Consider the following 214,118-nt stretch of genomic DNA (forward strand, 5'->3'; position numbering starts at 1 on the left):
ATGAATGCCAGAACACAGGGAGATAAGTTTATTTCTAATTAAGTATTTATTGAATATGTGACCACCATGCCAGATATAGTAGGGGTCACAGTGGTGTGACATTATCATTGTCATCAGGTATGTCATAGTCCCATTTATTCTAGCCAGGGAAATGCTCTTGATAAAGAAAAACAAAGAGCAAACGGTGTTAAGAGTTTAGTGAGGGCTGGACAGACTTTTAGGTGTTTTAAGATCATGGAGATCTCTTCAAAGGGAAGGCGAATCATTTACCTTGTATTAATACCTTGTATTAATAAATATGCTTATTAAATAAACACAGTGGGCCATGCAGTGGGCTAAGTGCTGTGGGTATTTCAGAGAGAAGGCAGAAAAGCTCCTCATGGGGCCTACCGTCTATTTGAGAAGAGCAACGACAAACAAGAAAACAACAGATTAATCACGGATGTGTTACGGGCCATGAAGGAAAGAAGCAAAGGGCCATGCCAGAGAGTAAATGATGGGAGAACATCTTTAGATAAAATGGATGACCAGGGAAGGCCTGTCCAAGGAGTGATATTTACCCTGAGAACCAGAGGATGAGAACGAGCTGGCCGGGCAAAGAACCTCCTGGGGAAGACAGCTTCAGGCCGAGGGCAGAGCAACTCGCAGGCCTGGAAGAAGGAAAGGGCTGGCAGAGCTGGCAGAATCAGGCAGGACTGTGTGCAGGGAGACCTGGAGGGTGGATGGGGGAGAAGAAAGGGACTGCGTGAGGAAATGCCCAAGCCCAGGATTGGTTGCTGGGCGTTGAGTGATGGATTTCTGGGATATCAGCATGGTTCAAGAGTGGGGCCTTGGGAAAGGGTGAGACATAGAAAATAGTTGCATAGATAGATTTGAGACATATTGTGGAGGTCTTTAAATCTAAGCAAAAAATATATTTTAAGCATTAATGACAAACAAATAAAGGTTTTTGAATTGGGGTATAATATGATAAACATGGCCTTTAAGGAAGATTATATCACATCAAATAAGATAAATTGTGGGTAAAGAAAGAGACAAGGAAATAAGCTGGAGGAGTATGGCAATATCTCAGGTATTTAATAAGGGCGGGAGCAACAGGAATGGGGAGGCATCCACAGGTATAATAAGATTGGAAGTTCTAAGACTTGGGACCTGGATACAGGGAATGAAATAGCAGAATGAGTCCATGATTACTCCAAGTGTTTGAATCTCAGTGGCCAAGAGAATTCATTTGTTCATTCACTCCAAAATTGCTTACTGAACGTTTACTATGTGCCATGTACTGAGTTCTAAGTTCTGAGGACATAATGGTGGGCAAAAAAACAGCCTTTTGTGCAGGATCCCTGGCTGTATATGCCTATGATACAGGGAACGAGGGACAGCTTCCTGGAAGAGAATAAGCCAAAATCTTTTGTGAGCTGGAGTTCCACTAGGCCGAGATGGGGGTGGGTGGTGCTGGTGGTGGTAGTAACGATCAAAGGGAAGAGAACATTGAAATTCAAAAGCTCTGTGCAAGAAAGGAGGGCAGGAAGTGTCCCCCCGTGCCCCCTGAAAAAAAGGCTGGCGTGAAAGAGCAAGGAAGTGTGTGAGGTGATGCTGGGGTGCTGGGGTGGGTATGGAGTATGATGGGGATTCAGTTTAAGAACCAGGTGGGGGCCAGTTCCCTGAGAGCTTTTGTCTTTATGACAAGAGAGGTGGGCTTATCTGCACTGAAGGTATTTAAACAAGGGTGATGTGATCAGACTTGCTTTCTAAACAATCACGAAAACTGGGGGTGTGGGGGGGTGAGAATAAATTGGAAGGGAGCCAGAATAGATATGACAAGACTGGTTAAGAGATTATTACAGCGATCCAGTTGAGGGATAATAGTAACTTGGACTAGGGTGGTAGGTAGCAGTGGAGAGACAAAGAAATGTAAATGAACTTGAGAGATGTTTAGGAGCGTGGTAGAAAAAACAAGGGAGGATAAAAAGTCGAAGACTATGATCAGAGATATCTCCAAAGGGCAGAAGGAGGAAGAGCAGCCAGAGAAGGAAACAGCGTAGTTCCAGACCTAGAGTGAGGATTAATTAATCAGACATTTACTGAGCACCTACTATGACCCAAACACACTGTTAAGTTCGGGAGTAAGTGTAATGAAATGTTGTAGATGCTGTGTCAGACATACAGGATGGAGTGGGACTCAAAGAGAAAGGGCTCAGGTTGCACAATAAGGAGGGAGAGTGGGGCTTCCCTGGTGGCGCAGTGGTTGAGAATCTGCCTGCTAATGCAGGGGACACGGGTTCGAGCCCTGGTCTGGGAGGATCTCACAGGCCGCGGAGCAACTAGGCCCGTGAGCCACAACTACTGAGCCTGCGTGTCTGGAGCTTATGCTCCGCAGCAAGAGAGGCCGCGACAGTGAGAGGTCCGCGCACCGCGATGAAGAGTGGCCCCCGCTTGCCACAACTGGAGAAAGCCCTCGCACAGAAACGAAGATCCAACACAGCAAAAATAAATAAATTAATTAATAAACTCGTACCCCCAATATCTTCTTTAAAAAAAAAAAAATTCAAGCCTTCTCTCTTAAAAAAAAAAAAAAAAGGAGAGAGGGTGGGTGTCAAGAAAATCATCATAGAAAAAATGATGTTTGAGTTGCATCTTGAAAGATGAATCACATTTTGTAGGCAGACAGAGGAAGGAAGCATATTCCAGGCAGAGGAACAGCCTGAGCAAACACATGCTTTGTCATGTTTGTGATGTTCAGGGAAATGCAAGTATTTCACCGTCACTGGTGCTACAGGGAATGAGGGTGGGTGGGGATGGGGAATGGAAAGAGAAAGCCTGTAGAGGAAGGACAAGCTCACATGCTGGAGGACCCTAAACAAACCTCACCTTAGAGGCAATGGAGACAGTGCTGAAGGATGTAACATGATTACATTTGGGTTTGGGCAACAGAGTGTAGGAGGGACTGGTGAGGGGCAGTGGGACAGAGAGTGGGCAGGGAGTCCTTTAGTATGGCAGAGTTCTAGGTGAGAAACAGGGATGATCTGATTAGAGGCACAGGCTGTGGGGAAGAGGAGGTAGGGCAAAAAGATGATGAATCTAGTCTTTTTTCAGTTGTGAGAGGAAGGTAAGGGGGAGAGAGGAGCTCAAGATAACTCCCAGGTTTCTGCCTTGGATCACCAGCTGATGGTGAGAATACAGAAGGGGGGTGTAGGATTGGGCATATATAATGAGTTTACTTTTGGACACATTGAGTCTAGGGTGCCTACGGAGCATTCAGGTAGAGATGTCGAGAGGGATGTTGGTTGCACAGGTTGGGGGCTCATGAAAGAGATCTAGATTTGTGTGGTAGGGAGTACTAGTTCTCAACCCTAACCAGAGCTCCTCTCCTCCTGGCCTCCGAGCCTCATTTGTGGTTTAGTAGTGCCATGTGATAAGCTCTGGCTAATGGTCTATGAATGAAAGTGATGTATTTCCCTTTTAGTTGAAGCATTTAATTGCTTAAGGAAGACCTCCTCTGACCCCTTCCCCTTCAGGGTGATTATGGAGATTTTGTGATGAGAAGGTGAGGTTGCAAGCTCTAAAGCTGAATCACTGAGTCACCGTATGGAGGATAGTTTCTCTGGAGGGTCACCTGGACCTGCAGTGGATTCTGTGTGAGCAAGAAATAAACTTTTTCATGTTACACTACTGAGATTTTGGGATAGATTCTTACCTCACTTAACCTAACCTACCCTGCCTAATAGATGTGAGGTATAGATTAGGAAGCCGTCAGCATACACGTGATAGTATCAATAGAAGCCATGGGGATGGATAAGATCATCCAGGTACAGTTTGTGGAATGAGAATAAAACATTCTTAGAACTCTGAGGAATACCACTATTTAACAGGAAGGCAGAAAAAGTGGAGTCAGCTAAGGAAATTGCAAGGAAACAGTGACAGCAGTAATAGCACACATATGCTACTAGAAGCCAGGGAGGAAAAGAAGGAAGGAATAGCTGTGGCCAACAGTGCCAGGTGCTGCTGAGAGAGAGGCTGAGTAAGATGAGGACTGGAAAGAGTTGATTGAATTTGGAAATGAAGAGATCCTGATCTCTTTTGCTAAAGCAGCTTGGGGTGTAGTAGTGGTGGGGAGTCAGACTTCAGTGGGTTAAAGAGTGAATGGAAATCCCTAGACCTACAGCAGATTAGATCTTTTAAAGAGATCCTCTCGTTAAAGAACACCAGCAAATCCTGGATAAAACATTTGAAACACCATAATTTAAAAATGCATGGCTGGGGACTTCCCTGGTGGCGCAGTGGTTAAGAATCCGCCTGCCAATGCAAGGGACATGGGTTCGATCCCTGGTCCAGGAAGATCCCACATGCTGTGGAGCAACTAAGCCTGTGTGCCACAACTACTGAGCCTGAGCACCACAACTACTGAAGCCCATGCGCCTAGAGCCTGTGGCCTGCAACAAGAGAAGCCACCACAATGAAAAGACCGTGCACTGCAACGAAGAGTATCCCCCGCTCACTGCAACTATAGAAAGCCCGTGTACAGCAACGAAGACCCAACATAGCTAAAAATAAAAATGAATAAAATAAAATAAATTGATTAAAAAAAATGCATGGCTGAACTAGATGTTGGAAATCCTCAAAGATCAGAAAGAGAGAGTTGAGTGAGACCTGAAGCTAAGGTTTGCTCTGGGAATAGCCACCAATTTTTGGTGACCTGAAGATTGGGTCTGAAGGCCTTGTATGAGGTCAGGAAACCAAGTCTAAAGCCTGCACCAAAGTGGGAAATTGGATTGGACCCCCTGAAAGGGAACCCACAGTGGGTGAATCAGGAAAAATCATGCTGCATGGAAATGGTAGGGATCCTTGCTGTATCAGTTTTCTATCACAGTATAACAAATTATCACAAGTATAAATGGTTAAAACAGTACACATTTCTTTTCTCACAGTTTCTGTGGGTTAGAGGCTGGGACACAGCTTAATAGGGTTTTCTGTTTCAGGGTCTCACCGGGCTACAGTTCAGGTATTAGCTGGGGCCTTGGTTTCATCAGAGGCTTGACTGGGGAAAATCCACTTCCCCTATTTGCTGGACAAATAAATTTTCTTTCAGCTGTATAACTGAGGGCCCTGGTTGTCAGCTAGAGTCTGTCTTCAGGTCCTAGAAGCTGCCTGCAGTTCCCTGCCATGTGGTCCTGTCCACAGGCAGTTCACAACCTGGCAGTTTGATTCTTCAAGGCCAGCAGGAGACTCTCTCCAGCCTGCTAAGATGTAGTCTTAACACAACGTAATGTAGTGATTGGAGTGCAAGTCTAGAATCATGTTATCTTCCTCCAAACAAGGTTTCTTTTATTGCTTTTGCCAGCCACCTGGGGGCACCAGCAATCTGTGATCACCTTAATCCAAGTTCGGGGCTTGAGTTTTTACTGGGTCATCTGTTCACAGCAGGACACCGTTCATTAAGGACTGGTTATTTATTTATTTATTTTTGGCCACGCCCCGCAGCTTGCAGGATCTCAGTTCCCCAACCAGGGGTTGAACCCACGCCACAGCAGTGAAAGCCCGGAATCCTAACCTCTAGGCCACCAGGGAACTCCCAAGGGCTGGTTATTTGTCTTCATCTTTATTCCTAGAGTGCAGCTGACTGTGCAAATGGTAGTGGTGGTGGTAGGCAGTGGTGGTTTACTAGGGTCTCTATTCTTGATGGGTCCTGAACTCCATCTTTTGTTCCTCTAGCCCTGTGAAGCGACCAAAAACATGACTAAGTGTCTTAGCCATATCTTTCAGATGGGCAAATGCTCCCAGGACAAAAATGGTCCTGAGGGCTAACCTCACCTCTCTGAATTTCCACTCTCTCTCAGTTCTTGATCTGATGATTTCTCATGATCTCTTGATGCTTTAACATTTTTTAATTTTTATTGGAGTATAGATGATTCCCAATGTTGTTAGTTTCTGCTGTACAGCAAAGTGAATCAGTTATACATATACATATGTCCCCTCTTTTTTAGATTCTATTCCCATATAGGTCATTATGGAGAAGTGAGTAGAGTTCCCTGTGCCATACAGTATGTTCTTATTATCTATTTTATTTTATTCTATTTTTTTTGGGGGGGGGGAAGATAATCTTTTTAGTAGACTGTGCTGAAACAATTGGGAATTCATATGAAAAACAAAAAAGTCTTAAACTCTTTATTTCACACCATCTACAAATTAAGTAACATATCCTTACCTGTGGGAGCTAAAATTACAAAACTTCTAGGTTAGGCAGAGATTTTTTTTTAAAATTTTTAATGGAGTATAGTTGATTTACAGTGTTTTTAGCTTCAGGTGTACAGCAGTGAATCAGTTATACATATACATATAGCCACTCGTTTTAGGTCCTTTTCTCATATAGGCCATTACAAAGTATTGAGTAGAGTTCCCCATGCTACATAGTAGGTTCTTATTAGTTATCTATTTTATATATAGTAGTGTGTGTATGTCAATCCCAACCTCCCAATTTATCCCCCCTCTCCCCCACACTTTCCCCCTGGGTAACCATAAGTTTGTTTTCTGCATCTGTGACTCTATTTCTGTTTTGTAAATAGGTTCATTTGTACCATTTTTTTAGATTCCACATATAAGCGATATCATATGATATTTGTCTTTGTCTGACTTACTTCACTCAGTATGACAATCTTTAGGGCCATCCGGTGCTTTAATATTTTTAAGATATGTTTTATATTTCACCCAGATGCGAAAAATTTCTTCAGTAGGAGAGTTGGTCTGAATTACCTAGTCTACCATTACTGGAAGCAAATGTTACAGAATTTTGCATCTTAATTGCATTTAACCTCAGCAACAAAGTTGCAGGAATCTGAATCTTAATTTTCTTACTCCAACAAACAGAAAATTTACTTTTAAGCCAGGTATGTTTTATAATCTTGATAAAGAATAGAAAGTCTTTAGAATAAATCTTACAAAAAAAGGTACAGGACCTTAACAGAGAACATTAAAAATTTTAATGAAAAACACTATGACCCAATAAATGGAAGCATAATCCCTAATTTAATTACTTCCCCTGGTGTCATTTATAATGTCCCTCTATCTCCTGCATTTCCTGGAAACTGGAATTTACATCTTAAGTCCTGAGAGACTCAGGTTAAATAGGTCTGGCTAGATTACATCACAGGTGATACTGTCTACTTCGTATTTCAGCAGATCAGGAAAGATACCTGGTTATTCCACCACGAATGATGCTAAGAATAGCCAGTGAATTAGTTAACTGACCACTTGATGGAATGATCTTCAGATTCTTATTAGTTACCATGGATTAGAAATTATTTTTACGGTCATTACAAAATTTATGACAAAAGAACCCAACATTTCCCTTTTATCATTGACAAATGTAATCCATTTCTTTTGCTAATACGAAAACACTTCAAATCAATTGAACTTTTTCATACCATACATTTAAAAAATAACTGTGATAACTCTTGAGACTGCACAACCAATTACCATGCAGCCAATTTGTACATACCAAACCACATCCACCACATAGAAATGAATTTCTGGTATTCTGAAGGTAAAGATCTGGCGTTTCCCCTCTAGGAAACCTGCTCAGCTTATTACCTCCTTTTCATTCCTGACTGGCTTCACTTTGGGTTGTGATACCATGCTCCTTGGGCACAGGTAAACAAACTCCTCCAGCACATCCTTGTCCAAAAGGAGCAGCATATGCTCTACAGCTGGCTGCAACAGTAAAGTCCAGGTGTCAGAGCATCGTGTTGGCTATCCATACAAACATGTTGTAAGTGTTGCTGTGAGTACAGGATGTCATTCATCTGGCTCCCTGGTTCTGGGGACTATGGGGCACACTGTCAGTCTCTGCTTGGATCTGATAGCCTTATGAGGAGACCCAGATGAAACTGTTCTCATTATGAAGTGACTGGCCAGAGGACTCTGACAGCCTCATGCCTAGCCTAGTTGCCTTTGCGAATGCAAAGAAGCAACTTCGTGCCTTACACATACTGGTGCTAATCTGTTAACTCACCAATTGTAGCTGGGCCTATAACTTCCCAACCCTTCTCTGGGTCATCCTTCAGCTTCTCTAACCTTTGGACCAGGTGTGTGAGGAAAGGCTTGGGGTTTTGCAGGACAATCATACCATGAAGATCTGAGGTAATAAAAACTGACAAGGGTTTCAGTCTGTGCTTGTGATTTCCACTTGTTCCTACCCGCTCCCATTTCACATCCACCTTCCCTTCTTAAATGCCTGCTCCATGCACGTCAAGCTCCTTCATCAGAAACAAAGATTAAGAGCTTACAGAGATGGCTTAACCAGCTCCCGTGACAGCATAAAGTCAAATCCCTTACCTATAAACATATATCCTAGTAGCTCTGCTTCTCTGACTGAATGCTGACTGATACAGTTATGTGCAAGGAAACTGACGAGGTTATTGAGACTACCTAAAATGGTGCTTGTCATTACACTCTCAAAACACCTAAAATCTGTACTGTATCACATATTCTTACTGCCTTTCCGGTAGATATTTAACTCCCTGAGGTAGGAACTTTTTATCTCTGTATGACCAGTGCAGGATTGTGCTTAGCACGGCAATTCTTTGTTTAATGAATAATTTGGAACACCTCTGCTGACCCTATCAAAATCTCCTATGATATCAGTCTGATTTCTATATAAGATGAATACATTAGCCATCAATAAATAAATAAATACTGACTTAAATGATTGTTATATAATTAAAACCTTAGGAAGTCAATGAAAATGGCAATTATCCATATGGTACGTATTTTCAAATATTTCCTATTATGTAAGTTATCCATCTGTTTACAAGTAAATCCTTATACAAGTATGGGAGAATTAAATATAGACAAACCAATGGAAGGGCAGAATCTTCTAACTATCTGCTAGATTCTTCTGAGTGATTTTATGACACATTGAGTCCATAATATTTTCTGTTGACATACTACTAAAATGAAAATAAAGTCAATGATATAATTTGATATACAAGATTTCCTTTAGTTATTTTAAGAATACTGAAAAGTTTTAAATTCTCCATAACCTGTCAGCAAGAAATAGCTTACCACTAAGTTTTATAAACAATATTATCAGCTCAATGACATCTTTAATTTTTACCCATATATAAATGTTGAAATAACATTTCAGAAAATTATGCATCTTGAAAAACTTTGTTTCAACCGTCACTTTATTGTAAGATGGCTGAATTAATTCAAATTTAAACTCTAACTTGACAATTTTTAGTCAGGTACCAAACTTTATTCAAAGCAAACTGCTTATTCAAAAGTGATCATGGAACAACTCAAAATGCAGAGCAAGAAGGATGAGAGAAACATCTTCCTGGCCAATAGATTGTTTTAATTCTCTCATTACATGAAACTCAAACTTTTCATTTTTAGGAAAGGGAAACTAACTTCAGTATAGAGCAATACAGAAAGATTTTGTCACATAGACTAGTTTCCATTTAGTCAGTCAACTGTTTCTAGCTGTCTCAATTGGGACAGATGCATTTACAGAACTGGCTGTGCTTGAGCCTTCTTTGCAAGCAGCTTTAGATCTGCAATGCACTTGGCAATTGTCTCCTTCTCCTGTGATAAGGAAAGAGAAAGCTGGTTAGAACTTTTCAAATCATGGAAGGGTATAAACACTGTAATTCTAAAGGATACCTCCTATAAGAGGTTCCTCGGAATCTCAAGATGGATTACTGGCTTAATATGATAGATTAAAAAAATTATTTAATTATTTAATATAGGGGAGATGCAAAATTTATTTTAAGCAAATGGAGGGAATTTAAAGTCCCCTGGCTCATAGCTTTCATCAGTGAAACCTGTTTAGAGGTTGAAGCTAGATACTCCTGTAACCATGTGCCACTGATGTTAGGTTTTAACAGCTAACAGCTGCTTAAAAAAGACCAACCTAACAAACATTAGTAATAGAGAAATGTTAAGAAAGAATAAAAATAACTTTTAGTCTTGTATACTTTTGTCTTTTCAAGTTTCTTAAATAAGTATATAACTTTTATGTAAAAGACAATTTATTTTAAAAAACCCAAGGCATTAAATGTTGACAGACCCTGTTTTTCTAGTCCTGCATGGTTATGCAGAAAATGATCAGAAATGCCTAAGTATACTATAAATCTAGGAAAGAAGAAATAAACTCAAAAGTAAATAAAGAACATAAAATTTAAAAAGGAAATCACATTTAGGTAAAAAATAGAAAACATTTCTGTTCAAGACCAATGAATTAAGTGGCTGGGAAGAGGAAATGGCATGGAATGGAAATCATGGAATTATTCAGAAAATGGAAGAGGCTCAGAAGAAGACTTGTCCAGCCTCTGTTTTACAGAGAAGTGAAATATGTTGCTTAATATTTCCCAAATGTTGGAACTTGAACATACGTCTGTTCAACGAGTGTTCTCAACCATCTTTCCACTCCTCTTGATCCATGAGGTGAGAGACTCTTTGGAAGCCAAACTTTGAGGAGGGAGGCAAACTACCAAGGCAGTTGTACAGCATCTTCTAGGTTACCACTAACCAGAAAAGTGAACCAGGACCACCCCAATGTCTCTAGGCTAAAGACTCCTTACCAGCTATTTTTATCCTGTCAGAGATATCAATACAACTCCAGAAGCTTCAAAACATCATGTACCTGCTGCGCAGAGATGCTCTGTACCACGTTCTTCTCCACCCAGTTTATCATGTGCTCTTGTTCCTTCTGACGTGTCATATTCTGCACAGAGATGTGATAGTCCAGGCGATTCTTTACCTCCTTGTATACTCTATGCAGTCGTTCCCGGTAAGCAACTTCCAAAGCCATGGCAATGTTATTCTGAAGAAAATTAAGAAGTGATGAAAACTGTTTGCACAGTTAAAGGATCACTTCCATTCTGAGGATTCTGCCCATTAGAATACCCATCATTACCTGTATTTTATGCAAAATTCATTTGTTTAATATGAATAGGTAACATATGCATGTGGTAGAAAAATTCTAACAGCATATAGTAAAAATATATTTAAAAGTATATGCAGTAAAAAATAAGTCTCCTCCAGCCCCTCCATAGGCTACCATCTTCCTCTATGTCTTGTATTCTCTCCCAGAAATATTTAATAAACAAAACATAGGTATATGTACACACACAAACATCACTTTTACTGATTATGACACAAAGACCCACCTTAATTTTAAAAGTTACATTGGATTCTACTATTTTGGTGTCTCATAATCCATAATTTATTTAAGCTCTATTAATAGATTAGGTTGTTTCCAATTCTTTAACAAATAATGCTGCTGCGTATATTGTATGTGTCTTTGCACTTATGTGTGAATACTTGCTGGGTCAAATAATAGTTAATAACTGTTGAGTACCTACTATGTTCTAAACACTGTGTGTCAATTCAATTAAATCTTAAAATCACACCATGGGATAGTTACTATTATTATACTCATTTTACAGTGAGGAAGAAACAGAGGCAGATGCTAAGGAATTTGTCCAAGGTTATAGAGCAAATGAACTGTGAAGCCAAGACCTGACTACAAGGAGTCAGGCTACAAAGCCCAGGCTCTTAAAGATCCATTTTAACTTGTGATTAACACTGTCCAATTCCACAGAAAAGCTGTACTGCTTCATACTCTCACCAGCAACACAAATGCTTGTTAACTCTAAACCCTGGCCAATGGTGTTTATAAAACATTTTACTCTCGACTATTCTGATAAGCAGAAAAAAATATCAATTTTAATTGTCATTCTCTAAGGAGAAAATTTACATATTTAGAAGCCATTTACATTTACTTACATCTTTATAAATTGTGCATGTCCTACACCTAGTTTTCTACTGGGATGTTGGTCTATCCTAAGGTAACTACCCTTTTGTGTCGTATGGAATGCATGTGTTCTTCCTAGTTTGTCTCTTAACTTTGTTTATGGTAACTTCTACATGTAAAACTTAAATTTTTAATGAGATCAACTTAATTTTTCCTCTTATAGTTCCTGGATTTTTAAAAATTGAAGTATAACTGACATACAATATTACATTAATTTCAGGCATACAAACACAATGATTCGGTATTTGTAATATATTATGAAATGATCACCACAATGGGTCTAGTTAACATACGTCACCACACAAGTTTCTGCATTTTGTGTTTATTAGAAAGGCTTTGCCATTCCAAGGGTATTGTATTGTTTTTCATGTTCTCTTTTTCTACTTTTATGGTTTCATTTCTTATCTAAAGATCTTTAATTCATCTTAAATTTGTTTTGGTATACGGCAAAAAGTAGGAAAACAACTCTGTACCTACAAAGATACCCGTCTGTCTTTCCTCTCTAAGATGAAAATGCCACCGATCTAAACTACCTTATGAGTTTAGGTCTATCTCTAGACCCTCTCTCTCAAGTGCTGTGCCAATCTGACTTTCTATTCATGTAGTGTGCCAGGCTATTTATTTAAAGTTCCTTTACAATTTTGAGCTTTAATATTTGGTAGGACTGTTCACTACTTCTCTTTTTCAGAATACTCCTGAATATTTTTTACTTTTTCTAGTAATAATCAATTTGTTCAAGTCCCAACACCCCCTACTCCTAGTCTATTAGTATTTTCTTTCTAGGAATGTGTAAAATTTAGAGATTAAAGTAGGGAGAATTTGATATCCTTATATTATTGAGTCTAGGTTCTCAGAACCTTATACCTCACAAGCATTTCACATTTTTCAAAGTAAAAAGACTGTATATTTCTAGTTAAGTTACTCCTAGGTATCTCTTCCTAAATGGTTTACCTTTTTCTCTTATATTTTCTAACTGATATTTATATACAGAAGGCTACTGATTTTATTAGATATTAATTTTGTACCCAAATACCTTACTGAATTTGCTTATGGTTTTAAGAGTTATGTTGATTCTCTCAGCTTTCTGAGGTATATAATCAGATAATCTGTAAGTAAGGATAACTTTATGTTTTCTAATTTTTATACTTCTCATTTCTTTCTCTTCTCTAATATCAGCTACTACTGCCAGAATAACATTGAATCAGTAATGGTGACCGGTATATTGTCATCTTCTAGTCTGTAATGAGAATGCTTATAGGTCTGCCTGTTTTATATAAAGGCTTCAGATATTAATCTCAAGTAGGCCCTTAATACTTCTAGGTACATTTTTTTTTTTTTTTAGTCCATTCACTCTCCTGTTCTTCTTTCTCCTGAAATCTCTAGTATATCTCCTTGACTACTTTCCTTTTCAACAAATGACCTACCTTCCTATTTCACTGAGAAAAAGGAAACAACTTCACAAACTTCTACCACCATATAAACCAATCTACCTGGACCCATACTCACATACTTTGCCTTCCTTTCTTTAACTATGGCTGAACTGTCTCTGCTCTTGAAGCCAACCCTTCCACCTGTGTATTCTAAACTCTCTGGCCTACTGAAGGACATTGCTCCAGCAAATTCCTCCCTACTCCCACCCCTTTCTTGCATCAATTTTTCTCTCTCTACTAACTTCTATCAGATGCTAACATGTAGTTATACTTTCCAGCTTTTAAAAAATCTCTCTTGATTACTACATCCTACCTTCTGAGCTACTGAGTCATTTCTTTGCCCAATACAGTAAAACTCCTTCACAATTTTGACAGTGATCTATACTCAGACTCCAATTTCTTTTCTTCCATTTTTTTTTCCTTCAACTTACTCAAATGGCCCTTACCAAGGTCACCAACCTCCATGTTGCTAAATCCTATGCCAAATTCTTAGACCCTTACTACTTGACCATAAGTAGGGCAACTACAAATTAAAATAATCCTTGTTTCCTCCAGTTATTTTCCTTCATGTTCCAGTCTTACAGCTGTGCCTCTTGTAAGCTCATGATTCCCTCATCTCCAGTCTGGAATTCTCCCCAGTGATTCCAGACTCATATATCTAATGGTCTACCTAACAACTCTATTTGGCTAACTCACTGGCATTTCGAACCAATGCATACAAGATTGAAGGCTACTTTCAACAAGGCAATCAGAGTCGCCCTTCAAAACACGAGCAAGATCATATCACTCCTCTGCCTAAAAGATTCAATGACTTTCTCTCTCATTCTGAGTACAAGTCAAAGTTCTCATAGAAGCCTATAAGACTTTACATGACCTAGCCCTTGGCCACTCCCTGCCTTGCTTCCTTTTACCTTCCTCCTCACCCATTCCACTTCAGCTACAGTGGCTTCCTTACTTTTCCTTGTCTATAACAAGCAAGCTTCCAGGATTAGGGCCCTTGCAATTGTTCTTCCCTCTGCCTGGAATACTATTTCCTCAGAAATCCACACAGCCTGAACCATCACTTTGACAGGTCTCTATTCAAATATCACATTAGAAGCCTTTCTAGCCTGCCCAATAAAAACAGTAACTCCCTCCTTCTAAAATCTCTTTTCCTTTAACATAAGTTCATTATTCTACATGTACTTCATACCAGTTGACATTCACATCTGCTTAATTATTTTTCTCCTGTCCTTCTCTCAACCCCTGGCTAGAAGAGAGACTCCAGGAAGGCAGACTTTGTTTTGCTCTCTGCTCTATTCCCAGCACCTTGCCTTGACCAGTGTCCACATATAAAATATACCTATTAAATATTTCATAAATAAATAAAAATTTTAATGACTATCATTTGAATCTTATAAAAAAGCTACATCTTCAAAAGCCAGATTTTGTTTGTGCATACATAGTTTCTATGAGGCAGGAAGCATTTCGATTGTAACCTAAATCTGCATGGAAAGACATTTTAAAAATTTCCGAGGATTTCAAACATTTATGTGCTTAAGAATCTCTCAGGATCCTATTTAAAAAAAAATACAGACTCTTGGATAGCTCCTAACAGAGGTTCTAATCTCACAGGTCTTGGAATGGGTCCAAAAATTTGCATCAAAGATGACTGGTGCACATGGTACCGAGACTACACTAGGAAATGCTGGCCCAAACCCTTAATATTTCAGATACTTATTTTACCTTAGCACCTAATTTTTCATTTCATAGGTGTTTCTATACATAAAATTTCAATATAAGCTCATCTCACTTTAAATATCAGGCATAAAGTACTGGGCTCAAAGTAATTAACAACAAAATGCTTGAACACGTTCCTAAAGTTGTTTTAGAAACTAAATATTTTAGAATCTAATTATGCTTTGATCATAGTAAAAAGCTCTCCGGCCATCTGAATCTGCTGTGAATTTGGAATGTAAGGTATCAGATTTTCTTATAGCAAGTATGTTAAGTAAGACTTTCTTATAGTGAGCATGTATGAAATGCACAGCATGTATTTCACCTACTGTATTTTACAGTGAATGCCATTTTTTAATCTGCTATAACTTAATGAATTATTTTCCCTCTGTGTGGATTCAAAATGTGTCCTTTTATACTTTTTACTCTTTCTAGTTTTAGAGTAATAATTCTAGTTATTTTTCTACTGGATGGGTCCACTGTATAGTTAATAGCTGTAACTGCTATTTAGACCCCCACCCAAATATTCTCTTTTCTAAACAAAATATGCTCAACTTATCCAACTATTCCTCTTAAGATTCTAATTTTTTGTGTTAAATGCACACAAATGAGTAACTTCACTTGCCTTAGAAAGTTCTGAAACCTACCCTCTGGACATCAAAAAGGTAATGGCGCTTTTGAACCAGTGCCTGATGTGACTTCTCCAGATCAATTGCATCTTGGATTTGTCTGATGGAAGCTTGTTTCACTTCTTCCAGTTCGGCAATTTTTTGCTGCAATTATGATATTTACAACAAAGATCAGTGAAAGTACCAAGGGTAATAAAAAAGTTTCATTTTATGCTTCCTCGAAGTCATACCCCTCATTTGTGAAAACACCCACACATAGGAAGAACTATACAAATCCTTGAAAAGAGTTGCCAAAAATAGCTATGCAGTATCTTGTTGAATGAACAAAACTATGGAAAAGCTGGAGAAAGTTTGGTAGATTTTTAAAACTTGATCTCAAATTAGTAATAACATTAACACTTATAACCAAAATCATTATAATTAGATTCGTTTCTATATGCTCTGCCCCTATCATTCGTACCAAAAACATCACTTGATGGCTTTGACACGACTACTACGGTCTAAAATGGGAAATAAGGTTTATGGTTCTTACCTCATTGAGTTTATCAGCAAATTCACCAATAGAGGCACCATATTTTTTAACTACATAGATAAGCACCCCTATTACTGAAATGGCAGAGAAGGTCTCTGCAGTTATCACATACATTTCTTTGGAGAGTAAATATAAGATAAGCCCAGTTCCGAGCACGTAGGGTCCTAAAAGAAGAAAAAGTTATTTTATGATGGATATGCTATGTCTAAAAGGGGAAGACAGAGCTACTTCCATACTTAATTAGTTGAAGGCAAAGTTAATAATGATTTTAAATAATCAGATTCAAAGATGGAACACTAGATGAGAACCAGTATGGTAGGGTTGCAAGAACAAGGATCTGGACCCATGGAAATCTGACTCTGCAACTTATAAAACACTGAGCAATATAGATGATCTCTGAGCTTAGTTTCCTTAACTGTAATATGGGAATAGTACCTTCCTCATAGGGTTGATGAAATTGAGAAATAATGTATATTAAGTATCTGGTACAATTGCTCAACTAACAGGAAGTATTTTATAAAGATGTCAGATTACTTCCAGAAGTAATTTGTGCAGCAAAATATACTATTTATTGAGTGGGGACATTGGTCAGAATAAAATTTATCCACTCTTGCCTATTTACTGAATAGGAACCTGACAGTGGAAATAAGCAAACAAAACAGATACAACTATGAAGCATGTATGTAAAAGAACTAAATAACAGGATTCTCAACTCCTGTAGTGTCTTATTATAATGCTTCAAATATAGCCATCTTTTTCTTTAACGAGGCCATGAATTCTGAAAGGACACAAACCATAAGGTACATTTCTTTAGGATTTTCCTCTATGCCTCATTAGATGCTAGGTAAGGTCAAAGCAGGTCTTTGGGGAAGCAGTTTACAATGTTTTTGAGCAATACAGGTACCAAAGGATGTTAGGATGTACTATGAGAATAAAAGGGTTACATTCTCAAATATATTTTACCCAGTTTCCCATACAAAGTTTCAACAGTTCATTTTTTTAAAAAAATTTGCCTTCAATGTATAAATTTTAAATGTGAATTGATAAGAAAGGCCTATCATATGTAGCATTTTTATCAGCTATGGAGGTCTGAGGAAATTAATGTTTCTTGCAATTTTAGTTACAGAAATGCTACCTTAGGCCACTCCCTGGAGAGATTAAAAAAAAAAAAACTTTGGTTTTCAATGTTTCATGGTCATAGCAATATTTGGGAACAGCAAAAGAGGCAGTGCATGTAGTAGAAAGAACACTAAACTTAACCGTAGAACCTGTGTTTAAGTCCAACTCAGTCACTAAAGAGAGAATAAATCTCAGCAAATTGTTTTCTAGTTCTGGGTAATAAAAATGTCTTCATAGGGCTTCCTGGTGGCACAGTGGTTGAGAATCCACCTGCCAACGCAGGGGATACTGGTTCGAGCCCTGGTCCGGGAAGATCCCACATGCCGCGGAACAACTAAGCCCATGCGCCACAACTACTGGGCTTGCGCTCTACAGCCCGCAAGCCACAACTACTGAGCCTGTGTGCCTAGAGCCCATGTTCTGCAACAAGAGAAGCCGCCGCAGTGAGAAGCCGGCGCACCGCAACAAGGAGTAGCCCCCGCTCACCACAACTAGAGAAAGCCTGCAAGCAGTAATGAAGACCCAACGCAGCCAAAAATAAATAAATAAATATATTAAAAAAAAGAAAGTCTCGGGCTTCCCTGGTGGCGCAGTGGTTGAGAGTCCGCCTGCCGATGCAGGGGACACGGGTTCGTGCCCTGGTCTGGGAAGATCCCACGTGCCGTGGAGCGGCTGGGCCCGTGAGCCATGGCCACTAAGCCTGCGCGTCCAGAGCCTGTGCTCCGTGACGGGAGAGGCCACAACAGTGAGAGGCCCGCATACCGCAAAAAAAAAAAAAAAAAAAAAGGAAAGTCTTCATAGAACTGTTGTATGGATTAAATAAAGTGAAAGCATATAGTATTATAAAAATGTAAGGTTTCAGTACAGTTTATGCCTTTTTATTTATTTATTTTAAATAAAATTACTTATTTATTTATTTGGCTGCGTTGGGTCTTCGTTGCTGTGCGCGGGCTTTCTCTAGTTGCGGCACGCAGGCTTCTCACTGTGGTGGCTTCTCTTGTTGCGGAGCAGGGCTCTAGGTGTGCAGGCTTCAGAGCACAGGCTCAGTAGTTGCGGCGCACGGGTTTAGTTGCTCCGTGGCATGTGGGATCTTCCCGGACTAGGGCTTGAACCTGTGTCCCCTGCATTGGCAGGCGGATTCTTTAACGACTGCGGCACCAGGGAAGTCCCTATGCCTTTTTAAAAGGAAAAAAAAAACCTGATTAATATGGCCCAGCTCTTTTTTCGTAATTATACATACAACACAGAGTCTCTATTGCCTTACCTGGCTTTATTTTAATCCACAGCTCTTTCTATCATTACCTGAAAATGTATTATACAGTTACTCAATTTTGGTTTTTTTGGCCGCTCTGTGCGGCTTGCAGGATCTTAGTTCCTTGACCAGGGATGGAAGCCGGGCCCCTGCAGTGAAAGCACCGAGTCCTAACCACTGGACCGCCAGGGAATTCCCCAGTTACTCATTTCCTTATTGTCTATCCTACAAAAGAATGTATGTTTCATGATGGCAGGCACTTTAGTTCACCACTGTATGCCTAGAACAGTGCCTAGCATACAGCAGGCAGTCAATAAATTTGGTGTAACAAGAAATGGAGACAATGTTATAAAATCAAGTTAAAATCCCAAACAAATTTATTCCAAAGACAAGTTAAAGCAACCAAATCAATTCTTATATTGAATCACTTCCACACTTTACTTTAAAAACAACTGACTTGATTTTTCTGGTACACGTGAAAGAGGTTAAGAGACCACTAAAACGCTAGATTAACATAAACCATACCATCTAAACATACTATCAAACATTGGGCAAATGCTCACCTGTTACACCAGTTTTAGGATAAAGGAACTGGAAAAATTCCTCAGGGATCAGCCCAAAACGAACTTTTCCTCCATATTCAGGAAGAGGTGGTACAGGGGCAAGACTTGGCTGCCCTTTGTGAAAGATCCTTGTTGCCTGCAATACCCTACAGGTAGGAATTACACAAATTTAAAGCCTATTCTTTAAAGAGAACACAATGTATGAACAAGTGTAGAAAAGAACAAATAGTGATGAGGATTGAGGCTGTTTCCCACTGTCTTAATGGGAACAGAACAGACCAAGAACAGGAAGGTTAGGGTCCCATAATTAGCTGTGTGGTAAGGGGAAACAACTTACTTAAAGCTGTATGTAACCTTCAACCCAATACTAGAATCCCTTCTGTTAAGTCTCACGGGTCATCTGTCTAGCACTTTATATGTCTATTACTAGCAATGAATTATGTAAGAACATAGACTCTGCAGCGAGACTATCTGGGTTCAAATTTTAATTTATGCTTTTGTAGTCTCTGATTTCTCTAAAGTAATGTAGGAACAAAGAATATGACCTTAGAGGGTTGCTGTGAGGATTAACTGAGTTAATAAATGTAAAGTATATAGAATAGTGCTTGGCATATGGTAAAGTTTTATGTAAGCGGTTAGCTATTACATGTCCACTGTGTTGTGAGCTCCCTGATGGCAAGAACTTTGACCTTTCCGAATATTCTCTGTATTGGGGTGCTAAATAACCACTAAGTGAAACATGCTTTTTCAGTGTTGGATAGCTCTAACTATGATCATCCTTTGAATTGAACTGCTACATACATCCTTGAAACCTCTATCCATTGGTTCTAATATTATTCTTCTATGTAAGTTAACACTCATGTATCTGGGTTAAACATCTCAGTTCCTTCACAATCCTGACTGTCCACAAGCAGCAAACTGGTTTTGTTTACAAAAATGAAGTATACAGAACTGAACATAATACTGAACTGAAATATAGCTTGACTAATTCATTCATCCTACAAATATCAATACATATTGAGAACTTGCTATTGCCATCACTGGGCTTGAACCACTGTACTATTATCATGGATCTGCGAACTATTCTTATCTTTAAAGTAGCCTAAGATTGTAACTGTACCAGTTACAGCATACTGGTACATAGGATTCTGATGAAATAAAATCCTCTAGCCTTTTCATATCTGCTGTCGAGCTAAATCAATCCCCTTCAAATTCTAAGTATGTTTTTGTCCCTCACCTCCCCTCTCTTATCTCCTTGCAATGTAAGAGTTTACATTATTTCATTGATTATTGTTCACTGCCTGTCTTTTGAATATTATTTCTGCTTCCCAATGTATTGAGTTACCTCACCAACTTTTGAAATCTGAGAATCATGCTCAAGATTCTTTCATTTTAATCAGGGTTTCTAAACCTCAGCACTATTGACATTTTGAACTACTGACAACTCTTTGTTGTGGAAGGCTGCTCTGTGCACTTAGAGTAATTAGGAGGATCCCTGTGGCCTTTGTACACCAGATGCCAGTAGCATCCCCCCTCCTACCCAGTGGTGACAACCAAAAATGTCTCCAGACATTGCCAAAGGTCCCTTGGAGGGCAAAACTGCCCCAGGTTGAGAACCACTGACTTAAATCATAGCACTAAAGAACTTGCTTTAGGGGAACACAAATCCTCTCCCTAACTGGCTGTCTCACTTCAAGCCCTCATCTACCCCTGCCTAAACAAGTAAGTAACCCAAAATCTGTTCTCTTGGCTCTTCCTCAAATACCCCTTGAACCTAGCCCCCTCCTTGCTGCTTTGAAAGTTTTTAAAATGCAAATTTGACTTTAAAACTCTTCAACAGGCTCTCTCCTGCCCACAGAAAACAAACTACTTAATACAGCATACGTGATTCAGCACCTGTCAAATTTTATATCCTCATCTTCCTTCATTCTCCTACTCTCCAGCCATATGGAACTACTTACAGCTTTCAAAAACCAAAAAAAAAAAACCTCATGCTGCTCCTTCTGCCTGGTATACCTTTCACTTAATGACTGCCAAGACCAACCAGCCTTCAGAACATCTTGAGTATATCCTTTATAAAGGCCTTCCAATCTTGGGTTGACAATTACTCACTCAACAAAACATTTACTGACTTTCTGCTTATATTAGGCACCGGGAGTATAAAAATAAGCAGACAAAGTCCCAGCCTCTGACATTCTAGTGGGGGTTTGGGAAGTGTGAGTGTATAGGTCCATACACAATTTCAGACAGTTGTAAGTGCCATGAAGAAAAACAGGTGAAGGAAGGGGCTAAGGAGCAATGGAGTGAGGGAAAGGCTTTTTTGGTAGATCAGATGACATTTGAGCCAATGACCTGGGGAAAAGAGAGAAGAGCAAGTACAAAGATCCTGAGGCAACAGTAAGCTTGGCAGTTTTCAGAGGAATAGCAAGAAGGCCAGTAAGGCTAGAGAATGAGCTTAAAAGAGAACGTAAGAAGGTAAATCAAGAGGTAGGATGGGGTCAACTCATGTTGAACTTTCTGTGTTAAGGTAAGTTTGGATTTGATTTCAAGTGGGATGGGCAGCTCTAGAGGGCTCTGTAGGGGAAGGGTGGGGGGACTGACAGAATCCCTGTGGCTATTGTGAGGATGGCCTGTAATGGGACAAGAATATAGATTCAAGGAGACTAGTTAGGAGACAACTGAAATAGCCTAGGTGAAACGTGATGGTGGTTCACACTCCAGTAGCAGTAGTAGTGGAAGAAGTGGTCAGAGTCTGGATATCATCTGGAGAAAGAGCCTTACTAATGCATTAGACACGAAATGTGAAAGAGAAATCAAGGATGTTCCTTGCATTTTGTATATGTATTTATTATCTATATTACAATTATTTACTTGTCTATATGGAATCTTTCTTCTCCGAGAAGTTGGAAGCAGCCAATTATAGCCTCACTTTATTGCTTATACAAAAATTACAGATAAACCAAAGCCACTTTTTCAAGCTACAGGATTGTTATCAAATTTTTCAAGATTTAGGACTAAATCTGGAAGTAAAAAGAGAAATCCCAAAGAAAACTGACGTTTTATGAAATATCAGTAACACCTTCTAATATTTACTAAGCACATACTATGTACCAAGCACTGTTTTTAGGGTTCCCAGGAATTAATTCCCTTAATTTTCACAATCCATAATGTACTATTCTATTTTGCAGAAGGGGAAATTAAGGTCCCACAGTAAGGTCCCACTTGTAAGTGGAGGAGCCCGGTGTACCCTCTTTCAGCTGTGGAATCCTCACTGTAAACTACCACTTTATAGGTGCCTCCTCTGGTAGACTGTGCGTCAGGTCCACGAAGGCAGGTACTTAACCTTACTCATTTTTTTATGTTCGGTTACGTGCGTGGCAAGATAAATATCTACTGAAACGACGAATAATTTCTCTGACCTGACAGTAAAAGTTGGAATCTGGGAGGCAGATTAAAAACAATATGCTTCATTGTTTTATTTAACAAAACTTGTCCTAGGGTATGCAATCTAGTAACCCCGACTAGGGATGCCGCAGCTGTGCCTAGCTGAAGGTCACAAGGGAGAGGGGCGGGGCTTAGGGGACACCAAAACCAGTTTCTAGTTTAGTTAGAACACATTAAGTGACACAACGGTGCTCCAGGCAGTAACAGGAGCACACATGTTTGAATGAGACTTGAAGCGTTCCAAAATAACCTAAAGAAAGGTAATTACCGGCCTAAAGCTAAGAACAGATTACCCAGAAGTGAAATAAGTGATAAAACAAGGACAAAAGGGAGTATTACACCCCTTACACTTACCCTGGACCGAGGAGGGCTGCGTTCTTCAGAGAGGGAGCTAGAAATACACAAGGCACAGGTTAGCAAGGTCACCGTGAAATCTGGTTTGCCCCTTCCTCGGTCCCCGCGGAGCCCAATCACTAAGGCCATGCGTCCCCCATTCCTATCCCCCGAGACCCCACACTCTCCTTCTGAGCGGCACTAATCAACTCTCCAAGCAGGCCCAAATCTCGCCGCGCCTTTCATCCCCTTTCCTCCCACCCGCTCCAAGTAACCCTAGACGCGCTGGTTTGCAATCACTCTGCTAGCCTGGACTAGGGTCTGCACCTCTCACCTGCTGCGGTGGCGGCAGAAAGTACCACCCGGGACAGCATTGTCAGATAGCGTCCACACAACAGTCTTCGCGCCCCAGTGACCGCTACAGGAGACTCTGTCAGGGGCAGAAACAAGATGGTCGCTCACAAGTCTCGCGAGAAGAGAACATCGTGCCCTTTTCATCAACTTCCGGTCTTTTTTTTTTTTTTTTTGCGATAAGAAGCACAGGGCACTGAGAGCCCGCGGCAAGAGGTTGCTCGCTGGGAAGAGGAATGGAATCGTAGAAGCAATTCTCGCGAGATGTAGAGAGGCTGTAGCCTGGCCAGAGGGGCGGAGGCCTATAGCGGGGCCACGTGGTGGCTCGCGGAGCTGAGTCTCCGGCGGGCGTACAGTTTGGGTCTAGGTTGGAGTTGGAATCGTGGAGATGCGGAAGGAAACCCCGCCCCCGCTAGTGCCCCCGGAGGCCCGGGAGTGGAACCTTCCCCCTAATGCACCAGCCTGTATGGAGCGGCAATTGGAGGCTGCGCGGTACCGGTCGGGTGAGCCTAGGTCCTGGGTCTGGGAGTTCCCTCACCCCACCCCGAATGCCCTTTGCCGGGACTAAACCTTCCAGCCTTCCCCCAGCCCCCCGCTTACCCCGCATGCCATCCTCACCCCTGCCTCGCGTCGCTGAGCTCAGTCCCCAGCCGTGCTCGGCGTTCCTGGGCTCCGATCCAGACCCGGCCAGCTGGCTGCTGGGCGGTCACCAGGGAGATTAGCCCTTCCACTCCTCACGCGCTGACAACTTGTATCTCCCTTAGATGGGGCGCTTCTGCTCGGGGCTTCTAGCCTGAGTGGCCGCTGCTGGGCTGGCTCCCTCTGGCTTTTCAAGGACCCTTGTGCCGCCCCCAACGAAGGTTTCTGCTCCGCTGGAGTCCAGACGGAGGCCGGAGTGGCTGACCTCACTTGGGTAGGGGACAGAGGTATCCTAGTGGCTTCCGATTCAGGTGAGTCACTTTCTCCTCAACCTTACAGGTGGGATGGAGGCCATGGGTATAGGTCGGGCTGTGCTCAATTTTTAAAATCCCATACTCAGTGCTTGGGGGAGCTTGAGGGTGTTGGTCCCGAAGGAGAGTAACTGTGTAGGTAGGAAATACCTTCCCCAAGATTCTAAATTGTTTGGTGGAAATTCCTAGTATAATCCATAACAAAATTAAGAAATTAATTGGAACTATTTTTCTTCTCTGTATCCACCCAACCCCAAACCAAGGATAATCTTGATCTTAAAGATGATGCCGAGGCCAATCTGTGCTCTTTCCATTTCTTCCCATTTTATTCTTAAATGCCTTTATTCTGCTTTCTTTGCCTTGAATGTCAGTCTCAGCAATGGAGGCTTTGACATTAAAAAAAAAAGAAATCAGAATATGGACGTTGGCAGGCATTGCATGGAAGGATAAGTGTGGGACATTAAAGATTGAGCCTCTCTGGCGATTGAGCTTGAACACTCTATATTCAGGGCAGCTATCTGATGATTTTCTATACTTAGTCACTGTACAACATATTTTTATGTTATTCAGCATATTTTTATGACTCTAAGACATTTATTCAAATTGTTCAACAAATACTTTAGTGTCCAAATAACTGGGAATATTTAACCATACGGCCTGTGTGCTACTCAGATCATTGGGGAGATTTCCTCCTTGTCTCCTGAGAGCTTAGAATCCTAGAAGCGAATTTCTGTCTTGGCATAATCCAAGCTTGTTTCCCTCACCCTACTCCCCACCCCCAACAGGTGCTGTTGAATTGTGGGAGCTGGATGAGAATGAGACACTAATTGTCAGCAAGTTCTGCAAGTATGAGCACGATGACATCGTGTCTACAGTCAGTGTCCTAAGCTCTGGCATGCAAGCTGTCAGTGGTAGCAAAGACTTCTGGTGGGTCACTCCTCTCATTGCTCCTGTTTCTGGGCCTCCTTTGGGTGTCTTTAGCATCATATTAGCCTCATTAAATTATGTTTTGGGCTCATTATAAGAACCCAGTGACTAATTATGACATGCCTATAAGGTTTTCTTAGAGATTTTTGCAATCCATGGTAAAAGTAGGCTGTACCAGAAGTCCAGTAGGCAAAGACATGGGGCGTTCTTATTTGAACACACGTTTTTATGTAGGTAGTGTAGGTCAAATTAAGTCTCTGTTTCCTTTTGCTTCTTAGCATCAAAGTTTGGGACCTTGCTCAGCAGATGATTCTGAACTCATACCGAGGTGAGTGCATGTTCTTTCCTTTTCAGTCCTGGCCTTGGCTGTTTTGTTTTTATTCTCCCCTTTGGGCTCTTTGAACTTTGCTTGCATGTTAGTGATATCAATTCTTTGCTCTCCTGCCTGGTAGTATATTTCTTCCAAAACTACGGTCAGGCTCCAATGTCGATTCTAGCCCTTTTCATAATTTCCCTATTTTTTTTTTTTTTTATTGACAGCCTCACCACCTTCTTGGTCACCTGAGGCTGAAAATCCCAGTCCTCTTCCACTCCTCCTGTTTCCCACTATCAGTTGGTCCCCAAGTTCTTTGGAGTCTTTTTCCATTTCGTCAGTGACCTTCCGTTCCATTTCTTATGCTCCCATTTACTTTCAGGCTTTATCTTATTACAGACGGTGGCACTCATCTCATTGTTCTACCTGTAATCTTTAGTCTTTCATTGGTTTCTTGTGGCTTGCAGGTTAAAATCTCATGTTCATGTCCTGGCATTCAAGCCTTTTTCCTGTCACTCCTTCAAGCATACCATGCTATCTAAACCCAATCACAGTAGATCTTTGGCATTCTCCAAGTATAAACCCTGATACTTGTGAATCTTGAACTTTTGAATATTCACCTCTATAAAATCTCATTTTTTTGGTGAGAACCATCACTTTCTATTAATGTTCCTTTTTCTGCTCACTTTCATTAGCAGCACTAGCAGTTGACTTTATTTTGGGAGCCATTCCTCATGAAGATACCAAATCTTAATGAAGATAATGTATAGAGCGTTAATGTGTGTGTGGCTAAGAGATGTAGATATGGGTGATCACTGGTTCCCCCAGTGACTAAGTGCCTTTCTCTGCCAGTTCTAACTTCAAAGTGCGTGATTCAGATATGAGCGAAGCAAAATCATAAACTCATATATCTCCTGGAGCTTCATGGTCACTTGCAGATAGTTAGACAATAATGTTAAAATGTCAGTGCTCAAAGTCTACTGTACTTGCCTTTTGTTTCCTAGACTTATGATGTGTTTTTCTGGTCAATGCTAAATAACTATTTTTCAGCACTTGTTCCTTTCAGCCTTTTTAATTAGTTTTGTGTTTATTCTTATTCCCCCCACTGATTCCAAATTCCTTGAGGGCAGAGGAACCACATATTTTTTTTTCATCTTTTGTACTCCCCCATGGTGTTTGTCCCAAAGCTTTGCTTTTCTCAAGTGAGCAATACATTCCTTTTCCTCGTGTTGGCTTTCCATGGATTCTATGGAAGGTAGTTTGAGCCCACACTTCTGTCTCAGGGCAGAGCCACATTCAGACTATCTCAGAAAGTCTGGTTAAATCACTTTGGAGAAGGTGGTTTCCACAGCCTGTAATTAACATTTAGCGGAGACCTTTAACATTTTTAGCATGTAGCCCTAAAAGAATTTTGAAAAAGTATACCCTCTCACACATTTTAAAATTAGTATCTAATTTAAATTTAACTAGTTGCAAAGAAAGTTATATCTGGCCATGTCATTTATTGTACACTTTTATAATATATGTTTGTCAAAATTTTGGATTTGCAGATTAAGCTCATTTAATTTATGTAAAACATCTACCAAATAACCTAACTGCCAAAAACCATATGCACTGTTAAGCCAGTTGGCCAAGTGGGACTTAACTTTCAGTCAGAAAAAGTCTGACTTCATTTTTAAATTCAGATAAGCTATGTACGTCCTTATGACAACCACCTGTCATATGTTTCAAAATTCTCATTATTAAAGAGAAGAGATCAGTCACAGAACCACACTTGTGTTTGTCGTGTGGCTGAGAAAGGCCAGCCTCCTTCACAGAATTTTACACAAGTGCTCTTTCTTTGTCTCAGGAAAAGCCCCTTTTGTTTTATGCCTTAGGTTTTTATACTCCTGAGCATCATGGTAAGGTTTGGGGTGGGTGAGAGGTGTGTATTTCTTCTACACATGGGAGAAGGGTGACTGTGAGAGTAGAGGTTAGCACTGCTGGCAGGTTATAGGCAGCTTCTCAGATCAATATGGAAGAAGAACATTAGAGAAATTCCCTTAAAACTCGCAGTGTCCAGAACTCCCTCAGAAGTCTTTGTATGCTACCTGGAGGCAAGTGTGCTACTGCTATTCTAGGATGTCTTTACTGTAAATTCCTCTCCTGTTCTTATTCAGCATTTAATTTATCTTTCATGTCTTTCATGATTCATTTTTCTCCAGGCCTTTTGAGTTTTTATAATGATATCAACATTTCCTCTTAGGTTTCATCTAATCCAAAAATCTCACAGAATTTGTTAATTTGCATCATGAGACTAGGCCTATTTCTCACACCCTCCCTCCTACCCCTTCATAGTGTCTGGGCTGCTTGATAGTAATGCCTGCATCTTCTCTGTCTTATTTCTTGTTCTGTCTCCTTTACAGCTCACTCTGGGCAGGTCACCTGTGTTGCTGCCTCTCCCCACAAGGATTCTGTGTTTCTTTCATGTGGTGAGGTGAGATATAATCTCTTTTTCCCTTCCCACATCCTAACCGCACTCAGACCCTTTAGACCTAAGTCTAGCGTGGAGGGCTTCTGGCCAGCAGCTGCTTCTTTGGATTGTGAAGCCCTTTTTCTGTTCCTTCTTTTAGGACAGTAGGATTTTACTGTGGGATACCCGCTGTCCCAAGCCAGCATCACAGATGGGTGAGTCTGAGAGCCAGTGGTGGGAGAGTGATACTAGGAACCCACCTGGAAGAGGCTTTCCTTGGCCAGAGTCAGAGGCAAAGCTGCCAGATGCCCAGTCACTGACACAAATGACACAATTGCTTTCTTTCCCACTGAGGCACATTGTGTGCAGTGGGTCCCAAGAGGAAGGGCTAGTTACTGGGTGGGTCACTTACATTTCCTGGATGGGCGAACAAAGGGGTCAGAGCTGTTATCTTCACGCTTTGTTTTGAAACTTGCCCGTGACTCACGTCTGGAAAGGGCAGGAGGCTGATGGGTAGATGTAGGTTGTGAGGGTCAAGGATGAGGACAGGACTGCCTTAGCAGGGCTTGGGACACTGAATAAAGGTGCTCCTGGGATTTCGAGTGACTTCACCTGGGAAGCTTTGGCTCAGAGCTGGGCTCGGAGTCTCGTTCCAGACCCCTCTTCCTCCCTTTGCAGGCTGCAGTGCCTCTGGCTACCTTCCCGCCTCCCTGGCTTGGCATCCTCAGCAGAGTGAAGTCTTTGTCTTTGGTAAGGCAGCATGTCGAACTGTGTGTTGACTCTGGGGAGGGGAGTTTGAGTGAGAGAGCTGACCCCATAACTCGAGACTCTGGCTGCTCAGTCTCATCAGCACACCTGGGCGCAAGGTGAATTATATTAATGGGGGTGTAGGGAGGTGGGATGATCCAAAAGTGGTTTTAGTTTAGCTTTGGAGAACATGGTGATTTTTGCCCTCGTAGATTTGATTCCTGACTCTTTGCTGTGGCTCTTGTATTCATGGCTAGAAGTCAGTGGGCCGCAAAGCAAGTGGATTGCTACATGGGGAATATGGTTGTATAGTACGGACAGTTGCATTAACACGGTGATATGGCTGTGTGTGTGGTGACATAGTTTATGATAACAATTATGTCATCCATTAATTTAATTTCCAGAACCCCCAAATGACTAGTTATTCCTACTTTACCAAAGAGGAAGCTGATGCTCAGTTTCTCCCCTTGCTCTGTAATGTTTCTCTGTAATGCTTAGGGTGGTTAACTTGTTCAGGATGGAGGACCTAGCATTCAAATCCAGATCTGGCTGAGTCCACAGCCCATGCTCGTAACCTCTGTGAGGTACTCCCTCTTTCCTTCAGGTGATGAGAATGGGACTGTCTCCCTTGTGGACACCAAGAGTGGAAGCTGTGCCCTCAGCTCAGCTGTGCACTCCCAGTGTGTCACTGGGCTGGTGTTCTCCCCGCACAGGTACTGTTCTTTGTCATCAAGGGCCTGGTGGGTATGAATAGGAAGAATGAGGGGGGATGCTTGTGTTGATGTAGCATTAGCTGATTGGTAGCTCCTTAAAGCAGGCACTGTTGTAGCTGAGGTTTTGGAATGTGAAAGATCTCTTTAAGACTGTAGTCCATTTTGGGGGTTGTATGGTCTCTGACTGCAAATGGCTAAAATATGGTCTTGTTCCTGCTCGACACCCAAAATGATTAATACTGTGGGCTTGTAGGGCTGTGTGGTTGGAAAACCTGTGTTTCTGAATCATCACTGAAGCTACAGGGAGGGACTAGATGGGATGGTTAGTTGCCAGGATGGCTGTCAACCCTGACTTTGCTCCATTTTCCTCATCTTTCCTTGGAACTTGTACCTAGACTTGAGTGGTAGCCAGGCCTTAACCCAAAGTGGGGATCAAGCCACCTTCTCTGATCATTTTAGGTGGGCTTTGGGGACTGCCCAGTCAGGTTTTGTCTCGAGAACCATGGGCTTTATGTTTCCCAACCTCCTCCTTGTCTCCTAGTGCTCCCTTCCTGGCCTCTGTCAGTGAAGACTGCTCCCTTGCTGTGCTGGACTCAGGCCTTTCTGAGGTGTAAGTGTGCCGTGGAGCCCTGTGATCAGGAATCAGGGAGGGGAGCAACACGTGGCTGGGTCCTTTTTCTCTTTGGAAAACTGGGTTGTCTCTTTCAAGGAGACTTGGTGATGGAAGCAGGCCGACTGCTGACTGTCTCCCTGTTCTGGGGGCTGACTCACAACCAGCTCTGTCCCTGGTAGAGGAGGAATGTGGTGGTGGGTGTGATTTCTGAGCCTGGCATTCCGACTGACTCCCAGAAAGAGACGGTCTACCCTTTTCACACAAAGAACCTCATGTAGGAAATGCAACCTGCTATAGGGTGAAAGGCACCAGACAGAAGATCTGATTGTACTTCCTTCTTTGCCATGAGATGCTGTCTGATACTGGCTCAGATCACCACCCTTGGTCTAGCTATCATTTCTTCTATGAATATAGGGTCCTAGACTGGATGATGAAGTCTTCTGTGGGTAGCTACACCACTATGCTGGTGACTAGGCCATATATATGGCGAGGTGTGCCCTGGGTGTGTTGGGTCTCTTCTTTCCATTTCTGCTTTTTCCTCTGTCTCTTACTATGCCCACACTTTTCTTTGTTCTCTCGTAGGTTTAGAAGCCGAGCCCACAGAGACTTTGTGAGAGATGCTACTTGGTCCCCGCTCAATCACTCCCTTCTTACCACGGTGGGCTGGGACCATCAGGTCATCCACCATATCGTGCCCACAGAACCTCTCCCAGAGCCTGGACCTAAGAGTGTTGCTGAGTAGATTGGATTTCAGACAAAAAGCAAATCCCCAATGAGTATCCACTCCCTTTGCCCCTTCCCTCTCAGTTGGTGAGACAACACAGGAGCCTTTTACAGTATGTTGGTACACCAGATCTGTGCAGTTAATAGGCATTGTCTCTCAGCCTGGGGTAGGCTGGATTCTGGGGTCCTGTAGCCAGGGAAGAAAAACTTCCTTGAACACGGATATGTATGTATCTGAGTGTGTATGTGGATAAATAGTTTTTGTTGATGGGGGGAATAAAAAATCCATCCCGCATCTTTCCCAAGGCCCAATCCCCATTCCCCCCTGCCCCGCACCCGCCCCAAAGTTAACAAAAGATTTTATGCTTCCCACGTAGCTTTGCATGAGGAATTTGGGCCATGTCTGTGTGAGGTATGGGATGTGGGCATCCCTGGATTCTTGGAAGCAGCTCATAGAGATAGGAGCAATTTTATTTTTTTATAGAGCTTAAATTCACCTTTGTCATGGGCAGTGCTTCCATTCACATCCAGCCCAGCTGACCTTGAGGAAGAGCCAGGACACTCACCACAGTTTTGTGCATCCCTTGTTATTAAACTGAGCCAGAAGTCCAGTTTCTGGCTTAATAAGAAGTTTGGCTGGTACCTGTGTAATGCCCCCACCCCACCCCCGACCCCCATGGAGTTGTGTATATGAGAGATGAGTGTATTTCTGTCATAGATGCCATAGAAGAGTTTCAGGATGGAGAGCTTAAAGGCATTTCAATTAAAAACTGACACAGACTTGCATAGGAATGTCTGCCACTTTCCCACCTGAAAACAGTCTGGGGCCTGACCTTTTTTGCCTCTGGGCCCCTGTTTCTGGATATAGGAAGCCTAAATGCTATTTTGGGGGACTCTGAAAATTTGGAATTCAGCATCAGAGAAAGAATCGGAAGTACTGGTCAGTGAAATAAAAAGTTGATTCATTGTTGGCTTGTCTTGTGAAGCGTGTATGTCATGTGCCGTTAGACATGCTACTTATGTGAGTCATCAGGGTATCTCTTATAGCCTGTTACTTTTTTGTGTGCTTCCCCAGCCCCCCAGAGTAGCTAGTTGGAACTTAAGGTAAATATTTGGTTACTTGGTTGGTGGCTACTGCCACTTAGAAGTTATGGATCAATTACTGATTGTATTGAAACTAAATTAAATCAATTATGTCCTTTGTGTTTTGCAAGTTTCGTTTAGCTAAAATATGAAACGGGCAGTTTCATGGGCAAAGTATTTGTAAGTAAAGCTTCTGTGTTTCACCCTTGCTGAGCGTGAGCTCTGTTCTCACAATTACCCTGGAGTAAAAACATGGGAATTTGTTGTTATATGATCTAACTGTCGGGTTTGGGGGGAGATGGAATTGAAGCCCTCACTGTTCGTAAGTGTAACTTCTTGGGAGGTAATAGGATGTGTTGGTAGAAACACTTAAGTTCTTCCCAGCGGTAAAAGCTTAAAATTTGTGATCACTTAGAGAAAGTGAGGTAGAGGGTGAGGTGGGTAGGAATTAAATTTTCATGGACATGTTCCTCATGGACTGAAGAATGGTAGAGAGAAAAGTCAGTGAAAGAGATAAGAGTCCAAGGAAATGAATATAATGTGTGAAGGTGGTTAAAATGACATCAGCGAAGGAAAACCTAGAGTTTGAAGAACTATGTTACTTAATGTAAAAAATATTAGTTTAGATTCAGATAGATCTGTGCTGATGCAAGCAATTCACATCTATTCATGATCATCACCAAGACATTTGCAAATGTAATCGAAGTCACAGTAGGAATGACCCTCACAATTGTGATTGAATGTGTCTATAACAGTGAGAAAAAAAAAGATGGTTCAGAATAGAAGGTGACCTCAAAATAATCAGAAATGTAGTATCACATGCAGTGCTGTTTACTAGGCCATTGACTTGGGAGTAGTTTCAGTAGAGTGAGCACAGATTTGCTGACCACAGGTGGAAATGGGCTCATTTTGTTTTCTTTGTTTAAAACCATACAAGCGTATATTTTGCATTTAATTTCACTGGTTCAAATATCCAATTGCTGGAGTAAGTCCATTTTCCTATCCTTATTCTTACTGTGAAGTCCACTAACCTGACCGACTATATTCCACCTCTGATTTCTGGTGCTCAGAGCAACAAACACTGAGGTTGGCTCAAGTACTGTTTCAGGTAGCTCCAGACATCAGGCTGGTTCTCCAAGATCTGTCCTGCCCTACAGGACGGTAGGAGGCTGGTCAATTACCAGCTCTATAGGCATTAACTGCTGATCCACAGTCGCATTGAGGCAGCAAAATCACCCAAGCTCTGACTGCTCTGGACTCCCAGCCATGTTTCCTCTGGGCAGCATTATAGAAAGGGCAGGAGATTGGGACGGTGGGTGTGGGAGGGTCCCTGTAGTTTATTTATTTGTTTTTTTTGCGGTACGCGGGCCTCTCACTGTTGTAGCCTCTCCCGTTGCGGAGCACAGGCTCCGGACGCGCAGGCTCAGCGGCCATGGCTCACAGGCCTAGTCGCTCCGCAGCATGTGGGATCTTCCCGGACCGGGGCACGAGCCCGTGTCCCCTGCATTGGTAGACGGACTCTCAACCACTGGGCCACCAGGGAAGCCCTCTGTAGTTTATTTTTTAATCACTCAGTTACAGAGGGCTCCAAAACTCTTGCCACATCTAGACCCAAAAGTAAAGGGCTCTGATTTGTAAAATGCAGATTTCTTGTTGCATTTGGACAATATGAGCAATGTGCTTTCATATTCTTTGTATTTCTGTAGTTGTTTGACTTAACTGTATCTACAAACTAAAAGAATAGAAAAAAAAAAAAGGTTTGTTCCAAACTATACTTACATAAGCATTTCTTTCAATAAGACATACGTCAAATATTTGTATGCATCCCAGGGAAGTTTTAGGGAACCTAATGAGAGCTAACATATGTGAAAGAAGCTGAAAGAATTCATATCAAATCACCATTCATAGCAACTTTCTTACTGCCAATCTCTGGGTCACACTGAAATTTAGAATCACTTGTGCAGGGAACTGATTTTGTTTGCAAAAAGGGTGAGGAAGCTCTAGTCTCTATTTTGATGTAATTAAAATCTCTCAAGAGCATCAGCAGTCTATATAGCTTGATTTTGGAAAAGTAAAGGAAGCAAGACCAGTTTTGAGCCCCAAACACATTTTCTTATTGAGTTCTCCATCAAAAACGGGCAGTTGTGGAGTTTTTCATCTTCATTACATGGTCGTAGGACTAGTGCAATCCAGGGAGTGAAGGAGGTGCAAAGATCAGGACAGGAAGTGTTAACTCATTTTAAGTTATAGATACAGTCACTGATCGTAAAATCTTTTATCATCTAGAGTAAGGTTTAATGTAGTCCTCAACGTATTCTGGAAACTCTCCTTGTCTTGTAAATGATGTTCTGCTTCTTCAGTATATAAGAGATCGTCAGAATTCAAAAGGTCAGTAAGTAAAGGGTTTCACCCCCAAACACCATCCTTTCAACTTTCTGGTGGGAAAGCCAGTGCTACTGGGTGCAAGTTCCTTCAGTGAATGTAGACATTTCATTGTCACTGTGATGTTGGTTGTCAGATTCTGGTATATTTCACTTTGGGAGGCACCATGTTATAAGCATTAGGAACTTCAAACTAAAATTTTCCACTCCAATGGTAACCCTTATCTAGGATCTCAGCTGAAAGGAATGAAGCTTGTTTGAATCAGAAAATGTACTTTACATGTTTAAGTATATCACCTTCAAATTCTGCCAGATCTTTAACAAGCAACTTGTCTCTCACAGAAACCCTCTGATTAGGATAGAAACTGGCTCATGTACAGGCCCCTGACCATTATCCAATGTCAATTTGCCTGGCAGAGTTAGCATTAATGCTACCTTTGACCTCGGCACCTGGAGACACAGGCTGGGTGCCCCACACCATTCCTGGGCCCCTGTTGCAGTCTGTACTTGGCAGGGCCAACGTGGGCCTTGTTTGTTTTTCTTAAGTTTTTTAAAAAAACATATGGTAAAATATAAAATTTACCATTTTAACCATTTTAAGTGTACAGTTCACTGGCATTAAGTACATTCACATTGTGCAACCACCATCCATCATCCCAAGTTGAAACTTTGTGCTCACTGAACAATAACTCTCTTTCTCCAAGACCTTGACGACCACCATTCTACTTTCAGGTCTATGAACTTGACTATTCTAGGTACCTCTATGAGTGGAATCGTGCAGTGTTTGTGCTATGTGTCTGGCTTATCATTTGATTTCATGAGGTGTTGACTTGCTCCTCAAAGTGTGGTCTGTGCACCAGCAGCATTGGTATCACCTAGAACTTGTTAGGGCAGAATGTTCAGACCTCCGAAATCAGAGTATATTTTCACAACTTCCCTAGTGACTCCTGCATGTTAAAGTTTGAGAAGCATTGGCTTTATCTACTGAGAATTCTAGATGGGTCAGGAACCAGGCAGGGAAGTCACCAGCCATTCCAGAGTGAGCAGCTGTGGTGTATCAGAAGCTTTTGGGCATTGTGTGTGGTAGTGAGCAAGACAGACATGGTCAGTCCACACTTCAGCAGCTTAGTCTAGAGAGAGAGACAGGAAGGAAATAATGTTTTAGTGCTAGCCAAAAGAAATAAAGGTTGCTAAACAGAAGGATGATAGCCAGACATGAAGAAGTGGTAAATCTTCCCTGATGAAGTGACATTTGGATTGAGTCCTAAAGGTTGGATGTGAGTTAGCTGATGCTTGGGGCTGGGGAAGAATTCCTGATGGAAGTGGCAGTGTGAGTGTCCTGCTGTGGAAGGAGCTTAGAGCTTTCTAGAGAAGGAGGTCACTGCAGCTAGAGCTAAATATGGAGCTGGGGGTGCAGGATAAAAGGAGATGAGGTTGGTTGCCGCTGGATGGTGGGTGCTGTGAGCCACGCTGAAGATCTCAAACAGCGAAGTAATGTGTTGGATGCGCTTTTGAAATGGATTCCACTGATGTGCTTTGGAGCGGAGACTATGGAAGCTTAAAGGGGCCTAGGTTTTGTTTTTTTTTCTTTGACCTAAGCCACCAGGGTGTAGGCAGCTGAACTAGGCTTGGCCATTTGGCTGCTCCCATGTAGGACTTAAATCTGGAGGCAGTGCAGCAAAGATTCAAAGAATGGGTATCTGGCAGTGACGAGTGACAGCCCAGTGGCGGCAGCACCAGTCCCACCAGTGGAACTTTCTAACCAGACTTTCCATGGCAGGACCCCGGCAGTCTTTTTTTTTTTTTTATAAATAGTCTTTCTTGGATCCTGACTGTGTTTTAAGACTGGTTCTTGATACTGAGTTGTATGAGCTGTTTATAAATTTTGGAAATTGACTCCTTACAGGTCATATCATTTGCAAGTATTTTCTCCCATTCAGTAAGATGTCCTTTCATTTTGTTGATGGTTTCCTTTGCTGTGCAAAAGCTTTTAAGTTTGATTAGGTCCCCTTTGTTTAATTTTGCTTTTAATTATTTTGCCTTAAGAGACAGATCTAAAAATATATTGTTATTTATGTCAAAGCGTGTTCTGCCTGTGTTCTCTTCTCGGAGTTTTATGGTTTCAAGGCTCACATATAGGTCTTTAATCCATTTTGAGTTTATTTTTGTATATGGTGTTAGAGAATGTTGTAATTTCATTCTTTTACATGTAGCTGTCCAGTTTTCCCAGCACCACTTATTGAAGAGACTTGATTAACATAGCTTTGTACTCAAGCTTTGTGGTATTATTGTTCTGAACACCTGAATTAAGGAAGTGTGATACCTCCAGCGCAGTTCTTTTTTCTCAAGGTTGCTTTGGCAATTTGGGGTCATTTGTGGTTCCATATAGATTTTAGGATTACTTGTTTTAGTCCTGTGAAAAATGTCATTGGTATTTTGATAGGTATTGCATTAAATCTGTAGATTGCTTTGGGTGGTATGGGCATTTTAACAATGTTAATTCTTCCAATCCAAGAACATGGGATATCTTTCCATTTCTTTGTATCACTTTCAAATTCCTTCATCAGTGTTTTATAGCTTTCAGAGTATATGTCTTTCACATACCTGGTTAAGTTTATTCCTAGGTATTTTTTTATTTTTGATGTGATTGTAAATGGGATTGTTTCCTTAATTTCTCTTTCTCATAATTCATTATTACAAACAAAGAACCCAATTAAAAAATGGGCAGAAGGCCTGAATAGACATTTTTACAAAGAAGATATATAGATGGCCAACAGACACGTGAAAAACTGCTCAACATCACTAATCATCAGAGAAATGCGAATCAAAACCACAATGAGATACCACCTCACACCTGTTAGAATGGCTATCACCAAAAAGTCTACAAATAACAAATGTTGGTGAGGGTGTGGAGGAAAGGGAACCCTAGTACACTGTCAGTGTGAGATTGTGAATTGACGGAGCCACTATGGAAAACAGCATGCAGGTTTCTCAAAAAAACTAAAAATAGAAGTACCATATGATCCAGCAATTCCACTCCTGGGTATGTATCCGAAGAAAACAAAAACACTAATTTGAGAAGAATCTTGCACCCTAATGATCATAGCAGCATTATTTACAATAGCCAAGGTACGGAAGCAACTTAAGTGTCCATCAACAGATGATGGGTAAAGAAGATGTGATGTACGTACATACAATGGAATATTATTGAGCCCTAAAATGAAATTCTGCCATTTACAACAATGTGGATGGACCTAGAGGGTATTATGCTTAGTGAAATAAATCAGACAGATAAAAATAAATACTCTGTGTTATCACTTATATGTGGAATCTAAAAAATAAAACAAATGAATGTATATAACAAAACAGAAACAGACTTGCAGATACAAAGAACAAACTAGTGGTTACCAGTGCAGAGGAGGAAGGGAGGGAGAGGTGAGATAGGGGTAAGGGATTAACAGACACAAAATACTATGTATAAAATAAATAATCAACAGGGGTATATTGTACAGCACAGGGACATATAGCCATTCTTTTGTAATAACTTTAAATGGAGTTTATAAAAATAATGAATCACTGTGTTGTACACCTGAAACTAATATAATATTATAAATCAACTGTACCTCAATTAAAAACAACAGACTGATTCTACAACATGCCCATTGATTCTAAGTTGCCTTACAGGCTTTCCTTTGAATTCCTGTTTTGATTGATTTAGCCAGAGCTGGTGTCTGTTGTTTGCAGCCTCACCACCCTGACAATTACTGTCTTGGTCCAGTGGGGAAAATGCTGCATGTTCTGTGAGGTTGGAAGTGAATAGAAGCTGTTGTCAGAGTTACGGGAATCTTCCTGCAAGGTCATCACTGTCATCAGGAATAACAGCCCCTCTTCGTTGATTTCTATGAAGGGTATTTTCTGTCTTGTTCTGACCCTGCTCTGCTGACTCCACCCCCGCCCCCTTCCCCAAGAGTCTTTCTGGGCCCCATCCACTCTCATGTGCCACCAAAGGTTGGGCAGCTGCTCATTAACATACACTTTAATAACAGTGTAGCAGGCGCAGTTGGCTGTCGAATAACTATTCTCCCTCCTTCCTCCGTATTTACCAACAGGACTTTGATTTTGTTCAGGTACAGGTGACCATGTCCTTTAGAGAAGAAACACATCAAGAACTTGGGTCCTGGATGATTGTGCTGAACACCTGAATTAAGCAGTGCTGATTAAGCCACCTCTTTTGGATTTCTTTTAATGTGAGTTAATAAGTTTTAATTTTGATTAAATTGCTTCTAGTTGAGTTTTCTGTTGCACCTAACAAATGCAAATAGTTAATAGTGCATTATATTTTTGAGTATTTACCTTTTAAACACTCTATTTAAAGTAATACTTTTAATCATCTGGATACTCTGAAAGGTAATTATTACTACTTTTGTTACATTCATTCATTTTTTGTTTGTTTTTAGATTCCACATGTAAGTGAAAACATACAGTATTAGTCTTTCCTTATCTCACTTCACTAAGCATAATACCCTCTAGGTCCATCCATGTTGTTGCAGATGGCAACATTTCATTTTTTTTGATGGCAGAGTAACATTCCATTGTACATATATACCGCATCTTCTTTATCCATTCATCAGTTGATGGACACTTAGGTTGCTTCCAAATCATGGCTATTGTAAATAATGCTGCTATGAACATTGGGGTGCATGTATTTTTGTCAAATTAGTGTTTTCATTTTCTTTAGATACATACCCAGGAGTGGAATTGTTGGATCATATGGTAGTTCTATTTTTAATTTTGTGAACAACCTCCATACTGTTTTTCATGGTGGCTGTACTAATTTACATTCCCACCAAAAGTGTACTAGGGTTCCATTTTCTCCATATCCTTGCCAACATTTATTTTATTTTATTTTTATTTATTTTTTTCCAACATTTATTATTGTTGTATTTTTGGTGATAGCCATTCTGACAGGTGTGAGGTGATATCTCATTGTGGTTTTGATTTGCGTTTCCCTGATGATTAGCAATGTTGAGCATCTTTTCACGTGCCTGTTGGCCATCTGTATATCTTCTTTGGAAAAATGTCTATTGAGGTCTTCACCCATTTTTTAAATTGATTTGTTTGTTTTTTGAATTGGCTGAATTTTTTGTGTATTTTTGAATTTACTCCCTAGTCAGACATATCACTTGCAAATCTCTCTCCCATTCAGTAGGTTGTCTTTTCTGAAACATAATTATTAATATTTTAATGTTATAGGTGGGAAAACAGGCTCATAAAGATTAAGCAACATGATCCAAGATTATATGGTCTGTCAGTCAGGGTCCTAAGGAAAACAGGTGGTATACTCAAATTAAGATAATGTGAAGAGGGTTTATTTACAAAGAGACTAACTACAGAGTTTTGGGAGTGGTGTAGGGGAATCATAGAGCTAGTATAGGAAGCCAGGGCTAGAAGAGTGGAGCTGTTACAGGGCGAGGTTACCTGAAACTGGAAGAAGAGATAGTCAGGTCGAGCAGTCTTCCTTGAGAGGAGCAGTGAACCTCGAAGGAGGGTTATGGTCATCTTGATGTGACCTCACAGGGAGTGATCCTTACCCTGACCTCACTCTCCTTCCTCCCTCTACTCTTCTGTCAGGCAGAGCCCACTGAGCTATTGGATGTAGTCCAAACAGACTAACTTGCAGGGGCAGAGAGCAAGGTGGAGAAGGATGGGGAGATAGAGGGACAATTGGAAAATATCTGTTGTGGTCCAGCCTGTTTGCCCCCTACTGTCCTCTCTTGTCCGAAATGCAGGTCAAATATCGTGACCTCAACACAAGAGATGCCCAAAGTTCCATCAGCTATTTATCATCATGGGATGATGTTCATTTGTTCATACTTTCACATTAAACCTAAACAATTAGCCATCAACAGTGCCCTCATATAAAGTAACAGGAGGGAAATGGGAAGATAAAAACAAGTAATATAAAATATAGCTGTTACAATCCCTGCTTCTATAAGTGGACCCAATGCCAGTTGCCTCTTTCTAAGCCAGAGTGTGCTCCTTGGCTGTGCTTTTTCTTAGCTCATTCATTCCAAAGGCAGACCATTTAATTGCTGGTTCTGGAGCTACAAAGATAAATCAGTCACGTATTCTGACTAAAAGAGCTCACAATAGATGAAATAGTTATTTAATTTTAAATTTAGGGTAATAAGGGGTAAGTAGATACCTGATCTCTGGTTTGTGATGAAATTAAAAGAACAAGAACAACAATGAAAGCAACTCTGCTTTAACTGGTTTTTTTTTTACCCTTGGGATTATTAATTATCAATAATGGATTATTCTTTGCTGTGGGAGGCTGTCTTGTGCTCTGTAGGGTGTTTAGCATCATCCTCAGCTTCTCCCCACTAGGTACTAGTAGCACCCCGCCTCCATCGTGACAACCAAAATGTCTCCAGACTTTGCCAAGTGTCCCATGGGGAGCAAATTATTGCCCAATTGAGAACAACTGGCTTAAAAAGTAAAGAAAGAGGCCACTGCATGGATGTGTAGCAACATATTTATATGTCTCCAAATAATGGCTATTTAGTCAGTTGGGATTTCCCTTTTGTTTTGTTTGTCTTTTGTTGTTACAAGTAAACCTGCAGTGAACATACTTTCTTTGCGTACTTGGGCAGATATGTCTGCATGGCAGATTTCTAAAAGTGAAGTTTCTGGGTTATAGGATTGTGATGTTCTCAAAATGACTTCTAAGGGGATTGAATAAATAGTGTTACCTTTACTGCTTTATTAAAATATTCTTTTTCAAATTGCCTCAAGTTTTACACTTAAATAATATCTAAGAAATAATGGCGTTTTTGGATAATTACATTTTATAACACAAATTAAAATAAACACATAGGGGCTTCCCTGGTGGCGCAGTGGTTGAGAGTCCGCCTGCTGATGCAGGGGACACGGGTTTGTGACCCGGTCCGGGAGGATCTCACATGCCGTGGAGCGGCTGGGCCCGTGAGCCATGGCCGCTGAGCCTGTGCGTCCGGAGCCTGTGCTCCGCAACGGGAGAGGCCACAGCAGTGAGTGGCCCGTGTACTGCAAAAAAAACCCCCAAAAACCCCAAAAAACCCACATAAATATTAAAAAATCCTAAGGTACAACCAAAAATCATCTTTTATATTAAATATTGGGAAACAATGCTCTAGTCTATCTCCTTCATTTTAGAGATGTGGTAAGGCTATTTCAAGTTTACACTGATCTGGAGTCAACACTCTTTGTGTTCTTATGTTATTCAACCAATTGCTTTTGTTCGAGTCATACTTCTCCAATTCTTCCACATGAGAATCATGAAAAGTTTGGTCAAATGCTTTGTTAAACCCACAGCCCTTCACGTCTGTGATCTTTCCTTCAACTAGTTGAGTGTGTAGAATGTGGAAGAGGTTGTGCTGCAGTGGGGATTTCTTCAGCAAGCCAACTAAAAGGTATTGTACGTGCCTCTTCTCATTTCGTGAGAACAGGCTGAGCATTGGGAAGGAGTGTTTCCTAAGCATCTGGGTGGGTGTGTGAAAATACAAAGCAACGGTCATACTTTTGACAGCAGGAACCCAAGGACGAGGATTGGGAGCGAGCAGTGCAACATGGCACAGTGACTTTCAACCTGACCCTCACTCAGCATTTCACTGTTCATCATCTCCTACACACAGAGGCTTAGTTGCCAATTCTTTGGCACAGTCATCCCTGAATGAAGCAGACGTCACTCCTGGGCATCCATTGTTATATCTTGCCGTTCTTCTCAGCATCATTAGTCACTTTTGAATGTATGGAAGAAGGAGGTCTGGGATCCAGCCTTGCCCACTGCAGCAGACTAGGAGCCCAGAACACTGAGCCAGGTGCAGGTGAAGGAGGTTCAGTTGGCAGGCAGATCTGGCCCTGTGATGGGTACAGCATGAACAGCTAGTGCTCCTGGCAGGAGTCTGGGTGGAAGGGCACAAACCTCGTGGGAAATCTCAGTGATGTGGTATCTGGGGAGCAGGAGGTGGGGTGAAGGGAGGCTTAGAAGCAGAGAGAAACAGGCATTCACATCAGGGTGGTCTTAAAAGACAGGCAGTAAGGCCCCAGGAGCCTGGAAAGAATGAGTCAGGACCCAGGCCCTAGGAAACAACTGGTGCCTACAGTTATAAACCAGGAAGAGAAATCAAAGCAGAGACCCAGAAACAAGACTTAAGGCACATGCGCTGGGAACTGGGAAACAAGTAAGAGCTTGGCCACTAGAGTTAGGAAGCGCACCAGGGGTGATCTACCAATGGTGCGAGCTGTTGCCAGATCTGATCCAGCACTGCATTTATGAGGCTTAAGTATCTCCTGATTCTGGTTAATATTAGCTCAAGGTATGGAGGGTGGCATTGAACATGCAGGCGGGACCTAATGGTAGTACAGAGCGGGAACTGGAGCTCAATCCTGTTTAGAAACAAAACTCATGTGCTTTACTCTACACTCATCCGAGAGATACAAGAGAGGGACACACACTGGCTCTGAGGAGTGTGATCCATGTGCTCACTAGACTAGAAGCTCCTTGAGCAGAAACTGTCTTCATCACCACATACCTAGGGTGCCTATCAGGGCCTGGCCTGTGCTCAGTGAATATTCATTGAATACATGAAGGAAGGCGAAGAGGGCTGAACAAATGGAGACACAGCCTCTGTTGGGTGGGGTATTCTCTGGCTTTCCCAAGTTTCAGTGAAATATCCTTGCCCTAAACATTCTATACCAACTTATTGTTCTTATTCCATGATATCCAAGCAACCTGCTGTTACAAGTTAAACTTTCCTAGTTTCTTCATATTGGAAATGAAGTGAGTTCAACCACTAGTCATTGTTACTTCCCAGTGTCATTTATTATATTGACATCTGGTTAGCACCTCAGTGGCATGTGGATTAGGTGAGCTGTGTAAGTCTCCAAGAGGATGAACATCGTGGATACATTGAGAACATCCAGTTTCTGGTTCCCCCTGATTGAGGTTCACACCCTGAAATATGGGACCTACTCATGATCTGAGAGCCTCGATAGCAGAAAAGAAAACTAGTAGATCATGAAAACACTGGAGTATAGATCTATGTTATTTATCCTTCATATTATTGTTATATTTTTAAAAAATTGGCTCCCAGGTGTCCAAAATTGGGTTCATTATATTGCTTAGGTTCATGACACCTCTCATGACAGTGTCACCATTGGCTCATATACTGGCTAAAACATTGCTGACTCAAACAAAAATTCAGATTTCTGTCTTCTCTTGAGAAATTGAAGAATCCTCCAAAAGATTGGTTCTATTTCACTGTAAGGCAGAAATTAGTGGCTACTCAGTGCTGTCCCTGTTCATACCAATCTCTGTTGTCTCCTGATAAGAGAAGTTGAAGTGTATCACTGGACTTGAACCGTTATTCTAATCAAGTGGAAAGTAAACTATTCTCTTGTGTCCACTTCACCGATTTACATTACCTGCCTGTCAGCATTTGAGTTTGAGAACCCTGCTCTGGGAGGAAACTCCTGTGCCATCCCTAATAACTACTACCATTCACTGAGCCCTTACTTATAGGCAAAGCACTGAACTAACAGTTTTTCACACATTATCTCTATTCATATAAAACCCTATGAGGTAAGATCAAGTGTTATCTCCATTTTACAGGTGTGGAAACTGAAGCTCAAAGAGCTAAATAACTGCCCAAGATGATAAAACTTCTAATTTTTGACACTGGAATTCAAACTTTGGCCTGCCTGAGTCCATAGCTGGGCCTTTTTTGTTTGTTTGTTAACATCTTTATTGGAGTATAATTGCCTTACAATGGTGTGTTGGTTTCTGCTTTATAACAAAGTGAATCAGTTATACATATACATATGTTACTGGGCCTTTTAAACTTTACATTACACAGCTTTTCTAACCACTAATCTTATAACAATAGAATTACTGCTGCCCTTCAGTGTTTCTTCCTCATACTCAGTCCACATGGGGCTGAATTCCAGAAAGAGGGGCTGAGTGCCACCCTGCCCTCGCCAGGGCCCATGGTGGACACCCGCTCTGTGCCAGTGTCAGAGGGAGTTGTTGCTTTGTTGGATCGGAGAGCTATAGCTCTGCTGGACGGGAGGACGGGAGATGCTGGGGTCACTGTGACTCTGGGGCAGCTGCCCATTAATCACTGTTCCTGGTTTTGTGTGTGTTTAGCTGGGCTATCCCAGTGTTGTCCCAGGGTCATACCTGGGGAAGAGCATATAAAGGGGCTTGAGGTCTAGACCTGCAGCTCTCAGACCACGGAGATGGGGAAGCTGTTGCTTTGGGTTGGTGAGTGTGGTGGGTCCCAGCTCCACAATGTCTCTTAGTTCAGGAGGTGCCAGGCTTCATAAGCTCATTGTCTCGCTGGTTCCTGGGAAGCATTCTGCGACTCGGGGCCCTGGATTAGGTAGAGGTAGGACAGGACACAGTGAAGGGCCAGAGGGGCCCAGGGAGGAGAGATCAGAGCAGTGGTGGTACCCTGGCTGCACATTAAACATTTTTATGCCTGGCTTCCACCTCAGACCAGTTCATTCAGAATCTCTGGGGGAGGAGCCAGGATATCACTACTTTTAAATTAGCATCCAGGGTTGAGAACCATTGACCTAGAGCTTTTGCTGGGACTTCTAAATGTCATGGTTGTCCCTGTGCAAAGCATGTGTGTATACGTATGGTGTTTACTGAAGTGGAAAGGAGATCAGATAGATCTGGCTTCACCTGCTCAGTGCAGAGAAGAGGAGAGAGGGAAGGGTGTGTGTGTCTCCATTTGCTTGAGTTGGTGGGTGTACTCAGAACTGGAGGGTGTGCTGGGGTGTGTCACTCCGGGTGTGCCTGTGAATCTGCGTGTGATTCCTCCTTTGTGTCCTGCAGGGCTGGTTCTTGTGCTGAAACACCACAATGGTAAGGACCCTGTGTGGTCCTCTCCAGAGCCAGGGAGAGTGTCCACCTGAGAAGTGCTCCATGTCTAGCGCTCTTGCAGCCCCGCCCTGCCCTGGCTCCGTGTCAGGGATCACTGACTCAATGCAGTTCAGCAGACGATTTTCAGTCACCTGCTCTTTGGCTCACTCCTTGTGCCAGGATCCAGACTCGAGGATCCATTCTGAACAGGGTTTCACAAGGCATTCTTCCCCCCGCCCCCGGGGACCCCAGCAGTGGGGGAGGGACCTGCCTTCAGTGTAGCTCTGGGGTGTGAGTGGGGGGGTGTTACTGTGGCCTTGCCTCTTGAGCTGTGTCCACGCTGCTCTGTGGAAGCTGAGCTCCATCCCCACCTTGGTTTCTGCCAACAAATGCCTGCTCTCCCCTGCCAGGTGCTGCCCACAAACTGGTGTGTTATTTCACCAACTGGGCATTTAGTCGGCCCAGCCCTGCTTCGATCCTGCCCCGGGACCTGGACCCCTTTCTCTGCACCCACCTGGTATTTGCCTTTGCCTCAATGAACAACAATCAGATTGTTCCTAAGGATCCCCAGGATGAGAAAATCCTCTACCCAGAGTTCAACAAGCTCAAGGAGAGGTGTGTTCCCTTTGGATGTGGGGCTGTATTTTACAAATGGAAGAGAGTTAATCCTTTTCTGCTGTGAGTCGTCCACTTTCCTCTGATTCTTGTGTCCTAACCTCCTGTCCAGGGCTCTCCGGAGCTTCCCTGCCTTGGGAGCTCCCCACTGACCAGCACTCTCAGCTCGTCCTTGCCTCCTTGCCTTCGTGGCTGCTGTGGCCCCTGCTTGGAATGCCCTCCTCTCTCTTCTCTGCCTGGCATCCCCCAACTCACCCTTCAAGCCCCGTGTTGAGGATTCTATGTGTTAATGCTGTTCAAGCGCTTCAGGGAGGGCTGTGCATCACAAATGCTTCACAAATGCTAGTGTTTCTGTTACCATCTATCACCTGCAAATGAGCCCCCCAAGGGAAGGGCCAATGTGAAATCTTTGTTCACCAGTGGCTGGGTCAGTGCCCGGCAGAGAGCTGGTGCTCAGTACTCCCTCCCCAGGACTCCTGGGCTCTCCTGTCCAGGGGGTGGTCTGTCACTGCATCCATGGTATAGAAGGGTAGGAAAAATCCATGTTACTAGATTATAAGCTCTGGAGAGGAGAGCAGGGAGCTTATCCTCTGTTCACTGCTGTATCTCAAGCACCTAAAGCAGTCAGTGGCAAATAATAATTGCTCAGTAAACGTTTGTGACTAAGAAAGTGAGTGAAGAGAAATTTTAGGAGGCTTTTTCTTTTCCTTTTTATGGGACTGTCATGGGAGCGGGGAGTTTGGGGGCCTTTGGGCAGCCTTGGCGTTCCTGGGTGTGATGACTTTTGTGTGGGCTAGTTGTTCTCCCTCTTTTCCTTCTTCCCTTCTTGGGTTCTGCTGGGCTCTGCTCTTTTATTCCTTAGTTTCCCCCACCCGTCTCCCCCGTTCCGTTCCTGTCCTCCCATCCCCCTTACTTGCCACAGTCCCCAAATGAATGAATGAGAACCCAGCTCACAGACTCTGTCCTGCATCACAGGAACAAGGAGCTGAAGACACTGCTGTCCATCGGGGGGTGGAACTTCGGCACATCGAGGTGAGACTGTGCTGTCAGGTCTTCTCTCTGGGGTGGGGGCGGTGTATGGGGGAGAAGCAGGCAGGCCGGAGGTGAGGACAGAGTGGGGAGCCAGCTGGGCTGTGGGGAGACACGCTAGTACTCCCCCGAGTCCTGACCTGGCCCTGGAGTCCAGGGTCCCCCGACCTCTCCTCCATGGTGAATGAGGGGAGACAAGGCAGGCTCAGGAGATGGTGAGAAAGGGGCTGGGGGGAAATGACGGGAAAATGGGGTGCTCACAGTTGTCCCCTCAATGCTTCAGAAGAGGCAGGGCTTTTGCCTCAGAGAGGGGAGGAGTCTTGTTTAGGACATGGATAAACCCCAAGCCTCCCAGGGCCTGGGTTTCCTCGCTTTATAAATGGAGCCAGTGGTATCAACCTGAAAGGATGGGAGGAAAGAAAGTGATATAAACCAGATGCTCAGCTGAGCACCTGGGCACATGGTCTGTGTCCAGTGCATGGTGGCTACTCTTCGTTACCCTCCAGTAGGCAGTGTGGAGGTGACAAACTGCCTTCATGTTCTCTGAAGAAACTTTCCCCCTATTTCATGGCTGAGGCCAAGGGTAGAGAGTTGCCTCCCTTCCTGCCTTAGAGGAAGGAGCTGTAGGAGAGGGGCACCTGGAAGCCTGAGAGTGGGGGAATGTGAGGAAGCACCTGGCACAGAACCCAGGAGCAATGCAGGGAGGATGCAGGGAGCTGGGTGAGAACTGGCTCTGCCTGACCCCAGGCCTCGCCTCTCCCTGGGCCACGACTTCTTGAACATTCGCTGTGTACACACGCTGGCCAGAGGCTTTGCATGCATTATCTCGTGGTTACTTGGGAGAGGCTTACAAAGTGGCTGTTTACATTCTAAATTTGCAGAGAAAAGCAGGAATGCGAGCTTAAGAAACTTACCATATTTCACACAGGTGACCATGAGAGATGGCCCAGCTATGGGTGGAAACCAGATAATGGAACTAGGCCTGCCTAAGTCTGAATCTGGTTAATTTTCTAATCATTGCACTCAGGACTAGTCCCAAATTGCTTAACGTTCAACTCCGATAACTTACAAGTTTTCCAATAGTGTCTTCACTGTGAAAGAGAAAGCACTAGAAAAAAAAAGAAGAAAGAAAACAATCAAACAGCCAAAGAACAAAAGAGCAAAGAGTACAGAACTCCTAGTCTGAGCATGGCCCTCCTGTGCCACGTTAGCTCAGAGATCTTTCTGGAAATGCTGGCCCTTGGCTCATGTTCCCTCCGCTAATCTGTTCAGGCAGAGAAAGTCAGTGCCAGGACAGGGTGTCAGGACTGAGCTGTTACCCACGAGGAAACAGCAGAGGGACAGTGCGTGGCTAGGGGCGGACCATGCTTTCAGAGGCCAAGCTGGCCTGAGCCTGCTCTCTCCACCCCAGGCTGTGTGCTTGTTTCCATCTGGCAGGGGAAGTTGTGGTTTGCAAATCCTCCCTGGAGCCTGAAGTCCCCATTCCTGGGTATTGGAGCCCCGTGCTGGGACGGGCTTTAAGAAGCTCTGAGAGATTCAACGACCTGCCTTCCTTTCCTCAGTCACATCCACTGTGCCCTCCATGGGGTGCGAACCAAGGGGTCTTGTAAGGGAAGCTGAGGTTGTGCAGAAAACACTCCTGGCCTCACCTCTGGTCTCCTGCAGGTTCACCACGATGCTGTCCACATTCGCCAACCGGCAGAAGTTTGTCACTTCAGTGATAGCCCTCCTGAGGACACACGGCTTTGATGGTCTGGACCTCTTCTTCTTGTACCCTGGACTCAGAGGCAGCCCCAGGCATGACCGCTGGACCTTTGTCTTCTTACTTGAAGTAAGGCCAGCCTGGCAGCTCCCGAATCCAGAAATGATTCTACTTTGATCATATCTGGGCTCAGGGCACAGGGGAAGCCTAAGGCCGGGCACAAGGGCAAGACAGCGGTAACAGAAGATTGTTTACTGCCATCACCTGCAGGTGTTGGACAAAGAGCTGCCTAGCAAGGGCCCTATGGCGGCTCTTTCTCTCTGTCACATCCGGGCCTTGGCCCAGCCCTCCAGCCTGAGTGATGCCTTCTCTGTGCAGGCCCTGGACTCCCTCAGGTGGGCTGTCTGAACTCTGCTCCTGGGCCTGCTGCCAGCCTTCTGTTCAATGACTTACCACATTGGCTCACGTCCGCCTTTCTCACGAGCCGGTGGGCAGGGCCGGTGTCTGACTCTCCTGGCTCAAGGGGCTCCGTAAATAAAGGTTTCTTGGATGAGTCTTGTTTTCCCAGACTCTGCTTTGTCGGGTTCTCGCGTCTGCCTCTCTTTCTTCCCAGGAGCTCCTGCTTGCTTTCAGGAAGGAGGCGCAGCTCACCATGCGTCCAAGGCTGCTGCTCTCCGCTGCTGTCTCTGGGGATCCCCGTGTCATCCAAAAAGCGTATGATGTGCACCTCCTGGAGAGGTGAGTGGGTGCTGCGTTGGTGGGCAGGACATTGGAGGGAAGGAGACATCTCACGCTCAGAACCCCAGAGGTGCCCAAGCACTGTCCTTGAGCTTTTCAAGTTCCTGCCCTGCTGTAAGTGCACCTTTGGGAGGTGGGCTGATCAGGAGCATAGGTGGGGACAAGGGTTATTCCATTATATTCTGGGCTTTCCTTAGGAGATCAGAGGGAGGTGATGTAGTACCAGTCCACACCACAGCATCCTCTTGGGTAGAGATCTGTATCGCCTATCGCTGGGTCTCTAGGAGAAGAATCCAGGAGTCTGGCCTCTGCTGTCCCAGAGTCCCCTTAGACATACACTGTGTGCCAGATGGCTGGTATCATAGAGATGGATTAATTACCAACTACTGCCACTGAAACAAAAATACGAATGCCCAGTCAGGCCCAGTTTTCAGAGCACAGGTCTTCATGCAAAAGTTACAAAATCAGGCAAAGAGAGCTCCTAACTTTCTGGACAGCTCTGGACTAATTTTCTCAAAGCTCAAGAATCGGGTATTCACAGATGTGATAACTGAGGTAGAGGCAGAACACAAGAAGTCACACGCAATTTTTGCATGTGATTACACTTAAGGAGAGTGGTTCCATGGTGGCAGGAAAGGTGAGAGACATAGTGGGGCACAATTGGCTAGTGTTGGTCTTACAGCCAGGCAGGGTTGAGTGAGACCACCTTCACCTAGCTGGGTCACCTTAGACAAATTAGATAACGGTCTGAGTTTCAATTTCTTCATTTTAAAATGGAGACAATTGTAGTACTTAGGGCATTGGACAGATTAAAATTAAATTAGATAATCCATGTTAACCTGGACACCTGTGACCTGGTAGGGCTCAATTACACTTTGTCATTTGGAAAGCTTTCTGGAAGAGATAGGTTTCAATGGTTCCTATAATGGTAGAAGGACAGAAGCTTTTTCATGCTGTGGGTCAAAACTGCTTACACATGACGATTTATGCAGACTCTGTTGCACTTGTATCAGCCTGAATGCCTTTGTTTTCTGTTCTGACCCCTGCTCACTCCCTTGGTTACTCTCAGCATGGCATAGGTCCTGATGCACCGCCGTCCCTAACCAGCTGTGTGTTCCAGGGGCAGCCTCTCAAGTGGAGGGCACAGCTTGGGCCGTCCCCACAGGCAGAAATGGCAGGGAAGTTGGGTGCCCAATTTACAGCTAGTTAGCTAGTCATCGCTGTGATGATCGGACTTGAAAATCTAGCTAGCACGATCTTCATATCTCCTCTTCCTGCCCCTTACAGACTACTGGATTTCATCAGCGTCTTGTCTTATGACTTACATGGAAGCTGGGAAAAGTTCACAGGACACAATAGCCCGCTGTTCTCTGTGCCCAAGGACCCCAAATCTTCGGTAAGAAAGAGAAAGCTCTCATGTGGCCCAGAAATCTGTCCCTGAGTCAGCCCATTGGCTCCTGGTAAGAAGGAGGGGTTTGTGTTCTTCCTGCCTGCAGGCATATGCCATGAACTACTGGCGAAAGCTTGGGGCAGCACCTGAGAAGCTCCTTATGGGGCTCCCCACCTATGGACGTACTTTTCGCCTCCTCAAAGCCTCTGAGAATGAGTTGTGGGCAGAAGCTGTGGGACCGGCATCTCCAGGGAAGTACACCAAGCAAGCTGGCTTCTTGGCTTATTATGAGGTGACAGGAATGGGGAGCTCTGTCTATTAGTTAGGGCTCTCACACCCCAGCCCAGGGCAAGAGCAAGGACAGGGAGAAAGGCAAGAGTGAGGGCTGGAGACAGGACAAGGAGGTGGTTTCCTGGGGCAAGGGAAACCCACTCTCTGGGATATTCTCTGTTTCTTCTGGGGAAGTTATTTGAGTCCTTTGTTAGGGGTGAGGGATTAGGTGGAGTCTGAATGGAGCGGGACAGATAATTTTACCCCTTAGAAGAATCTTAAAAGATATTTAAGTCAATCCTGACTTAATATATGGCCTAAACATAATTAATATTTGCTATATATATATATATATATATATATATATATATATATATGTCCTCTCACTCTCCCTGATTTCCAGATACCCCTCACCCAGCTTCAATCAATAACCACTCATGGCCAATCTTGTTTCTTCCCTGCTCCCTGAATCGCTCCCTCCCACTACTAGATAATTTTGAAGTAATTCAAGGCATCTCCCATCACAGATTCTTTCTCCTCTACCCTAACTCCACTCCCTAATCCCCATCTCAGCAAAGCTTACTGTTGACTGAAGGAAAGAGACATGGACCCAAGGGATGTGAAACAAGAGAGAAGACAGTAAGGGGCACTGAGTGGGTGGCTATATTACCTGTGAATGTCTTATGACACAGGTGGATTTTGAGCAGATCTTTGAAGCACAGGTAGAGTCCTGATGGGCAGGAATGACAAGATGGGAAGGACCTCCTAGGCAGAGAACAGCAGGCACATAGACACAGGTGTGTAGGGGCGCCAGGGGGTGAGCTGTGTCTTTACCTGAGGTAGTAGTGGAGATGCTGGTGTCTCTCCAATCTCTATTCTGTGCTGGCTCCCTGGAGATGTTTTCCTGCTAGTCCAATGAAGCATGGTTATGAGTGATAACATAGTTGAAGGAGTGTTCTTGAAAGACATTATGGGTCAAAGAAATTTTGGTAGACTAAACCTTTAATTAAAAAAACAAAAACAAACCTTATACATTAACTTCTGCAGCCCAACTTGAACACATCTACGTCTTTGCAGTCTATGGTCTCCAGCTCAGGGATGGGTACCCAGTCCACACTCAATGCTTCTTTGATTGTAATAACCTAGTTCTCCCTACCTTCGAGACCTTTATATTTATTATAGATTCGAAAGTTAGTTTGATAACTACCTAGATGGGGCAGTTTATGTTGGTTTTAATGAACAGAGGAGATACTTGTTCATGAAAATTCTTTGTAAAAGATACAGTTTGGTCCAGAGTCAAGTCTGTTACTGTAGTAGTTTGGTATTGACATTATTTACCAAACCCTGGTTTGGTTACTTAAGGATGTCAGCCACTCCTTGGTTCTCTCTCTGTTTATCCATCGCGGATGTCAGAGGAAGGAATGTGCAGTAGTAGGAATTTTGCAGAATAGAGAGAAGGTCCCTTGTGAGTGGCTTCCCCGCCCCCTCTTTGGTCTGCCTTCTTCTCACTCCCTGGTGGGGGATTCTTGGGTTCTTTATCCTTGCTGGCGCTTCCCTCCGTGGCACAGAACTGACCTGGTGATCTTCTTGGCAGATCTGCTCCTTCATCTGGAGAGCGAAGAAGCGCTGGATTGATGATCAGTATGTCCCATATGCCTACAAGGGGAAGGAGTGGGTTGGCTATGATGATGCCGTCAGCTTCAGTTACAAGGTGAGACCTTGTTCCTTTCTTGCTCCAGCATAGAGTTTCCCTCTGCTTCCATGAGGCCTTTGTCTGTACAGTGTGTGAGTGTATGTGTGTGTGTACCTATAAAACTGGCAGGTTAACTTGTTAGCCTGTAAGTAGAAAAAAATCTCAGAATCTTCAGTTTCAAACTTAACAATTATGGGGTTCATTCTTATTTTACATTTGGGAGAAGTAAAGCCCAGAAGGAGCCAACTGATTTGGCTTTGGAGCTGTTTGGATGTGACAGATTGTATCTTTTCCATCAGCCTTACAGAAAACACTCATAAAGTAATAATAAAACCTGGATTCAAGGCTAAACATCCTCCTTTCAGTTATATCTGAAGTTTAAAAAATCATGGATAAAAGCCTTTATTTTCTTATATGTGTAAAGGGTACAATATTATGTGCTCTACTCCTCCTTTCTAGCATCGCTACGGTATAAGGTATGTTGATGTGATTTTTAAAAACTAAAGCAATATCTATCATTTAATATGATGATAGTGGTGATTAGCAGGCTGGGGAGCCAGACAGTATTTAACATTTATGAACATTTACTATGTGCAAAGCATTGCTCCAAATATTTTACATGTAGGAATTTAAAAATTGTTTTTCAAATCGTGGCAAATTATATACAACATAAAAGTCACCATTTTACCCATTTTGTTACAGTTCAGTAGCATTAAGTACATTCACATTGTTGTGTAACTATCACCCTTATCCATCTCAGAACTTTCTTGTCTTCCCAACTGAAACTCCACGCCTGTTAAACAACTGCCCGTTCCTCCCTCATGCAGCTCCTGCTAATCCCAGCTCTACCTTCCATCTCTATGAATTTAACTACTCTAAGTACTTCTGTGAGTGGAATCATAGTATTTGTCTTTTTGTAACTGGCTTATTTCACTTACCATAATGTCTTCCAATTCCATCCATGTTGTAACGTGTGCATGTAGGAGTTCTTTGGATCCTAAAAATGTTGGAAATGTTACTATCCATTTTTTTTTACACATGAGGCAACTAAGACACATAGCTTTATGTAACTTTTTCAAGATCCCATAGCTAATAAGCAGTAGAGGCTAGATTCAGATCCAGACTACATGCCTAACCATCCTGCCATATTGCCTTCTGAGAGCCCATCTGTTTTTGCCATTGTACCTAGTACAGTGGGTTGACTGACTACTGCTTTTTCAGGCATTTTTCATAATGAGAGAGCATTTTGGGGGGGCCATGGTGTGGGCATTGGACCTGGATGACGTCAAGGGCACTTTCTGTGGAACTGGCCCTTTCCCCCTTGTCTACACATTGAATAATCTCCTGGTGAAGGCTGGTGAGTAGCTATGACCTGGAAACTGGGGTTGGCTGTTGCATACCCAGCTACTGGCGCGTGCTTTCTGTTAGATCTAAAGGCTTTGGTGAGGCAACATGACACTGAAAGAGGAGAATAAACTTTGATGCCACGCTAGTCTGCTTTCTAATCTTGGTTTGAGTGCATGCTCTATTTGACCTCTGTGAGCTTTGTTTTCCCCATCTACAAAATGGGAGTAATCCTTACACTCAGGACATTATACAAACTAAATGAGATATGGAATGAAAACTTGCTGGCTCATAGTGAACACAATATATGTTAGTTTATTTCTCTATTTCTTTTTCCTGTTTTCATGGGACAAGAGCCAGAAAAGGAAATTCGGTTTCTTTTTGATATCTCTTTGATAGTAGAGACTGCCTTGGCAGTTAGGAGATGGAACCTGGCATGCTAGAGCTGCAACAATCTTGGAGGTGGTCTATAACCCTCATTTTGTGAGGAGACTAGGGCTCAGAAAGATAATACAGCCAGTCGGGGTGGAAATGGGACTCCAACCCAATTCTTTACAGCATGCTGTCTAGAGCAGCTTCCTGGCCCTCAGCCTTGTTCCTGGTGCCTCCCAGGATGGGGGGACACAAAAGGGTTCTCCTTGAGGATTCCACAAGTAAGAAATAGGCTTTGGGGGCAAGGTCTTACTCAAGGTGCAAAGGTCAAATCAAGGGCTTAAGCGTAGAGAACTGGCAGACTCATCCTTGGGGTTACTCACTGGAAATGTAACAGACCCACTGAGTACCCATGGGTCCCTGGGATCATGTTAACATGATGAGGTAGGGGAGCAGGGCTTCCATGTGTTGAGATTTTGTCTATGTCCTCAAGTGGGTACATTAGGAAATCCTCCAATTCTGGTTTGGGAGCAGGTACTTCAGCCCTGGAGTGGGTCTAGTCCTGCCAGTAATAGGATGGGAAGGAAGGGGTAGGAATCTCAACCTTTTCTGATGATTTCCTCTAGAGTTCAGCTCAACTCCTCCACCAAACTTTTGGCTCTCAACTGCTGTGAATTCTTCAAGAATTGGCCCAGAAAGGCTGACTGTGATCAAGGATTTGACCACTGATTTGGGGATCTTGCCCCCAGGAGGGGAGGCTGTGGCCACCGAGACCCATAGAAAGTCTGAAACTATGACCACAGTCCCCAGAGGTGGGCTTGTGACCCCTACAAGGGAAACTCTGTCCTTTGGAAAACACCCCCGAGCTCCAGAATGGAAGACTGAAACCCCTGGAGAGGAGACCATGACCCCTGTGGGCCACCAGGCTGTGACCCCTGGAGGGATAACTGTGGCTCCTATGCATCTTCAGACTGGAGAGAAAACCATGCCCCCAAGAAGGAAGGCTGAAGCCCCTGAGAAGATGACCATCCCCTCAGGAAAGATGACAGTCACCCCTGCTGGGCAGACTGAGACTCTTGAGAAGAGAATTTGACTTCTGAGGTGGACCCTGAACCCCTGGTGGGTTACTTTGGTCTTCACACAGAAGCTGAAAACTGGATGCTACTCTCTGGTCCTGTCATCTCGCCCCCAGGACACACTCCTCTTGCTTTTGACAAGCCCTTTGTTCCCACTGATGGAATCATTCCTCTGATGACTCAGTAACCCTTCCAGTGAGTCCTCTCTCTCTAAAGAAAGAAAATCCAGAAAACTCTGCTGTGGACCGAGGATCTTAAGATCTGTTGTTGGCAGAAACTGGGGAAAGTCCTTGCCTTTCCTTCTAGGTCCCCTGACCAAAGCTGCCTGTGCCCAGCCATTCATAAACCATTCTTGGGGCAAAGCAGGCCCCAGGCCACACTGAGTTAATCTCTCTTCTGTTGAATAAACTGGAAGCATAAGAATTCATTTGAGTTCTCTGAAGTTCTTTTCTTGAAATGACCTGTGCTAGCCAGTTATCAGCTTCTCCCTTTCAAGGTCACTTTCCTCTCCTGTTATTTTTGGAAAGAGGGAGTTTGTGTCTAGCCCATGCTGATGTGGATTCCAGTGTCCATTATGTGCTTCCCTCTCTGCCATGAACAACTGCTGACTTCACTGTTGGTCAGAGCCAGAATCTCCTCTAGAGAAGTTTTCCATACTCCCCAAGGGGCCTGAGAGAAGGAGGAGGGGGTTGTGCCTTCCAATTATATTCCCTACTTTGTAAAGTCTTAGTTGTCTCTGAAAAAACACCCCCACCTATTCTCTCCATAAGAAGTGGTGGAGGAGAAGACAAAATCGTTATTTTTTGTGTTACCTGCAAACTTCTAGGTCTCCTCCAGAAACACCAGTTCCTATACTACACACTGCAGTCCACCTACAGAGTATTTTCCTGGGCATGATTGACCCTCATAGTCAATATAGACACAGGACCAATTTCTAGCCCCCCTTTTCTGGGAAACAGTGATGCTAGTGAGTGTCAGATCTACCACCAATATTACCTTTTCTTTTGCAAGTGCAGCCTCCAAGACTTTAAGATAAGGGTCTCATTAAAATACCTGTGGGAGCAGGCACCTATCATAAATGGTTAAAGCAGGTGTAGTCTGTATCCACACATGTGTGGGCACATGTTCCCTGGACCATGTTGCCACACCATAAATCCCAAATCAGTTAAGCTGCGAAAGAAACCAACCTCAAAACTTAGTGGCTTACAAAACAGCTATTTATTTAGCTCATAGATCTAAAATTTGGTAACTTAGGCTGTGTTCAACTAGGTGGGTTTTTTTTTTTTTTTTTGGATTGAAAAACCAGGTTGTTTTTATGGTCTGAACTGGTCTTGGCTGGAATGGCTCAGGCATCTTCAGTCAGCTAGTGGGTTGGGTTGGGGTGGACTGGTTTGTCATGGCCTCAGCTGGGCTGACTGAGGTCTCTTTGCATGAGAACTTGCATTCTTCAACTGGCTAGTTTACATGGTTGTGGTCTCATTGTTACTAGAAAGCAAGAGAGAAATCTCCAATAGACAATTTTTAAGTCTCTGCTTGAATCTTATTTACTGTTGTTCCATTGGCCGAAGCAAGTCAAATGACCAAACCCAGAGTTAGAATGGTAGGGAATTATCCAAGTGGATACAGGGAGGCAAGAATAAACTGGAGGATATTACCGCAGTAACCTACCATACAAGCTCAATATTCCTGTGTTTAAGAGAAGCTAAACTTACAGGTGTGTGTGTGTGTGTGTGTGTGTGTGTGTGTGTGTGTGTGTGTGTGCGCGTGTGCACGTGCTTTGATAGCACAATTGGATCAAAGGGTTCCATGTTCGTATTAAGGTTTGATGGAATAGAGGTGGGTTGTCATTTCATTCTGGACACCGGATTATCTTGTTTCTTCTTCTACTTTTTGTATAAACCCTATACTCATCTCCTTAAAGGTTAGGGCTTATATATTTAATTGGTCTTTCTTATAGTATAGAAAAGAGAGAGAGGTGGAGCTTTTTCCACTAGCTCCTATATGGACAATAAATATTTCTGGTGAATCTTTGTGATTTTTTTTTCTGTCCCCTTTTCTGCATGTGCTTTATTCAAGGGTAATGTGTCTGGCCGTTTCTATTTATCTCTATATTTTAAAAATCTTACTTATAAGCTTCTGGGAACTTATCTTTTAGCTGTAAATTGGTTGGAACTTCCAACTTCATCATCTCTTTCAAAACATAGATCAGTGGGCAGTCAAGGTTCTACCCTGTATTGGTCACAAGTAAAGGGGAAGCGGGGAGTTCAATGTTGAGGTCACACATTCTCTTGTGAACTTGTTCTGAAAGTGAACTCATTCTGCAATGAAACCTGACAAATACTGGTTTTATTCTGGTAGGCCATGGACTCAGGTAAATATTAGGATTTTTATACTATGACATATATAAAAGTAAGGACAGATATTGGGGGTAAATAGCAGTCTTTGCCATACATCTGCCCTTTTGGCCATTCAAATATCTGTGCAAACCCTTCTTTTATGTTTAGAACCACTTATTATCTTCCTGGAAATTGACTCCAAAGTCCCTTCAATTACTGCCTGCAGCTCAAAGGCCAAGGTTTTTGGGTGGTACACAGTCCTCGTGATTATGCCCTAAGTTGACCCCCATGGCCTGATAACCTATAAACTACAAGGCAAGTTATTTTCATCTCCCCCAGTAAAAATTCCCTTTGGAAAAATAAAAGAATGGGAAACATTACAAAGTTCATATCCTGTTGACTATGAATTACAAAGACTCCCTCCTTGGCAGGGTGTGAGTTCTTTGGTTAGTTCACCTGCCAGCCCCTAGTTCTCTCTGATAGGAATCTCTTGTCCATTTCAGAGAAGAAGCAGAGTGTGTGGTTAATGTGTGTATCCAGACCAGACCGTGTTTATTCTGATCTTTGCTTTTTTGTGACCTTGGGTAGGTTACTTACCTTCTTCAGGCTTCAGTTGCCTTTTTGGTAAATGTGAGGACTCAGTGTGTGAATTGATATGCTTAAAACACTTAGAAGAGTGCCTGGCACGTGATACACATGCCATATTCCTGACTGCTGTCTCGGAGCCTTCTCTTGCCCATTTCCTTCATGACCGCGTCTGAAGCAGGCTGTGGAGAGTCTACAATTCCAGTGGGCTGTGCAGTATTTGTAGCTTGTTTTTTTTTGTTTGTTTTTTTTTTAACGTGTACAGCATTATTATTTCTACTTCTGTATACACTACAGTGTGCTTACCACCAAAAGTTTAGTTTCCATCCATCACCATGTAGCTTGTTTCTTGATGGTGCACTTTTGCGGGGTGAGGAGTTGTTTTAAGATTTGAAAAATCACAGAATTTTCAGGCTGAGCTAGAGTGCTTTAGAAATACAAATTCCCCAAAGCTTGGCAGGGATAGAAATATATGAACAGAATCCAAATTTAAAGTAAGATGATGCTAATAATTGTCAGGCTGAGAAATCACACAACCCAAGAAGATGATGTTCATTTTCTGTTTTACCCCACTGTACCTACTCTGGGGTGGTCAGTAGAGCTGAATCTCTCTCTCTCTCCTCTCTCCTCTCTCTCTTACACACACACACACACACACACACACACACACACACACACACACACACACACACATACACACACACAATCTCTGCCTGCTTTTATTTGCCTTAATTTTGCAGACAATCTTCTTCATCTGATCAAGTCGATTGCTGCTGGAATCCCCAAAGTAATATCTTCCCAGTGAAAGGAATACTTATCTCACATGATAACTCTATGTCAATTGCAAGAAAGACCCTGGTGGCCTCATGAGGGTCATGTGCTAATCCTGGTATCAGTCATTGTTTCTAGGGAATGAGGCTCCAAAATTTTTCTGGGCCTAAATAATGTACCCATCACTGAGACCAGAAGTGGGAGAGGGAGCACTAACAAGGTTTGCCTCTCTTGAAGGAAGTGGAGGTAGGGGAAGGGTGAACTCCTAGGGAAGGAGTTTGGAGCTGAAAAAATCTAATATAACTCATGATATTGTTGTGAATGCTTGTTGAATTATAGTATATAAATACTATATCTAAAACGAAAACAAAAACACTAATTTGAAAAGATACATGCACTCCAGTGTTCATAGCAGCATTATTTACAATTGCCAAGATATGGAAACAACCTAAGTGTCCATCAACAGATGAATGGATAAAGAAGATGTGGTATATATATACACAATGGAATACTACTCAGCCGTAATAAAGAATAAAATTTTGCCATTTGCAGCAACATGGATGGACTTGGAGGGCATTATGCTATGTGAAATAAGTCCAACAGAGAAAGGCAAATACTGTATGATATCACTTATTATATGTGGAATCTAAAAAATACAACAAACTAGTGGATATAACAAAAAAGAAGTGGACTCACAATTATAGAGAACAAACTAATGCTTACCAGTTGGGGGTGAGGGAACAAAAAAGGGGTAGGAGAGTGGAGATACAAACTATTGGCTTAAGGATATATTGTGCAACACAGGAAATATAGCCAATATTTCACAATAACTGTAAATGGAAACCTTTAAAAATTATATTAAAAAATTAAAAATATTTTAAAAATTTAAAAAGTAAAGAATTATGGAGAGCAATCAATGAAATACCTTCTAACTACACTTAATATATGCAAAAAATAAAAATTATAAAAATACAAAGCCTATAAGTTATATAATCATGCTGGTCTATAAAGTTAATTAATATAGTCTATCCAATTATATATAAAAATGTACCTCTAGAATTCTGAAAGTAAGCACGTATTTTAGCTGTTCCTCCAGAGGGTTATTTGTTCATTTATTAACAGCAGAGTCAATAGCACAATGCTTTAAATAAACATGTATCAATAGGCCTTACAATCATGCTTATATTGGTATCAAGTACCGTAGTCCAGTAGTGCCACACATGGTGCTCTGGTGTGGTAAGGCATGTCATAAATAATTTGACAGAATAATAGTTAAAATACTGAAGGTAGTGACTATGTACTGCTTTAATATAATTGAAGACTCAAGAGTTTTCCTATTTTACCCTTATAGTCCTTTTCATTTCAAATGTTTTCTTGAGCAGAAAATAATTTTCATAGCTACAATTAGCATGATGAGAATTGTGCAGATCCAGTGCAGGTCCTTTGGTTGTGTCTTGGCTGGTGAGAAACCATGTTGAGAATTGCCCTTCTGGCTACATTCATTCGTCATAATGTTCTTTGAACTCATCACACAACTTTCTTCTTTTATGCTATTGCTCAAACTTTTCTTCTGCCTCCAATGGCTCTTCCACTTCCCTTACTTCCTCATCTAGCTTCCTGTAGGATTGTTACTCAAATGTTACCTCTTCTGTGAAGCCTTTTTATCCCACCAGGAGCTATCACTTCTTCTCTGCTTGCTTTATGAATACTCTTAATTTCACTCTCATTCATTCAACATCCATTTGAATGCCTAGAGTGATATTCAAGCCACATAGACTCCTAATTTGAATATGTTTCAGTCATTCCAGCAGGAATGCAGAGGTTTACGTACAAGGACCATTTCTTAATTATCTTTGTACTCCCAGAGCTTAGTGCAGAGGTGAGCACAGAGTAGGCATTCAATAAATTCATGAACTAAACAAAAAAGAACATAGTGTGTCATGGACTATGAGAATCATATATGAAGGCTATAGGTGAGACTAATCAAAGCAAGAAGGAGGAAAAGGAGAAGCAGTAGAGAGTACACTGTAAATCTCAAAAAAGCACATACCTTCTGGAGCCAAAGAGCAAATTTTTCCATTGTTCTGGCATAAGTTGCCAGCAGCCATTTCCCAGTAGGCAAGGGTGCCAGGATCCTTTGTCCCCAATGCATTTTACATTAATTATCACATCCTAATCTTTAGTTTCCATCAGCAAAGCCATTAACTGCTTTTAAAATTGGCTACAAAGTGGATATTAAAGCCCGTGCACCACAATGAAGAGTAGGCCCCACTCGCTGCAACTAGAGAAAGCAACGGAGACCCAACGCAGCCAAAAATAAATAAATTTATAAACAAACAAAAAAACATGCAGCAGTGTTAATTATATTTATCATGTTGTTACATGATATTTTTATCATGATATTACATCCCTAGTACTTATTTATCTTGTAACTGAAAGTGTATCTTTTGACCACCTTCATCGAATTCCCCCATCCCCCCACCCCTTACCTCTGGTAACCATAAATCTGACCTCTATTTCTATGAGTTTTTTATTTGTTCATTTATTTTTGAAGTATAATTGACCTACAACACTATGTTAGTTCCTGGTGCACAACATAGTGATTTGATATTTCTATATATTACAAAATGACCACCAACGATAAATCTAGTTACCATGTTTCACCACACAAAAATATTACATTATTATTGTCAATATTTCTCACTCTGTACATTTCATCCTTGTGACTCATTTATTTTGTAACTAGAAGTTTGTACCTCTTAATCTTCCTTACATTTTTCACTCATTCCCCTATCCCCCTCCCCTCTGGCAAACACCTATTTGTTCTCTGTACCTATGACTCTGTTTCTATTTTGTTATGTTTGTTCATTTCTTTTGTTTTATAGATTACACATATAAATGAAATAATATTATATTTGTCTTTCTCTGACTTATTTCACGTAGCATAATACCCTCTAGGTCCTTCCATGTTGTTGCAAATAGCAAGATTTCATTGTTTTTTATGGCTGAGTAATATTCCATTATATATATATATATATATATATATATATAATCTTTATTCTTTCATCTATCAGTGGATACTTAGGTTGCTTCAACATCTTGGCTATTGTAAATAATGCTGCAATGAACGTGGGGTACATATATCTTTTTGAATTAGTGTTATTGTTTTCTTTGGATAAATACCCAGGAGTGGAATTGCTGGATCATACGGAAGTTTTAATTTTTTGAGGAACGTCCATACTGTTTTCTATAGTGGCTGCACCAATTTACATTCCCACCAACAGTGCACAGGGTTCCCTTTTCTCCATATCCTCTCCAACACTTGTTATTTGTTGCCTTTTTTATAATAGGCATTCTGACAGGTGTGAGGTGATATCTCGTTGTGGTTTTCATTTGCATTTCCCCGACGATTAGTGATGTTGAGCACATTTTCATGTGTCTATTGACCATCTGTACATCTTTTGGAAAAGTGTCTATTCAGGTCCTATGCCCATTTTAAAAATCGAGTTGTTTGTTTTCTGATGTTGAGTTCTATGAGTTCTTTGTATATTTTGGATTTTAACTCCTTACCAAATATATGGTTTGCAAATATCTTCTCTCATTTAATAGGTGGCTCTTTTGTTTTGTTGATAGTTTCCTTTGCTGTGTAAAAGCGTTTCAGTTTAACGTAGTCCTATTTTTTTGGTTTGTTTTTGTTTCCCTTGCCTGAGGAGACATATCTGAATAAATACTGCTAAGAACAATGTCAAACATCATACTGCCTATGTTTTCTTCTAGTAGCTTTATGGTTTCAGGTCTTACATTAAGTCTTGAATCCATTTTGAGTTTATATTTGTATATGGTATGAGAAAGTAGTCCAGTTTGATTCCTTTGCACATAGCTGTCTATTTTTCCCAGCACCATTAATTGAAGAGCCTGTTTTTTCTCCACTGTATAATCTTGCCTCCTTGTCATAGATTAAATGACCATAAAAGTGCGGGTTTATTTTTGAGTGCTCTATTCTGTTCCATTGATCAATGTGTCTGTTTTTGTGCCAATACCATCAAACGATTACTGTAGCTTTGTAGTATAGTTTGAAATCAGGGTGCATGATATATTCAGCTTTGTTGTTCTTTCTCCAGATTGTTTTGGTTATTTGGGGTCTTTTGTGTTTCCACACAAATTTTAGAATTATTTTTTCTAGTTCTTTGAAAAATGCCATTGGTATTTTGATAAGGATTGCATCGAATCTCTAGATAGTCTTGGGTAGTGTGGTCTTTTTAACAATACTGATTCTTCCAGTCCATGACCTCGGTATACCTTTACCTTTGTTTGTGTTGCCTTCAATTTCTTTCATCAGTGTCATACAGTTCTCTGAGTACAGATCTTTTACCTCCTTGGTTAGATTTATTCCTAGGTATTTTTTCTTCTTGATGCAATTGTAAATGGGATTGATTCTTAATTTCTCTTTCTGATACTTTGTTGTTAGTGTATAGAAATGCTACAGATTTCTGTATATTAAATTTGTATCCCACTACTTTACTGAATTTATTTATTGGTTTTAATGATTTTTTAATGGCATTGTTGGGATTTTCTATATATGGTATCATGTCATCTGTAAACAGGGACAGTTTTATTTTTTCCTTTGCAATTTGGACTCTTTTTATTTATTCTTCTAATATGATTGCTGGGGCTAGGACTTCCAATACTATGCTGAATCAAGATGGTGAGTAGAGGCACCCTTGTCTTGTTCATTTTAGAGGAAAAGATTTCAGCTTTTCCTGATTGAGTATGATATTGGCTGAAGATTTGTCATAAATGGGCTTTATTATGTTGAGGTATGTTCCTTCTATATCCACTTGGTTGAGAGCTTTTAATCATAAATGGATGTTGAATTTTGTCAAAATCTTTTTCTGCATCTATTGAGATGAACATATGATCTTTATTCTTCAGTTTGTCAATGTGGTGTATCACACTGACTGAGTTGCAAATATTGAACCATACTTGCATCCATGGAATAAATCCCACTTGGTCATAGTGGATGATTCTTTTAATTTATTGTTGGATTTGGTTTGCTAATATTTTGTTGAGGATTTTTGCATCTATGTTCATCAATGATATTGGCCTGTAACTTTCTTTTTTTGTGGCATCTTTGTCTGGTTTAGGATCAGGTGATGCTTGCCGCATGGAATGAGTTTGGAAGCATACTTTCAGCTTCAGTTTTTAAAAAGAGTTTGAGAAGGGTAGGCATTAACTCTTCTTTAAATGGTTGGAAGAATTCACCTGTGAAGCCAACTGGTCCTGGACTTGTGTCTGTTTGGAAAATTTTTTTCTTATTCAATTTTCATACAGGTAATTGGTATTTCTTTCTGATTCAGTTTTGGGAGATTATATGTTTCTAGGAATTTATCCATTTTTTCTAGGTTTGTCCACTTTATTGATATATAATTGTTTATAGAAATCTCTTATGATCCTTTGTTTTCCTGTGGTGTCAGTTGTAACTTTTCATCTTTTGTTTCTAATTTCATTTATTTAGTTCCTGTCTCTTTTTTTCTTGTTGAATCTGGCTAAAGGTTTATAAATTTTGTTTAACTTTTCAAAGAACCAGCTCTTAGTTTTATTGATTGTTTCTATTGTTTTTTGTCTTTATTTCATTTATTTCTGCTTTTATCTTTATTTCCTTCTACTAACTTTGGGTTTGGTTGTTCTTCTTTCTCTAGTTCCTTTAGGTGTAGGGTTAGATTTTTCTTGTTTTCTAAGGTAAGCTCATATTGGTATAAACTTCCCTCTTAGAGATGTTTTTGCTGCATCCCATGGATTTAGGATCATTGTGTTTCTGTTTTCCTTTGTTCTCTAGATATTTTTTGATTTCCTCTTTGATTTCTTCAGTGACCCACTGGTTGTTTAGTAGTATATTGTTTAGTCTCTCTGCGTTTGTGTTTTATGCAGTTCTTTTTTCTCATAGCTGATTCCTAGTTTCATTTTGCTGTGGTCAGAAAAGATACTTGATATGATTTCAATTTTAAGTTTATTGAGACTTATTTTGTGGCCTAGCATGTGATCTATCCTGGAGAATGTTCATGTGCACTTGAAAAGAATGTGTATTCTGTTTCATATGGATTGAATATCTGTCTATCTATCTATCTATCTACCTACCTATCTCTCTATCTATCTACCTATCTTATATATATATATATATATTATATATATGAAAATTTATCTGATCTAATGTGTTGTTTAAGGCCAATGTTTCCTCATTGACTCTGTCTGGATGATCTTGACATTGATGTAAGTCAGGTGTTGCAGTCCCCTTCTATGATTGTGTTACTGTCAATTTCTCCCTTTACATTTGTTAATATTTGCTGTATGTATTTAGGTGCTCCAATGTTGGGTGCATATATATTTATAATTGTTATATCTTCTTCCTGGATTGATCTTCTCATCATTATGTAATGTCCTTCTTTGCTTTCATCTTCATTTTAAAGTCTATTTTGTCTGATATAAGTACTGATACTCCAACTTTCTTTTCATTTCCATTTGCATGGAATCTTTTTCCATCCCATCACTTTCATTTTGTACGTGTCTTTAGATCTGAAGTGAGTCTCTTGTAGGCCACATATGTTTGGGTCTTGTTTTTGTATCCATTCAGTCACTCTGTGTCTTTTGATTAGAGCATTTAGTGCCTTTACATTAGAAGAAATTATTGATATGTATGTATTTATTGCCATTTTGTTAATTGTTTTGAGGTTGTTTTTGTAGTTCTTGTTCCTTTCTTTTTCTTTTGCTCTCTTCCCTTGTGATTTGATAACTACCTTTAAGTTATGTTTGGATTTCTTTCTTTTTGTGTGTATGTGTATCTATTATAGACCTTCAGATTTTGGATTGTGGTACCAATGGATTGTGGTACCAAAGTAATTTATATATATATATATATCATGTAACATATATATAATATATATAATATATTTGTAATATATATATAACATCTATGGAAAAAACCAAATGAACTTTTTGGCCAGCCATATATATATATATATATTTTTATATATATAAAACAACCCTATATATATAAAACATAAGTAATATATATTATATATAAACATAAGTTATATATATAAAACAACCCTATATATGATATATATAAAACATAAGTAATATATATTCTCTCTCTATATATGTATGCAATTATTTTAAGTTAACGATCTCTCTTTTTTTTAAATTTTTGGCTGCATTGGGTCTTTGTTGCTGTGCATGGGCTTTCTCTAGTTGTGGCAAGCAGGGGCTACTCTTCATTGCGGTGCTCGGGCTTCTCATTGTGGTGGCTTCTCTTGTTGAGGAGCACGAGCTCTAGGCACGCAGGCTTGGTCCTGGGACCAAAGCTAGCCCACTGGTAGCTGCAGCCAAGTCCTTGTGCAGCTGGCTGCAGGGCCTGGGTGTTATGGGTCTAGTGGCAGCCACTGCTGGGTAGTTATGGGTTCTGGGGCAGCTTTATGGGGAGCCTGGGGGAGCTCAGGGCTGGTGCTGGTCTGCTGGTGTGTGAGGCTGAGTTCCCACGTGGCTGGCTCCTCAGCCTGTGTGGTTCTGGGACTGGTATCCACTGGCTAGTGGGCAGGTAAGCCCCTGGCACTAATTGGCTAGAGGAAGAACTCCAAAGCTAGTACCAGTGTCCTCATGGTAGAAGGAGCTCCACCAAAGGGCTGCTGCTAGTGTCTGTGTCCACAGGGGGAGTCCCAGTTCCCTCCTGCCTCCCCAGGAGGCTCTCCAAGATCAACAAGTGGGTCAGACCCAGAATCCTTTCTAATTACTGTCTCTGCAATGGATCTCAGAGTGTGTGAGATTTTGCATGTGTTTTATAAGAGTGGAGTCTCTGCTTCCTACAGTCCTCTGATTCTCCTGTAGGCAAGTCCCACTGGCCTTCAAAGCCAGACATTCCGAGGGCTTGGCTTCCTGGTTACAGGATCCCCAGTCTGGGGAGCTCAATGTGGGCCTCGAACCCCTCACTTTTTGGGGGAGAATCTCTACAATTGTGATTATCTTCCTGTTTGTGGGTCACCTTCATGGGTGTGTGAGTCTTGACTATACCACATCTCTGCTCCTCCTACCCATCTCATTGTGGTTCCTTCTTTATATTGTTAAATGTGGAAAATCTTTGCAACTAGTTTTCAGGTCATTCTCATCAATAGTTACACTCTGTAAATAATCGTAATTTTGGTGTGCTCATGGGATGAGGTGAGCTCAGAGTAGAGCTCCTACTCTACCATCTTAGCCACTCCCCCAATAGAGGATTTTACTTGTGAGCACTTTTCCTGTTTGAAGTAAGCCCAATAGCTGAATTTGCAACACACTGTTATCAGTAATCATCTGGAACAGGTTCTTCCCATGCAGAAATGCTGCCTCCAGGGAATTAAAAACTGTTATTGCTGTGGGACCTCAAAACTTCAACCAATATAATTAGGACATATCTGGAAAGAAAGATGCAAAGCATTATCAATTCAGATGTATGTGGGTTGGTAGTGGTGGATGTAGGTATGTATTTTTCTATGTCATTTCATCAGCGGTCTCTACTAACACATAGTGCATTGATTTTATTGAACTGAGTTGTCTCTGCACTTGAGTCATTCCTTCTTTCTTTTCTGCTGCATTTGTCTAATGGAAGAAATAGATTCTTTTTGTCAAAGGGAAGGGAGTTGCAGGTTAACCCCAATTCACCTCCATCCTCATCCCCTGCCTTGTCAGCCACTGTTCCTGCCTCAGTATCACTTCTATTCATGTTCTGGCCTTTGACTTCAACTATTCAAAGCAAAGATCTTGAGTTAGAGATATAATTTCTGGAAAGTTCTCAATACTGAGATACAACAAAATGCAAGTTATCTTGAGTCACCTGAAATTCATCAGCAGGAATCAGCCTGCTGGAACAACATATGAGGTATGGGTAAAGCCAGAGCTAGAAAATTCTATCTGCTCCTGGATTCTAGAAAATAACACCCAACAGAAACTACTCCACAAGTTAAAGTCTGTTCTGCCTTGACTATCACTGTGGAATGGGGACATGATTTATTAATATGTGACTGTTCCCTCACCTTTACTAGCACCCCTCTGTCTCTACTACCCTAAATAAAGATCTTACCTGCCCAATGATCATATCTTCTGTGATAGAGAATTGGAGGACTGGGAAGAGAGGGAGAGAGAGAACAAGTCCAGAAAGGTAGGAAGATAGATGATAGTATTTAGATAGAAAGAGCTGGGAGGTAACAGGGAAGTGAGAAGGGATAGTAACTATGGAGGGTGGAGGTGAAGATAGAGCTCTGTTGGGGAAGATGTTCCAGAGCAACATCCCTGGAGGGGAACGTATGATGGAGATTTTGAGAAATGTTACCTATGCTTACAAATTCTAATTTTTAATGTTCTTCAAGAGCTATAAGTAGAGATTGGAATTCCCCTTTATTTATCATTGGCAGCTGTAATGTGCTTTTTTTTTCATTTTTAAAAATTTTACTGAAGTATAGTTGATTTACAATGTTGTATTAATTTGTTTTGTACAGCAAAGTGACTCAGTTATACACACACACACACACACACACACACACACACACACACACACATATATATCCTTTTTCATATTCTTTTCCATTATGGTTTATCACAGGGTACTGAATATAGTTCCCTGTGCTATATAGTAGGACATTGTTGTTTATCCATCCTATATATCACAGTTTGCATCTGCTAATCCCAAACTCCCAATCCATCCATCCCCCAACCCCTTCTCCTCCTTGGCAACCACAAGTCTGTTCTCTATATCTGTGAGTCTGTTTCTGTATCATAGATAAGTCCATTTGTGTTATATTTTAGATTCCACATATAAGTGATATCATATGGTATTTGTCTTTCTCTTTCTGACTTACTTCGCTTAGTATGATAATATCTAGGTCCATCCATGTTGCTGCAAATGACATTATTTCATTATTTTTATGGCTGAGTAATATTTCATTTTGTATATATATACCACATCTTCTTTATCCATTCATCTGTCAATGAACATTTAGGTTGTTTTCATGTCTTGGCTATTGTAAATAGTGCTGCTATGAACATAGGGGTGCATGTATCTTTTCAAGTTATAGTTTTGTCTGGATATATGCCCAGGAGTGAGATTGCTGGATCATATGGCAACTTTATTTTTAGTTTTTTGAGGAACCTCCATACTGTTCTCCATATGGCTGCACCAATTTACATTCCTACCAACAGTGTAAGAGGGTTCCCTTTTCTCCACACCCTCTCCAGCAAATTGTCTTCATTTTTTCCCTCAAAATACAAAAGTAACACACTAAAAGCATAACATAAATATTCCATAATGTGGCCGATGGAATTTGCTATAGTTTCTGTCCACTGATTCTAAAGTCAGCAAACGCTGCTTGGACCCAGAGATGTGCCAGACAGAGGAGAACCCAGAAATAAAGCACATGGCCCTGGTAAAAACTGAATTCATGAAGACAATGGCCACTTGGGATGCTAGCTTATATTTTGGTTACACTCGTTATACTTAAAACAGGTTCTAGACATTTCTTTCTGTTTAACTATTCCTCACGATGTCATCTCTGGTCAAATATCACTAATTCATAAATATTGATCAAAATCTCAGTTTATGTAAATAAAATTTTCCCTGATCTCTGACATTTTTCTCCCTTTCCTGTGCCTACAACAGGAAGAGGTACAGCACTTGGTATCTCTGATAATGCATTACACAGTGCATTGGATTTTACCCATTTGCATGTATATCTCCACAATTAGATTATGATCTCCTAGAGGAAAGAGGCTGTGTTATTTTTCTCTTTAAATCACCAGATCTTAGGTGTCTTGCAGATAAGTACTTAGCAGACATCTGTTGTACTGCCAAATTAATGAAAATACAAGTGAGATAAATGCTGTTACAGTGAATTCTGCCTGAGAGTTTCAGGAAAGAAGAAGGTATCACAGAGGAAATTAACTTTGGGCCTTGAAGTATAAGTAGGAACTCATCAGGTAGGGAAAGTAAAAAGGCATCTCATGCAGAAAAACAGCATAAGAACAACACAGAGGCTTGGAAGAGTTTGTGCCATTGTAGATCAGTGGGGACTCTGAATTGGCTGGAGCACACAGTACCTGGAAAGGATAGCAGGGCATGAGACTGCCAGGTGGGTTGGATCAGATGGGCAGGGCCTTGCTAAAAGTCTGGACTTTATTATCTAATCGATGGGAAACACAGTGGGTTTAGAAGAAGAGAGAGAATGATCAGAACATTGTTTGAGGAAGAGAGGTGTGCTGGCAGGGCCCCCCTGTTCCACAGCCCTCAGTTGGGGTTCCTCAGGTTCCCGTACCTGGTGGAGACACAACTCCAGAGAGATGCATATTCTTCATTCCTGGTAGAGCTTCTGCCTTAGGACCCTAGCCATTTTCCTAGCTCATGGTCATGGCTGAGAGACCTAAACAGAAGTGAAAGACCCCAAAGCCCAGAATTTAGAGCCAACCCAAATCAGGGAGCTCTCAGCTTCCCTATTTCTTAGTTCCACTTTGACTCTTCACTTTACTATCCAAAAGTCACAGGAACCACAAAAACAGCTCCCCACAGTCCTGTTGGCATGTTGACCAAGGCCTCCTTCCCTGTCCCTCTCACAGTCAAAGACATGGCAAAAGGATTTTATCTTCTTGAGTTTTGACACATAATGAGTTCTCTGAACTTGGCCACAGCTGGTGAGGGGTTGACAACACAATAGGCTGCCCAGGGACCTTGGGAATGGGACAAGTGTGGAGCTGGATGCAGGCTCTGCAGCTGGATTCTGGTACAATGCCTTGTGCAGCTGTTCTACTGTCACAGGGATAACGAGACCCCTCTCAGCTCAGATCTTACACAGAGTGACGGGCCCCAGGTCTTTGTGTGGGGACTGTATTAGAGATGGGGAGGATGCTGCTTTGTGCTGGTAAGTAACACAGACCCACTCCCCTCTTCTCCTCTAAATCCAGAGAATCCTTTTCATCAAGGCATCAGAAAGCAGGGATCCAGCCCCTAGCTTCAATACAAAAAGGCTCTGTTTGGATTTTTCTATTGTCATTTCTCTCTTGTCCTGGCATGTGCCATCTCATCAAGCCCCTGCTTTGTTAGGCTATGGCTTTCTCTCTCTTTTGCATATGCTCAGGGCCCAGAATGAAAAGAGTGACATCCTCTGTGCATTGATAGAAACTGCTAAAGCAGCAAAGAACTGCATTTCAAAGTCTAAGCAGGTGTGTCCCAGAAAGTCATCCATTCCCTGCATGTCTCTGGCTCCCCTGGGTGAAATGATTGTGCCTCAGAGCCATCCCTACGGACATATTAGGTGTTTCTTCCATTTTCTTTCCTCTTTCCTTCTCTCTTTCATCCCATTAATGATGTGCCACTTTATTCTGTTGCCTAAGTACAAGGAGGAGGCAAGTAGGGAGGGGGAAATATGGCTCCAAGGGAGTAGGAGATATCTGGAATGAGATTGGGGGATCTAGGTCAGGGCAGATTCATATTCCTATTCTAATCACACCACTCATTCAATCAATAAGTATTTATTAAGAAGTTACTATAGGACAGGTACTGGGCCATTTTTTAACCAAAAAGCAAATCTCTATATTATCAGACAGTATTTGACTCCCGTTCAATCCCTTGTGTTTTTAGAGCTCTTTCACATTCATTATTTAATTTTATGGCATGAAAACCTAGAGTTGACAAAGGTCACAGTATTACTCCGTCTCTGACAAGGGAGTGAAGACTTAGTCCAGGGCAGTGAATCTACTTGCCTGAGTGCTTGCCCTGAGCCCAAGCCCAAGCAGGGCCTGCATAATGGTCTCCTAGAGACAGGGCATCTAAGCCAAGGCACTGCTTCTATAGCTTCCAATCCAAGTCACATTTCCTCTCTCTCTCCAATATTTTACTTAATAGAATAATTTTTACAACTCCTAGTCTCCTTCATCCATCACCTCTCTCACCACCCATTTGTTGCCCAATGAGGCCTTCTGTAAAGGAAGAACTAATGCTACCCTCAGTGCTCTGATCCATGAGCTGGCAACACCCCACTCCCAAAGAGCCTTGGAAGGCTGTGGTCCATGAACACCTGAGGATGCTGAACACCACCAGGGGGAACAGCTCATCCAACAGGCTCTGGGGTGTCCTGGGCATCAGTGAGAATGCAGAGCTGTTCAGCTGTTGCCCTCACTGAACATTCAGCTGAGTTAAGACAAGAGCAGAGGGCTTACCTGGTGGTGCAGTGGTTGAGAGTCCGCCTGCCGTTGCAGGGGACACGGGTTCATGCCCCAGTCTGGGAAGATCCCACATGCAGCAGAGCAGCTGGGCCCGTGAGCCATGGCCGCTGAGCCTGCGCGTCCGGAGCCTCTGCTCCGCAACGGGAGAGGACACAACAGTGAGAGGCCCGCGTACTGGAAAAAAAAAAAAAGAAAGAAAGACAAGAGCAGATAAGCTGGATCTTGGCTTAAGGTCATTGTCGAAAGGTGAGAATCCAGTCCATTGGAGCCTTGATGAATACGCCAGGTAGATGGGCTAATGGTTTAATTAATACGCATTGGGAGAGACCTTCAAGTTGGTGGAAGAATAAGACGTGGAGATCACCTTCCTCCCAACAAATACATCAGAAATACATCTACATGTGGAACAACTCCTACAGAACACCTACTGAATGCTGGCAGAAGACCTCAGACTTCCCAAAAGGCAAGAAACTCCCCACGTACCTGGGTAGGCCAAAAGAAAAAACAAAGACAAAAGAATAGGAATGGGACCTGCACCACTGGGAGGGAACTGTGAAGGGGGAAAAGTTTCCACACACTAGGAAGCCCCTTCACTGGCAGACATGGTGGGTGGCTGGGGGTAAGCTTCGGAGCCATGGAGGAAAGTGCAGCAACAGGGGTGCAGAGGGCAAAGCGGAGAGATTCCTGAACAGAGGATCAGTGCTGACCAACACTCACCAGCCTGAGAGGCTTATCTGCTCACTCACCAGGGCTGGTAGGGGCTGGGAACTGAGGCTCTGGCTTCGGAGGTCAGATCCCAAGGAGAGGGCTGAGGCTGGCTGTGTGAGGACAGCCTGAAGGGGGCTAATGCACCACTGCTAGCTGGGAGGGAGTCCGGGAAAAAGTCCACCTCTGGACCTGCCTAAGAGGCAAGAGACCATGGTTTCAGGGTGTGCAAGGAGAGGGGATTCAGAGCACCGCCTAAACGAGCTTCAGAGACGGGCGCGAGCTGCAGCTATCAGCACGGACACTAGAGACAGACATGAAACACTAAGGCTGCTGCGTCCGCCACCAAGAAGCCTGTGCGCAAGCACAGGTCACTATCCACACCTCCCCTCCCGGGAGCCTGTGTAGCCCGCCACTGCCAGGGTCCCGTGATCCAGGGACTATTTCCCCAGGAAACACACAGCTCACCTCAGGCTGTTGCAACGTCATGCTGGCCTCTGCTGTCGCAGGCTTGCCCCGCATTCCATAACCCTCCCTACCCCCAGCCTGAGTGAGCCAGAGCCCCCTAATCAGGTGCTACTTTAACCCATCCTGTCTGAGTGAAGAACAGACGCCCTCAGGTGACCTACACAAAGAGGCGGGATCAAAGCCAATGCTGAACCCCAGAAGCTGTGCAAACAAAGAAGAGAAAGGGAAATCTCTCCCAGCAGCCTCAGAAGCAGAGGCTTAAATCTCCATAATCAACTTGATGTACCCTGCATCTGCGGAATACCTGAATAGACAACGAATCATCCCAAAATTGAGGCAGTGGACTTTGGGAGCAACAATATATATATATTATTCCTTTTTCTCTTTTTGTGAGTGTGTATGTGTATGCTTCTTTGTGTCATTTTGTCTGTATAGCTTTGCTTTTACCATTTTTCCTAGGGTTCTGTCTGTCCTTTTTTTTTTTTTTAATATAGTTTTTAGCACTTGTTATCATTGGTGGATTTGTTTCTTGGTTACGTTGCTCTCTTCTCTCTTTCTTTTCTTTTCTTTTCTAAATTACTTTTTAATTTAATTGTTTTAATTTTTAATAATTATTTTTTATTTTAATTATTTTATTTTTTCATTCTTCCTTTTTTTCTCCCTTTTCTTCTGAGCCATTTGGCTGACAGTGTCTTGGTGCTCTGGCTGGGTGTCAGGCCTGTGCCTCTGAGGTGGGAGAGCTGAGTTCAAGACACTAGTCCACTAGAGAACTCCCAGCTCCATCTAATATCAAATGGTGAAGGCTCTCCCAGAGATCTCCGTCTCAACGCTAAGACCCAGCTCCACTCAACGACCAGCAAACTACAGTGCTGGACACCCTATGCCAAACAACTAGCAAGACAGGAACACAACCCCACTCATTAGCAGAGAGGCAGCCTAAAATCATAAGGTCACAGGCACCCCAAAACACACCACCAGGCATGGTCCTGCCCACCAGAAAGACAAGATCCAGCCTCATACACCAGAACACAGGCACTAGTCCCCTCCACCAGGAAACCTACACAACCCACTGAACCAACCTTAGCCACTGGGGGCAGACACCAAAAGCAACAGGAACTATGAACATGCAGCCTGCGAAAAAGAGACCCCAAATACAGTAAGTTAACCAAAATGAGAAGACAGAGAAACACACAGCAGATGAAGGAACAAGGTAAAAAGCTACGAGACCAAACATATGAAGAGGAAATAGGCAGTCTATCTGAAAAAGAATTCAGAGTAATGATAGTAAAGATGATCCAAAATCTTGGAAGTAGAATGGAGAAAATAAAAGAAACGTTTAACAAGGACCCAGAAGAACTAAAGAGCAAACAAACAATGATGAACTATATGATAAATGAACTTAAAAATTCTCTAGAAGGAATCAGTAGCAGAATAACTGAGACAGAAGAATGGATAAGTGACCTGGAAGATAAAATAGTGGAAATAACTACCACAGAGAAGAATAAAGAAAAAAACAATGAAAAGAATTTACGACAGTCTCAGAGACCTCTGAGAAAACATTAAACTCACCAACATTTGAAGTATAGGGGTCCCAGAAGAAGAAGAGAAAAATAAAGGGACTGAGAAAATATTTGAAGAGATTATAGTTGAAAACTTCCCTAATATGGGAAAGGAAATAGTCAATCAAGTCCAGGAAGAACAGAGAGTCCCATACAGGATAAATCCAAGGAGAAACACACCAACACACATATTAATCAAACTATCAAAAATTAAATAAAAACAGGGATTTCCCTGGTGGCGCAGTGGTTGAGAGTCTGCCTACCGATGCAGGGGACATGGGTTCGTGCCCCACTCCGGGAAGATCCCACATGTCACGGAGTGGCTGGGCCCGTGAGCCATGGCCGCTGAGCCTGCGCTCCGCAACAGGAGAGGCCACAACGGTGAGAAGCCCGTGTACTGCAAAAAAAAAAAATTAAATTAAATAAAAACAAAATATATTAAAAGCAGCAAGGGAAAAACAACAAGTAACATACAAGGGAATCCCCATAAGGTTAACAGCTGATCTTTCAGCAGAAATTCTACAAGCCAGAAAGGAGTGGCAGGACATATTTAAAGCAATGAAAGGGAAAAACTTACAACCAAGATTACTCTACCCAGCAAGGATCTCATTCAGATTCAATGGAGAAATTAAAACCTTTACAGAATTAATAAAATGATAATAGGAACATATATAATGATAATTGCCTTAAATGTAAATGGATTAAATGCTCCAACCAAAAGACCTAGAGTGGCTAAATGCATACAAAAACAAGATGCATATATATGCTGTCTACAAGAGACCAACTTCAGACTGAAAGTGAGAGGATGGAAAAAGATATTTCATGCAAATGGAAATTAAAGAAAGCGGGAGTAACAATTCTCATATCAGACAAAATAGACTTTAAAATAAAGACTATTACAAGAGACAAAGAAGGAAACTACATAATAATCAAGGGATCAATCCAAGAAGAAGATATAACGATTGTAAATATTTATGCACCCAACATAGGAGCACCTCAATACATAAGGCAAATGCTAACAGCCATAAAAGGGGAAATTGACAGTAACACAATCATAGTAGGTGACTTTAACATCACACTTTCACCAATGGACAGATCATCTAAAATGAAAATAAATAAGGAAACACAAGCTTTAAATGATACATTAAACAAGATGGACTTAATTGATATTTATAGGACATTCCATCCAAAAACAACAAAATACACTTTCTTCTCAAGTGCTAATGGAACAGTCTCCAGGATAGATCATATCTTCAGTCACAAATCAAACCTTGTTAAATTTAAGAGAATTGAAATTGTATCAAGTATCTTTTCCAACCACAATGCTATGAGACTAGATATCAATTACTGAAAAAAAATCTGTAAAAAATACAAACACATGGAGGCTAAACAATATACTACTTAATAACCAAGAGATCACTGAAGAAATCAAAGAGGAAATCAAAAAATACCTAGAAACAAATGACAATGAAAACACAATGACCCAAAACCTATGGGATGCAGCAAAAGCAGCTCTAAGAGGGAAGTTTATAGCAATATTTTCCTACTTCAAGAAAGAAGAAGCATCTCAAATAAACAACCAAACCTTAAACCTAAAGTAATTAGAGAAAGAAGAAGAAAAAACCCCAAAGTTAGCAGAAGGAAAGGAATCATAAAGATCAGATGAGAAATAAATGCAAAATAAATGAAGGAAACAGTAGCAAAGATCAATAAAACTAGAAGCTGGTTTTTTGAGAAGATAAAATTGATAAACCATTAGCCAGACTCATCAAGAAAAAAGGGAGAAGACTCAAATCAATAGAATTAGAAATGAAAAAGGAGAAGAAACTGCAGAAATACAAAGGATCATGAGAGATTAATACAAGCAACTGTATGCCAATAAAATGGACAACCTGGAAGAAATGGACAAATTCTTAGAAAAGCACAACCTTCCAAGACTGAACCAGGAAGAAATAGAAAATATAAACAGACCAATCACAGGCACTGAAATTGAGACTGTGATTAAAAATCTTCCAACAAACAAAAGCCTAGGACCAAATGGCTTCATAGGCAACTTCTATCAAACATTTAGAGAAGAGATAACACCTATCCTTCTCAAACTCTTCCAAAATATAGCAGAGGGAGGAACACTACAAAACTCATTCTATGTGCCCCCCATCACCCTGATACCAAAACCAGACAAAGATGTCACAAAGAAAGAAAACTAGAAGCCAATATCACTGATGAACATAGATGCAAAACTCCTCAACCAAACACTAGCAAACAGAATCCAACAACACATTAAAAGGATCATACACCATGGTCAATTGGGGTTTATCCCAGGAATGCAAAGATTCTTCAATATACGCAAATCAATCAATGTGATACACCATATTAACAAATTGTAGGATAAAAACCATATTGATCATCTCAACAGATGAAGAAAATGCTTTCAACAAAATTCAACACCTATTTATGATAAAAACACTCCAGAAAGTAGGCACAGGGAACTTACCTCGACATAATAAAGGCCATATATGACAAACCCACAGCCAACATCGTCCTCAATGGTGAAAAACTGAAACCATTTCCACTAAGATGAGGAACAAGACAAGGTTGCCCACTCTCACCACTATTATTCAACATAGTTTTGGAAGTTTTAGCCACAACAATCAGAGAAGAAAAAGAAATAAAAGGAATCCAAATTGGAAAAGAAGAAGTAAAACTGTCACTGTTTGCAGATAACATGATACTATACATAGAGAATCCTAAAGATGCTACCAGAAAACTACTAGAGCTAATCAATGAATTTGATAAAGTTGCAGGATACAAAATTAATGCACAGAAATCTCTTGCATTCCTATATACTAATGATGAAAAATCTGAAAGAGAAATTAAGGAACACTCGCATTTACCGTTGCAACAAAAAGAATAAAATACCTAGGAATAAACCTATCTAGGGAGACAAAAGACCTGTATGCAGAAAACTATAACACACTGATGAAAGTAATTAAAGATGATAAAAAAAGATGGAGAGATATACCATGTTCTTGGATTAGAAGAATCAACATTGTGAAAATGACTATACTACCCAAAGCAATCTACAGATTCAATGCAATCACTGTCAAAACACCAATGGCATTTTTCATAGAACTAGAACAAAAAATTTCACAAATTGCTAGGAAACATAAAAGCCCCTGAATAGCCAAAGCAATCTTGACAAAGAAAAATGGAGCTGGAGGAATCAGGCTCCCTGACTTCAGACTATACTACAAAGCTATAGTAATCAAGACAGTATGGTACTGGCCAGAAACAGAAATATAGATCAATGCAACAGGATAGAAAGCCCAGAGATAAACCCACACACATATGGTCACCTTATCTTTGATAAAGGAGGCAAGAATATACAGTGGAGAAAAGACAGCCTCTTCAGTAAGTGGTGCTGGGAAAACTGAACAGCTACATGTTAAAGAATGAAATTAGAACACTCCCTAACACCATACACAAAAATAAACTGAAAATGGATTAAAGTCCTAAATGTAAGGCCAGACACTATAAAAGTCTTAGAGGAAAACATAGGCAGAACACTCTATGACAAAAATCACAGCAAGATCCTTTTTGACCCACCTCCTAGAGAAATGGAAATAAAGACAAAAATAAACAAATGGGACCTAATGAAACTTAAAAGCTTTTGCACAGCAAAGGAAACCATAAACAAGATGAAAATACAACCCTCAGAGTGGGAGAAAATATTTGCAAATGAAGCAACTGACAAAAGGTTAATCTCCAAAATTTACAAGCAGCTCATGCAGCTCAATATCAAAAAAACATACAACTCAATCCAAAAATGGGCAGAAGGCCTAAATAAACATTTCTCCAAAGAAGATATACAGATTGCCAACAAACAGATGAAAGAATGCTCAACATCATTAATCATTAGAGAAATGCAAATCAACACTACAATGTGATATCTCTTACCGGTCAGAATGGCCATCATCAAAAAATCTAGAAACAATAAATGCTGGAGAGGGTGTGGAGAAAAGGGAACCCTCTTGCACTGTTGGTGGGAATGTAAATGGATACAGCCACTGTAGAGAACATTATGGAGGTTCCTTAGAAAACTAAAAATAGAACTACCATATGACCCAGCAATCCCACTACTGGCCATATACCCTGAGAAAACCATAATTCAAAAAGAGTCATGTACCACAATGTTCATTGCAGCTCTATTTACATTAGCCAGGACATGGAAGCAACCTAAGTGTCCATAGACAGAAGAATGGATAAAGAAGATGTGGCACATATATACAATGGAATATTACTCAGCCATAAAAGGATACGAAATTGAGTTTTTTGTAGTGAGGTAGATGGAACTAGAGCCTGTCATACAGAGTGAAGTAAATCAGAGAGAGAAAAACAAATACTGTATATGCTAACACATATATATGGAATCTAAAAAAAAAAAATGGTTCTGAAGAACCTAGGGGCAGGACATGAATAAAGACGCAGACATAGAGAATGGACTTGAGGACACGGGGAGGGGGAAGGGTAAGGTGGGACGAAATGAGAGAGTGACATGGACATATATACACTACCAGACATAAAATCGATAGCTAGTGGGAAGCAGATGCTTAGCACAGTGAGATCTGCTCTGTGCTTTGTGACCACCTAGAGGGGTGGGATAGGGAGAGTGAGAGGGAGAGGCAAGAGGGAGGAGATATGGTGATATATGTATATGTATAGCTGATTAACTTTGTTATACAGCAAAAACTAACACACCATTGTAAAGCAATTATACTCCAATAAAGATGTTAAGAAAAAAAAAACACATTTATTTGATTCTCACTATAATGTCACTTCTGTAATGTTAGATAATGTCACTTCAGTTATCTAATACTCACAATATATTTTGAAGTGGGTTTTAATCTCTGCATTTCTGTCCATAAGCAAATTGATATTAGGAGTCGTGTGACAAGGTATCCAGCATCCTGCAGCTGGAAGGAGAAGAGCCAGGCTTCAAGCACAGCAGTATCTGCTCAGAGCCCATGCTCTTTCCACTCACCACTCACTAGGTGGTGGGGAACCCAGGTCCAGGATCCCCTCCTCCCCAGGGTGGCTTAGGCACATGTTGTGAAGAAGAAGATCTGTGCAGGACTCACCAGGAGCTGACTGTTCATTGTTAGTTACCCAGCAGGGCAACACGTCTGTAGCTTCCCCGGGAAGCCCGGAGCTGAGTCATGTATTTATTGCCTTTTTACAGGTCTGGCTGTGTTGCTGCAGCTGCAGCTTGGTAAGCATCATGGGTGTCTTTCCTTTTGACAGAGGAGTTTCCACCATCGGCAAACTTACATATTTGAAAATCTGAGAGAGCTGGAATCTCCACCTCCTATAAGACACTTAAAATTGTTACAAAGAAGAAAGAGAGAAAGGAAAGAAGGAAGGAAGGAAGGAAGAAAAAAAGAGAGAGCTTCCTCAACTCTACCTCCTACACCCCCGTATCCACATTCGTATGAACTAGAGATGGGAATGAGAGTGCTGAGGCTCACGATGACCCTTGTCAGGGTAAGGAATTAAGATAGCAGTACAATGGGTTAGTTTAGAGTGGACCAGTCTTCAACTCCATAGAAATTAGAACTCTTCCGGGAAGGTGGTCCACTTTATCCTGTATTTGTTGTGACTCCATTCCCAGGCCTTTGAGAGGGGAATATTAGCTTGTAGTCTTACCTCAGCAATCTGGGCCTTTCTCATATCTTCCTCACACCCCCAGTGTACACAGCTCATCTATGTCTTCACCACTATGGTGTTGGGGTCCAGGGCAGGCCACCCCAAAACATGCCTCAATGGCATATTGAGTATTTTGAATTAAATTTGCTTAAGAAATGGCTGCTGCAAGAGGAACACTTTGACCCTCCTTTCTGTCTCCCTGAAAGCAGGAAATAAATCTCTCATGTGAAAGGGCCACTCCCTGCATCTGGAGGTAGAAGGACACCCTTATCCACAGAGACAAGGAATTCAGGACCAAGAAGTCTGCATAAACAAATTTTGTTACTTCTTCATTAGTCTGCTACCCCAAGCGCTCACCCCTTTGTTTTTTTAAATCTTCACAAGTAAATGTTTCTTTGTTTAAACATGATATATAAACAGTCTTATTTGGTCACTTTGGGGGTCTGATTTCTTTGAAACCTCCATGTTTATGAATTAATTTTTTTTTTACTCCTGTTAATATGTAGTGTGTCAATTTAATTATTAGGCCAGCCAAAAGAATTCAAGAGGGGTAAAGGGGAAATTTCCCTTCTCCAAGAATGGTTCAAGATCAAGATGTCTCTCAGTGGAGTGATGATGTCATTTACCCCGCGTTCCAGGCCCTCAAGCAGCAGTGAGTACCTTGTCCTGGAATATCTGGGAGAGTCCTAGGACAGACATTCTGGGTGGACTTGAAACTCGAAGCTAGTTTTGGGAGGCATCTCCCAACTCAGGGCTAAATTATGCAATACGGACAGGGTGGCTCTGGTGGAGACAGGAATGAAAATGACAAGCCACTGTGACACAAATCAAAATGACTTCCCTTTCCTCAGCAGTAATTTTGCATGCCACAATAACTGGCTTCATTGCTCTAATCTTCTCTTTCCCTTTCCTTAACCTTACTTCTGTGAAAATTAATAAAGACAAACTTCTTTTAAAATGGAATTGAGATGCCAGAAGGGGGAGTTCTCACACAGTACCCCTCAAGGTCAATAACAGGAAGGACAGTCGCTTAGAGACCCCAACAGGAAGAGTCATCATCAGGAAAGAATCGTCAGTTACAGGACTCAACAGGAAAGATGTACTTGCATCTCCTACAGGAAATGGACTACCCCAGCTACCTGGCCTATGAGAACCCATCATCTCTCTGAACTCCCACTTTCCTCCTTTCCTTCAAAACAACCCCTCCCAACTTCCTCCTTTTTACTCTGTAAAATAGCTTTCCTCTCCTTTGTTTGTTAGATTTCCCTTGGCTTTTGCTATAGCCTGCATATCCAAAATTGTAATTCTTTGCTGTTCCTGAATAAACCCATTTTGCTTGAAAAGTAACTGGCTGTTTTATTTTTTAAGTTCACACCTGTAAATTGGAAGGCCCTGTAGTGCTCCATCACGTGTCCCTTTGAAGCTACTTAGCTGAAGGCAGTGAGCAAGGGAAAGTCCAGAATTTCCAGAGGGAATTAACAGGAAAGTAATCTCAGAGACTGATTGAAATTAGCCTCAGTTAAAGAACTTTCTAAGTGAATTACCTTCCTACTGACATCAGGATGAGAGGAGTCAACCCAGTTTGGAAGATCCTCATTTTTTTCTGTTTTCAAATTGGTGAAGCAATTGATAATTTTGTGTGGTGATGTGGTGGTGGTGAGGATAACCTCTAGAGTCTCAGGGGTGCCTTTGGATAAATAGAGTTTATCCAGATCTAGGATAATAGGATGAAGAAAGGCAGAGAACTAGAGAAAGAGAACCAGCATGAAGGGTTACGCTGTGGAAGGAATGTGTCATATGACATACACATAGTATATGATAAGTTTATTTGCAGTGCTTCCATTTATTTCAATAAGTATTTACTGAGTCTGTTATTATGTGCTTAGTACCATGATAGGTACTAAGGATAAGATAGATGCAAGATATCCAAGGAAGAAGGAGCTATAAGAGAAGATATCTTAATACAATGTCTCCTACTATGTCAACTAGAGCAAAGAAGATAAATAGGGGAATATTGCCAGTCTGGGGAATGCATGAAGGATATTAAATATTGTTGGGATAACCCAAGGATATTAGATATCTGTTAATTAGCATAGAGCCAGAGCCTTTCAAGACACTATAGGAGAGAAAACGTGAATGAAAGAGTCCCAGGAAGCTTTTTGTCTAGTGGAGAAACAAACATGTATACACCCAGCTGAAAACTGCAATGGAGTGCCATGATGGAATACGTAAAATGTCGTCAGAAAATGATGAGAAAGCAATGGTAAATTCTGCTTGGGTGAAGGATTTAACGGTAGGTAACATTTGAAAAAGGCAGTGAATAATAAGTAGAAATTTGTCAGAGAAGAATGGGAAGGACATTGCGAGAGAATGGAACTCCTCGAGCAAAGGAATAGAAGTGCGAGTGTATAAAACGAGTGTTTGGGTGAACTCTGAGCAATCGAGTAGCTGTAAAACCATATCCTAAAGAGAGGAAAAGAGAAAGAGGGAGGGAAGAGTGATAATGAATATTTTGTGAAGGGAGATGTCATTTTTCTTTCCCTACTGCTGTATTATGATGCCCTTGCTGAAGGGATTTGGGAGTTAATGAGAGGACATGGAGTGTGACTGGTAAGTGGCTTCAAGAAGACCCTAAAGTAACTAAGGGATTGTTCATCTGCAAGCACCAAAAGGCCAGGTTAGCTATATTGACTGCCTTATAGGTTCTATAGGAGGATTTTTTTTTTTTTTGGTATCACTTCATCTATCGCTACTATAGGAGGATTTTTATGATATCAGACTACCAGGAGCAGATGCTGGAGATAAAGATGGATTGCTCAGGACAGGGCTGCATGGGCTGGTGATGATTCCTCTGATATTTCTTGGAGCTTGGACTAGATCAAATCCATATTAGTGAAAGAAGGAAAGGGAACAGGTGATGGCATCTGAGTGCCACTCAAGATCATGCCTTCCCCAGGTTCACCTCCACGGTGGCCAAGACTGGCAACTGTAAGGTATTCATTGACTCAGTGATCACATACATCTGGCTGGATGAGTTTGATGGCATTGACCTTGACTTTGAGTACCTGGGCCCCCAGAGCAGGGGAAAATATTCCAGACACTTTGGTTTCAAGCCTTAACTCATTCACATACACACACACACATACACACACACACACATACACACACACATACCTGGTAAACATACATTCCAGTCCACACAGGGAGATTTTTTCCCTACCAAATATTGTTATATTTTATATATATAAAATTTCATTTTATACAAATTTATATTTATTTATGTATTTATATTTATTTATACTTGTGTTTATATAAATTTATATTAAAATATAAAATTTTATATACTTAACTTAAAATTTGGTTCATGTATGAATACTGTATCTTCCCTAAAATTATTACTATTATAATCACCAATACTGTCCTATCTTTTCCAACAGGAAATGTTATCAGCTTTTTTTTTAACAACTTTATTGGAGTATAATTGCTTTACAATGGTGTGTTAGTTTCTGCTTTATAACAAAGTGAATCAGCTATATATATACGTATATCCCCATATCTCCTCCCTCTTACGTCTCCCTCCCACGGTCCCTATCCCACCCCTCTAGGTGGTCACAAAGCACAGAGCTGATCTCCCTGTGCTATGTGGCTGCTTCCTACTAGCTATCTATTTTACATTTGGTAGTATATATAATACAATGGAATGTTAGCCATAAAAAGAAACGAAATTGAGTTATTTGTAGTGAGGTGGATGGACCTAGAGTCTGTCATACAGAGTGAAGTAAGTCAGAAAGAGAAAAACAAATACTGCATGCTAACACATATATATGGAATCTAAAAAAAAAAAAAAAGGTTCTGAAGAACATAGGGGCAGGACAGGAATAAAGATGCAGACCTACTAGAGAATGGACTTGAGGACACGGGGAAGGGGAAGGGGAAGCTGGGACGAAGTGAGAGAGTGGCATGGACTTATATATACTGCCAAATGTTATCAGCTTTTGAGGCTGAGGCTCAAGCCATCCCTGTCTAATGATCTTGGCAGTTATGTCTGCAGGCAAAGGAACTGTTGTTTTGTGTTATGAAATGGCCAAGATCAGAGCATGAGTCAGGTAGCAATACCCGAAGACCTGAACAGCAAGTCTCATTCCAGTGTGAAATTTAAACCTGAGGGACCCATGGAGCTGCAGTCAGACTAAACTTAACATAGTCTGTACATCTTTGCCTGGTGTTTGTGGGGTTCCCCTTCCCTTTCTCTTCCTCAAGTCTCTTGCCTGACAGCTGCTGTATGCTAATGACTCTCGTCTGCTGCTTAGGGCCTAGAGAGTGTTCCATGTGTCCTGCATGACTTGAGGCTCTCCATGGGCTTGCATGAAAGCATGTGGCCCAGCTACTGTACTGATCCAGGGAGAGGAAGGCTTGTTGCATCCACTGAAGGCATGCCACTAGTGAGAGTAGAAGAGAAGATTTAGAGAAAATTCTTTATTCTGAGTGCAATCAAGCTTACTGTCAATGCCCGCCTGAACAGTGATGGGGCAAGCTAGGTGTGTTGATAATTCCTCTGCTTGTATTTTCCCTAGGACCGTTCTGGGAAAATTTTTTTACATTATAGCCTGACACTAGGCATGAAGAAGTGAAAGGGGTCTGGCTCCAGGGTATTCTTCCCAAGACTCCAACAATAGCTAGTTCATCAGCCCCCTGATCTATCCACTGCATGAGAAACCAGAGGGGTCTCTGAGGTCATGGAGCATCATTATCTAGAGCTGAAGGAAGCCTACTTGGAATGGACCTGAATGGCACACTAATTCATTGGAGATTTAAAGGAATAGAGAAGTTTTTTTCCTGGAAGAAATTCTGAGATCCAAGTTGACAGATAATCAAAGTGCTTTGCAGAGTGACTGTAGTTAATACAGTGTTGCATATTTTTAAAAGTTGCTAAGAGAGTAGATTTTAAAAGTTCTTATGGGACTTCCCTGGTGGAGCAGTGGTTAAGAATCTGCTGCCAATGCAGGGTACATGGGTTCAAGCTCTGGTCCGGGAAGATCTCACATGCCACAGAGCAAGTAAACCCGTGTGCCACAGCTACTGAGCCAGCACTCCAGAGCCTGTGAGCCACAACTACTGAAGCCCGTGAGCCTAGAGCCCATACTCCACAACAAAGAGTAACCCCCACTCACTGCAACTAGAGAGAAAGACTGCGTGCAGCAAGGAAGACCCAATACAGCCAAAAGTAAATAAATAATAAAATTTAAAAAATAATAATAACAGTTTGGTAATGATGTATAATAAAGTTAATCTAAAAAAATTAAAGTTCTCAACACAAGGAAAAAAATTGTAATGATGTAAGGTGATGGATATTAATGAAACTTACTTTGGAAATCATTTCATAGTGAATGCAAATATTGAATCATGTTGTATACCTGAAACGAATATAACATTCCATGTCAATTATTTTTTAAAATAAACTGCTGAGTATTTTGTTGTTGTTGTTGTTGTTGTTGTATGCAGACCTCTCCCTGTTGTGGCCTCTCCCGTTGCGGAGCACAGGCTCCGGACGCGCAGGCTCAGCGGCCATGGCTCACGGGCCCAGCTGCTGTGCGGCATGTGGGATCTTCCCGGACCGGGACACGAACCTGTGTCCCCTGCATCAGCAGGCGGACTCTCAACCACTGCGCTACCAGGGAAGCCCTGCTAAGTATTTTTTTAAATTAATGAAACTACCATATGATCCAGCAAAAAAAAAACCCCAACAAAACAAAAATAAAGTGGGGTAGGGGAATCACGTACAATTACATCTGAGAGCACAGACTTGTTTTGTTGGTCCTGAATGAAAAGCTAGTGCCAACAGGAAGAAATTACAGGGAATCATTTTGCAGATCAATAAAACAATTAACTTTCTAGGGCCAGTTGTTAGATTGAGAGCCACATCATAATGATATCAAATGCCTGATTAGGTGGTTAGCTCAAAAGTGTCCAGCAAAGGCTAAATGAACCTTTTTAATGCTCTGGTGGGAACTTACATCAAACCAGTGGCTTTAAAACTTTTGAAAAAGCATTGTAACTCCTTCTCAAATGAAGTATTTGTCAGATCTCTAATCAGAAAAGATATAAAATTGAAGGGATTCTGGTTGACATGGTTCATGCATCCTTGTCCAGGTTTCTAGGATTCTGTGGATCACCACTGGAAAACAAAACAAAAACCCACACCACCAGATAATCCACTGGGTCCCTGAGAAACGTCTCAGCTGCAGGTATAGCCATGGCCATGGCCTCCGTCTCAGCCATCATGACAATGACAGCTTCAGCGAACAACCCTCCTGTGCCATTTCCCTCCTAGGCTCCTGGGCTTCATCATGTGATGACCTATGATGTTCATGGAGGTTGGGACACTGGCACAGGACAAAACAGCCCCCTGCACAAGGATTCCACTGACCATGGAAATTTTGTCTATTTCAACACTGTAAAGTAGGAGCCATTGGTTAGGACTGGGAAGCAGAAATGGGGAGGAGGGTAGACAGGAACTGGATTTGAGCCTTAAGCTGAATATTCCCCCAGGAACTTGCCACAAGAATATTGGTGAGATGATGGAGTTCCTGATGAGAATCTCATTATGGGGTTCCCCACGTATGGACAGACCAAACACCTTACTTCTTCAAATGGTGGGCAGCACCCACCTCAGGACAGGGTCTATTGGGACCCACACCCAGGAGGCTGGCTTCCGATCTACCATGAGGTAACTCCTCCCAGGAGAGACTGCAGTGGAAACTCTGGTCAGTTAGGGAGTGAGATTAGATAAATTTGGGATCCTTTTGCTAATAAAATAACTCTTGTTGCATAATTGCTTATGTCTCTCCATATACCCCTATTGGAGATGAAAAACATTCCCCAGGAAGAGATGAATCACCTTGGAAATTGAAGTGGTCTTCCTATGTATAAGATAACCTTAGTTTGACTTATAGGAGTGGTAAGCTCATTTTAATAGTAAGAGTTTAAACCCAAGTAAAAATGCAAAATTTTTAAATCTCTGCTTTTTAATTTTTAGAATGCAAAAGCTTTCAGGGAAATAACTCTTTTGTGAGCTCAATGTAATACTCAAGCTACTTCTGTTTAATAAGTATGTCTAAGATAGCTTATTGGGCACTTATATATGTCAGGCAGTGTGCTGGACATTGGGAATATAGTTAAGACATAGTTTCTGCTCTCATGGAGCTCATAGCCCAAGTATAGGAAGCAAAAACACAAAGGAATAATTACAATAAAGTGTGATTTGTGCAACAGTAGAATTGTTCGCATGTGAACATCTAAGAAAAATATTCACCTTTCCTATTGACAACCCCATCACCATGATTTTGCTCACTTGGGTACCTCTGATTAGATATGCACATTTCTTTTTACCTCAAGCCACCATCTCATGGATTAAAGACCAGAAGCCCCCTTAAGACTACAAAGGAATGCATGGATTTGGTTTGACAATACTGAAAGCTATGAGCATAAGGTAAGTTTCAGCCCATGGACCTTAAGACTATTAACATTATCTCTGCCCTTGAAAAATTCATTAAGTGGGAAGAGCCCTAGTTAAGGTGACAGGAAATAACAATTACAGTTACAGCTTTGTTATGGTCTCACTGTGATGTTAAGCCAATAATTCCCATTATTAAGCCTGTTTCCTAATTTTTAAAACAAGGCCACTGGAATGGATAATTTCTGAGCTGCCTTTCCTATGTTCTTGGAACATAGGAAAGGCAGCTCAGAAACCAATGATTGAGATAGCCTTATACACCAGAGGGCAGACAGCAGAAACAAGAAAAACTACAGTCCTGCAGCCTGTAGAACAAAAACCACATTCACAGAAAGATAGACAAGATGAAAAGGCAGAAGGCTATGTACCAGATGAAGGAACAAGATAAACCCCCAGAAAAAACAACTAAATGAAGTGAAGATAGGCAACATTCCAGAAAAAGAATTCAGAATAATGATAGTGAAGATGATCCAGGACCTGGGAAAGAGAATGGAGGCAAAGATCGAGAAGATGTAAGAAATGTTTAACAAAGACCTAGAAGAATTAAAGAACAAACACCTAGAAGATTTAAAGAACAAACAAACAGAGATGAACAATAAAATAACTGAAATGAAAACTACACTAGAAGGAATCAATAGCAGAATAACTGAGGCAGAAGAATGGATAAGTGACCTGGAAGACAGAATGATGGAATTCACTGCTGTGAAGCAGAATGAAGAAAACAGAATGAAAAGAAATGAAGACAGCCTAAGAGACCTCTGGGACAACATTAAACGCAACAACATTCACATTATAAGGGTCCCAGAAGGAGAAGAGATAGAGAAAGGACTAGAGAAAATACTTGAAGAGATTATAGTCAAAAATTTCTCTAGCATGGGAAAGGAAATAGCCACCCAAGTCAAGGAAGCACAGAGAGCCCCATATAGGATAAACCCAGGGAGAAATATGCCAAGACACATAGTAATCAAATTGGCAAAAATTAAAGACAACGAGAAATTATTGAAAGCAGCAAGGGAAAAACGAAAAATAACATACAAGGGAACATCCATAAGGTTAACAGCTGATTTCTCAGCAGAAACTCTACAAGCCAGAAGGGGGTGGCATGATATACTTAAAAGTGATGAAAGGGAAGAACCTACAACCAAGATTACTCTATACAGCAAGGATATCATTCAGATTCTATGGAGAAATCAAAAGCTTTACAGACAAGCAAAAGCTAAGAGAATTCAGCATCACCAAAACAACTCTAAACATATGCTAAGGGAACTTCTGTAAGTGGGAAACACAAGAGAAGAAAAGGACCTGCAAAAACAAACTCATAACAATTAAGAAAATGGTCATAGGAACATACATATGGATAATTACCTTAAACGTGAATGGATTAAATGCTCCAACCAAAAGACACAGGCTTGCTGAATAGATACAAAAACAAGACCCATATATATGCTGTCTACAAGAGACCCACTTCAGACCTAGGGACACATACAAACTGAAAGTGAGGGGATGGAGAAAGATATTCCATGCAAATGGAAATTAAAAGAAAGCTGGAGTAGCAATACTCATATCAGATAAAATAGACTTTAAAATAAAGAATGTTACAACAGACAAGGAAGGACACTACATAATGATCAAGGGATAAATCCAAGAAGAAGATGTGACAATAATTATATATGCACCCAACTTGGAGCACCTCAATACATAAGGCAACTGCTAACAGCTATAAAAGAGGAAATCGACAGTAACACAATAATAGTGGGAGACTTTAACACCTCACTTACACCAATGGACAGATTATCCAAAATGGAAATAAATAAGGAAACAGAAGCTTTAAATGACACAACATATCAGATAGACAGTCTCTTCAATAAGTGGTGCTGGGAAAACTGACCAGCTACATGTAAAAGAATGAAATTAGAATACTCCCTAACACCATACAGAAAAATGAACTCAAAATGGATTCAAGACCTAAATATATTTAGATATTTATAGGACAATCCATCCAAAAACAACAGATTACACTTTCTTCTCAAGTGCACACGGAAGAGGATAGATCACATCTTGGGTCAGAAATCAAGCCTCGGTAAATTTAAGAAAATTGAAATCATATCAAGCATCTTTTCTGACCACAACACTATGAGATTAGAAATGAATTACAGGGGAAAAAAACGTAAAAAACACAAACACATGAAGGCTAAAGAATATGTTACTAAATAACCAAGAGATCACTGAAGAAATCAAAGAGGAAATCAAAAAATACCTGGAGACAAAAGACAATGAAAACATGATGATCTAAAACCTATGGGATGCAGCAGGAGTAGTTCTAAGAGGGAAGTTTATAGCTATAAAAGCCTACCTCAAGAAACAAGAAAAATCTCAAATAAACCATGTAACCTTACACCTAAGGGAACTAGAGAAAGAAGAACAAACAAAACCCAAAGTTAGCAGAAGGAAAGAAATCATAAAAATCAGAGTAGAAAGAAATGAAGTAGAAACAAAGAAAACAATAGCAAAGATCAATAAAACTAAAAGCTTTATTCCTGTTTCACCCCTAGGTTTTTCATGACATTTTTTTTTCTTAAATTCCATATATATGTGTTAGCATACGGTATTTGTCTCTCTCTTTCTGACTTACTTCACTCTGTATGACAGACTCTAGGTCTATCCACCTCATTACAAATAACTCAATTTCGTCTCTTTTTATGGCTGAGTAATATTCCATTGTATATATGTGCCACATCTTCTTTATCCATTCATCCGATGATGGACACTTAGGTTGTTTCCATCTCTGGGCTATTGTAAATAGAGCTGCAATGAACATTTTGGTACATGACTCTTTTTGAATTATGGTTTTCTCAGGGTATATGCCCAGTAGTGGGATTGCTGGGGGGTGAAACAGGAATAAAGACACAGACTTACTAGAGAATGGACTTGAGGCTATGGGGAGGGGGAAGGGTAAACGGTGACAAAGCGATAAAGAGGCATGGACATATATACACTACCAAACGTAAGGTAGATAGCTAGTGGGAAGCAGCCGCATAGCACAGGGAGATCAGCTCGGTGCTTTGTGACCGCCTGGAGGGGTGGGATAGGGAGGGTGGGAGGGAGGGAGACGCAAGCGGGAAGAGATATGGGAATATATGTATATATATAACTGATTCATTTTGTTGTGAAGCTGAAACTAACATACCATTGTAAAGCAATTATACTCCAATAAAGATGTTAAAAAATAAAAAATAAAAAAATAAAAAAAAAATAAAACTAAAAGCTGGTTCTTTGAGAAGATAAACAAAATTGATGAACCATTAGCCAGACTCATCAAGAAAAAGAGGGAGAGGACTCAAACCCATAAAATTAAAAATGAAAAAGGAGAAGTTAGAAGAGACACCACAAAAATACAAAGCATTCTAAGAGACTACTACAAGCAACACCACGCCAATAAAATGGGCAACCTGGAAGAAACGGACAAATTCTTAGAACCGTATAACCTTCCAAGACTGAACCTGGAAGAAACAGAAAATATGAACAGACCAATCACAAATAATGAAAATGAAACTGTGATTAAACATCTTCCAACAAACAAAAGTCCAGGACCGGATGGCTTCACCGGTGAATTCTATCAAACATTTAGAGAAGAGCTAACACCCATCCTTCTCAAACTCTTCCAAAAAATTGTGGAGGAAGGAACACTCCCAAACACATCCTATGAGGCCACCATCACCCTGATAACCACACCAGACAAAGATACTACAAAAAAAGAAAATTACAGACCAATATCACTGATGAATATAGATGCAAAAATCCTCAACAAAATACTAGCAAACAGAATCCAACAACACATTAAAAGGATCATACACCATGATCAAGTGAGATTTATCTCAGGGATGCAAGGATTCTTCAATATACGCAAGTCAATCAATGTGATACACCATTTTAACAAATTGATGAATAAAAACCATTTGATCATCTCAATAGATGCAGAAAAACTTTAGACAAAATTCAACACCCATTTATGATAAAAACTCTCCAGAAAGTGGGCATAGAGGGAACCTACCTCAACATAATAAAGGCCATATACAACAAACCCACAGCAAACATCATTCTCAAAGGTGAAAAACTGAAAGCATTTCCTCTAAGATCAGGAAAAAGACAAGGATGTCCACTCTCACCACTATTATTCAACATAGTTTTGGAAGTCCTAGCCACAGCAATCAAAGAAGAAAAAGAAATAAAAGGAATCCAAATTGGAAATGAAGAAGTAAAACTGTCACTGTTTGCAGATGACATGATACTATACATACAGAATCCTAAAGATGCCACCAGAAAACTACTAGAGCTAATCAATGAATTTGGTAAAGTTGCAGGATACAAAATTAATGCACAGAAATCACTTGCATTCCTATACACTAATGATGAAAAATCTGAAAGAGAAATTAAGGAAACACTCACATTTACCATTGCAACAAAAAGGATAAAATACCTAGGAATAAACCTATTTAGGGAGACAAAAGACCTGTATCTAGAAAACTATAACACACTGATGAAAGAAATTAAAGATGATACCAACAGATGGAGAGATATACCATGTTCTTGGATTGGAAGAATCAATATTGTGAAAATGACTATATTACCCAAAGCAATCTACAGATTCAGTACAATCTGTATCAAATTACCAATGGCATTTTTTATGGAACTAGAACAAAAATCTTTAAATTTGTATGGAGACACAAAAGACCCTGAATAGCCAAAGCAGTCTTGAGGGAATAAAATGGAGTGGGAGGAATCAGACTCCTTGACTTCAGACTATACTACAAAGCTACAGTAATCAAGACAATATGGTACTGGCACAAAAACAGAAACATAGATCAATGGAACAAGATAGAAAGCTTAGAGATAAACCCATGCACCTATGGTCAACTAGTCTATGACAAAGGAGGCAAGGATATACAATGGAGAAAAGACAGTCTCTTCAATAAGTGGTGCTGGGAAAACTGACCAGCTACATGTAAAAGAATGAAATTAGAATACTCCCTAACACCATACAGAAAAATGAACTCAAAATGGATTCAAGACCTAAATGTAAGACCAGACACTATAAAACTCTTAGAGGAAAACATAGGAAAAACATTCTTTGACATAAATCTCAGCAATATCTTTTTTGATCCACCTCCTAGAGTAATGGAAATAAAAACAAAATAAACAAATGGGACCTAATGAAACTTCAAACCTTTTGCACAGCAAAGGAAACCATAAAGAAGACAAAAAGACAACCCTCAGAATGGGAGAAAATATTTGTGAACGAATCAACAGACAAAGGATTAATCTCCAAAATATATAAACAGTTCATGCAGCTCAATATTAATGAAACAAACAATGCAATGCATAAATGGGCAGAAGAGCTAAATAGACATTTCTCCAAAGAAGACGTACAGGTGGCCAAGAAGCACATGAAAAGCTGCTCAACATCACTAATTATTAGAGATATTCAAATCAAAACTTCAATGAGGTATCTCCTCACACCAGTTAGAATTGGCATCATCAGAAAATCTACAAACAAAAAATGCTGGAGATGGTGTGGAGAAAAGGGAACCCTCTTGTACTGTTGGTGGGAATGTAAATTGATACAGCCACTATGGAGAACAGTATGGAGGTTCCTTAAACAACTACAAATAGAATTAACATATAATTCAGCTATCCCACTACTGGGCATATACCCAGAGAAATCCATAATTCAAAAAGACACATGTACCCCAATGTTAATTGCAGCACTATTTACAATAGCCTGGTCATGGAAGCAACCTAAATGCTCATTGACGATGAATGGATAAAGAAGATGTGGTATATATATACAATGGAATATTACTCAGCCATAAAAAGGAACGAAATTGGGTCATTTGTTGAGACGTGGATGGATCTAGAGACTTTCATACAGAGTGAAGTAAGTCAGAAAGAGAAAAACAAATATCAGATATTAACGCATGTATGTGGAACATAGAAAAATGGTACAGATGAACCAGTTTGCAGGGCAGAAGTTGAGACACAGATGTAGAGAACAAACGTATGGACACCAAACGGGGTAAGCTGCGGAGGGGGGTGGGGATGGTGGTGTGATGTATTGGACGATTGAGATTGACATGTATGCACTGATGTGTATAAAATTGATGACTAATATAACCTGCTGTATAAAAAAATAAATAAAATTAAATTTAAAAATAAAAAAAAGAAATCAATGATTTACATATATGTCAGGATTCATGTTTATGTATTATATATAATTTATATAACACATATATAATATATATATATAATACATGAACATGAATCACTGACATTTACCTTCTTAGACATGTACACAGACACACATATACGCTAATACCCAAAAGACCTTTACAAATAAACACGCTCACTTCTTGTTCTTTGTAATCAAATCCAGGGGTTGTGGTAGAGAAGAAATTGAAACTAGAATATTTGTTTTTTCTTCACCAACTCCGACAAACTCTTTTATCTCTAACTGCATGTTCTGCCTTGCCTTTCTATCTCTGTTCTCCCTCCTTCGATAAGTTTAGAGAAGAGTAAGCAAAGGTAAGATAAAGGAAGATGAGATTGTCCTGGGGCAGCAGGAGGGAGGTTCTGAGTGTTCATACCCCTTTGTTCATAAGAGAGGAGATAGAATTAAAGCTGCCAAGAGGAGGAACATTACCCCTTATATTGATGAGCAGGGTAATGATGCCATGGGGGGGTCACAGAGGGCCCAATAATTTTGCTGGCATAACTTTTAAGAAGGAGATGGTAAAGCTAACCATAATCAACCCTATTACCACTAATGCAAGTGTGTGAGAAGTGGGTAGCCTCAGTCTCTCAGACCTTGACGATTCATTGGTGACCAAAAGGGGACTTGATGGTTCCTGTAGGTGCATTTGCCAATAAAATCCTGGCCTCAGGACCATGTCTGCATGCTTGTTGGAGGCTGCTGGCACTCCATAAGCGTAACTGAAGACAAAGCTCTCTCTGCTTAGAGAGTTCCTTTTTGAGATTATGACAATTTTTTTTTTATTCCATTGAAAGAGAAGGAAATGTACATGTTACTGGTTATTTACAATGTGCTAGCTTTTTAACATATGTTATTCCATTTAATTCTTATAATAAGCCTAGAGGCTGGATTACATGAAGAATGCATGATGAATGTATGCTCAACAAATGGAAGTGTTATTATTATGAAATATGTATTATAATTTTCATTTTCTAATAAGGAAATTGATGCTAAGAGAGGTTAATTTACTTTTGGAGGACATATAGTAAATGGTGTACTAGTATTTGGTTTACAGGTCTGAATAATTCCAAACTTATCCTCTATTCACCACACCTTAACAGACTCCCAGTTTGTAAGAACACTTGTCATTCCAAGAGCCTCTTGTATAGGGTTCGGTTGGCTTCCTCTTTTGGAAAACAATATGGCTGTATATAACAGGAATTGTGTAAATATGTATACTCTTTAGCCTCCAATTTCAATTCTTGGGTATTTTTGGAAAGACAATATGATCAAAGCATTTATGTATTAAGGTATTTCTCAGAGTCTTGCTTATGACTGTAAAATATCACAAGAGTGAATAATGGTGTATTAAATTATATTTCATAAACATGAAAAAGTATTTTAAATCATTAAAAATAAGTATAAAGATTAAGCAGAAACATGAGAAATGTTTATTTGTCATCCAAAGTGAAAACAAAGATAAAAAACAGGATTTTTATGCTGTGATGGTGACCTTGTAAATAATGATGGTGGGTGCATGAAGACTGTGATTAACATGCAAAAGTGATGAGTTACTTTACAGTGGTATGATGATGTTTTTCTTTATATTATCTTTGTACAAAGGTATTGCATAGTGCTTTCAATAATTTTATAGTGTTTTAAGAGACTTTGTGCTGGGTTGTTAGATGACACTCATATCACAAGTGAAGTTTCTGAAAGCCAATGGATTTGACGGATGGTGCCATGGTTTGGGGTCTTGGCTTAGATGACTTCTTGGGAAACTTCTGCAGTGAGGGTTTATACCTTCTGATCTCCAAGCTCAAGTCTCTGCTGGGGCTTTAGACACCAGGTAATTAGAGAAACACCTTGAACCAAAAAAACTATACTTCCATACACATTGGTTCACTTACTGATTCTCTAGGAAACAGAGGCACAAGGCATAATTCCTGCTGTGGGGATTTAAATTTATTTTTGCAGAGAAAAATTAAAAATTCTAGCAAGGATGACCATATGCTTTACTTCCCAACCTGGGATACTTTTTTTCCCCTTCTCTAAAAACAACTTTATTGAGGTATAGTTTACATACCATGAACTTTACTCATTTTAACAATACAATTTTACAATTTCACTCATATTGCGATTCAAAGATTTTTGTAAAATTTACAGACCTGTCACCATAAATCAATTTTAGAACATTTTCATCATCCTAGAAAGATCTCTCAGGGAACTTTCCTGATGGTCCAGTGGGTAAGACTCCACGCTTCCACTGCAGCGGGTGTGGGTTTGATCCCTGGTCGGGGAACTGAGATCCCACATCCTGCGCAGTGTGGCCAAAAAAAAAAAAAAAAAAATCCCTCAAACAACCCATTTGCAGTCACTCCCCATTCCTGCTCAGCCCCAGGCAACACTAATCTGCTTTCTGTGTCTACAAATTTGTTTCTTCAGGATACTCATATGCATGGAATTGTAGTATTCATGTTGTAAATGTATCAGTACTGGGACATTTTTGAGTGAATAATAGTACAACCCTATAGAGTCCACAGAAACGTGGGATGGATGGTCATCCTATTTAGAGTAGGCCAGAGCCCATGAACCATTTCACCTAGGCATAGGACATTACAATTTAAATGATGTACCATGAGCGTCAGTACCTTGAACATCAAGACAACTTATGGTTTCTAACATTCAATAATTTCTCATCTGAGAGTTTGAGATGGGCTTTTGGGGTAAATTATTGAACAAAGCCCTAGAAAATATGCACTTTTCCATCTGTCAGTATGTTATATACAAAATTACTGCCTTGCTATGGTGAACTTGAGACTAATTCATTTTGCCTATCAAGAAACAGCTATTGCTGTGTAACCCAGCAAAGAAACTAAATACCAAATATTTCAAGACTATATATTTTCTCCAGTCTATCTAGTGAAAGGAATAAAACTAGCATTCTTTTCACTTTGAGCAAAGAATCCTGTGGTAATCTGCAACTCTGCTCTCATCTTTGGTGAAAAGCGTCCTCCTACCTCTAATCTGGATTGATTTGGATTTAAGAAGAGAAGACTTTTCTAATTTTGTATGTTTAGGGTATTGATCCCTCTATTATTCTAGTGAAGAGCTCACTTTAGACTTATCTGAATGTGGAATCAGTATGTTGTTTTCTTTCCAGAGATTACCATTGATAAAAAGATGATTCAAATTATAATAAACTAAAAGATCTAGATGAACAAGTTGTAGGGAAACATGAACAAATCAAATTGACATAAAAAGAGGTAGAAAACTTAAAACAGACCAATAACCTTGGAAGATGTTGAAAGTGCTATTAAAAATTACCCCCAAAGCTACCAGGCCCAGACAGTCCTCAAACATTTAAGAAAGAATTAAGAACTTCCAGAGCCTAAAAAAATCTTTTCAATTTATTTACATTTCAACTAAACCTGATAGAGATAAAGAATAAGCATATATGTATTGAGCATCTATTATTTCCCAGGATTCTGCTAGGCCCTGGGGATCAGAAGCAAATAAAGTATATAAATTTCTTTTCTTCATGGCTTTTCTAATCCATCAGAATAAATCATATACCTATATGGGAAAACTCAACATTATAAATTTGTCATTTTTCACATAGTAATTTCTAAATGTATCACAATGTAAAAATCCCAGAGCTGTGTGTGTGTGTGTGTGTGTGTGTGTGTGTGTGTTTTAATTGGATAAACTGATTATCAGGTTAATCAAGAAAAATACACTAGTGAAAGTGGTCAAGGAAATATTTCTTTAAAAATTTGGAATAAGGCTTCCAAATTGCCTTTCAGTGATTCTTGCCTCCTTGTCTTCATGCCCTTGTATCATCCCCTCCCACACTGATAAGACTGGCCTGTGTAACCAATAAGGACACTGTGGATACGTTGGAGTGGGACTTCCGTCATGCTCTTTCTTGGTTCATTTACCCTGGGAGTATCAGCTGATATTCCCCCAGGGCCACAGGGAGGTACAGAGACCTCCTGCCAACAGCCAGCACCAGCTTGCCAGCCATGTGAGTGAGTCATTTTAGGAAGGGATCCTTCAGACGCAGTCAAGCCTTCAGTAACTGCTCCAGTCAACATCTTGACTGCAACCTGCAGTCAAGAGAACCCAATGGTTCTCATCAGAGAACCCAATCCAGAACCAGTCAGCCAAAGCTGCTCCTGAATTATAGACTCTATATGAAATAATACATATTTCTTATTGTTTTAAGTGGCTAAGTTTGGAGATAATTTGTTATACAGCAATAGATAACGAATAGAGTCAGGAATAGCTTGGTTGTTGATATTTGTCCATGAGACTGCCCAACACCAAAACTGTTGAAGAAGAGATATCCATTTATTCAACCAACTTGTATCAAGTGCCTAGTCTGTGTCAACTTCCAGGGATCCAAAGATGAACTCGAGAAGACTTAAAGGAGGCTAGATACACTGAAGAAATTCTTGGCTCAACCTGAGGACCTGCTTTAAGGCCAAGGCTGGCAGCTGCCCCTCCACCTGTGCCAACTCTTAACTGCCTGGTTGGCTTAGGGCCAGGTTTGAGAGATATGGCTGCTGGCAGTGGCAAATCTATGGCCTTGGGGCATCAGGTGAGATAAAACAAGCCCTGACCTCTGTAACTCCTGCCCACCTTGTAGCACTGACTACTCTCCCAGGAGCACCTCTCCTTCCTTCCCCCACACCTTTAAACCTCATCTGTTTTTCCTAAGGAGTCAAGCTCTAGCAAAAATAAGACACAATGTTCCTTGTACCCTAATACCCCCATCCCTCCAAGAATGAGGAGGAGGAGGCGGAGATACAAGGTCGATGTTTCTCTGGCAGCAGCTGCTTTCTTTCCATCTCTCCCCTGGGCTGGAATAAGAGGGGAGAGCTGGCAGCTGCAGCATCCTATGTCTGCCCCTGTCCTTTCCCTCCAGAACTATGACAGTAAAATCACTAGGGGACAAGGGGGAGAAGATGAGCAGGGCTAACCCTTCCCTGAACCAGGTTCCTTCCAGGACCCTTGCCACTGGCCTTAAATGGTCCTATAGGAGGAAAATTACATGCCTTAAATGAATACTCAATATCGCAAATAACCGCCCCCTGCAATGTGTTTTCCTGGTTCTGGGCCCTTACCTTGGGACCCTCACTCCAGCATTGTGCCCTTCATTCCTTCCCTGGGCTTCCACATCCCCAGGGAGACTTGGCCTCAGTACTAAGCTAAGGCTTCCATTTGTAAGCAGTTCTTTCAAAGTAGCCAGGCCTGGGCTAGTGAGGGAACTCTCCTGGGATTCTCTTCCCCTTAGATTCTCATGAATCTGGGATGAAATGGGATGGGTGGAGATATGAATGTGACAGCCTCGGGCATCTGTGATCATAACGTGGCAGCTGTGCTGTTATCAGAATGATAAAAGGGGTCTCCTCTTTACATAAGGACTGCGCCAAGAGGCTGCCCAAGGTGGCCAGTGTGTAGGCATGGTGGGGAGGATGCTGCTCTGGGCTTGTGAGTCTCCTACTCTTTTTGCCCTTCTTCCTTCCCACAGGTCATGGGGTGTCCCTGGGAATGGGGAGGAGGGCAGGCTTCTGATTCAGTGAGGCTTCTACCTGCCGCCCTCCCCCTCCCCCACCCCAATGCCTTGGGCTCTGAAAGGCCACTGATAAATCCAAAGGCCTTTGGGCCCTTGACATCCTGGAAGTCTCCTGGGTAGCAGCAGGTCCTAACTGGGAAACCCATTTGAGGACTCCTTGTTTTTGTATTTTGTTTCTTTGTTTGTTTCAGGCTTGGCTCTTCTGCTGCAGGTACAGCTAGGTAAGGAGTAACACAGCTTCCTGTCCACACTCCAGTTTTCCTGATCATTACTCCTTTTTCCCTCCTTCCTTCCAACTCTGCATTTCCTTCTCCTTTCGTGACGTCAGGACTAGAACCCCAGTGTGGGTTGGGGCGCAGGCTGCTGTGGTCCCAGCAGCGGTCAGCATCCCAGACTGATCCTGATCCACTGCCTCCTTAGGCTCCAACAATGGCTGCCCTTGCCCTGTTGAGATGCCTTCTGGGTCCAAGCCAGCTACATCCCTCACAACTACACGGTCCGCTGGGCCATAGCAGCCCTGGCCCTACTGCGGAGCTGCACTGCAGAGAAAGAGTAGCCAGAGCGGGTGCTCTACTGAGGCTGGGGCACGCACTGGGGCAGTGGTGGGAAACCGGTCTGAGTCCCAGGCAGTTTCAATCTGCTTCCTCCACCTTGTTTTGAGGATTAGCAAGTGTGTGTACACTCTTCAAGAGTGGAGTCTAGGCTTCTTATAGCTCCTTGCCCGTCCCACTAGTTTTCAAAGCACCTAAGGGGACTTATCCTCCTGGTGTTGGACCCCAGGGCTGGGACGTCCAATATGTGGCCCGCCAGGGAGGATCTCTGAGCCCACATAATCCTCCTCCTCTTCTGTGTCCCCTCCCAGGGGTGCAGGTCCTGACCTGATCACTTCTCTTCCCTTCCTACCTGATTACATGTGGATCTTTCTTACAGCTTTGGTTGTATAAAAGTCATTCTGCCAGTCTCCAGTTTGTTTTCAGTGAGAATTACTCCACATGTAGTTGTGTTTTTGATATGTTCATGGTGGGAGGTGAGCTCCACATCCTCTCACTCCGTCATATTGATCTCCCCTCTGAGGGTGTATAAACATGTGTTTATAGACTATAAAACTGCTGACTATGGCAGAGGATCTAAATTTTCTAGATATTAAGACACCTTCAAATACAGGATTCAGAAAATATTTAATAGCATATTCTTTGTGGTGTCAGAAGTGCCTCATTAAATGTATTCACAGATTGTAAATCACATCTTAATTTGGGAGCAGTAAATATAGAAAACAAACATCATAGAATCAAAGAAATATAGTTATCTAAACCACTGCCCTTGAAAGATCTCACTACAAAAGAAAATGTACATGTACCTTTGATCTTATGAATAAGTAGAAAAATACTATTCAATGGGTATACCAAAGAAAAAAAAGTTTAAATTAAAAATATTCATCCATTAATTAACATTAACATTTTTGAGTTCATCTTAACTGTAAAAATACAACAGGGGTTATTATAAAATGCAAATTAAAAATTAATATTAGAATGGTGTGGGGAGGATTCCTGGATCTGTGATGTTAATACAGACAAACTCTCTGCCTAGATTCACCGCCATGGTCTCCACAGCTGTCAAAAGCAAAATCTTCATCTGTCCTGTCATTGACTTCCTTTGTCAACATGGATTTGATGACATTGACTTGGATATAGAATATCCAGGGATATAGAATATCCCAGGGAATATCCCTCCCACCTGAGGACAAACAGTGATTTACCATCTTGATTAAGGTGGGAATGAAGCACTAGCTCTGTGTCTTCTTGTAGGGAGGCTGGTACCTTAGTAGATTTTCTGTAAGAGTTGCATTTCCTGGGGATAGCAAAGGATGCTGCCCTCGGAAGTACACTAGTGAAGGTGTTTGTGGTTTGCAGGCAACAGAAACAGACTAGCTAACTCAAGCCAAAAGAGGATTTATTGAAAGGATACTGGTAGCTGAAGGAACCCAAGGAGGACATTCTTGAGTTGAGGAGGTGGAACCATTTGTTATATCATTTGTTCAGTAAGTATTTATTAAGCATCTACTGTGATCCAGACATTGTGCTTTTCACTAGAGATAGAGCAGTGAACGAGACAAGCATGATCCCTGCTCTTGTGGGGTTACAGCATAGTGGAGGATACAGAGGGGGGAAAAAAAAGAAAAGAAAGAAAAATAAAATGAAAAAAGAAAAAAATCAAATAACTGCGAATGGTGATAATAGCAGTGATAGCAGCAAATAGGATGGTCGGGACAGGGGGCCTTCCCAGAGGAAGTGATATTTAAGCTGCAATAAGAAGAGTTAAAAGGAGCCAGGCATACAAAAGATAGGAAGAAGAATTTTCTAAGGAAGTGGTAACGGCATTAGCAAAGGACTGAAGGCAGGAAAGAGGCATGGCTATTAAAAATTGAGAGACTAGAGCTTTAAAAGGGAGAGTGAAGTCACAGCAGGCAAGATAGCTCCTAGACTCTCTGCCAGGAGTTCCTGGGCTTTTTCTTTAGAATTGTCATAAAGTGTGACTTGGATTCAAGGACTGTTAGTGTCCTTGTACCTCTTTGGTCCAAGTTACACCTTGCCAGAACCTATCCCTATATTTCAGGGGTTATTTCCAGAAATAAGGGAATTGCTATAAGCTGGAAAGCAGCCCCAAATGTACATACTATTGGACAGAGATAATGAAGACAACCGCAAAAATTCACCCTTTGTTCTCTCCAGGAAATGCTACAGGCTTTTGAAGAAGAAGCTAAGGAAACAGGATACCCAAGACTACTGATCACAGCAGCTGTATCTGCTGGCAAAGGGACCATTGACACAAGATATGAAATTGCAGAGGTTGGGAAGTGAGTGTGATGAACTTCCCATGGCCCCCAAATCCTAGAGCAGAGATTTGTAAACTTTTTGGTGGAGAGCATCCCAAGTAGTTATGTAAACATAATGTTGAGAAAGCTGGTACCTTCAATTGCCAAAGAAGTTTGGGGAATTAATGGCTTCGGGATAAAGAGCTGACTCCTTTAAATTGCCACTATGATGGGTGTTGGGGAAAAGAGGAACAAGATTCAAGACCTTGGCAAATCCTTATGTGTAATAGAAATTACCATTAGCAGTTCCTTTTGGAAAAGGTTGTAAAATCAGGAGAACTATTATTGACAAAGCTACTCATTTGTGCTTACCATGGCCCTGGAGATGTGTATTTCTAAAACACACTCTTCTAACAACATATCTTTCCCTCTTCTCTGGGTTTGCCCTTAATCTTTCAAGGAAGTAAAGGAAACTTTCTGTCTAGTCCTATGGGAGTCACAGAAGATAATCTGCTCCCTGGAGACACCAAGGGAACCACATTAGTGGGGCCATATGGACATCTACTTGACATCATGAATTTCCACAGCTACCATTTCTTGCTCTTAAATTGTCTATAAGAAAATGCTCCCAGGATCTTGATGGCTCCAAATCTCTTGGTCCAGGCTCCTTGATCCCATCAGTGTGATGACCTATGACTTCCATGGTGTCTGGGGCACATATACAGGACACAACATTTTCCTGCATGTAGGAAGCAAGGATGGAGGTGACATGTGTTATTGCAACTGTGTAAGAAAGAAAAGACTCAAATCATATGCAGAAGGGAGATGGGGAAGGGATTGGGAGTCTTGGTTGTTGGAAAACAGGATTTCTCTTTGGGGGACAATTAGCTAGACTTTGTTGATCATATGGAACAAACACTGGTGAGGAATAATGTCTGTGTCGCCTTCTGCAGGAATATGCCATGAAGCCCTGGAGAGACAGTGGGGTCCCTTCGGAGAAGCTAATCATGGGTTTCCCCACCTATGGGAGGACTTTCCGGCTCAGCACTTCTGACACCTCAGTCTGTGCCCAATCTCTGGAGCAGGGTCATCTGGTCCTTACACAGGTGAGGCTGGCTTCTGGGCTTACTATGAGGTAACTAACACAGCTAATTCAGGCTAAAATGCCCTGGGGAAAATTCTTCCACTCTCCAAGTCATCTTGCTACCCTTCTGCTCTTGAGATCCTATATCCATCCCAGCTTTCACAGATCTGACAGCTCTGAGCATAGCAGCCTGTGGAAAGGCAGGTTGATGGCTGTGTAATACTTTTCACTTAAAAAAATCAATCTGAATTTCCTTTTTGGGTTTTGAAGTGTATAGCACCATCTTTGCCACAGCCCAAAGCAATACTGAATTTTAGTATGCCCGCGTAAATAGGTGGAGAAGGATTTCAACAGACTAGCCTGGGGATGGCAAATATTTTGATCTCCCTGCCAATCTGCATTGATTGATTTTACTCAAATTCTATGCTGAAAATCCAGGGAATGATTAGCAGTGTTTGCCAAAGACTAGAGTGTTTGTGGAAGAATGATCTCAGCACATATGGTCATGCTTACCATTTCTCAACCTCTGGGTACAGAATTAGAATTTCACTTGTTCATAGCCTGTTTTCATAGAAATTTGTGTTCATTTTATGAAACAAAATCACTTTTGAGAGAAATATGTGAAATTAATGGTGATATTTCATAACGTCCCCTTTTCTATCCCCCTCCCATTTCTTACTATTTTTCTCCCATTTAAGTCCTTTTTCTTCCAATATATGACATAATCTGTGACGTGTTCAATGTTGCCTTCTTCATTCCCCGCATAGATCTGCATATTCCTAAATAAAGCCACAAATGCCTGGACTGAAGACCAAAAAGTCCTATATGCTTATAAAAACACTGAATGGTTTGGTTATGACAATATTGAGAGCTATGGATATAACGCATGAACAGTGTAAAAAAATTACAATTCTAGCTTTGAATCTTAAGCTCATCAGGAGCCCATTTCACTAAGATCTATGGTTTCAAAGTTTTAAATATGCACAAAGTGGAGTAGACACCAGGCAATGTCTAGATAAGTACTTCGAATGTGGCTCCTATGAGGTCTGACCTTGACACACCTACAGTAACTTGTGAGACTTCAGGGCATCATTACAACTGGGAGTGGAGGACAGATACAATCCACTAGCCTCCCTGGGGAGTCCTTCTCATACTTCAGCCAGGCCCAAGGAGCCAGTAGATGAGTTTATTTTGATTCCTGCTGTATCCCCAGTGCTTGCCACTACCTGATCCATGGTAGGAACTCAATATGATGATGACTGACAGACTAAATAAATGATGTAATGAGAAAGGAGGATTTTTAATTTATATATTTATTTATTTATTTGGCTGCGTGTGGTCTTAGTGGTGGCAGGCAGGCTCCTTAGTTGCAGCTCCAGGGCTCCTTAGTTGAAGCTCACCGGCTCCTTAGTTGGAGCACGTGGGCTCCTTAGTTGCAGCTCGCCGGCTCCCTAGTTGCAGCACGTGGGCTCCTCAGTTGTGGCAGGCAAACTTTTAGTTGCGGCATGTATGTGGGATCTAGTTCCCTGACCAGGGATCGAACCCAGGCCCCCTGCATTGGGAGTGCAGAGTCCTATCCACTGTGCCACCAGGGAAATCCCTGAAAGGGGCGATTTTTGACTCTGTGAGTTTTACATGAATATGGGAAAGGCAATCAAATCAGGACATTCCCACTCCATGCCAGGGAACTCAGACACTTGGAAGAGCTCCTTTTCAGTTATTGTATTCTTCAACTCTGTTTGGTTGTTCTTTATATTTTCTAACTCTTTGTTAGAAACTTCTTGTAACTTCTCACTCTGTGCATCCATTCTTTTCTCAAGTTCTTGGATCATCTTTACAATCATTACTTTGAACTCTTTCTCAGGTAGATTGGCTCTCTCCACTTCACTTTGCTGTTCTTCTGGGGTTTTATCTTGTTCTTTCATCTGAAAATATTCCTCTGCCATCTCATTTTGTCTAAACTTCTATTTGTATTTTTATGTATGTGGAAGGTTAGTTATATTTCTCAGCCTTGGAGAAGTGGCCCTCTGTAGGGGATGTCTTATGTATCCCAGGAGTACACTCCCCTCTCATCTCCCAAGGACCAGGGACCAGCTGGTCCCAGGGTAGGTTCTGAACTGTGTTTGAAGAGTCAGTTCCACAGGCTGCAGGACTGTAGTTTCCTTGTTTCTGGTGTCTGCCCCCTGGTGGGTGAGGCTGGTCTAGAGGTTTGTGCAGGCTTCTTGGTGGGAGGGGTCAGTACCTGCCCACTGGTGGGTGGAGCTGGGAGTCTTGGCCCTCTGGTGGGTAAGGCCATGTCAAGGGGCATGTCTAGAGGTCGCTGTGGGCTCAGGAAGTCTTTTGACAGCCTGTCTGCTGATGGGTGGGGCTGTATCCCCATCCAGTTTGTTGTTTGGCCTGAGGCGTCCCAGCACTGGAGCCTAGAGGCTGTTGGATGGGGCCAGGTCTTGGTGCTAATGACCCAAGCAAGATGTCAGCCTCCAGCAAGAGTTCATGCAGATGAACACTCCCCAATATTTTCACCAGCAGGGTCTATGTCCCCAGGATGAGCTGCCCCCGCCCCCCCAGGAGAACCTCAAATACCAGCAGGTAGGTCATGCCCAGGCTCCTATGAAGTTACTGCCTTTGCTCTGAGACCTGGTGTGTGTGAGATTTTGTGTGCACCCTTTAAGTGAGGTCTCTGTTTCCCCCAGTCCTGTGGAGCTCCTGCAATTAAGCCCCACTGGCCTTCAAAGCCAGATGCTCTGGGGGCTCTTCTTGATGCCGGACCTGCAGGCTGGGAGCCTGATGTGTGGTTCAGAACTCTTACACCTGTGGAAAAACTTCTGTGATATTATTCTTCAGTTTGTGGGTCACCCACCCAGGGTGTATGGGATTTGATTATAACATGAGTGTGCCCCTCCTACTGTCTTGTTGTGGTTACTTCTTTATGTCTTTGGATGTAGAATATTTTTTGGTAGTTTCCAGTCTTTTTTTATCGATGGTTGTTCAGCAGTTAGTCGTGGTTTTGGTGTGCTTATGAGAAGAGGTGAGCTCAAGGTCCTTCTACTCTGCCATCTTGTCCAGGAATTGGAAGAGCTCCTAAAACATTATTTATTCTGCCTTAAGAATCCTCTACATACAGCAAGCCCAAATACAAGGCCAAGCAAGCCATCCAAATCCGTGATATGTGTAGACCAACAGTCTCCTATCACCAGGACTAGTGGTAGAAAACATAAAACTCGTGCCTGGGAATTAGAGCTAAAGGGCAGGGACCCACAAGTATTTCAGTAAAGTAAAGCCACCCCCCTGAGCACTCAGTAGAAACCCCCCTGACCCATCTACATGTATATACAACAAACCAGCACATGGAGAGAGAGATCTCTGAACTAATCTTTATGCTGTTATATAGTAGTTATGAGCCCCTTGCCCCTCCCTGTGCCCCATGCTGGCAGACAGGCAGGCCAGAGCAATGCAGAAGGACAAAAGCAGCTCTGTCCTCAATCCTGGAGAGTCTGTGGTCAGGAGGAACACGTGAAGGTAGTCACAGCTTTTCAGTTGTAATACAGGCTTAGGTAGGCCACAAGGTTCCGATGCTTTCTAAAGTCTTTGTCTGTGGGCAGCTGCAATGGAAGAATGCTGTCTAGGTTAATATTAGAATGAGAACCCTCTGCCTCTGGTCTTCTTGGCTGTGCAAAATAGAACTGTATGTTAGAGCTGTTGTGGCCTAGCTGAATCCCAACCCATAGAAGCCTAGCCTTAGTGAGTCTCTCAACATTGCTATGTACATCTACCCTTTGTCATCTTACTCTAGGATACATCATAGGAATTATTTTCTCTTGATAACTACCCAAGTATAGCTGGTAAATTTCTTGAAAACAAAGATTATGTGTTTAGTTCTTGAATGTTACCCAACGGCCCTATCACAATTATGTTAATTCATTTGGCATTTAATAAATACTTGTAGAATTAATCCAAAGTTCCACTAGGGGAAAAAAGGGCACTTCTGGAATTATGATAACTGACACGGATTGAGTATTTATTATGTTACAGGTACGGTGCTAAACACTTTTCTACGACCTCTCAATCTTCACAACTTTATCAGATTGAGTCTATTATTACATCCATTTTAAAGACAAGCAAACCGAGACTTAGAAAAGTTAGAGGACACACAGCAAGCAAATATAAAAGTTAGAAGACACACAGCAAGCAAATATGGAATTCGTATTTGAACCCACTCAGTCTGTCCCTGGTATCCATGTTCTTGCCAGAATGATCTACAGCCGTTTGTAGATCAAGTATTGTAATGGAAAGAGCAGTGGCTTAGGAGTCACAGCTACAAGCTGCTTAATCCATCTGAGCTTCCGTTTACTCCTCAATCATAGAGGAGAATTATCTTGGACTACCATAAAAGATTGTTTGATGTTTAAGTAAGAAAATGTGACTTTTGTTCAGCACACACACCTTTAAAAGTCAAGTGAAATTGTGTAACTCTCCAAAAAGATCCCCATATCCATATACACACAAAACAGTGCAAGGACTTCTTGAAGCTTATTCACGGACTCCTGGTTAAGAATCACTGATACATGTGGAAGTATTAAATACAGGGCTCCACAGAAGTCCAATCTTATTACCTCAGCTTTCAGGGTTCTTTTCTGTAGACATGGAACCTGGGCCCAGTCTGGAGATCCAAATTTCATTGGCCAGGTGACTTTTTTGGGTGCCTTTATCTCTGGGTTATATGTGTCAGGGCTAGAAATAAAAATATAAAATATTATGTTGAATGAGTTAGTGACCATATACAAACCTCATCAGTACCACATGTGCACCTGAGCTAGTCCTCACTCCTTTGGAAAAGGCAACAGACTGATTAGATCTTAATGTCAGGCAAGCATAGTGTTCCTTTGCCTATTAATGTATTTCTAAATAGATGTTAGTGTTCAAGATTTCTAGTCTTGACATGCAGTGAGGGTAAAAATCGACTCTAGTTTAAAATATTTCTGAACCTCAGTATTCTTAGCTGAGAGACCAAAAGATCCCAGAAATGGTGGATGATAAAAGAGATCTTCCACAGTGATGCTTAAGTTCTGCCCATGATGTGAAATTTCCTGACAATGGGATATTTTGTATTGCCTTTGTTCATAACACTTTGTCTTTTGGTGTAGACTCTTTGCTGTGGAAATAACACATAGAGTGGTCATGGGAATCAAGATTTAACACTTCTACTCCTTTACTGAAACCTTGAGAGAGTTACACTCACTCTCTGATCCTTGGAATGCTCACCAGTAAAAGAAAGGACTTGACCCTGTGCCCTACAATTCCGCATACTCTGAATGGCTTCCTAAAGCACTTAGAACGCATTCCTTGGTCTACTAGGCCTATATACTCTAGCCCCTCCTCCTTGCCCACTACACTGTAGCCATACTAGCCTTTTTTCTTTTTTCCTCACACCAAATTCTTCCCAATTTACAGCCTTTGTACTTGCAGCTCCTCCTGCCTGGGAAGCTCTAGGCCTAGGTCTTCACAGGGCCATTTTAGTCTTATCACTGTGATTTCAGATCAGGTGTCATTTCCATAGAAAGACCTATCTTGACAGTCCTTGCCAAAATAGATTCCAGCCATCACTCCATATCATATCATCTTGTTTGGTTTTATTAAGCACATCACTAGGTCACTATACTTCCTGGTGTGCTCATGACAGCCCTAGCTTATGGCTACAGTCTTGGTATAATTATTAATAAGATCCTCTTTCACTCTCGGAAGTGACACACTAGCTAATAAATTATATGGTCACTCTCCTTATTACCACTGATATTTTCTTGTTTATTTGCTTCTCACCTGTCTGGACTCTAGAGTGTAAGCTCCAAGAAATCAGGAACCTTGCATGGTGGGTTTAGTGCAAAATCTTCAGAGCCTACAAAACTGCTTGGCCATTTATAAATATTTATTGAATGAATCACTATCCTCTATAATAATTTTATAATTCTAGAGATCTGGAAGGCAAGAGGTTGAATATTTAAAGATAGATGATTTCTTATTTAGAGGGCATAGTTGGGATGTAACCTCTTTTTGTACTTCCTTTCCTATTGCTCTTTGTTGAAGTGCACCAGAAAGAGGGGCACTTACCCAGGATAACAAGTGTCCTTAGAGTATGTCCTAAATCGAGGCAACAAGGCATTAAATGGAGCAAAATTTTGTTTGTGTGTTTGCTCCTGAGGACCGACTGTTTGGTACATGCCTGGGTAAGGTGTCATATCCTATTTCCAAGAAAAAGATCAATAGTTTAGAGGGTAATATATATACATGTAAAGCCTTCTAAGTAGAAAAAACAACATCATCCTCTCCCTGTTCATGTTATCAGCTATGATTGAACCACCTCAAGCTATAGAAATAGACCTACAATAAGTAGAAAACCAAGATAATGGTATGGTTCAGCTACCTAAAGGTACCTAATGCTTAGGTTGTAGAAATAAACCTATGGTGGGTAGAGAGCCAAGGTAACTATTGCAGCTACTACCCCCACCATCCCACCATCCCACTCAGAGATTCTTTTAGAGCCAGTATCCCTCTCGAGCTTAATTGTCAAGTAAATGTCCAACAAGAGGTTAGGAGCCTATACTGAAGACTTGAAGTCCAATCACACAAAAGGGTGAAGAAGTTCTATTTTATTTTTAACTGACAAGATAATATGATGCATATAAACAAAGCTTCCGGTACTTTAACATCAGGTATCTCAGGACTGAAGCCCTGCCTTGGTACCATTCCTTCTGAGAATTATTTTCCACTCTCCCAGGACACTCACACATACACATTTGCAATGTTAATATCTAAGCTTTTCATATAGGCTTCTTAGTAGCTTTCTTCTAAATGACATTTTTTCTTGAATTTCAGGGCATGTCCTTTAGGTAACCTCTAGCTTTGCTCCCCAATGCAAATACATGCAGCATCATGGATCACACTAAACTCTAAGTACATTCAGCCATTTCTAACCTTGCTGATTGGCTTAAACCTCACGGCTGTTCTGGCTCCCAAAGCATATCCTTTTGTACTGGTCGGGATCTTAGAGAGGTTGTATGCCAAGCCATACCTCTTCCGGTAGTATATAGAAAACAAAGAAAAAACATACATAGAGAACATTATAGTTATTAAAACAGAATGAACTTAGAGTATTCCTGAATCTTCTCTGCCACAGTTGCTCTTTCTTTCTTGATTCCTCTGCATCAAGACCATACAAGCAATTACATAAGTAACCCAGGCAACTCTACAAAGGAATGTGGCTGGATAGGTAGAGTGAATGACATTTCTATGCATTCCAGTGAATCCAGTTTTCTAAGGCCCACAGAGCTGAATCTGCTCTCATGCAATTGTCAGTCTGATTATATGATTTCATAAACTGACCTACCAGCACAGCCACAGTCCAGGTTTGGATTAAGGGGAGCTATTGATTCCTTTGTAGGTGGGAATGGTGTGGGAACTATACTGGGGGCCGCATAAGGCCAAGGCTTGCATTTGGTGGGGATTCAAAGGGGAGCAATGCAAGCAATGCAATTTCTGATATTGGCCCTGACAGCTGGTTGCAGAGGACCAGGTCACTTTCTCATGTTGGGACCCTGAAGGTCACAAATCTCACAGGGCTTTTCTTCCAGGAAACTCAAGCACCCTTAGATAGTCTGGAAATTGAGACCTACTTAAAGGAAAGTGAATACTCACATCTTCTGCTATGTAACATCCAGGCCCTCTGTGGGGCACTCCCCTAAGAGGGAGAAACTTGTTCCCCAACAAGTTTGGGGGGTGGAAGTGAGGAAAGAGCTTCCTCCGTTGACATGTTCCAAAGGAGCAGTTAACCAGCGTTTCTGGAGAGCAAGAAAGAGGAGAAACTCCACATGAGGGAAGGCCCCATGGTCTAAGTGAGAGCCTGGAGGCAGGTGGGGTGTGGGGAGGGGGAGCAGAGACCTGGGCAGACAGTACTCTGAACAAAACAGTGACCAATCCAAGGACGGGGGTGAACAAATTTCCCTCCTTTCCCCCTCTTTCCCAGTCTCCCTACTCTTCCTCCTGCCTCTACTCTTGACTCATCCCTCCTCACCTGTTTTGTTGAAGCACATTGTGCCAGTGCCACTAAGACCAGCGTTTGCGTATTGCGTTGCCTAGGAAACAGAAGCTGGCCGGCAGCTCCAGCTCTGTTGCTCCTTGAGGGGAGTGGCTCCTAGTACACATGCGCGGCAAGCGGAGCTGCCCCGGAGCTGTCCCGGAGCCACGTTGGGTGGGAACATGCACCTCCAGGGCCAGGAGCCCAGGAGAGTGTGAACTAGCAAAAACAAAGTGACTGTATGTGTACCAAGGATATGAGGGACATAAAAAGGCTGAGGAATTACTTACGACTGAGGGATATTGATGAAACATGAAAATCTAATGCAACACGTATTCCTGAATGAATGAGATAAGAAAGATGTGTTGTTGTGACAATTGCCAAATTTGAATAGGGTCTGTGGATTTAATGATAGTGTTTATCACTGTTGATTTTCACGTTGGTAAGGGTGTATGGTCATAATGTTTGAGAGAATCTCTGGGAGATTAACAGTAGAGTTTTTAGGATGGTTGGGGAATCATATCAGAAAAATTATCTATACGTGGGGCGGGGGTGGGGGCGGGGGAAGGGAGAGAGAAGTAACATTTAACAGTAAGAAATAGAACCTAATTTTAAAAATGGGTAAAAATTTGAATGGGCACCTCAGAGAAAAGAATGTCCAATCTGTACTACCTGTATCTTTCCGTTTCTTCCCATTTTGCTTTCTTTGTTTTGAATGTCAGGCTCAGCAATGGAGACTCTGGAATTTTAAAAAAAAAAAAAACATCATTTGGGTGTTGGCAGACATTGCATGGAAGGTAAAAGTGGGACATTAAAGGTTGAGTCTCTCTGGCAGTTGAGCTTGAACACTACTTATTCAGGACAGCTATGTGTAGGGTTTTTGAACTTAGCCAGTCACTGAGAAGACACTGAATTATTCAACATATTTTTTACGACTCTGTAAGACATTTATTCAAATTGTTCAACCAATATTTATTAGTGTCCAAATAACAGAGAAGATTTAACCATACTGGACTGTATGCTACGCAGATCATTGTGGAGATTCATCTTTGTTTGCAATGTTTTCTTACTGGAAGCAGGATAATGGATTTTACTAGCCATTCCATCTTTCTCTGTCTTTTTCTAGAAGCTTTCCCCACCTAATTTTCTGGACTGTTAGTAGGACATCAGTAATGCCAGAATAAAGTCAAATGGCTTGAGAGTTAGTTAAACCTTCTAAAGATGCAGACTTTGCTTTTATAGGAATAACTTAATTTGTTAGTTTATTGACAATGGACTACTTGAATCCTAGAAGTGAATTGCTGTCTTGGCATAATCCAAGCTTGTTTTCCTCACCCTCTTCCCCACGCCCAACAGGTGCTGTTGAATTGTGGGAGCTGGATGAGAATGAGACACTCATTGTCAGCAAGTTCTGCAAGTATAAGCATTATGACATCATGTCTACAGTCAGTGTGCTGTGTTGAGCTCTGACACACAAGCTGTCAGTGGTAGGAAAGACTTCTGGTGAGTCCCTGCTCCTATTGAGTCTCTAGGCCTCCTTTGTGTGTCTTTAGTGTCATACTGACCTCATTAAGTAATGTTTTGGACTTATTATAAGAACCCAGTGACTAATTATGACATGTCTATAAGGTTTCCTTAGAGATTTTGCAATCTACTGTAAAAACAGGCTATATCAGCTGTCCAGTAGACAAAGACATAAGATGTGTCTGTTAAAGGAATTTCTTGTTTGAACACATGTTTTTATGTAGACAGTGTAGGTCAACATTAAGTTTCTGCTTCATTTTGCTTCTTAGCCTCAAGGTTTGGGACCTTGCTCAGCAAATGGTTCTGAATTCATACCGAGGTGAGTGCATGCTCTTTCTTTATCAGTCCTAGCCTTGGCTGTTTTGTTTTTAGATGGTACTAGGAATCCACCTGGAAGAGGCTTTCCTTGGCTAGAGTCAAAGGTGAAGGTGCCAGATGCCCAGTCACTCTGACACAAGTGACAAAATTGTTTTCTTCCCACTAAAGTTCTGCTGACCCCATTTCATGCAGAGGGTCCCAAGAGGAAGGGCTGATTCCTGGGTGGGTCATTTACATTTCCTGGATGGGTGAACAAAAGGGCCAGAGTTGTTATCTTCATGCTTTGTTTTGAAACTTGCCCGTGACTCACATCTGGAAAGGGCGAGTGGCTGATGGGTAGATGTAGGTTGTGAGGGTCAAGGATGAGGACAGGACTGCCTTAGCAGGGCTTGGGACACTGAATAAAGGTGCTCCTGGGATTGCGAGTGACTTCACCTGGGAAACTTCGGCTCAGAACTGGGCTTGGAGTCTTGTTCCAGACCCCTCTTCTTCCCTTTGCAGGCTGCAGTGCCTCTGGCTACCTTCCCGCCTCCCTGGCTTGGCATCCTCAGCAGAGTGAAGTCTTTGTCTTTGGTAAGGCAGCATGTCGAACTGTGTCTTGACTCTGGGGAGGGGAGTTTGAATGAGAGAGCTGACCCCATAAGTCGAGACTCTGGCTGCTCAGTCTCATCAGCACACTTGGGCGCAAGGTGAATTATATTAATGGGGGTGTACGGAGGTGGGATGATCCAAAAGTGGTTTCAGTTTAGCTTTGGAGAACATGATGATTTTTGTCCTAGTAGATTTGATTCCTGACTGTTTGCTGTGGCTCTTGTATTCATGGCTAGAAGTCAGTGGGCCAGAAAGCAAGTGGATTGTTACATAGGGAATATGGTTGTATAGTAGGGACAGTTGTGTTAACGGTGATATGGCTGGGTATATGGTGACATAGTTTGTGATAACAATTATGTCATCCATTAATTTAATTTCCACAACCCCCAAATGACCAGTTATTCCTACTTTACCAAAGTGGAAACTGATGCTCAGAGTGGTTAACTTGTTCATGATGGAGGGCATTCAAATCCAGATCTGGCTGAGTCCAAAGCTCTTGCTTGTAACCTCTGTGATGTACTCTCTCTTTCCTTCAGGTGATGAGAATGGGACTGTCTCCCTTGTGGACACCAAGAGTGCAAGCTGTGCCCTCAGCTCAGCTGTGCACTCCCAGTGTGTCACTGGGCTGGTGTTCTCCCCGCACAGGTTCTGTTCTTTGTCATCAAGGGCCTGGTGGGTATGAATAGGAAGAATGAGGGGGGATCCTTGCGTTGACGTAGCATTAGCTGATTGGGTATCTCCTTAAAGCAGGCACTGTTGTAGCTGAGGTTTTGGAATGTGAAAGATCTCTTAAGACTGTAGTCCATTTTTGGGGTTGTATGGTCTCTGACTGCAAATGGCTAAAATATGGTCTTGTTCCTGCTTGACATCCAAAATGATTAATATTGTTGGCTTGTAGGGCTGTGTGGTTGGAAAGCCTGTGTTTCTGGCTTTTTGCCAAAGCTACAGGGAGGGACCAGATGGGATGGTTAGTTGCCAGGATGTTTTTCAACCCTGGCTTCCCTCCATTTCCTTTATCTTTCCTTGGAACTTGTACTGTAGATTTGAGTGGTAGCCAGACTTTAACCCACAGTGGGGATCAAGCCACCTTCTCTGATCATTTTAAAATGGGCTTTGGGGATTGCCCAGTCAGGTTTTGTCTTGAGACCCGTGGGCTTTACCTTTCTCAACCTTCTTCTTCTCTCTTAATGCTCCCCTCCTGGTCTCTGTTAGTGAAGACTGCTCACTTGCTGTGCTTGACTCAGGCTTTTCTGAGCTGTAAGTGTGATGTAGAACCCTGTGATCAGGAATTAGGGAGGGGAGCAGCAAATTGCTGGGTCCTTTTTCTCTTCTGAAAAATATTATCTCTTTCAAGGGGACTGGGTGATTGAAGCAAGCAAACTGTTGACTGTCTCCCTGTTCTGGGGGGCTGACTCAAAACCAGCTCTGTCCCTGGTAGAGGAGGAATGTGGTGGTGGGTGTGAATTCTAAGTCTGATATTCCAGGGGTCAGTGCTGTCCAGAAGTGTGCTTTCAATGTTGCAGCTGCACCCTGAGTCAGCTCCCCAGAGCCAGCTCTGCCCACCAGTACACCTACAGCAGCTCTTTCTAAGCTTCACTTTCAGCCAGGTTGGAGGCTAGTCCCACCTACCAGCACACCCACAACTGTCATAGAACCACCACAACAGGAAGGCCCATGCAGGGTACACCTCTAGAGTGCCTGGCTTTGGTGACCAGAAGTGATTGCTCTCTGGTCCCCATAGGAATTCTTCTACATAAAGCCACTCCTTCAAGACTGGGAGATGTAGGTGATCTATCTAATATATAGAAACAAACAGAGAGTTAGAAAAAATGAGGAGACAGAGGAATATGTTCCAACGAAAGAACAAGACTAAACCTCAAAAGAATAATTGAACAAAATGGAGATATGTAATCTACTGATAAGGAGTTCAAAGTAATGGTCATAGAGTAATGATCATAGAGTATGAAAGGGTGAACACAGTGAGAATTTCAACAAAGAGATAGAAAATATATAAAAGAACAAATCGGGAAGAATACAATAACTGAAGTAAAAAATACACTAGATGGAATCAACATCAGATTAGATGACAGAGAAGAAGAGATCAGTAATCTGAAAGACATAGCAATGGAAACCATACAATTGGAACAGCAAAAAGAAAAAAATAATTTTTAAAATGAGGAGAGTTTAACAAACTTTGGGAACAACATTACATTGTAGTAACATTCATATTATAGGAGTCTGAGAAGGAGGAGTGAGGGAAAGGGACAGAAAGCTTATTTGAAGAAATGATAGCAGAAAACTTCCCTAACCTGGTAAAGAAAACAGACATCAAAGACCAGGAATCACAAAGAGTCCCAAGCAAGATGAACTAGAAGAGACCCACACCAAGACATAATTAAAATGTCTAAAAGTTAAAGATAAAATAAATCTTAAAAGAAGCAAGAGAAAATCAACTAGTTACAGGCAAGAGAACCCCATAAGACTATCAGCTCATTTTTCAGCAGAAAGTTTACAGGCCAGAAGGGAGTGGCATGATATATTAAAGGTGCTGAAAGAAAAAAAAAAGCAAGACTACTCTACCTAGCAAAGTTATCATTCATAATTGAGGTAGAGAAAAGAGTTTCCCAGCTAAGCAACTGTAAAAGAAGTTCATCACCAGTAAATTGGCCCTGTAAGGAATGTTAAGGGATTTCTTCAAATGGAAAAGAAAAGGCCACAACTAGATACAAAAAAATTATGAAAGAAAACTCTCACTGGTAAATGGAAACATAAAGTAAAAAGCAGTGGATCAAGCACCTATAGCTAGTATGAAGGCTAAAGGACAAAAGTAGTAAAATAATCTACATCTAAAATGATTAGTTAAGGGTATGCAAAATAAAAATATGTAAAATATGACACCAAAACTATGATTCTCCCACAAAAACAGACACATAGCTCAATGGACCAGAATAGAGAGCTGAGAAATAAATCCATGCTCATATGGTCAATTAAGCTATGACAAAGGAGGCAAGAATACAGAACAGGGGAGAAAAAAGAGTCTCCTCAATAAATAGTGTTGGGAATATTGCACAGCTATATGTGAAAGAATGAATTGGGCCACACTATCTTACAGCATATACAAAGCTGAGTTCAAATTGGTTTCAAACACTTGAATGTAAGAATGTAAGACCTGAAACCATAAAACTCCTAGAAGAAAGCATAGGCAGTCAGATCTTTGACTTAGATCTTAGCAATATTGTTTTGGATCTGCCTCCTCAGGCAAGGACAACAAAATGGGGGGGAGGAAGAAAGAAAGGAAGAAAGAAAGGAAGAAAGAAACAAAGAAAGAAAGAAAGAAAGAAAAGAGAGAAAGAAACAAAAGAGAGAAAAAAAGAAAAATGGAGCTATAGCAAATTAAAAAGCTTTTGCAAGGAGAAAGAAACCAGCAACAAAACAGAAAGGCAACCTATGGAATGGGAGAAGACACTTGCAAATCATATATTCAATAAGGGGTTAATATCTAGAAAAATAAAGCACTCATATAATTTAATATCAAAAAACCCAAACAACTGGATTAAAAATGAACAGAAGACCTGAAATACACTTTTCCAAATGTAAATAAATAAATAAATATGGCCACCAGACACCTGAAAAAATGCTCAACATCACTAATCATCAGGAAAATGCAAATCAAAACTACAGTGAAATAACACCTCACACCTATCAGAATGACTATTATCAAAAACCAAAACATAAACAGGACAGCTCCATGTAAAAGAATGAAATCAGAACACTCCCTAACACCATACACAAAAATAAACTAAAAATGGACTAAAGACCTAAATATAAGGCCAGACACTATAAAAGTCTTAGAGGAAAACATAGGCAGAACACTCTATGACATAAATCACAGCAAGATCCTTTTTGACCCACCTCCTAGAGAAATGGAAACAAAAACAAAAATAAACAATTGGAACCTAATGAAACTTAAAAGCTTTTGCACAGCAAAGGAAACCATAAACAAGACGAAAAGGCAACCCTCAGAATGGGAGAAAATATTTGCAAATGAAGCCACTGACAAAAGGTTAATCTCCAAAATTTACAAGCAGCTCATGCAGCTCAATATCAAAAAAACAAACAACTCAATCCAAAAATGGGCAGAAGACCTAAACAGACATTTCTCCAAAGAAGATATACAGATTGCCAACAAACACATGAAAGAATGCTCAACATCATTACATCATTAATCATTAGAGAAATGCAAATCAAAACTACAATGAGATATCATCTCACACCGGTCAGAATGGCCATCATCAAAAAATCAACAAACAATAAATACTTCAGAGGGTGTGGAGAAAAGGGAACCCTCTCACACTGTTGGTGGGAATGTAAATTGATACAGCCACTATGGAGAACAGTACAGAGGTTCCTTAAAAAACTAAAAACAGAACTACCATACAACCCAGCAATCCCACTACTGGGCATATACCCTGAGAAAACCATAATGCCAAGAGTCATGTACCACAATGTTCATTGCAGCTCTATTTACAATAGCCAGGACATGGAAGCAACCTAAGTGTCCATCGACAGATGAATGGATAAAGAAGATGTGGCACATATATACAACAAAATTTTACTCAGCCATAAAAAGAAATGAAATTGAGTTATTTGTAGTGAGGTGGATGGACCTAGAGTCTGTCCTACAGAGTGAAGTAAGTCAGAAGGAGAAAAACAAATACTGTATGCTAACACATATATATGGAATCTAAAAAATAAATAAATAAAAGTGGTCATGAAGAACCTAGGGGCAAGATGGGAATAAAGACACAGACCTGTTAGAGAATGGACATATATACACTGCCTGTGTTTCAAGACTATTCTACAACATGCTCATTGATTGTAAGTTGCCTTACAGGCTTTCCTTTGAATTCCTGTTTTGATTGATTTAGCCAGAGCTGGTGTCTGTTTTTTGCAACCCCACAACTCCAACAATTACTTGGTCAGTGGGGAAAATGCTGCATGTTCTGTGAGGTTGGAAGTGAACAGAAGCTGTTGTCAGAGTTATGGGAATCTTTCTGTGAAGTCATCACTGTCATCAGGAATAACAGTCCCTCTTCATTGGTTTCTGTGAAGGGTATTGTCTTTCTTGTTCTGACCCTGCTCTTCTGACTGCAACCCCCCAAGAGTCTTTCTGGGCCCCATGCACTCTGGTGTGCCACCGAAGGTTGGGCAGCTGCTCATTAACATACACTTTAATAACAGTGTAGCCTGCATAGTTGGCTGTCTAATAACTATTATCCCTCCATCCTCCATAATTACCAACAGGACTTTGATTTTGTTCAGGTATGGGTGGCCATGTCCTTTAGAGAAGAAACACATCAAGAACTTGGGTCCTGGATGATTCTGCTAAACACCTGAATTAAGCAGTGCTGATTAAGCCATCTCTTCTGGACTTCTTTTAATGAGTGTAAATAAGTTTTCATTTTGGTTAAATTGCTTCTAGTTGAGTGTTCTGTTGCACCTAAAAAATGCAAATAGTTAATAGTCATTATATTTTTGAGTACTTACCCTTTAAACGCTCTATTTAAAGTAAGACTTTTAATAATCTGAACACTCAGAAAGATAATTATTAATATTTTAACATTATAGGCGGGAAAACAGACTCATAAAGATTAAGCAACATGATCCAAGATTATATGGTCTGTCAGTCAGGGTCCTAAGGAAAACAGGTGGTATACTCAAATTAAGATAATGTGAGGAAGGTTCATTTACAAAGAGAGTAACTACAGAGTTTGGGGAGTGGTGTAGGGGAATCATAGAGCTAGTGTAGGAAGCCAGGGCTAGAAGAGTGGAACTGTTACAGGGAGAGGTTACCTGAAACTGGAAGAAGAGATAGTCAGGTCGAGCAGTCTTCCTTGAGTGGAGCAGTGAACCTCGAAGGAGGGTTATGGTCATCTTGATGTGACCTCACAGGGAGTGATCCTTACCCTGACCTCACTCTCCTTCCTCCCTCTACTCTTCTGTCAGGCAGAGCCCACTGAGCTATTGGATGTAGTCCAAACAGACTAACTTGCAGGGGCAGAGAGCAAGGTGGAGAAAGATAGGGAGGTAGAGGGACAATTGGAAAATATCTGTTGTGGTCCAGCCTGTTTGCCCCCTACTGTCCTCTCTTGTCTGAAATGCAGGTCAAATGTCATGACCTCAACACAAGAGATGCCCAAAGTTCCATCAGCTATTTATCATCATGGGATGATGTTCATTTGTTCATAATTTCACTTTAAACCTAAACAATTAGCCATCAACAGTGCCCTCATATAAAGTAACAGGAGGGAAATGGGAAGATAAAAACAAGTAATATAAAATATAGCTGTTACAATCCCTGCTTCTATAAGTGGACCCAATGCCAGTTGCCTCTTTCTAAGCCAGAGTGTGCTCCTTGGCTGTGCTTTTCCTTAGCTCATTCATTCCAAAGGCAGACTATTTAATTATTGGTTCTGGGGCTACAAAGATAAATCAATCACTTATCCTCACTAAAAGAGTTCACTTTGCAATAGTTGAAACAGTTGTTTAATTTTAAATCTAGGGTAATAAGGGGTAAGTATATACGTGATCTCAGGTTTGTGATGGCATTAAAAGAACAAGAACAATAATGAAAGCAACTCTGCTTTAACTGGGTTTTTTTTCACCCTTGAGATTATTAATTATCAATAATGGATAATTCTTTGCTGTTGGAGGCTGTCTTGTGCCTTGTAGGGTGTTTAGCACCATCCCTGTCTTCTACCCACTAGGTACTAGTAGCACCCCGTCCCCATCGTGACAAGCAAAAACGTCTCCAGACATTGCCAAGTGTCCCATGGGGGTGATTTATTGCCCAGTAGAAAACCACTGGCTTAAAAGGTAAAGAAAGAGGTCATTGCGTGTATGTGCAATAACATATTTATCTGTCTCCAAGTAATGGTCATTTAGTTAGATGGGAATTCTCTTTTTTGTTGTTGTTACAAATAAACCTTCAGTGAACATACTCTCTTTGTGTACTTGGGCAGATATGTCTGCATGGTAAATTTCTAAAAGTGAACTTGCTGGGTTATAAAATGCGTTTAGGATTGTGGTGTTCTCAAAATGTCTTCTAAGGAGATGAATGAATAGTGTTACCTTTACGACTTTATTAAAATATTCTTTTTTGAATTGCCTCAAGTTTTACACTTAAATAATATCTAAGAAATCATGGGGTTTTTGGATAATTACATTTTCTAACACATTAAAAATAAGCACATAAATATTAAAATTAAAAAATCCTAATGTACAGCCAAAAATCATCTTTTATATTAAATATTGGGAAACAATGCTCTAGTCTATCTCCTTCATTTTAGAGATGTGGTAAAGCTATTTCAAGTTTACACTGATCTGGAGTCAACGCTCTTTGTGTTCTTGTGTTATTCAACCAGTTGCTTTTGTTTGAGTCATACTTCTCCAGTTCTTCCGCATGAGAATCATGAAAAGTTTGGTCAAATGCTTTGTTAAACCCACAGCCCTTCACGTCTGTGATCTTGCCTTCATCTAGTTGAGTGTGTAGAATGTGGAAGAGGTTGTGCTGCAGTGGGGATTTCTTCAGCAAGCCAACTAAAAGGTATTGTACGTGCCTCTTCTCATTTCGTGAGAACAGGCTGAGCATTGGGAAGGAGTGTTTCCTAAGCATCTGGGTGGGTGTGTGAAAATACAAAGCAACGGTCATACTTTTGACAGCAGGAACCCAAGGACGAGGATTGGGAGCGAGCAGTGCAACATGGCACAGTGACTTTCAACCTGACCCTCACTCAGCATTTCACTGTTCATCATCTCCTACACACAGAGGCTTAGTTGCCAATTCTTTGGCACAGTCATCCCTGAATGAAGCAGACGTCACTCCTGGGCATCCATTGTTATATCTTGCCGTTCTTCTCAGCATCATTAGTCACTTTTGAATGTATGGAAGAAGGAGGTCTGGGATCCAGCCTTGCCCACTGCAGCAGACTAGGAGCCCAGAACACTGAGCCAGGTGCAGGTGAAGGAGGTTCAGTTGGCAGGCAGATCTGGCCCTGTGATGGGTACAGCATGAACAGCTAGTGCTCCTGGCAGGAGTCTGGGTGGAAGGGCACAAACCTCGTGGGAAATCTCAGTGATGTGGTATCTGGGGAGCAGGAGGTGGGGTGAAGGGAGGCTTAGAAGCAGAGAGAAACAGGCATTCACATCAGGGTGGTCTTAAAAGACAGGCAATAAGGCCCCAGGAGCCTGGCAAGAATGAGTCAGGACCCAGGCCCTAGGAAACAACTGGTGCCTACAGTTATAAACCAGAGAGAGAAATCAAAGCAGAGACCCAGAAACAAGACTTAAGGCACATGCGCTGGGAACTGGGAAACAAGTAAGAGCTTGGCCACTAGAGTTAGGAAGCGCACCAGGGGTGATCTACCAATGGTGCGAGCTGTTGCCAGATCTGATCCAGCACTGCATTTATGAGGCTTAAGTATCTCCTGATTCTGGTTAATATTAGCTCAAGGTATGGAGGGTGGCATTGAACATGCAGGCGGGACCTAATGGTAGTACAGAGCGGGAACTGGAGCTCAAGGTTGTTTGGAAACAAAACTCATGTGCTTTACTCTACACTCATCCGAGAGATACAAGAGAGGGACACACACTGGCTCTGGAGGATGTGATCCATGTGCTCACTAGACTAGAAGCTCCTTGAGCAGAAACTATGCCTTCATCATCACAAACATAGGGTGGCTATCAGGGCCTGGCCTGTGCTCAGTGAATATTCATTGAATACATGAAGGAAGGCGAAGAGGGCTGAACGAATGGAGACACAGCCTCTGTTGGATGGGGTATTCCCTCAAGCTTTCCCAAGTTTCAGTGAAATATCCTTGCCCTAAACATTCTATACCATTGTTTATGCTTATTGTTTTTATTCCATGATATGCAAGCAACCTGCTGATACAAATGAAACTTTCCTAGTTTCCTCATATTGGAAATGAAGTGAATTCAACCACTAGCCATTGTTATTTGCCAGTGTCAATTATTATATTGATATCTGGTTAGCACCTCAATGGCGTGTGGATTAGGTGAGCTGTGTGAGTCTCCAAGAGGATGGGCATAGTGGATATACTGAGAACATCCAATTTCTGGTCCCCCATGATTGAGGTTCAGACCCTGAAATATGGGAATTCTCATGGTCTGAGAGCCTCTGTAGCAGAAAAAAAAGCTGATGGATCATTGGAGTATAGACTTATGTTATTTATCCCTCATAAATTATTGTACCCTTCATATTATTGCTGTATTATTGTTGTATATTTTAAAAATCCAGGTGTCCAGAATTGGGTTCATTATATTCCTTAGGTTCATGACACCTCTCATGACAGTGTCACCATTGGCTCTTATACTGGCTCAAACATTGTTGACTCAAACAAAAATTCAGATTTTTGTTTTCTCTTGAGAAATTGAAGAATCCTCCAAAAGATTGGTTCTATTTCACTGCAAGGCAGAAATTAGTGGCTACTCAGTGCTGTCCCTGTTCATACCAATCTCTGCTGCCTCCTCATGTTAGTTGAAGTGTATCACTGAGCTTGAACTGTTATTCTTCCAATTAAGTGGAAAGTGAACTATTCTATTGTGTCCACTACACTGATTTACATTACCTGCCTGTCACCATTTGAGTTTGAGAACCCTGCTCTCGGGGAAACTCTTATGGTATCGCTAATACCTGCTACCATTGACTGAACCCTTACTATATGCAAAGCACTGAACTAACAGTTTTTCACACATTATCTCTCTTTTTTTTAAACATCTTTATTGGAGTATGATTGCTTTACAATGTTGTGTTAGTTTCTGCTGTATAACAAAGTGAATCAGCTATATGTATGCATATATCCCCATATCCCCTCCCTCTTGCATCTCCCTCCCACCCTCCTCATCCCACCCCTCTAGGTGGTCACAAAGCACCGAGCTGATCTACCCTTGTGATGCTGCTGCTTCCCACTAGCTATCTATTTTACATTTGGTAGTGTGTATATGTCAATGTTGGGACGAAGTGACACATTATCTCTTTAATATGTATAAAACCCTATGAGGTAAGTTCAAGTGTTATCTCCGTTTTACAAGTGTGGAAGCTGGAGCTCAAAGAGCCAAGTAACTGTGCAAGATGATAAAACTTCTACTTTTTTTTAATATAAATTTATTTATTTAATTTTTATTTTTGGCTGCGTTGGGTCTTCGTTGCTGCGCACCGGGCTTTCTCTAGCTGTGGCGAGCAGGGGCTGCTCTTTGTTGCAGTGCGCAGGCTTCTCATTGCAGTGGCTTCTCTTGTTGCGGAGCACAGGCTCTAGGTGCGTGGGCTTCAGTAGTTGTGGCACGCGGGCTTAGTAGTTGTGGCTCATGGGCTCTAGAATGCAGGCTCAGTAGTTGTGGCACACGGGCTTAGTTGCTCCGTGGCATGTGGGATCTTCCCAGACCAGGGCTCGAACCCGAGTCCTCTGCATTGGCAGGCAGATTCTCAACCACTGTGCCACTAGGGAAGCCCTAAAACTTCTAATTTTTGACACTAGGATTCAGACTTTGGCCTGCCTGAGTCCATGTCTGGTGCTTTTTAACTTTACATTACACAGCTTTCCTAAACCACTAATCTTAAAACAATAGAATTACTGCTGCCCTTCAGTGTTTCTTCCTCATACTCAGTCCACATGGGGCTGAATTCCAGGAAGAGGGCTGAGCACTGCCCTGCCCTCGCCAGGGCCCATGGTGGACACCCACTCTGGGCCAGTGTCAGAGGGAGTTGTTGCTTTGTTGGATCGGAGAGCTATAGCTCTGCTGGGTGGGAAGACAGGAGATGCTGGGGTCGCTGTGACTCTGGGGCAGCTGCCCATTAATCATTGTCCCTGGTTTTGTGTGTATTTAGCTGGGCTATCCCAGTGTTGTCCCAGGGTCATACCTGGGGAAGCGCATATAAAGGGGTTCCATGTCTAAGCCTACAGCTCTCACAACATGGAGATAGGGAAGCTGTTGCTATGGGGTGGTGACTGTGGTGGGTTCCAGCCCTGCAATGTCTCTCAGACCAGGGGTGCCAGGCTTCATAAACTTGTTGTCTCTCTGGTGCCTGAGAAGCATCCTGGGACTCAGGGGCCTGGATTAGGTAGAGGTAGGACAGGACACAGTGAAGGGCCAGAGGGGCCGATGGAGGAGAGATCAGAGCAGTGGTGGTGCTCTGGCTACACGTTAAACATTTTTATGCCTGGCATCCACCTCAGACCTATTCAATCAGAATCTCTGGGGGAGGACCCAAGATAACACGACTTTTATTTTATTTATTTATTATTTATTGAAACATCTTTATTGGAGTATAATTGCTTTACAATGATGTGTTAGTTTCTGCTTTATAACAAAGTGAATCAGTTATACATATACATATATCCCCATATCTCTTCCCTCTTGCGTCTCTCTCCCTCCCACCCTCCCTATCCCACCCCTCTAGGTGGTCACGAAGCACTGAGCTGCTCTCCATGTGCTATGTGGCTGCTTCCCTTTAGCTATCTATTTTACGTTTGGTAGTGTATTTATGTCCATGCTACTCTCTCACTTTGTCCCAGCTTACCTTTCCCCCTCCCTGTATCCTCAAGTCCATTCTCTAGTAGGTCTGTGTCTTTATTTCCATCTTGCCCCTAGGTTCTTCATGACCTTTTTTTTTTTGATTCCATATATATGTGTTAGTATATGGTATTTGTTTTTCTCTTTCTGACTTACTTCACTCTATATGACAGGCTCTAGGTCCATCCACCTCACGACAAATAACTCAATTTCGTTTCTTTTTATGGCTGAGTAATATTCCATTGTATATATGTGCCACATCTTCTTTATCCATTCTTCTGTCCATGGACACTTAGGTTGCTTCCATGTCCTGGCTATTATAAATAGTGCTGCAGTGAACATTGTGGTACATGACTCTTTTTGAATGATGGTTTTCTCAGGGTATATGGCCAGTAGTGGGATTGCTGGGTCGTATGGTAGTTCTATTTTTAGTTTTTTTTTTCTTTTTTTGCGGTATGAGGCCCTCTCACTGTTGTGGCCTCTCCCGTTGCAGAGCACAGGCTCCGGATGCGCAGGCTCCGGATGCGCAGGCTCAGCGGCCATGGCTCACGGGCCCAGCTGCTCTGTGGCATGTGGGATCTTCCCGGACCGGGGCACGAAACCGTGGCTCCTGCATTGGCAGACAGACTCTCAACCACTGTGCCACCTGGGAAGCCCTATTTTTAGTTTTTTAAGGAACCTCTATACTGTTCTCCATAGTGGCTGTATCAATTTACATTCCCACCAACAGTGCAAGAGGGTTCTCTTTTCTCCACACCCTCTCAAGCATTTATTGTTTGTATATTTTTTGATGATGGCCATTCTGACCGGTGTGAGATGGTATCACATTGTAGTTTTGATTGGCGTTTTTCTAATGATTAATGATGTTGAGCATTCTTTCATGTGTTTGTTGGCAATCTATATATCTTTTTTGGAGAAATGTCTGTTTAGGTCTTCTGCCCATCTTTGGATTGGGTAGGTTTTTTTTGTTTTTGTTTTTTGGTTTTTTTTTTTGTATTATTGAGCTGCATGAGCTCCTTGTAAATTTTGGAGATTAATCTTTTGTCAGTTGCTTCATTTGAAAATATTTTCTCCCATTCTGAGGGTTGACTTTTCGTCTTGTTTATGGTTTCCTTTGCTGTGCAAAAGCTTTTAAATTTCATTAGGTCCCATTTGTTTATTTTTGTTTTTATTTCCATTTCTCTAGGAGGTGGGTCAAAAAGGATCTTGCTGTGATTTATGTCATAGAGTGTTCTGCTATGTTTTCCTCTAAGAGTTTTATAGTGTCTGGCCTTACATTTAGGTGTTTAATCCATTTTGAGTTTATTTTTGTGTGTGGTGTTAGGGAGTGCTGTCATTTCATTCTTTTACATGTAGCTGTCCAGTTTTCCCAGCACCACTTATTGAAGAGGCTGTCTTTTCTCCACTGTACATTCTTGCCTCCTTTATCGAAGATAAGGTGACCATACGTGCGTGGGTTTATCTCTGGACTTTCTATCCTGCTCCATTGATCTATATTTCTGTTTTTGTGCCAGTACCATACTGTCTCACTATTGTAGCTTTGTAGTATAGTCTGATGTCTGGGAGCCTGATTCCTCCAGCTCCATTTTTCTTTCTCAAGATTGCTTTGGCTATTCGGGGTCTTTTGTGTTTCCATACAAATTGTGGAATTTTTTGTTCTACATCTGTGAAAATTGCTATTGGTAGTTTGATAGGGATTGCATTGAATCTGTAGATTGCTTTGGGTAGTATAGTCATTTTCACAATGTTGATTCTTCCAGTCCAAGAACATGGTATATCTCTCCAACTATCTGTATCATCTTCAACTTCTTTCATCAGTGTCTTACAATTTTCTGCATACAGGTCTTTTGTCTCCTTAGGTAGATTTATTCCTAGATATTTTATAATTTTTGTTACAATGGTAAATGCTAGTGTTTTCTTAATTTCAGTTTCAGAGTTTTCATCATTAGTGTATAGGAATGCCAGAGATTTCTGTGCATTGATTTTGTATCCTGCTACTTTACCAAATTCATTGATTAGCTCTAGTAGTTTTTTGGTAGCATCTTTAGGACTCTCTATGTATAGTATCATGTCATCTGCAAACAGTGACAGCCTTACTTCTTCTTTTCTAATTTGGATTCCTTTTATTTCTTTTTCTTCTCTGATTGCTCTGGTTAAAACTTGCAAAACTATGTTGAATAATAGGATAACACTACTTTTAAATTAGCATCCAGGGTTGAGAACCACTGACCTTGAGCTTTTGCTGGGACTTCTAAATGTCATGGTTGTCCCTGTGCAAAGCATGTGTGTATATATGTGGTGTTTACTGAAGTGGTGTTTATTTTTTTAGGTAGATCTGGCTTCGTCTGCTCAGGGTAGAGAAGAGGAAAGAGGGAAGGGTGTGTCTGTCTCCATTTGTGTTAGTTTGTGGATGTACTCAGAACTGGAAGGTGTGCTGGGACTTGTCACTCTGGGTGTGCCTGTGAATCTGTGTGTGATTCCTCCTTTGTGTCCTGCAGGGCTGGTTCTTGTGCTGAAACACCACAATAGTAAGGACCCTGTGTGGTCCTCTCCAGAGCCAGGGAGAGTGTCCACCTAAGAAGTGCTCCAGGTCCCGTGCCCCTGCAGCCCGCCCTGCCCTGGCTTCATGTCAGGAATCGCTGACCCAATGCAGTTCAGCAGAGTATTTTCAGTCACCTGCTGTTTGGCTCACTCTCTGTGCCAGGATCCAGACTCGAGGATCCATTCTGAACAGGGTTTCACAAGGCATTCTTCCCCCCGCCCCCGGGGACCCCAGCAGTGGGGGAGAGACCTGCCTTCAGTGTAGCTCTGGGGTGTGAGTGGGGATGCGTTACTGTGGCCTTGCCTCTTGAGCTGTGTCCACACTGCTCTGTGGAAGCTGAGCTCCATCCCCACCTGGGTTTCTGCCAACAAATGCCTGCTCTCCCCTGCCAGGTGCTGCCCACAAACTGGTGTGTTATTTCACCAACTGGGCATTTAGTCGGCCCAGCCCTGCTTCGATCCTGCCCCGGGACCTGGACCCCTTTCTCTGCACCCACCTGGTATTTGCCTTTGCCTCAATGAACAACAATCAGATTGTTCCTAAGGATCCCCAGGATGAGAAAATCCTCTACCCAGAGTTCAACAAGCTCAAGGAGAGGTGTGTTCCCTTTGGATGTGGGGCTGTATTTTACAAATGGAAGAGAGTTAATCCTTTTCTGCTGTGAGTCGTCCACTTTCCTCTGATTCTTGTGTCCTAACCTCCTGTCCAGGGCTCTCCGGAGCTTCCCTGCCTTGGGAGCTCCCCACTGACCAGCACTCTCAGCTCATCCTTGCCTCCTTGCCTTCGTGGCTGCTGTGGCCCCTGCTTGGAATGCCCTCCTCTCTCTTCTCTGCCTGGCATCCCCCAACTCACCCTTCAAGCCCCGTGTTGAGGATTCTATGTGTTAATGCTGTTCAAGCGCTTCAGGGAGGGCTGTGCATCACAAATGCTTCACAAATGCTAGTGTTTCTGTTACCATCTATCACCTGCAAATGAGCCCCCCAAGGGAAGGGCCAATGTCTGTGAAATCTTTGTTCACCAGTGGCTGGGTCAGTGCCCGGCAGAGAGCTGGTGCTCAGTACTCCCTCCCCAGGACTCCTGGGCTCTCCTGTCCAGGGGGTGGTCTGTCACTGCATGCATGGTTATAGAAGGGTGGGGAGAATCCATGTCACTAGATTACAAGCTCTGGAGAGGAGAGCAGGGAGCTTATCCTCTGTTCACTGCTGTATCTCAAGCACCTAAAGCAGTCAGTGGCAAATAATAATTGCTCAGTAAACGTTTGTTGACTAAGAAAGTGAGTGAAGAGAAATTTTAGGAGGCTTTTTCTTTTCCTTTTTATGGGACTGTCATGGGAGTGGGGAGTTTGGGGGCCTTTGGGCAGCCTTGGCGTTCCTGGGTGTGGTGACTTTTGTGTGGGCTAGTTGTTCTCCCTCTTTTCCTTCTTCCCTTCTTGGGTTCTGCTGGGCTCTGCTCTTTTATTCCTTAGTTTCCCCCACCTGTCTCCCCCTTTCCATTCCTGTCCTCCCATCCCCCCAACTTCCCACTCACCAAATGAATGAATGAGAACCCAGCTCACAGACTCTATCCTGCATCACAGGAACAAGGAGCTGAAAACACTGCTGTCCATCGGGGGGTGGAACTTCAGCACATCGAGGTGAGACTGTGCTGTCAGGTCTTCTCTCTGGGGTGGGGGCGGTGTATGGGGGAGAAGCAGGCAGGCCGGAGGTGAGGACAGAGTGGGGAGCCAGCTGGGCTGTGGGGAGACACGGTAGTACTCCCCCGAGTCCTGACCTGGCCCTGGAGTCCAGGGTCCCCCGACCTCTCCTCCATGGTGAGTGAGGGGAGACAAGGCAGGTCCAGGAGGTGGTGGGAAAGGGGCTGGGGGGGAAATGAGAGGGGAAATGGGGTGCTCACAGTTGTCCCCTCAATGCTCCAGAAGAGGCAGGGCTTTTGCCTCAGAGAGGGGAGGAGTCTTGTTTAGGACATGGATAAACCCCAAGCCTCCCAGGGCCTGGGTTTCCTCACTTTATAAATGGAGCCAGTGGTATCAACCTGAAAGGATGGGAGGAAAGAAAGTGATATAAACCAGATGCTCAGCTGAGCACCTGGGCACATGGTCTGTGTCCAGTGCATGGTGGCTACTCTTCGTTACCCTCCACTAGGCAGTGTGGAGGTGACAAACTGCCTTCATGTTCTCTGAAGAAAATTTTCCCCTATTTCATGGCTGAGGCCAAGGGTAGAGAGTTGCCTCCCTTCCTGCCTTAGAGGAGGGAGCTGTAGGAGAGGGGCACCTGGAGGCCTGAGAATGAGGGACTGTGAGGAAGCACCTGGCACAGAACCCAGGAGCAATGCAGGGAGGATGCAGGGAGCTGGGTGAGAACTGGCTCTGCCTGAGCCCAGGCCTCGCCTCTCCCTGGGCCACGACTTCTTGAACATTCGCTGTGTACACATGCTGGCCAGAGGCTTTGCATGCATTATCTCATGGTTACTTGGGAGAGGCTTACAAAGTGGCTGTTTACATTCTAAATTTGCAGAGAAAAGCAGGAACGCGAGCTTAAGAAACGTACCATATTTCACACAGGTGACCATGAGAGATGGCCCAGCTATGGGTGGAAACCAGATAATGGAACTAGGCCTGCCTAAGTCTGACTCTGGTTAATTTTCTAATCATTGCACTCAGGACTAGTCCCAAATTGCTTAAAGTTCAACTCCGATAAGTTACAAGTTTTCCAATAGTGTCTTCACTGTGGAAGAGAAAGCACTAGAAAAAAAAATAAAACAATCAAACAGCCAAAGAACAAAAGAGCAAAGATTACAGAACTCCTAGTCTGAGCATGGCCCTCCTGTGCCACGTTAGCTCAGAGGTCTTTCTGGAAATGCTGGCCCTTAGCTCATGTTCCCTCAGCTAATCTGTTCAGGCAGAGAAAGTCAGTGCCAGGACAGGGTGTCAGGGCTGAGTTGCTACCCACGAGGAAACAGCAGAGGGACAATGCGTGGCTAGGGGCGGACCATGTTTTCAGAGGCCAAGCTGGCCTGAGCTTGCTCTCTCCACCCCAGGCTGTGTGCTTGTTTCCATCTGGCAGGGAAAGTTGTGGTTTGCAAATCCTCCCTGGAGCCTGAAGTCCCCATTCCTGGGTATTGGAGCCCCGTGCTGGGACGGGCTTTAAGAAGCTCTGAGAGTTTCAACGACCTGCCTTCCTTTCCTCAGTCACATCCACTGTGCCCTCCATGGGGTGCGAACCAAGGGGTCTTGTAAAGGAGGCTGAGGTTGTGCAGAAAACACTCCTGGCCTTACCTCTGGTCTCCCTGCAGGTTCACCACAATGCTGTCCACATTCGCCAACCGGCAGAAGTTTGTCAATTCAGTGATAGCCCTCCTGAGGACACACGGCTTTGATGGTCTGGACCTCTTCTTCTTGTACCCTGGACTCAGAGGCAGCCCCAGGCATGACTGCTGGACCTTCGTCTTCTTACTTGAAGTAAGGCCAGCCTGGCAGCTCCCGAATCCAGAAATGATTCTACTTTGATCATATCTGGGCTCAGGGCACAGGGGAAGCCTAAGGCCGGGGACAAGGGCAAGACAGCGGTAACAAGGTTGTTTACTGCCATCACCTGCAGGTGTTGGACAAAGAGCTGCCTAGCAAGGGCCCTATGGCGGCTCTTTCTCTCTGTCACATCCGGGCCTTGGCCCAGCCCTCCAGCCTGAGTGATGCCTTCTCTGTGCAGCTCCTGGACTCCCTCAGGTGGGCTGTCTGAACTCTGCTCCTGGGCCTGCTGCCAGCCTTCTGTTCAATGACTTACCCCATTGGCTCACGTCCAGCTCTTTCCATCGCACTGCTCTGTCAGTTCATCTTTACAGAATCCTGGTCAGGAGAAAGGGGCTGTATGGTGCAGTGGTTAACAGTCTAGACTTTGGTGTCAGATATACCTGGTTCTCAAGTCCTGACCTAAGACTGGGTGACTTCCCAGAAACCTGTGAAAGAGTAATAATAATAGGATCTACCTAGTAGTTCCTGTGAAGATTAAGCAAGTAATGAATGTTAAAATGTAGCTTAGCTTGGAATACTAGTATTAAATAAATATTAGCTTTGTTTATATTAATACCCAAGAGTTTATTAACTGGAGCAAGAAAACAAAAATAGAACTGAGTTAGACAATCATACCTTGAATTCACAAAGCACATATCCTTTCATAAAAGAAAAATTCATAGGGTTTCAACCCACTTGCATTTTTCTCCCTAATATCCCCTTGTCACCCTGTACTCCATCCTTTGTTGTGTAGATGCCATTCGATCCTGGCTACCAAGTGCTCTTTGTGTCTGCAGGTTGACTTTCTTAAGGAGAACAATTTTGGTGCGGTCGTGATTTGGGCCATTGATCTGGATGACTTCTTAGGCTCCTTCTGCAATAAGGGCAAATATTCACTCACAATCAAGCTGAAGTCACTCCTGGGCTTGTCCTCAGGTGCATCATTACCAAGTTCACCACATTGTTCTAAAGATGATGTAGGTCAAGCTGCAAGAATGGCAACTGCAGAGGGGCAAGAGTGCATGGAGGTAGCCACAGAGCATCATGTGAAAAAGGGACAGATTTACAGGAAGAGGTTTTTTAGAAATACTTTTTTCAACCAAGAGGCCAGTCTAAGTTCAGTAGCTATGTGGGCAACAATTTGAATATACCTTATACCCTACAGGTGGGCCTTTCTTCTCAGGAAAATTTTGTCTGGGAGGGAGAATCTGATATCTTGAAAGTGAGTCTGATGCATGTGCTGACATTTTCTCTAAACTAGACAGCTCCCCTCTCAGTGCAGTGCACCATATCCTAACTTAGACATAAGCAGGCCAGCTTAGCCACTACCCACCTGCCTTAGTTACAGCTTTTGTCTTTGGGTGCTAGTGGGGAGGGTTGGAGGTAGGTCTTGAAGAAGAGCAGGCACAAAGGCTCACATTGCTGATTGGTCCATGACTCAGCAGTGTGAGGAGAGAAACCCCTGCTCTTCACATGCTTTGTATGTTCCTTGGTTAAGCATCCCTGGGGTAAGGCTAAAGATGGAGGTAGAGAAGTAGAAGATATAAGGGTTCTGTATGTCTCTATTCTCAGAATATTGACAGAATAATTGATTTTTTAAAATTGTAAAACCTGTTAAGAGATGATTATAAAAAGATGGGCTCAAATTATAGAGTGAGGGAGTAAGAGGCAGCAAATTCTAGTGGTGGCGAGGGTTCTAGTAATACAGTAAAATGAAATATAAAATGTCTGAATTGCCAGGGGGAGAAAAAGGGGATAAAAAGCATGTTGAAAGGAAACAAGCAAAAATAAAGTATAAGAAACAAAACATAAGATGAAAAATCTAAGTATAATACGGCTAACAAGATGACAAAATGCAGATGTATTACTTATGACAGAAATATGGATAAGCCTCCTCTACGAAAACACAAGTATTAATTAGTCCCCCACATAAAACCCTTGGTCTAATCATGGTAGGGTTGGGTTCACTTCTCCCTGAGTAGAAACGTAGCATAAGCCCAGGGCTGACATCCTGCTAGGACTCCAGTAGCCCTTGTTCTCCCTTCCTCCTTGCTTTGGACATCTGTCCCCTTGTAACATTCTTCCCAACCATAGCTTGGGAACTCTCACAGGGCGCAAGTTCTTGGAGAACAAAACTGATATAAGAGGAGATCTATAGCTTTTGCTTCTAGGTTCAAAAACAGCTTATGATGATGTTCTGAAATGGCCTTTTTGTTCTTTTAGAATGCACTCTACCAGCCACCAAGGCCTGGTACAACCCACCAGTGACACCCGGAAATGAAGTTTCCTGTGCCAGTATCGGTGGAGACAACCCACCAGGGACACCGGAAGTGAAGGTTTCTGTGCCAATATCAGTGGAGACAACCCACCAGTGACACCCAGAAGTGAAGGTTTCTGTGCCAATATCGGTGGAGACAACCCACCAGTGACACCCGGAAGTGAAGGTTTCTATGCCAATATCAGTGGAGACAGCGGCAGTGGTGGAGAAGGTGGTGGTGATGGAGGAAGTTGTGGAGGTGACGGTGATGGGGGCAGTGGAGGAGGTGAAGGTTTCTGCACTGGTAAAGCAGATGGCATTTATAGCAATCCTAAAGACACCACCAAGTTCCACCAGTGTGTTGGAGGCAAGACCTTCCACTCCCAGTGTGCTCAGGGTCTGGTGTTCCACCAGAACTGCAAGTGTCGTAATTGGCCTTCAATTTAGAATGTTGGAAAAATTCTACTTTGTCGCAAATTCTCTTGTGTTGCATGTCAAACTTAATCTTCCAATACTCCATGTAGTCTACATATTATATCTATCTGTCAATTTGGAAGCCCTACCTTACTAAAACAGAATTATAATTAGGTTTTACTCCATTAAGATCTAAAAAAACTGTAAACCCCTTGAACAAAATCCATATGTAAAATAAATGACACTGTATGCTTTATGTTTTGTACTCATTTGTATTTTTTCTTAAGTACTTGTATATACAATTAAGCATTTCAAGGGACCCTGGAGGTTAACTGAAGCTATAGTAAAATTTTTACTTTTTGTCAAATCAGATTACTATTTTAGAAAGGGGAGTTGCCTTCCCTGGCAAAAGCCTTGAGAGTATGAACCAAAAAACAGTGTGAAAGATGTTCTCTCATCCCTGTCAATATCCTCCAAAGAAGGGGCCCAAGACCCTAAGTCAGAAAAAATAATGAATGCTAAATTACCACCTCTGGAAAAAGCAGCATGTGTGTGGATCCAGAGGAGAAAAGGGAGGGAGGTGTGCAAAAGCGGTGAGAGATGTTAATCTTGATTTATCTCAAGTCATAAAAATACTTCTTGACAAGATAAGAGAAATCTTTAAATGATCAGATTAAATGAAGTAAAAGTTTTTAGACTGAGGTATATTTAACATTATCTCAATATTCTAATTTGATTTCCAGTGGACTTGTCTTTCACCATTTTTCTTCAGAAGATCTTGGCCCCTAAGGAATTAGACCTCTCAGCATCATACTCCCAATAGGTTTCAACTCCTAGTGCTTCTTTCACCAGCTAACACTTATCATACGCTGACCCTGAAGAGTACATCAGGCTACAGCTTTTTGAGGCACTAGCAGCATCTCACTCTTTGGTATCCAGACACATGAAGACTTGCTATCGGTCTGATAATTACTAAGAAGGCTAAGTAGGCACAAAAGGACCTTCCCATTAAAAGATAAGGTAGACTATACTTAATGCCCTTTCTGAAGGAACCATACTTGAGTTATTTCAGTTTGTGCTGGAAGGAAAAGCCCTGTCTCCCAGGCCAGTGTCTAGATAAGTACATTGAATGTGGCTGCTATGAGTTCTGACCTTAACACACCTAGAGTAACTTGTAAGGCTTCAGGGCATCATTCAAACTGGGAGTGGGGAACAGATCCAATCCATTAGCCTCCCTGGGGAGTCCTTCTCATACTTCAGTCCAGGCTCAAGAAGCCAGTAAGTGAGTTTATTTTGATTCTTGCTGTATCCCCAGTGTTTGTCACTCTGCCTGATGCATGGTAGGAACTCAATATGATGATGACTGAAAGACTAAATAGATGATGTAATGGGAAAGGGGGGATATTTTGATTCTGTGAGTTTTACACAAATCTGGGAAAGGCAATCAAATCAGGACCTCCCCAATCCATGCTGGGGAACTCAGACACTTGGAAGAGCTCCTAAAACCTAAACATTAACACTGCCTTTAAGTATCCTCTGCTTCTAGCAAGCCCAAATACAAGGCCAAGCAAGCCATCCAAATCCTTGATATGTATAGACTAACAGTCACCTATCACGAGGGCTAGTGGTATAAAACATAAAACTCGTGCCTGGGAATTAGAGCTAGAGGGCAGGGACCCACAAATATTTCAGTAAAGTGAAGCCACCCCACTGAACACTCAGTAGAAACCCCCTTGACCCATCTACATGTATATACAACAAACCAGCACATGGAGAGAGAGCCCTCTGAACTAGTCTTTATGCTGTCATATAGTAGTGATGAGTCCCTTGCCCCTCCCTGTGCCCCATGCTGGCAGACAGGCGGGCCAGAGCAATGCAGGACAAGAGCAGCTCTGTCCTCAATCCTGGAGAGTCTGTGGTCAGGAGGAACACGTGAAGGTAGTCACAGCTTTTCAGTTGTAATACAGGCTTAGGTAGGCCACATGGTTCCGATGCTTTCTAAAGTCTTTGTCTGTGGGCAGCTGCAGTGAAAGAATATTTTCTAGGTCAATATTCGAATGAGAACCCTCTGCCTCTAGTCTTCCTGGCTGTGCAAAACAGAACTGTACGTTATAGCTGTTGTGGCCTAGCTGAACCCCAACTGCATAGTAACCTAGCCTTAGTGAATCTCTCAACATTGCTTTGTACATGTACTCTTTGTCACCTTACTCTGGAATATATCATTCTAGGAATTATTTTCTACTTGGTAAATTGTCAAGTATAGCTGGTAAACTTCTTGAAAATGAAGATTGTGTTCAATACTTGAATGTTACCCATAGGCACAATGACGTTAATACGTTTGGCGTTTAATAAATATTTGTAGAATTAATCCAAAGTTCCACTAGGGGAAAAAAGGCACCTCCTGAATTATGATAGCTGACATGGATTGAGAGCATTTATTATGTTACAGGTACTGTGCTAAATGCTTTTCTACAATATCTCAATCTTTACTACTTTATCAGATTGAGTCTATTATTATATCCATTTTAAAGATAAGCAAACTGAGGCTTAGAGTAGTTAGAGGACTTGGACAAGATCACAAAGCAAGCAAATATGGAACTAGTATTTGAATCCAGGCAGTCTGTCCCTGAAATTCATGTTCTTGCCAGAATGATCCACAGCCCCTTGATGATCTAATAAGCAAGTGGTGTGATGGAAAGAACACTGGCTTAGGACTCACAAGACCTAGATTCAAATTGAGTAACTTCTACAAGCCACTTAATTCATCTGAGCCTCAGTTTTCTCCTCAGTCATAGAGGGATAAGTATCTCGGACTACTATAGATTACTTGAGAACTAAATAAGAAAATGTGACTTGTTTGCTCACACGCACATTTAAAAATCAAGTGAAATTGTGTAACTCTCCAAAAAGATCCCCATATGCATATACACACAAAACTGTACAAGTAATTTCAGGGGGACAATGATTTCTTGAAGCTTATTCACAGACTCCTGGTTAAGAATCACTGATATACATGGAAGTGTTAGGTAAAGAGCTCCATAGAAGTCCAATCCTATTACCTCTGCTCTCAGGGTTCTTTTCTGTAGACATGGAACCTGAGCCCAGTCTGGAGATCCAAATTTCATTGGCCAGGTGACTTTTTTGGGTGGCTTTATCTCTGGGTTGTATGTGGTGGGGCTAGAAACAAAAACACAAAACATCATATGTAATGAGTTAGTGGCCATATATGAATTTCTACCTCTGATCTCAAGTCCTAACTTTTTGGGGAAAGGCAGCCAACTGATTAACATAGGATTCCTTTACCTTTTAATGTATTTCTAACTAAGTTTTAGCGTTCAAGATATCTAGTCTTGACAAAGTAAAAATCAACTCTATTTTAAAATATTTCCGGAACTTCAGTATCCTTAGCTGAGAGACCATAAGTTCCCAGAAATGGTGGGTAATAAAAGACAGCTAACACAGTGATGCATAAGTACTGCTCATGATATAAAATTGAGGATAAAAGTGCAGTGCTAATTTAAAGTTATCAGTAATCTAGGGACAGCAAAGCAGAACCAGGTGAAATTTCTTGATAATGGGATTAATAATTGCCTTTGTTCATAACACTTTGTCTTTTGGTGTAGACTCTTTGCTGTGGAAATAACACATAGAATGGACGAGGGAATCAAGATTCAACATCTCTACTTCCTTACTACAACCTTGAGAAAGTTACATTCACTCTCTGATCCTTGGATTTCTCACCAGTAAAAGAAAGACCTTGTGGCTGTATCAATTTACATTCCCACCAACAGTGTAAGAGTGTTCCCTTTTCTCCACACCCTCTCCAGCATTTATTGTTTCTAGAATTTTTGATGATGGCCATTCTGACTGGTGTGAGATGATATCTCATTGTAGTTTTGATTTGCATTTCTCTAATGATTAATGATGTAATGATGTTGAGCATTCTTTCATGTGTTTGTTGGCAATCTGTATATCTTCTTTGGAGAAATGTCTATTTAGGTCTTCTGCCCATTTTTGGATTGGATTGTTTTATTGTTATTGAGCTGCCTGTAAATCTTAGAGATTAATCCTTTGTCAGTTGCTTCATTTGCAAATATTTTCTCCCATTCTGAGGGTTGGTGGAATGTAAATTGATACCGCCACTATGGAGAACAGTATGGAGGTTCCTTAAAAAACTACAAATAGAACTACCATACGACCCAGCAATCTCACTACTGGTCATATACCCTGAGAAAACCATCATTCAAAAAGAATCATGTACCAAAATGTTCATTGCAGCTCTATTTACAATAGCCAGGAGATGGAAGCAACCTAAGTGTCCATCATCAAATGAATGGATAAAAAAGATGTGGCACATATATACAATGGAATATTACTCAGCCATAAAAAGAAACAAAATTGAGATATTTGTCATGAGGTGGATGGACCTAGAGTCTATCATACAGAGTGAAGTAAGTCAGAAAGAAAAAAACAAATACCGTATGCTACCACATATATATGGAATCTAAGAAAAAAAAAAAAAAGGTCATGAAGGACCTAGGGGTAAGACAGGAATAAAGACACAGACCTACTAGAGAATGAACTTGAGGATATGGGGAGGGGGAAGGGTAAGCTGTGACAAAGTGAGAGAGTGGCATGGACATATATACACTACCAAATGTAAAATAGATAGCTAGTGGGAAGCAGCCGCATAGCACAGGGAGATCAGCTCGGTGGTTTGTGACCACCTAGAGGGGTGGGATAGGGAGGGTGGGAGGTAGAGAGATGCAAGAGGGAAGAGATATGGGAACGTGTGTATGTGTATAGCTGATTCACTTTGTTATAGAGCAGAAACTAACACACCATTGTAAAGCAATTATACTCCAATAAAGATGTTAAAAAAAATTAATTAATTAAATTAAATTAAAAAAAAAAAAAAAGAAAGTCCTTGACCCTTTGCCCTACAATTCCACACATTCTGAAAGCCTTCCTAAAGCACTTAGAATACCTCCCTTGGTCTACTAGGCCTACATATTCTAGCCCCACCCCTCCTCCTATGTTTTCATTTCCTCCTTGCTCACTGCACTCTAGCCAAACTAATCTTCTTTCTTTTTTCCTCACACCAAATTCCTTCCCAGCTTATAGCATTCGCACTTGCTATTCCTCCTCTCTGAGAAGCTCTGGGCCCAGATCTTCACAGGGCCAGCTCAGTCTTGTCATTGTGATTTCAGATAGTGTCATTTCCCCAAAAAGACCTATCTTAACAATCCTTGCCAAAGTAGATTCCAGTGCACCACTCTGTATGATATCATCATCCTGTTTGATTTTATTCAGCACATCACCAGGTCACCAGACTTCCTGATGCACCCATGACAGCCCTAGTTTATGGCTACCATCTTGGTATAATTGACACCCTTTCATTCTGAGAAGTGTCACTGTCTGACTAACAAATAATATGGTCATTCTCCTTAATACCATTGATATTTTCTTGTTTATTTGCTTCTCATTGTTTGGACTCTAGAATATAAGAATAAGAATATAAGAATCTAGAATATAAGACATTAGGAATCTTGTGTGATGGGTTTAATGCAAAATCTCTGAACCCTACAAATCTGCCTGGCCATTTATAAATATTTATTGAATGAATCACTATACTCTACAATTTTATAATTCTAGAGACCTGGAAGGCAAGAGGTTGAATCTTTAAAGATAGATGATTTCTTATTTAAAGGGCATGGTTGGGATGAAACCCCTTTTTGTACTTCCTTTCCTATTGCTATTTGTTGAAGTGCACCAGAAAAAGGGACACATACCCAGGATAACAAGAGTCCTTTAAGTATGTCCTAAATCGAGGCAGCAAAGAATTAAATGGAGCAAAATTGTGTTTGTGTTTTTGCTCTCGAGGATTGACTGTCTGGTACATGCCTGGGTAAGGTGTCATATCCTGTTTCCAAGAAAAAGACCAATATGTTAGAGGGTGATATATATATATATATATATATATATATATATATATATACACATACATACACACACACACACACACACACACACATGAAAAGCCTTCTAAGTAGAGAAAACAAAATCATCCTTTTCCTGTTCATGTATCAGCTATGGTTTAGAAACAAGCCTATAGTAGGTAGAAAACTAAGATAAGGGTATGGTTCAGCTACCTAAATGTACCTAGGCTTAGGGTGTAGAAATAAACCTATGGTGGGTAGACAGCCAAGGTAACTTATTGCAGCTACTACCCCCACTATCCCACCATCCCACCATGCCACCATCCCACTCAGAGATTCTTTTAGAGCCAGTATCCCTCTCCTTGAGCTTAATTGTCAAGAAAATGTCCAACAAGAGATTAGGAGCCTATACTGAAGACTTGAAGTCCAATCACACAAAAGGGTGAAGAAGTTCGATTTTATTTTTAACTGACAAGATAATAGGATGCATATAAACAAAGCTTCCAGCATTTTAACATCAGGTGTCTCAAGACTGAAGCCTTGCCTTGGTACCATTCATTCTGAGAATTGTTATCTACTCTCCCAGGATACTCTCACACACATTTGAAATGCTAACATCCAAGCTTTTCTGATAGGCTTCTTAGTAGCTTTTGCCCAAATGACTTTTTTTCTTGAACTTCAGGGCATATTCTTTACATAACCTCCAGCTTTGCTCCCCAGTGCAAATACACACAGCAATACGGATCACACTAAAATCTAAGCACATTCAGCCATTTCTCACCTTGTTAATTGGCTTAAACCTCACGGCTGTTCTGGCTCCCAAAGCATATCCTTTTATACTGGTCGGGACCTTAGAGAGGTTGTATGCCAAGCCATACCTCTTCCGGTAGTATATAGAAAACAAAGAAAAAACATACATAGAGAACATTATAGTTATTAAAACAGAGCGAACTTAGAGTATTCCTGAATCTTCTCTGCCACAGTTGCTCTTTCTTGATTCCTCTGCATCAAGACCATACAAGCAATTACATAAGTAACCCAGGCAACTCTACAAAGGAATGTGGCTGGATAGGTAGAGTGAATGACATTTCTCTACTTCCAGTGAATCCACTCCTCTGAGCCCCACAGAGATGAATCTGCTGTAATGCAACTGTCAGTCTGATTATATGATTTCATAAACTGACCTACCAGCACAGCCACAGTCCAGATTCGGACTAAGGGGAGCTATTGAGTCACTTGCCTTTGGAGGTAGGAATGGAGTCTCTTTTGGTGAGGACTGTACTGGGGACCGCATGAGGCCAAGGCTTGCGTTTGGTGGGAGGCAAAAAGGGAGCAACTGTCCTTTGATTTCTGATATTGGCCCTGACTGCTGGTTTCAGAGGGCATTTTCTCATGTTGGGACCCTGAAGGTCACAAATCGCATAGAGTTTTCTTCCAGGAAACTTGGGTATCCTTAGATACCTTGAGACCCACCTAAGGGAAGGTGAATACTCACATCTTCTGCTATGTAACATCCAGGCCCTCTGTTGGGCTCTCCCCTAAAAGGGAGAAACTTGTTCCTCAACAAGCTTGGGGGACAGGAGTGAGGAAAGACCTTCCTCTGTTGACATGTTCCAAAGGAGTAGTTTACCAGCGGCTCTGAAGATCAAGAAAGAGGAGAAACTCCACATGAGGGAAGACCCCTGGTCTAAGTGAGAGCTCGTGGGTGGGTGGGGTGTAGGGAGGCGGGGCAGAGCTCTTAAGAGCAGGCCCAGCTCTTAACAAAAACCAGATCAACTCCATGTAAGGGGGTGAAGCGCATTTTCCTTCCCTTCGCCCTTCTTCTTTCACAGCCTCCCTACTCTTCCTCTTACCTCTACTCTTGACTCCTCCATTACAGCCCTGCTTACCTGCTTTATTGAAGCACATCTCAGCAGTGCCACCAGGGCCAGAGTTTGTGTACTGCATTGCCTAGGAAACAGAGGCGGGGCTGGGCAGCCCCAGACGCCAAGCTCCCAGAGAGGAGCAGCTCTGAGCTAGCCTACTCAGCAAGTGGGGAATCCTGCAGAGCCACCCTTGGGGCAAGAACTGCACCTCCAAGTCCAGGAGCCTAGGGGAGTGAAAATTCTGCAGCTGGGCAAGAGGTAGGGGGTTTGCTGGATCTGAGGTTGTAGGCTGAAAAGCTTTGGAAGCTGGGCCACCAGAAATGCACTGCTGAGGAAGGAGGGACCCCCATGTTCAGGATGCCCTGAAATCCAGGCTACTAGATTCAGGGATATAGGAAAACACAGCCTCTGCAGTGGTGGCCTATGGGGGTGGGATTCCTGGGAAATGCCCAGAAGAGAGGAGTTGGGGACCTAATGGAGCACAGAAAGTTCTGTATTAGGCCTCTCTTAGACACATTTTCCCTTTTCTTCAAGCAATTCCCATCAGGTTACCCCCTTCTACCCCTAAGTGGTGCTCGAGGCTTTAAAAGGTCTGGAATCCTTAGGGGAACAGTAAGAGTGCAGTGGAATCACAGAAGTGCTTACTAGTTTAAATTTGGGGGTAGTTACTTAAGTCACAGTTTCCTCATCTCTAAATTGGGAATAATAATTCCTCTTTATAGGGTTGTTGAGAAGATTAAGATAACAGGATTAAAGCAGTTCATTGCCTGGTGCTTGGTAAGTGACAATGCAAGAGGCTATTATTACTGAAATAGTATCTAGCTAGCTTAGGAGCACTCCCATCCTAACCCAAGAAGAAATATCAGAGTGTATGATGACTTCTTTACCTTTGTCCTAGATATTAACACTAACTTGTTATCACTTGATTTTAGGATAACTTTAGGAGTTGTCAGGTGTGAGAGGCAACAGGATGCAGTGTGATTGGTACATTCTACCTTTGGCTTCTAAGGATGATCTTGGGATCCACACATACCCAAGGCTAGCACAGTCTACAGGGATGATTTTATAGCTCTAATATAAGGGTTCCAAAAGAGGTAATACTGAGTCCTAGAGGATATTTTGGAAACTTGTAGAAGTGTTTTGCTTGTTAAAAATTACTGAGGTAATGCTCCTGGTCAATGGGCCAGGGAGGCTGGATACCTGTAGCTCATTGCCCAGTTACACAGTGAATTGTGTCAAGTCGCATATAACATTCAAATGTCTTCCTGGCCTCTACAAAAATAACTGATTGTATCTGACATATATAGAAACATTGAAGAAGGTTTTTTTTTTTTTTAAACCAAATAATGCAGAAAGCCCAGTAATATAGGAGAAGGTCTTATGAGAAACAAAGCTTAATTGGAATAAAAATATGGTCTCAACATTATTGCACAATTTGCTTCAAGCCTCCTTTCCACTCAAAATATAATTACAGTAAAAATTATGGTAAACAAAATGTAAAGAGATGTAGTATTAATTTGATAATTTTCACTTTCTTTAATATTTTAAGGAATATTAACATTTTTAATACTCACAGTGTTTTTTGAAAATTAGTGTTTACATTATTAGTGACATGAAACATGTCTCACAAAGTACTTTGAAATTATGGCAACATATTCCCTCATTGGTAGATTGGTTTGCTTCAAGATAATCCTCCAGGTGAGAAGAGATAGAAAAAACAGACTCAATAAAGCATATATATTTCAAGACATCAGAGATATACCAAAGAAGAAAGAACCTGCTGTACCAAGATCCTGGAGAAAGGGGTAGCCCAAAGTGGTGAGCCCAACAGTTGATGCTCCTGTTCCCTTTGAACATTCACTAATTAAAAAGTTGACTGACATAAAAAGGAACGAAATTGGGTCATTTGTAGAGATGTGGATGGGTTTAGAGACTGTCATACAGAGTGAGGTAAGTCAGAAAGAGAAAAGCAAATGTCGTATATTAACACATATATGTGGAACCTAGAAAAATGGTACAGATGAACCAGTTTTCAGGGCAGAAATAGAGACACAGATGCAGAGAACAAATATATGGACACCAAGGGGGAAATACGGTGGGGTGGGGGGTGGGGGTGGTATGATGAATTGGGAGATTGGGATTGACATATATACACTAATATGCATAAAATAGATAATAAGAACCTGTTGTATAAAAACATAAATTAAAAAAATAAATAAAATAAATTTAAAAAAAAAATAATTTTTTAAAAACCTGGTGGAGAAGCAGAGGATTTGAGCAGAAACTTGAACAGACGGTCTCTGAAAGATGGGGAGCAAAAATTAGGCTGACCATGGGGGAGAGGAGACTGGAAAACACCCTGGACTTTTAGTTAGAACTCTAAAGAAATACACCTCAGGAATAAAAGTAAGTAAGAACTAGAGCAGCTCTCAAAAAATTCTGAAATTCAGCTTTGTATCAACTCAGTCCCCAGTTGCATTAAGATGATCTATTTCTACCCTTACTGCATACCAGAAACAAAAGTAATTCATCTATTAGCATAACATCATCCGAGCCTCAAATAATTTTTATAATTTTTTTATGCAAAATGTTTGGCATTCAATATAAAACAACCACTCCTACAAAAAAGAAAAAAGAGAAAAAAGAAAAAAAGTAGAAATAAACCCAAAGGAAATCCAGAGATCAGTGTGGACTTTAAGATCAAGTGTGGACTTTAAAATACCTGTACTTGGCTTCAGATTTTAGAAGAAGGCTGAAGATTGCAGCATGAACATAGGAAGCAAAAGAAAGCAAGGAAATTTGTGATCATGAAGCAAATTCTTGGTTTCTGAGGTAAGAAGCTAAAAGAAAAAGATAGATTAGACCCTAAAAACAAAACCAATAGAGATCCCAGTGTACTCAGGGAAAGATAAAATTTCCCCATCAGTCTTTATGTTTATGTTACTCATATAACACACAACAGAGCCCACCTTCATCCAGACTGATGCAAATGTATCAACTTTTCATTAAAGCCAATCCAGACATAGTGCAGTCAAAGATAGACTGTCTATATGTTATGTCTCCTGTATTACTCTTTGTGGAATGGTAAAATTCAGAAGCTAAGCAGAATTTCAGGTAGCTCCAAGGATTGTCAAGAATCATAGAATCTTTAAATGATGGATTATTTTGAATGATGATAATGTGCAAAGGAAACTTTGCAGATGACCACTTAGAACAGAAGAATAGTTAGACAAAGTTTTATATGTAGCCACTTTTGATGAAGACCTTAAAGAATTCAGCAGTTCTTGTCATGTACATTTCTAACCATAGTGATAGCATAAAGAGGATGCCTGATATTTATGGAGACTATCTGTTACAGATTTATGAGATAATTATCTGCTTTCCTCATTTGACTATGTATGAGGCCATTGTAAGAATTATGATTCTAGGGAACCACTTCCTCTGTTTTAGTGGTCTAATTGAATGGGGATAAGTAGACTCAACATTTTGTATAATGTTTGAAATAGATTTTTGTCCCATTTCACATATATACAATGGAATATTACTCAGCCATAAAAAGAAACGAAATTGAGTTATTTGTAGTGAGGTGGATGGACCTAGAGTCTGTCATACAGAGTGAAGTAAGTCAGAAAGAGAAAGACAAATACCGTATGCTAACACATATATATGGAATCTAAGAAAAAAAAGGTCATGAAGAACCTAGGGGTAAGACAGGAATAAAGACACAGACCTACTAGAGAATGGACTTGAGGATATGGGGAGGGGGAAGGGTAAGCTGTGACAAAGTGAGAGAGTGGCATGGACATATGTACACTACCAAACGTAAAATAGATAGCTAGTGGGAAACAGCCGCATAGCACAGGGAGATCAACTCGGTGCTTTGTGACCATCTAGAGGTGTGGGATAGGGAGGGTGGAAAGGAGGGAGTCGCAAGAGGGAAGAGATATGGGAACATATGTATATGTATAACTGATTCACTTTGTTATAAAGCAGAAACTAACACACCATTGTAAAGCAATTATACTCCAATAAAGATGTTAAAAAAATAAAAATGTATTAGATTTAACAGTAATATGTCAATATACAGCAAATGGTAAAAGCTGATAATTGTATTTAAGAGACTAAATGAAAAGATGGAGAATTTTAGAAGTAAAAAAAGAAGCAAATAAAAATTGTAGAAATTAAAAGTGCTGTCACCAAAAGTAATAACTGAATGCATGAAGAACAGAAGATTATAAAAGGTGAAAAAAATTAATGAAATGGAAAATAAATCAAAAGTATGTACTCAGACTGAAGCTTGGAGAGGCAAAGACAGAACATACAGAGGCAGATGAGAAACAATGAAAAGTTCTAACACAGATGTATTTGGAGTTCCACAAGGAATGGAGAGAAAAAGAATGTGGCAGATGCAAGAGTTGAAGAGATAATGGTTAAGAATATTTCTGAACTGATGAAAAACATTGAACCAGAGATTAACAAATGCTACAATCTTAAGCAAGACAAATACAAGGAAAACTTCATTTGATCATATAGTAAAACTGATGAAAACCTAAAAAGAAAGATTTGAAATTGGCCAGATAAAAAAGGCAGGTTACTTTTAAAGAAGCAACAAGAAGCCTGGAGGGTAACTCTTCAATAGAAAAAAAGAGAAGCCATGAGACAATGGAATTGTATTTTTAAGTGCTAAAGAAATAACAGTAAAAGGATGGAATATACATCCCATATGAAAACTAACAGAAACAAAGTTAATGTATGCGTACCAAGAGTATGAGGGACATAGAAAGGTTGAGGAATTACTTCAGACTGAGAGATACTGATGAACATAATGTAATGCAACATTTATTCCTGGATAGGATCCTGAATGAGATAGGAAAAATATGTAGTTGGGACAGTTGGCAAATCTGAATAGGGTCTGTGGATTTAATGATAGTGTTTATCAGTGTTGATTTTCAGATTGGTACGGTTGTATGATCATAATTTATGAGAGAATCTCTGGGGGAGTAACAGTAGAGTTTTTAGGGAGAAGGGGGAATCATTTCAGAAAAAATATGTATATATGGAAAGAGAGAGAGAGAGAGAAGTAACATTTAACAGTTGAGGAATTTGGGTGAGGGGGATAAGGAGATTCTTTGTACTGTTTTTGTAGCTTTTCTTTAAATTTGAAACTTTCAAAATAATAATTAAAAAAATATATGTATCAGGTATCATTATGAGAGTGAACAACAAAGCCAAGATATGGGAGAAGATATAAGCAAAAAAGCATCTGAACCTGCAATATGCAATAAAGTATCCACTACCCATATGTAGCTATTGAGCACTTGAAATGTGGTTAGTCCAAATTGGGATGTATATAAGTGAAAAATGCACACTAGATTTAAAAAACTTAGAATGAAAACAAAGTGTACAAATTATGTCTTTAATAATGTTATATTGGTTACATGTTGAACCGATGATATTTAGATATAATTGGTTAAATAAAACATACAGTAAAATTAACTTCATGTGCCACTTTTTACTCTTTTTAATGTAGCTATTGGAAAGTTTAAAATTAAGCACATTTGTTCAAATCGTATTTCCATTGGATAGTGCTGATCTAGAAGATATAAAGCTCTCTTACAGATCAATAAGGAAAAACAACCTAATTTTAAAAATTGGTAAAAGACTTGAATGCGCACCACAGAAAAAAGAACATCCAAATGACCAGTAAACATAAAAAGTGCTCAACGTCAGTAGTCAAAAGGAAATGAAAATTAAAATCATAATGACATACCCAACTGATGGCTAAAACTATAAAGATGGAGGATAGTGCTAATGATGTGAAATAACTGGAAAGCTTTAATGCACTTTTAATAAAAGGGTAAATTGATACATTCACTTTGGAGAACTGATAGTATTTACTGAAGCTGGGCATAGACATCTCTGTGACCTAATAATTTCTACTCCTTCATATCTACTTAGCAGCAATGAATACAGTTGTGTTCCAAAAACATGTATTGATACAAGAACATTGAAAGCAATGTTACCCATAATAGTCCCCAAACTGGAACAAGTGAATGTCCATTAGCATTAAAACGGGACCTTCAAGATGGCGGAGGAGTAAGACACGGAGATCACCTTCCTCCCCCAAAATACGTCAGAAATACATCGACATGTGGAACAACTCCTATAGAACACCTACTGAACGCTAGCAGAAGACCTCAGACTTCCCAAAAGGCAAGAAACTCCCTACGTACCTGGGTAGGGAAAAGAAAAAAGAAAAACCAGAGACAAAAGAATAGGGACAGGACCTGCACCTCTGGGAGGGAGCTGTGAAGAAGGAAAGGTTTCCAGACACTAGGAAGCCCCTTCACTGGCAGAGCCAGGGGGTGGGTGGGCGGGGGGGAGGGTGGGAAGCTTCGGAGCCATGGAGGAGAGCGCAGCAACAGGGGTGCAGAGGGCAAAGTGGAGAGATTCCCGCACAGAGGATCGGTGCCAACCGGCACTCACCAGCCTGAGAGGCTTGTCTGCTCACCTGCCGGGGCGGGTGGGGGCTGGGAGCTGAGGCTCAGGCTTCGGAGGTCAGATCTCAGGGAGACGACTGAGGTTGGCTGCGTCAACACAGACTGAAGGGGACTAGTGCACCACTGCTAGCCAGGAGGGAGTCCGGGAAAAAGTAAGGACCTGCCTAAGAGGCAAGAGAACATTGTTTCCGGGTGCACGAGGAGAGGGGATTCAGAGCACTGCCTAAATGAGCTCCAGAGATGGGCATGAGCCACGGCTATCAGCACAGACACCAGAGAAGGGCCTGAAACACTAAAGCTGCTGCTGCAGCCACCAAGAAGCCTATGTGCAAGCACAGGTCACTATCCACACCTCCCCTCCTGGGAGCCTGTGCTGCCTTCCACTGCCAGGGTCCTGTGGTCCAGGAACAACTTCCCTGGGAGAACACATGGCACGCCTCAGACTGTTGCAATGTCATGCTAGCTTCTGCCACCGCAGGCTTGCCCCGCATTCCATACCCCTCCCTCCCCTCTGCCTGAGGGAGCCAGAGCCCCCTAATCAGCCACTACTTTAACCCCGTCCTGTCTGGGCAGGAAAAAGACGCCCTCAGGCAACCTACACACATAGGCAGGGCCAAATTCAAAGCTGAACCCCAGGAGCTGTGCGAACAAAGAACAGAAAGGGAAATTTCTCCCAGCAGCCTCAGGAGCAGCAAATTAAATCTCCAGAGTCAACCTGATGTACCCTGCATCTGTGGAAAACCTGAATAGAAAATGAATCATCCCAATATCGAGGTGGTGGACTTTGGCAGCAACTGTAGACTTGGGGTTTGCTTTCTGCATCTAGTTTGTTTCTGGTTTGATATTTATCTTAGTTTATTATTTAGAGGTTATTATCACCAGTAGAATTGTTTATTGATTTAGTTGCTCTCTTCCTTTATTTTTTTAAAATATAAATATATATATATATTTCCTCTTTCTCTTTTTGGGAGTGTGTATGTGCATGCTTCTTTGTGTGATGTTGTCCATATAACTTTCCTTTTACCATTTGTCTTAGGGTTCTACCTGTCCTTTTATTTGTTGTGTTTTTTTTTGTATACTTTTTAGCACTTGTTATTGGTGGATTTGTTTTATTTTTTGGTTTTGTTGCTCTCTTCTTTCTTTATTATTTTAAATGACTTTTTAATATTTTTATTTTTAATAGTTTTTTTCTTTATGTTATAACTTTCTTTTCTTTCTTTCTTTCCTTCTTTCTTTTTCTTTCTTTTTCTTCTTTTCTTTCTTTCCTTTCTTTCTTTCTTTTCTTTCTTTCTTTCTTTCTTTCTTTCTTTCTTTCTTTCTTTCTTTCTTTCTTTCTTTCTTTCTTTCTTTCTTTCTTTCTTTCTTTTTCTCTCCCTTTTCTTCTGAGCCATATGGCTCACAGGTTCTTGGTGCTCTGGCTAGGTGTCAGGCCTCTGCTTCTGTGGTGGGAGAGCCAAGTTCGGGATATTGGTCCACCAGAGACCTCCTGCTCCACGTAATATCAAATGGTGAAAGACGTCCCAGAGATCTCCATCTCAATGCTAAGACCCAGCTCCACTCAACGACCAGCAAGCTAGAGTGCCAAACAACTCGCAAGGCAGGAACACAACACCACCTATTAGCAGAGAGGCTGCCTAAAATCATAATAAGGTCACAGACACCCCAAAACACATCACTGGACATGGTCCTGCCCATCAGAAAGACAAGATCCAGCCTCATCCACCAGAACACAGGCACCAGTCCACTCCATCAGAAGCTTACCCAACCTACTGAACCAACCTTAGCCAGTGGGGGCAGACGCCAAAAACAACGGGAACTACAAACGTGCAGCCTGTGAAAAGGAGACCCCAAACACAGTAAGTTAAGCAAAATAGGAGACAGAGAAACACACAGAAGATGAAGAAGCAAGGTAAAATCCCATCAGACCAAACAAATGAAGAGGAAATAGGCAGTCAACCTGAAAAATAATTCAGAGTAATGATAGTAAAGATGATACACAATCTTGGAAAAAGAAGGGAGAAAATAAAAGAAACGTTTAACAAGGACCTAGAAGAACTAAAGAGCAAACAAACAATGATGAACAACACAATAAATGAAATAAAAAATTCTCTAGAAGGGATCAATAGCAGAATAACTAATGTATAAGAACAGATAAGTCACCTGGAAGATAAAATAGTGGAAATAACTACCACAGAGCAGAATAAAGAAAAAAGAATGAAAAGAATACAGGATAGAGCAGAAGCAAGAAGAACTACAATCCTGAAGCCTGTGGAAAGAAAACCACATTCACAGAAAGATAGACAAGATGAAAAGGCAGAGGGCTATATACCAGATGAAGGAACAAGATAAAACTGCAGAAAAACAACTAAATGAAGTGGAGATAGGCAACCTTCCAGAAAAAGAATTCAGAATAATGATAGTGAAGATGATCCAGGACCTTGGAAAAAGAATGGAGGCAAAGATCGAGAAGTTGCAAGAAATGTTTAACAAAGACCTAGAAGAATTAAAGAACAAACAGAGATGAACAATACAATAACTGAAATGAAAACTACACTAGAAGGAATCAATAGCAGAATAACTGAGGCAGAAAAATGGATAAGTGACCTGGAAGACAGAATGGTGAAATTCACTGCTGTGGAACAGATTAAAGAAAAAAGAATGAAAAGAATGAAGACAGCCTAAGAGACCTCTGGGACAACATTAAATGCAACAACATTCGCATTATAGGGGTCCCAGAAGGAGAAGAGAGAAAGAAAGGACCAGAGAAAATATTTGAAGAGATTATAGTCGAAAACTTCCCTAACATGGGAAAGGAAATAGCCACACAAGTCCAGGAAGTGCAGCGAGTCCCATACAGGATAAACCCAAGGAGAAACACACTGAGACACATAGTAATCAAATAGGCAAAAGTTAAAGACAACGAAAAATTATTGAAAGCAGCAAGGGAAAAATGACAAATAACATACAAGGGAACTCCCATAAGGTTAACAGCTGATTTCTCAGCACAAACTCTACAAGCCAGAAGGGAGTGGCATGACATATTTAAAGTGAAGAAAGGGAAGAACCTACAACCAAGATTACTCTACCCAGCAAGGATCTCATTCAGATTTGATGGAGAAATCAAAAGCTTTACAGACAAGCAAAAGCTAAGAGAATTCAGCACCACCAAACCAGCTCTACAACAAATGCTAAAGGAACTTCTCTAAGTGGGAAACACAAGAGAAGAAAAGGACCTACAAAAACAAACCCAAAACAATTAAGAAAATAGTCATAGGAACATACATATCAATAATAACCTTAAATGTGAATGGATTAAATGCTCCAACCAAAAGTCCAGGACCAGATGGCTTCACAGGTGAATCTATCAAACATTTAGAGAAGAGCTAACACTCCTCCTCCTCAAACTCTTTCAAAAAATTGCAAAGGAAGGAACACTCCCAAACACATTCTATGAGGCCACCATCACCCTGAAAGCCACACCAGAAAAAGATACTACAAAAAAAGAAAATTACAGACCAATATCACCAATGAATATACATGCAAAAATCCTCAACAAAATACTAGCAAACAGAATCCAACAACACATTAAAAGGATCATACACCACGACCAAGTGGGATTTATCCCAGGGATGTGAGGATTCTTTAATATACACAAATCAATCAATGTGATACACCATAGTAACAGACTTAAGGATAAAAGCCATGTGATCATCTCAATAGATGCAGAAAAAGCTTTCAACAAAATTCAACACCATTTATGATAAAAAAAAAAAAACACTCCAGAAAGTAGGTATAGAGGGAACTTACTTCAACATAATAAAGGCCATATATGAAAAACCCACAGCCAACATAGTTCTCAATGGTGAAAAACTGAAACCCTTTCCTATAAGATCAGGAAAAAGAAAATGTTGTCCATTCTCACCACTATTATTCAACATGGTTTTGGAAGTTTTAGCCACAGCAATCAGAGAAGAAAAAGAAATAAAAGGAATCCAAATTGGATATGAAGAATTAAAGTTGTCACTGTTTGCAGATGACATGACACTACACATAGAAAATCCTAAATATGGTACCAGAAAACTGCTAGTGGTAATCAATGAATTTGGTAAAGTAGCAGGATACAAAATTAATGCACAGAAGTCTCCTGCATTCCTATACACTAATGATGAAACATCTGAAAGAGAAATTAAGGAAACACTCCCATTTACCATTGCAACAAAAAGGATAAAATACGTAGGAATAAACCTACCTAAGGAGACAAAATACTTGTATGCAGAAAACTATGACACTGATGAAGGAAATTAAAGATGATACAAAGAGATTGAGAGATATTCCACGTTCTTGGATTAGAAGAATCAACATTGTGAAAATTACTATACTCCCCAAAGCAATCTACAGATGCAATGCAATCCCTATCAAACTACCAATGGCATTTTTCACAGAAATAGAACAAAAAATTTCACAATTTGTATGGAAACACAAAAGACCTTGAATAGCCAAAGCAATCTTGAGAAAGAAAAATGGAGCTGGAGGAATCAGGCTCCTGGAATTCAGAGTATACTACAAAGCTACAATAATCAAGACAGTATGGTACTGACACAAAAACAGAAATATAGATGAATGGAACAGGATAGAAATCCCAGAGATAAACCCATGTATATATGGTCTCCTTATTTTTGATAAAGGAGGCAAGGATATATAATGGAGAAAAGTCAGCCTCTTCATTAGGTAGTGCTGGGAAAACTGGACAGCTACATGTAAAAGGATGAAATTAGAACACTCCCTAACACCTTACACAAAAATAAACTCAAAATGGATTAAAGACCTAAATGTAAGGCCAGACACTATAATACTCTTAAAGGAAAACATAGGCAGAACACTCTATGACATAAATCACAGCAAGATCCTTTTTGACCCACCTCTTGCAGAAATGGAAATAAAAACAAAAATAAACAAATGGGACCTAATGAAACTTAAAAGCTTTTGCACAGCAAAGGAAAACATAAACAAGATGAAAAGACAACCCTCAGAATGGGAGAAAATATTTGCAAATGAAGCAACTGACAAAGGATTAATCTCCAAAATTTATAAACATCTTATGCAGCTCTATATCAAAAAAACAATCCAATCTAAAAATGGGCTGAAGACCTAAATCAACTCTTTTCCAAAGAAGATATACAGATTACCAACAAACACATGAAAGGATGCTCAACATCACTAATCATTAGAGAAATGAAAATCAAAACTACAATGAGGTATCCCCTCACACCAGTCAGAATTGCCATCATCAAAAAATCTACAAACAATAAATTCTGGAGAGGGTGTGGAGAAAAAGGAACCCTCTTGCACTGTTGGTGGGAATGTAAATTCATACAGCCACTATGGAGAACAGTATGGAGGTTCCTTAAAAAACTAAAAATAGACCTACGATACAACCCAGCAATCCCACTACTGGGCATATATCCTGAGAAAACCATAATTTAAAGAGTCATGTACAAAAATGTTCATTGCAGCTCTATTTACAATAGCCAGGACATGGAAGCAACCTAAGTGTCCATCATCAGATGAATGGATAAAGAAGATGTGGCACATATATACAATGGAATATTACTCAGCCATAAAAAGAAACGAAATTGAGTTATTTGTGGTGAGGTGGATGGACCTAGAGTCTGTCATACAGAATGAAATAAGTCAGAAAGAGAAAAACAAATAGCATATGCTAACACATATATATGGAAACTAAAAAAAAAAAAGTGGTTATGAAGTACCTAGGGGCAACACAGAAATAAAGACACAGACGTAGAGAGTGGACTTGAGGACACAGGGAGGGGAAAGTGTAAGTTGGGACGGAGTGAGAGAGTGGCATGGACTTATATATACTACCAAATGTAAAGTAGATAGCTAGTGGGAAGCAGCCGCATAGTACAGGGAGATCAGCTCAGTGCTGTGTGACCACCTGGAGGGGTGGGATAGGGAGGTCCAGAGGGAGATGCAAGTGGGAGTAGTAATGGGGATATATGCATATGTATAGCTGATTCACTGAGTTATAAAGCAGAAACTAACACACCATTGTAAAGCAATTATACTCAATAAAGATGTTAAAAATAATAATAAAAGGGCTTCTATTGAAAAGATTTTTTTAAAAGTTAAAAAAAAGTAAAAAAAAGGTATTCATTATTTTACTTTATGTTGTAGATTCCACATATAAGTGATGACATACAGTATTTGTCTGTCTCTGTCTGACTTATCGCACTTACCATAATAACCCCCAGCTCCATCCATGTTGTTGCAAATAACAACAATAATAATAACAATAGCAGTTGTTGCTTCTCATGGTTGAATAGTATTCCATTGTGTGTATGTGTGTGTGTGTGTATATATATATATATATATATATATATCTCACATCTTCTTTATCCATTCATCTGTTGATGGACACTTAGGTTGCTTCCATACCTTGGCTATTGTAAATAATTCTGCTATGAACATTGGGGTGCATGTATCCCTTCAAATTAGTGTTTTTGTTTTCTTTGGATATATACACAGAAGTGGAATTACTGGATCATATGGTAGTCCTATTTTTAGCTTTTAAAAGAACTTCCATACTGTTTTCCATAGTGGCTGCACCAATTACACTCTCACCAACAGTGTACAAGTGTTCCCTTTTCTCCATATCCTCACCAACATTTGTTATTTGTGGTCTTTTTGATGACAGTCCTTCTGACAGATGTGAGGTGAACTCTCATTGTGGTTTTCATTTGCAGTTCTCTGATGATTAGCAACATTGAGCATCTCTTCATATGCCTGTTGGCCATCTACATGTCTTCTTTGGAAAAATATCTCTTCAGGTCTTCTCCCCTTTTTCTAATAGGGCTGGGTTTTTTTGATGTTGAATTGTATGAGCTGTTTATATATGATGGATATTAACCCCTTACTAGTCATATTATTTGGAATATTTTCTCCCATTCAGTATGTTACCTTTTCATTTTGTTGTTGATATCCTTTGCTGTGCAAAAGTTTTTAGATTTCATAAGGTCCCATTTGTTAATTTTTGCTTTTGTTTACTTCACCTTAGGAGACAAAGCCAAAAAAGTATTACTACTATTTATGCCAAAGTGTGTTCCACCTTTGCTTTCTTCTAGGAGATTCATGATTTCAGGCCTTACATTTAGGTCTTTAATCCATTTTAAGTTTATTTTTGTACATGGTGTGAAAAATGTTCTAATTTCATTCTTTTACATGTAGCTGTCCAGTTTTCTCAGCATCACTTATTGAAGAGATTGTCTTTTCTCCATTGTATATTCTTGGGTCCTATGTCATAGATTAATTGACCATACATGTGTGGGTTTCTTTCTGAGCTCTCTATTCTGTTCCATTGGGCATGTGTCTGTTTTTGTGCCTGATCATACTGTTTTGATCACTGTAGTTTTGTAGTATAGTCTGAAGCCAGGGAGCATGATACCTCCAGCTCTGTTCTTTCCTAAGATTGTTTGGAGTATTCAGGGTCTTTTGTGTTTCCATACAATTTTTTTTTTTTTTTTTGTGGTACGCGGGACTCTCAGTGTTGTGGCCTCTCCCATTGTGGAGCACAGGCTCCGGATGCACAGGCTCAGTGTCCATGGCTCACGGGCCTAGCCACTCCATGGCATGTGGGATCTTCCTGAACTGGGACACGAACCCATGTCCCCTGCATTGGCAGGCGGACTCTCAACCACTGCGCCACCAGGGAAGCCCCTCCATACAAATTTTTAAATTATTTGTTCTAGTTTTGTGAAAATTGCCCTTGGTTTTTTGATAGGGATTGCATTGAATCTGTAGATTGCCTTGGGTAGTATGGACGTTTTAACAATATTAATCATTCCAATCCATGAATATGGTGTATCTTTCCATCTGTCTGTTTCATCTTCAATTTCTTTCATCAGTGTCTTATAGTTTTCCAAGTACAGGTCCTTTATGTCCTTTAGTAGGTTTATTCCTAGGTATTTTATTCTTTTTGATATAATTGTTAATGGAATTTTTTCCTTAATTTTTCTTTTTGATAGTTTGCTGTTTGTGTATAGAAATGCAATAGATTTCTGTATATTAATTTTGTCTCCTGCAACTTTACCAAATCATTGATGAGCTCTAGTTTTCTGGTGGCATCTTTAGGATTTTCTATGTATAGCATCATGTCATCTGCAAACAGTAAGAGTTTTACTTCTTTTCCAATTTGGATTCCTTTTATTTCTTTTTCTTCTCTGATTGCTGTGGCTAGAACATCCAATAAGATGTTGAATAATAGTGGTGAGAGTGGACATCCTTTTCTTGTTCCTGATCTTAGAGGAAATGCTTTCAGCTTTTCACCATTGAGTATGATATTAGCTGTGGGTTTGTCATATATGGCCTTTATTACACTAAGATATGTTCTCTCTATACCCACTTTCTGGAGAGTTTTTATCATAAATAGATGTTGAATTTTGTCAAAAGATTTTTCTGCACCTATTGAGAAGATCATATCGTTTTTATTCTTCAGTTTGTTCATGTGGTGTATCACATTGATTGATTCGTGGATACTGAAAAATCCTTGCATCCCTGGGATAAAACCCACTTGATCACAGTGTATGATCCTTTTAATGTATTGTCGGATTCAGTTTGCTAATATTTTGCTGAGGATTTTTGCATCTATGTTCATTGGTGATATTGGCCTGTAATTTTCTTTTTTTGTGATATGTTTGTCTGGTCTTGGTATCAGAGTGATGCTGGACTCATAGAATGAGTTTAGAAGCATTCCTTCCTCTATAATTATTTTGGAATAGTTTGAGAAGGATAATTATTAACCCATCCCCAAATATTTGGTAAAATTCACCTGTGAAGCCATTTGATCTTGGACTTTTGTTTTTTGGGAGTTTTTACATTACTGGTTCAATTTCATTAATGGTAATTGGTTTGTTCATACTTTCTATTTTTTCCTGGTTCAGCCTTCAGAGATTGGGAGATTGTACATTTCTAGGAATTTGTCCATTTCTTCTAGGTTGTCCATTGTATTGGCATATAGTTGCTTGTAGTAGTCTCTTATGCTCCTTTGTATTTCTGTGGTGTCAGTTGTCATTTCTTTTTCCCATCTAATTTTATTGATTTGGGCCCTCTCTTTTTGTCTTGATGAGTCTGGCTATCAATTTTGTTTATCTTTTCAAAGTCCCAGCTCTTAGCTTCATTGATCTTTCCTATTTTTAAGTCTCTGTTTCATTTATTTCTTCTCTGATCTTTATGACTTCTATCCTCTTGCTATCTTTGGGATTTATTTGCTCTTCTTTTCTAGTTCCTTTAGGTGTAAGTTTAGGTTGTTCATTTGAGATTTTTTGTTTGTTTCCTGAGGTTAGCTTGTATCACTATAAACTTCCCTCTTGGAATTGCTTTTGCTGTGTCCCATAGATTTTGAATTGTGTTTTCATGTTCATTTGTCTCTGGGTATTATTTTTTATTTCCTCTTTGATTTCTTCAGTGATCCTTTGGTTGTTTAATAGCATATCATATAGCCTCCACGTGTTTATGTTTTTGTCCAGTTTTTTCTTGTTGATTTTTACTTTCATTGCACTGTGTTTGGAAAAGATGCTTCATATGATTTTAATTTTCTTAAATTTATCAAGGTTTGTTTTGTAGCCTAGCATATGATCTGTCCTGGAGAATATTCCATTTGCACTTGAAAAACATGTGTTTTCTGCTGCTTTTAGAGGAGATATTCTTTATACATCCATTAAGTTCATCTGGTCTAATGTGTTAATTAGGTCCCATGTTTCCTTATTGATTTTCTGTCTGAATTATCTGTCCATTGATGTAAATGGGGTGTTACAAGTCCCTATTATTATTGTTTTACTGTCAATTTCTCCCTTTATGTCTGTTAATATTTGCTTTATGTATTTAGGGGATCCTATGCTCGGTGCATATATATTTACAATTGTTATGTCTTCTTCTTAGAAGAAGACACCATTGTGTGGGGCCTGGTCTTGGGTCCTCTGATGGGCAGAGCCATGTCCAGGGGTGGCTATAGGCTCAGGGGATCTTAAGGCAGTCTTTCTGCTGGTGGATGGGGTTGTGTCCCCACTTAGTTGCTTGGCCCGAGTCAACCCAGTACTGGTGCCTACGAGCCGGTGAGTGTGGGCGGGCTGGGTCCTGAGGCTAATTAGCTAGGAGGAGAATTCCAAAATGGTGCTTGCCAGCACCAGGGTCCACGTGGGAGAATGAGCACCCCAAAATACTACTGCCAATGTCTAGGTCCCCAGGGTGAGCTTCAGTTCTCTCCTGTGTCTCCCAGAGGCTCTCCAAGATCAGTAGGTAGGTCTGACACAGGGTCCTTTCAAATTACTGCTTCTCCCTTGGTCCTGAAGCATGTGAGATTTATGTGAGCCCTTTAAGAATGGAGTCTCTATTTCCCACAATGCTCTGAGTCTCTTGAAAGTAAGCCCTGCTGGCATTCAAAGCCAAATGTTCTATGGGCTCGTCTTCTTGGTGCAGGACTCCCAGGCTGTGGAACCTGTTGTGGGTCTCAGACCCCTCTCTCCTTGGGAAGAAACTCTGCATTTGTAATTATTCTCCTGTTTGTAGGTCACTCACCCAGCGGTATCAGTCTTAACTATACTGCAACTCCACCCCTCCTACCCATCTCTTGTAGTTCCTCCTTTATATCTTTAGTTGTAGAAGATCTTTTCTGGTAAACCCTTTTCTTTTTCATTGATAGCTGTTCTGTAAATTGTTGTAATTTTCATGTGCCCATGAAAGAAGGTGAGCTCAGGGTATTTCTACTCCTCCATCTTGGCTAACTCTCCCTATTTCTTGAACTGGATACTGCTTAAACCAATGAGTTCACCTTGAATATTTCATTAATCTGTTCAGTTATGATTTGGACCTTTTTTGGTATGTAAGTAGACCAATAAAATAGCTTATTTTAAAAAATCTGGCACATTAACATTATTTACTCACTTCTTTTCAAGAATAACATAGTCACACCCACTTCACTTTTTTTTTTTACTTCAATGATTTGTAATTTGAGTATTATCCTTCTTCTAACTAAAGCTATTTACCTTCTTCTGTTACCAGAAACCAGTAAGTCTAGAGTGTTATTAATTCTCCTAACATTAGTTTTTGTTCTGATGTCCACTTATAACACTGCTCTTTTACTTTCCTAAACTACTTGTATGAAATGACATTTAACCTTCTCTCTTAATTCTAGACTTACTCATTATTCATTATATGGTGCAAGAGCCTGACTACTCTATTGTTCTAAAGTAGTTGTATCTGAGCATTTATATATTGCAATATTATTATTTTATTAGGAATTATTTTTCCTCCTTTACAATTATAGCATTATATTAGTAGGTTATGCTATCCATGAAGTTAACCTTAGGATAATAAAGGGAGAGTTACAAAATAATTTGTTACTCAAAGCAGGACTTGGGTCTAAACAGAATTGAGAACCTCTGATCAAAATAATAGGGATTCTGCTGGAGGATGGATGTGTCTTGAGAAGGGAAACAAAGGAGAGGATAATAGACTTTCTAAATCCCACTTTCCTGACTTCCTTAAACACCACTCTCTTTCATTTATTGGTAGAAGAACAAACACAGGCTTTGAAGCCCCTCAGAACTGGTTTCTAATAGGTACAGGTCTGTTATTTACTAGCTACATGACCTTGTGGAAGTTACTTAAACCACCTAAGCCTTGGTTCATCTATAAAATAGCACTAATCATTTCTTGCTTCTTAGGGTTGCCATGAGAATTTAGGAGATAACACAGACAAATCTTGCACAGCAAGTGACTAACCTATAATTGACATTGAACAAATATTAGTGCACTTCCAATCTACCAACTCCATGCCCAGGACTATAGCTAACTCCAAGGGTACCTTTGTGCAAATTTTAAAATTGTATCCTTTCATCTGGATGGGTGTCACTCCCAGTCAAGGCTCATGACTTGGTGAGTGGAGCACTGCGCCTATCCCCATGAGGATCAAGGTCCTTCCCCTACCTCTCTCCAATTAGACTCCAATACTGAAGGAATGAGTTTTCATACATGTGCTGGAGTCCAAGAATATGATTACCATGATCAAAGACCCAAAGGAATGGCTGGGTGATCTGTAGCATAATTTTGTTTCCCTTCATGTTCCTGGATAGACCAGATGGCATGACCTTTGAAGATCTCTGAGAAGCTCTGAACCAGAACTCTCTATCAAAGGGACTTTTAAAAACCCTGACTCTCTTGTATACCATCTCCATGAGTGACTACTCTTACAAGTGGACTTTAACCAAGAATTTGATGGGTGTAACTCAGACTGGCTGCTAAGCAACAGCCCCTCCCCGCTTGAAGTCATTGTGACATTGCTTTCTACAAGGCAACATTATGATGTAGAAGGAGCCAGAAAAGCCCAACTTTGAAAATAAGCTCTGCTAACTATTAACTTCATAATCTTGGGCAAATTTTCCTCACAATATCTCAGTTTCTTCACCTGTAGCACAAGCACAATATTCACCATGTAGGAGATAACTTATATAAAGTCCAATGCTTGGCTTACTCAACTTGTTCATCATTTCCCTTCCTGCCCTCATTGATTTATTCATTCAACAGGTACTTATTAAACTCTTATAATATGTCAGGTACTGCTCTAGGCTTTGGGAATATAGCAGTGAACAGAAATCCTTGTTCTTCTAGAGGTTAATTCTAGCAGGGGAGGCAATAAAAATGGTAAATACATAAAATGTATGGGATGTCAGGTATTGATTTTGCCAAGGAAAAACAAAGGAATCACAGACAGGGAAAAGGGAGTTTCATGGCCAGGAAGGGGCCCACTGAAAAGGTGGCTTCAAGGAAAGGCCTACAGGAAGTGAGGCAGAAAGTCAAATGGAAACCTTGGGAAAGAGTATTCTAGCTTGTGCAAAAGCCCTGAGGCAGTAACATGCCTGGACTATTGGAGAAACAGCAAAGACACCAACGTAGTTGAAATAGAGGTAGTGAGAAGTGTTTTCAACATTTCTTTTAAGGCAGGTTTAGTGGTGATGAACTCCCTCAGGTTTTGTTTGTCTAGGAAAGCCTTTATTTCTTCATTATAATTAAGTATAAATTTGCTGGGTAGAGTATTCTCAGCTGACAGTTTTTAATTTTTCAATATTATGAGTATGTCATCCCACTTTCTCCTGGGCTGTAGAGTTTCTGCTAAGGAATCTACTGATAGCCTAATGGGGGCTCCTTGTAGGTTACTGTCTTTATTTTCCCCCTGGCTGCCTTTAAAATTCTTTCTTTGTCATTAACTTTTTTTTTTTTTTTTTTTTTTGTGGTACGCGGGCCTTTCACTGTTGTGGCCTCTCCCGTTGCGGAGCACAGGCTCCAGACGCGCAGGCTCAGCGGCCATGTCTCATGGGCCCAGCCACTCCACGGCACGTGGGATCTTCCCGGACCAGGGCACGAACCCATGTCCCCTGCATCGGCAGGCGGACTCTCAACCACTGCACCACCAGGGAAGCACTGTCATTGATTTTTGACAGTTTTTTTTTTTTTTTTTTTTGCGGTACGCGGGCCTCTCACTGCTGTGGCCCCTCCCACTGCGGAGCACAGGCTACGGACGCGCAGACTCAGCGGCCATGGCTCACGGGCCCAGCCGCTCCGCGGCATGTGGGATCTTCCCGGACCGGGGCACGAACCCGTGTCCCCTGCATCGGCAGGCGGACTGTCAACCACTGCGCCACCAGGGAAGCCCCGATTTTTGACAGTTTTAATATGTGTCTTGGAAAAGGTCTTCTTGCACTGAGGTAATTATGTGTTCTCTTATCTTTGTGAACTTGTATACCCAGTTCCTTCCCAGGCTTGGGAGTTCTAACCTATTATTTCTTTAAATAAACTCTCTGTTCCTTTCTCCCTCTCTTCTCCTTCTGGGATACCCATTAGGCTTATGTTGCCTTTCCTAATGGAATTGGGTAGTTCTCATAGAATTTATTCATTTTAAAAAATCGTAGTTCTCTTTTCTCTTCTACCTGAATCATTCGTAGATTTTGAACCTACTAGCTCTCTTTTCCTTATGGTCTGCTCTATTTCCAATGCTTTTAATGCTTTCTTCATCTAATTTATTGAGTTCTTCAGCTCCAGAATTTCTGTTTTGTTCTTCTTTAGAGTTTCAGTCTCTTCAGTAAAGCATTCCTTCTGTTCATTAATTTTATTCCTGAGCTCATTGAACTGTCTTTCTGAGTTTTCTTGTAGCTCATTGAGTTCTTTCATAACAGATATTTTCAATTCTCTATCAGTTAGTTCACACTTTTTCATGACTTTAAGTTTGGTTTCCTGAGAATTGCCGTTTTCTTTTTGTGATACCATATTACCATGGTTTTTCATGGTGCTTAATGAGTTGTTCCTCTGTTGGCACTTTTGAAGTAGCAAACACCTTTTTTAATTAGGTAAAACTCTTTTCACTTTGATTTTAACAATTCAACATGTTGGTTATTAGAGGCCTTTTTTTTTTATTTTCCAGTAGGTAGTGCTATAGCACAGTTTTTGTTTCTCTTACCTGAAATGTCTCTGGCTATATTTGAAAATTGACTTTCCACCCTCCACCGCCTCTGCCAGAGGTGTCACTTATGCCCTTGCTGCTTTGCCTCCAGAATCTCTGGTGCCTTGCTGTTGTCAATGTTGCCATTGTTGCTAGGGTCACTGCCAAGGGCATCAGGATGGTGGGCACCTCCACTGGGTCCAGGGATGCTTGGGTGGTGGGCAACTCTGCCACAGCAAGGGCAGAGGGAGGGTGGGGTGGGAAGGGGGTCATGGGTGCCTTTGATGCATCTGGGATTGTCAGATGCAAGAGTGCCAGAGTCCAGGCACCACCAGAACTGGAGGGACTGAGGTCATGGGCCTTGCCACTGCTGATGCCTGTTTCCCTGTGTCTGGGGTATTGCTGCAGTCTGGAAGCCTACTTTGTGTGTGCTGCCTCCCCTATTACTACTGGGTCCTCTGGAACTGTTGGCTCAGGCTGTCTTTTGAGTTGGAAAAGGAGCATTTATACACCATGGGCAACCCCCTGCTGTCACTTACTTGCACTCTTCAGGCCAAGAACATCCTTCAAGGTGTTGATCAGGGGGAACTTGCCCTGGTTACAGAATGTGCCTGTGAAGTCATCCATGTCAATGGCCCAGACCATGGCACCTCCAAAGTTGTTTTGTTTAAGCCACTCAGCCTGTTTAAGGATAGAGGACACCAGCAGTCATTTTATTTCGGGGGACTCAGGGCTGAGCTCACAGCACATTGGAGGGGCTGACCTTACCTTGATATTAAAGCTCTTGACGTTGTCATAGCCAACCCACTCATTGCCCTCATAGGTGTAGGGCACGTACTGAGAGGCATCCCATGCCTGAGTGGCTCCATCTTTCAGGAAGGTGCAGATCTTTAAAAAGTCAAGAGATTCAAATCCTTTAAGTATGACTCCCCAAAAAGAGAAAACATACAATTTCCTCTTTGATTTTTTTTTTCTGTCATGCCTGCAATAGGGGATTTCCTCAGATTTCTAATTATGGGTTTTTGTTTGCAGTAAATAAGATCAAGTTGTTTTTGAAATACTCAGATGTTATCCCTATTTTTAGTGCTTGATTTTGAGAACCCATGTTAGTATGGGAGATACAGTTATTTAATTCCCTTAAGTGCTAATATAAATGACCTTAAGTATGTAGTCTGTTGTTTGAAGGGATATTGCACACTACAAATGTTCTTCATACTGGATTAGGTAAATGAATAGGTTACTTAAACACCTGAAGCATTTGGAGTAATATCTGTGTAACAGTAGGTAAGTAGTGGACAAAATGAACATTCAAGCTTTACACAGATTCTAGCCCTAAGGCTACTGTGCAGCACAGGGCATGAAATTCACAGAATTTCAACTGTAAAGCCCAGGCTACCTACCTCATAGTAGGCCAGGAACCCAGCCTGCCTGGTGTAGGGCCCAGCAGGACCAGCACCAGAAGTGGGAGCACCAATGCCATTGTTGGAAGGGTTGCTTAGGATGTAGTCGTGTCCATAGGCAGGGAATCCAACGATGAGCTTCTCAGCTGGGGCCCCATTGTTCTTCCAGTAGTTCATGGCATAATCCTGAAAATGTAGCAGGTGAGTTAGAGGCCCACCCAGCTGATGACCCATTGCTTAGTTATGCTAGTCCACTGTCCTAAAAGGTAAAATTGAATGATGCTAATAACAGATAGATTAGTTGGTATTTTTGGAAATATTTTGGTGAGGTTATAATTAATGAAATATGATCAGCCACTTAAGATGAGAGTTGCCCAAATGAGACTTTTGCAGAATTTATATTTCTTTTGTCTCTGAATCTCCATGTGATTTACAACATCTCTGGTCTGAACCTGCATCTGTGTGGGTACTCACCACATTGAGGTAAGCATTGTTGCCAGTGTCAGTTGGGTATTTGTAGAGGGGGCTGTTCTCTCCAGTGTAGCCCTCCCATGGGCCATAGAAGTCATGTCATGACATGGATGTAGTCTAGGTACCTGAGGTGGGATAAAGCGTTTAAAAGCATTTCCAATTGTTATTTCCCACACCTGTGCAGACAAAAGATACCACTTCCAATGCCTCTTAAACAAAGTCCCTGAGTGGCAAGACAGACTAAGGACAAGTCTGCTTTGCAAAACTGATACCTATAGGAGTATGAGGATAAGGTGAGTCACTCACTGGGACAGCTGAGGAATCTCATAGCCAGACTGGATGTTGGAGATGCCAGCAGCTACTGCAGCAGTGACCAGTAGCCTGGGCTTGTTGGTTTGGATGGCCTCCTGCTCAAAAGCTTCACGCATTTCCTATAGAATAATCAAGTATAGTAGGACATCTATGAAACTGATTTCACCTCCTTAAATATTAATAAATATATGTTTGTATAATGCTTTTCTTTTTCAGAGTGCTTTCACATATTTTATCTTTAGTTTCTGCATATCCCTATAAAGTAGACAGAATTGATGGTATTCATTTTATAGCTAATATGCATAGAAGTTAGACAATTTCGCCAAAGTCTCACAGCAAGTTAGTATCCAGGTCATGACGAGAACCCAGGTCCCAGATGACCAGTCAGAGCTCTACTTATATCACTGCACTTTGAAGTTATACTTGCTACAGTAACCTATATCCAGCTTTTAGCAATATACAGATTTGCTTCCCTTTGTCCAGTAAATGAGCTACTTTATAGGACTGACATCCCATCAAATGAAATGCTGAATTGGCCAGTGAGGAAGGTGGTAACAGCCAGGTGATAGGTTCCCGTTCAATGCTAGAGGTTAATCCACTGTTATTTTGTGACTCTAATCTTACCCGGAGCACTGGATTAATTTTTTTTTTTTTTTTTTTTTGCGGTACGCAGGCCTCTCACTGTTGTGGCCTCTCCCATTGCAGAGCACAGGCTCCGGACGCGCAGGCTCAGCGGCCATGGCTCACGGGCTCAGCCACTCCACGGCATGTGGGATCTTCCCAGACCAGGGTACGAACCAGCACCCCCTGCATCGGCAGGCAGACTCTCAACCACTGCGCCACCAGGGAATCCATGGATTTAGTTTTTATAACTGCATTATTAGGGTGTACCAGAGTGTGTTCCAGTGAAGAGTGGGTCTGAAAATTGTTGTATGGGTACTTGTTAAAGGAACTAGGTTATTTAACTGGAAGGAGAAAAATTATAGGCAAGATATAGCTGTCTTCAAATATCGAACTAATATGTTGCAAAAGGTGCAGCTTTATTCTATGTTACTTCAGTGGGCAGAGCTAGAACCACTAATTGGAAGTTATTAATTATGACTGGACGCATGTATTGACTAAGAATACAGATGTTCTTTTTGATCTCTAGAGCTGTTCAACAAGTAAGTAGGTTTATTTTTCAACCAGTGAATTACTTAATATTGAAACTATTGGAGGCTGCCTGACAATCTGGTATACCAGATGGTATAGGAAAAAACCCTGTCTTGGGGGAGAGTAAATCTAAAAGCCATCCTTGGCTTTTCTCACTCCATTCATTTTTCCTTGGTGATCTCTTAGTTATCTACCTTTGCTGATGACGTCAATACAGTATGTCAAATCAAGTCCTTTGTTCTGAACTCCAGCTTGGCATTCACCCAATATCTATTCATCCAGTGTCTATTAGGCAAAACTATAGGATGTCCTACAGATTCCTCTCACTCAGCATGTTCAAAGACAAATTAATGAGCCCTTTTTCTTGCTCCAAATCTACCTTTTTTCCTGTATTTACCATCTTAGTTAACAGGACCATAGTCAAACTAGTTCTCAAGGTCAGAAAACTGGAAGTTCTCTCCTTTTCCACTTCCAATTGGTCTCCAAATCCTATTGATTCTACCCTCCTAATATCTCTTATATACTTCCTTTTTCTGTTCTCACTGTTAGGGTATTCGTTCAGACCCTCAGCATCTCTTGCTCGATTTATTGCAATAGCCTCCTAACTCTATCCCTGACTCCTTACCTTCTAATTCATCCACCGTGGTTAAAGCCAGAGTGATCCTTCTAAAACATGAGCTTTGTCATATCTTTCCATTACTTAAAAATCCTTCAAAGTTGCCTTGAACGTAATGTCCAAATTACTTAACATAATATACAAATCCTACATGATCTGATTCTTGTCTCTGGTGCAGCCTCATAATCCATTACTCACATACCTGCTCACACATATCTACATGTCTTCATTTGTGCAATCCCATCGTCACTTAATTGGTTAACACCACTTTTAAGACTAAGCTCTTCCTGATCCTGCCCCAGAGCAGAATTAGGTACCTTCTCTCTGTGCTACTTTTGCACTCTGAATACCTCTATCATGACATTTACCTAAGTGTACTGTAATTGTTGGTTATTTTTCAGGCTTCCACCTAAGATGGTGTAGTTTTTAAAGCCAAGGATTGTGTCTTATTCTTATCTTTAGCCTGACACTTAATGCAGTGTCTGGGATGGTGTAAGTGCTCAGTGATAATAGGCAGTCTAATATAAAGGTTAGAAGCAATGGGCTCTGTAGTCAGACTACTTGGGTAGTTATCACACCTATTAGTTGTGTGATATTAGGCAAGTTACTTAAACCCGCTATATATTAGCTTCCTCGTCTGTAAAATAAAGATTATGGTACTTACAGTACCTATATCATAGAGTAGATATGAAGATGAAATGAGTTATGACTCTAGAAACAGCTTGTAGAATTGTGCCTGACACAGAGCACACATAATAATATTATTATTATTAAATGCTGTTGAATGTAGGCATGATATCTAAGAATCTTTGCAATGTAAAGTTTCCAAAATTCTAAATTCCAGTTTAGTTTCACTCTGGAACCACCAGGTTCTCCTTGAAAAGAACAGGCTTTGAATTTTCTTGGGCTAAACACTGCCATCTCCCTCCTCACCTGCACCAGGACAGTGAAGAGATGCTTGTCCTGAGAAGGGCTTCCACGAGAACCAGGGTACTCCCAGTCGAAGTCCAGCCCATCAAATCCATACTGACGCAGGAATTTGATGACTGAAGAAATGAAAGTCTTGCGATTCTCTGGAGTGGAAACCATGGCAGTGAAACTGAAGGAGATCCAAAGAAGGCAGGGTGAGGCCTTGGTAGTCCCAACACCTTGTAGCGAAGACAAACTCCTATATTTCTGCCTCAGAGCTTTACACCAAGACCCACATCCCAGATAAAACTATGTTCCTGGCTTTCTCCTGTGCTTGCTTTGTAATCACTGCTCTGTCAGCCATGGTACCTCAGTGTTCTCTTTGTTTTGTTATCCACCCAACTCTGATCTTTCTCCCAAATTGTACCTGTTGCTTTGAACACCTGGCTACCTTGGCCCACTGTGTTGTCTCTCCAAATAGTCCCTGATGTTCGCATACCCTCAAAAAATTCTTCTTGTTTATTTGCATGACTTTCTCTTCCCTTCTCCCAGAAGGTAAATAGACAGAAGTGCTATAACACTCTCCTCAGGGGTTGTACTTCTGAAACATTTTGAGAAGAGGTTGTTTTGAAATCTCAGTAACTAAGCTTCTGTGAATGTAGTCCCAGAATATCCAACTAAATGTAAACGTACAAAATAAATGGTGTTCTAATTAATACTGAGATTCTGGTGTAGTAATTTATTTAAGTAGCATATTTGTTTAATGTATATCCTTAATATCCTGTCTTAAGATGTGAAATCTGAAGGGACATAGGTCACATTGGGCTAACTTGTTTTCTGTAACAAATGAACACCAGGCTCTCTCGTAGAGGACTTACGGGGCAGTTCCAAAATTCCAGCCTCCAATGGCCAGGAGAGTTTTCAGCTGGCTGTTCCTTTAAAGCAAAGGATAGAAAAGAAAAACTTCAAAATCCGTGAGTCCCTCAATTTAAAATAACATTGCTTTGGTATTGGGTCTGGTCAGAAACTTTGATGTTGCCTTGATAAAATATTCTGTATAATAATTTTCCTTCACTACTGAACACTTCAGAAAAATTATTTGTGTTATCATTATGAATGCACTCAGAGTTCTTTAGAAAAATCTAAATTAAGCAACCGGGTTTTTTTAAAAATTGGAATGTATTGGCAATTCTTACATTCTACTCTATCAGATGAAATGGTAAATATTGCTTGAACATAATTACTTTCTCAGACTTTATGATAATGAATATAAATCAGTTGGCTTAAAATCATGCACATTTTCTGGAATAGTGGTTCTCAAACATCAGTTTATATAAGAATGAAGTACATGGACCAGAGTTGGAGGACAACATTAAAATTCCAGGTTTTTAACCCCTTTCTCAGAGATTGTGATTCAGTTGGATTAGGGATTGAGATTTTTATCAAGTGACTCATGTGATTTTGTTGCATGGTCAATGGATCACACTTTGAGAAATACCACTCTGAAGGGGTTTATTTCTTCTTAGGTATAATAACTCAAATTCTAGTGGCTGCATTCAAGATACTGCCACTACTGAAGGTAGCAATGGCCTGTAGCCTTACTTCTCCTGGATGTAACTAACTGAACAAATTAGAAATTAAAAGATACCAGGGTTTTTGTTTGTTTTGTTTCATTTTTACACAGAACAGAACTCTATTAAAATACAGCAAACTCTTCTGATCTCTTGGGCTCTGTTATGTCTAATCTTCGGTATCCTCTGCCTCCTGTTCTCTGATGCAAGTAACTAAGATGGTTTGCAGTTTCCTGAGTCATCAAAAAGATAATTACAGTGAAAGGAAGATACAGAACTATTTTTTAATACTAGCTAGAGCAGGCAACGTGCTACGTTATCTATATCCTCGATACTTAAAGCGTAGCTCCTGGACCAGAAGCATCAGCATCATAGGGAAGCTTGTTAGAAATACAGAGTCTTGGTTCCCACCTCAGACTCACTGAACCTGAACTGCAGAGATACCAACTTAGATAACTTCCCGTTCTCTTACTTGTTTTTCAGGCTATTGAAAGATTGGTAGAGAGTCACATCATTCCATTCAATGGTGGTGATCTCGTTGTTTCTCATCCCAGCAAAGGCATAAATCAGGTGAGTACAGAGGCAGGGGTCGATGTCGTCAGGCTTGAAACTTCCCAGGCCTGGTCGGTACTGGGACCAGTTGGTGAAGTAGCACATCAGCTGGAAGGCAGAACCTGAGAGTAGTAAGAAGTAAGAAAAATGGCCTGACTTAGGTGCCACTGAAATGTGCTGTAAGTTTTAGCCCTGCTTCTGTTTCCCTCCCTTTGCCTCAGATACCTGATCTCTGTGTAAGGGTGGTTAATAGGAACAATCTTGCAAATGATTTCAAAGCTTCAAACTTGGGAACTAGTCACTGACTTTCAAGTTGGTTATTTTTAACTTTGACAGATTCACTTTGGGATCTTGGTGAAGCCTAGGAACCACTGAAGAAAAAATGCCCTGTAGTCCTATGAAGCCCAGTGAATACCAACTTACAACTCTCAGGTGGTCATGCTGAAGAGAATAACAGTGGCAGCCAATACAAAATAACAGGTTCTTCCAACATCAAATCCATCTGTCTGTAAAGAAGACACTAGCTTTCTTTCCTAGCATAGCTTATTTATCTCTTTATATGCTTTTATTTTTATTTATTTATTTTTTGGGTGGTACGCGGACCTCTCACTGTTGTGGCCTCTTCCGTTGTGGAGCACAGGCTCCGGACGCGCAGGCTCAGTGGCCATGGCTCACGGGCCTAACCGCTCCGCAGCATGTGGGATCTTCCTGGACTGGGGCACGAACCCATGTCCCCTGCATCGGCAGGCGGACTCTCAACCACTGCGCCACCAGGGAAGCCCTTGATATGCTTTTTAAAAAGTAATATTAGAATATGAAAAAATCACATTTAATACATTAAGCAGACAATTGCATTATGAGTAATTTATAAAGATTTTAGGTTTATTGTAGGAAAAAATTATGTCAAGGATATAATACAGAGTCCATGACTTACCTAGCTGAACATTCAGCAGAAGGGCCAGACCTAAGAGAAAGAAAACACATGTATTCTGAACCAATTGTCTATATCTTGTAGAATATAATTCTGAGGCCTTCGGTACCATCCTATGGGTCATAGGTTTTTATAGCCCAAGTGGCACTTAGGGGTTATGCCAAAGAGTAGGCTTTTCAGTGAAGGCACCAATAAATCTGTACTTCCCTTCTCTTAGTCAAAAATGAGCATGGCTCTCTCTTCTTCCTTCTTCCATGTCAGTAACAAATGTTACGGAAGACAGAGTTGGAAGTCTACTACCTATGGGAGATCTACGTACTGAAACTACCCAAAATTTACTCTACTCAATGACTACACACCCATCCATGCTTCACTACCCTTAACTGGGATGAATACAGCTTCACACACAAAGCATCCTCTAAATCAGTGAATTCAGTATCTCTTGGGGCCTTCAAGTTTTTTTATACCAACTTTAAGAGCCCTTACGGTAGAAGAGAACTAGAAACTGTTAGACAAGGCTCCAGATGCTGTTCCCTGGCTTCTACCAGGACACTTTTGACCTGATTGCTTTATAAATTGAGCTAGAGGTTTCATTTGGAAAAGGTTCTGAAGCTATAAAAAGTTTGTAAATCTCAGCTCTAGGGCAACTAATAAGCTATGGATATAAATTGGCTCTAAACAATGTACTGAATCAACCCTTTAAATGATTGAATTATAACTGATATTTTTATGATACATCAGCAACTCAGTAAGACAGTAAGGGATTAAAGAGAAATAATTCTGAAAACAGTAGATCAAAGATAACTTGCATAACTCTGTCTCAGTTCCCACTGATTTTCATCTCTGAAAAAGATAGACCAAAAACACAAACATGTAAATTAAAATAAGATCAATTAAAATGAGGTGGTGCAGGAAGATGAATAGAGAAATGGGAACAACCCAACAAGGAATGGGAGTGTAAGACAAGCATTGGAAGAAAACTAGCCTTTCTTTTAGGACCATGCTTTTGGCATCAACGAAGGTAGAAATGCTGCCAGAGTCAATTGAGATTAAAAGAATCAGAAGTAGACTCATTTGTGTATGTCTGGATTCTCTTGGAAATTTGAAATAATGAAAGAACAACAGAAAAACATAGAGGTGTGTGTGAAGACTATTTCATGCCTGTCAGATGCAGAGAGAAAAAGAAATCAGGTAAAAACAAGGCTTTATCTCCAATTACAGACTCACCTGTGAGAATAAGCTTTGCCATGGTTGCCATTGGCTCTGGTCTAGCAGAGCCTGGATTTTCTTCTTATACCATCTGAGTACCAGGTTATCACAAAGGATATCTTCCAAGTGGAGAGCATTTAACCCAAATGTGTATATAGCTAATCAGTAAGTCAACAGATCTCCTCCCCTACAAACACCACTTTGTGTACCTACAACCTGCACTCCCCTCACCACCACCTTCTCTGCTCAATAAGGACAAAATGTCATGGCTCCTAACAGGGTGGTAGAGATCATCACCATGAAAAGCACCGGCTTATTAGCTTTTTTGGCAGTTCTCAGGGCTGATAAGCATCTGTTTAAACATTGTGGTTTTCATGAGGTGGACATTTTGTGCCTGGCATCAAAGCATGTTTTTATTGGAAAATAAAAAATAAAAACCCTTGGAAGGTATTAGCTGTTCTTAAAACTTTTTTTAACCCTCAGAATGGGAGAAAATATTTGCAAATGAAGCAACTGACAAAGGATTAATCTCCAAAATCTACAAGCAGATCATGCAGCTCAATAACAAAAAAACAAACAACCCAATCCAAAAATGGGCAGAAGATCTAAATAGACATTTCTCCTAAGAAGATATACAGATAGCCAACAAACACATGAAAGAATGCTCAACATCATTAATCATTAGAGAAATGCAAATCAAAACTACAATGAGATATCATCTCACACCAGTCAGAATGGCCATCATCAAAAAATCTAGAAAGAATAAATGCTGGAGAGGGTATGGAGAAAAGGGAACATTCTTGCACTGCTGGTGGGAATGTAAATGGATACAGCCACTATGGAGAACAGTATGGAGGTTCCTTTAAAAACTACAAATAGAACTACCATATGACCCAGCAAACCCACTACTGGGCATATACCCTGAGAAAACCATCATTCAAAAAGAGTCATGTACCAAAATGTTCATTGCAGCTCTATTTACAATAGTCAGGAAATGGAAGCAACCTAAGTGTCCATCATCGGATGAATGGATAAAGAAGGTGTGGCACATATATACAATGGAATATTACTCAGCCATAAAAAGAAACGAAATTGAGTTATTTGTGGTGAGGTGGATGGACCTAGAGTCTGTCATACAGAGTGAAGTAAGTCAGAAAGAGAAAGACAAATATCGTATGCTAACACATATATATGGAATATAAGAAAAAGAAATGTCATGAAGAACCTAGGGGTAAGACAGGAATAAAGACGCAGACCTACTAGAGAATGGACTTGAGGATATGGGGAGGGGAATGGTAAGCTGTGACAAAGTGAGAGAGTGGCATGGACATATGTACACTACGAAACGTAAAGTAGATAGCTAGTGGGAAACAGCCGCATAGCACAGGGAGATCAGCTCGGTGGTTTGTGACCACTTAGAGGGGTGGGATAGGGAGGGTGGGAGGGAGGGAGACACAAGAGGGAAGAGATATGGGAACAAAAGTATATGTATAACTGATTCACTTTGTTATAAAGCAGAAACTAACACACCATTGTAAAGCAATTTTACTCCAATAAAGATGTTAACGAAACAAAACAAAAATTTTCTTTCATGGAATTATTCATATATGATTTGTATAATCAGTGCCTAAGGGCTTTCATCTTCAGGTGCTGTTTTATGAACATTCTATCCATACCTGTTCTTTGGAATGACCTTAGTCATGATTATACGATAATTTTATCTAGGAACGTATGGTTCCCAAAATGTACCCTCTGAAGGTCAATGAGAACTCTCTAATCCATAGTTCCAAATTACATCCAGAAGATGTTTAAAAATATTTTGTGCTGCTGATGGATAAAGATGGTGCAGATGATATTGAAGAGTTTCTTTTAATAGAAATATTTGCAACTTGACCATTTATAGAATTTTTGTTTAAAGTTAATTCCAACCCACCTTTCCAAACACTATCCACTACTATTGTCCTATAAAAAAATTCTGCTTCAGCCAAAATGGTCTATTCATTGTCCCCAAACATGTCTTTCATGCCTTTGCTCACACTGTCTCTCCACCCTTTGCCTGTAATATCTTCTATCCCAGTATTACAGTTCTTCAAAGTCCAGCTCAGATCCTCTCCTTGAAGCTCAATGATCTCTCCTTCCTCTGAAATACTTTATGTCCTTTAGTACATATTGTCTATTCTTGCTTATATGGTACTGTCTTGTGACAGTAACTGGAAAGCAGTTGGTAGACATATGGGTGCACATGATGGGATGCTGACACCTTAGCAGACTTATTGTAAATATAGACTAATTTTTTATTTTATCTCATTTAGAAACTAAATTGTGTCCATTTACTCAATGATAATTAGGTCCTGGGTGTTTGGTTCTCACTCATAGGACCAGAGAGAAAGTCTGGTAGAAGTGCTGCCAGGAAGATTTTCAGTTATAAAAATAATAATATCAACAAACACTACAAGCACCTACTATATGCCAGAGATTGTTCTTGGTTTTTATATTACGAAGGATTACTTTTTTCTAAGTGATTAAAACCAACTCTAACAAGCACAAATCAGTATGTTGGGAGAATATGAGGAAGCTCACAGAATCAAAGATAAGAATATAGGACCTGCTTCTGATTATGACAGAAATCACATTTCTTGGGGGAGAAAAGTGGGAGGAGGGCTTAGGATAAGTAAGCTCCAATTTTACTTTTTATCCATGCATCAGTCCATACAAGAATCAAAGTCCTGTGAGAAATAGTCTGATTGTGTAGCTTTGAGCTTGAACCAGCCCCTCACTTAGAGAAAGGACAGGGCACTTGCATTTAAATTTCCATCCAAATTGGCCATAAAAGGAAATTCTAAAAGAATGGAGAGTGAATACTGAGTGACTGGAAAACAATGAATATTCGTCAGAGGGCTCTACTTCCTTATTTTATTTGGCCTATAACAATAATTATTACTGTCACCTCAACTTTGTAGGTGAGAAAATTGTCAAACAAATCTTAAGTACCAGGTCTGGGATTCAGTGTCAAGAGCAGGAGCATGCAGAATGGAAATCTCCTAATATTTACACTGCATTACTTCCTTATATTAAATGAAGTGGGCTAGTTGGTGGCACAGGTTGAACTAGGAAAGACATTTCCATGAGGTACCTAGGAGAATATGGTTGGGACAAAGAGTCAGAATTGTGTCAAATCAAGGGCAAGTCAAAAATATGCAAAAACAAGCAGCACGGCCGGTAGTCCCAGATTTATCTATTTGGCACTAACATATCTAGATGTTGTTTAAATTTAGTAAGATGTTTTCTATTGAATTTGGCCCTCCTGGCCCTGTACAAAAGACCTGCTGGTAAAACGTCCCTTCTTAATAACTCCTTAGTAGCTCCAGCTGAGTCCCTGTCAAACTTGCCTTCCATCTGAGCACTTGAGTGCTGGAAAGAATTACCAGCATGATAAGATTTGTAGAATAATAAAGGTTTAAAAGTGTTGGCATTGTGTATCTTTCCATATTGCTCATTTTTCTTTCAGGAAGCCTGTATTATTTAGTCTCTATCAATTTTATGGTACCATATATATGTTTAGATATACATTTTAAAGAAAGGTATTAAAGTGAAACCCCTGTCCCACCACCCAGTTTGAATAAGATAATATTATCTTTGAATATTATCCTATATTTTCTTCCCCAGAAATAATGAAATCATGTTGATGTTGGTAATGTTAACAAAGCTCAAGCCCATTTAAGAACTCATTATCGACAGTGAAACCATGCTATTTGATTTCACTTTACTAGAAGAAAAGATGGGACTCAAGCCCAGGAACCATATTAATAAAGTCTATTAAGGAATAATTTACATAATTCAAGATGGTTCATATACAGTGGACTACAATCTGTTTGGAGAGTGAAGCAACTAATTGGCTGTGTCACACACACTCTCTTTGATAGGCAGAAGCATTAACTAACTTTGCTTTTATTTATTGTTTGAATTCATTCATTTATTGTAAGAACAAAGATCCCTCCTTAGGCAAAGACATAGAGAGGAGTAACCTACTCTGGTGTTTTGCCCTCCAATTCTTACCTATTTTCTTCCTATTCCTTTTCCTGTTCCTAGTCCTCCTACTTTGTCCCAAACATCTACCCCTCAAGTGGCCCTAGCTTGTTTCCACTCTGCTCAAGCTCCCTCCCACTGTGATACTTCCCTGGGTTCAGCCTTCCTCAGCTGCCCCCAGCATAAGCTGCCTCACCACCAGACCCTGAGCCTAAGGGTGACACTTTCCAGGTGGTTATTTCCCCCAGGCCAGCACCTCTTCCTATTGCCCATATTTCTGTGAATGCTTCCAACATTCTGGTCACCATGGCTCTCACCACAATATCCCTTTTGAATCATCTCTCTACTCTCCACAACCCGTTGGTTACTGAGCTCGGTAGCGCTCCTCTCCTTGGTCCCAGAGGGTCCCCTCTCTTCAGTACCCTCCATTCCACTCTCCACCACCACTGCTCTCAGAGCTTATCATCTGTGACGGTTTACAGGCATATAACAGAGATATTGTGGAATCAGTTCCAGACAACTGTAATAAAGCAAATATTACAATAAAGCAAGTTACACAAATTTTTTGGTTTCCCAGTGCATATAAAAGTTATGTTTACACTATACTGTAGTATATCAAGTATGCAATAACATGATGTCTAAAAAAATGTGCATAACATAATTTTACAATAGTTTATTGTAAAAAAAAAACACCCCTAACCGTCAACTGAGTTTTCAGAGAGTCTTAATTTTCTTGCTGGTGGAGGGTCTTGCTGCGACATTGATGGCTGCTGATGGATCAGGGTGGTGGTTGCTGAAGGCTGGGATGGCTGCAGCAATTTCTTAAAGTAAGACAACAGTGAAGTTTGCTGCATCAATTGACTCTTCCTTTCATGAATGATTTCTCTGTAGCATGCACCGCTGTTTGATAGCATTTTACCCACAGTAGGACTTCTTTCAAAATTGGAGTCAATCCTGTCAAATCCTGCCACTGCTTTATCAACTAAGTTTATGTAATATTCTAAATCCTTTGTTGTCATTTCAACAACCTTCAAAGCACCTTCACCAGGGGTAGATTCCATCTCAAGAAACAACTTTCCTTGCTCATCCAAAAGAAGCAAGTTCTCATCCATTCATGTTTTATCATGAGATTACAGCAATTCAGTCACATCTTCAGACTCCACTTCTAATTCCAGTTCTCTTGTTATTTCTACCACATCTGCACTTACTTTCTCCACTGAAGTCTTGAACCCCTCAAAGTCATCCATGAGGGTTGAAATAAACTTCTTCTAAACTCCTGTTAATGTTGATATTTTGACCTCTTTCTTTGAATCATGAATGTTCTTAATGTCATCTAGAAAGTTGAATGCTTTCCAGAAGGTTTTCAATTTACTTTGCTCAAATCCATCAGAGGAATCACTATCTATGGCAACAACAGCCTTTAAAAATGTATCTTTTGAATAACAAGTTGAAATTACTCCTTGATCCAATGGCTAACACAGAATGGACCCTGTGTTAGTGGGCATGAAAACAACATTATCAGGAACAAGACAAGGTTGCCCACTCTCACCACTATTATTCAACATAGTTTTGGAAGTTTTAGCCACAGCAATCAAAGAAGGAAAAGAAATAAAAGGAATCCAAATCAGAAAAGAAGAAGTAAAGCTGTCATTGTTTGCAGATAACATGATACTACACATAGAGAATCCTAAAGATGCTACCAGAAAACTACTAGAGCTAATCAATGAATTTGGTAAAGTAGCAAGATACAAAATTAATGCACAGAAATCTCTTGCATTCCTCTACACTAATGATGAAAAATCTGAAAGTGAAATCAAGAAAACACTCCCATTTACCATTGCAACAAAAAGAATAAAATATCTAGGAATAAACCTACCTAAGGAGACAAAAGACCTATATGCAGAAAATTATAAGACACTGATGAAAGAAATTAAACATGATACAAACAGATGGAGAGATATACTATGTTTTTGGATTGGAAGAATCTACATTGTGAAAAGGACTATACTACCTAAAGCAATCTACAGCTTCAGTGCAATCCCTATCAAACTACCACTGGCATTTTTCACAGAACTAGAACAAAAAATTTCACAATTTGTATGGAAACACAAAAGACCCTGAATAGCCAAAGCAATCTTGAGAAAGAAAAATGAAGCTGGAGGAATCAGGCTCCCTGACTTCAGACTATACTACAAAGCTACAGTAATCAAGACAGTATGGTACTGGCCCCAAAACAGAAATATAGATCAATGGAACAGGATAGAAAACCCAGAGATAAGCCCATGCACATATAGTCACCTTATCTTTGATAAAGTAGGCAAGAATATACAGTGGAGAAAAGACAGGCTCTTCATAAATGGTGCTGGAAAAACTGGACAGCTCCATGTAGAAGAATGAAATGAGAACACTCCCTAACACCATACACAAAAATAAACTCAAAATGGATTAAAGACCTAAGTGTAAGACCGGACACTATCAAAATCTTAGAAGAAAACATAGGCAGAACACTCTATGACATAAATCACAGCAAAATCTTTGTTGACCCACCTGCTAGAGAAATGGAAATAAAAACAAAAATAAACAAATGGGACCTAATGAAACTTAAAAGCTTTTGCACAGCAAAGGAAACCATAAACAAGATGAAAAGACAACCCTCAGAATGGGAGAAAATGTTTGCAAATGAAGCAACTGACAAAGGATTAATCTCCAAAATTTACAAGCATCTCATTCAGCTCAATATCAAAGAAACAAAAACCCAATCCAAAAATGGGCAGAAGACCTAAATAGACATTTCTCCAAAGAAGATATACAGATTGCCAACAAACACATGAAAGAATGCTCAACATCATTAAGCATTAGAGAAAAACAAATCAAAACTACAATGAGATATCATCTCACACCAGTCAGAATGGTCATCATAAAAAATTTGCAAACAATAAATGCTGGAGAGGGTGTGGAGAAAAGGGAACACTCTTGCACTGTTTGTGGGAATGTAAATTCGTACAGCCACTATGGAAAACCGTATGGAGGTTACTTAAAAAGCTAAAAATAGAACTACCATATGACCCAGAAAACCCACTACTGGGCATATACCCTGAGAAAACTATAATTCAAAAAGAGTCATGTACCACAATGTTCATTGCAACACTATTTACAATAGCCATGACATGGAAGCAACCTAAGTGTTCATCATTGGATGAATGGATAAAGAAGATGTGGCACATATATACAATGGAATATTACTCAGCCATAAAAGGAAATGAAATTGAGTTATTTGTAGTGAGGTGGATGGACCTAGAGTCTGTCATACAGAGTGAAGTAAGTCAGAAAGAGAAAAACAAATACCGTATGCTAACACGTATATATGGAATAAAAATAAATGGTTCTGATGAACTAGGGCCAGGACAGGAATAAAGACGCAGACGTAGAGAATAGACTTAAGGACATGGGAAGGGGGAAGGGTAAGCTGGGATGAAGTGAGAGAGTAGCACTGACACATATACACTATCAAATATAAAATAGATAGCTAGTTGGAAGCAGCTGCATAACACAGGGAGATCAGCTCGGTGCTTTGTGACCACCTAGAGTGGTGGGATAGGGAGGATGGGGGGGAGACTCAAGAGCAAGGGGATATGGAGATATATGTATACGTGTAACTGATTCACTTTGTTATGCAGCAGAAACTAACACAGCATTGTAAAGCAGTTATACTCCAATAAAGATGTTAAAAATTTTTTTTAAATAAAAAAGAATCACTGATCACAGATTACCATAACAAATACGATAACAATGAAAAAGTTTGAAATATTGGGAGAATTTTTAAAATGTAAGACAGAGACCGAATGTAAAAGAATGTTATTGGAAAAATGGTTCCGATAGACTTGTTCAACACAGAGTTGCCATAAACTTTCAATTTGTAAAAAACACAGTATCTGCGAAGTGAAATAAAACAAAGTGCAATAAAATGAGGTATAAGTCTTCTGTGGCCTCATTTTCCTTTTAAATGTAGTGTATACATATCCCCAATTCCCTGGGTCTGAGAGGGGGGCTTTAATGGCTCCTATTGCCTCATAGCGTCTTTTCTTCTTCACCTGTCAGCAAGACTCCACAATCTGGCCTGAACTCACATTTCTAGCCTTGCCTACTGCTTGCCCCTCAGTATACACCTTGGGCATTAAATTATACTATTCCCCATTATGAGATCCAAACCAGTCTCACCTCTATGCTTTTTCTGAAGCCATTCCCTCTATCTAGAATTTAGAATATATTCCTCCTGTATCCATTGCCATCATTAAAGGCCCACCTCAAATGGTTTCTGCCATGATACCTTCCCCAATCATCACAGCTGGAAGTGAGCATCTTTGCTCCCTGGCATTTTTTATTTTATTTTATTTTTTTGTGGTATGCGGGCCTCTCACCGTTGTGGCCTCTCCCGTTGCGGAGCACAGGCTCCGGGCGTGCAGGCTCAGCGGCCATGGCTGACATGCCTAGCTTCTCCGCGGCATGTGGGATCTTCCCTGACCAGGGCAAGAACCCATGTCCCCTGCATCGGCAGGCGGACTCCCAACCACTGCGCCACCAGGGAAGCCCGCTCCCTGGCATTTTATTTGCACCTTTCAGATAACTCATTGCTTATTTTATAGACCATTTGGGAAGAAGTGTGGAACTAGTAGAAGGGCCACACAGATTGAGGTTTGAGTCCTTTCTACCACTTCTTAGATGTGGGAAATTTGGAAAATTCCTTAATCTCAGTTTCCTAGTTTGTAAAAGTGGGACATAAATGCTTACTTTTCAAAGCCATTCTCAGCATTAAACAAAATATATGTAAAAAATCAGGTGCACAATGAGCACTCCACAAATGATAATTGTCATTATAGAATATTGCACATGTGCCTTATCTTCCTTGCTTGACTTAATGCTCCTTAAGAACACCAACCAAACCAATGTTGCTTCCCATATCACACCTAAAATCTACTTCCTATGCAAAATAGGCCACATGGATAAACATTCACTGAATACCAAATGAATTAATTTTAGTAAGAGTAACTATTATGCATATTGTATATACAAGAACCGGTTGACCCAAGGGCATACTTTTGGGCAGGGATGTTCTGATCTCTTTCAAATCACATGTTGTAGAAGGCTGTCCAGACATACCACCTGCCTTAGTACAAGCACTAGGAAATGCAGGATGGATTTTAGCTGAGCCTTTTTGCAGTCTGAGAAGGGTTGCTGTAAAACTCGTAGCCGTAAGAGTGAGGCACTGAGGTAGTGTGCACACCAGGTACACCTGGATGAAAGGCAAGTATGGTTTCTCTCATCTTGTACTCCAGCCCTCCCAGATCATCATTAGTTCCTACTATGTCTCCCGAGCTATGTTTCAGAATGCTCAAAGCATTCTTCTCCCTTAAAAGTAAAACAGGTGATCTAGGGAGTTCTAGCAGTGTAGCATATGAAGCACTTTGCTGGTGCCTGTGGGTCTGGACTCAGTCCTATCTCTGATTTATTTTGGGTTTCCAATCTGTAGAATGGCGTTGAGATCCTGACCCTGTTCTTACTACCAGATCTTAAGTCTCTCAGGTGAGTTTAAGAAAGTTCACAACCATCTGTGCTAGTTCAGCTGGTTTGTTTGAAAGTCTCCCAACCCTACTGTGGGCTCCTGGAAAGCCCTACAGGGCTATTAATATTCCTTTTTTCTGGCCTCTTTTTCAACAGTAAGGACAGACCCCAGCCTATGATTCTAGAGCAGCGGTATGCTGCCCACACCTCTCAAAGGACAGTAAGAACTGGGATTACAGCAGTGATGGGGACAGGGTGAGGGAGGAGGGTGAGACTGGACTTGGAACTAATAAGCTGAGGGGCTTGGGAAAGTCACTTAATCTCTCTGGCTTCCTATCTCATGTATTAGTAGGAAACGATTTCCAGAAACAGATTAACATGCTATTACTCTCTCTTTCCCCTGTGCCTTCACACCTGATGCTAGAATATCTAACAACACTTTTGAATAGAATAAATGTCCAGATTCTCAAATTTCCTATGTACTCTCTGCTAGAATTCGTCTGCCTGAAAACTAGTCTACAGTCTGAAGATTTTCCTCCTTGCTTCACTTTTCACAATTGTTATTTCTTCAATGGGGAGAGAAAACAACATAAATCAGGCAGGTCAAAAAAGATTGTAGATTTAGCTCTTTCTCTTCAATGAGGCAGCCAATAAGAAGATGTAGAGATACGGATCTTTGTGAGACCCTGATGGGGTCTTTGCTCTTGAGGTTGAGCCCAGTGACCATGTCAAAGATGTCAAAGGAATGTCAAAGGCAAAATTCAAGACGAGGAGGGCATCCCACCTAGCCAGCACCTTCCGATTTTCATGGGTAAGCAGCTGGAGGGTGGCTATACTCACTCAGACTATAACATCCAGGAAAAATCCACCCTGAACTTGGTGCTGCACCTACCAGGTGGCATTACTGAGGCTTCCTCCCACAAGCTAGACCAGAAATACAACTTCGACGAGATAAGCTCTCCCAAGAGTTTCCCTCACCTGCACCCCTATGCTGTCAAATGTTACAAGCCACACCAACAACATGCACCCAAAGAAGAAGGTCAAATATAGTCCCTCCTGCTCTGCAGGGTCATACCCCCATGGTCCTGGGAGTGTCAATAAAGTTTCCCTTTAGTTGAATGGAGCAGTGAAAAAAAAAAAAAGATTGTAGATTTAAACCTAAATATACTAGTAATTACAGTAAATGTAAATGGGCTAAATACTCTAGGCATAAGTCAAAGATTGGCAATCTATTTTCTTGTTTAAATACTGCTTAAGTGTATGCTGCTTACAAGATACATACCACAAAGCTACAGCAAGATTGAAGTAAAAGGTTGGGAAAAATATACCATGTAAACACTAGCCAAAAGAAAGTTGATGTAGCTATACCGATATTAGACAAAGCAGACTTTAAGATAAGAAGTATTCCTTGAGATAAAGAAGGGCATTTTGTAATAATAAGGGGTTGATCCAACAAGAAGATATCAAAATTCAAAGTCTCTATAATATGTAAATTGACAAAACCAAAAGGAGAAACAGACAACTTCAAAATCACAGAGGGAGATTTTAAAGTACCTCTCCACAGTAAGAAGAAAAAGAAAAGTCAGTGTCTAGATCTGAGAAGATGATTAATAAATTTGACCTAATTGACATGCATAAAATACTGTATCCACAGTTGCACAATCATTATTTTCAAGTGAACAAGAAGGAGTGAGGAGGGTAGGGGCCCTTGTTTCCAGAGAGTTCCCATCACTTAAAGCACACACAAAGAAGAAATACTCTGATAAAGAGGCAGAATCTAACAGGTAGTACTCATAGATGTATACACAGAAATCTGAGAGTGTTACCATAGTAATGAGCATATGGGAAACCAGGGTAGTGGTATTAAAAGAAGGCATTCTTCCAGTAAAATGTGAGTCATAAGTTGGAAGAAATAAAGGGAGAAGGTACAGTTCCCATCCCTTATAACCTTGTGGACAGATACCGTACTTACAGTAAAAAACCATGGGAATGCACCTGCATTGAACTATTTATTCATTAATGTTCATTTATTTATTTAATAATGACCTAGTGGGGCTTCCCTGGTGGCGCAGTGGTTGAGAGTCCGCCTGCCGATGCAGGGGACACGGGTTCTTGCCCCGGTCTGGGAGGATCCCGCGTGACGCGGAGCGGCTGTGCCCGTGAGCCATGGCCGCTGAGCCTGCGCGTCCGGAGCCTGTGCTCCGCGACGGGAGAGGCCGCGGCAGTGAGAGGCCCGCGTACCGCAAAAACAAACAAACAAACAAAAAATAATGACCTAGTGAATGCCTACATTGTGCCAGGTACCATGAGGATGCTGGGTTGTATGAGTAAACAAGACACAGGGCTCACCAGCACTGGTACAGATAAGTAAATAAGTGGAAAATTATGATCTGGTGAATTAAGTGCTACAGGCCAAGTTGGTCCAGAGTAACCACTAGAGCCAAGCAAAAAGGAGTTCAGCTTGAGGAGCGGGCAGCTATGCACCTGGGGTTAAAGATTCCAAAGAAAATGGTCAGAGGTAGGTGGAAGGACTCAAAAAATGTATTTGGAAAAGATCATATTGAGAATATCCTGCATTTAGTATTTAGATACAATAAAGACAATGGAGAGACAGGGGGCAAGGGAAGCCTAGGAATGTGATAATGCAAAAATTCACCACTAAAAAAAGTAAAATAGCTCTGATCTGCTGATGATATATGTCTGAGAAAGTGAAAAAAGTGAAGTACAAAAGAGTCTGCTTCTGACATTGTGCTGAAATAGGAAGTTTTATTATATCAAGTAAAAGTTTATACACTATGTTTGGTTGTACATTATATAAAATAAACAGGAAGGTAGCCTCATAAAAAAAAAGTATGCTTCTGTACATATCAAAGATAAGAAACCGATTATGATGGATTGTTCTGGAAAATGGGACTACAGAACATGTGTGGACCATTGTAAAAACAGTCACTCGGCTTTTTAGCTCTTTGCATCAGGAGATAGAGGTACTTACCCCACCCTTTGAATCTGAGCTGGCCTTGTTATTTGCTTTGATAGAAAGCAGCAAGAGGGATGACCTTGTGTGAGTTCCTGGTCTAGTTTTGAAGAGGCTGTGCGGCTTTTGCTCTCACAGTCTTAGAGTGCTGAGACTGCCATGTGAGCAGAGTGAGCCTGAGGGAGGACAAGAAGCATGTGGCCAGTCACCCTAATGGCCCTAGCTGAGAGCCAGGCAACCCCAGGAGCAGTGTCAGCCAGTTGACTGCCAGCTGACCATAGAGGCATGCTTCAGCCCAACCAAGACCAGTAGAAGGAGTGCCCAGCTCATCCTAGCCCAAATTGCTGATCTACAGAATTGCAAACTAAATTTATTGTTGCTGGGTTTTTTTAATTTAAATTTTTAAAATCGTGATAGAAAACACATGCTGTAATATTTATCTTCTTAACCATTTTTAAGGGTCTAGTTCAGTAGTGTTTACTATAATCACATGGCTGTGTAACAGCTCTCTAGAACTTTTTCATCATCCTAAGCTGAAACTCTATACCTACTGAACAACAACTCCCCATTTCCCAGTAAGCACCGTCCACTTTCTGTATCCATGCTTGTGACTACTCTAGACACCTCCTGTAAGTAGAATCATATAGTATTTGTCATGTTGTGATGGGTTTATTTCACTCAGCAAAGTTCATCCATGGCATAGCATGTAAAATTGTCACTATTATAAGCCACTGTATTTGGGGGAGGTTTATTATGCAGCAAAAGTTAATTGATATAAAAAGGGTAGTCTCAAAGGGTCTGATTCATTAAGTCTGGGGTGAAGACTTGAAATCTAGTGAAAATATTAGATATTAACTGGAGGAAATAGCAAGAGAAAAGATTTTGGAGCCAAACCACAAGCCACACAAGAGCCTTAGGGACCGAGGTAAGTCCTGTGAGACTTATCCTCTAGGCCAGTGTTCCCTAAACTGCCCTTCAGAGTTATGTCAATGAGTGCTGTGTTCATGATAAAAGGAGTTCTTTGGTTGAAGATGTTGGGAAAATGCTGCATCTGAGAAGCATCTCTTGGAAAATCACAATTCTCATGGTATTGAAAGCCCCAAGAAGTCCTCTATGCTTAACCTGGCATTTCCCAAATATGTTTAATTCATGAATTTTTTTCCCCAAGTTTTCCACATTACTGTCCTACAGAACACACCAAGAAGGGGATACAGTAGACAGTGTTTCCCAAATTATTAAATATGAAATCTTTTTGTCATGCATACTTGATATTTATAGTTTATATATAGTTTTATATGGTATATAGTTTAAGTAACACTGCAGCTGTGTTAAGTAGAAATATATACCTCTAAAATTTTTAACAGCTACATTTAGAAAACCGGTGACGTTAATTTAATAATATTTTATTTAATCTAATTTATCTATAATAACATTTCATCATGTGACTACTCATTTATACAATTAATATAAAAGTTATTGAGATATTTTACTTTTTTTCCCTTTAGTGAGTCTTCAAAAGCTGGTGTGTATTTCATACTTAAATATGCATTTCAGTTTGGATGAGCCATGTTTCAAGTGCTCAGTAGCTGCCTGTGACTAGTGGCTACTGTTTTGGACAGCCCAGCTCCAGAGAGCCCAGCAGAGAACTCAGATTTGGCTCTTATATTATAGCCTCCCCAGAGTTTTGCTTTGATTGACATGCATTTTGGACTTAGGACCTCCCTTTCTTTTGAGGGATGCTATAGGGAGCATCCATTTGTAAAATATGCCTTGTGTGTACTGGGAGGATGTTCATCCTCACATCGTACAGTGTTCTCTTTAGGAAAATCCTGGCGAGAAGTTTATTTCTCTTCTTAGAATCTAAACTAGTTGGATCTGTCCTGTTGGTTTGCTCTGATCTTCTGGATATTATATATTGTGTAACTAATTTCTTTTCCTATTTTTTACTGGCTACCTGAAATGTAGAATCAAATTTGTGGCCCACACATAGTATGCATATAGGATACATTTCCCAAATGTGTTTCATTTATTACCAGCTTGCAAAATGCTGGTGTTATTTAGAACATGTTTTGCAAAATGCTGCAGCTGATGGAAGAGCAACCTGTCAGATCCAAATGATAGCTCTGATAGTGATGTTTGAGAAAAAAAAAATGGTGATGGAGTGAGGAACTAGAGACAGCAGGACAAGAGTGGAGCAGGTGAGCGTCAATGTGTAGGAATAACGAGCAAGGTCTGGTCCCACAGACTTGCCTGCCTCCCATCTGGGCTCTCAGAGCTTCCAGCCAGGAGGTTTTAAAGACCCAGGGCGTGGCCCACCTGCTCCTTGTTGCTGGGAATGGTGGCCACCGCTCCTGGCTAGACTGTGGTGGCCCAGGTCGGCTGGTGGGAAGGGAACTCCCGCAGCCAGCGCCAAGCGGCCTTAGGAGTCCAGGTGGCCTGCGCTTGAGAGGGTCCTCACTTCCCTCACGATTTTCCCGGGGCAGAACCCAACATGGAATGCTCCTTCCAGCCAAGAATCCAGCCTTGGATTCTGGCCTTGACAGCTCAAGCCAACTCAGGACGCCCCTACAGAGGTTCTGCAAAAAAAAAAAAAAAAAAATCAATCTTTAGCAATAGATCACACAGCCTGTGGGTGTGGATGAAGGGCGCAGGTAGCTGCGAGAATTGTGAAGTGCAGGAGGTGTAGATCACTGACACCTCCAGCGCGCTGTCACTTGATCTTCAATTGTCTCCTTCCAGGAACAGGGATGGGGATTTCCTCATTGGGCTCACTCCTCCCTGTGGCTTCCCGTCCAGTCCAGCCGTGACAGCAAACCGGCTCTTTTCATCACCCTAAGAGACTCTGGCTCCTCTGCCCTTAACTTCTGCTCTGAGCTCGACAACCCTCGCGAAGGAGGGGGGAGGGGCGTGGAAGATAGGGGGAGGGGACGCGGGTAGAAGAGGGGACAGAGTGCCGAGGGGCCAGCAAGTGCGCTTGCCGGGGGAAGCGGCTTGGGGTCGCTCTGGCTGGGATCCAGTGCCCTCGCGGGAGGGAAAAGAGGGACAGTCGCTGTCTCGGCCCCGCAAGCGGGGCGGATCATTCCGTGCAAGTGATGAGGAGGCTGGTGGTTCCTAGCGAGATGGCTCAAGGACAGCCCCGCTGCTTGGGTCACCACCTGCCAGCATACTCCAACCACCCCGCTCCCCCTTCGAGGTCCCTGCCCCGCCGGGAGGGCGATGAGACAGTCAGGGGCAGCATGACTCAGATTCCTGGATGGGGTGTGCTGAAGTCAGAGGAGCGGGTCCTAAAACACTGGGTACTGCCCCCTGACCCGCTCCACTTCACTTTCCCCTCAGTTCTGAGTATGATCCAGAGACTGGAGTCCGGGCTGTAAATGAGGAGTGGCCTTCGGGCGTGGATGGGCCAGAGGGCAGCACGGAGTGTGGGTTAAGACGGAAGCCACACTACCAGCTTTGAAATGCATTTTCCAGCCCTTTGACCTTAGGCAAGTCTCTCAGCCTCTCTGTGCAGGCGTCCTGTAAAGTGGGAATAATCACCATGACTACCACAGGGGTGTCCTAATGAAAATCCAGTGAGTGGATGTTCATTAGAGTGCTGAGGACAGGGCTGTTCATAGCGTGCTACATAAATGTTGGTTAAATAAATAAAGCAGCAGGAAGGAACTTGGAGCGAGGACTGGGGGAATATGGAGGGTGACTTCCTTCTTGGCAGAGCCAGGACAATGAGATAAGGAGCCATGAGGGTGTGTGGACTCCCAGGATAAAGACAGCAATCCAGACACATGTGCAAACGGCTAAAGTGCAAGCCACAGGGATCACAGGGAGATGGGGAAACCCTGGGCCAGAGATGTTGTAATGGTTCTGAAATAAGTTCAAGTTAAGTTCAAGTTTTCTCTTTGTAGTTAGTTTACAAAATGGCTGGGTCAGCACTTTGTGCAAATCTGGGGTCTTCTTTTCTGCGGATGTATGAGTACATTCAGTATATAATGGAATATCTGATCAACAATTCTGAGTCCTTTCACATAATTTATCATCCAAACCCAGACACGTTTGAGTGAAAGGGGCATTAGAAATATGTAATTTTTGAAATGTTTTTGATTGATGTTATGTTATACAAATGGACTAACCAAATAGTTCTGTTAAAATTTTTTTCAAAAAATTATTTTTCTAAAAAGTAAATATATATATGCCCAGTAAATCAAAATTTTAAATTCTGAATGATTACTCTTGCTCCATATTCACAAACTTCAATCAATTTCTTAGCCATATTTCTAGTAAGATGTCACTGGCATTTTTCTGAAGAATAAAGGTTTTTCAATGTGGTTTTACTATTTAAAATTTTTTTTATAATGTTGCCTGAAATCTTCAAAATTGCTTTTCATGGTTAATCATTTCAAAGATGCTGATACCTTTGGTGTTACTTTGCTAGGGCTGCCATAAAAGAACAGAAATTTATTTCCTCACAGTTCTAGAGGCTGGAAATCTGAGATCAAGGTGTCTGCTGGGTTGGCTTCTTCTGAGGCCTCTCTCTGTGGCTTGTAGGTGTCCATCATTTCCATGTGTCTTTACACAGTCTTCCCTCTGTTTGTGTGTGTGCGTGCATGTGTGTGTGTGTGTGTGCGCGCGCGCGCGCGCGTGTCTGTATCCTAACCTTCTCTTCTTATAAGGACACCAATCATACTGAATTAGGGGCTACCCTAATGACCTCATTTTACCTCAGTTACCTTCTTAAAGGCCCTGTCTCCAAATACAGTCACATTCTGACGTACTCAGGGTTAGCACTTCAACGTATGCATTTTAGAGGGACACAATTCAGTCCATAAAACTTCTGTTGATTTTTCTTTGTAGGCCAGACAGTTTTTAATTGAGAAAAACTCTCTCTACAGATGCTCAGAGGAAATTCTGCTAAATCGGGGATATTCTCAATTCTACTTTTTTCTATTAAAATGTTTAAATATTTTAACTCAAATATTTTCACAGATGTTATCTTTTTGCTTCCATCCAGAGAAGCTTTCTTCAACAAATATCTTCATTACTCCTTTGAATGTTTCCCCAAATTTAGATGCTGCAAGATTGTATGCCTCTTCAGTTTCTTTCTAATCTAATATAGCAATAAATATATCCAATTAAAAATTGTAGCTAAAAATAGTGGCTCAATCAAAATATTCTTCCTACAAATTGAAATATTTGAAAATGCAGTTTTAAAATTTCAAAACTGTATGTCATATACATTTGAGCACTTCTCTTCTCATTTAATTTGTTCACTTCTCATTTAATTTGTTAGATGCCTCTTTCAGAGTCTTCCTATTTGCAAAATTCATTTTTTAAATAATATTAACTTATTAAAACGTCAAAAGTTAAAGTGCTTTAGAGTTTCTTCATTGAATACTTTGATAAAATATTTATAATCGTTTTGGAATAAAATGCAATCAAAACGTAGAAGATATCTAAAATTTTTTTTTAAAGTTCAGTACCACTGTGGAACACTTTGAATTAAGACATAATTCTTCAATGGTCCAAACATTTCTAAAATCCAACAGACAATAGGCAGCAAAGAGAGGAAACTTGTACTGACACATTGATGTATATTTTCTTGTACTCAGTGTCAGCATTGTCCAAAAATTATAGATCAGTTACTCTATGTATATAAAAATATTTGAAAATTTTACAACTTTTATTTTGAATGATAGAATGTCACTTTTTTTAACACATTAATGAGTGACTTGTGGCCTACAGCTAATTCCCAGCATATTTCTGCTCTGTAGGTTTTTTAATTTAGAAAGAATATTTTTTTACATAATGTTGTGTTCCATTGATATTTAAATTCATCACCACAAATATTATCATTGCAAAAATAACTTTCAATGTTGAAATTTTTAACCGAATTTACAGCAACATTTACAATAATGTCAGATGTTTCACCTTTGACGAAATGAACCACCAAAAACTTTACTTTGATTTCATGAACTGAGTGAAAAAAATTCAACTATTACTAGAATTAACTTATGTGACTTTCTATTTAAAGCACCTGATGACAGCGATATAAATTTGGCATTACTTAAAAGCTTGTGAAGCAAACAGAGCTTCACTTTTATAAATATGTGTGCGTGCACACACACACACACACACACACAGAGATTAGAAAAAGAGAGAAATGAACTTGGCACATCTATTCTAATATCTGCCTAAATGAAATTTATGTTTCACCAAGTGATATAAAACACCTTTTGCAACTACCTTTGTTAAATCAGCATCTTTAAGTAAAATTCTCTTAAAATAGTTAGTAATTTAGACATAGATGCTGATGCTTGCTCAGCAGATTTGTGACCTCTGGTTTTCATGCAATACCCAACAGCCCCATGGTAGATAGTGAATGTCAACTAACATCTAATGCAAGTTATACATTCAGCTCAACTTTCTTGGAAAATGGAAATTCAGTACTTAATTTTTCATTATATAGTCATTTTAATTGTATATAGCTTATTGCTGACAAAAGCATTTACTTGAAAAATAGAAAGTGTTGTCAGACAATAAAATAAGTGGTTGTAGATTTATGCCACACAATAAATGACAAACCCTGTAGCAAGAGCATTCAGACTACTCTTTATAAGTTCAATGGTCCGATTGCTTGGTTTCTCTTTCCCTGTTCATATTACACATAATTCTAACCTATATTTTCCCACATTTCCCACTGATCCCACCCTTGGTGGCCTGATGACTTTGTGATTCTTGCAGGCCGTGGTTCAGGCCACAACACAGTAGGTGGCCCACCAAGGAGCAGCAGTGTCAATACCTCCCCCATAAGCCTTGCAGACCAAGAGGAGATAGCTGTCCTTAGCCACTTCCATCCAAGCACACGTCCGTTTCTCAGTGAGCATCTGCAGGCAGTCGCGAGAGGCTATAATTTAAGATTTGTCAGAAAAGAATCAGGAAAAGAGAGACAGGTTATTACCAGTGAACATTTACATTTAACCATGTGTTAAAGTAAGAATGCTGTGTACAGACCATGGCAGAAATTGGAAGTAGTATAAAGTAGAGGTGTGTCAAATCCACTCCAGATAACTTTGATACAACTAGTAAAAAACAAAACAAAACAAAAAACTTTTAATAAAATTCTTAAACCAGTAAAATTGCTAAATGAATGGGAAGCTGGGACAATAGTTAACAACCAGGACTACCTCAGGAAAACTGAGATGGGTAGAAACTCTGCTCATATTCCAGCTGATGAGATGGGAGGGAAAGAAATTAACTTCTGCTTGTTGTTTGCATTGGTTTTGTCAAAATAGCGTAATCTCCGGAACCAGTCCTCCCTGAGCTCCTAAACGAGCTGATTAGTGTGGAAGCTTCCTTGCTTGGTGAGCTGCACGCTTCCTCAGCTTCTTCAGAGCAGGGGCCATGCTGTCCTGGAGATGGTAGGAGCGAAACCTCCCACCCTGCTGTAAGCTGCCTTTTCTTTCCACTTTCTTGGTACCTTCTCTGAGGGTACATTCAGGTGTAGTGTGGCAATAAAGATGAAAATGAACTAATATTGTTTTAAGTTAGCTAATTGTGCCGATGGTCTTTGTTTCTAGCCTCACAGGTGTGGAAGTGGAGTGTGTGGACCATCCTACAGGTGGCCCTCATGCTCTGTCTTCAAACAAGTATGGTTTGCTTGGGTTGTTTAGCCCTGGAGTTGGGAGATGAGTTAACCTGGTAAAGGAAGAGTTCCTGAAGGTGATGCAGTAAATTGTGTTCTGAGTCCAACCACTTTTCTAGGTTCTTCTGCAAGACATTTTGGAGGCATATTTGTGGGAAAGAACAAAATGAGAGATCAAATCTCCCTTGATCTCTCTTGACCCTAGAGCTTCTCATTTCTTTTCCCCTTCTGCCTCAAGAGGAGTCCAGAACACCAGAACTTCTCACGGAAATGCTCAGAGAGGTCCCAGACACTACCCATCCTTGTCTCCCAGCCCCAACCTCTGGAGACCTCTGGGAAGCAAGAAGGTAAGGCTTCTGTTTTACACACAGGGGAGTATCACATAGATTCACAAATCAAAGTAGACAACTTGGTAGTCTAAGGCAAAACTTCCATTTAATCATCCTTCTGTCCTATAGTCCCCAATGGATCCCACAAGCAGATGGCTTAAATCCAGTTACAGCAAGAGCAGCTGGTGTCAAAGACCAGGCCTGTCTGACAAGCCTCCTCATAGGTACATCCATCTACACAGTTGTAGAAGGTGCACTTGCTGGTGGGGCTGGGATAGAGACCGTTGGACTTTCCGACACAGAATCCACTCTCGCCAGTGCTGCCACTCCCGGGAGCCACAGTGTTGGTGGGGGAGCCCATGGTAGAGGTGGGCACTCTGCAACCTGAGAGAGTAAGAAAAGGGCCCCATAGGTTCTGGGGTGGACTACTTTCCCAGCATGAGTGTTGTGTCTATAGTGTCACTGGGGGTTCCTCATCTTATCTGAACCAGTGGTTAAATGCTCTGGGCCTGAATCAGTGATACCCAGCTCTGCTATGAGCTATGTGACCACAAACAAGTCACTAACTTCTCTGAGCCTCAATTTCCTCCCTTAAATGATGGAATACTAGTACTATCTCTTAGAATTATTACATAAAGCATTTTCCCATGTGTATGCTGTATAAAATAGTAAGTGCTACAGAATAATTAGCTTTGTTTTTATTTTATTTTTAAGAGGAAAGTAATGTTATTTATCACCTAAATGCTTGTCCAAATACTATGTTCCATAACCCCCCAAAATCCTACAAAGTGGAAGAATTTTAAAGATTATTTTATTCATGTCAGCTAAGGTGAGAACTGAGATTCAAAACTAGTTTTACCTTGAGTTCAGAGCCTGTGTTATGCCTACTACACTGTTGTCTTTCTTTTTTAAACCACTTTATCAGGTATGATTGACATACAAAGTGTTTACATAAAACTTGATGGGTTTGGAGATAAGTGCACATTGCGATTATCACAATCAATGTCGTAAACATACCCATCACCTCCAGAAGTCTCCTCCTGTCCTCTTTATTTATTATTATTTTTTGTGGTAAGAACACAAGATCTACCCTTCCAGCAAATTTTTAAGTATACAATATAGTATTCTTAACTACAGACACTATGTTGTACAGTAGATCTCTAGGATTCATCCATATTGTAAAACTGAAACTTGCACCCTTTGACTAATACCTCCCTGTTTCTCCCTCCCTAGTTTTTATGTTTAAGTAGACTACACCTGTCTCCAAGAGCACCTGTGAGGATAACTTGAAATCTGAAAGAACCAGCAGAATTGACATGGTCCAGCAGTCAGCACTGGCTGTCCACATGTCTTCCTGGCCCCTTGTGCTTTCAGCACTTGCCCAGGCCTTTGGGTCTGGGGCAAAGCTGTGTGCTGAGACTAATCGTAATTCTGCTCCTCACTTCAGGGAATGGGCCAGCTGGACCCCTTCAGGGTTCTCCTTCTCTCTTCCGTCTCCTCACCACCTAACTTTGCCATCCCTCCCTTGCCTTGTCTTCTCTGCTCCACAAAGTTCCTAAAGGCTGGAGCTGGGCAGACAGGAACAGGAACAAGGCATTTGTGGTCCTCTCTCTACCCAGGCTCCGGAATGTTCTCCAGGAGCTCCTTGAACAGCTCTACAAGGAAAGCCCTCGGGAACAGGGATGGGCCTTTCTCTCTCACTCAGGGGCTGTCCCTTAGCAGCCACCTGAGTCTCTCTTTCTGGGTCCCACATGCCAGTTCCCTGTGGACATGCTAGGACAGGTAGAAGATCTGAAGGAGGCTTTCTTTGAGGCCAGACTGGGAGGAGCTCTGGATAGTCTTTTCTTCCTCCTTAATGTCTAGTTTGTTACCTCGTGGCTGGTAGGTGGTGCTTCACTACTTACTGGGAGTGGAGACGCTGAGTGCAGACTTGAGGGCATGCATGAAAGGGTATTTGCCTTGTCCACAGAAAGTGCCCGTGAAGTCATCCAAGCCAATGTTCCAGACCATGGACCCCCAACTAGTTCTTCAGCAGCCACTCACCCTGTGGGAGAGAATCAGGGGCACTGTGGGATGTCCTTGCACAAGTGCAGGGAGTGACTCCAGCAGGATGACGGGGAAGGCCATGATCCAGTCATGGAGAGGAGGGAATGGGAGAGTGGCTTTCCCACAGAGACTCTGAGGGAGTCATGGACATATTTGTAGACAAGGAGAGATCTTAGGACTACCAAGTCAGGGAGAATGAGTCTCTCCCCTGCTCTCTGTTATCACCAACCACCTTCTGAGAAGGCTTGTCCGAGTTGGAGCTTGGGTGGTTGTGATGTCAAAAGAGATACAGGGCCCTTCACCTGGCAAGTGTCTGGGCAGAGAGACAGGGCTCTGATGGCGAGGTATAGGGTGAGGGGCTTTGGGGCTGGTAAATAGTAACCACCCAGATATGAGCATGTAAAGGCCAGTGGGCAGAAGCCTAATGGCTCCAAGGATCTCTTGCCTCCTGATGTGGGTTCCTCCTGTATGAAGTTACTGTATGCAGGAGAGGAGAAAAGGAGAGGAAGAAACTGATCTACACCATGGCCCTCGGGGTGGAAGAGTGCCTAATTCAGGAAGCACGAATCAGAGCGCTGGATCAGGAGCAGAGCAGAGCAGGGAAAGGGGCCAAAAGGGAGTCTCCAGGAGTGGGCGTGGGGGCCGAGGACGGGAAGGCACAGGAGCTGAGGGAAGGGAGGAACCAGCTGCAACTGCCCGGAAGCAGAGGGGTTGTTCCAACCGCCGAGCTCTGCAGCTGGGCCACCAGCCCCCTTGAGACCTCAGGGCCACCCTGGGTCTTGCCTTACCTCTCTTAGGTGTTTTCTTATAATTCAAATGCACTTGGAGGGCAGGTTCCCTACCTCTCCCAACTGTGCAGAAGAAAGGGTGTGGAGGGCCTTACCTTGAGGGTGAAGCTCTTGGGATTGGCATATCCAATCCACTGATTCCCCTTGTAGGCATAGGTCACCTTCTGGGGAGCGTTCCACACCTCGGTGGCTCCTTTCAAGAAGGAGCAGACCTGGGGCAGGAGGACAAATCACGGCTCAGATGCACCTGCCTGTGTTTGGCTCACATCTCCCTCCTCCCTCCCTTTATTTTCTGGAATACACTCCTCTCCCCACCTCTCTTTGCTGGAAATAAGAGCTCATGGTTCCAGTTTCACCCCAGCTCCCCTGCTTTCCCTCTTGTGGGTGGCACAGTGGAAAGGGCACAGGCTGGAAAGACAAGACCTAAATCCCAGTCCTGGGTCTGCCAATACCCATCTGTGAGACAAGGGACAGGGCAGCTTCTTTGTGCCTTGTGGCCCAGTTTCCCTTTGAAACGAGTTTTCCTGTTTCTCTTATTTGAAAGAATTTTTGCCAAAAAGAGCCAAGAGCCAACAAGGGGGTGAGAACACATAATGTTTAGGGTCTGAGATTCTGGTGCTGGACAACTTTAGTTTGAATCTTAGCTCTGCCACTTACAAGTTCTGTGACCCTGAGCAGGTTTCTTGATCCCTCTGTGCCTCTGTGTCTTCTTGTGTAAGAGGATAAAATCAGCACCTCACTGTTGTGAGGGTTAAATAGGATGATATATAAAAATCACTGAGAACAGAGCCTGGCTATACATTTGGACCCAGTAAATGTTAACCACTACTAGCATGAAAGATGCACATTTACTCTAAAAGGTTAAAATTTGAGATGTTCTATCAATAGTTCATTCTACCCTTCCCTCCCTACCCCATACACTCAGAGCTGGCAACAATGGGGTATCCTGTATTAGAAATCAGAGTATAAATTCCTTCTCTTTGGAAGTATCTATGATCCTTTAGAACAGAAAGTGAATCTCTCTGCTCCTCCGGCCCTCTGGGACATTACCTCCAAGTAGGCAAGACTCCCAGCCTCCTGAGTGTAGGACCTGGCAGTCCCAGGGCCAGAGGTGGGAGCATCCAGGCCATGGCTGGCAGGGTTAGTGAGAGTGAAGGTACTGGCATAAGCCCCAAAGCCCACCATCAGCTCCTCAGCAGGGGCACCTTGATTCTTCCAGTAGTTCATTTCATAATCCTAGAGGCAAGGTAAGGAACATATTACTGTACTAAAAAGCAGCTGAGGATGTGCCCAGAGGCCTGTGGAATAGCCAACGTTTTCTACCCAATTTACTGGCTACTTCAGACATAGCCTGCAGTCCTCACCCTTCCACAGCCCAACCTACCCTTCCTTCTGGAACTGGGTGTTAGAGGCAGCGTCAGTCAAGAGGTATAGTACTTAGGTAGCAGGGCCCAGTGTCAACTGGGAACAAAATGTTTCGCTATCCTCCTTCCCCTCATACGGGACTTGGCATTTGGGATGGGACTGGAGTTCAGCTATGCATCCTCTTGTTTTCCCAACTTGTGGAATATAGCAGCTCAGAATTGTTTGAGCATGGGGTATGCTCCTGGGAGACTTTCCCATGCCAATTTTTATATCTCTGGTTGCATTCTACACTGAAATCACATCTAGCCAACTTACACACCTACTAATCATTAAGATTTATTATTACAGCTGCCTATGCCATACAAGTTAAGAAGATAAATCTTATGGGATGGGGAGAAAGTGGAAGGGAGGTGAGGAAGATTAGGGGCAAGATAGATCATGAAATGTGCTCCTAGCATCAATGACAATGATAGTTAAATTATTTTTTCAATGTTTGGGATTATCCCAAGCCACTATTCTGCTTCCTTTGGTGTGAAAGATGAATGGGTACAATTAATCATCGGAAAAAGGAAGCAGGCAACATGAACTGGGTTAAGAAAGATCACCATCTTTATCTTGTCCATCAAGCTTCCTCAGCCTCCCTTTTGGTCCTTGGCCAGGGATCCCATGACATGCTTTGAAAATATCCATCAGAATTAGCTGTCCCAAATCCTTACTCACCACACTGAAGTATTTGTAGTCTCCCTTGTCATTGGGTCCTGCAAGCAGGGGGCTGTCCTCTCCTGTGAAGCCATCCCAGGAGCCCCTGAGGTCATAGGTCATCACGTTGATGAGGTCCATGTACCTTGGGCTGTTGAGGGTAGGATACAAGAGAAGAAAAATGATCCAGAGGAAATCATAGTCTCCATCCCACTCCCCCTAAAGCTCCTAGTCCCTACTGGATGTGTTGTTTGTAATTACATCATGAGGGAATATGCTTTATTGTTCTTTATTTCATTCTCTCTCACCTTTATTTGAAAAATTGATATATAGAAGGCATACAACCCATAATCAATATCTGGCTGCACTCAGACCTTCAGGTCTTGTAGAAGTTTGAAACTCAACTAACCTTTTCTAAATAGCCTTTTATCATTGAGAATTTTGTCTGGCTTCCCACGTCTCTCTCTCAGGCTTTGGGGTCATCTTACTCTTTTGGGACAGAGCCCTCTCTCTCCAAGGTACCTGAGCATTGGCTAATCTATGGGGCAGGTCTCAGAGTTACTTAGCTCTGAACTTGGGCTCCTGGGCTTGGGGTTTACTTACTTTGCTATCTCGGGGATCTGGTAGGCAGTTTCAATGGTACCTTTGCCAGCTGACACAGCAGCAGAAATCAACAACCTAGGCTTGTTGCTCTGGGTGGCTTCGTGCTCAAAAGCCTCATACATTTCCTGTGAAACAGAGGACACTGGACTCAGGCTGCAAGGACCAATGAACTTTTGACAAGGTCATGATTCTTACAAAGAAAGCTGAACAGTGTTCAGCTTAGAGTCCTTTGCTTCAAAAACTGTTGTTGGGGGGCTTCCCTGGTGGCGCAGTGGTTGAGAATCTGCCTGCCAATGCAGGGGACACAGGTTTGAGCCCTGGTCTGGGAGGATACCACATGCCACGGAGCAACTGGGCCTGTGAGCCACAACTACTGAGCCTGCGCATCTGGAGCCTGTGCTCTGCAACAAGAGAGGCCGCGACAGTGAGAGGCCCGTGCACCGCAATGAAGAGTGGCCCCCACTTGCCACAACTAGAGAAAGCCCTCACACAGAAATGAAGACCCAACACAGCCAAAAATAAAAATAAATAAAAAAACAAAACAAACAAAAAGAACTGTTGTTGGTCTCTGGGAACAACAATGAGTTGTCTCCCAAAAACTTGTACTGAGGGAAATTTGGTGACCCTCTAAGAGTCACAAATAATGTCCAGAGCAGAAAAATAAAAAAAGAAAGCTAATATATGGACCAAAAAAAATGGCTCTTAGCTCTACAGACTATATATGATTAAATCTAACAATTGGAAAAATCAATCATGGAAGAAGAGGAAATAAGAGTACTGACGCAATCATTGGTGCTCAATCAAGCTACCCAGGGGAGAGGACACTCTGGCCCAACAACTTTATGTCTGGCCCTGGTGGCAGGAGTACCTCTTCGCTGGAAGAATCTGGTTCTACTTACCAGAGTGAGGGGCCATTGAACATCTCAGTCTGTAACTAGCTCACCTTGCCCTACATGCTGCCCCCCAAGGAAGGACCTGTTTGGGGACTATTTGACTTCCCATAGCTGTGCTTAGAACATGAATGTTTCAGACTCCTTGGCAGATTTCTTACTGTAAATAAATTAACTTTCATGCTCCCTTACAGTAGTCTCTATAACTTGGCCCTACAAGTTTTCCCTGCAAGAAAAATCTGATCTTACACTATAGAAATCAGGATTTGAGCCAGAAGAACTGAGATTCACACCCTCAGGTGTATTTAGCCTCTCTCAGAACCCCTCATCATATAGTGGTCTTCTCCCCAGTCCATTGTGGACCAGATCCTATGTTCTTTGGACACAGGGAATGTGAGTCATCTTCAACAGGACAGTGAAGAGCTGCTTGGTGTCAGCTGGGTTGCCACAGTTGCCAGGATACTCCCAATCAATGTCCAGCCCATGGAAGTTGTACTTCCTCAGAAACCATATGGCTGACTGGATGAAGGTCTGGTGGTTCTCAGCAGTGGCCACCATGTTGGAGAATCTGGAGTCAGCAAGTCATTATGATCTTAGTGGCAGTGATGGGCTTCAACGTGGACTCTCTCAAGGGCAGGATTCTATTATGCGGCACTTGGGGCTGGGGTAGGGGTGGGGTGGGGGGACACAGGAGGAAACAATAGTGGCCTAAGCTCCTGGGTCCTCTGTCTTGTCACTTAGCCTCCTATTTGTCCAGATGCATATTCAGTTATTCAGACATTCATTTGACATTTGGTAGTGCTGGGATATAGTGGTGAATACAATAGAGTTTCTGCCCTGGAGGAGCTCCTATAAAGGAAGGTATAGATAAGTAGATAGGCAGGTGGTAAGAGCTGTGATAAAGGAAGGACAGACTTCAAAGAGAGCTCTGACCAGAAGGTTATAGGATATCTAAATTTATACCTGAAGCCAGAGGCCACCCACTTCAGAGAATTCAGAGCCCTTGGAGTTTGGAAGAGACTGAGTGATCTGGGAGCGATTCCTCTGTGAATGCAAAGTCTTACCCTTGGGTTCAAAAGTTCCAGCCCCAACAGATAGCAGTGTTTTCAGTCCCCTGTTGCTAGAGATAGAAAGATCCCAATGTAAATAAAATTCCACAGGCAAGGAGATGTCATCTGCTGGTCAGTCTCTCCACCCTCGTATCCCACACCTGAGCAGCGCCAGGCCTACCCCATTACCAGTCTCTGATCTCACACTGGGAGCAGAGCTCTCTGTAGGAGCAAAGTACTGTCTTACTCTGCGTACCTCCAGGACACAGTATAAATGCTCATTGAACAGGTTCCTCTTCCTGGCCTTGCCAGTGGGCTGGTGGATCCTGATTCAACAGGAAGCTTCAGGGGAAGACAAGGCAGGGCATCCTAGGGAGGATGGAAGAACCTAAAAGTAGTCCCTTAGCACAGATGGTAGAGGGGCTGGAGCTGCCAGGGTACACTAGGCCAGAAAGCTGAAAGTCTGAAACTCTTAAAGGAAAGAACAAGGAATAGAGGCAGTAGAAGTGTCTACCATTTACTGAGTGCCTACCAAATGCCAGGTACTTTACATACATTGCTTCTGTCACCCTCACAATCCCAATAGGCAGGAAGTATTGATCTCACTTTGCCCTTTAAGTGATATTCAGAGAGCTTAAGCAATCTGTTCCAGATCACCCAGCTACTAAGGTTGGCAGAGCCAGGATTTAAACCTAACTCTTCTATTCCATGGTGTCTCCCAGCAGGCACCCAGGTCCTGTGAGCTTGATCTTAAAAACTACCCACTGGATTCCCAACTGGACCAAAGTGTCAATTAACCTCTCTGATAAACTGATCAGGCATTCCTGAGTTCCGCCACTTACTAGTTCTGTGGGCAAGGGAAAGCTTTTAACCTCTCTACAGTGCAGTTTCCTCAAGCTTAAAATATCTTTTAAACTTTAACATGCCTACTTCCTAGTGTTTGTTGTGGGGGTTACATAAATAATAAATGAAAAGCACCTAGCATAATGTCTGGCCCACCCAATTCATTGGTAGTCACTCAGTACATGTGCTAAGTGTTTAACTGGCACGAGAACCATCTCAGGTTAAATTGGCAGCTAGCCCATAGGTTGGTGTGGGTCTGTACTGCAACATGGCAACCTCCAGGGGACTGTATTCACAATGAATCCCTTGTGGATGGCTGCTCATGGGACACATAGCATTCAATGCGAAGGATCTGCTGAGAAAATAATCCAGACGAATGACAGCAACCTGCCTCTCCTAGGGAGAATGATGCCAATAGCTCTGCCAATGAGGCATGAGAGTGATTGCAAACAGGACTCAAAGACGAGGCATTCTGGTGTTGGTGTCTCTAAGGACTTCTGAAAGACCCATGTGAAAACCTCCAACCCAGCCCAGAGCCCAAGCCCAGAACTCACTAGCGCTTGAGGCCATTGATGCTGGCATAGAGGGTCTCATCATTCCACTCAATGGTTGTCATCTGGTTGTTGGTCATGCCAGTGAAAGCAAAGATGATGTGTGTGCAGAGACAAGGGTCCACATTCTCGAGCATGTAGTGGGCAATCCAGGACGGTACTGGCTCCAATTGGTGAAGTAACAGACAATTTTGGTTGCTGTGCCTGGAACGGCAGGGAAATAAGAGGTGGCCCCTGCCCTGACTAATATCCCTTGTCCCCAGGGCACCCTGGTACTCCCCATCTTCACATGGGGCACTTACCCAGCTGCAGCAAGAGGGCCAGCCCTAAAGAAGAGAAGAGATCTTGGTCAGAGGGTAGCAGGGTCATTCTTTCCCTGGCTGACCTGGGACAGCACTCGGCAGTAAATGGAGAAGGGGAGCTGGGGCCTGGTACCCCCTCTGCTCTATAAATCTTTTCCCAACATGGACCCCTGCATGATGATTTCAGGGAAAGTAGCTAATGTAGGCACTCGGTGAGCTACCTGGAAGCTCAGATGATAGTGAGCAGTTCAGGAACCAGGAACACATGTTGTTATTCGTTCAACAAACTCATATTAAGTACTGAGTTCCGAAGACAAAAAGAAAAACTAGACAAACTCCCTGCCCTCAGAGAACTCTGAGCCTGGTGGGGAAGTCAAACCTGTAAGCACAACCAAACCTCAGCTCAATGCAATGAGACAAGTGTTAAAATTGAGATATGCACAGGATATTATAGAAAACAAGTCAGGGAAGACTTCCCAAGAGAGGTGACATTGGGACTGGGCTCTCTGTTCTCCCTCTAGGCTCCTTTGGGATTTGTGCTTTCTTATCCCTATCACAGCATGTTTCACCCTGAAAGCATTAATTGTTTATTGGTCTGCCCACTAGAATATGAACTCCCTGAGGGCAGGGACTGTGCTTACACCGCTGAATCCCCACTACCCAGCCCAGTGCCTGGCACATAGTCAACTCTCTGTCCATATGTATTGAATAAACAGACCCTAAAGATAAACCAAAGTGGTGGAGAAGGGCAGAGGAGGCACCAGAGGTGGAGAAGGGGAGGGCAGGCAGAGGGCCCCCTCCAGTAGCCATACCCTTCACACTAAGGACTAGAACTCACTTTTCCAGAACCAGTTTCACTCTACTTCTCAACCGAAATTATGCTCCTAAATTTTATTTCCATCCAAGCTACCCAGTTGTACCCAGGATGTGCTGTGCTATCTGACTCAGTGACCATTCTCATTGGGCTCCTACCCACAGTTGCGGCGTCATCTCTAGGGATGAGTTAGCACTGGCGGAACTGCATTAGCTCTTTAAGGTCTTGTCTGCCTCTCTCCCTGGAACCCTCACACCTATCCCCAAAGTACACAATCAGAAAAACCTCTGCCTCATCCAGTTTTCTGCTAACTGTTCCTGTTAGTTGATTAATCCTTGGTCAAGTGTATGCACTGAGTTCCTGCTCTGTGGCTGGCAGTGAGGAGGCATCACAGAGCATCAGAACTAGAATGGCTAGCCCAGGAGTTGAGGAAGATGGTGGAAGAGTAAGACACGGAGATCACCTTCCTCCCCACAGGTACATCAGAACTAGAATGGCTAGCCCAAGTCTTCCATCACCCTACATGGGGAAATGGCCTTGTCCTGATTCACCAGAGTTATCCGTTTTCTTTCCCATCTGAAGCCCTTGGGTGATTAGCAGGTCCTTCCTTCCTCTTCCTCTCCCTCTCTTCCTTCCTTCCTTCCCCACTATGTTATGAACCCAAGGAATCTGCAAGAGAGAAAGGGGACAAGGAAGCCTTGGAGCATAGAGAGTGAGGGTGGAGGTAGAATAAATAGAGGAGAAAAAGCAGATACTCTGAAAGCTCACCTGGGCCACCTGGGACAGACTCACCGGCAAGAATCAGCCATTTCCCCTTTTTGATGGGAAGTGCTCATTGCGAGTTCCAGGGCTGAATGGGCACTCGACAGCTTTTTATAGGGAACACTGGAGGCCTTGCCACCCCGCACCTGGCTCCCTTCAGCAAGCAAGGCTCCCTTCCTCTGACCCAGGAATAAAGGGGTAGCAGGGGACACATGGTTCCCACTTATCCTCTGAACCTTATCTGTGTTTTCCTTCTTAGGTAATCAACCCCAAGACACAATGGAGACTCGGTAAGAACAGCCTTAAAAGGTTATTGACTGAAGGTACGTTTAGGAAAATGGTATATCTGGCACAGGTATAAGGCTGGCCTAGGGTTCAAAGTCATTACAGGTCCCAGTAGGCCCTACATGTCCAAAGAGACCATCTGGACTCTAGGGGATGAGTATGGACAAGGGAAGTGAGGCTGCGATTTGACCAGGATTTATCGCTGGCCAGACAAGGGTAGGCAGCCCTGCCCAGCCTCCAACTCCTTGATTCCATCGTAACAATAGATGTCAGGTAATGGCTACCAGTTTGTGAGGTTTCACCAAGTTTGCAGTGAGAAAGCATCACTTTTCAAACTTGCTTCCGTTTAACTGAAGGTTGCTCGGTTTTCAGAGGATGGAGGAAATTCACGGGGTGCAGACATTTATAGTTAGGCTTTGCTTCAGACGGGAGAAGCAGCAAGTCCTGGGACAAGGCCCCAGGCAGCCATAAAAATCAGAGCAAAGACAGCAGCAAAAATGTCCGTGGATCGAGGCACTGAGAATCACAATGTTTTAGGACCTGCCTCCCTCCCTCCACTCCACTCCCAGGCTAACTGCCCAGACAGAAGGGGATGCACCTACAGGAAGCCCACTATGAGGCCACATCACAGATGTCCAGACCGCGTCTCAGGGTCACTCAGCCCCAGAAGGCAATGAGAGGAGCAAAGGTGTGGTTTTACCTCTGGCATTGACACCAGCCCCAGGACACCCACTGAGTCCGACTAAAATCCCAGTTGGGACGGGTGGCACTGCTGGCCGCACTCCAGGCAACACCTACCTGCTGCTTAGAGACCTACTAGGTGAGTGTTCAATGTCTTCTGAAAGATGCTGATCAGACCTTTGGGAACTTCTAATCCAGACCCATTTAAGGGCAATCTGGGTTCACAGAGAATACAGGAATGGCTCCTACAGATTTCAATATAAGTATGATGGGATCCTGGCAATCCCATGGCTGTTATCCTTCCCAGGCCTTTGACTCAGTTGGCCTCTAGTCATTGACTGCCAAGCCCTTGAGGCATGAACTAACTGGAATTGGCCCGGTCTTGAAAATAGTAATAACAGCTCACATTCATTCAGCCTGTGCAATGTGCGAGATGATTAAGTCATTTAATCCTCAAATCAACCCTTTGAGGCAGATTATTGTCATCCCTTTTACAGACTGGGGAAACTGAGATTTAAGGGAAATTAATTAACTGTCTAAGGTCACACTGAGAATAAGTAGAGCTGAGACCCAAGCAGAGACAGCCTGCCTCTGGGACCTGGGTTCTCTTGCTCCACCATCCCTCACCCACACCACCCTATACAACGGCACATACGGCTCCTCTGTGGCAGAGGACTCCTACCTAGCCTTAAAAAGTCTCCTGAAAGAAGTTGTCTGGGGTCGGGGGTAGGTGGGGGTGGGGTGGGTAGGAGGTTGATCAGAGTTCCTCTCCAATCTCAGCTAAACAAAAGGCCCTAATCTCCTTAATCTACTCCTGGATATTTGCAAAGCAAAGGGTTCTCTCCTCACAGCAGGTGTGAGAAAGGAATCCATAGAGTTCAGGGCTTGGAGCCCAAGACATAGACCTTTGATGGACTCTTGGGCTCCATGCGAGGCCAAGATAACTGTGTTGGACAGCTGTCCATGATAATCAAAGTAACAACAGACACAAATAATGTTTTTGATGTGTCACGTACTAGCCTAAATTCTTTGCAAATATTACCTTACTTACCCCTCATATCTCCGGCAGCAGGCATGCTTATTATCCCCATTTTACAGAGAAGAGTGGAGCACAGAGAAGGTAAGTAACTTGGCCAAAGTCACACAGTAAGTTAGTGACAAAGCCAGGATGTGAATCCATGCAGTCTGACTCCTGACTGTGCTCTTAATCATTTCACTCTTCTGCTTCTCAAGAACGCAACAACCTGAGGAAGCAAAGGACTGACCCAGAGTTAGAAACACAGAGAGGTACCCCAAACAACGTATACCTTATAGTAAGAAGACCTGAGCTCCGGGGCAGCATTTAGGGGGCCTTGGGCACAAAGTTCCCCCTAGTCTCCAGCAGTGTTTGCCACCCCTGTTTTTTCATATGTACATCTGATGTTTTCTCAACCATAAAGGAATAAATCCCCTGGTACTCCCACTCTCACTCACCTTCGGATCACGTAGCCACCTCTAAGTCCCTTCACCTGCAGAAATTCTGGTGCTGAGATAGATGGGTTCCAGGCTAGGCATTTACAACTAGCCTCCTGTTTACATTTCTTGAGGAAGGAGGCATGTGGGCTCTAGACTAGACACTCACAACCAGCCTCCTGTTTGCCCTTCGAGATGGAAATAACAACAGGAACAGGGTAAATAGCTGGACTTTGCCTCCTGTGGACACTTTTTTTTTTTTTTTTAAATCTTTTTTTTTTTTTTTAAACATCTTTATTGGAGTATAATTTCTTTACAATGGTATGTTAGTTTCAGCTTCACAACAAAATGAATCAGTTATATATATACATATGTTCCCATATCTCTTCCCTCTTGCGTCTCCCTCCCTCCTACCCTCCCTATCCCACCCCTCCAGGCGGTCACAAAGCACCGAGCTGATCTCCCTGTGCTATGCGGCTGCTTCCCACTAGCTATCTACCTTACGTTTGGTAGTGTATATATGTCCATGCCTCTTTATCGCTTTGTCACCGTTTACCCTTCTCCCTCCCCATAGCCTCAAGTCCATTCTCTAGTAAGTCTGTGTCTTTATCCCTGTTTCACCCCTAGGTTTTTCATGACATTTTTTTTTTCTTAAATTCCATATATATGTGTTAGCATACGGTATTTGTCTCTCTCTTTCTGACTTACTTCACTCTGTATGACAGACTCTAGGTCTATCCACCTCATTACAAATAGCTCAATTTTGTCTCTTTTTATGGCTGAGTAATATTCCATTGTATATATGTGCCACATCTTCTTTATCCATTCATCTGATGATGGACACTTAGGTTGTTTCCATCTATGGGCTATTGTAAATAGAGCTGCAATGAACATTTTGGTACATGACTCTTTTTGAATTATGGTTTTCTCAGGGTATATGCCCAGTAGTGGGATTGCTGGGTCATATGGCAGTTCTATTTGTAGCTTTTTAAGGAACCTCCATACTGTTCTCCACAGTGGCTGTATCAATTTACATTCTCACCAACAGTGTAAGAGGGTTCCCTTTTCTCCACACCCTCTCCAGCATTTATTGTTTCTAGATTTTTTGATGATGGCCATTCTGACTGGTGTGAGATGATATCTCATTGTAGTTTTGATTTGCATTTCTCTAATGATTAGTGATGTTGAGCATTCTTTCATGTGTTTGTTGGCACTCTGTATATCTTCTTTGGAGAAATGTCTATTTAGGTCTTCTGCCCATTTTTGGATTGGGTTGTTTGTTTTTTTGTTATTAAGCTGCATGAGCTGCTTATAAATTTTGGAGATTAATCCTTTGTCAGTTGCTTCATTTGCAAATATTTTCTCCCATTCTGAGGGTTGTCTTTTGGTCTTCTTTATGGTTTCCTTTGCTGCGCAAAAGCTTTTAAGTTTCATTAGGTCCCATTTGTTTACTTTTGTTTTTATTTCCATTTCTCTTGGAGGTGGGTCAAAAAGGACCTTGCTGTGATTTATGTCATAGAGTGTTCTGCCTATGTTTTCCTCTAAGAGTTTGATAGTTTCTGGCCTTACATTTAGGTCTTTAATCCATTTTGAGCTTATTTTTGTATATGGTGTTAGGGAGTGATCTAATCTCATACTTTTACATGTAGCTGTCCAGTTTTCCCAGCACCACTTATTGAAGAGGCTGTCCTTTCTCCACTGTACATTTCTGCCTCCTTTGTCAAAGATAAGGTGACCATATGTGCGTGGGTTTATCTCTGGGCTTTCTATCCTGTTCCATTGATCTATATTTCTGTTTTTGTGCCAGTACCATACTGTCTTGATTACTGTAGCTTTGTAGTATAGTCTGAAGTCAGGAAGCCTGATTTCTCCAGCTCCATTTTTCTTTCTCAAGATTGCTTTGGCTATTCGGGGTCTTTTGTGTTTCCATACAAATTGTGAAATTTTTTGTTCTAGTTCTGTGAAAAATGCCAGTGGTAGTTTGATAGGGATTGCATTGAATCTGTAGATTGCTTTGGGTAGTAGAGTCATTTTCACAATGTTGATTCTTCCAATCCAAGAACATGGTATATCTCTCCATCTATTTGTATCATCTTTAATTTCTTTCATCAGTGTCTTATAATTTTCTGCATACAGGTCTTTTGTCTCCTTAGGTAGGTTTATTCCTAGGTATTTTATTCTTTTTGTTGCAATGGTAAATGGGAGTGTTTTCTTGATTTCACTTTCAGATTTTTCATCCTTAGTGTATAGGAATGCCAGAGATTTCTGTGCATTAATTTTGTATCCTGCTACTTTACCAAATTCATTGATTAGCTCTAGTAGTTTTCTGGTAGCATCTTTAGGATTCTCTATGTATAGTATCATGTCATCTGCAAACAGTGACAGCTTTACTTCTTCTTTTCCGATTTGGATTCATTTTATTTCCTTTTCTTCTCTGATTGCTGTGGCTAAAACTTCCAAAACTATGTTGAATAAGAGTGGTGAGAGTGGGCAACCTTGTCTTGTTCCTGATCTTAGTGGAAATGCTTTCAGTTTTTCACCATTGAGGACGATGTTGGCTGTGGGTTTGTCATATATGGCCTTTATTATGTTGAGGAAAGTTCCCTCTATGCCTACTTTCTGCAGGGTTTTTATCATAAATGGGTGTTGAATTTTGTCAAAAGCTTTCTCTGCATCTATTGAGATGATCATATGGTTTTTCTCCTTCAATTTGTTAATATGGTGTATCACGTTGATTGATTTGCGTATATTGAAGAATCCTTGCATTCCTGGAATAAACCCCACTTGATCATGGTGTATGATCCGTTTAATGTGCTGTTGGATTCTGTTTGCTAGTATTTTGTTGAGGATCTTTGCATCTATGTTCATCAGTGATATTGGCCTGTAGTTTTCTTTCTTTGTGACATCCTTGTCTGGTTTTGGTATCAGGGTGATGGTGGCCTCGTAGAATGAGTTGGGGAGTGTTCCTCCCTCTGCTATATTTTGGAAGAGTCTGAGAAGGATAGGTGATAGCTCTTCTCTAAATGTTTGATAGAATTCGTCTGTGAAGCCATCTGGTCCTGGGCTTTTGCTTGTTGGAAGATTTTTAATCACAGTTTCAATTTCAGTGCTTGTGATTGGTCTGTTCATATTTTCTATTTCTTCCTGATTCAGTCTTGGCAGGTTGTGCCTTTCTAAGAATTTGTCCATTTCTTCCAGGTTGTGCATTTTATTGGCATAGAGTTGCTTGTAGTAATCTCTCATGATCTTTTGTATTTCTGCAGTGTCAGTTGTTACTTCTCCTTTTTCATTTCTAATTCTATTGATTTGAGTCTTCTCCCTTTTTTTCTTGATGAGTCTGGCTAATGGTTTATCAATTTTGTTTATCCTTTCAAAGAACCAGCTTTTAGTTTTATTGATCTTTGCTATCGTTTCCTTCATTTCTTTTTCATTTATTTCTGATCTGATTTTTATGATTTCTTTCCTCCTGCTAACTTTGGGGTTTTTTTTGTTCTTCTTTCTCTAATTGCTTTAGGTGCAAGGTTAGGTTGTTTATTCGAGATGTTTCCTGTTTCTTAAGGTAAGATTGTATTGCTATAAACTTCCGTCTTAGAACTGCTTTTGCTGCATCCCATAGATTTTGAGTCGTCGTGTCTCCATTGTCATTTGTTTCTAGGTATTTTTTGATTTCCCCTTTGATTTCTTCAGTGATCACTTCGTTATTAAGTAGTGTATTGTTTAGCCTCCATGTGTTTGTATTTTTTACAGATCTTCTCCTGTAATTGATATCGAGTCTCATAGCGTTGTGGTCGGAAAAGATACTTGATACAATTTCAATTTTCTTAAATTTACCAAGGCTTGATTTGTGACCCAAGATATGATCTATCCTGGAGAATGTTCCATGAGCACTTGAGAAAAATGTGTATTCTGTTGTTTTTGGATGGAATGTCCTATAAATATCAATTAACTCCATCTCGTTTAATGTGTCATTTAAAGCTTGTGTTTCCTTATTTATTTTCATTTTGGATGATCTGTCCATTGGTGAAAGTGGGGTGTTAAAGTCCCCTACTATGAATGTGTTACTGTCGATTTCCCCTTTTATGGTTGTCAGTATTTGCCTTATGTATTGAGGTGCACCTATGTTGGGTGCATAAATATTTACAATTGTTATATCTTCCTCTTGGATCGATCCCTTGATCATTATGTAGTGTCCTTCTTTGTCTCTTCTAATAGTCTTTGTTTTAAAGTCTATTTTGTCTGATATGAGAATTGCTACTCCAGCTTTCTTTTGGTTTCCATTTGCATGAAATACCTTTTTCCATCCCCTTACTTTCAGTCTGTATGTGTCTCTAGGTCTGAAGTGGGTCTCTTGTAGACAGCAAATATATGGGTCTTGTTTTTGTATCCATTCAGCCAATCTGTGTCTTTTGGTGGGAGCATTTAATCCATTTACATTTAAGGTAATTATCGATATGTGTGTTCCCATTCCCATTTTCTTAATTGTTTTGGGTTTGTTATTGTAGGTCTTTTCCTTCTTTTGTGTTTCTTGCCTAGAGAAGTTCCTTTAGCAGTTGCTGTAGAGCTGGTTTGGTGGTGCTGAACTCTCTCAGCTTTTGCTTGTCTGTAAAGGTTTTAATTTCTCCATCAAATCTGAATGAGATCCTTGCTGGGTAGAGTAATCTTGGTTGCAGGTTTTTCTCCTTCAACACTTTCAATATGTCCTGCCACTCCCTTCTGGCTTGCAGAGTTTCTGCTGAAAGATCAGCTGTTAACCTTATGGGGATTCCCTTGTGTGTTATTTGTTGTTTTTCCCTTGCTGCTTTTAATATGTTTTCTTTGTATTTAATTTTTGACAGTTTGATTAATATGTGTCTTGGCGTATTTCTCCTTGGATTTATCCTGTATGGGACTCTCTGTGCTTCCTGGACTTGATTAACTATTTCCTTTCCCATATTAGGGAAGTTTTCAACTATAATCTCTTCAAATATTTTCTCAGTCCCTTTCTTTTTCTCTTCTTCTTCTGGAACCCCTATAATTCGTATGTTGGTGCGTTTAATGTTGTCCCAGAGGTCTCTGAGACTGTCCTCAGTTCTTTTCATTCTTTTTTCTTTATTCTGCTCTGCAGTAGTTATTTCCACTATTTTATCTTCCAGGTCACTTATCCGTTCTTCTGCTTCAGTTATTCTGCTATTGATCCCATCTAGAGTACTTTTAATTTCATTTATTGTGTTGTTCATCGTTGCTTGTTTCATCTTTAGTTCTTCTAGGTCCTTGTTAACTGATTCTTGCATTTTGTCCATTCTATTGTCCATTCTATCTCCAAGATTTTGGATCAACCTTACTATCATTATTCTGAATTCTTTTTCAGGTAGACTGCCTATTTCCTCTTCATTTGTTAGGTCTGGTGGGTTTTTATCTTGCTCCTTCATCTGCTGTGTGTTTTTCTGTCTTTTCATTTTGCTTATCTTACTGTGTTTGGGGTCCCCTTTTTTGCAGGCTGAAGGTTCGTATTTCCTGTTGTTTTTTGTGTCTGTCCCCAGTGGCTAAGGTTGGTTCAGTGGGTTGTGTAGGCTTCCTGGTGGAGGGTACTAGTGCCTGTGTTCTGGTGGATGAGGTTGGCTCTTGTCTTTCTGGTGGGCAGGTCCACGTCTGGTGGTGTGTTTTGGGGTGTCTGTAGACTTATTATGATTTTGGGCAGCCTCTCTGCTAATGGGTGTGGTTGTGTCCTGTGGACACTTTAAGATAACAGTTATGGCAGGGACAGAGAGGGCTAAACCCTGCTTGAGTAAAAGATCAAGAGGTCACATATTTCCCATCCTTGGGTCAAGGGAGATACTGCATATGCACAGAAACGCTCCTTGTTGGTCAAACTGGAGGGGGCACCACCCCAGAATAGGTGCTGCCAAGGCCCCCCATAGGCCTCTGGGCTGGAATCCATCTTGGAAAAAGTAGTGCACACCTGTTGGGGAGGGTCCTAGGACAGGTCAGGTGTGGAAAAAGAAACCGGGTCATTGGCCACAGGTAAACAAAGACCCGGAAGAACTGCCCGATATAAATGACTTAACCGCCTCTTTACTGCACTCATTAGGGAGGACGCCCACACCCTTTCTCTCCTGGTGTGTATCTTTGCCCTGCTTCTTTCTTAACTAAACAAACTGTTTCTCTGTAGGCTCTCCCATTCGTTGTACTGTGTCTCTAATAATAAACTTTGTACCTGGTTTTACAGTTTTTGCCTCCTTGAGAAATACATTTTTCAGTGGGAGCAAGGGCCAGGGGAATTTTGCTTCTAGCCTCTAGCCCCTGGTGGTCTAGGGGCTAGGATTCCTTGTTTTCATCCAGGTTACCCAGGTTCAATTCCTGGTCAGGGAACTAAGATCTTGTTCACTGCTGTCTCTCTGAGATCAGTGCTGCTACCACTTAGATATATGATCTTACATTCCCTGAGCCCCAGTCAGATCATCTGCAAATTGGGCTTAAATGCCTCCTTCATAAGCCATGATGATTAAATATGCAAATGAAAGTGTTGTTCAAAGTTTAGGATAAGGGACTTCCCTGGCGGTCCAGTAGTTAATACTCTGCGCTTCCATTGCAGGGGACACTGGTTCAATCCCTGGTTGGGGAAATAAGATCCTTTATGTCGTGCAGCCAAAAAAAAGAAAAAAAAAGAAAGTTTAAGATAAAAATCATTTTTCAATAAGGAAAGGATTCGAAGAGTAGTGGGAGAATGAGGGGAAACACAATTTATCCTGAAATTAGGGTGTCTGAACTCAGAAACAGCCTTAGACTTCAAGCAGCCTTACTCCCTGCTTCGGGCACCATGCTTTAGAGGAAGAATCGCAAACTTTTCCATAAAGGGCCAGATAGTAATACTTTAGGCTTTGTAGGCCATACCGAATCTGTTGCGAGTTCTTGACCCTGCCACTGTAGAGAGAAAGCAGCCATAGACAATATGTAAACAAAAATGGGCACAGCTGTGTTCCCATAAAATCTGATTTACAAAAACAAGCAGTGCGTTAGATTTGACCCATCAGCTGCAGTTTGCTACCCCCTGCTTTTGATGGCTCCATTCTTGTCCTCTTCCAGCTGCACCCCTCCCCGCGAGGTGAGAAGACTGCAGGGCTAAGGGCACATCCACCTGAAGCCCACATCCCTGCTCTTTTAAACCCTAATCCAGATACCCAGGACTCCTGCTCAAATAGCCCAAACAGCCTGTGCCCACTTTCAGGGCCTGCACAGCCCTTTTTCCTGGTCCCATGATCCTGAGTGTGAACACAATGCTAGTGTGAACACACCTGCTAGAGGATGTGTGTGTGTGTGCGTGTGTGTATATGTGTGTGTGTGTGTGTGTGTGTGTGTTTGTGTGTGTTGGGGTGGGGTGGGGTGTAGACGAACCTTGGATGCAAAGTGTGTACGTGAGGTCCTTGCTCTGTGGGACAGGGATGGAGATGGGAAGAGAAGGGTGTTGAACATGGGCTGGGAACCAAGAGCACAAGCTGCTGCATGCTGGTGAAGAATTCTGAGGAGTCGCAGAATTCTGAATTCAAACCTGGTCTTTTAGGTCATTGTGAAATCATACTTGTTAAGAATATAAACCATATTTTAATACTTGGCTCATTTAAATATTTAGATATATGATATGCAGGCCTCCATTTGTACCCCAGCCCTGGGTGCCACAAATGGTGAGACAGGACAACCTTATACCAGAAGGTCAAAGATTGCACAAATGAGGCCACACTGACTGGAGCAAATGCTTCTTTTATTGTGCTTCAGGACAACAAGTGAGCAGCTGCAGGAGAACAAAGCCAGGCCCAGTCTGAAGTCTGAGAGAAAGTCAAGGGGTGGCTTGGAGGAGAGACATCTGGAGAGCCTCTTCTAACCTCTGAGAATCTCACTCAGGAATTCCTGCAGAGGAGGGGCAGGCAG

General features: G+C 41.5%; 7 protein-coding genes, 1 long non-coding RNA gene and 1 pseudogene across 18 annotated transcripts; 3 read left to right on the forward strand and 6 right to left on the reverse strand.

Moving 5' to 3' along the window:
• Positions 1–9,164: 9,164 nt before the first annotated feature.
• Positions 9,165–23,290, reverse strand: ATP5PB (ATP synthase peripheral stalk-membrane subunit b). Its single transcript, XM_004263182.4, has 7 exons — positions 23,168–23,290; positions 22,855–22,891; positions 19,057–19,202; positions 16,123–16,286; positions 15,609–15,734; positions 10,643–10,822; positions 9,165–9,582 (listed from the first exon to the last, which is right to left on the reverse strand). The coding sequence occupies exons 1-7, from the start codon at positions 23,205–23,207 to the stop codon at positions 9,505–9,507; spliced, it is 771 nt and encodes a 256-aa protein (XP_004263230.1). The 5' UTR covers positions 23,208–23,290; the 3' UTR covers positions 9,165–9,504.
• A 79-nt stretch (positions 23,291–23,369) lies between these two features.
• WDR77 (WD repeat domain 77) lies at positions 23,370–134,885 on the forward strand. Of its 11 annotated transcripts, none has more exons than XR_007477637.1 (11): positions 23,372–23,687; positions 23,949–24,134; positions 24,920–25,061; positions 25,340–25,389; positions 27,780–27,850; positions 27,987–28,041; positions 114,233–114,304; positions 128,846–129,050; positions 130,030–130,086; positions 134,182–134,294; positions 134,349–134,885. XR_007477637.1 is itself a non-coding variant. In XM_033435191.2 (11 exons), the coding sequence occupies exons 1-11, from the start codon at positions 23,573–23,575 to the stop codon at positions 30,673–30,675; spliced, it is 1,008 nt and encodes a 335-aa protein (XP_033291082.1). In that variant the 5' UTR covers positions 23,377–23,572; the 3' UTR covers positions 30,676–31,592. The 11 variants fall into 11 exon arrangements, 10 of the variants coding, with proteins under 10 accessions (XP_049566452.1, XP_049566455.1, XP_049566456.1 ...); XM_033435191.2 differs by lacking the exons at positions 114,233–114,304; positions 128,846–129,050; positions 130,030–130,086; positions 134,182–134,294; positions 134,349–134,885 and adding exons at positions 28,505–28,576; positions 29,178–29,286; positions 29,828–29,896; positions 30,482–30,557; positions 30,613–31,592 and having other exon boundaries at positions 23,377–23,687; XM_049710495.1 differs by lacking the exons at positions 134,182–134,294; positions 134,349–134,885 and adding an exon at positions 131,745–132,256 and having other exon boundaries at positions 23,370–23,687.
• Positions 33,984–34,639, reverse strand: LOC101279092 (NEDD8-conjugating enzyme UBE2F-like; annotated as a pseudogene).
• Positions 39,637–55,651, forward strand: OVGP1 (oviductal glycoprotein 1). Its single transcript, XM_033435177.2, is given in 12 exon segments — positions 39,637–44,998; positions 45,406–45,610; positions 46,586–46,642; positions 48,305–48,470; positions 48,955–49,079; positions 50,367–50,475; positions 50,576–50,761; positions 52,334–52,450; positions 53,654–53,789; positions 54,775–55,227; positions 55,230–55,379; positions 55,382–55,651. Coding segments are annotated over 12 exon segments (2,070 nt in total). The 5' UTR covers positions 39,637–44,733; the 3' UTR covers positions 55,483–55,651.
• On the reverse strand, positions 107,174–112,069 carry LOC101286071 (protein pitchfork). The gene is made up of 6 exons (XM_004263180.3): positions 111,887–112,069; positions 111,511–111,653; positions 110,791–110,889; positions 109,927–110,057; positions 108,435–108,552; positions 107,174–107,423 (listed from the first exon to the last, which is right to left on the reverse strand). Exons 1-6 carry the CDS (start codon positions 111,903–111,905, stop codon positions 107,355–107,357), a joined length of 579 nt encoding a protein of 192 aa, XP_004263228.1. The 5' UTR covers positions 111,906–112,069; the 3' UTR covers positions 107,174–107,354.
• Positions 118,041–121,491, forward strand: LOC125964602 (uncharacterized). Its single transcript, XR_007477759.1, has 2 exons — positions 118,041–119,525; positions 119,645–121,491. It is a non-coding gene; the product is annotated as an uncharacterized LOC125964602 (long non-coding RNA).
• A 41-nt stretch (positions 134,886–134,926) lies between the features above and the next one.
• Positions 134,927–142,515, reverse strand: LOC125965456 (protein pitchfork-like). The gene is made up of 6 exons (XM_049715058.1): positions 142,458–142,515; positions 142,064–142,206; positions 141,350–141,448; positions 140,422–140,552; positions 137,689–137,806; positions 134,927–136,650 (listed from the first exon to the last, which is right to left on the reverse strand). Exons 1-6 carry the CDS (start codon positions 142,513–142,515, stop codon positions 136,582–136,584), a joined length of 618 nt encoding a protein of 205 aa, XP_049571015.1. The 3' UTR covers positions 134,927–136,581.
• An 18,873-nt stretch (positions 142,516–161,388) lies between these two features.
• On the reverse strand, positions 161,389–172,698 carry CHIA (chitinase acidic). The gene is given in 12 exon segments (XM_049715094.1): positions 161,389–161,411; positions 163,979–164,120; positions 164,208–164,327; positions 164,840–165,025; positions 165,314–165,407; positions 165,409–165,435; positions 165,617–165,741; positions 168,324–168,489; positions 169,178–169,234; positions 170,343–170,544; positions 171,357–171,386; positions 172,581–172,698. Coding segments are annotated over 12 exon segments (1,203 nt in total). The 5' UTR covers positions 172,612–172,698.
• Positions 172,699–192,963: 20,265 nt separating this feature from the next.
• On the reverse strand, positions 192,964–204,563 carry LOC101278119 (acidic mammalian chitinase). The gene is given in 7 exon segments (XM_033435164.2): positions 192,964–193,470; positions 194,991–195,109; positions 195,111–195,130; positions 196,016–196,132; positions 196,971–197,156; positions 198,006–198,135; positions 198,588–204,563. Coding segments are annotated over 7 exon segments (921 nt in total). The 5' UTR covers positions 198,710–204,563; the 3' UTR covers positions 192,964–193,243.
• Between the last annotated feature and the right edge of the window lie 9,555 nt (positions 204,564–214,118).

This window comes from Orcinus orca, chromosome 1 (assembly GCF_937001465.1).
Source record: "Orcinus orca chromosome 1, mOrcOrc1.1, whole genome shotgun sequence".
In the NCBI taxonomy this organism is placed as follows: domain Eukaryota; kingdom Metazoa; phylum Chordata; class Mammalia; order Artiodactyla; family Delphinidae; genus Orcinus; species Orcinus orca.

Excerpts from the sequence above, each read along its gene's own strand:
- LOC125965456 (XM_049715058.1), bottom strand. The coding sequence starts at position 142,515 with ATGCAGTACACAAACTCTGGCCCTGGTGGCACTGCTGAGATGTGCTTC. Across the intron at positions 141,449-142,063 it reads GATGTTACATAGCAGAAGAT|AGGTATGGCTTGGCATACAA; the intron begins GTGAGTATTCAC and ends TACTACCGGAAG. Across the intron at positions 136,651-137,688 it reads AAAGAACCCTGAGAGCAGAG|CTGCCCACAGACAAAGACTT; the intron begins GTAATAGGATTG and ends CTTTCACTGCAG.
- ATP5PB (XM_004263182.4), bottom strand. The coding sequence starts at position 23,207 with ATGCTGTCCCGGGTGGTACTTTCTGCCGCCACCGCAGCAG. Across the intron at positions 16,287-19,056 it reads TCCTAAAACTGGTGTAACAG|GACCCTACGTGCTCGGAACT; the intron begins GTGAGCATTTGC and ends TTCTTCTTTTAG. Across the intron at positions 10,823-15,608 it reads ACCTTTTTGATGTCCAGAGG|AATAACATTGCCATGGCTTT; the intron begins GTAGGTTTCAGA and ends AATTTTCTTCAG.
- LOC101286071 (XM_004263180.3), bottom strand. Across the intron at positions 108,553-109,926 it reads AAGGACACTTGTTATCCTGG|CCCTGACACATATAACCCAG; the intron begins GTAAGTGCCCCT and ends TTTTATTTCTAG. Across the intron at positions 107,424-108,434 it reads AAAGAACCCTGAAAGCTGAG|CTGCCCACAGACAAAGACTT; the intron begins GTAATAAGATTG and ends CTTCCATTGCAG.
- WDR77 (XM_049710495.1), top strand. The coding sequence starts at position 23,573 with ATGCGGAAGGAAACCCCGCCCCCGCTAGTGCCCCCGGAGGCCCGGGAG. Across the intron at positions 27,851-27,986 it reads TGTTTCTTTCATGTGGTGAG|GACAGTAGGATTTTACTGTG; the intron begins GTGAGATATAAT and ends TCCTTCTTTTAG. Across the intron at positions 28,042-114,232 it reads CAAGCCAGCATCACAGATGG|GCTGCAGTGCCTCTGGCTAC; the intron begins GTGAGTCTGAGA and ends TTCCCTTTGCAG.